Source organism: Oncorhynchus kisutch, linkage group LG18 (assembly GCF_002021735.2).
Source record: "Oncorhynchus kisutch isolate 150728-3 linkage group LG18, Okis_V2, whole genome shotgun sequence".
In the NCBI taxonomy this organism is placed as follows: Eukaryota; Metazoa; Chordata; class Actinopteri; order Salmoniformes; family Salmonidae; genus Oncorhynchus; species Oncorhynchus kisutch.
This window is the reverse complement of record NC_034191.2, coordinates 69,300,102-69,585,127: the sequence shown is the minus strand read 5'-3', so window position 1 is coordinate 69,585,127 and position 285,026 is coordinate 69,300,102. Positions and strand designations below refer to the sequence as shown.

The 285,026-nt window shown below is 45.0% G+C and overlaps 16 protein-coding genes across 32 annotated transcripts in view; 8 read left to right on the top strand and 8 right to left on the bottom strand.

Annotated features, from left to right (window-relative positions):
• Positions 1-59,035, top strand: part of flt1 (fms related receptor tyrosine kinase 1) — a 101,048-nt gene extending 42,013 nt beyond the window's left edge. Inside the window, 34 exon segments of the mRNA XM_031795304.1 lie at positions 4,941-4,984; positions 4,987-5,047; positions 5,222-5,239; positions 5,379-5,489; positions 6,888-6,994; positions 7,412-7,531; positions 10,682-10,784; positions 11,273-11,324; positions 30,170-30,415; positions 30,671-30,795; positions 40,236-40,262; positions 40,665-40,756; positions 48,748-48,896; positions 49,023-49,147; positions 49,424-49,550; positions 49,710-49,855; positions 49,957-50,087; positions 50,231-50,369; positions 50,573-50,750; positions 50,865-50,962; positions 51,055-51,163; positions 51,839-52,032; positions 52,419-52,531; positions 52,610-52,742; positions 52,866-52,970; positions 53,111-53,221; positions 53,653-53,806; positions 53,935-54,050; positions 54,391-54,557; positions 54,742-54,864; positions 55,372-55,483; positions 57,944-58,043; positions 58,165-58,270; positions 58,339-59,035. Of these exon segments, the coding sequence (XP_031651164.1) occupies positions 4,941-4,984; positions 4,987-5,047; positions 5,222-5,239; positions 5,379-5,489; positions 6,888-6,994; positions 7,412-7,531; positions 10,682-10,784; positions 11,273-11,324; positions 30,170-30,415; positions 30,671-30,795; positions 40,236-40,262; positions 40,665-40,756; positions 48,748-48,896; positions 49,023-49,147; positions 49,424-49,550; positions 49,710-49,855; positions 49,957-50,087; positions 50,231-50,369; positions 50,573-50,750; positions 50,865-50,962; positions 51,055-51,163; positions 51,839-52,032; positions 52,419-52,531; positions 52,610-52,742; positions 52,866-52,970; positions 53,111-53,221; positions 53,653-53,806; positions 53,935-54,050; positions 54,391-54,557; positions 54,742-54,864; positions 55,372-55,483; positions 57,944-58,043; positions 58,165-58,270; positions 58,339-58,557 (4,061 nt within the window). The 3' untranslated portion in view covers positions 58,558-59,035.
• Positions 19,507-38,447, bottom strand: pan3 (poly(A) specific ribonuclease subunit PAN3). 3 transcript variants are annotated; one of them, XM_031796659.1, is made up of 19 exons: positions 38,167-38,447; positions 37,686-38,023; positions 36,476-36,591; positions 35,943-36,024; positions 35,634-35,815; positions 34,363-34,507; positions 33,767-33,999; positions 33,537-33,641; positions 33,146-33,203; positions 32,235-32,396; positions 31,985-32,101; positions 31,767-31,868; positions 29,402-29,567; positions 28,904-28,991; positions 27,856-27,995; positions 27,392-27,521; positions 25,407-25,471; positions 25,135-25,273; positions 22,452-22,929 (listed from the first exon to the last, which is right to left on the bottom strand). In XM_031796659.1, the coding sequence occupies exons 2-19, from the start codon at positions 38,014-38,016 to the stop codon at positions 22,786-22,788; spliced, it is 2,505 nt and encodes an 834-aa protein (XP_031652519.1). In that variant the 5' UTR covers positions 38,017-38,023; positions 38,167-38,447; the 3' UTR covers positions 22,452-22,785. The 3 variants fall into 3 exon arrangements, with proteins under 3 accessions (XP_031652518.1, XP_031652519.1, XP_020364528.1); XM_020508939.2 differs by having other exon boundaries at positions 37,686-38,026; positions 38,167-38,288; XM_031796658.1 differs by having other exon boundaries at positions 19,507-22,929; positions 37,686-38,348.
• A 394-nt stretch (positions 59,036-59,429) lies between the features above and the next one.
• On the top strand, positions 59,430-60,684 carry urad (ureidoimidazoline (2-oxo-4-hydroxy-4-carboxy-5-) decarboxylase). Its single transcript, XM_020508719.2, has 2 exons — positions 59,430-59,665; positions 60,069-60,684. Exons 1-2 carry the CDS (start codon positions 59,491-59,493, stop codon positions 60,416-60,418), a joined length of 525 nt encoding a protein of 174 aa, XP_020364308.1. The 5' UTR covers positions 59,430-59,490; the 3' UTR covers positions 60,419-60,684.
• Positions 60,685-61,291: 607 nt separating this feature from the next.
• pdx1 (pancreatic and duodenal homeobox 1) lies at positions 61,292-66,245 on the bottom strand. The gene is made up of 2 exons (XM_020508662.2): positions 65,152-66,245; positions 61,292-61,737 (listed from the first exon to the last, which is right to left on the bottom strand). The coding sequence occupies exons 1-2, from the start codon at positions 65,540-65,542 to the stop codon at positions 61,292-61,294; spliced, it is 837 nt and encodes a 278-aa protein (XP_020364251.2). The 5' UTR covers positions 65,543-66,245.
• A 6,197-nt stretch (positions 66,246-72,442) lies between these two features.
• On the bottom strand, positions 72,443-74,701 carry si:ch211-140b10.6 (protein POLR1D). 2 transcript variants are annotated; one of them, XM_020508942.2, is made up of 3 exons: positions 74,543-74,701; positions 73,388-73,462; positions 72,443-73,201 (listed from the first exon to the last, which is right to left on the bottom strand). In XM_020508942.2, the coding sequence occupies exons 1-3, from the start codon at positions 74,566-74,568 to the stop codon at positions 72,781-72,783; spliced, it is 522 nt and encodes a 173-aa protein (XP_020364531.1). In that variant the 5' UTR covers positions 74,569-74,701; the 3' UTR covers positions 72,443-72,780. The 2 variants fall into 2 exon arrangements, with proteins under 2 accessions (XP_020364531.1, XP_020364532.1); XM_020508943.1 differs by having other exon boundaries at positions 74,660-74,678.
• A 282-nt stretch (positions 74,702-74,983) lies between these two features.
• Positions 74,984-93,327, top strand: lnx2a (ligand of numb-protein X 2a). Of its 2 annotated transcripts, none has more exons than XM_020508945.2 (12): positions 74,984-75,106; positions 78,187-78,380; positions 78,636-79,018; positions 85,376-85,620; positions 85,695-85,832; positions 85,954-86,153; positions 86,251-86,655; positions 86,739-86,939; positions 88,832-89,009; positions 89,284-89,533; positions 91,335-91,493; positions 92,158-93,327. In XM_020508945.2, the coding sequence occupies exons 2-12, from the start codon at positions 78,360-78,362 to the stop codon at positions 92,291-92,293; spliced, it is 2,316 nt and encodes a 771-aa protein (XP_020364534.1). In that variant the 5' UTR covers positions 74,984-75,106; positions 78,187-78,359; the 3' UTR covers positions 92,294-93,327. The 2 variants fall into 2 exon arrangements, with proteins under 2 accessions (XP_020364534.1, XP_031652516.1); XM_031796656.1 differs by having other exon boundaries at positions 74,991-75,116.
• Positions 93,328-101,576: 8,249 nt separating this feature from the next.
• rpl21 (ribosomal protein L21) lies at positions 101,577-105,842 on the bottom strand. Its single transcript, XM_020508948.2, has 6 exons — positions 105,016-105,842; positions 104,159-104,237; positions 103,969-104,030; positions 102,703-102,815; positions 102,084-102,234; positions 101,577-101,701 (listed from the first exon to the last, which is right to left on the bottom strand). Exons 2-6 carry the CDS (start codon positions 104,223-104,225, stop codon positions 101,612-101,614), a joined length of 483 nt encoding a protein of 160 aa, XP_020364537.1. The 5' UTR covers positions 104,226-104,237; positions 105,016-105,842; the 3' UTR covers positions 101,577-101,611.
• usp12a (ubiquitin specific peptidase 12a) lies at positions 105,841-110,220 on the top strand. The gene is made up of 9 exons (XM_031796655.1): positions 105,841-105,947; positions 107,070-107,150; positions 107,300-107,513; positions 107,659-107,894; positions 108,083-108,159; positions 108,280-108,363; positions 108,493-108,690; positions 108,771-108,849; positions 109,108-110,220. The coding sequence occupies exons 1-9, from the start codon at positions 105,900-105,902 to the stop codon at positions 109,207-109,209; spliced, it is 1,119 nt and encodes a 372-aa protein (XP_031652515.1). The 5' UTR covers positions 105,841-105,899; the 3' UTR covers positions 109,210-110,220.
• Positions 110,221-114,820: 4,600 nt separating this feature from the next.
• gpr12 (G protein-coupled receptor 12) lies at positions 114,821-122,192 on the top strand. Its single transcript, XM_031796654.1, has 3 exons — positions 114,821-115,036; positions 115,289-115,344; positions 115,892-122,192. Exon 3 carries the CDS (start codon positions 115,895-115,897, stop codon positions 116,912-116,914), a length of 1,020 nt encoding a protein of 339 aa, XP_031652514.1. The 5' UTR covers positions 114,821-115,036; positions 115,289-115,344; positions 115,892-115,894; the 3' UTR covers positions 116,915-122,192.
• Positions 122,193-122,784: 592 nt separating this feature from the next.
• Positions 122,785-146,189, bottom strand: wasf3b (WASP family member 3b). Of its 3 annotated transcripts, XM_031796651.1 has the most exons (11): positions 146,079-146,189; positions 144,410-144,634; positions 143,716-143,780; positions 134,856-135,002; positions 129,999-130,133; positions 127,937-128,090; positions 127,141-127,258; positions 126,881-127,062; positions 126,390-126,629; positions 125,540-125,838; positions 122,785-123,980 (listed from the first exon to the last, which is right to left on the bottom strand). In XM_031796651.1, exons 4-11 carry the CDS (start codon positions 134,986-134,988, stop codon positions 123,823-123,825), a joined length of 1,419 nt encoding a protein of 472 aa, XP_031652511.1. In that variant the 5' UTR covers positions 134,989-135,002; positions 143,716-143,780; positions 144,410-144,634; positions 146,079-146,189; the 3' UTR covers positions 122,785-123,822. The 3 variants fall into 3 exon arrangements, with proteins under 3 accessions (XP_031652511.1, XP_020364539.1, XP_031652513.1); XM_020508950.2 differs by lacking the exon at positions 143,716-143,780; XM_031796653.1 differs by lacking the exons at positions 143,716-143,780; positions 144,410-144,634 and having other exon boundaries at positions 146,079-146,183.
• A 662-nt stretch (positions 146,190-146,851) lies between these two features.
• Positions 146,852-163,411, bottom strand: cdk8 (cyclin dependent kinase 8). 2 transcript variants are annotated; one of them, XM_031796650.1, is made up of 13 exons: positions 163,153-163,411; positions 156,330-156,405; positions 156,149-156,259; positions 154,451-154,591; positions 153,054-153,111; positions 152,774-152,905; positions 152,217-152,360; positions 151,310-151,379; positions 151,075-151,147; positions 150,852-150,949; positions 148,473-148,560; positions 148,169-148,321; positions 146,852-147,946 (listed from the first exon to the last, which is right to left on the bottom strand). In XM_031796650.1, exons 1-13 carry the CDS (start codon positions 163,179-163,181, stop codon positions 147,821-147,823), a joined length of 1,299 nt encoding a protein of 432 aa, XP_031652510.1. In that variant the 5' UTR covers positions 163,182-163,411; the 3' UTR covers positions 146,852-147,820. The 2 variants fall into 2 exon arrangements, with proteins under 2 accessions (XP_031652510.1, XP_020364540.1); XM_020508951.2 differs by lacking the exon at positions 163,153-163,411 and adding an exon at positions 160,971-161,565.
• rnf6 (ring finger protein (C3H2C3 type) 6) lies at positions 162,115-168,236 on the top strand. 2 transcript variants are annotated; one of them, XM_031796648.1, is made up of 4 exons: positions 162,115-162,889; positions 163,172-163,327; positions 163,903-164,055; positions 164,292-168,236. In XM_031796648.1, the coding sequence occupies exons 1-4, from the start codon at positions 162,853-162,855 to the stop codon at positions 166,169-166,171; spliced, it is 2,226 nt and encodes a 741-aa protein (XP_031652508.1). In that variant the 5' UTR covers positions 162,115-162,852; the 3' UTR covers positions 166,172-168,236. The 2 variants fall into 2 exon arrangements, with proteins under 2 accessions (XP_031652508.1, XP_031652509.1); XM_031796649.1 differs by having other exon boundaries at positions 162,122-162,659.
• A 584-nt stretch (positions 168,237-168,820) lies between these two features.
• On the top strand, positions 168,821-226,370 carry atp8a2 (ATPase phospholipid transporting 8A2). Of its 7 annotated transcripts, none has more exons than XR_004204040.1 (38): positions 168,821-169,050; positions 174,384-174,497; positions 181,637-181,814; positions 188,339-188,438; positions 188,663-188,761; positions 188,980-189,025; positions 189,191-189,231; positions 190,551-190,624; positions 190,940-191,009; positions 191,089-191,216; positions 191,369-191,480; positions 191,672-191,840; positions 191,947-192,074; positions 192,160-192,237; positions 192,364-192,497; positions 192,638-192,713; positions 192,807-192,912; positions 193,077-193,159; positions 193,262-193,311; positions 193,384-193,453; positions 193,563-193,647; positions 197,785-197,924; positions 199,143-199,281; positions 199,735-199,799; positions 199,955-200,041; positions 210,032-210,204; positions 213,651-213,834; positions 214,076-214,186; positions 215,149-215,223; positions 215,639-215,761; positions 216,395-216,473; positions 216,572-216,633; positions 217,161-217,217; positions 217,781-217,888; positions 220,808-220,896; positions 221,361-221,465; positions 221,762-223,818; positions 223,872-225,437. XR_004204040.1 is itself a non-coding variant. In XM_031796643.1 (38 exons), exons 1-38 carry the CDS (start codon positions 169,008-169,010, stop codon positions 225,737-225,739), a joined length of 3,738 nt encoding a protein of 1,245 aa, XP_031652503.1. In that variant the 5' UTR covers positions 168,821-169,007; the 3' UTR covers positions 225,740-226,066. The 7 variants fall into 7 exon arrangements, 6 of the variants coding, with proteins under 6 accessions (XP_031652503.1, XP_031652502.1, XP_031652506.1 ...); XM_031796643.1 differs by lacking the exons at positions 221,762-223,818; positions 223,872-225,437 and adding exons at positions 225,444-225,538; positions 225,645-226,066 and having other exon boundaries at positions 181,670-181,814; XM_031796642.1 differs by lacking the exons at positions 221,762-223,818; positions 223,872-225,437 and adding exons at positions 225,444-225,538; positions 225,645-226,066.
• Positions 226,371-237,650: 11,280 nt separating this feature from the next.
• Positions 237,651-254,240, bottom strand: shisa2b (shisa family member 2b). The gene is made up of 2 exons (XM_020508583.2): positions 252,977-254,240; positions 237,651-242,353 (listed from the first exon to the last, which is right to left on the bottom strand). The coding sequence occupies exons 1-2, from the start codon at positions 253,290-253,292 to the stop codon at positions 241,773-241,775; spliced, it is 897 nt and encodes a 298-aa protein (XP_020364172.1). The 5' UTR covers positions 253,293-254,240; the 3' UTR covers positions 237,651-241,772.
• Positions 254,241-255,447: 1,207 nt separating this feature from the next.
• Positions 255,448-261,647, top strand: spice1 (spindle and centriole associated protein 1). 2 transcript variants are annotated; one of them, XM_020508952.2, is made up of 17 exons: positions 255,448-255,843; positions 255,953-256,000; positions 256,091-256,237; positions 256,466-256,568; positions 258,077-258,195; positions 258,265-258,359; positions 258,522-258,673; positions 258,809-258,934; positions 259,089-259,381; positions 259,467-259,598; positions 259,729-259,858; positions 259,945-260,085; positions 260,176-260,636; positions 260,803-260,977; positions 261,061-261,139; positions 261,295-261,355; positions 261,450-261,647. In XM_020508952.2, exons 1-17 carry the CDS (start codon positions 255,748-255,750, stop codon positions 261,501-261,503), a joined length of 2,412 nt encoding a protein of 803 aa, XP_020364541.1. In that variant the 5' UTR covers positions 255,448-255,747; the 3' UTR covers positions 261,504-261,647. The 2 variants fall into 2 exon arrangements, with proteins under 2 accessions (XP_020364541.1, XP_020364542.1); XM_020508953.2 differs by having other exon boundaries at positions 255,462-255,843; positions 261,064-261,139.
• Positions 261,648-263,562: 1,915 nt separating this feature from the next.
• Positions 263,563-268,042, bottom strand: LOC109909882 (uncharacterized). 2 transcript variants are annotated; one of them, XM_031796639.1, is made up of 8 exons: positions 267,956-268,042; positions 267,604-267,661; positions 267,156-267,473; positions 267,013-267,033; positions 266,634-266,885; positions 266,354-266,485; positions 265,992-266,228; positions 263,563-265,908 (listed from the first exon to the last, which is right to left on the bottom strand). In XM_031796639.1, exons 2-8 carry the CDS (start codon positions 267,635-267,637, stop codon positions 264,584-264,586), a joined length of 2,319 nt encoding a protein of 772 aa, XP_031652499.1. In that variant the 5' UTR covers positions 267,638-267,661; positions 267,956-268,042; the 3' UTR covers positions 263,563-264,583. The 2 variants fall into 2 exon arrangements, with proteins under 2 accessions (XP_031652499.1, XP_031652500.1); XM_031796640.1 differs by having other exon boundaries at positions 267,156-267,470.
• Between the last annotated feature and the right edge of the window lie 16,984 nt (positions 268,043-285,026).

Here is a 285,026-nt window from a genome sequence, read left to right as displayed (position 1 = left end):
GTAAAAATTCCCTGTCTTAGGTCAGTTAGGATCACCACTTTATTTTATGAATGTGAAATGTCAGAATAATAGCAGAGATAATTATTTATTTCATCACATTCCCAGTGGTCAGAAGTTTACATACACTCAATTAGTATTTGGTAGCATTGCCTTTAAATTGTTTAACTTGGGTCAAACATTTTGGGTTACCTTCCACAAGCTTCCCACAATAAGTTGGGTGAATTTTGGCCCATTCCTCTTGACAGAGCTGTAACTGAGTCAGGTTTGTAGGCCACCTTGCTCGCACATGCTTTTTCAGTTCTTGAGGTCAGGGCTTTGTGATGGCCACTCCAATACCTTGACTTTGTTGTCCTTAAGACATTTTTCAGCATCTTTGGAAATATGCTTGGGGTCATTGTTCATTTGGAAGACCCATTTGCAACCAAGCTTTAACTTCCTGACTGATGTCTTGAGATGTTGCTTCAATATATCCACATAATTTTCCTCCCTCATGATGTCATCTATTTTGTGAAGTGCACCAGTCCCTTCTGCAGCAATGCACCCCACAACATGATGCTGCCACCCCTGTGCTTCACGGTTGGGATGGTGTTCTTCGGCTTGCAAGCCTCACCCTTTTTCATCCAAACATAACAGTGGTTATTGCTAAACAGTTATATTTTTGTTTCATCAGACCAGAGGACATTTCTCCAAAAAGTACGATCTTTGTCCCATGTGCAGTTGCAAATTGTAGTCTGGCTTTTTTATGGCGGTTTTGGAGCAGTGGCTTCTTCCTTGCTGAGTGGCCTTTCAGGTTATGTCGATATAGGACTCATTTTACTGTGGATATAGATACTTTTGTACCTGTTTCCTCCAGCATCTTCACAAGGTCCTTTGCTGTTGTTCTGGGATTGATTTGCACTTTTCACACCAAAGTATGTTCATCTTTAGGAGACAGAACGCGTTTCCTTCCTGAGCGGTATGACGGCTGTGTGGTCCAAACTAAGAGAGTCGCGAGAGGGCACCACAACGCCTATTCCACCTCAGGAGACTGAAAAGACATGGTTCCCCAGATCCTCAAAAGGTTACACAGCTGCACCATCTTGAGTTTCCTGACCGGTTGCATCACAGCCTGGTATGGAAACTGCTTGGCATCCGGCCGTAAGGCGCTACAGAGGGTTGTGCGTAAATGTCAGTACATCACTGGGGCCAAGCTTCATGCCATTCAGGACCTCTATACCAGGCGGTGTCAGAGGAAGGCCCCAAAAATGGTCAAAGACTCCAGTCACCCAAGTCACAGACTGTTCTCTCTGCTACCGCATGGTACCAGAGCGCCAAGTCTAGGTCCAAAAGGCTCCTTAACAGCTTCTACCCCTAATCCATAAGACTGCTGAACAATTAATCAAATGGCCACCTGGACAATTTACATTGACCCCCTTCCCCCTTTGTTTTACACTGCTGCTACTCGCTGTTTATTATCTATGCAGAGTCACTTCACCCCTACTTACATGTAGAAATAACCTCAATTACTTTGACTAACATTGATTCGGAACCGGTACCCCTTGTATATAGCCTTGTTATTGTTATTTTATTGTGTTACTTTTTTACTTTAGTTTCTTTAGTAAAAACAACTGCATTGTTGGTTAAGGACTTGTAAGTAAGTATTTCACGGTAAGGTCTACTACACCTGTTGTATTCAGCACATGTGACAAATACAATTTGATTTGATTTGATGGATATCATATACCCAAAGATGCTACAACTCATTAATCTTTCTATCACACACATACACAAACTTAGTTAATTGAGTGTGTGTAGTGTGTTTAGCTGCACTGAGGTCTGGAGGTGGGCAGTAGTGCTGGCTCAGAGACATCTATTATCTCAATCGGCTGCTGGGAAATCTTACTGCTGCTATCGGTGGTAGCAGAGGTAGAGAGTGTGTGTGTGTGTGTGTGTGTGTGTGTGTGTGTGTGTGTGTGTGTGTGTGTGTGTGTGTGTGTGTGTGTGTGTGTGTGTGTGTGTGTGTGTGTGTGTGTGTGTGTGTGTGTGTGTGTGTGTGTGTGTGTGTGCATGGCCGTCTGTACGTGTGTGCGTGCTGGTGTTGTTGTGTGTGTGTGTGCGCGTGAGTGAATGTTGTCCGCTGTGTATTTGTATGTGTGTGTTTACCCCTGTGTGTGTTGTCCTCTGTGTATATGTGTGTGTTTACCCCTGTGTGTGTTGTCCGCTGTATATATGTGTGTGTTTGAGTGAAACAGGAACCTTGGGCTCTTATCGAGTCACTTCCCTGTGTGGGGTGCACTTCCCTGTGTGGAGTTCACTTCCCTGTGTGGGGTGCACTTCCCTGTGTGGGGTTCACTTCCCTGTGTGGGGTGCACTTCCCTGTGTGGGGTTCCCTGTGTGGGGTGCACTTCCCTGGGCCGCCAGGCCCCCTTTATTTGGAGAGAACTGGGGGTGTTGGAGACAGATGAACACTACCTGCCATCAGGAAAGTCTCGAGCCGTAATAAAAGGCCTTTTTACCTTATTCTTCAAAATACTTTTACCCACAATAGTTCTTCAACTTTGTCATCAAATGTTAAGAAAATGGTGGCTTGGTGGACTCAAGTTCGATTGAGGTCTAGTGAGATGGGCAGGAAGGTTTGTTGTGGTGTTACAAGGGTTTTCAGAGTTGTGTGATAGGGAGGTCTAGACCAAAGTGGCTTGAATAGGAACTGAATCTCTGCAGCCCTCCCTCCCTCCCTCTCTCCCTCCTCACCTCCCTGTCTCCCCCCTCCTTCTTTCTCTCCGACCTCCCTCTCTCAGATGTCCCAGGAGGCTTCGGTGTGAAACAGGAGGAGGAGCTAAGAGAGGGAGGAGACCTCACTTGCGTAGCCAATAAACAACTGTACACCAAGTTGTCATGGCAACTGGTGACTGACACAGCAGAGCCCTCTAACCTCTCACACGTGATTACTCTGATCATCATCATCATCAACATCAACATCAACATCACTATAACACATACACACATACACTGACAAACAGGGTCATAGACACACATACAATATCATTTCAACTCAGCAGAAAATACAACTGCTTGCCTATATGGCCCTTTCCATTGTATGGCGATAACACCAATCACCACCTGGTATGCACATAAACCCTCAAGTTCACACACAACGACACACACACACACACACACACACACACACACACACACACACACACACACACACACACACACACACACACACACACACACACACACACACACACACACACACACACACACACACAGTGTCAGATCAGTGCTTGGGAACTGGCTCCTGTAGTTTCCTGGGGCCCCTCCCTGCCTCAGTCTTTCTTTCACGTGGGAATGCTCCCTCGTCAGGAGGAAGAGGACACAATGGCACTTCCCACAATGCCACATTTACAGGCCGCTTCACAGGGCCAGAGGAACAATCAGCCAATCAGACACTGTCAGACCACGAACTCACAGACAATCATCAATTGTTGTCCAGGAGGAAGATATGGGAAACAACAGTCAGTCCCGCGTTACTTAAGTACCTTTTATTCATGTCTTTTACTGCTGCTGCTCACAATCAAATCCTGATGCGTACACTTCCTCTACAAGACCCCATGGGCTTTTTACTAGAGAGAGACAGAGAGAGAGAAGGAGAGAAAGAGAAAGAGATAATACAAAAGATAGGGGGGGAATAAGAAGGAGAGAGAGAGAGAATCAGAAGGAGAGAGAGAGAGAGAGAGAGAGAGAGAGAGAGAGAGAGAGAGAGAGAGAGAGAGAGAGAGAGAGAGAGAAAGAGAAAATAAGGAGCGAGAGAAAGAGTGAATAAGAAGGAGAGCGAGAGAGAGAGAAAAGGGAGAGAAAATGGAAAGAGGGGCGGGAATGTCCTTATTCTAGGTGGTGAGTAATGTTTAGTGGCCATTTATGACTAATGGTCAATGGTCTATTAACAGCTAATAACAGCCCTGATGATGAATGATACATTGTTTTGGTCAGTGGGAAAAGAGGTATTTTAAGGTTACTACTACAAACCCAAGAGGGACGCACGTCAGCTGATGTGAAGTTGAAGTTAAGGGCACACACACATACACTCACACAGAAATGTGTTACTAACACACACATTGTCATCAGAGCGTGGCAAGGGTCCAGAGACGAATGTCAAATATCCCTCCTTTCGATTGCAGGAAAAACGCCACTCATTCTATTCAGAGGACTACTGTATGATCTATTCAGAGGACTACTGTATGACCTATTCAGAGGACTACTGTATGATCTATTCAGAGGACTACTGTATGATCTATTCAGAGGACTACTGTATGATCTATTCAGAGGACTACTGTATGATCTATTCAGAGGACTACTGTATGATCTATTCAGAGGACTACTGTATGACCTATTCAGAGGACTACTGTATGATCTATTCAGAGGACTACTGTATGACCTATTCAGAGGACTACTGTATGATCTATTCAGAGGACTACTGTATGATCTATTCAGAGAACTACTGTATGATCTATTCAGAGGACTACTGTATGATCTATTCAGAGGACTACTGTATGATCTATTCAGAGGACTACTGTATGACCTATTCAGAGGACTACTGTATGATCTATTCAGAGGACTACTGTATGATCTATTCAGAGGACTACTGTATGATCTATTCAGAGGACTACTGTATGATCTATTCAGAGGCCTACTGTATGACTTATGAATGTGGTGCAGTGATGACCTCTTTTCTCATGGACCTTGGCCATTGGGTTATTAACAACACACACACGCACACACACCTCCACACCTCCACACTCACTCACTCACTCACTCAATCACTCACTCACTCACACACACACACACACACACACACACACCTCCACATAAACACACACACACACGCACACACACACACACACACACACACTCATTGTGTGTGTTCCCCCACAGTACTGAAGACTCCAGTGCTGTTACAGACTCTGCCAGTGGTTCAGTGACACTCAGCTGCCTCGCCCACGGCGTGTGCCACACCCCCTCATCACATGGTACAAGGATCAACACTCTCTTCTGCAGGACTCAGGTAAGATACACAGTGCTCAGGTAAGATACACAGTGCTCAGGTAAGATACACAGTGCTCAGGTAAGATACACAGTGCTCAGGTAAGATACACAGTGCTCAGGTAAGATACACAGTGCTCAGGTAAGATGCACAGTGCTCAGGTAAGATACACAGTGCTCAGGTAAGATACACCGTGCTTTTTACTATTCAGTGAAAGTTGGGTTCCTTCTGACTCCTCTTCATCTGTACTGCCTGAATGAAAAGGAGATGGAATCCTCTTCAGACTATAGAGATTGACCTCTGAAGTTAGTGTTGTAAAATGACTGTGACATGTTCTGTTTCTCATGAGCAGGAGGCGGGACCCTCCACATTGACCGAATCACAGTGAAGGAACAGGGTCTGTACACCAGCCAGGCCACCAATGAGAGAGTCTCTGCTGTGGGCTCCACCTACATCTGGGTTCACAGTAAGGATCCACTAACCAATAATAACTCTGGAATACATTAAACTCTCTCTCTTCTCTCTTTCTATAACCATCCAAGTTGTGTTTCTTCCATATAAGGGCATTTTTATGTCTGTGGACACATTGTTGTGATACCTACCATTAGATTATTAAATGTATACATATTGCAGTAATTTATTATAACAAGATACAGTATGAAGACAACGCTGCATACTGTTTACTTGGTCTTAGTCTTGATAGATTTTCCCAGAACACATTTTGAAGGTTTATATCACAGTTCTGTTCCTCATTTAGAGAGCCTTGGTCCCTCCCTTTCCAGTATAGGCTAGTCCTCTGTGTCATCACGCCCCGTTTGGAGGGCTCTTCCCTGGGCAGCAGCAGCGGATGCTCCCTAGCCTGACCATGGAGAGGAGTGGCTGAGTGTTGTTGTGTTCTGATAAGTCAGGAAGGAAGCTGTCTCCCTTTTTGATTTCCTTTCGGAAGCGCCCCACTCTGCTGCCCTGTCAACTGAGGCTATTTCTATATCTTCAGAAGCCCTACTCTGCTGCCCTGTCAACTGAGGCTATTTCTATATCTTCAGAAGCCATACTCTGCTGCCCTGTCAACTGAGGCTATTTCTATATCTTCAGAAGCCCGACTCTGCTGCCCTGTCAACTGAGGCTATTTCTATATCTTCAGAAGCCCTACTCTGCTGCCCCGTAAACTGAGGCTATTTCTATATCTTCAGAAGCCCTACTCTGCTGCCCTGTCAACTGAGACTATTTCTATATCTTCAGAAGCCCTACTCTGCTGCCCTGTCAACTGAGGCTATTTCTATATCTTCAGAAGCCCTACTCTGCTGCCCCGTCAACTGAGGCTATTTCTATATCTTCAGAAGCCTCACTCTGCTGCCCTGTCAACTGAGGCTATTTCTATATCTTCAGAAGCCTCACTCTGCTGCCCTGTCAACTGAGGCTATTTCTATATCTTCAGAAGCCTCACTCTGCTGCCCCGTCAACTGAGGCTATTTCTATATCTTCAGAAACACTTCTGGCTGCCCTGTAAACTTGGATAATTTCTATATCTTCAGAAGCCCCACTCTGATGCCCTGTAAATTTGGGCTATCCTCTCTCTCTCTCTCTCTCTCTCTCTCTCTCTCTCTCTCTCTCTCTCTCTCTCTCTCTCTCTCTCACACACACACTTTCTCTCTCTCTCTATCTCTCTCTCTTTCTCTCTCTCTTTCTCTCTCTCACTTTCTCTCTCTTTCTTTCACTATCTTTCTGTCTCTCTCTCTCTCTCTTTCTCTCTCTCTCTCTCTCTCTCTCTCTTTCTCTCTCATTTTCTCTCTCTTTCTCTCACTATCTTTCTGTCTCTCTCTCTCTTTCTCTCTCTCTCCCTCTCTCTCTTTCTGTCTGTGTGTAGACTCGTCAGAGGGCCTGTCTCTGGAGATCCTTACTCTCACCTGTACCTGTCTGGTGGCCACTCTCTTCTGGCTGCTGCTTACTCTCTTCATACGTAAACTAAAACAGGTGATCACTCTCTTCATACGTAAACTAAAACAGGTGATCACTCTCTTCATATGTAAACTAAAACAGGTGATCAATCTCTTCATACGTAAACTAAAACAGGTGATCACTCTCTTCATATGTAAACTAAAACAGGTGATCACTCTCTTCCTACATAAACTCAAACAGGTGATCAATCTCTTCATACGTAAACTAAAACAGGTGATCACTCTCTTCATATGTAAACTAAAACAGGTGATCACTCTCTTCCTACATAAACTCAAACAGGTGATCACTCTCTTCATATGTAAACTCAAACAGGTGATCACTCTCTTCATATGTAAACTCAAACAGATGAGACAAATGGAGCAGACTAGAGTGTATATAATTGCATAAATATCTTATTTTTGATAATACCATATAAATCCATTTCTCTCTCAGGCAAAGGCAGAGTACCTGTCAATCATCCTGGACCTGGACAAGGGGCCTCCGGAGGAGCAGTGTGATAGACTACAGTACGACCCCAGCCAATGGGAGTTCCCAGAGACTGCCTCGAACTGGGTATACCTTTACACCATTGGTTACTGACCCAGTACACTGTGTAGTGATTGGTTACAGACATTCTAGGAACTCCCTGTGTATAAACTTCGGAAAGAGGAGATGATTACAGTTTTTCTCAGTCACTTTGGTGCATTTCTTAGATCAAAAGTGCAATTCTTGATACTACTTGTACAAATTCCAAATCATCTAGTCACTTGTGCACATTATTAAAGCAATTTCTTATTCCTTTGAACAAATTGCAATTGATAATGTACAAGTGTCAGCTTTTTTCCACATTATCAATTGCTCATATCATGTTGATCAAAATATAGTAGTTGGTTCTCTGTTGAATAGTCTTACCCCTCAAAACATCTAGGCATTAGTTCCTTGCATAAGCCATTACATGCAAAATTGTTGAACTATTTGTCATAAACTGTCAAGCATAGTTTTACACATTTCTATTAGACCTTTTGTACAAAAACGTGAATTTGACCCTCACTCATGAAGGAACGTAAAGTGTTAGTTCAACCAACAATCAACCAGTTGTCTAAATTGCTCAAAGGTGCATCTCATGAAGAATCAATTGGCAAGCATATATAGACAGACCACAACACAGAGTTGCAATTTTCCAATAATGGATGGACCAGGAAACGAACAGGGTCAACAGCCAAGAGGAGGAAGAAGAGGAACAAGGATGCGTGGTGGAAGGCAAACAGAGGAAGAGGCAGAAGAGGACATAGGCGCATATCTGATGACATAAGGGCCACTATTGTAGACCATGTTGTCAATCATGGCCTTACAATGGCTGAGGCGGGTCGAAGGGTGCAGCTGAATATTGGGAGATCAACCGTGTCCTCAATAGTTAAAACGTTTTGAAGAGAGAACAGGTATGTCCACCAATGTACAGTGCACTGTTACTGTATATAAGCAGTTTACTGTATACTTCCTACAATGCTTCATATTATAGTAGTCCACTTGTATTTCACAGCATACAGAAATATACTCTATACAGATACATACTGCACCTTACATGCACCCACCTGTATGTTTTACAGTAAAATGTGTGTTCGCATAGTTTTTGTCTATGTGAAAGTGTGCGATGCATCACTGCATTTTTCCCCACATAGGACTGCAAGATTACCTCAAACCGGTGGCAGAGGACGCCTTTTCACACCTCAACAGGAGGAGGCTATTTGCACCATGGTCCGAGCAAACAATGCCATGAGACTCAGGGAAATACAAAGGACCATTATAGAAGACAACGATGTCTTTGAAAACATCCATACGGTTAGCATCTCAACCATCGACAGGGTGCTGCATAGAAACCAGATGAGTATGAAACAGCTGTACCGTGTACCATTCCAAAGGAATGAGGACAGAGTTAAGGAGCTACGGTACCAGTATGTACAGGTAAAACATATGTAACTACTTTACAGCAACATTTTATAGTGATACATAGTACAGTAAGCATAAACTGCACACATTTCCATTGCTGTGGAAGGAACATGCAATATATGTACATTTTATGTCACTCTTCCTTACCAAAACAAATTCAACTGTGTGTTCTGGGATATAGCGTATAATGGAGTTGGAATCAAGTGAACCCTCTCACAACTTTGTATACGTGGATGAGGCTGGCTTCAACCTGACCAAATGCAGAAGGCGGGGTCAGAATATCATCGGTCACAGAGCTACTGTGGATTTGCCAGGCCAACGGGGAGGAAATATCACCATGTGTGCTGCTATTTCGGAGCATGGTGTCCTAACCCATATCCCCCTTATAGGGCCATACAACACCCAGCATCTACTCAACTTTTTAGAGACTCTCTACAGGGCTCTCATCCCTGATGATGAGAGGGGTCTGTTTAGAGAGGATTTGCCAAACTAGGTGGTCATTTGTGATAATGTGAGTTTCCATCGATCAAACATCATAAGGCAATGGTTTGTGACCCACCCGAGGATGCGAATAGAATTCCTCCCACCTTATTCACCATTCCTTAACCCAATTGAGGAGTTCTTTTCAGCATGGAGGTGGAAGGTGTACAATCGTCAGCCACACACACAGATGACCCTGCTGGCTGCAATGGATGCAGCATGTGAGGACATCACAGTAGACGCCTGCAGAGGATGGATAAGGCATTCCAAAAGATTCTTTCCACGTTGCATTGGAAGGGAAAATATCCTGTGTGATGTGGAAGAGAATATGTGGGCCGACAGACAGGAACGTCTGGATGTGTAGAGACAGCACAACAGTGCTGCGGTCAAAGTTGTGTCTTAGGGGTGGTTTCCTGTGTTTCTTTCTAATTTAGTTGTTTTCCCTTTGTGCCCCTTGGGTTGTCCAGTCTCTTTCAATCAATAACCCACATACAGTAATATGTAAATAGTACTGTTGAAATTGATATATGCCATAGAAGTGCAGCCTTGTGATTTTCAATACAGTAACTGTCATCCAAACTGTAGCCTAAGTTTACATCAGGTAATACTGTCAAAGTACACAGTTACATTGACAACATGCCTAAACATTTTGACGACCTTGTTCGTGAACAATGACACACTGACTTATCATTCTGATGACACTGACATGATCATTGGCATGAATATTTACTTTTGAGAGACGTACTAAGGATTTTTAGTGACTGACTAGCTTTAGAAACATATCTATTGTATATTGCAGTTTGTACAAATTGTTCTGAGAAATGCATTTATTATTTTTCACATTATTTTTCACATAGGAATGATGTGAAAAATGCACCAAAGCGACTGAGAAAAACTGTAAGATTGAAGATAGATAAGATCACTTTCTCATCTGCCTCAGAGATGACTAGGAGTGTCCCATGTAATCAGCATTATCTGTGTTGTGCTAATCATGTCTGTCAAGGGTGGGAGCTGTGTTTACTGTAGCTAATCAGGTCTGGCTTGGGTGTGATCTGAGTTTGACTCATTGGGCTTGTTGGATATACAGATAATGTAGTTTTAATAAAGTCTTGTTGAATTTCAACTTAACTTTATAACATCTAGGTGGTTCCCACCTAAAGCCTTCTGAACTTTCTCATGACCGTAAAGATTTAACAAAACATTGACTCTGACAGACTGCCACCGCCCAGTGTTAAACCACAACACACCTTAGCTAAGGAGATTGTGTTCTGATTCTGTCTCTGTGTCCTTCCAGAGGAACCCCTGGACCATGAGGCCTTTGGGAAGGTCATGCAGGTGTCTGCCTTTGGCATCTACAACTCTACAGGCTGCAGAACTGTGCCTGTCAAGATGCTCAAAGGTACCTGCTTCCTTATGTTCATAAAGGTACCTGCTTCCTTATGTTCATAAAGGTACCTGCTTCTTATGTTCATAAAGGTACCTGCTTCCTTATGGTCATAAAGGTACCTGCTTCCTTATGTTCATAAAGGTACCTGCTTCTTATGTTCATAAAGGTACATGCTTCCTTATGTTCATAAAGGTACCTGCTACCTTATGTTCATAAAGGTACCTGCTACCTTATGTTCATAAAGGTACCTGCTTCCTTATGTTCATAAAGGTACCTGCTTCCTTATGTTCATAAAGGTACCTGCTTCTTATGTTCATAAAGGTACATGCTTCCTTATGTTCATTATACCTCAGTCATGATATCTAAGAACAAATGAGGACCGTTCAGAATAGAGTAGAGTAATACAAAAGGGAATAGAATATAACATGACTGTACTTTACTACCATAATGACAGGCATGTGCTGTATTTATAATGTGCTGTCCTGACTGCTGTCCACCAGAGGGGGCTACTCACAGTGAGCACAAGGCTCTGATGAATGTGGTCAAGCTGCTGTGAGCCTGCACCAAGGCCCAGCCACCCGAACCATGGATTGTTGCTATTGGCCCTTTTCCATCACTCAGACGCGGGCAGTATAGGAGCAACATGGCAAAAACTGTAAGACGGGCCAATAGCTTCTGCCCCCAGACCATCAGGCTTCTGAACTGCCACCACTAGTCAACTACCTGCCCCCCCCCCCCAACAGACATTTACCCTGCCCCCACCCCAATGGGCATTTATTGTTGCCACATATTGTTATTTCTATTTTTATCGTTATCTATTTGTATAATTTGTATTGTTTTATTTCACTTTCCCCTGCATGTTGGTGCTCAAAAGTGTCACTGTACCCTGTAATTACATCTGCAACCCTGTACATGTGACTATTAAACTCTCTAATTGAATCTAATAATCTAGAGGTCTGTAAGAAAAGGCTGTGAGTATCCGTCTGGCTGCCTGTCTGTCTGAACACACTGTTGAGCAGGAACACGTCTCTCTTGCTTTTCAGGTAGGTGGAGAGGTTTCCGTGCCTACAGTCCTCCACTATGACCATCAGAGGCCCTGCCTTGGGGGTCCCTGATGATCTTCCTGGCCTTCCTGCGACACCTGGTGTTGTAGGTGTCCTGGAGGGCGAGCAGTGTGCACCTAATGGTGTCTTGGAGGGCGAGCAGTGTGCACCTAATGGTGTCCTGGAGGGCAAGCAGTGTGCACCTAATGGTGTCCTGGAGGGCAAGCAGTGTGCACCTAATGGTGTCCTGGAGGGCAAGCAGTGTGCACCTAATGGTGTCCTGGAGGGCGAGCATTGTGCACCTAATGGTGTCCTGGAGGGCAAGCAGTGTGCACCTAATGGTGCGTTGGGCTGAGCGTACCACTGTCTATAGTGCCTTGCGGTCCGGGGTGCTGGAGTTGCTGTACCAGGATGTGATGCAGCCCGGCAGTATCCCCTCGGGGACAGGCCGAATTTCTTCAGCATTCTGAAGTTGAACAGTCACTGTCGAGCCATCTTCACGGCGGTGTCTGTGTGGTTTGACCATCTGAGCTCTTCAGAGATGTGTACTCCGATTATGTTTTTGACCGTCTCCACGGTGGCCCCATTGAGGTTCAGGGTGTGTCCAGCCTGGTTCCTCCTGAAGTCCACAATCAGCTCCTTTGTTTTTCTGACATTGAGGGAGAGGTTGTTTACCTGACACCACACCATCATAGTGCCTACCTCCTCCGTGTAGGCCGTCTTGTCGTTGTTGGTAATCAGGCCTAATACTGTCGTGTCGTTTAGCGAATTTGATGATGTAGTTGGAACTGTGTGAGGCTACGCTATCGTAGGTATACAGGGAGTATAGGCAGGAACTGCGGATGCACTCTTGTGGGGCCCCCGTGTTGAGAATCAATGTCGATGAGGAAATGTTATCAGTGTGGAGGAGGTAATGTTGCCTACCTTCATCACCATCAGGAAGTCCAGGACTCAGTTGCACAGGGCTTTGGGTAAATCAGTGTTTCCCCTAGGATTTTTTTCAGCAGTGGTGGAACGGGTAATGACATTGCTACTAGCGTTAGCGCAATGACATGCTAGCAGTGCCATAGACTTCCAGTCATTGAACCAAAGTAGGCAACAATTTTACATGAATATAGGGGAAACACTTGGAAACACAGGTCTCCATTGATAAGACATCCTGTCTACACTGAGTATACCAAAAATTAGGAACACCTTCCTACTATTGAGTTGCGCCTCCCCACCCCCACCCTTTTGCCCTCAGAACAGCCTCAAATGATCGGGGCATGGTCCGAACAGGGTGTCAAATACGCTCCACAGGGATGCTGGCCGTTGTTGCTTCCCAAAGTTGTGTCAAATTGGCTGAATGGCCTTTGGGTGGTGGACCTTTCTTGATACACATGGGAAACTGTTGAGTGTGAAAAACCATCAGCATTGCAGTGCTTGACACAAACCGGTACGCCTGGCACCTACTATCAAATCAAATCAAATGTTATTTGTCACATACACATGGTTAGCAGATGTTAATGCGAGTGTAGCGAAATGCTTGTGCTTCTAGTTCCGACAATGCAGTAATAACCAACGAGTAATTTAACCTAACAATTTCACAACAACTACCTTATACACACAAGTGTAAAGGGATGAAGATATATGAATGAGTGATGGTACAGAACGGCATAGGCAAGATGCAGTAGATGGTATCAAGTACAGTATACAGTGTATGTGTATATATATATATATATATATATATATATATATATATATATATATATATGAGATGAGTAATGTAGGGTATGTAAACATTATATTAAGTGGCATTGTTTAAAGTGGCTAGTGATAAATTTTTACATAAATTTTTCCAATATTAAAGTGGCTGGAGTTGAGTCAGTGTCAGTGTCAGTGTGTTGGCAGCAGCCACTCAATGTTAGTGGTGGCTGTTTAACAGTCTGATGGCCTTGAGATAGAAGCTGTTTTTCAGTCTCTCGGTCCCTGCTTTGATGCACCTGAACTGACCTCGCCTTCTGGATGATAGCGGGGTGAACAGGCAGTGGCTCAGGTGGTTGTTGTCCTTGATGATCTTTATGGCCTTCCTGTAACATCGGGTGGTGTAGGTGTCCTAGAGAGCAGGTAGTTTGCCCTCTGTGATTCATTGTGCAGACCTCACTACCCTCTGGAGAGCCTTACGGTTGTGGGCGGAGCAGTTGCCGTAGCAGGCGGTGATACAGCCCGACAGGATGCTCTCGATTGTGCATCTGTAAAAGTTTGAGTGCTTTTGGTGACAAGCCGAATTTCTTCAGCCTCCTGAGGTTGAAGAGGCACTGCTGCGCCTTCTTCTCCACACTGTCTGTGTGGGTGGAGCAATTCAGTTTGTCCGTGATGTGTACGCCGAGGAACATAAAACTTACTACCCTCTCCACTACTGTCCCGTCGATGTGGATAGGGGGGTGCTCCCTCTGCTGTTTCCTGAAGTCCACGATCATCTCCTTTGTTTTGTTGACGTGGAGTGTGAGGTTATTTTCCTGACACCACACTCCAAGGGCCCTCACCTCCTCCCTGTAGGCTCGTCATTGTTGGTAAGCTCTTTGTCTAATCCGAAGGTGAGTGATCGATGTCCTGATATCCAAAAGCTCTTTGTCTAATCCGAAGGTGAGTGATCGATGTCCTGATATCCAAAAACTCTTTGTCTAATCCGAAGGTGAGTTATCGATGTCCTGATATCCAGAAGCTCTTTGTCTAATCCGAAGGTGAGTGATCGATGTCCTGATATCCAGAAGCTCTTTGTCTAATCCGAAGGTGAGTTATCGATGTCCTGATATCCAAAAGCTCTTTGTCTAATCCGAAGGTGAGTGATCGATGTCCTGATATCCAGAAGCTCTTTGTCTAATCCGAAGGTGAGTTATCGATGTCCTGATATCCAAAAGCTCTTTGTCTAATCCGAAGGTGAGTTATCGATGTCCTGATATCCAAAAGCTCTTTGTCTAATCCGAAGATGAGTTATCGATGTCCTGATATCCAAAAACTCTTTGTCTAATCCGAAGGTGAGTTATCGATGTCCTGATATCCAGAAGCTCTTTGTCTAATCCGAAGGTGAGTTATCGATGTCCTGATATCCAAAAGCTCTTTGTCTAATCCGAAGGTGAGTTATCGATGTCCTGATATCCAAAAACTCTTTGTCTAATCCGAAGGTGAGTTATCGATGTCCTGATATCCAGAAGCTCTTTGTCTAATCCGAAGGTGAGTTATCGATGTCCTGATATCCAAAAACTCTTTGTCTAATCCGAAGGTGAGTTATCGATGTCCTGATATCCAAAAACTCTTTGTCTAATCCGAAGGTGAGTTATCGATGTCCTGATATCCAAAAGCTCTTTGTCTAATCCGAAGGTGAGTTATCGATGTCCTGATATCCAGAAGCTCTTTGTCTAATCCGAAGGTGAGTTATCGATATCCTGATATCCAAAAGCTCTTTGTCTAATCCGAAGGTGAGTTATCGATGTCCTGATATCCAGAAGCTCTTTGTCTAATCTGAAGGTGAGTTATCGATGTCCTGATATCCAGAAGCTCTTTGTCTAATCCGAAGGTGAGTTATCGATGTCCTGATATCCAGAAGCTCTTTGTCTAATCTGAAGGTGAGTTATCGATGTCCTGATATCCAGAAGCTCTTTGTCTAATCCGAAGGTGAGTTATCGATGTCCTGATATCCAGAAGCTTTTTTTGCCGTAAAATACGGTTGCTACTCATTATGTGCAAAATTGGTTACAAATAAATCCACTTCCGGCACCATTCTTTAACCTGTCTCCTCCCCTTCATGTACACTGATTGAAGTGGATTTAACAAGTGATATCAATAAGGGGTCATAGCTTTCAGCTGGATTCACCTGGTCAGTTTGTAATGGAAAGAGCAGGTTTTCCTAATGTTTTGTACACTCACCACACAGACAGTGTGGTGAAGAAGACGCAACAGTGCCTCTTCAACCTCAGGAGGCTGAAGAAATTTGTCTTGGCACCTAAAACGCTCACAAACTTTTACAGATGCACAATTTAGAGCATCCTATCGGTCTGTATCACAGCCTGGTAAGGCAACGGCACCGCCCACAACTGCAGGGCTCTCCAGAGGGTGGTGCGGTCTGCCCAACGCATCACCGGGGCAAACTACCTGCCCTCCAGGACACCTACACCACCCGATGTCACAGGAAGGCCTAAAAGATCATCAAGGACAACAACCACCCGAGCCACTGCCTGTTCACCCCGCTATCATCCATTAGGCAAGGTGCATCAAAGCTGGGACCGAGAGACTGAAAAACAGCTTCTATCTCAAGGCCATCAGACTGTTAAATAGCCACCACTAGGCAGCTTCTACCAAGTTATGTAGCCCTGCACCTTAGATGCTGCTGCACTATATACATAGACTTGAAATCACTGGCCACTTAATAATGGAACACTAGTCACTTCAATAATGTTTATGTATTTTTGCTTTGCTCATCTCATATGTATATACTGTATTCTATTCTACTGTATTTTAGTCAATGGCACTCTGACATTGCTCATCCTAATATTTATATATTCCCTTATTCCATTATTTGACTTTTAGGTTCTATGTATTGCAGGTATTGTTGTGAATTGTTAGATACTACTGCACTGTTGGAGCTGGAAACACAAGCATTTCGCTACACCCGCGATAACATCTGCTAAACATGTGTATGTGACAAATAAAATGTGGATTTTTATTCATGTGGTCCTTCTATGTCATGGAAAGAGCAGGTGTTCTTAATGTTTTGAATAATCAGTGACTATGTCTATGCTGTGCATCAAGAAGGTGTCAGTGAAACACTAACAGACCTATCTCACAGCCAACTCTTATTTCCTCTTATGGATCTACAAAATTAACCTCAAGCACGCAAACACATAGACTCACTTCTGCAATCAATTTATGTTCTGTGGTATTATCTATAATAAGAGCAAGAGTGACATTATCCTCAAATCTGTAGTTCTGGTTATCTAGTTCTCTATGATTCATGTAAACACTCACAGTGCATGTTTTTAGAATCAGCTCAGTTCCATATCTGTAGATATACCTCATAGAGAGACTTGGCTTGAGTATAACTGGTGTGTGTTTGTCTGTAGTTACAGCACCATGTTGGCATGCTGGGAGGCTAACCCCTCAGCCCATCCCACCTTCACTGGCTTACTGGAATCACTGGGAGATCTGCTGGAGGCACGGGCTCAACAGGTAACAAACACATGAATGCACACACCCAGCTGTTTGTGTGTGATAAGGATGGGAAGGACTACATTTCAGTGTACACACAGACTCACCAGTCTGGGCTAAGACAGTAGGTAGAGTCCAATGGGTTGTAATTGGTCATGTTTTCATAGTGTGGTTTGTCTGTTCTAGCTACATGAACACCAGGAGCACAGCAACACTCAGGACCTTTGAGGAGCTGCCATGAAAGAGCCTGCCTGGCCCTGACGTGAGGACAAACACACCTGCCTGACCACTCCCTCTAACTACTCTATCAGTCCTTTACCCTCTCTCTAACTACTCTATCAGTCCTTTACCCCTCTCTCTAACTACTCTATCAGTCCTTTACCCCTCTCTCTAACTACTCCATCAGTCCTTTAGCATCCCTCTAACTACTCTATCAGTCCTTCATCCCTCTCTCTAACTACTCTATCAGTCCCTTACCCCTCTCTCTAACTACTCTATCAGTCCTTCATCCCTCTCTCTAACTACTCCATCAGTCCTTTACCCCTCCCTCTAACTACTCCATCAGTCCTTTCCTCGTCCCTCTAACTACTCCATCAGTCCTTTCCTCGTCCCTCTAACTACTCCATCAGTCCTTTACCATCCCTCTAAATACTCTATCACTCCTTTACCCTGCCACTTATCTCACCATCATTCCATTTTCCCTGTCTATATCACTCCATCATTCCATTTTCCCTGTCTATATCACTCCATTCCCTTTTCCCTGTCTATATCACTCCATTCCCTTTTCCCTGTCTATATCACTCCATCATTCCCTTTTCCCTGTCTATATCACTCCATCATTCCCTGTCTATATCACTCCATCATTCCCTGATGATGACCATGATGTTCCTACACACTTGTATGCTGGAAGAATGTATTCATTGGAAACTATGGATTAGTGTTTTAGCTATTTATTTACAATATGTTAACCTCATGAGATTATGTCAAGGAAGGCTGCAGAAAAATATAGGCTCAATTGCGGTCAATGATCATTAAATCAATATATGTATAGTAGCAGTCAAACGTTTGGACACCCCATCTCATTCAAAGGTTTTCCTTTATTTTTACTATTTTCTACATTGTAGAATAATAGTGAAGAAATCAAACCGATGAAATAACACATATGGAATTATGTTGTAACCAAAAAGTGTTAAACAAATCAAAATATATTTTATATAAATAGCCACCCTTTGCACACTCTTGGCATTCTCTCAACCAGCTTCATGAGGTAGTCATCTGGAATGCATTTAAATTAACAGGTTTGCCTTGTTAAAAGTTTATTTGTGGAATACATTTTTGTTAATGCATTTCATCCAATCAGTTGTGTTGGGAAAAGGTAGGGGTGGTAAACAGAAGATATTATGGCAAGGACAGCTTTTTATGGCAAGGACACATCTCAACATCAACTGTTCAGAGACTGTGTGAATCAGGCCTTCGTGTTTGAATTGCTGCAAAGAAACCACTACTAAAGGACACCAATAAGAAGAAGAGACTAGCTTGGGCAAAGAAACACAAGCAATGGACATTAGACCGGTGGAAATCTGTTTGGTCTGAGTCCAAATTTGAGATTTTTGGTTCCAGCCGCCGTGTCTTTGTGAGACACAGACTAGATGAACAGATGATCTCTGCATGTGTGGTTCCCACCGTGAAGCACGGAGGAGGAGGTGTGATTGTGTGGGGGTGCTTTGCTGGCGACACCATCGCTGATTTATTTAGAAATCAAGACACACGACCAGCATGGCTACCACAGCATTCTGCAGTGATACGCCATCCCATCTGGTTTGGGCTTAGTGGGACTTTCATCTGTTTTTCAACAGGACAATGCCCGAAAACACACCAGGCTGTGTAAGGGCTATTTGACCAATAAAGAGAGTGATGGAGTGCTGCATCAGATGACCTGGCCTCCACAATCACACAAACTCAACCCCATTGAGATGGTTTGGGATGAGTTAGACTGCAGAGTGAAGGAAAAACAGCCAACAAGTTCTCAGCATATGTGGGAACTCCTTCAAGACTGTTGGAAAAGCATTCCAGGTGCAGCTGGTTGAGAGAATACCAAGCGTGCAAAGCTGTCATATCAAGGAAAAGGGGTGGCTACTTTGAATAATCTTAAATATTTTGATTTAACACTTTGAGTTACGACATGATTCAATGATGACATAGTTTGAAGTCTTCACTATTAATCTACAATGTAGAAAATAGTAAAAAGAAAATAAACTCTTGAATGAGTAGGTGTCCAGACTTTGACTGGTGCTGAATGTCCAACCATTCCAATCTATGCAGAGCCATGGTGTAGAAGTTCTATATAACATGCATGATAGTGCAAAGAACTCAGTGGCTAACTGACACGTGAATGTATTCGAAACATTTCTAATGTTTAAGCAAAGAAGAGAGTTACCACACTCAGCAAACTGACTGACAACACAATCCTATTGTCTCACCAGCATGAACCTAGAAGACAAACACACTATGTTTTGGTATTCTTTATTAAAATACTGCTGTACACACAAATATTACAACATTTTAGTCAAACACAAGAGGGGCATAAAACATACTAAGATGGTGATGGAGGTGTGTGTGGGGGGAGAGAGGTGTGTGTGTGTGTGTGTGTGTGGGAGAGAGGCAGCAATAGTTAGTGATGCACGGGTTGACTCATAACCCGCAGTCCCCATGGTTATATCCGCAGGGCAAGGGTTTTAGGGTCCTGAAATATTGTGTGGATGAAGGGTGGGTGGGTGGATGAAGGGTGGGTGGGTGGCAGGTGGAATAAAGTGAAGGGGGGGGGGGATTTAAAAAAAAATCTGTACATGTTTAATTGTGTAACTCATATCTATAGGCTACATTGAGGTTTTTCTTTAATTAGAAAAATGAGTGTGTAAACCTAAGCTTCAGGGCCTAACTGCAGGCTCCGCGTGCCAACTAACCTAGCACAGAGGGCGCTATTTTATTTCCCAACAGTGCTGCAAAAGAATGAGGAAAGTAGGCCGTTATAGTATCAACTGGACAGCGGCTACTTTGGGTTTCTAAACTTTATTTTGTGTAATAGTGTATTTTCTAAGCCATAGAAAATAGTCAAAAGAAATATATACACACACACACACACACACACACACACACACACACACACACACACACACACACACACACACACACACACACACACCCCCCACACACACACACACACCCCACACACACACACTTCATTAGATGTTTTATTTAATTCATATGCTGGTAGAGGCTAAAATATATCCATTTATTGTTTCACATTTTGTTTTGCAAAAGGTGTCAATTTAGGCTATTGTTTCAAATTTTTTTCAGCAAAACAACTGTTCAATAGGCCAAAATATTCAATAAATTGATTAAATGTTGAAGAAAAACATCATTGTTCAATAAATGTTCAAGAGAAAAGGGAACAGTGCATTTTCTATATTAGCGGGTTAGGGTTGGATGTAGCCCTCAGATTTCCACTATCACATATAGTCGGGTTGTTGGGGGTGCGGGTGAACAAACAGCTGACCTGCGCATCACTAGCGCTAGTATTACTGGAGTGTGTGTCATGATGGTGATATGATAAACGTTGACATGTGTGGATAGTGATGGCTGTGTGTTGGTATGGGTGTGTGGAAGAGATTGGTTTAAAGATAGGGGTCTAAGCACCACATTCACCAAATATGCTTTCGGTCTTGATCATGTCACTAAAAACAGGAAACAGTACATGATTCTAACATAGCCAACTCACAGCTCACCTCATGGAGTAGGTAGAAGATGCCCCTAACAACTGACATAGGGTCCGATATGTTGTCATCCCCCTAGTAGTTCAGGTAAGACTGGATGCTAGATCTGTGCTTAGGAGCAGCACCCCCCCCCCCCCCGCACTTAAGAGTCCCGCCCACACCGATCTGACTGGATAAAGGGCGACCAATGACGGCCAAACACATTCAGTCATTGGGCCCCTGCAGCTGTCCATTGTCCTGAGAGAATTCCAAACCATCCAGAGGGTCTATTCAATAGGGTTGAATGTTGCACATAGAACTGTGATGTATAGAATAGACCTTCTCATGTGACTAGAAGTCATGATCTATATAATACATTTCTAAAACACTTTGAATGTTTCACCCTTCTGAATAGATCCTTGCTTCTGAGTGCAACAGCCCCCCCCCCCCCCTCCCCCCCTTACCAATTCTCTATCCTTCTCCCTGATGTACACTCCTTCACTACCCATTATGAATTCAAAGGCATTGGATTGGTATAAGCATGGTTTGGAGTTTCCATCATCTCTCTTATGCCAATCCATTATTTTTAAAGCCATGAGAGGGTGTGAATGAGAGCACACTTCAGGGGGAAAAACCCAGGGGACCTCCGGAAGGGGTCAAAGGTGAAAGGTGACTCCTGGTCTTCGCTGCTCGGTGTCTCCAGCACGTTTTGTGTCACATGATCTTAAAAAGGTCAAATAAAAAAAGACATTTTCTTAAAATGATTCAAAACCCCTTCCTACAATCCACTTCGCCCCATTGCCCAGTTCCTTGCCCCCCACCCCCCAAATTGGTCCACAGAAAAACATTTGTGTTGAGGCAGAAAGACTGTCCCTTCCATGTCCCATCATGCATCACTGCACAACAGCAGAGTAAAGTGAGAAGAACCATCTGGAAAGAATCATCACAAAAAGCATAACGTATTCTCAAATGAAGAGGTCACCAGGGACCCTTCAGGAGAGGGAGAAAGACTGAGGGAGGGCCCTTCAGGGGAGGGAGAAAGAGGGACCCTTCAGGGGAGGGAGAAAGAGGGACCCTTCAGGGGAGGGAGAAAGAGGGACCCTTCAGGGGAGGGAGAAAGAGGGAGGGAGGCAGCAAAGAAAATAATTGAGGCAGAACTGGCTCCATTCTCTAGTTATGCCCAATCCATGGGTTCTACCCCAGAGCTGACAAAACAGTTCCATCCCGAGTTCATAATTTGTGTCACAACATTTTCCACAATAGTGTCCATCATTGAGCAATAAAGGAGGGGCTGCCTGGCCTGCCTGACTCTGCTCTAACAAACACAACACACCCCTCAATGGTCTGTTTCAGAGTCCCCATCCCAACCCACAGCCTACTCCAAAACTCAGTGGGTTGTCCTTTCTGAGTGGGAACCGACAACTAAGGCTGACTTGGACCGGCCCATTTCATGAATGGGTTCTTTGACCACCCCCTTAGAAAGCATCCAGTGGTCTGTCCCGTCTCTTAATGTGTTGGTATGAAGGGGTGTGGTCTCCAGCAGAGACACGCAGTAGAAAGCCTGATTTCTATTCAGTTCTCAGTCTGTGTCGGTGTGTGTCTGTGACTTCAGCTCTGTCTGGAGGTGCATCTCGTAGGCCACTCACACATTCATTAAAAGTCAAATAGTGAATCCTCCACAGAAAAAAAGCAGGAAAAAGTTCAATACCACGTGGTTGGTTTATTTTTTTAGTATCCGTTTTGTTCCCCAGTTCTAAAGTAAAATAATGCAGTGTTCATCATCCTTGTTGTCATCGTCACAGCTTCCGTTTCTGTCCACTATTTGTAGTGGCAGCTGCTGGGTTTTTAGGAAAACAACAAAAAAATGATCCTGGTTGCTAAGACAGTGTATGTGACTGATCCAGCAAGTCCCGCCCCCTCTGATGATGCCATCACTATGCGCCTGGTCCTCCGATGTAGTGCAATAATGTGCTTTCAGGTTCAGGGTTCAGGCAGTCCCACCCCGCTGCCTGTGTGTGGGGGGCGGCAGGGGCGCTACAGGGGGCCAGTGGCAGCCGCCTGCTGCAACTCCTGGAAGGTACTGTCGAAGCAGCGCTTCAGGTCTGAGTAGGTCACCACCAGAACACTCTTCTCATCACGAGATACCAGGTTTATCTTCTCAGGCACGCCCGCGTCCAGCTACACAGAGAGACGGGAGAGAGAGAGATAAGTACTGCTAGTCCAGCTACACAGAGAGACAAGAGAGAGAAATAAGTACTGCTAGACTGGTAGTCCAGCTGCACAGAGAGACAAGAGAGAGAAATAAGTTCTGCTAGACTGGTAGTCCAGCTACACAGAGAGACAAGAGAGAGAAATAAGTTCTGCTAGACTGGTAGTCCAGCTACACAGAGAGACAAGAGAGAGAAATAAGTTCTGCTAGACTGGTAGTCCAGCTACACAGAGAAATAAGTACTGCTAGACTGGTAGTCCAGCTACACAGAGAGACAAGAGAGAGAAATAAGTTCTGCTAGACTGGTAGTCCAGCTACACAGAGAGACAAGAGAGAGAAATAAGTTCTGCTAGACTGGTAGTCCAGCTACACAGAGAAATAAGTACTGCTAGACTGGTAGTCCAGCTACACAGAGAGACAAGAGAGAGAAATACATTCTGCTAGACTGGTAGTCCAGCTACACAGAGAGAGAAATAAGTTCTGCTAGACTGGTAGTCCAGCTACACAGATAAATAAGTACTGCTAGACTGGTAGTCCAGCTACACAGAGAAATAAGTACTGCTAGACTGGTAGTCCAGCTACACAGAGAGACAAGAGAGAGAAATAAGTTCTGCTAGACTGGTAGTCCAGCTACACAGAGAAATAAGTACTGCTAGACTGGTAGTCCAGCTACACAGAGAAATAAGTACTGCTAGACTGGTAGTCCAGCTACACAGAGAGACAAGAGACAAGAGAGAGAAATAAGTACTGCTAGACTGGTAGTCCAGCTACACAGAGAGACGGGAGAGAGAGAGAGATAAGTACTGCTACACTGGTAGTCCAGCTACACAGAGAGAGACCAGAGACAGAGAGAGAAAAGTACTGCTAGATTGGCAGTCCAGCTACACAGCGAAATAAGTACTGCTAGACTGGTAGTCCAGCTACACAGAAAGAAGGGAGAGAGAGAGACAGATAAGTACTCCTAGACTGGTAGTCCAGCTACACAGAGAGAAGAGAGAGACAGATAAGTACTCCTAGACTGATAGTCCAGCTACACAGAGAGACGGGAGACAGAAAGCGATAAGTACTGCTAGACTGGTGGTCCAGCTACACAGAGAGACGGGAGACAGAGAGCGATAAGTACTGCTAGACTGGTAGTCCAGCTACACAGAGAGATGGGAGAGGAGGTTGAGAGGTGGGTGAGGAGAAGAGGGAGGGTGGGTGGGGAGTGTGTGAGTGATTGAAGCAGAGGGAGGGAAATTGGAGGGAGAGGAGAAGAGGAGAACAAGTGGGTGAGTGGTGAGGAGGTGTGGGAGAGGAGGGTGACTAGAAGTGGGTGAGGAGAAGAGGGTGAGTGGAAAAGAGGGATGAGGATGGAGAGTGAGAAGAGGATGAGTGGAGAGGAGGATGGATGGAGAGTGATGAGAGGATGGTGGAAAGTGAGGAGAAGAGGGTGAATGGAGAGGAGAAGAGGGTGAATGGAGAGGAGAAGAAGAGGGTGAGTGGAGTGAGGAGAAGAAGAGGGTGAGTGGAGTGAGGAGAAGAAGAGGGTGAGTGGAGTGAGGAGAAGAAGAGGGTGAGTGGAGTGAGGAGAAGAAGAGGGTGAGTGGAGAGTGAGGAGAGGACGGAGGGTGAGTGGAGAGTGAGGAGAGGACGGAGGGTGAGTGGAGAGTGAGGAGAGGACGGAGGGTGAGGAGAAGAGTGTGAGAGGAGCGTGAGTGAAGAGGAGTGAGGAGGGAGGGTGAGTGGAGAAGAAGGTGAGAGGAGGGTGAGTGGACAGTGAGGAGAGGACAGAGGGTGAGTGGAGAGAAGAGTGTGAGTGAGGGAGGCTGAGTGCAGAGGAGGGAGGGTGAGTGGAGAGGACAGAGGGTGAGTGAGTGGAGAGTGAGGGAGGGTGAGAGGAGGAAGAGAGGGTGAGTGAGAGGAGCGTGAGTGAGTGCAGAAGAGGGAGGGTGAGTGTGTGAGTGGAGAGGAGGGAGGGAGGGTGAGTGGAGTGTGTGTGTGTGTGTGAGTGAGAAGGCACAAGGGAGAAGGGAATGAAAGGGAAATGAGAGAAGAGAATGAGAAAAGAGATGAGGGATGGGTGACGAGAAAGAGCACTGAGTAAAAGACAGAAAGAAGGGTGAGAACGACCCAGAGAAGAGAGAGGCAGAAAGAGAGAAACACAGGAAGAGAAGCAGGAGGAGGCGGCATACTTTGTTGAGGCAGGAGACGATGTGGCTGAGGTCTATCCAGGGGGTCCCAGACTCCGTCACCTGGTGGAACAGGTGGTCTCTGAACAGTTTCAGCAGGTACCGGTCCCCCGTTTCCGACCACGTACGGTCCTTCTGAAACCTGGCACACAGAGAGACACAGAGAGAGACAAAGTTAGACACCAACAAGTGAAGAGAGCTTGTAGAAGTGTAAAATGAAGGGAGAGTCAATTGGTCGATGTGAAACATTTACTTCAGAGTGATACAGTACTTACTCTGGCCTCTCGTTGATGGTGCCCAGTTTAGCCAACAGACGGAAGAGACGACCATTCTGAACCTCCTACAACAGATATAAAACAACTTGATTCGTCAAATATCATACTCCTAGAACCACAACACAACGGGTCAAATGAACCATTGATGTTAAGTCCAAAATGTATTATTTTCAACTGGAAGAGGTGTTTGTCTGTGTGAACTGTAGGTGGTATTATTATTTATACACCGAGTACAAAACATTCCTAATATCAAGATGCACCCTCCCTTTCTGCCCTCAAAACAACTTCAAGTTGTCAGGGCATAATCCACGGCCTAAAAGTCCTTCTTTAACCCATCTCCTCCCCTTCCTCTACACCGATTGAAGTGGATTTAACAAGTGACCTCAATAAAGGATCATAGCTTTCACCTGGATTCACCTGGTCAGTTTGTAATGGAAAGAGCAGGTGTTCCTAATGTTTTGTACACTCAGTGTATATTACTTTACTGGAGTTAAACAGGCCATCTGTAATACATTTTTGGACTTAAATGAAACGGTATATACCCATTGATTCTTGAAGAATATAAAGTATAAATATAGCCTCAATATTTTGATCAAATCTTTATGGCTCAGTTGGTAGAGCATGGCATTTGTAACACCAGGATAGTGGGTTCGATTCCTGGGACCACCCATATGTAAAATGGTTTTTATATTTTGAACTGCAGATTGTTCCTTTAAATAAGTCACCATCAAGGCAAACCCACAGAGAGCATGAACACACACACACACCATTTCCTGTTGGTAACACAATTCGACACAGTGGTGCTTATCTGTGTTGTATGTAAGGAAGGAGAAGTATGTGTAAAAGCATGAAGGTTAATGTGGATAAAAATACTACCAGAAACCCATCTGAACAGGAACCCCACACCAAGGGAGTAACATGACTCTCGCACATACACAACTCATAGACTGAAAGGTGGCATTTCCTGTTTGATGCTAAAGATGGCAGCAGAACCGCTCACACAGGACATACTCACTCCTCTCTTCCCTGATACAAGCACCAAAACAAAACTGAAGGGGGGTGGGGGGGGCAGAAGAGGAAAGCAGAAGCTGTAGAGTGGACAGAGGGACCACAGCCCACCCCCTGTATCTCCACCCCCTGTATCTTCACACCACTCTCCTTCCTCACCCTCGCCACCTTCCCTTCTACAGAGCAGAGGTCACAAAAACACACACAGCCTTTTGATGCGTATGTGAGTAAAGTACATGACGGGGGAAAAGAGTGTCACGACAGGCCTGATGGAAACATGTCAACAATACTAAATATGCTTGACAAGGTGGGATCTCTACGTCAGTCAAATTAATTATGCAAGAAATGGTGGGGGAATTGCCTGTATGAACAAATATTGATTTGATAACTAACCATCATATCGAAGTCAACTTGGAGTCACACGATGACATGGTGTGTGGCCCTCCCACTACAACTCAGAAAACCATTCCGTTTATTAGGCTTCTGATTAACTTCACAGGGTGGGGAAGGCTTGATGCTCCTTCCCAATAAATATCCAGGGTCCTACTCTGGTGGCATGATGATCGATGCTTGGCTGCCATTTCACAGAATAATACTATTTTGTCCATAACAATCTCATCATGTAGGTAGTCTACCTTCACTGTATCTGCCAGCTGTTGGCTAGAGCACACATACCAACACCAGAGTGGGCACATTTGCTATATAAATGCAACATTTATGACAAAACCCATCTGTAAAGTAGAAAATTAGATGGAAATCCATTTAACTTGCAAGAATTTAAGTGCAAAAGTTATTTGAAATGCATCCTCATGCACAGCCTTTTATCATCAACAAGTCAATTTGATGGAAGCATCTCTGGTGGGAAAATTAGCATATTGTGTGTGTATGCAGATTTGATAATATTCACATGAAAATCTGTCACCAATTGGATGAAAACTTAGCTACTGTTGAACTCCATGACCCAACAGTGTGTGTACCTTGGCAAGGTCCTCCTCGATGACATCATTCCTCATCTGTGATGCGTCCAGCTGTGTGTAGAAGCGAGCTCCGATCATAGGCATGATGTCATTGACGCTTCGCAGCCTTGACTGCTCTGTCAGCAGATACCTACAACACAGACAGCATTACTTCAGTCAGTCCAAACTAACAACGCAAGAGCGTCAAACTCAATTCCTGGAGGGTCACGTCTGAGGCTCTTGTTCTCGTCTTTCAATTAGTGTCCAATTAAGACCAAAAAAACAGGTGAGGGCACTTCCTTACTCAGTAGTGACCTTTAATTCATCAATCAAGTGGAAAGGAAGAGTGAAAACCTGCAGACACTCGGCCCTTGAGGACTGGAGTTGGACATGATGCCATATGTGAGTGTTTGTTGCAGATGCGTGAGCAGTTGATTAACACCAGCTTCATAGCCTTGTGCAGGTTCTGTCTGTGGGTGTCTTACAGGATGAGGTTCTTGAGGTCTGATGAGTAGTTGATTGACACTAGCTCCATGGCCTTCTGCAGGTTCTCTCTCTGAATGCCAGCCAGAGAGTTACAGGCCAGGGCCAACACCACCTTGCCCAGGGATATCAGGTCCGCTTGCTACACACACGAGAAACGGGTTAACAAAAACACACACTACAGGGAGGGGCCAACTCAACCATTTCAAAGAATATCAGGTCAACATCTCATAAAACAATATGTTACATACAGCAGTTTATTAAAGGGACAATGAGTGAGGTCTGCTTCATGTTTACATTTTTGCCATCGAAAGAATACTGGTATCGTCCCAGCCCAACATAACACCAGTCATCACTACACTAGCAGTCTACCATATTCACATAACACCAGTCATCACTACACTAGCAGTCTACCATATTCACATAACACCAGTCATCACTACACTAGCAGTCTACCATATTCACATAACACCAGTCATCACTACACTAGCAGTCTACCATATTCACTCAACACCAGTCATCACTACACTAGCAGTCTACCATATTCACTCAACACCAGTGATCACTACACTAGCAGTCTACCATATTCACTCAACACCAGTCATCACTACACTAGCAGTCTACCATATTCACATAACACCAGTGATCACTACACTAGCAGTCTACCATATTCACTCAACTGATGTCATCACTTACCTGCATGGCATCTATACATTGAATTGCTTACTATCATGTACAGGCTACACGCAACCTCTTGCCGCAGCTAGTGTAGACAATGTCCAATCTCACATTTTGATCTCCAAACTAGCTGTGTGGCAGTGGCAGATGCTAAAATAGAAACTGTGGCTAACAAAATGGCTGATACAATGTGGCCACTAAAGTACTTGACAAAATACAAATTTCCGGTTTGAATGGGAATACCAGGAAGGAAAATTGACACACACACACACACACACACACACGAACAGGGTACAGAACAGAACCATGTGTCCATCTGAATCAGAACTAGGCTATGTTCTGCCAGACTGACAGAGAGGGAGGTTACTGTACCTGGTACTGTGGCATGAGGGTCACATGGTTGGTCTGACTGTTGTCAAACGTTAAGACATCAAACACCCCTACACAGTTCACCCGTAACCTGCAGGGACAAACGGCATGGTGAGCTGTGTGTGTGCGTGTGTGGGGGGCGTGTGTGTGTGTGTGTGTGTGGGGGGGGGGGGTTGTTTCTCCACATTCTGCAGTCTGAAAAAAGGAAGCCAGGACTAATACAGAGCTTCTGCTTTCACTGTTCCTCTACAGGAAATAAGCCACCAGATAAGCATCAGGGGGCTGCAGACACAATGGTTTATACACAGTTCCCTAGCAGGGAACTTTACGTAGCTTGCCCACAATCAAGCAATGCAAAAATGGTGGGAATTCAGGACTAACACAGAGACAGCAGCTGCAACATTGAACTGGTTCGAGGTAGTTATCAGTTTCTGACCACACTGCGTCACATTAAAAATGTGTGCATGTGTGTGTGTGCCTGCAAGGTGTGTGTGTGTCTACCTGGTCTTGCCGGTGATAAGGATCTTGCTGGGGTCCATGACCCTGCAGGCCAGGCCAGCAGTGTGGATGGTTCTGAGAGCTGAGCTCAGCTGGACGATGTAGGCCCAGATCAGAGACTCAGGAAGCAGACCAGCATGCTGCCGGGGTGGTGGGGGCTCGTGCTGTCCTACAGGGGGGCACCAGACTCACACGGTTAGAAACAAAAAGGATAGACTTTCTAGGCCAGTGTTGTTTATTTAACCAGGCAAGTCAGAAGAACAAATTCTTATTTACAATGACAGCCTACACCGGACAAACGCGTACAATGCTGGATCAATTGTGCACCACCCTATGGGACTCCCAATCACGGCCGGCTGTGATACAGCCTGGATTCGAACCAGGGTGTCTGTAGTGACGCCTCAAGCACTAAGATGTAGTGCCTTAGACCGCTGCACCACTTGGGAACCAAATGTCAAGACACGTAGTCACAGACATACAACACACACACAATGAACACTTGAGAGAGGTGTTAGTGTGATATAGAGTAGTAATTACAATGGTGGTCAGAGAGGCTGAGAGGCTCTGCTTCCTCTGGGCTTGCCTAGTAGCTATAGCACCTGTCTCAGGATCAGTTTCAGCCACAGCTTCCCCCCCCCCCCACCCCAACTACAGCATGAGCACACCAGCAACCACACACACACACAACATCCCTACTATCACACAGACCAGCAACTGTCAGTGCTGGCACCACAAACATCCACCCCCTACACCCCTTTACCACACTCACAGAGACACCGTTAGCACCGGTCACCTCACAGAGAACCCCGTTAGCACCGGTCACCTCACAGAGAACCCCGTTAGCACCGGTCACCTCACAGAGAACCCCGTTAGCACCGGTCACCTCACAGAGAACCCCGTTAGCACCGGTCACCTCACAGAGAACCCCGTTAGCACCGGTCACCTCACAGAGAACCCCGTTAGCACCGGTCACCTCACAGAGAACCCCGTTAGCACCGGTCACCTCACAGAGACACCGTTAGCACCGGTCACCTCACAGAGACACCGTTAGCACCGGTCACCTCACAGAGACACCGTTAGCACCGGTCACCTCACAGAGACACCGTTAGCACCGGTCACCTCACAGAGACACCGTTAGCACCGGTCACCTCACAGAGACACCGTTAGCACCGGTCACCTCACAGAGACACCGTTAGCACCGGTCACCTCACAGAGACACCGTTAGCACCGGTCACCTCACAGAGAACCCCGTTAGCACCGGTCACCTCACAGAGACACCGTTAGCACCGGTCACCTCACAGAGAACCCCGTTAGCACCGGTCACCTCACAGAGAACCCCGTTAGCACCGGTCACCTCACAGAGACACCGTTAGCACCGGTCACCTCACAGAGAACCCGTTAGCACCGGTCACCTCACAGAGAACCCGTTAGCACCGGTCACCTCAGAGACACCGTTATCACCGGTCACCTCACAGAGACACCGCTAGCACCGGTCACCTCACAGAGAACCCGTTAGCACCGGTCACCTCACAGAGACACCATGGAGAGAGCACGTTGGGGTCAGTACGAGAGAGGTGGAGGGGGGACGTTGGGGTCAGTACAAGAGAGGTGGAGGGGGGACGTTGGGGTCAGTACAAGAGAGGTGGAGGGGGACGTTGGGGTCAGTATGAGAGAGGTGGAAGGGGGAATGCATTGGGGCCAGTATGAGAGTGGTAGAGGGGGGACGTTGGGGTCAGTATGAGAGAGGTGGAGGGCGTACGTTGGGGTCAGTATGAGAGGTGGAGGGCGTACGTTGGGGTCAGTATGAGAGGTGGAGGGCGTACGTTGGGGTCAGTATGAGAGGTGGAGGGCGTACGTTGGGGTCAGTATGAGAGAGGTGGAGGGCGTACGTTGGGGTCAGTATGAGAGAGGTGGAGGGCGTGCGTTGGGGTCAGTATGAGAGAGGTGGAGGGCGTACGTTGGGGTCAGTATGAGAGAGGTGGAGGGCGTACGTTGGGGTCAGTATGAGAGAGGTGGAGGGCGTACGTTGGGGTCAGTATGAGAGAGGTGGAGGGCGTACGTTGGGGTCAGTATGAGAGCGATGGAGGGCGTACGTTGGGGTCAGTATGAGAGCGGTGGAGGGCGTACGTTGGGGTCAGTATGAGAGTGGTGGAGGGCGTACGTTGGGGTCAGTATGAGAGTGGTGGAGGGCGTACGTTGGGGTCAGTATGAGAGAGGTGGAGGGCGTACGTTGGGGTCAGTATGAGAGAGGTGGAGGGGGTACGTTGGGGTCAGTATGAGAGAGGTGGAGGGGGTAAGTTGGGGTCAGTATGAGAGAGGTGGAGGGGGTACGTTGGGGTCAGTATGAAAGAGGTGGAAAAAGACTCACCCCACTTCCTCTTGGTGAAGTAGGAGTCGGCAGTTGGGTCGTTGAAGTGCCTGCTAAACATGGTTTCTGCCCCCGCATGGAAGTCATAGGAAAACACCAACGCTGAGAGAGAAACAGGAGGTTAGTGTGGGGTTATGAATCAAACATACACTGAAACAAAAACCAATGGAAACACACTTAGAGACCCCCCCACACACACACACACACACACAACTCACAGTGGTCTCCAAAGGCCTTGGTGGTGAAGACCTCCCTCAGGGTAACAGAGTTGGAGTGCTGGATCTTCTTCCACATGTCCACCAGCATCATACACTTGGTGTTCACCAGCCTGAAACCTAGACACACACACAGGAAGGACATTTAGAGAACATGACCACTCAGGAATCATTTTATTTTCAATCAAGGCTGATCATTTAAAACCCCAAGGACACGAAGGCAAAGTGTGTGTGTGTGTGTGTGTGGTCTCACCATGTACCCTCCTCAGGCAGTAAGGCAGGTCGTCCTTGCTGTTGACGGCCTTGTAGCAGGAAGTGATGTAGCTGAAGTTGCTGGTCTTCTGCAGGCGGTTGGGAGGGGGGACAGGCTCCAGGGGAAACAGGCTGTGGTAGCTATCCACCTCAGAGGGAACACCTGGGACAGGGATACACATCATGAGAACACACGTACACGGAGTGGACAAAACATTACAAACACCTGCTCTTTCCTTGACAGACTGATCAGCTGAAACCTATCATCCCTTATTGATGTCACTTGTCATCTACAAGTGTAGATGAAGGGGAGGAGACAGATTAAATAAGGAGTTTTAAGCCTTGAGACAATTGAGACATGGATTGTGTATGTGTGTCATTCAGAGGGTGAATGGACAAGACAAAAGATTTAAGTGCCATTGAACTGTGGGAAGCAATGAGTCAACATGGGCCAGCATCCCTGTGGAACGCTTGATACCTTGTAGAGTCCCTGCCCTGACAAATTAAGGCTGTTCTGAGGGCAAAGGGGGGTGTACACAGCGTATATACACCAACACACAATGTCTACATCAAATACATCAGTTGACACTCATCTTCATCTTAAGTTGATAGTTGAACAACTTGACAATGTTCTATAAACCAACCAGTGTGACTATGTGTGTGTGTGTGTAAACTGTCGTCAGGAATCCTACAGACAGAGACACGACTCAGCTGCGAGTCTCACTTTCAGCCAGCAAGGAAACTCCTCATCGACCGCAACAGAAGCTACACAACCATACCGTCAGAACAAATTTCAACTGTCCAACAATGACCACAACGTCAGAACCCATATCAACTGTCCACAATGACCACAACTCCAATAATAGCCCCTCCACTACCTCTATTCAGCCAATCAGGGAAGGAATGCTTTACCGGTGTTCTCTGACTGGTCGATCTGAGCCATGGTGATTAGATGTCTGTTTATCAGCTCCTACAGGGAACCATAGGAAATGACATCAGAGATCAACACTGACATCACAGTATGATTGGAGGATTAGAACAGAGCCAGACAAACAGAACCAGGTAGATGAGAGAGAAAGAGTCAAACATGGAGACAGGGCAAAAAAGAGGAGGGACCAAAAGGGAAACAGAAAGTTGGTTTCAGACAGGAAGAACCAGGGGGGTGAAGAGATCAACACTGACATCACAGTATGATTGGAGGATTAGAACAGAGCCAGACAAACAGAACCAGGTAGATGAGAGAGAAAGAGTCAAACATGGAGAGAGAGGGATACTGACATATTAGAGACGGGGGGGGGAGTACCTGTCGGAGTTCATCAGCCATGAAGAAGGACGGAGCGTTGGCTTTGGGCTGCATGTAGGCTACGTGGGGAGCAGTGGGGGGGTAGATGTGGTAGGTAGGAAACACCTGCACAAAAACACATTTAACGACTGTACTTCCTATTGATGGAGAAATCATAACCGACAGTCCACTGATGATAATGAGGAATTTATTTTCAATGCCGTCAGTAAAGGCAACTAAATGGAACGTACCATCCCGGCCATGGGAGCGGGGGTGTTGTCGGTGTAGAAGTAGGTGGTCCCCCCCACTGTCTCCTTCTGGATGATGTGGGCCCCCTGGTCAGACACACTGGTGGGCACCATGTAGTTAGCCGGATTGGGGTTGTTGGGGTTGGGGGTGTGGCTGCGCCGGCGAGGTGCAGGGGAGGTGTGGGGGGTGATTTTGGGGGAGTGGAGGGGGGAGGACCCTGCAGAAAGAGACATCCCTGTGGAGAGGGGGGGATACCAGAGAGGACATTGGTTAAGCAGAGGTACAGAGTTCATTGGGGTGGCTCCAATCATTGTTCTAATGGGTGACTGACTATGGTGGAATTCATCATGCTGGGGATTTACTTGAATAATACATTGTCTGTTGTTTTTTCTAGAGCATCTCCATTGTATGGAGTCCATTCACCTGTTTGCCAGGAGAACAATGGGAAGTAACATCATTAGAGAACCTCTGCAAACTCACTCAACCTGACATATCCACGATATGGTGCAAAAAGAGAGCAGGGCTGAAAGCAATACAACCCCTTGGTTGGTGGGTTCTAAGTCAGAGAATGAAGTGGTTTCTGTAGTGGATGGCTCACCGGGTGCTAGGGCAGCGGCGGTGGAGCTGCTGAGGCTGGGGTGGGGGAAGAGGGGCAAGGGGAAGGCTGGAACACTGGACTGGACCATAGTGGCCATGCGGGGAACCCCCTTAGGGATGAACTCATTGGCTGTAGGGTTGGGAGCCTGGGAGAGCGAGCGAGAGGGAGCGTGAGAGAGAAAGAGCGAGAGATGCATGATATTAGAATTAGATTAAGTTGTTCTGCTTCATCAGAGATTGTATTAGTATAATGTTTGTTTCCTTGTAAGCAGCTTTGGCTTCATCGTATACTGGAAAACATACATTTCTCTATGAATTTATTTGGACAGTGAAGCGCAATTTACCAGTCTAAAAATCAGCTGGTTTGCGCTGAGGTGGGAGAGGTGGGAGAAATATGCCAATTTCAGTGAATGCAACTAGGGATATTTAAGACCGATCAAAGCTGGTTTTAGCGGTAATGCAATTGGTTATGGCATCGATTTTGCCATGAATCGTGAACAATGATGAGCGAGAAAGCTGCAGATGCACAAAGATCATGCCCCCAAAACATACTAACCTCTCCCCATTACCAATAACAAGGGAGGTTAGCATTTTTGGCGGGCGTATGATATGCCTCTCTCACTCATCATTACTCACAATTCATTCATGATAATCTGTAATATTGGTAGCATCCACATTAATGTAGAAGTGTTCAGAAACGTTCTATTATTATTTACAATAAAAGTGACTTCAAAATGACAATACATTATTTCTATTGGGCACAACATAATCCGAAACATAACCAAAACAAACTGCAAATGCATCCAACAAGTTTGAAGAGTCACAAGCTTGATGTCGTCATTGCGTGCTAAGAATATGGGAACAAATACTAAACTTGACAAAATTGAATACACTATAAATGACATTTCTCCAAATACCTATGACACCTCCATTTCTAAATATAAACAAAACATGAAAACACACTCAAATAAAAAGGTGTTTTTTTGTAATCTTGCCTCATAACATTTGATCTCAAATCCAAAATGCTCGAGTACAGAGCCAAATTAAAAGTTTTAGCTTCACTGTCCAAATAAATACATAGGGGAGTGTATAAAACAACCAACAGACAGGATGACATTAGCTAGAGAAAACATACAACACAACCACCACGGATGGGTTTAGGTTGAACTATTTTCCACAGTAGGCCCTAAAAAAACACAATAAACGCCTCAAAATCCAACTATTACCCGTGGTTGATAACCGCACCAGGACCCAGGGTAGTGGTGCTCTTACCTTTCTCCTTTGTGATATGCTCAGAGCACCAAAGTCACTGAAGAGTGAGGACATGGGAGAACTAACTGGATCAGGAAGAGGACATAGAGGAAGAGGGAATGAAGACTGTGTTGTCCACGGAGAGTTTTCCATCGACCCACAACTCTGACCTGGTCCAACTGCCAGGGTTCCATGGAATAGATCTGTCAGTGATGCCATGGGTGTTCCAATCAAAGAGTTAGAAACTACTTAAATGATAATTCTACAGTTATTAGTGTCAATGATCTGATACATAAAGTGTTCTGTAGGTGCTGGGTTCTAACTTCTTACCGTGAGCGCTGTGGCTAAAGTTCTTTTCACCATCATCAAGGAGACTGGGAGAACTGCTGCTGCTGCTGCTGCTGGTCATTCTCTACAAAACAATCACAAACAAAACACAGATGCTTAAAAGTGTACTCTCTTAGTTAGCTAACATATCCTAGCAAAGCAAACAACCCTGATTATCTTAAAAGGTACTAGTCTGTAGCAAAATAATTCCCATTAGTATCTGCATCACTGGCTGATTGTCTTGGAATTGTGCTTAGGTGTATAAATCTGGTTCAAATTACAGATGAAATAGCCTACATACGTGTAACAATTGAAATAAACAAGTACCTAGGCCTACGCAATTAATTGTCTTTGCACCAGTACTGAACCAGACTTTCTGATTAACATACAAGAAGAACACCTTTTCCACATTAGCACTATCATTCAGTAATTGACCCATATTTCCTCATTTACCGTAGATCTAAAGCTGGTACCGGAACACTTGAGTGCATCTGTTCAGTCAGTACTATATAGTTTCATTTGGAGGCTGGTCATACCTGCATCATTGAGTATTTAGACTCTGCGGGGCTCCCGAAGCCGTTGACCCCAATAAAGCTGCTGCTGAAGTAGGAGTTGGTCAGATTAGCATCAGTCCCACCCTCCATACCAGGGACTGCAGAGGACAAGGATGAGGGGTTCAGAATCAGACATCCCTTCTACTACACAGGCACAAGATCTGGATGGTCCTGGTAAATGTCCTATTCAATGTTTGGAAAACATTATGGAGACTGAGACAAGCGATGCCAAACAGACTGTCAGCCTAATGTATTGTTTGGCCAGTTGCTGGTCGAAAACATCTCAATTAAAGAACAGCTCACTTTCTCCCTTAAAGAGTCAACAAGAATCTCATTCATTAAATGGCTGTGTGAAGCAAAATGCACGTAATGCACAAAAGTCGTTTAACTAATGTTGACTGTCTTCATTTGCAGGACTGGTCCGTTACAGATGAGTAGCCAATCAGCAAGCTTCTTGAGAAGATGTAAACACTTAAACTATATCCAGTCAGCTAGCTAGCCAACGTGTGTGCAAAATGATAATATCCACGTTGCAATCAAACGTGTCATTGTGCATAGTTCAATTATATCGCATACAGCTATTTGGTGGTTGCAATATGTTGCTAGTTAATTATGCTAACTAGCTACTAAATAAAGGGACTTCATAACACTGCAGCAGCTGTTTTGGGTTAGCATGTAAGCTAGCAAGCCATCCTCATGCATGAAGACAAGAATGATAAAATATCTCGCTTCCAAACTATTCCACATTAACTAGCGCGTTAACGTAGCTATTGCAAGTGTTGTGTAAACGTTAATTTGCCACAAATTGATTTTGCAAGAGTTGATTATGGCTAGGCTAAGTTGTTTAGCCATAGTTTGATAGTTAACAAGTTAGCCAATGATTGTCTGAATTTTCCCACTCATGTCTTGAAGCGGTCAAATACAAAATACTGAATTGTCTCAGTTAGCTAAATGCATTATTTGAAGGAGCTCAAGCGTCGACGCTGGATGAAAACTTTAGTGCTCCGACACTTTAATTAGGTATGCTTGATTGTGTAGCTTGAAAAACACGTTTTGGGGGCAGGGGCCTCAAAGAATCCCCGGGCTCAATTTTAACAAAGCCACTCACACGCCCCAAAACCAACAACCACCGATGAGGATGTGCTAGGCCCTGTCGTGTCGAACATGGGGCAACCAGACCAAGCATACTCACTGGTTAACAGCTGTCCATCCAGAGCCGTGCCTGCAGACCCAAGAGAGTCGCTCTTTTTGGTGACGGTCGGCACCCCTACCGGGCAGGCCGGGGGTGCACTAAGCGGATACCCCGCTGCCGTCACGGCTCCTCCTGACATGGATAAAGGGACAGGGCTTCCTCCACCATGAAGAGACATGTTTGCCATGGACGGTTCCTCGTGCAAAAACTGACACTCGTCCCCATAAAAGCAAGTCTTGTCCTTTGCGTAGTATCGGCAGAACTTCACCTTGACGCAGGGAATTCCGACACCCCCGAGCGGAGCAGCTGAAGCTGGGAGTCCACTGTTCATGGCACCGCTGCTGCCGCCGGAAAATATTCGAACATAGAGAGACGTCGATTGCTAGTTAGCTTGCTCTCGAGCTGGGTTAGATTAATGTAAATGCAAAGCGATATGCAACAGCAAATATGATTCGTCCAAACCTAAAATTACATCACTCACATATACGTCTAGATGATAAGGACATCGCGTTTGATAAATCCTGGTCGTTTTTGTCGCTACCCATGTAGCTGGCCTAGCTAGTAGCTAGCCTGTTGTTGAGCCTCGTTCACCCTTGTTGTTGTTGTTTTCTGCTCTCTGGCTACTCCGCTAAGAACCAGCTAGCATAGCATTGCATTGTGGGTAGCTTGCTACAAAGCAAAGTGTGTAATCATTAGTCCAAACAGTTGCAAAACGTTTCATTTTTGAAACGAAAACAACCGTTTCTATTAGACAAATTCAGCCCCATTTCGTTCCGTTTAAGAAATGGTTAGCAACAGGTTCGGCGTAATGAATACGCCCCAGTGACATGTGAAGCGGCTTTGACTGAGGGACAGCTTTTTTGTCTGTGTACAGAAACAACGATTTCCTATACAGAAATATGTTAGTTTGTCACCATACCCAATCGTTGTATAGAATATACAGTCATGAAAGTGCAAGTGACGTGTGATATTAAACCTCTGTGATGTAGTAAATCACTGATGTCACAGAAAAGGCTAAATGTCATGTCACATTGTAGCAAGCCAACATTTAGGGCTGTTTGTTACATTGTAGCAGGCACTACACAGTATTCCTTTTCCCTTTGACATTTCACCAGTCATTGGATTACTCGTAATCACTTGATAAAGACATTTCTGTAAAGTAAAATCCCCATGGTCCTACAATAATATTATTATCAATCCAATGAAAATGTGAGAATATTTCAGACTAAATAAATATGTGGGATATTTTATATACATTTGGTTTCATTTTATTAGGTTATTAGAAATATTGCTATATAATAAGTAAGCGGTTATTACATTAGGGCCTATAGGCTCTAGTTCATCACCAGGTAGTCTGGCAGTTAGAGGGGTTTTTGAATACATGTTTTATGTAACCTTTATTTAACTAGGCAAGTCAGTTAAAACCCTATTCTTATTTACAGTGATGGCCTACCCCAGCCAAACCCTAACCAGGACGACACTGGGCCAATTGTGCGCTGCCCTATGGGCCTCCCAATCACGGCCTGTGGTGATACAGCCTGGAATCGAACCATGGTCTGTAGCGATGCCTCTAGCACTGAGATGCAGTGCCTTAGACCGCTGTGCCACTCTGGAGCCCAGCATTGGGCCAGAAACCGAAAGGTTGCTGGTTTGAATACCTGAGCCGAAATGTGAAAAGTCTGTCAATATGCACTTAACCTAATTTGATCCAGTTTTGATCCACTTAATCTAATTTGATCCAGTTTTGATCCACTTAACACTAATTTGTTGCCGTACTACTACCCTGTAAAACTACACATTTCACTGCACCTATCTGGTGTGACAATATACACTAAATATACAAAAGTATGTGGACACCCCTTTCAAATGAGTGGATTTGGCTATTTCAGCCACACCAGTTGCTGACAGCACACAGCCATGCAATCTCAGAGACTTTCAACGTGGCACCGTCATAGAATGCAACCTTCAACAAATAAGTGTTGTTATTAGGAAGTGGAAATGTCTAGGAGCAGCAATGGCTCAGCCCTGAAGTGGTAGGTCACACACGCTCACAGAACAGGACTGCAGAGTGCTGAAGCACTTAGCGTGTAAAAATTGTCTGTCCTCGGTTGCAACACTCACTACCAAGTTGCAACAGTGAGCCAGGCCTAATCACCCAACATCAGTGTCCGACCTCACTAATGCTTTTATGGCTGAATGGAAGCAACTCCATGCATAAATGTTTGAACATCTAGTAGAAAGCCTTCCCAGAAGAGTGGAGGCTGTTATAGGGGACCAACTCCATGTTAATGCCCAGGATTTTGGATTGAGATGTGTCCACATACCTTTGGTCATGTAGGGTATATATTTGTTCAAAGTCAACCATCGCAATTTTCGTGGCCTGACATTCAAAGTTACTGTGATAACGTCATGGACCTTCAAGTACCAAATAAGTCTCTGAAAAAGAACCGCAGATCAAACGTCACACATAAAAGATACCTTCTTGGGGCATCACTCTCGAGAGCTTCTCATTGTGAAAAAAAAGAGACACACGTTGAACACCAATGCCAGTGAAGGGAAATAGCAGAGTTCTCATCGGTGAGTTATTAAAATAATCAATAATCAACGTTTTTAATTCCAAAAATAATCAATTGAATATTATTGTCTCTAATCGCGTTATTTACATTTTTTTGTCTTATGTCCAACGACTGTTTTATTCGATAACCCTAAAATAACAATCCCAGCCTATATATTCTCAAAATACGTTTTATATTCTATGTTGCACAACACTATATGCTGAATTTGATACTTTCCCATAGTCCCAATTTCCCCAATAGACCTATCACCCACCTGCTGCGCATAATTTGTATTTTTTTAATGCATCAAAAGCTGTATTTTTTGTCTTTATCTGAAAGAAAAACATTACAACAAGTTGATGATTCTTCGTGTTGATTAGCTGTTATAAACTCTTGCGTTTCGCTGATCTTGTTCTCTCTCCAGCTGCGCTCCTGTTGCTGTTCGCCCGTTGTGATGGAAACGCGTCGCAGCCTCAGGGAGACTCACCTCGAGCGCACTGTATCACCAGCCTGGAGGTAGGTGGCTAAACTGTGCATCCGTGGGATTATAATTGACCAAACTGACCGGTCACCCACTCTAAACCTATGGCACGTCAAGTTTTGGCCTCATCTAGGTTTTCAAACAGTTGTTCAAGAAAATTAGCCAGGAACGAGAAAGGAGAGTGGGCGAGTTGCAACCGGTGACTGTTGCGGGAATATACACTGAGTGTACAAACATTAGGAACACCTGCTCTTTCCATTACAAACTGACCAGGTGAATCCAGGTGAAAGCTACGACCCCTTATTGATGTCACTTGTTAAATCCACTTCAATCGGTGTAGATGAAGGGGAGGAGGTGGGTTAAATAAGGATTTTTAATCCTTGAGAAAATGATTAAGATATGGGTTGTGTATGAGTGCCATCCAGAGGGTGAATGGGCAAGGCAAAATATTTAAGTGCTTTTGAACGGGGTATGGTAGTAGGTGCCAGGCTCACGGGTTTGAGTGTCAAGTACTGCAAAGCTGCTGAGTTTTTCATGCTCAACAGTTTCCTGTGTGTATCAAGAATGGTCCACCACCCGAAGGACATCCAGCCAATTTGACAAAACTGTGAGACGCATTGGAGTCAACATGGGCCAGCATCCCTGTGGAACACTTTCGACACCTCGTAGAGTCCGTGGCCTGACGAAATGAGGCTGTTCTGAGGATACAACGGGGTGCAACTCAATATTCGGATGATGTTCCTAATGTTTTGTACACTCAGTGTATGTCACGGACAGTAAAGAAAGACCTGTGTCCTTCATTCGGTTCCTGTTTAATAAACATTTAATAATGGAAGCCCATTACAGCCATTCATTATTATTAGTAACCATGAATTCCAGTAATTACATCAAATACACATTTTAAAATATAAATACAAAATGCAAACAGAAAGAAAAACGTGGTCATAAAAAACATTCATGTTAATAAGGTCCTCAATCAGCCTTCTGAATTTCCCCAGAGGCAACAAAACATCACATTTAAGATTGTTCCACAAATTTGGTGCAGAATAACGGATTTACCTAACTCAGTAGTCTCTATATGCATTCAATACTAAATTCAGGTCAATATAGTTTTTTTGTGGTTCAATGAAGGCAGATAGCATACGCAACAGTATCATCAGCATACAAGTAGTGCAGGTGACAATTATTTTCAAACCAGTCAACATTGTTAATGTAAACAGTAAGAAGTACAGGACCTAGAATCAACCCCTGCAGAACACCTTTCGTAATATCCAGGAAACCCGATTTAATACCATCAGTAGGAACACGTTGAGTTCTATCTGTCAAGTCATTTTTAAACCAGTTATATGCAGTCTGGTCTAGGCTAATTGAGGAAAGCCTTTGATAGGTCAATGAAGGGGGCAGCACAATGTTGCCTTTTATCCATACAGTTAACCACATCATTTATAACTAGGGATGCAGCAGAGATAGTGCTATGACCTATTCTAAAACCATACTGATGTACATTTAGAATACATTTCAAAGATAAGAAAGATCTTAGCTGAGAATTTGTCAACGATTCTAATATTTTAGTTAGGCAAGAAAGTTTAGAAATAGGGCAATCATTATTTAGGTCACAAGGGTCACCACCTTTGTGAAGGGGCTGGGCATGGGCTGCCTTTCAAACCTTGGGGATAGTACCAGATTTAATCATTAGGTAAAAATATGAGTTAATGATTCAGCAATCAGGGGGGCAGAGAGCTGCAGCAAAACTGGATCAAGCATATCAGCCCCAGTGGATTTTTCTCCATCAATCTTAAGCAAGGCATCAAGCACATCACAGATAGTAAATTGTTAATATGAAAACAAAGATTCACTAGAAGTTGAGGGGTTAACCGTCGGGTCAGCTAGAGGCTGGCGGAGGGAAGAGCAGTCGATTGACTGACCAGGGTCAATTAAACCACCATCTCTCTCAAATAAAAAGCTTGCAGAGGTAAAATTATTTTTAAAAGCATCACTTATCCCATTCTTCTCAGTTATGATGCCAGAGTCAAACAGAACTTGCTTATGCAGGGAAGAAGAGCAATTTCTACGCTTCAGTGCATTTTCAGTTTTCCAAAATGTACAGTGCCTTGCGAAAGTATTCGGCCCCCTTGAACTTTGCGACCTTTTGACACATTTCAGGCTTCAAACATAAAGATATAAAACTGTATTTTTTTGTGAAGAATCAACAACAAGTGGGACACAATCATGAAGTGGAACGACATTTATTGGATATTTCAAACTTTTTTAACAAATCAAAAACGGAAAAATTGGGTGTGCAAAATTATTCAGCCCCCTTAAGTTAATACTTTGTAGCGCCACCTTTTGCTGCGATTACAGCTGTAAGTCGCTTGGGGTATGTCTCTATCAGTTTTGCACATCGAGAGACTGACATTTTTCCCATTCCTCCTTGAAAAACAGCTCGAGCTCAGTGAGGTTGGATGGAGAGCATTTGTGAACAGCAGTTTTCAGTTCTTTCCAAAGATTCTCGATTGGATTCAGGTCTGGACTTTGACTTGGCCATTCTAACACCTGGATATGTTTATTTTTGAACCATTCCATTGTAGATTTTGCTTTATGTTTTGGATCATTGTCTTGTTGGAAGACAAATCTCCGTCCCAGTCTCAGGTCTTTTGCAGACTCCATCAGGTTTTCTTCCAGAATGGTCCTGTATTTGGCTCCATCCATCTTCCCATCAATTGTAACCATCTTCCCTGTCCCTGCTGAAGAAAAGCAGGCCCAAACCATGATGCTGCCACCACCATGTTTGACAGTGGGGATGGTGTGTTCAGGGTGATGAGCTGTGTTGCTTTTACGTTTTGCATTGTTGCCAAAAAGTTCAATTTTGGTTTCATCTGACCAGAGCACCTTCTTCCACATGTTTGGTGTGTCTCCCAGGTGGCTTGTGGCAAACTTTAAACAACAGTTTTTATGGATATCTTTAAGAAATGGCTTTCTTCTTGCCACTCTTCCATAAAGGCCAGATTTGTGCAATATACGACTGATTGTTGTCCTATGGACAGAGTCTTCCACCTCAGCTGTAGATCTCTGCAGTTCATCCAGAGTGATCATGGGCCTCTTGGCTGCATCTCTGATCAGTCTTCTCCTTGTATGAGCTGAAAGTTTAGAGGGACGGCCAGGTCTTGGTAGATTTGCAGTGGTCTGATACTCCTTCCATTTCAATATTATCGCTTGCACAGTGCTCCTTGGGATGTTTAAAGCTTGGGAAATCTTTTTGTATCCAAATCTGGCTTTAAACTTCTTCACAACAGTATCTCAGACCTGCCTGGTGTGTTCATTGTTCTTCATGATGCTCTCTGCGCTTTTAACGGACCTCTGAGACTATCACAGTGCAGGTGCATTTATACGGAGACTTGATTACACACAGGTGGATTGTATTTATCATCATTAGTCATTTAGGTCAACATTGGATCATTCAGAGATCCTCAATGAACTTCTGGAGAGAGTTTGCTGCACTGAAAGTAAAGGGGCTGAATAATTTTGCACGTCCAATTTTTCAGTTTTTGATTTGTTAAAGAAGTTTGAAATATCCAATAAATGTTGTTCCACTTCATGATTGTGTCCCACTTGTTGTTGATTCTTCACCAAAAAATACAGTTTTACATCTTTATGTTTGAAGCCTGAAATGTGGCAAAAGGTCGCAAAGTTCAAGGGGGCCGAATACTTTCGCAAGGCACTGTATAAGGATCACCAGCCGAGTCAGAGATAGAGTTTTAAAATGAGCTTGATCTAGCTTTCTTAATTTTATTTATTTATTTGATTTATTTCACCTTTATTTAACCAGGTAGGCTAGTTGAAAACAAGTTCTCATTTACAACTGCGACCTGGCCAAGATAAAGCAAACAGTGTGACACAGACAACAACACAGAGTTACACATGGAGTAAACAATAAACAAGCCAATAACACAATAAACAAGTCAATGACACAGTAGGGAAAAAAAGAAAGTCTATATACAGTGTGTGCAAAAGGCATGATGAGGTAGGCAATAAATAGGCCAATAGGAGCGAATCATTACAATTTAGCAGATTAACACTGCAGTGATAAATGAGCAGATGATGATGTGCAAGTAGAGACACTGGTGTGCAAAAGAGCAGAAAAGTAAATAATAAAAATAATAAAAACAGTATGGGGATGAGGTAGGTAGATTGGGTGGGCTATTTACAGATGGACTATGTACAGCTGCAGCGATCGGTTAGCTGCTCAGATAGCTGATGTTTAAAGTTGGCGAGGGAAATAAATGGAGATAGTACATCTGTATCTCAGTTATCTCAATTGTCTGAAAGATTGCCAGTCCGCTACAGAGTCAGTTTTTCTTGCTTTGGCCCAGGCCTGATTTCTCATCTGAATGAGCTCAGATAGCCCCAAAGAAAACCAAGGGTTAGATCTATCTTTGACTCTAAATAGTTTAAAAGAGGCATCTTTATTTGCCAGAGGAATAAATAGGGCTTTCGCATTTAGCTGTGTGGGTTTTGAGATCAATTGAGTCAAAAAAGGTGTTAAACACTCAGATATAGCGCTAATAGCATCCGCCATGGCAACAGGGGGAGGTAAATCCCAGCAACAAATAAATGTGTATTCTGGTTTATGGACACATCTAGGGGAAATTGAAGAGGTAGGTGTGGAAGGCAGTATGGCATAGTTCAGTGTATCTGCATGCAGTTCCTGGTAGAGAAGTGGTGGAGAGTGGTGTGGGGGGCAGTGTTGCTGGCTGTTCTCCAGTCTCTGTGAGGCACCACCAGACGTAGTTCTAAAGGAGCGTCTGATTTGTCTCAGGGAGTTGATGACTGGTGTGTTGCTCCTGTCAGGTGAGGTAGACTGGCCACCCGGAGCAACATCCTTTAACGAATGTGGGGACTGTCTCTTTGTACAGGTCTACATTGTCGTAAAGACAGTCCAGGCTGAGGGTGGGATGGTGGGCCAGGTGTATGATGGGCCATAGCACACAGTCCTGAGAGAGGCTGGCATTTACCCTCTGGATGGTGGCAGGATGAAAATCTCTCCTCTGGAGCAGGTTAGATATTACAATCTTCGCAACAGGGAAGATGGTGGAGGCCTTCTCCATCACTCTCCTTAGTGATGTGGCCACCCTCTCTTGTTAGGCTCGCAGGTCATTGATCCCAAGGGGAATGATGATATGGCTAGGGGAGCCAAGCTGGACCACAGTCAAGAGCTCCATAGCTCCCTCTGTTGTGGGGCAGTATAACTTTTCCACTTTTTTATTTGGTATAAATTTGTTCTCTGATATAAACATTACATTGGTGTCTATCACTAGTATAATGTCTGGTTTCTCGTCAGGTCTATGGAGGATGGCAGGAGGGATGTAATTACAGGCTGTGAGATGGGGTTGGAGGGGGTCAGCTGGGTTGGTGCATTGGCTGGTTTGGTTGGTTGGTGGATTCAGCTGTTGGTTTGGTCCTGTGTTTTTTATGGGACTGTTTGTAGAGTGGATGGTAGTAGCTGAGAAATTCCTGCCTTAGCTCATGTAGCTCCTTCTTATTTGGTCGAAGTAATGGACACATTGATCCAGACTGGCCTCCGAACCTTGAACCTTCACAGTGCCAATATTATAAATATTAATGTTACATTTGGGGGTGGAATCAATGTACAGTTGCCTCATTTTTCTGTTTTATGACATTTGAAGTGAATTGTTGGAGCAGTGTGCCAAGGATAATCTGTGTAGAACAGGTCTCCTTTCTTTCCTAGTTCATTTTTAGGATTAAGTCTTCCCTCAGAGTCTCTGGGGATGGACTTTTTCACATTTCAGGATACGTGATGGCAAGGTCTCTGAAACAATGCCTAGAGAATGTGTCCAACTCCATCTCCATGGAGACCTCTTTAAACAACTTTTTGCTTTTAGGATGATGTGCATCTTGATGTACCTATAGATAAATGCTCTTTTTAACAAAACACTTTTATGAAAAATAAAGATATTAAATGTGGCCTATTTTAGGCTATAAAGACATAGCTTAGGCTGTAAATACATGACATTAGCGTTTCGTTTCCCCTGGCCCAGATGGGTTTAGAGGGCATAGGCTTCTCTAGGCTTCCTGCAGCTGTGGTTGTTATCAGTAGGCTACAGTTGACCAGATTGAAGCACAGATTAATTGTGCACGAGTTGACAAATCATGAGGCAAAATCAGTCTAAACAGCAGTACTTTGTCCCTCCTTTCAATGCTTTTGCATCAATATTTTGTATTAAACGATATCAAAAACGCTGGGGCAAATGCCAGATCGATCAGCACACGTTTTCCGGCGGCCCAGCTGTGCTGATCTCTGCAACGTGGACAGATGGAATTTGCCACACAATGCCATAAATGAAGAAACAACATATATGTATGATCTATATATTTTTTGGATGTTGATAGTATCTCAAAATGTTTCCTAACGTATCTCAAAATGTTAAGATAATATCAACATTTTTTGAAAGAAATGAGGGTGGCGGGAATGTGCTTCCGGAATTCCCACACTGTAAACTTTCCCCTTGAAATGTACAGCATTGTACTGGCAGTAAAGTTGCCAGCTTAATACTGGAATTTTGCAATACAGCAGGGATGCTGTAATATGATTTTACAGTATTATTACTGTATACAGATTTATTACTTTATTATTACTGTAATCATTACTGTAACACCGCTGTATTATAGTTACAGTATTTTGAGTCACTGTACATTTACAGTGTCCTTTTGAGATCAACCTCACAAACAGTAAACCTTTATTTATGTTCTGTATTTTTCTGATGGCAGGCCTATAGGCTGTGTAGCATAATGCCCTTTCACATTGCATTGCAGAAGGATGCAGAATTGCTCTGATCATTTTGTAGGTCTGTTGTATTGTGTTCTTGAAGAATCTTGTGAATTTGTTAGAGGATAATAAAAACGAAATTCTGCTGCCTTAATAACATAACTCTGAAAAGAAGACTCTGACCTCAACAAGGTCAAAATAATACAAATGTATAAGAGAGGTAGGTAGAAAATCATAGGTAGTACTGGTGATATAGCACCACACCTACTAGCCTACAGTTCCTTCAGAAAGTATTCATACCTCTTGACTTATTCCACATTTTGGAACATTCAGTGTCATCTTGGTAAGAAACTCCAGTGTATATTTGGCCTTGTGTTTTAGGTTATTGTCCTGCTGATAGGTGAAGGACATTTACAATGACGGACTACCCTGGCCAAACCCTCACGACGCTGGGCCAATTGTGCGCTGCCCTATGGGACTCCCAATCACAGCCTGATGTGATACATTCTGGAATTGAACCAGGGACTGTAGTGACGCATATTTCACTGAGATGCAGTGCCTTAGACCACTGCGTGACTCGGGAGGACTAAAGGAGTGACTACAATGTTGTTGATCCATCCTCAGTTTTCTTCTGTCACAGACATTAAACTCTGTAACTGTTTTAAAGTCACCATTCATGGTGAAATTAAGCAATGTTTTACTCCTGAACTTATTTAGGCTTGCCGTAATAAAGGGGTTGAATACTTATTGACTCCTGGGATTTCATTTGACCTTTTTAATCAATTTGTTTAAAAAAATTATAACCAAATTCCACTTTGACATTATGGGGTATTGTGTGTAGGCCAGTGAGCCAACATCTCAGTTGAATCCATGTCAAATTCAGGCTGTAACGCAACAAAATGTGGAAAAAGTCAAGGGGGGTGAATACTTTCTGAAGGCTCTGTTCCTGTAACACGTTTTCAGAACACATGCTTATAGATGCAATCCTTTAAATGTGACCAAGTCAAAGAGAAAAAGCAGAACTGCTATTTCAATAGAAATTCAACTAAATGTACAATTGACATTCTGGTAGGGCTTCTGGTACAAAGTTTGGTGATTATCTGACCTTTGTGACGGAATTACTTAATGAATATTTTGAATAGTGATTTCTATTTACCTTCAAAAGCCACATCATTTTAGAGCTGGTCTTCCTCTCTGAATCTCTCTCTCCCTGACATGGTGACATGTTGTTCTGTGTTCCAGGGACGGTTGTGTACTCTGTCTGAAACCCATCTGAATGGTTCTGGTCCTACCAGACTAGAGGTCCCTGCTGGACAGAGGCTCCTGATCACCATGCAGAGCCTCCCAGGAGACCCTGTCTGCAGCTGGAGCCGTGGAGCTGACCCAAAAAGGTGTGTGTGTTTGTTGTTTTACCTGGTGCCTCAAAGCCACTGTGTTATTGTATTGTTATTGCATCCATAGGAGTGTACTATTGCCTCCCTGCTGTCTTCATCTGTAGTTGTTTGCCCTGCCAACAGAAGGGGCTATTCCTTGACCATACTACAGACACATGTGAGTGATTCTGGAGAGTACACATTCAGCTGTGAGAGAGGCGGGATCAACTCCTCTCTGACCCTCTCTCTACTGGTCGTACCTCTGCTAAGTGAGTGACAGCCACATGACCCAATAATCTAGCTATTTTGGACCTCAAACCTCCTCAGACTACCCAAAACCATATTCACGGCATCCTCTCCATTGCTACGAAATTATTATAAAAAGTTATGTTCCTAACCACACAATCATTTGAAATCATATTCTGATCTACACCATATTCATGTCTTGTATCAGAGTTGAATCTATAGCACCATATTGATTCTGAACCACATTGAAATTATGTTTGATGCAAAATTCATAGCTACGGCTCAATCCACCTATCTAGGACTTCCCACAAAACCACAGCTGAAATTTATCCCTGGGAAAAGAGGCTTCTTACCAGACTATCAGTGTTCTTCAGAGGGAAACCCTAAGCCCAAGATCAAATGGTTCAACAACCTTGACAAGACTGGGTACGGTCTCACCAGATTTCAATGAAAATGTATAGAATCCAAAATAATTATTTTCAGGGTATTGCTTTAAAGTTTTATAAAGCAATGGCTATACATGATTTCAATCTCAGCCATCAATAGCAGCCGTACCATCGTTTAATTTCTCCTCCGTTCCAACAGAAAAGGTAATGATGGGACAGACATTCCCTCCACGATCAAAGAGAGGGCTAACAACAAAGAGAAAAGTAAAAATTACTTCAGGACAACAGTCATGTGCTGTGCTAGCAATTCTCAGGGAGAGGCGTGTTCTCAACAATATGATTACGGTACGTTAACCGTTGAACAAAAGTCATCAAATTACAATATTACATTTACAGTACACTATAGCGTGAGCTTGACCATATGTGTTTTTCTGTGTGTGCCTCAGATCTGGACCGTGCCAGTGATGAGGATGATGAGGCTCCAGAGATCACTGTGAGTCCTGGGCAGCCCCTGCTGCTCAGCTGTCGGCAGAAAGAGAACAGCACCGCACAGTGGCTGCCTGACAACCAGAGACAAGTAAGATTTATCAATCTGACAATCTTTTTTTCATGTTTTATCAGCCTTCTCTTCTCTCTGCTGAAACCCCTTCCATCTTCCCCATCACGACTTCCTCATTGTATTCATGCAGATGTAATGCAGCATACCATATTTTCCTCCAGGTCTCCATATACCAACTCACATATAAAGAAATATATATGACCTACCTGTTCATTGAGTCGGTGACAGTGAACCACAGTGGAATCTATACATGCCGAGGCAACAAGAACAAGGTCAAATCCACCCATGTCCAGGTCCTGGGTCAGTTTATAGGCTACAACACTGAATCCTCCTCGTTACCTTTGTTTTCAGTCAAACATTCCCTTTTAAATGTCTATCTGTACTTGGTCTTTACTAATCTCTCAGACACATTCTTGTTGTGATTCTCTCTTTATCACCACCTGCCTGCATGTTTTTGCCCAAAACGTGATCTACATGTGATTCCCTGTGTTGTGTGTCCTCAGAGAAGGGCTTCATTTCCATCGACCAGCTGAATGAGAGCAGTACCATCTCAGCCCAGGAGAAGCCAGGGTTCTGTCTGCGGGCCCTGGTCTCCTCACACCCTCTCCTACGCTGCCATTGGCTGGGTCCGGACAGCAGACAGACCCAGTGCCCTGAGCCCACACGGCTCTGGAAGAGCAGGTAGAGAACGTCAGATGTAGTTAGTTATGTTATTGGACCAGTAGTTTGATGAGGTTTGATGTGGATACTATATATGATTCCCTGTGGTTTCATCATATCTCCCTTTCTCCCCAGGACTCTGGAGTTGTGTAACACAGAACCAGGAGAGTATCAGTTACACCTGGAGGCTGGGGAGCTGAACCTCACACAGACCCTCTCTCTGTGTGTGGCAGGTGAGTGACAGCCGATTGCCCAGATAGATAAGATGTGTGATTGTGTGCATGACTCCTCAGTAAGACACCTGTCCTTGTCCTCTGTCTCTCAGGTACGTCCACCCCCAGTCTCTTACAGAATGGAGACAATATCACCTGTGAGACCAACACCCCCCTCCCCTTCAACCTTACCTGGAGCTCCTGCTCTTTGACCAATGACAGGTATTAGATCTAGGTCAGTTTCTAATGTTAGGATTCAGCTCTGTAGTGGTAGGCACCAATATCGATCATTTGATATGATAACGATATCAAATTATATGATAGGAGCAGGGCATATCATGATATTAGTTTATCCTTGCTGTTAAACAACACTGTTGTGTAAAAGAGCATACGTGACTGTTCCTGCAACCCTACTAAACTGCCTGCTGATGCCATCACATGTTTTTACCCTGATGCTCAATGCTCCCCACCTCTGCTTCGGAATAACAACGGCCTTGGGGCGGATGGGGGCGCTGTTTCCCCCTACTTGGCAATTCATCTTTAACCTGTGTCTGTTAACCTGTGTCTGTTAACCTGTGTGTGTTAACCTGTGTGTGTCAACCTGTGTGTGTTAACCTATGTCTGTTAACCTGTGTTTGTCAACCTGTGTCTGTTAACCTGTGTCTGTTAACCTGTGTGTGTTAACCTGTGTGTGTTAACCTGTGTGTGTCAACCTGTGTGTGTTAACCTTTGTCTGTTAACCTGTGTGTGTTAACCTGTGTCTGTTAACCTGTGTGTGTTAACCTGTGTCTGTTAACCTGTGTGTGTTAACCTGTGTCTGTTAACCTGTGTGTGTTAACCTGTGTCTGTTAACCTGTGTATGTTAACCTGTGTGTGTTAACCTGTGCTCTTTGCCAGCTGTCAGTCAGAGTCTGCAGCCTGGAAGGAGATCCCTGCCCCACCCCCGAAGCTCTCTGACTCAGACCAGTTCTGTCATAAGAGGATCCTCAGTACCCGGTACAGTACGGAGGTGGGGGACTTTGTCAAGTGCTGCATCACAAACTCTGTCCACTCACAGTCTCACTGCAGTGAGACACTGTTCAACATACAATGTAAGTGGTCGGTCAGGAAAAATGTGTCCTCAGAAAATAATTTACAACTTTAAATACGTTTATAATGGTTGTCCCAGTGTGCAACAGAATTGGTCACAGTATTGGCATCGCTATAGTCAGACATTAGTTATATCTAAACGAAAGGAGGACCATGGCACTCTTCATATAATTCATTAAAATGCATTTATTTGTATGATTTTTCAAACGTTGTTTCTATTGAACATGCCATACAAATAAAGGCATTTTAATTCATTATATGAAGAGTGCCTTGATCCACCTTTCTTTTTGATGACCAATTCACCCCTTTTACCAAAGAGCACCTTCTGTCTACCAAAATGTACTGTTGTGTATCTTAGTAGTGCTTCCCTTCCTCCCCTTTCTATTAGCTAAATCTGTTCCACCAGCCTCCTCTCAACTCCTCCTGAAAGTGTCCAGTCTGGTCCTGTTCCTGGCTTTGATGCTGGTCAGCCTGGCGCTGCTCTACTTCATCAGGAAGAAGGTACTCACACACACACACAGACACACACACACACATGCACCCTCTTTGTCACACACCTTCCTGATATTTCCTGTGTAGAAACCCCAGTACCAGAGTCAGCTGCAGATGATCCAGATGGTTGGGCCTAATGACAACGACTACATCTACATCAACTTCAAAGACTTCCAGTATGACCAGAAATGGGAGTTCCCCAGAGAGAACCTGGAGCTGGGTAAGACTGGGGAGATGTACCAGTAGAATGACCCATCTACTTGGGAATCTCTAGTCTCCAGTACAGCCAGCCTCACCAATAGTATTCCCACCAACCCTGTGTTGTTGTGGTCTTTCTCCCCAGGGAAGGAGCTGGGCTCTGGGGCCTTTGGCATGGTGCTTCAGGCTACAGCCTACGGCATCAGCAAGCCGGGAGTCTCCCTGCAGGTGGCTGTCAAGATGCTGAAAGGTACAGGGTTTTACCTGTGTGATGTTTTACCCTGCTGGCTAAGTGTTGGTGTTTGCTGAAGAGACTTTTGTCATACTATTGTACCCTGCACCAATGAAGTCTCTCAGGTCATTGTTGAGTGGTAACATTTGCCCATGCAGAGAAGCATGAGACCGTAGAGAAGGAGGCTCTGATGTCAGAGCTGAAGATGCTGACTCACATCGGACAGCATGCCAACATCGTCAACCTGCTGGGGGCATGCACTGGCTCAGGTACGACAGCCAATCACAGGCTCCGTGATTGGCTGTGTGACTGTGTGTGACCCTGTGACTGTGTGTGGATCTGTGACTGTGTGTGGATCTGTGACTGTGTGTGGATCTATGACTGTGTGTGGATCTGTGACTGTGTGTATGGATCTGTGACTGTGTGTGTGTGTAGATCTGTGACTGTGTGGCTCTGTGACTATGTGTGGCTCTGTGACTGTGTGTGCGACTGTGACTGTGTGTGGATCTGTGACTGTGTGTGGATCTGTGACTGTGTGTGTGGATCTGTGACTGTGTGTGTGTGTGGCCCTGTGACTGTGTGTGGCTCTGTGACTGTGTGTGACTCTGTGACTCTGTGTGACTGTGTGGCTCTGTGACTGTGTGTGACTGTGTGACTGTGTGTGACTGTGTGTGACTTTGACACTGTGTGACTCTGACAGGGCCCACGTACCTGATATTTCAGTACTGCCGTAACGGGGACCTGCTGAACTACCTGAAGAACAACAGAGAGCTCTACCACAAGTCTCTGACCGACGCCTTCACCAGGGACCGCTTCAGCAGACTTTACCATAACCTGCCCAAGAGGAGCTCCAGGTTGGGGTTAATATAGGGGTGTCACGGTTTAGTTTAATTCAGAAACAGGATTGTAGGCTACTCTCATGGTGAAGTAGGGGTATGATTGTCAGGGTTAATGTGCTAATGTTGGTCTGTGTTCTTCTTAGTGAGTTCCAGAGGCCAGTGGACAGCATATACATCCCCATGTCCCCCACCACCACTAGAGGGCAAGAGAGCATCGCCCTGATCAGCCTCAACTCTTCTCCCATGAACACATCTGATGGTCAGTGTGGGGTAGACACACACACACACACACACAAATTAAGAAATAGGCTTGCTTACTTACTTAAAATATCTGTAGGTTCTCCCCACTGCTGTCCAGTGGATTCTGTCGACCCCTGTTGATCTCAGCTGATGCCTGTTGATCCCAGCTGATCCCTGTTGATCCCAGCTAATCCCTGTTGATCACTGTTGATCCCAGCTGATCCCTGTTGATCCCAGCTAATCCCTGTTGATCCCAGCTAATCCCTGTTGATCACTGTTTGATCCCAGCTGATCCCTGTTGATCACTGTTGATCCCAGCTGATCCCTGTTGATCACTGTTGATCACTGTTGATCCTCAGGTCCAGGGATGTATGAGGAGTTAAATGAGCTGCAGGAGGAGGAGGAGGAGGAGGAGGAGGAGGAGGAGGAGGAGGAGGAGGAGGAGGAGGAGGCGCTGACCTACGACGACCTGCTCAGCTTCTCCTATCAGGTGGCCAAGGGCATGGACTTCCTGTCCTCCAAACACGTATGTGGAGCAACAATACTGCCCACTGCAAACTACACACTACACATGGCACCATATTCACTTCACCATGTCCCCCCTGAATTATACAAAGCTACGCTCACTGCAATAAATCTTAATACTCCCTGGCCTGTACCCGACATCGTCACACCCTCTCTGTGTCCTGGGTGTGTGTATCTGTCTCCAGTGTATCCATCGGGACCTTGCTGCCAGGAACGTGTTGGTGACTCAGGGTGGACTAGTAAAGATCGGGGACTTTGGACTGGCCCGGGACATCGACAATGACTCCAACTACGTAGTGAGAGGAAATGTAAGGACTATAGACAGGAGGGAGTGTTTCGGTCGTCACTAGTTAGCAGTGCTTGACTTGGGCAGGAGTTCACCGGAGCTGAATACCGTCACCTTCAATTTTCAACTGCTTGAGCTCCTGTTCCTCTTATAGAATATTAGCTCAAAAGTATTGTAGTATCAAAAGCTCCTGCACCTAAATATTAACAGTACCGGCACCCTCAATGAGTACCAGCACCTATTTCAGTCAAGCACTGCTAGTTACCACATAAACCCTTCCTATTTCTGCTATTTATCTTCTTAAAATGTGATTTTAAACCTGAATTTAACTGCATTGCTAACCTTGTGCCTAACTCTAACCTTCAAGTAAGACTAAAAAGCTAATGAAATAATCCAGCTTTTTTTACAATAGTCAATTTTGACTTTGTGGCTGTGCTATATAGTGGAAACTGAGTGTTTGTCTGTATTCGACAAATTCTCTGTTGTGTCAGTGTGTGACTGATGTGTGTGTGTGTGTGTTGTGTTGCAGGTGCGTCTGCCAGTGAAGTGGATGGCTCCAGAGAGTATCTTCCAGGGGATGTACACCATGCAGAGCGATGTCTGGGCCTATGGTATCCTGCTGTGGGAGGTCTTCTCTCTGGGTAGACACATAAACATACCTACTCTTACTTTTGGTTGTATTGTAGGGTGTCAGTGTATGTGTGGGATGGGGGTGGGGATGGGGATGAGGATGGGGGTGGGGATGGGGATGGGGATGGGGATGGGGATGGGGATGGGGATGGGGGTGGGGATGGGGGTGGGGGTGGGGATGGGGGTGGAAGGGTTCAAAAAGCATACTTTTGTTCACAAAAAAAAATATGAATATCCACTGGACATACTGGTTGAATCAATGTTGTTTCCACGTCATTTAAACTAAATGAAACAACGTGGAAACAATGTGGAATAGACGATAGATTGACATCTGTCCCAGTGGGTACAAACTATACACACACAATGTGTGAATTTGGTACTGGCACTGACCCTGTAGCTTACATTCTCCTGGTTTTTCTCTTTCTTTCTTGTTTCTCCAGGGGTTTTTCTCTTTCTTTCTTGTTTCTCCTGGGGTTTTTCTCTTTCTTTCTTGTTTCTCCTGGGGTTTTTCTCTTTCTTTCTTGTTTCTCCTGGGGTTTTTTCTCTTTCTTTCTTGTTTCTCCTGGGGTTTTTCTCTTTCTTTCTTGTTTCTCCTGGGGTTTTTCTCTTTCTTTCTTGTTTCTCCTTGTGTTTTTCTCTTTCTTTCTTGTTTCTCCTGGGTTTTTTGTTATACTATGTTGCTATGTATTTAATACTGCACTGTTGGGAAGGGCTTGCAAGTTAAACATGTACTTGCACATGTGACAAATAAAACTTGATGTTTTCCCTGATACAGTGCCTTCAGAAAGAATTCACTCCCTGTGACTTTTTAAAATGGATTACATTGAGATTTTTCAACAGTTGACAAAGAAGGGCATCTATTGGTAGATGGGTAAAAATATATTTTTTTATTTTTTAACATTTTTATTTCACCTTTATTTAACTAGGTAGGCTAGTTGAGAACAAGTTCTCATTTCCAACTGCGACCTGGCCAACTGCGACCTGGCCAACTGCGACCTGGCCAAGATAAAGCAGACATTGAATGTCTATTTGAGCATAGTAAATGTATTAATGACACTTTGGATGGTGTATAAATACACGCAGTCATTTCAAAGATACAGGCGTCCTTGTTAAGACAGTCCGGGGTTGATGATCATGTGAAGTGAAGCCTAGAAAACCGGTGACGTAGACCTGCGGAAATGGTGAACAGAATGAGCAGAATGAGGTACTGATCCGTAGAGAAAGAAAACCGGTCAAGGATTTCACCATGAGGCCAATGGTGACTTTAAAACAGTTACATAGTTGAATGGCTTTGATAGGAGAAAACTGAGGATGGATCAACAACGTTGTAGTTACTCCACAATACTAACCTAATGTCATTGATCCCCCCCCCCCCCGGAATTCATTATCATCAACCCCAGACTGTCTTGTCTGATCACACACACCTGGTTCCCATTTCCCCTGATTAGTATGTTATATATGTGCCCTCTGTTCCCTCTGTCTTTGTCGGTTATTGTTTCCATGTCCGTTGGTGGTGTGAGTACCTATGCGTTGGTGGTATGAGTACCTATGCGTTGGTGGTATGAGTACCTATGCGTTGGTGGTGTGAGTACCTGTGTTGGTGGTGTGAGTACCTGTGTTGGTGGTGTGAGTACCTATGCGTTGGTGGTATGAGTACCTATGCGTTGGTGGTGTGAGTACCTGTGTTGGTGGTGTGAGTACCTATGCGTTGGTGGTGTGAGTACCTATGCGTTGGTGGTGTGAGTACCTATGCGTTGGTGGTGTGAGTACCTATGCGTTGGTGGTGTGAGTACCTATGCGTTGGTGGTGTGAGTACCTATGCGTTGGTGGTGTGAGTACCTATGTGTTGGTGGTATGAGTACCTATGCGTTGGTGGTGTGAGTACCTATGCGGTGGTGCAGCTGTTATGCTGCGTGCTATATATATTGTGTGTTACGGGTATCGTGTCGTTTGTTTGGGTACAGCCCAGTGTTTTTGTATACGTGTTTGTTTTGGGTGTATTAAAAACCCCTATTGTATATTCCTGCGCCTGTCTCCAAAATCCTTTATACCAGCGTGACACCTAAATGACAGAGTGAAAAGAAGGAAGCCTGTACAGATTACAAATATTCTGAAACATTAATTCTGTTTTCAATAAGGCACTAAAGTAAAACTGCAAAAAATATGGCAAAGAAATTAACTTTATGTCCTGAACACAAAGTGTTATGTTTGGGGCAAATCCAACACATCACATCACTGAGTATGAATATTTCTGTAAATGAGATATTTCTGTATTTCATTTTCAATATGTTTGCAAAAATGTCTAAACATGTTTTCACCTTATCATTGGTATTGTGTGTAGATGGGTGAGAATTTTTAGTTGATTTAATAAATTTTGCATTCAGGCTGTAAAACAACATCATGTGGAATAAGTCAAAGGGTATGAATACTTTCTGAAGGCACTGTATTAAGTGATTTGCGCTCTCTCTCAGGTGTGACCCCCTACCCAGGGATAAAGGTGGACAACAACTTCTATGTGATGATAGAGAGAGGTTTTAAGATGGAGCAGCCGTACTACGCCAGTGAATCTGTGTACGTATCCAGAACCGCTCTGCACCTACATCTATAACATTACATCATGCACATTTAATTATTATCAAATATAGGAACTGTAAAGAGGTTTCACACCCCCCTCCCTTCCTCCCTCCTGCAGGTATTCGATCATGTGTAAGTGCTGGGCCTTGGAGCCTCAGGACCGCCCTCACTTCTCCAAGCTGGTGGCCTTCATGGACGACCAACTGGCTGACATGGAGGAGAAGGTGAGGCTCATACAATACAACAAACCTCAGTGCACGTCATTCCATTAAAATCGTGATTTCTCTTTTAGCTCTACCATAACATCCTGGACAAGCGCTGCAGTCATGTGTTATACCAGAATGCACCGGTGAAATCTGATCTCTCAGCCTTGGCCAAAGAAAAGGGTCATCAAGCACAGTCACAGAACCAATACTGCAAGACCCACTCCACTGGAGAGGCCCCAACAACACTGTCTGACAGGGTTGCCATGGAGACTGATGATGACAATCCTCTGAAACCATGTCAGTGAGAACAGTGGCCTGTCTTTCTAATTCTTCTGTGCCATAAGGATTTCTCCTATTATATCCTGATAGTGTATATTTGTATAATGCTGTGGATTTCAAATGCACTGATGACTTGCTTTCTCCAAATATGTTTAACAATGAATATGTCAATTAAAACTGTTTTTGTATCAAAGGCTAGTAGCTCCGTCACTGTAGGAATTGATAAAGTCATATTTAACATTGTAACATAGTAATGGATGTCAAAATTAAGACAACCTGTTTTTGTGAACATATTATACACTGTGTGCAACTAATTCAATATTAATCATGTTATTACTGCTTTTGGAGAAGAGATATTTCAATAATTTTGACAGCTGGATTATTCTGTCTTTTCTTTCCTATGTGAAGTTTATTTTATTAATAACAATGATTTCGTTTTCGGTATGTTTGTCCATCTGAGTTCTGGAAATTATTCAAATATTTGAAATAAAGTATTTGAAATTATCACTGTTTTTGTGGCTTTTATATTAAGTCTGAGTGACATTGGGAATGAACAGTGGTGTTTTATATTTATAGGGGGTGGGGAGCAATGGCACAAATTGCACGATTGGTGGCGCCAGAGCTACATTAATCGCAAGAGCTACGCCTGCCGTTCCGGTGTTCTGAGACGCAATAGTGTCATTCACCTGGCTCGCATCAAATTAAAAGCTGTGAAAGACCACTATCTCAATTCAAACCTTTTGAAATATAACAAACAGGCCAAGGTTCGGGTTGCATAATAAACTAGTAAGACTTCAAATCTGGGCAATAAGAAGGCATGAGGGGTCATCGCGCCTTGTTGTCCCGGAGTTCAATAACCCTACAGTGTTGGCATACTGGGCTTTTCTGTTGACCTGTCCGAAGGGCAGTTTTGGGGCCGCTACTAATGAGTCTGTGCAGACGAGACAGTAGAGTTTAATATGGACATCGGATCAGTGAATTATCTTCCTTATGAGGACTTTGTGGATGTTTTCGGTAACGTGGTGGAGAAATGTCCACTCATAACGGCCGCAGTATGGTCCCGCCGTCCCTTCTCGAGCCTTGCTGACCTGGAGGCCAGTATAAACGACTTCATCGATGCCCTCCCCGAATCAGGTATAGCCAAGGATGAATGGATAACCCATAGGCAGTTATTTGTTCTTTAAAATGTAATATATTTTTTACATTCAGCTGGTGAGAGATTGTTTTTTTACCTTTACCTACATTACCTTTATTTAACTAGGCAAGTCAGTTAAGAACTAATCTTATTTTCAATGACAGCCTAGGAACAGTGGGTTAACTGCCTGTTCAGGGGCAGAACGACAGATTTGTACCTGGTCAGCTCGGGGATTCGAACTTGCAACCTTTAAGTTTCTAGTCCAACGAGAGATTGTTAAACTATAAGGTTTTTAAACGTGGATGTGAAATATATTTTATTACACGCTATTCTATTAATCAATGAATATTGAATTTGCGATAGTCGTCCGATGCAGGAAAAACTAAACTCTACTATCCACAGGTAAAGAGGGAATCCTCAGAGTTCACCCCGACCTCACGGGTAGAGACCTCCAGAGTGGGTCTCTGACCCGGGAGTCGCGAGAGGAACAGGTCCAGGCCGGTTTGGACACGCTGACCACCGCGGAGGTCTCTCGCATGGCCCGGCTGAATACGGAATACAAGGACCACTTCGGTTTCCCCTTCGTGATCTGCGCGCGGATGAACAACAAGGCGACCATCCTGCGGCAGCTAGAGGAGCGGCTCCGGAACGAGCGCACCATTGAGAGGGCGTGCGCCATCGATGAAGTGAAGAAGATCTGTCACCTCCGTCTGCAGGGGCTCGTCGTCCCGGAGACGTCCAACAAGCTATAACTGACTGACGGGATGACATACAGTTTCGTGTGGTCTACCTGATGAGTTGTATGTGTTTGAATAGTGCATCATAATGGCTGCGTCATTGTTGTGCGTAAAGGAGTAACTGTGCCTAAATGTGCTTAATTGTACCAAGTGCCAAAATTGAGCAAAAGTAATTAAATAACTGCAGATGTTTCATTGATTTTATTCTGATTTCAAATATGAACTTTCATTTGATAAGTCTGAGATGATAGCTTAATTAATAAAGATTTCAAAATATAGTACATTCTTCACAGTGCCTATCATTTAGACATCAACGATATGATAACATATGTAAAGGCTATATAACACATATGTAAAGGCTATATAACTGGTGTGAGTGACTCATTTTTGTCATATAACAATTTATCAGAAAATGCATCAGTATTGTTAATATTGACAGCAGAACCATGTACTGTGCGTAAACTGCATACATTATACTGCCAAAATGTTCAGAGAAAAGTTTGAAATCTGAAGTGCATTGGTTTTAAAGCACTAAGCTTGCTTTAAAAGTAGCTCTCACCAGAGTTGTGTGGTCTGTATCACCACGGTCTCTCCAAGCTGCTGGTGCTACTGCCCAGGGATCAGAGCAATAGTATAAAGTGGGTCTATATGTATGTCCAATGCAAAGTGTCATCATCAGTGCATGCCCCTCAGGTCCTCAACAACAACATGAGGTCAGTTCAGTCGCAGAATGATGACATCACAGACAATGTCCCTGCAGTCCTCTCCCTTCACATCTCTTCAATCTTTCACGGCCGACAACGAACATGAATGATGCCAGCGGAGTCTGTTTGAAAAGTGCCTTCCTTTTCATCAGTGTCTGCCCAATTTTCACCCATATCAGCCCGGCTAAGCCGAGTCTCTCGGACCTGACAGGGAGTGGGAGTGGGAGTGTAAGGGTGAGGGGGGTGTGGTGGTAGTGGTGAGAGGTGCTGGTGTGGGAGCCCCAGCCAACGCGACCCCCACCCCCAACCCGACCCCCCCGACCCCCATCCCAGCCCCTCCGACCCCCAGCCCAGCCTCATCCTTCAGGTCCCCTGACGTAATGGATGAGTCCTGCTCGGGGTCGACCCCCCTCACTCTCTTCTTGTCCTCCTCCTTCTTCCACTTCATCCGTCGGTTCTGGAACCAGATCTTGATGTGTCTCTCTGTGAGGCTGAGGGTGAGGGCCAGCTCTACACGCCGCGGCCTGCTGATGTACTTGTTGAACAGGAACTCCTTCTCCAGCTCCAGTAGCTGGGCTCGCGTGTAGGCAGTCCTTGTCCGCTTGTTCTCCTCTGCCTCCATGTAGTGGCCTGGGGGGAGGGAGGGGAGGGAGGGGAGGGGAAGATAGAGAAAGAGTGAGAGGCAATGAAAGAGCAGGAGAGGAGAGATGGAAAGGGTTTTGAGTTTTGAACTTAACATTTCTGTCACAGTCAAAGTCCCAAATGCACAATCTAGATGAAATTGGCAATGACCCACCAGTGGGTTCTAACCCATTGGGTCTAGCTGAAACGCACACAGCATGCTGACTGAACTCAGCTCACCCACTGACCACCCAAGAATGCAGAACATCTACTGTATAGAAACAGTTGGGTAACTGATGATAACTAAAACACATACAGTAGGCTAGATCAGATGACAGGTAACCCTCACAGCTGTCAATGCAACTATAGCAACATATACTGTATACTGGAAATGGACTATGTGAGGTATCATGTATTCTGTGCAGAACAATTCTGCCTGGGTCACAGCACACTGAATTTCACATTACTGCATATTCTATAACAAAGACTCACAAATGGGTCAATCAATTAGAGGGGAAATGGTTAGGACTATAAAAAAAAAGAACAGTAACATTTCGATTTATCACGACTCCCACCGAAGGTGGCTCCCCTGCCTGTCCGGGCCTACTAGCTGCCACCGATCCCTTTTTCCTTTTCTGTTTGTTTTGTCTTATTGGTTGCACCTGTCTCTTATTCTGTTTTTGATTCAGGACTATTTACGCCTGTTAGGCTGCCTGTGACTGGAACGAATTGCAAAAATCGCTGAAGTTGGAGACTTTTATCTCCCTCACCAACTTCAAACATCTGTTTCTGAGCAGCTAACCGATCGCTGCAGCTGTACATAGTCTATCGGTAAATAGCCCACCCAATTTTACCTACCTCATCCCCATACTGTTTAGATTTATTTACTTTTCTGCTCTTTTGCACACCAATATCTCTACCTGAACATGACCATCTGATCATTTATCACTCCAGTGTTAATCTGCAAAATTGTAATTATTCGCCTACCTCCTCATGCCTTTTGCACACAATGTATATATACTCTCTTTTTTTTCTACTGTGTTATTGACTTGTTAATTGTTTACTCCATGTGTAACTCTGTGTTGTCTGTTCACACTGCTATGCTTTATCTTGGCCAGGTCGCAGTTGTAAATGAGAACTTGTTCTCAACTAGCCTACCTGGTTAAATAAAGGTGAAATAATAAATAAATAAATAGGCCCGCCTGTTTTTGTGCGGACTTGTTTTCTGTTAGTCGAGGTTGTGCGTGTATTGTTCCTGTACGTTTGTGCCATGTGTTGGGCTGGACATTTTTGTGATTATTTTGCCTGTTTTGGGCGTTCGCATTGGAAACCGAAATAAAGTCCGGTTTCCCCAGTATCCTCTGCTCTCTGCGTTTGACTCCGCACCCACCGCTCCAGGCTCTGTGACACGATTTCTGTGGGTTTTGTTAGTTGACAAAAGTGTACAATAGTTGAACATCTTGTGGCTTATAATCTAATCTCTTTTCACATGATAGGCTATTATTCTATAGTAATTTCACCTGAAAAGTTTCGCTAACTTGAACTCTTCACTAAAACACAAAGCCTGGATCAACAAGGCAATTTACAGACAGTCCGTTAATTTAATGTAAGGACTTTTATAAAACATAAAGGTAGGCCCACGTGATAAAAGAACAGCCATAGTTTCTCCTGTATCACCACTACAATTTGTGTTTTGAATGATGAAATTAGTGGCACAACTGTTAAACTTTTTTATTGGTCAAGGTGGTCTTTGACTTCAAAATAAATAAGCATTTCAAATCTATTCTATTCAATAGTTGAACTGCTTAATTATTCGTTTTAGAGTAAGTTTATTCTTGCCCTGGTTGCGTTTGTCTAATGAGGAAGATATTTTTACTGAAATAAGCTTTTATCGAAATGATTTGCCAAAAAGTGTATCGTGTGTAAAGTTACACAATTTCCTAAAGCCACCGGAATAAACAATAACAGCACATATAGCCTAATTAAGTCATATTTAACACATTTGTATCCTAATTTTCCTATTAATTAACAAACAATATTTGTGTTATTGTTTTTGAGGAAGGTTGAGTTGAGAGAATAATTGTCTATAGGCCTACGAAATAATTGAGAAGAACCGTGTGCTCTGCTCTAACCTTTCCACATCTTGTTACCATCAATTGATTTAAGTAACAACAGTGCCTCACCTGGACTGAAATAGGTGCCGGTGCTCATTTTGGGTTCTGGTACTGTTTATAGTAAGGTGCAGGTGCTCCACAATACATTTGAGCTAATATTATATACGAGGAACAAGAGATCGAGCAGTATAAAATTGAAGGTGCCGGTCCTCAGCTCCGGTGGACGCCTGCCCAAGTCAGGCGCTGAGTAACAAACACTACTTTATATTTCGTTTAATTGTGTAAGTGGCTTGAAAACGTATTGAGATATTTTAGGTTAGAGAAAAAAAGGCTCAATCGAGTTCCCATTTACCCGCTGAACCAAGTTCACTTAAAATGGCCGCAACAGAAAATACTTTTAGGAGGAAGAGTTGACTCGTTATTTTGCTACGATTCCTGAAGACTCCACCTTAATGATATACACTTTAATATATTTGATATATCTAAAAATATTGATATAATGAAGGTTATTGTAATATATACTACGCAGCATTTTTCATGAAGGCCTATATGGATAATAACTGCCATTTGGAAATCATTAACAAAGAAATTATCACAACTGAAATGTTCACATATTTGAAGTATATCTCAACTTGGTACTTGAGACAGGAGGCACACCTTCAGAGGCATACAAAACAGTTTGGCCTGTATGAGGGAACCTAGGTCCTTTACAGATTGATTGACAAGGTAAACTGACACCCACCCTCGAAATATATTCTAGACATCATGATGTAATTTAAGTTCTTATACATGAACAAAAGACTCAGTCTATTCAAACTTCATGAACATTTATCACGATGAACGTCTGATCGTTTTCTAGGCCTATGTTCACATCAGTGGCATTAGCCTTCACATAAAGCAGCGGCAACTCATGCTCTATACACGACAGTTGATTGTATGAGTTAAATAGCTTTTGAATTACACTCAATGTTCACTTTTATGTCTGCTGAATTCTCTATGGTCAAATAACATTCACTCCATGGCTATTGGCAAAAGAAAACTCCTGAATGTTCAATTAACTATTACATAAATACTTTTGTTGAAATATTGTATTTTAATCAAATAGATTATCCACTTGTAGGCTATTTATACAGTATAAAAGTGTGTTCAAACGAATATATTTAGATAGGCCTACTGCAAAAGAACGGTCTGCAAAATTCCTATAAATGTGTGGGTAGATTCCTTGAGAGGCCTAGATGAATAGCTTTCTTTGCAGCCCTACAGCAACGAGAATTATACGAAAATTGCCAAGGTGACTGCAGTGAGTTACCTGCCCACTGTCCCTTCCAGGTTTGCACGTGAGACTTGGTGCTTTTCATCCAGGGGAAAGGCAGGTGGTATCTGTTCCTATCGGCACACAGAGCCAGCTCCCCCGGGTCTCCGTAACCCCCCGGTTGGATAGTCTGCTGGGGCGCCTGGGGGTGGTGGAGCTGCGGCACACCTGGGTCCTCTCGCATGGGCATACTGTACGGAGCAATATCAGGGAGACTTGCCTGGTCTAGCCCTCCGATGGAAGGCGAGGAATAGACGGACTGAGCCTGCCGGCCCATGTAGAGGCAGGGCGGAGGGCTGTGGCTGAAGTCCTCGCTGTGGGGTCTCTGGTAGGGGCAGGGGTCTTTGAACAGCTGCGCGGGGGAATAGTAGTGCTCTTCTCGATTCATGACTGCCAAGGGCCAGGGCTATCCAACGGGTGTGTATGCACACATGTACATGCGCCCTATTGCCTTTGCTGCGTGGAACCTTGTGCTCTGCTCTACCTGTGCTGCTCGTGCATCTGTCGGTCGCCGCTATAGGCCCTGCGCAGGTGTGTCACCGCCACCACGTGACCCTGCTGCACCTAAGCCATTGGTTTCACTGATTACACAAAACTGAGAAGTCGTCACCTTAGTTTCTATTCGTGTCTGTATTCTCTGCCCCGCGGAGCGACAATAATTGAACAGAATTGACCGTGCACAAATCAATGCTCTCGGCAAACACTCCACTGTTTGACGGCGGATATCTGAGACCCACCTGCCGCAAGTTGGTCCTAATGCAGCGATATACAGGTGAGCAGCGGAATCTGCGGGTCCTATCGCTGCGAGCGGACAGGGGCTAATGCCATCGAACTAATCAGAGAGATTGCGGCCCGCAGAGAAAAAGCACGAAGAGAAACGCAAACAGAAAGTGCCTCCACAATGTCAGTATCATCACTGCTTTGGCTCTCTTGATGGAAAAGAAGAAGAAGAAACGATGGGAATGCAGTGCGCTCGTGAAGCCTGAATGCAGATTTCACTGCCGTAGAACAATGTCAGCCATTGAACATTTATATGAACCTAGTTCTCTTATCAATAGGCGACTGATAGAGGGGGAAATCGATAACCAGATGTATAGGCCTTAATAGCCTACTCGCATCGGCTGACCCTGGTGATAAGCAACTTGCAGCGGCGGTTGTCTTGGAAACTTGGCAATGAGATGTGAGGGGGATCAAAGACCAAGTCCTGGCCGAACCCTCTCCTGGTTGGATACCTTTTAGTGTTCTCTTAAAAGTGGCCGAACTTGCGACTTTTTAAATCCAGTCCATTATAGGCAATGGCTCATTTAACACCATTTAACGGATCTCCTCTGGTTCATAACAAACAGCAGCAGAGCTCGTGTCTCCCACCGCTACTCTTCCTCTGTGTTTGCTGGACATTAGGCAGACAGGTGCTCGCTCCATTAAACAACACTCTTCACGGTAAAGTAAAGAGGAGAGCCAGGGTGTAAACCAATTAGCATGGAGTGAGGAGCAGCACTCAATTAGCGCGCGTGGTGCGAGGAAATACACGTCTCTCCAGGCGGGCGAGCACATTTACGCAGCAACTGAGTGCCAGACAGCAGCTAAGGCCCACGACTTATTCAAATATCAAATGTATTACCATGTTATAATTGTAATCTTATAAAGCACTAGCATTTCTTTCAGCTGGCCTTGCAGGCCATCGATAATAACCATTCGCCTAAATGAGATAAGAAATGTAAAATATATATATAACGTTTACATTGTTTTTCTATTTTGGCCATTGTGCTTACATAGGCTTTATCTGCATTTTAGACATGACAGTTGACGTGATGTCTAAAATGACCAGTCAAACGCACAAAGAAACGAATCGGCCTATGGCAGCACTGAGTTCTTCAAGAGAGATTATGGCTCTTTCTCCAGTATCTTAATGGGGCACTCAGCACCTGCTATAAAGTTCAAGTAAACCAATTCCATACAAATCAGTCCATGTATTGTCGCTTAATGGTGTTTATATTTGCTCGTCGTTTGAACGAGGAAGGAAACTGTTAACCGCGTGTATTGCCCCGCTACACTGAAAACGCACAACGGAGTTTATGAAGCGTGACTGCGTAAAACGCTATTTAGACCCCTTATCCATGGCATTGAAATTTGCGTAATGGTTTTAAGTGAAAGTTAATGCGGCGTTGCTGAACCCAAATGCAATGATTCACAAACAGGTTTGCAAATAAAAAGCCTTTAAGGACTCTTAATATGAACCGCAATAAAACGTCTGTAGGCAATCGAGAGGGGCCACAGCCGTATAGAGTGCAGTACAGGTTATGGACCCAGATGGAACGGAGTGCTGTGGGGAGAGATACAATAATGCTTTAGTGAATGGCCATGCTGTTCATACTGATGTTGCCTCATATAGTCCCTGGGTTACCCCCCATGAGCGCCTAGCGAGCAACATGATTAATTAATTCAATCTTAAATTAAATTGCTCAAACAAGGTCTTTCTCAATTCATGGAAATTGTCAATCCCATAAAAAAATCTAAAGTAATAAGGATAATTAGTATTGCCTAATAACCCATCAACAATGGGTCTAAAATTATAATTGAGGACCGCTGACCACTGAATGCACGGTTTTAAAGCTGCTCTTTTAAGATCAGTTATGCACTTTGCACTGTTTTAACTTTCATTCATTGTTTTGCTTTGTGTGTTTTGTGTCTGTTGTTTAACTATATGTATGCCGCTCCCTTATCCAGGGCTCACTTGAAAAGGAGATGTAAATCTCAATGTGACTTCTCTGGTTAAATTAAATATGTTTATACTGTATATATATATATATTTATTTTTATTTAACCAGGTAGGCCAGTTGAGAACAAGTTCTCATTTACAACTGCGACCTGGCCAAGATAGAGCAAAGCATATATACAGTACCAGTCAAACGTTTGGACACACCTACTCATTCAAGGGTTTATCTATATTTGTACTATTTTATACATTGTAGAATAATAGTGAAGACATCAAAACTATGAAATAACACATGAATGCCAATAGTCTGCATAGCTGTCGTCAAGGCAAAGGGTACTTACTTTGAAGAATCTCAAATAGAAAATATATATTTAGACTTTTTTGTTTACTACATGATTCCATATGTGTTATTTCATAGTTATAATATATTCACTATTATTCTACAATGTAGAAAATAGTACAAATAAAGAAAAACCCTTGAATGAGTAGGTGTGTCCAAACTTTTGATTGGTACTACACACACACACACATTTATATATATTTCCAAATTTTAACAACAACCATGCTGAACTAATAGGCATAGATATTGTTGTTGTTGTATTATCCTATTTCTGTGTAATTAAAAATGAGAATTATTGAAGTAAAATTATGGTTAATGGGTTAAAGAAAAACCAAGTGGAATTCAAAGAACAGGTTTTACAGAACCCGAGGAGTGTCACGAAAACAGTTGATATTCTTTCTTTCACAAACAAAGCCGTTTCTGATAGAAGCGGGTATATACATGTCAAAAATGAGTAGACATGATAAAAAGTGCTTACCCATGGCGACAGCCATAGCTTATGGAAACATGGCCAACAGTGAGTAACGACCAAACGCAAACGACAATTAAAGTCAAATCTATTCTGAGTGAAGAAATTACTGCACCATAAATCAAACTATGAGAGACAATGTGAAATAACGACTGCAAATCAGCTTAATGCCAAATTGAAAGGATTAAGCAACAAATATACTATCTACATTATGGGTACATTGTGGGTCTAATAATATGTAGACTATATTTTAGGGAAAAATCATTAACACGAGAAGAGTATATTCACCAGGACCAGGCAAATCTCCCTGGGCTTTATAATTCTAACGTTGGATAAGGCCCCGTTTGTTCTCTTTGTTATGGGTTTTTTCCCATCAATAGCGCCAGGGACATGACTGCAAAAACATCTCTGCTGTATTACAACGCGAACGTCAAAGGCCCTGGGTCAATGCGGATATCACATGTCACCTGCTGGATTAAAAGGCACATTACATCTGTGGAAAACCCCAGCCAGTCAACCCTGGGTATACCACTGTAGAACATGTGGGAGTGACTTGGATACAACCCCAGCCAGTCAACCCTGGGCATACCACTGTAGAACATGTGGGCGTGACTTGGATACAACTCCAGCCAGTCAACCCTGGGCATACCACTGTAGAACATCAAATCAAAGTTTATTTGTCACATGTGCCGAATACAACAGGTAACCTCTCTTGAAAAAGCCAAACCTTGACCCAGAAAATATAAAAAACTATTGGCCTATATCGAATCTTCCATTCCTCTCAAACATTTTAGAAAAGGCTGTTGCGAAGCAACTCACTGCCTTCCTGAAGACAAACAATATATATGAAATTCTTCATTCTGGTTTTAGACCCCATCATTGCACGGAGACAGCACTTGTGAAGGTGGTAAATTACCTTTTAATGGCATCAGACCGAGGCTCTGCATCTGTCCTCGTGCTCCTAGACCTTAGTGCTGCTTTTGATACCATCGATCACCACATACTTTTGGAGAGATTGGAAACACAAATTGGTCGACACGGACAAGTTCTGGCCTGGTTTAGATCTTATCTGTCGGAAAGATATCAGTTTGTCTCTGTGAATGGTTTGTCCTCTGACAAATCAACTGTACATTTCGGTGTTCCTCAAGGTTCCGTTTTAGGACAAATATTGTTTTCACTATATATTTTATCTCTTGGGGATGTCATTCGAAAACATAATGTTAACTTTCACTGCCATGCGGATGACACACTGCTGTACATTTCAAGGAAACATGGTGAAGCCCCAAAATTGCCCTCGCTAGAAGCCTGTGTTTCAGACATAAGGAAGTGGATGGCTGCAAACTTTCTACTATTAAACTCGGACGAAACAGAGATGCTGGTTCTAGGTCCCAAGAAACAAAGAGATCTTCTGTTGAATCTGACAATTAATCTTAATGGTTGTACAGTCGTCTCAAATAAAACTGTGAAGGACCTCGGCGTTACTCTGGACCCTGATCTCTCTTTTGACGAACAAATCAAGACTGTTTCAAGGACAGCTTTTTTCCATCTACGTAACATTGCAAAAATCTGAAACTTTCTGTCCAAGAAATGATGCAGAAAAATTATGCCATGCTTTTGTAATTTCTAGGTTAGACTACTGCAATGCTCTACTTTCCAGCTACCCGGATAAAGCACTAAATAAACTTCAGTTTGTGCTAAATACGGCTGCGAGAATCCTAACTAGAACCAAATAATTTGATCATATTACTCCAGTGCTAGCCTCCCTACACTGGCTTCCTGTGAAGGCAAGGGCTGAGTTCAAGGTTTTACTGCTAACCTACAAAGCATTACATGCGCTTTCTCCTACCTATCTCTCTGATTTGGTCCTGCTGTACATACCTACACATACGCCACGGTCACAAGACGCAGGCCTCCTAATTGTCCCTAGAATTTCTAAGCAAACAGCTGGGGGCAGGGCTCCTATAGAGCTCCATTTTTATGGAATGGTCTGCCTACCCATGTCAGAGACGCAAACTCGGTCTCAACCTTTAAGTCTTTACTGAAGACTCATCTCTTCAGTGGGTCATATGATTGAGTGTAGTCTGGAGTGTGAAGGTGAACGGAAAGGCTCTGGAGCAACGAACCGCCCTTGCTGTCTCTGCCTGGCCGGTTCCCCTCTTTCCGCTGGGATTCTCTGCCTCTAACCCTATTACAGGGGCTGAGTCACTGGCTTACTGGTGCTCTTTCATGCCGTCCCTAGGAGGGATGCGTCACTTGAGTGGGTTGAGTCACTGATGTGATCTTCCTGTCTGGGTTGGCAACCCCCCTTGGGTTGTGCCATGGTGGAGATCTTTGTGGGCTATACTCGGGCTTGTCTCAGGATGGTAAGTTGGTGGTTGAAGGTATCCCTCTAGTGGTGTGGGGGCTGTGCTTTGGCAAAGTGGGTGGGGTTATATCCTTCCTGTTTGGCCCTGTCCGGGGGTATCATCGGATGGGGCCACAGTGTCTCCTGACCCCTCCTGTCTCAGCCTCCAGTATTTATGCTGCAGTAGTTTATGTGTCGGGGGGCTAGGGTCAGTTTGTTATATCTGGAGTACTTCTCCTGTCTTATCCAGTGTCGTGTGAATTTAAGTATGCTCTCTCTAAATCTCTCTTTGTTTCTCTCTCTCGGAGGACCTGAGCTTCAGGACTACCTGGCATGATGACTCCTTGCTGTCCCCAGTCCACCTGGCCGTGCTGCTGCTCCAGTTTCAACTGTTCTGCCTGCGGCTATGGAATCCTGACCTGTTCACCGGACATGCTACCTGTCCCAGACCTATTATTTGACCATGCTGGTCAAATTAACATTTGAACATCTTGGCCATGTTCTGTTATAATCTCCACCCGGCACAGCCAGAAGAGGACTGACCACCCCTCATAGCCTGGTTCCTCTCTAGGTTTCTTCCTAGGTTTTGGCCTTTCTAGGGAGTTTTTCCCAGCCAAAGTGCTTCAACACCTGCATTGTTTGCTGTTTGGGGTTTTAGGCTGGGTTTCTGTACATCACTTTGAGATATCAGCTGATGTACGAATGGCTATATAAATACATTTGATTTGATGTGTGTAAACCTTACAGTGAAATGCTTACCTACAGGCTCTAACCAATGGTGCCAAAAAAAGGTATGTGTGTGTAGGTAAGTAAAGAAATAAAACAGCAGTAGAAAGACATTTGAAAAAAAGAGTAGCAAGGCTCTATACAGACACCTGTTAGTCAGGCTTATTGGGGTAGTGTGTACATGTAGGTATCGTTAAAGTGACTGTGATGAACAGAGAGTTGCAGAAGCGTAAAAAGAGGGGTTGGCGGGTGGTGGGACACAATGCAGATAGCCCGGGTAACCATTGGTTACCTGTTCAGGAGTCTTATGACCTAAATGTCGGTGTTCCTCAAGGTTCTGTTTTAGGACCACTATTGTTTTCACTATATATTTTACCTCTTGCTGGAGGCTGAGACAGCTCCCCCCGTGCATTTTGTTATTTTTTACTGCTGCTCTTTAATTACTTGTTACTTTTATTTACTTTTATCAATATTTTTCGAAACTGCACTGTTAGTTAGGGGCTCGTAAGTAAGCATTTCACTGTAAGGTCTACACCAGTTGTATTCGGCACATGTGACTAATAAAATTTGATTTGATCATGTCAGTTTACAGATCGTACCAGCAAGATTCACAATGAAATAACAGAGCTGAGTGCAAGATGGGAATAAGTGTGTCAAAATTGAGAATAAGAATAGAAAAGACACGACCTCCAGTTAAAAGATCAGTAGAAACAAATGCAATTTAATCAGTTATGCTCGTCACAAACTGACAACAGCAACCCCAATCTTTCTCACTTTCTCAGACAATACATTCTTTCCAGTCATTCAATGGTTATGTATGTCTTTCCAGTCATTCAATGGTTATGTATGTCTTCGAGGGAGAAAACCTCCTCTGGTAATGCCGTTACAGCACTCCCTACAAGGTTATGATGTCACATGTGGGTCCTCCCACTGGGAGTGTCTTTGACAGGTGCTGGTTTGATTGAGAGGTGTGGCCTATGGAGTGAGAACTGGCCCTGAAATGGGCGTGGTCTGATGAGGAGGAGGAGCTACTATCGGCGGAGAGAGCGGTCTCTACAAGAGGAAGGGACTTCAGATGGGGAGTGTTCTTTAGAATGGGGACTGTGTGTTTTGTGACCAGGGACACTTTTATCCCGGTGTTTCTTGTCTCTATGTCTGTATCTGTCATCGTCTCCAACCCCTCTGTATTTGTAGCCGTCTCTGTGGCACGTGTTGCTGTCTTTGTCTCTTTTGTGTCCATCTTTGAGACTATGTTCTCTGCTGTCCCTATGACTGTCTTCGTCCCTGTGTCGTCTGTGACTGTCTCTGTGGTCTGTGGATGGGGTCCTGCTGCGCCTCCTACACTCTGATCTCTGTTCTCCTGAGTGGCCAGCAGGGTGGCGCTGTGGGATGGTGGTGCGCAGTGTGTTGAGCAGGAAACGCTTGTTGGTGCTACGCAGTGGACATTTCATCCTGGAAGACAGTTGAACCAAAATTAACATTTCAAATCCAGCAAGGCCTTCAATATGAGCCATTGTCTTTGATATGCATCCGTCTTGGTCTGTCACACCTTGCCATGTGTCAAGTACATTCTGCATTGAAAGCCAAACACCCATAACAGATGGTTTAGCAGATCCTTTACTAACGTATGCCACTCACCAGCCTGCTGGACCCATAGTTTCTGCTCGCACCCGAGCCCTACTGGTCTCCTTCAGCAGCTCCTCCACTGCACGTCTACATGGCACATGGAGAGAGTGACAGAGAGAGTTTAGGGTGCAAGAGAGGGAGATATTAATTAACATATAAATAGGAGGAAAAATGAAGAATAGAGAAAGAGACAAGGAATAAAAGTGAAGGAAAACAGCAGGATAAAAAGCAGAGAGAGAAGGCACTATGCCAGTCTAAGATAGTCAGTCACAGAGCTAGAGGCACATGTCATGTGTGTCCTGGGTTGATCTGCTGAGTCAGTGGGAACAACTGTTATAGCTGCCCTTTGACTACAGATCAACTGTTACAGCTGCACTTTGATTACAGATCAAGTGTTACAGCTGCCCTTTGATTACAGATCAACTGTTACAGCTGCCCTTTGATTACAGATCAACTGTTACAGCTGCCCTTTGATTACAGATCAACTGTTACAGCTGCCCTTTGATTACAGATCAACTGTTACAGCTGCCCTTTGATTACAGATCAACTGTTACAGCTGCCCTTTGATTACAGATCAAGTGTTACAGCTGCCCTTTGATTACAGATCAACTGTTACAGCTGCCCTTTGATTACAGATCAACTGTTACAGCTGCCCTTTGATTACAGATCAACTGTTACAGCTGCCCTTTGATTTCAGATCAACTGTTACAGCTGCCCTTTGATTACAGATCAACTGTTACAGCTGCCCTTTGACCACGGATCCCAGACAAGTGTGCACAGGAAATACAGAATCAGAATCACACACACACACACTTTCCAGCAGCTGTGACTCAAAAATATCCTCAACTTGTTAAGCTGGCACACAGTACCCTACTGAATCTCGACAACAATTCAGTCTCTATGTGAGTTATCTAGATAGTCATGCAACAAATAATTGAAACATAGCTAGCAAATCATTGACACGCATAGCAAGCTACCTAGTAGCTAAGCTGGTGAACAATTAAGTAGCTATTTTAATAGCATAATAAATCACATTGACCTAGCTACTTGACTAACGCTACTAGCTGACGTTCCTTGGCTAACGTTAGCTCCCCCTTCAAAACACCCCAGAAATTCACATCAAGCAAGAAATACCAGTCTGGTAATATGATAGATTATAACATATACTTCTCCAATTCGCCATCATCTGCCATAGTATAATGATCAATGTAAAATAATCAAAATATATTTCAAATCAATACTGCCAATGCTAGCTAATGTTTATTTCTGAATATGTATGTTTACTTCTCCACCATGGGGGCCTTCCGGCAGGGACCCCGCACGACTACTGTCCTTAGCAGTGCCTTACGTAAATATGGAATTTTATACGTAAAAAACAGAGAGCATTGCCTATCAACAAACAAATTATGTTCAATGTTGTAAAACAGTATGTATTTTGTCTAATATTGAAAATGTAGATGTCATCATGATACTTTTTAGTGGTTAGTTTCGAACAGGCATAAAGCGAAGCCTCTAATTTAATTTTGGGATTGACAGCACGAGACCCTGCCCCCTTCTCCTTGACTGACTGCTGGAGAAGAGCCGTGGGCGGGTTCTTCACCGCGAAAGTCACAGGGGCGTTTTATGTGCGGCTGCTACGGCTCTGCTTGTTGCGGTGAATGTGTGATTGAGGTCGGTTAATTGTCCCCTCTCGGGGCCGGAGTTCTCGGCACCAAGGAGAAGCCGGAATAGGTAATATAATGTATGTATTCTGATCGCAGATCTTCACTATCACGATGTCTAGAACATATATATATATATATAAAGCATGTTCTATATCTATGGTCTAGTAATAGTCTATATAGCTTTCAATTGAAGTCGCTATTGTCCATCCATTATGTATCCATCTCAGCGCTATTCGAAGGAAGGGAGGGGGGAATCTGACAATCAGACAGACACTCCGGCTGGTTCACTCACCAGCCTAAATGGAGAAGGGTATTGCTTTCGTCCAACCAATTATATGATCTATCTGAATCTGAGTGTCGTCTTTCAGGGCAGTGCATAAACTGGGTAGCCAAATAATGCAATTTGAATAGATAGCCTTTGTTTGGTATATGCCGTTTTTTCTCCCCTTCAATAAGCCATTATGTTATTCAGCCTTCAACAATATATATTCTAGGCTATATTGAAACGAAACATGAAATTAATCATTGCATATTCAGGTTTGTTTTTTGCGAAGGTTGATAAGATGATTATGCTATTGAAATTCATGTTAGGCGTAATGCATCTTTGGGATTGTGGTTTTATTAGTCTACTGACTACCTTTATTAACGTGATCAACTGTTCCTGAGGGCAAGGAGATATCGCATTTTCCTCTTGTCTGAGATGCAAGATTGTTGTAGACTATATGTTATAGTCCGGTTTACCCCTTTATTTGGGTTGGCAATAGGACAGACGTCATCTTCTTATTGCGTTAGTTATCGGGTGTTGTGCATTAGTCGCTGTTGGCCTTGTCTACTGCTGGTATCAATAGAAGGAGTAGAGAACAGCAAGCCTATGGATGAAATAACAATACAATAGCATAGTGGCCTTGAGGCGCCGGGTAACGCAACAAAGACAATAACACACAAACACACGCTGTTGCAATCCAGCTATTTTGAAAGTAAGATAAGATTTAAGTGCTCTTGTAACTGCTGTATTATCCTGGCAGAAGGTTAAAAACAGAGAGAGAGAGAGAGGGAGAGATCGAACTTATAGACTACATTAGTCTTGCATGTCAAACTTATACACAGCAGTGGTTAGAAGACACTGCACACACCCACAAACTCATACCCAAAAAGCATACACTGTGTGTGTACATGCGTGTGTGAGTTAAAATGATGTCAGAGCTTGGTTATGGAAACAGAGGAGCCTTCTGTCTACATGAATAATGCATCTCCAGCTGCACACACACACACACACACACACACACACACACACAGACAGAAGCAGGTACTTAAAAGAAGGAAAAGGGTACCAGCAGTCAAGGAGACAGAAGCAGGTTACATAGACAGGTTACATTGAGGCATGTAGTCATGGAAACAACAGTCATAAAGACAGGCAGAGACAGCAGTGGCACGGTCAGAAGGACAGGAACCATTGAGAATATAGCCAGCAGCAGACAGAAGTGTACAGAAATAGAAAGGACACATGGAGGAGAGAACACTCCATCTCTATCTACACAGCTCTGAATGTCAAGCTCTACTGAACATGCTCCGTAGCCATGGAGACAGGAGCAGACCCTCGCACAGACAGACAGAGGCTGCATCTTCACAGTCTAAAGTGGCTTCCTCTCCACGTCATCTGCTTTGGTCTGAAATCACAGGATTGGTGAAAGCAATATGGTGGACGACTATTTAGCATTTGCTATAATCTCTTCAGTTCTTTTAGATTCATGCAGATGGAGGCAAGGAGATGAGAATAGAGGATGGTAGTCAGGTGTCATTAGCTTGGCTCTGTTTCATGCTTAAATACGCTCCCTTGTGTCGGTTTGTGTCCATGAGCTCCCCAGGGACGGGGCTAGAGTACTGTAGTAGGGGAAGTGAGTCTAAATGGCTTTGAACGTGTAGCACAGGGGAAATGACTGGTACACAATGCATTAGTTTTGAGGATGGCTCAGCATTGGGGATTTGTATGAGTGGTCGGCTGTGTTTCAGAGCTGCAAGGAGTTTTCGTTAGCTCTGGCTCTCTCACGCTGCAGAACCGGCCAGAGTGCATCACACACACATACACACACACACACACACACACACACGTTTGTTTTACTATCCTTGTGGGGACCAAACAATTGACCTCCATTCAAAATCCTATTTTCCGTAACCACTAAGCCTAGCCCTTAACCTCATCCTTAACCTAACCATAACCCTTAACTTAACTGTAACCCTAAACCTGACCCCTAAGCCTAAAATAGCCTTATTCCTTGTGGGGCCCGGCGAAATGTCCCCACTTGGCCAAATATTTGTTTTACTGTCCTTGTGAGGACTTCTGGTCCCCACAAGGATAGTAAAACCAAAAACACACCACACACCACATGCACACCACATGCACACCACATACACACCACATGCACAGTGATCAGTTGACAGTTTTCCACTCTTTTTCTTGTCCCCATCTCACAGCTCTCTCTCTCTCTTCGACTCTCATTTTCATTCTTTCTCTACTCCTTTGTTTTTCCGTTTTACCCTTTCTCTCTGTCAACCTTTTTTCCTTCTCTCTTTCCATCTCTCTCTTCTCTCCTGTTTTCTTTCTCCCCTCCCTCCCCTCTCCCTTTCATATTCTCTCTCTCTCTCGTTATCTCTTTTTCTCACTCGTCTCTCTCTCTATCCCTCTTTCTCTTCATCATTCTAGCCCTCTCCCTCTTTATCTCTCTCTCCTTCCTCTCAACCATACCCATTTCCTCTCTGCCTCAATCCCAGATAATTCCTTCTGTCTCAATCCCAGATAATTCCTTCTGTCTCAATCCCAGATAAATCCCTCTCTGAGAGACTGTAATATTGCAGCAGGCGAGAGCGAAAGAGAGATTACACTGAGCAGGCGCAGTGCTACAGTACATCATCTCTGCACACACCTCGCACACACTACACACACATGTTCATATTAACATGCACACGTCACATATACACACATACAATGCACATATTTACAAAGTTATACAGTAGTACACATGTATGCTTGAGTACACACACACACACACACACACACACACACACACACACACACACACACACACACACACACACACACAAACACTGTTTAATTTCCCAGCTTTTTAACCTCTGCTCTCTGACCTACAGGGTGATGTCTGATTGGCCACTGGGGGGTGGCTGTCCTCTCTGTCACCAGCTCACCCTCTGAGGCTTATGGGATAGGACGCCCCCCTCCCAACCCCTTTGTAACCTCCCGACCTGTAACCCCAGTGACGATTGTGCCGAAGGCCGTGCCTGGCGATTGGAGCCCTGGTCCTGACATGGGCAGCCCCGGCTGTGAGGTGGGTTTTGATTTTGCAGTTTGTACCCTCCCAGCTGTGTGTATGAATTGTGTAATGCTGATCCTCTGATCTGCTATTAACCATTCCGATCCGCTAATTACCTTGTATACACAAATAAAAGACAAGTTGGTAATTACACCGTAATAACATATAGATTACTTGGTTGTTTCTTTGGGATTCATTCAAACAAGATTTTCTGTTCAACTATCATTGTCCTCCAACATCTCCCATATAAATCTCTTCTCCTTTATCCAGGTGAGTCCGGCAGGGCCTGTGGAGCCCGTGCTGGAGGCCTTGTGTCCAGAGTGTGGTCAGATCCACCGGGCCTGGGAGAACCACCTCTATAACTACCGCCTGGAGGTGGACGATGACCTGGTGTGTCACATCTGCCTGCAGCCCCTGGTCCAGCCCCTAGACACACCCTGCGGACACACCTTCTGTGCTCGCTGCCTCCGCAGCTTCCTCCAGGAGCGGGACTTCTGCCCGCTGGACCGGGAGCGGCTACATCTGCAGGTGTGTAGGCGGAGCAGCATCCTGGTACACAAGCTGCTTGACAAGCTGTCTGTGTCCTGTCCCCTGGCCCCGGCCTGCAGCCTCAGCATGCCCCGCTGTGACCTGGAGGCTCACCTCAAACACAGGTAGAGTGGAGTCACACACACACACACACACACACACAGCGGTAGAGTCACACACACACACACACACACACACACACACACACACACACACACACAGCGGTAGAGTGGAGTCACACACACAGCGGTAGAGTGGAGTCACACACACACACACACACACACACACAGCGGTAGAGTGGAGTCACACACACACACACACACACACACACACACACACACACACACACACACACACACACACACACACACACACACACACACAGCGGTAGAGTGGAGTCACACACACACACACACACACACACACACACACACACACACACACACACACACACACACACACACACAGCAGTAGAGTGGAGTCACACACACACACACACACACACAAAGCGGTGGAGTCACGCACGCGCACACAGCGGTAGAGTGGAGTCACACACACACACACACACAGCGGTAGAGTGGAGTCACACACACACACAAAGCGGTAGAGTGGAGTCACACACACACACACAGCGGTAGAGTGGAGTCACACACACACACACAGCGGTAGAGTGGAGTCACACACACACACACACACAGCGGTAGAGTGGAGTCACACACACACACAAAGCGGTAGAGTGGAGTCACGCACGTGCGTACACACACCTCACAATGTGAGTGGATATGTGACGGTTGGGAGCTCAGCAGGCTAGTGGTCGCTGTGAGGAAACTGTACATCAACTATATCTGAAGTGAGAGAGATCTGTAGTGTAAAGTACTAATTTCGGTTGTAGGATCTGGTCTCTAAGCTGGGATGTCGTGATGCTGACATTTGTAGTGTTAAAAACAGTAAATAGGACAGACATTGCAGTTACTATGTAGAGATGATTTGACAGTTGAAGTCAGAAGTTGACATACACTTAGGTCGGAGTCATTAAAACAAGTTTTTCAACCACTCACAAATTTCTTGTTAACAAACTACAGTTTTGGGAAGTCGGTTAGGACATCTACTTTGTGCATGACACAAGTCATTTTTCCAAAAATTATTTCCAGACAGATTATTTTACTTATAATTAACTGTATCACAATTCCAGTGGGTCAGAAGTTTACATGCACTATTATGCTGAGCAGACCGGACACGTCGCGTTCGCGAGCATCGCAAAATAAATGTAGAAATCCATGTTATTAAATTATTGCGCCAACAAGTGTCTGCGATGCCAAGAGCTAAAATAGAACTCCTTTATATTTCTGACGCAGATTGCGCTGCAAGTCCTGCATTTTTGGGAGAAATGTCCTCTGGTCTGATGAAACAAAAATAGATCTGTTTGGCCATAATGACCATCGTCTTGTTTGGAGGAAAAAGGGGGCGGCTTGCAAGCCGAAGAACGCTATCCCAACCGTGAAAGCACGGGGGTTGCAGCATCATGTTGTGGGGGTGCTTTGCTGCAGGAGGGACTGGTGCACTTCACAAAATAGATGGCATCATGAGGGAGGAAAATAATGTGGATATATTGAAGCAACATCTCAAGACATCAGTCAGGAAGTTAAAGCTTGGTTGCAAATGGGTCTTCCAAATGGACAATGACCCCAAGCATATTTCCAAAGTTGTGGCAAAATGTCTTAAGGACAACAAAGGTCAAGGTATTGAAGTGGCCATCACAAAGCCCTGACCTCAATCCTATAGAACATTTGTGGGCAGAACTGAAAAAGTGTGTGCAAGCAAGGAGGTCTACGAACCTGACTCAGTTGCACCAGCTCTGTGTAACGGCTGTTGGAAGAAGTGGACCAAAGCGCAGCGTGGTAAGGGTTCATGATTTATTGATAGAACTGAACACTGAATAACAACAAAGAGACCGAACGAAACAGTTCTTTCTGGTGCAGACACAAAAACAGAAAACAACTACCCACAAAACACAGGTGGGAAAAGGCTACCTAAGTATGGTTCTCAATCAGAGACAACGATAGACAGCTGCCTCTGATTGAGAACCACACCCGGCCAAACACACAGAAATAGAAAACATAGAACACAAAACATAGAATGCCCACCCGAACTCACGCCCTGACCAAACCAAAATAGAGACATAAAAAGGATCTCTAAGGTCAGGGTGACACTCTGCCAGGAGGAATGGGCCAAAATTCACCCGACATTTTGTGGGAAGCTTGTGGAAGGCTACCTGAAACATTTGAGCCAAGTTAAACAATTTAAAGGCAATGCTATCAAATACTAATTGAGTGTATGTAAACATCTGACCCACTGGGAATGTGATGAAAGAAATAAAAGCTGAAAGAAATATTTTTTTCTCCTATTATTCTGACATTTCACATTCTTAAAGTGGTGATCCAAACTGACCTAAGACAGGGAATTGTTACTAGGATTAAATGTCAGTTTAAATGTATTTGGCTAAGGTGTATGTAAACTTCAGACTTCAAATGTATCTGAAGCTTATTGCTTGGTTTCTATAGCTAGCTTGAGTGCTAGCCTTTCATCTTCAGCCAACTTGTTTGTTGTCCTGACTCCTGCTGAATTTGTATTTATAAAGGATCCTGCGGTCCTTTATAATTTAAAAAACATTACAATACATTCAGAACAAATATCACAACACACTGTGTGCCCTCGGGCCCCTACTCCACTACCACATATCTACAACACAAAATACATGAGTACGTGTGTGTATAGTGCGTATGTTATCATGTGTCTGCATGCATGTGTCTGTACCTATGTTTGTGTTGCTTCACAGTCCCTGCTGTTCCATAAGGTGTATTTTTATCTGTTTTTTAATTCTGATTCTACTGTTTGCATTAGTTACTTGATGTGGAATAGAGTTCCATGTAGTCATTGATCTCTGTAGTACTGTGGAATAGAGTTCCATGTAGTCATTGATCTCTGTAGTACTGTGCGCCTCCCATTGTCTGTTCTGGACTTGGGGACTGTAAAGAGACCTCTGGTGGAATGTCTTGTGGGGTATGCAGGTCTGTCTGAGCTGTGTGCTAGTCATTTAAACAGACAGGTGCTTTCAACATGTCAATACCTCTCACAAATACAAGTAGGGATGAAGTCAATCTCTCCTCCACTTTGAGCCAGGAGAGATTGACATGCATATTATGAATGTTATCTCTCTGTCCAAGGGCCAGCCATGCTGCCCTATTCTGAGTCAATTGCAATTCCTAAGTCCCTCTTTGTGGCACCTGACCACACGACTGAACAGTAGTCCCGGTGCGACAAAACTAGAACCTGTAGGACCTGTCTTGTTGATAGTGTCGTTCAGAAGGTAGAGCAGCGCTTTATTATGGACAGACATCTCCCCATCTTATCTTCTGTTACATCAACAATGTTTTGACCATGACAGTTTACATTTCAGGGTTACTCCAAGACGTTTAGTCACCTCAACGTGATCAATTTCCACATTATTCATTACAAGATGTAGTTGAGGTTTGGGGTTTAGGGTATGATTTGTCCAAAATACAATACTTTTTAAAAATATTTAGGACTAACGTATTCCTTGCCACCCATTCTGAAACTAACTGCAGCTCTTCGTTAAGTGTTACAGTCATTTCAGTCGCTGTAGTAGCTGACGTGTATAGTGTTGAGTCATCCTAATACATGGACACACTGGCTTTACTCAAAGGATTTGACATGACAACAACAGAAGATTTGGATAGAGCTGGAACATACTGCTTACTGAGCTACTCGTGAGCTTGTGTGAGGTTGTGGGCTGATTCTGGACCAGAAGAATGCCAACGAAGAACTGAGAACGTTTCTTTTGCTGAATTCCACAGTGTGTAGCTGTCCCTAGAGAAACTACTCTCCATTGCTGTGTTGATGCGTGGTCATTAAGGTTATAGCTGCTAAGCGGACGGTGGAAAAACGACCCAATTGTCCTACTTAAGTAGAAGTATAGATGCTGTACCTTATTAGAAAATTAAGTGAAAGTCACCCAGTAAAATAGTGCTTGAGTTAAAGTCTAAAACTATTTGGTTTTAAATATACTTAAGTATCAAAAGTAAATGTAATTGCTAAAATATACTTAAGTATCAAAAGTAAAAGTATAAATCGTTTAAAATTCCTTATATTAAGCAAACCAGACGGCACAATGTTTGCGTTTTTTACATTTGCGTATAGCCAGGGGCACACTCCAACACTCAGACTTAATTTAAAAACAAAACATTTGTGTTTAATGAGTTTGCCAGATCCGAGGCAGTACAGATGACCAGGGATGTTCTATTGATAATTGTGTGAATTATAGCATTGTCCTATCCTGCTAAAATTCTTAATGTAATGAGTACTTTTGGAGTAAAAAGTACATTATTTTCTTAAGGAATGTAGTGAAGTAAAAGTAAAAGTTGCCGAAAATATAAATGGTAAAGTACAGATACCCCCAAAAGCTACTTAAGTAGTACTTTAAAGTATTATTTACTTTATACCAGTATACACAGAACACCCACCCCTGCCCTGCCCTGCTCTGCTCTACACTGCTCTGCTCTACCCTGCACTGCTTTACCCTGCCCTGCCCTGCCCTGCCCTGCCCTGCCCTGCCCTGCTCTACACTGCTCTGCTCTACCCTGCACTGCTCTACCCTGCCCTGCTCTACTCTACCCTGCACTGCTCTACCCTGCACTGCTCTACCCTGCACTGCTCTACCCTGCACTGCTCTACCCTGCTCTACCCTGCACTGCTCTACCCTGCCCTGCCCTGCCCTGCCCTGCTCTGCTCTACCCTGCACTGCTCTACCCTGCACTGCTCTACCCTGCACTGCTCTACCCTGCTCTACCCTGCACTGCTCTACCCTGCTCTACCCTGCACTGCTCTACCCTGCTCTACCCTGCACTGCTCTACCCTGCTCTACCCTGCACTGCTCTACCCTACACTGCCCTACCCTACTCTGCGCTGTCCTACCTTGTTCTGCTCTCTGCCCTACCCTGCTCTGTCCAGCCTATGGCCCAGTGTCCACTAAAGCACAATTCTAATCATTTTAAAGTGCATCCTCTCTTACTTCCTTCCTCCCTCAAAATCATCACTGATCTGTCAAGGTTGGATTGGTGAAACCAATGAGAGGAAAACCTTTGCCAACAACGTCAACTTGGTCAACAAACTTGGTCAACATTTTAATCGGTGATTTCCTCAATGAAGGAATGGAGGAAGGAAGGATACCTTTTAAAGTTTTTAAACAAAGTGTAAGATGCTAGGTCGTAAAAATACAGGTTAAGACAACCTAATATTTCCACGTGGCAACGTTAGAAAATAAACCGGATCATTGGACCAGTGCCATTGCTAATTCTACAGGATGAGCATTAAACACGTGACCAGCCATCTGGAAATCAATGAATACAGTGGTTGAAGATCATTTGAAAAACGTTTAAATTAATGACAGTAAAACAGTTATGCTATCTTTCACTTCCAGACTGACAAGATGGTGTGAACAGACATGGTTGCCCTGTTCGTATCTCCTAGACAATGTTTCTTGTTGGGTATCACTGCACTGCTGGAGCTATGAACAACCCGGGATAACATCTGCAAAATACATATATGAGACCAATCCTATTTTATTTTATTTTTGCCCACGGCACTGAACATTTCTGCATGGAATTATTACATTGCCTTTGGTACCTTCAACACTAGATATCCACTATACCTTCTCCTCACTAGGTATCCACTACACCTTCTCCTCACTAGGTATCCACTACACCTTCTCCTCACTAGGTATCCACTACACCTTCTCCTCAGCATAAGGACAAGTATTGCTTCCCACTGGGCAACCAGTTGAAGAGGCATGTTTTATGTCTCACTCCAAGGGGTCCCTAGATCTTTCTGAGGTGTCTGTGCATGACTGGGCATTCTTTTCTCTGTTCTTAAAGCATCTATAGATTAAGGCCCAGGTCCATGTGGGTCATTCCCTATGCCCCAACCCCAAGACAGTAATGAAGCTAAGGATGGAATGAGATCATGAGAGACAGAGTTGGGTGACAGAGTCTGTCAGCTTGGACATTTAATATTGTGTCACTAAAGCCGCCTTAAAGTCAGAGATTAGAACAGAAGACTGCCAGGGCACTTGGAACGTCCTTGCTTGAACTGGGTGGAATGTCTGATGATCTGATCCTTGATCCTTTAGGACTAGCTGTGGTTCTTCCTGCACAGCTTAAATCATAGCAGCTATAGGATGGACTGGTCAATGCCAGTGGTGGAAAAAGTACCCAACTATCATACTTATGTAAAAGTAAAGATACCTTAATAGAAAATGACTCAATTAAAACTCACCCAGTAAAATTCTACTTGAGTATTCATCCTAATGTGTTTGTTTTTAAGCATTAAATGACCTGGTACGATAGTGCATTGATCAGTTTTTGCCCAAAGTCGACCACCACATCCCTCTCTCTATCTGTGTCCAGGTGTCCGGGGACACAGTGTCAGCAGACCAGTTTAGAGGGACCACCATGTGATCCCGGGGAGGAGGGAGCCATGGTGACCAGCCCCTCCAAGTCCTCACGCTCCCTCCAGACGGAGACAGGCCTGCAGGAGGAGAGCTCCTCCTCGCCTCCTGGTGTCACCTCCACCGCCGGAAGCAGCATCCCCATGTGGACCGACGAGCCTGGATTGGACAACCCCGCCTTCGAGGAGAGCAATGAGGAGGACAGTGAGTAACAACTGTGTGTGTGTGTGTGTGTGTGTGTGTGTGTGTGTGTGTATAACCTCTCTCTCTGTGTGTAGGTGTGGTAGGGTTGGAGTGTGTGGTGCCCAGGGTAAAGCGACCCCTCAGTAACCCGTGCATCCACCTCCTCCGCACCGCCAGCTCTGCCTCCTCTGGGTGGGACAGCCCAGAGTCACCGCCCCTCTCTGCAGAAGAGGGTATGACATCACTTCCTCCATCTGACTTCCTGTCTCTAACCTTCCAATGTAATCATGTCGAATCTAAACATTCATGAATATAAGAGATTGATGTGCTTCCTTGTCCCTGTGTATCTCCCAGGTAGTGTGAAGCTGCCGTCCCTTCCAGAGGGTGAGATCACCACCATCGAGGTCCACCGCTCCAACCCCTATGTTGAACTGGGCATCAGCATCGTCGGGGGCAACGAAACGCCTCTCATCAACGTGGTGATCCAGGAAGTGTACCGTGATGGGGTCATTGCTCGAGATGGCAGGCTTCTGGCCGGGGACCAGATTCTACAGGTGAGGACCATGGATCCATCCTCACCTTTTCTCCTCTAATATTCCTCCAAAGCCAAGCTCCCTCCTCCTATGTCTCTCTGTTTCTCCCCCTCTGCAGGTCAACAGTGTAGACATCAGCAATGTGGGACATACCTTTGCTCGCTCCACGTTGGCACGCCCCTGTGCCACACTGCAGCTCACTGTCCTAAGGGAGCGCCGCTGTGTCTCTCGCCCACCTCCCTCCACCACCCCCTCGGTGCCCCACGCCCCCTGTTCTACCCCAGAGGGTACTCCGTCCAGCCCTGCCAGCCTGAGGATCACCCTGCAGAAGCGGGACTCGTCGGAGCAGCTGGGCATCAAGCTGGTGCGGAGGACTGATGAGGAGGGGGTGTTTGTGTTAGACCTGCTGGACGGTGGCCTGGCTGCCAAGGACGGGAGGCTGTGTAGTAACGACCGTGTGCTGGCGGTCAACGAGCAGGACCTACGCCACGGCACGCCTGAACAGGCTGCTCAGATCATACAGGTAAGACTGCTAAGGGATTAACAGTGTTTCTGACCATCCTCTTGTGGATGGCTAACCCAACTCCCTTTTCCTGTCCACTACAGGCCAGCGGCGAAAGAGTCTATCTGCTGATTGGCCGTCCCAGCAAGCCTACCCTTCCCCCTCCATCAAGCTCCACCTCCAGCAGAGATCTGTACTGCCATGACCACTTCCTCCCCAACCACCACCACCATCACCACAGCTTCTCCCCCAACCCCAGCACCGTGCCCACCTGCGCACACCTGGCCCGCTCCAGCACCCACAGAGTGAGTACACACCTGAGGGAGTGTGTGTGTCTGACTGTGTTTGTTCATATGTAGCTGTTTATGCTGGAGGCCTCCCAATGTGTATTATACACTGTAGGACCTCTCTTAGTGTGTGTGTGTGTGTGTGTGTGTGTGTGTGTGTGTGTGTGTGTGTGTGTGTGTGTGTGTACAGTTGAAGTCGGAAGTTTACATACACCTTAGCCAAATACATTTAAATTCTGTTTTTCACAATTCCTGACATTTAATCCTAGTAACAATTCCCTGTCTAAGGTCAGTTAGGATCACCACTTTATTTTAAGAATGTGAAATGTCAGAATAATAGTAGAGAGAGTTATTTATTTCAGCTTTTATTTCTTTCATCATATTCCCAGTGGGTCAGAAGTTTACATACACTGAATTAGTATTTGGTAGCATTGCCTTTTAAATTGTTTAACTTGGGTCAAACTTTTCAGGTAGCCTTCCACAAGCTTCCCACAATAAATTGGGTGAATTTGGGCCCATTCCTCCTGACAGGGCTGGTGTAACTGAGTCAGGTGTGTAGGCCTCCTTGCTCGCACATACTTTTTCAGTTCTGCCCACAAATTTTATTTAGGATTGAGGTCAGGGCTTTGTGATGGCCACTCCAGTACCTTGACTTTGTTGTCCTTAAGCAATTTTGCCACAATACTTTGGAAGTATGCTTGGGGTCATTGTCCATTTGGAAGACCCATTTGCAACCAAGCTTTAACTTTCTAACTGATGTCTTGAGATGTTGCTTCAATATATACACATAATTATCCTACCTCATGATGCCATCTATTTTGTGAAGTGCACCAGTCCCTCCTGCAGCAAAGCAGCCCCACAACATAATGCTGCCACCCCCGTGCGTCACGGTTGGGATGGTGTTCTTTGGCTTTCAAGACTCCCCCCTTTTCCTCCAAACATAACAATGGTCATTATGGCCAAACAGTTCTAAAAAGTACGATCTTTGTCCCCATGTGCAGTTGCAAACTGTAGTCTGGCTTTTTTATGGCGGGTTTGGAGCAGTGGCTTCCTCCTTGCTGAGCGGCCTTTCAGGTGATGTCGATATAGGACTCGTTTTACTGTGGATATAGATACTTTTGTACCTGTTTCCTCCAGCATCTTCACAAGGTCCTTTGCTGATGTTCTGGGATTGATTTGCACTTTTCGCACCAAAGTATGTTCATCTCTAGGAGACAGAATGCGTCTCCTTCCTGAGCGGTATGACGGCTGCGTGGTCCCATGGTGTTTATACTTTTGTACTATTGTTTGTACAAATGAACGTGGTACCTTTTAGGCATTTGGAAATTGCTCCTAAGGATGAACCAGACTTGTGGAGGTCTACAATAATTTTTCTGGGGTCTTGGCTGATTTCTTTTGATTTTCCCATGATGTCAAGCAAAGAGGCACTGAGTTTGAAGGTAGGTCTTGAAATACATCCACAGGTACACCTCCAACTGACTCAAATGATGTCAATTAGCCTATCAGAAGCTTCTAAAGCATTGACATAATTTTCTGGAATTTTCCAAGCTGTTCAAAGGCACAGTCAATTTAGTGTATGTAAACTTCTGACCCACTGGAATTGTGATACAGTGAATTATAAGTTAAATAATCTGGTCTTTAAACAATTGTTGGAAAAATGACTTGTGTCATGCACAAAGTAGATGTCCTAACCAACTTGCCAAAACTATAGTTTGTTAACAAGAAATTTGTGGAGTGATTGAAAAACGAGTATTAATGACTCCAACCTAAGTGAATGTAAACTTCCGACTTCAACTGTATTTATATGTGTGTGTGTGTGTGTGTGTGTGTGTGTGTGTGTGTGTGTGTGTGTGTGTGTGTGTGTGTGTGTGTGTGTGTGTGTGTGTGTGTGTGTGTGTGTGTGTGTGTAGGACCTGGCCCAGTGTGTGACCTGTAAGGAGAAACACATCACTGTGAAGAAGGAGACTCATGAGTCTCTGGGTATGACCGTGGCCGGGGGGCGGGGCAGCAAGAGTGGCGAGCTGCCCATCTTTGTGACCAGTGTCCAACCACATGGCTGCCTGTCACGGGTTGGACGAATCAAACAAGGTGAGCTGTGGGCTACATCACAGCCTGTTAGATTGTCGAGGCCAAGTTCTTATTTGGTTTGGCTCATTATCTGCCACAGCTACATTCTCAGGGGTCAGCGTTCTCTCTCAGGACTCTTTGTCCTTAAGTAACAATGTATTTCTCTATGTCTCTCTCGCTCCTTCTATCTCTCGCTCTTTCTCTCTGTCTCTGTACTCTTTCGGTTCTTCACTCTGCATCACCAACTTCTGTTTTCCTCTCTCTCTCATTCTCTCTGTCCCCTCCTCTCCTGCAGGTGACATCCTCCTGAGTATCAACGACCAGGACCTGACCTACCTGAGCCACAGCGAGGCGGTTGGCACCTTGAAGGCCAGTGCGGCATCACCCTCCGTCCAGCTGAGGGCGCTGGAGGTCAGCATGGTGGAGGAGCCGGACCAGGACATGAGCCCCGAGGACCAGCTGCTGCCCACACACCACCACACACACGACTCAGACTTCGACTCCTCCTGGTCCCCCTCCTGGGTCCTGTGGCTCGGCCTGCCCAGGTAAACAGGAGATATAGAACACACCCCTCGTTGGGTTGGACTCACCTGGGTGGTTGGGATGTTGGGAGTTTGTGTGTGAAAATATTGCTTTGATTTATTTAGTGTTTTCATATTAGTGTAGGTGAAGCAGAGGAGACAAGGAAAGGAAGCAAGTTGACTAGTGAGATCCACCCCATGATTCACCTGAAGTAATCTGCGGAGGATGTGTAGTCTGAGCGTTTGTGTTGATCTTGATTCGAGTGTGTTCTGTGTTGGGATGTAAATGTCACACAGATCATGTATTATGTGTGTGTATTGACGTGTGTGTGTGTTGGTGTGTGTGTGTGTTGACGTGTGTGTGTGTGTTGACGTGTGTGTGTGTGTGTGTGTGTTGACATGTGTGTGTGTTGACGTGTGTATGTGTTGACGTGTGTGTGTGTTGACATGTGTGTGTGTTGACATGTGTGTGTGTTGACGTGTGTGTGTGTGTTGACATGTGTGTGTGTGTGTTGACATGTGTGTGTGTGTTGACGTGTGTGTGTGTTGACGTGTGTGTGTGTGTGTGTGTGTTGACGTGTGTGTGTGTGTTGACGTGTGTGTGTTGTCCTGAACGCCGCTGTAAAACTCAACAGCTGTTGATTATCAACTGAGGGGCATGTGGTGACATCCCCAGTGTCTCTCCCCCATTCATCCTTCTGAGACTGGTACAGAGAGGACAGCCTCAAACACACCCCTCCCTTTATCTATCGCTCTCTCCTTTTGTTCTGCTCTGTCTCTCTTTCTCTCCTCCCTCTCTGAATTTCCCTTCCTCCAACTCTCTTTTCCTCCCCACCTCGGTCTTTCTCCTTTCACCCTTTCTCTTGCCCTACTTCCCTCTCTCTCTAAACCTGGCCCCTCCCTCTCTCTCTAAACCTGGCCCCTCCCTCCCTCTCTTAACCTGGCCCCTCCCTCTCTCTCTTAACCTGGCCCCTCCCTCTCTCACAAAACCTGGCCCCTCCCTCCCTCTCTCTAAACCTGGCCCCTCCCTCTCTCACTAAACCTGGCCCCTCCCTCTCTCTCTAAACCTGGCCCCTCCCTCCCTCTCTCTCTAAACCTGGCCCCTCCCTCTCTCTCAACCTGGCCCCTCCCTCTCTCTAAACCTGGCCCCTCCCTCCCTCTAAACCTGGCCCCTCCCTCTCTCTCTAAACCTGGCCCCTCCCTCTCTCTCTAAACCTGGCCCCTCCCTCTCTCTCTAAACCTGGCCCCTCCCTCTCTCTCTAAACCTGGCCCCTCTCTCTCTAAACCTGGCCCCTCCCTCCCTCCCTCTCTCTCTAAACCTGGCCCTCTCTCTCTCTCTAAACCTGGCCCTCTCCCTCTCTCTAAACCTGGCCCCTCCCACTGCCTCTCAACCTGGCCCCTCCCTCTCAACCTGGCCCCTCCCTCTGCTTCTCAACCTGGCCCCTGCCTCTCAACCTGGCCCCTCCCTCTCAACCTGGCCCCTCCCTCTGCCTCTCAACCTGGCCCCTCCCTCTCAACCTGGCCCCTCCCTCTCCTTATAAACCTGGCCCCTCCCTCTCTCTCTAAACCTGGCCCCTCCCTCTCTCTCTAAACCTGGCCCCTCCCTCTCTCTCTCAACCTGGCCCCTCCCTCTCTCTCTCAACCTGGCCCCTCCCTCTGCCTCTCAACCTGGCCCCTCCCTCTCCTTATAAACCTGGCCCCTCCCGCTCCCTCTAAGCCTGGCCCCTCCCTCTCCCTCTAAACCTGGCTCCTCCGTCTCCATCTCCCCCTTCTTCTGTCTCCCTCACTAAAACACTGACTCATTCTTTCCATCCATTTATCTCAGCTTCCTTCACAGTAGCCATGAGATTGTTCTGCGTAGAAGTCACCCTGGGAGCTGGGGCTTCAGCATCGTTGGGGGATACGAGGAAAACCATAGCAACCAGGCATTCTTCATCAAGACCATTGTCCTTGGAACGCCTGCATACTATGATGGCCGCCTCAAGTAAGCCATCATTCATGTTGTTGGCTTGTGAACATAAAGACACATTTCCATTATTTGTAAGTTAACAGGCAATAAAGTATACACACACACACACACACACACACACACACACACACACACACACACAGTATATAAAACATGCTCTTTCCATGACAGACTTACCAGGTGAATGCTATGATCCCCTATTGTCACTTGTTAAATCCACTTCAATCAGTGTAGATGAAGGGGATGAGAAAGGTTAAATAAGGATTTTTAAGCCTTGAGACAATTGAAACATTGAATGGCACACATACACAATCCAAGGGTGAACGGGAAAGTGCCTTTGAATGGGGTATGGTAGTGGGTGCTAGGCACACCTGTTTGTATCAAGAGTTGCAAAGCTGCTGGGTTTTTCAGGCTCAACAGTTGCCCGTGTATATCAAGAATGGTCCACCATCCAAAGGACATCCCGCCAACTTGACACAACTGTGGGAAACATGGGCCAGCATCCCTGTGAAATGCTTGACACCTTGTAGTGTCCATTCCCCTGATGAATTGAGTCTGTTCTGAGGGTAAAGGGTGGGGTGCAACTCAATATTAGGAAGGCGTTCTTAATGTTGGGCATAGTCAGTGTATATGGTCCATCCATATTGATGTTCCCCTCTGTGTCCCCTCTGTACCCTAGGTGTGGGGACATGATAGTGGCGGTTAACGGGCTGTCTACGGCTGGTATGAGCCACTCAGCCCTGGTACCCATGCTGAAGGAGCAGCGTAGCAGAGTGGCTCTCACCGTGGTCTCCTGGCCTGGCAGCTTGGCATAGAACCGGGTCAAACTGCACTGGACTGCGTCATGCCATGCTGATATTACTCTAGTCTGTATCTAACCAGGACCAAATCATGCTAGACTGCATCGAACCCAAGCTATGGTGCCAAATCATGCCATACTGAAATTGCTCTGGATCTAACCTACTGTAACCTGGGACAAATCACATGGACTTCATCAAACCAGGCTAGAGTGAACCTGGCCCTCCTAGGCCAAATCCCTCGATACTAGGCTGGACTGTGCCAGCCCCACACCACACTGCACTCACACATACTGATGTGTTCATACAGATGTAGGATCTTAATTTGATCACCCTGTTGCAGAACTATCCTGCAATGCAGGACATTTCAAACTTGTAGTGTATGAGGTTTAAAAAGGTCCACTTTAAAATTCCAGACTTCATTTTTCCTAATGAAAAATATATCAAAACGCTACAAAAATGTCCATTCTTTATAATCAACATTTCCTGCTGTAGCAAACTGGCTGAAATGAAGAAGCTATATCTGTATGGTCATGTTACCGGTCTTCACTCCCACACAGAGAGAGTGGGACTGTATGTTAGAGGACAGGATATCATCTCTGTTTCTCTTCACTGGACTAGATAGTAAATACCAGGGGCATATTCACGTGGCCGCAACGTTACAGAACGTTTCAGATTGAAATTCCCTGCATAGAACAGGATTCTCTGCCATGTAGAATAATGAAATAGATCAGCTTTAGGCCATGTATTTCTGTCATTATAAAACGCTTCTAGGGTTATGTTCAGGAGGAGAAATCATTTTGAAACAAGTTCAGGTAACACCCCTTTCCAAAAAAATATAAAAAACATTCACCCAGTCGCTCCTACTGAATACAACCCAACTGAATAAACCCAGGCCTTACCAAATACCTGCCACGCCCTGGAGGCCCGACCCGCCCCCCTGGACACAGCCTTAGGCCTCATCACCGTGACGACCCAGCCGTCAGCTTGCTGGGGTTTTATACGTGTGTGAATGTGTGTTCTGCGGTTTAATAAAGACTTCCCACAGAGCGCATATGAGTCAGTTCTCTTACCTAGAAGTCCATCCACTGTGCTTGTGTGTGTCTGCCTCTGTCTGGCCCCACACCTTCATAGTGAAAGAGGAAAACATGTCTTTAGCACGCTAGTTTACTGGAGTCAGTTCAGCACCTGGATGCATTTATATTTTAGCAGACACAACTTACAGGAGCAATTTGGGTTAAGAGCCTTGCTCAGGGGCTCAAACCAATTTTTCAAGTAGTTGGCTCAGGGTTTCACACCAGCAAACTTTCGGTTACTGGCCCAACACTCTTAACCACTAGGCTCCCTGCCGTGTGTGTTCAGTCAGTTCAGTTGGTGTCTTGTGAGCACTGAGAAGAACATGTGAGAGTTGATATATTTGGAGCACACAGACCTCTTGGCTATTTTAAGTGCCATTTCTTCTTCAACAAGATCCCCCCTCCCCTGGATGAAAGGAACAGACTTTAGAACACGATATGAAAGTGCCGATATTGGAGGCACTTAGCAAATGCCCCTCAACCGAATGTTATTGCTAAACATGTTGCATTACACAACCATTAACGTCAGACACAAATCCAGACCTGCAGTAATGAGGATTTATTTAATACATAACTGAAAGAGTCGGCTTCTGAAAACAAATTGAACAAAAATACTTCACACAGCGCAAAGTATAGGTTCCTCTTCCACAGGTTTCAGAACACCCCCGTGGTTCTGATGGACCAGTCCATATCAGGGCATGGGTGTTACATGGTGTAGGAGCTAGTGTTACGGAGTTGGGCAGCCAGTCTGCTGGTCTCAGACCGTGTGGACACAGTCCCGGACTCCAACTGAGTCTGATGGGACGACTTAAGACTGTTGTGTCTTTATTTGCTCTGATCTTAACTTTTTTTTTACACATAATGTTTCTGACATCATTTCCCATGACTGAAAAGAGCTTCTGGACATCAGAACAGCTATCACTAACCGACTCATTGAAGTAGAAGTCCTCGTCCAAATAGAGGCGGTGATTTGCATCGATTCCAGGCCCTAATCCCCAACACTCATAGAAGGGGAATACTGCCCTATAGAGGCCGGTGTGAGAGCACCCTGGTAAGAAAGACTATGTCGGCGAATTAATTTTTAAAAATCACCTCTACCCTCTTACCTATTGCCTAATGTGCAATCGCTGGAAAATAAACTGGATGAGCTCCGTTTGAGACTATCCTATCAACGGGACATTAAGAATGAATATACTATGTTTCTCAGAGTCATGGCTGAACAAGGACATGAATAATAGAAATGTAGCAGGGTTTTTCTATGCATCAGCAGGACAGAACGGCAGAGTCCGGTGAGATCAAGGGTGGTGGTGTGTTTAACGGCTGCTGCGCAATCTCTAATATTAAGAAAGTCTCAAGATTCTGCCCACTTGAGTTAGAATACCTCAAACTGTCCATTTACCACCACAAACCAACGCTGGCACTAAGACGGCACTCAACGAGTTGCATAGGGCCACAAGCAAACAAGAAAATGCTCATCTAGGAAGCTCTCCTAGTTACCGGTGATTTTGATGCAGGGAAACTCAAATCTGTTTTACCTCATTTCTACCAGCAGTTCAGCTGTGTGATTAAAGGGATAAAAACTCTAGAGCACCTTGACTCCACACAGAGATGCATACAAAGTTCTCCGCTACCCTCCATTTGGAAAGTCGGACCATAATTCTATCCTCCCGATTCCTGCTTACAAGCAAAAACTTAAAAAGGTTGTACCAGTGCCTCGTTCAATAGGGAAGTGGTCCGAGGAAGCGGATGCTAAAGGTACAGGACTGATTTTCCCTTCCCTCCTCTCCTCTCCTCTCCTGAGCCCCGACTGGAATATGTTCCTGGTTTCATCCAACGGCATTGGGGAGTTTACCACATCAGTCATCAGATTCATCAATAAGGGAAACGACAACGTTGTCCAACAGTGACCATATAGGTACAGTGTCTTCAGAAAGTGTTCCTACCCCTTGACTTACAGCCTGAATTCCAAATGATGTAAATAGATCCCATGTCCATCTACACACAATGACAAAGTGAACACATATTTAGACAATTCAGCAAATATATTGAAAATTAAATACAGACATCTAATTTACTTAAGTATTCACACCTGAGTCAATACTTTGTAGAACCACCTTTGGCAGCAATTACAGCTGTGAGTCCTTCTGGGTAAATCTTTTTTAATTTGTTTTATTTTACCCCCTTTTTCTCCCCAATTTCGTGGTATCCAATTGTTAGTAGCTACTATCTTGTCTCATCGCTACAACTCCCATACGGGCTCGGGAGAGACGAAGGTTGAAAGTCATGTGTCCTCCGATACACAACCCAACCAAGCTGCACTGCTTCTTAACACAGCGCGCATCCAACCCGGAAGCCAGCCGCACCAATGTGTCAGAGGAAACACTGTGCACCTGGCAACCTTAGTTAGCCCGCCACAGGAGTCGCTGGTGCGTGATGAGACAAGGATATCCCTACCAGCCAAACCCTCCCTAACCCGGATGACGCTAGGCCAATTGTGCGTCCCCCCACGGACCTCCCGTTTCTGGGTAAATCTAAGAGCTTTCCACACCTTTTCCAATTGGTTGTTGATCATTGCTAGACAATCATTTTCAGGTCTAACTCTTGCCACTCTTCAAGTAAACACTAACTTGGCCACTCAGGAACAGTCACTGTGTTCTTGGGTAAGGAACGCCAGTAGATTCAGCTTTGGGTTTTTAGGTTATTGTCCTGCTGAAAGGTGAATACATATCCCTGTGTTTGGTTGAAAGCAGGCTGAACCAGGTTTTCCTCTAGGATTTTTCCTGTGCTGAGCTCCATTTTTTAAAATGATATCCTGAAAACTCTCCAGTCCTTAACCACTACACACATACCCAGAACATGATTCAGCCACCACTATGTTTAAAAATATGGAGAGTGGTACTCTGTAATTTGTTGTACTTGCCCCAAACATAACTTGGGACAAAAAGTAGCAAATTCTCTTACAGCCCCAAAAGTTACACCTATGAGAAAGGGTCAGAGCTCAGGCGGATGTGGTAGAATCTAAATACCCTCGTAGAGGCCCGTGTGTGTGTCATCTTCACTGAAACGGCAGCAGATGTGCGTGTTCAATCTTGTGCAGCAGGACCCATGTTTGTCATTTTCCGATATGGCCGTCACTTTTCCTTCACCCACTCAAAACCTGTAGAGTGGAAGTGTCACAGTGAGTTAGGTTACTACTCAAGTCCATTCAGTAACATTTCTGGTTCAAACACATTCAGAACTAAACCCTAGCCTCGGAGCCAACCCGCTGCTTTGCTTTAGCCAACTGGTTGTCTTGACAAATGGCTTGGAAAGGCAACAATGTAGTATTGTAGAAAGATCAGCCATCCAGCCTCAAACAAACCAGTCATTGACAGTGAAGTGAACCATTGCCCTTTAAGATAGTGAAGCTTCACACTCACATGTATGGCTTCTCTCCACTGTGGCTCAGCCCGTGTCTGGTGACCCGGTAGCGGATCCAGAAGCTCATCACAGTTTTCAAGTGAGAAGGGTTTCTATGGAAGAGAAACAGCAACATCGTGGATTCCTCTCTGTAACAAACACTATAATACCCATGTGTTTCTGACCCCCAGACACATTAACATTCATCTATCAGTAAAAAAACAACATAGGATGTCCAGTCTTTGATCTAACAGAAATGTGAATTTCAAGCCCAAGGAGCTAAGATCTGATCTCTTTGGGACCATCTGTTGAAAGAGGCTAAAGCTGGGCAGGACAGATATAAACACACCAAACCTGTGTGCTTACAAAGATGGGTATCTCATTTCCAAGATTTATTGAAGGTGGCTTGGCAGTTCACTAAATAAGGTTATTAATAAAGCTTTTTTTGGACTCGTATCCTTTCCCCCATTTTAATTGTATAGGTGGTAAAGATGACAGTGTTTTGGTAAAGAACCACCTCTAATAAAAACCGAGAGCAGGTCATTTACTACACTACATGGATTGACACATCTGAGGATGATATATTATATTGGGCGACACCACTATTGGATAATACAGGGGTGTTTCAATTCACGCAATGGAAAGTGAACTAAATGGAAAGCAAATTGTCTTGGTAGCCTAATAAGTATTTTCATTATTTTGGAGAAATATTGATGTTTAATAAATTAATATTGGACATCTGCTTTGTGATTTTATTCACTCATCACCCTACATTTGACATTGGTTCGTTCCTGTTTGGAGGAAGTTAGGAACAGTGAATGATGCAAACAGCCTGATAGAGAAAGGACTCATCATGGATATAACCTGTCTTAGCATGGACATTGCCATTGAGGGCTTGCATGTTTCCACCATTTTAAAGTAGTCAACTGGGTGGGAATTCCTATGGGTTATAGCCTCAATGGTGCTGCCCATGCTGTCACACACGCTATAACGCATATGTGTCAAACTCATTCCAAGGAGGACCAAGTGTCTGCAGGTTTTTGCTCCACCCTTGTACTTGATTGAAGTCACTAATGAGTAAGAAACTCCCCTCACCTGGTTGTTTAGGTCTTAATTATTATAGATTTATTTTTAAACTGCAGACACGCGACCCTCCTTTCAACGAGTTTGACACCCCTGCTTTAATGGCACAGTCCTCTATCTATCTCTATGAACAGCCTATACAGAGTTGTGACGAGGAGTGTCTGCAGGGGTTTCAAACTCATTCCATGGAAGGCCTAGTGTCTGAGAGTTTGGGGTTTTCCTTTCAATTAGTGTGTACACAGGCAGCCCAATTTTCACTAATTGGTATTTTGACCAATTGGATTAGCTCTGAAAAAGATCTGCTGTGATTGGTCAAAATACCAATTAGTGGAACAGTATCAGAATTGGGCTGCTTGACTGAACTCAGCCAAAATAGCCTCTCTTGCAAATGGATGTGTTTGGGTTTCTGGCTCTGATTTTCTAGATCTAAATGTTGTTATTGGTAAATTGAGTAGACTAGCCAGCAGTTGTTGTGATTCAGGTCCTTGAACTTACCTTTCTCTGACTGATTGCAGGCTTTAATATTGTTATCCAGGCTCCTGACACTCAGACAGACGCTATCTTCTGTCTGTGTGCGTTTGTAGTATGAGCTAAGTGACTGTCTGTCTCCAGTCATCAAACGCACATGGAAATTACAGCCCTAATCGTGGTCTTATCAACCAGCTCCATACTGGGATTTACAGTCAAAACCCAGTCTTCATTCTCCTACTGTCTCCCAATGTGATCCTCTTTAACCCACAAGACTGAGTCATGCAATTATGAAGACCGTTCAACCCACTCCCAATGATGACACTGCTCTTTACTTAGATTAACAATGTAATATGTTTCCACAAGGGTACTTAATTGTGAAAACAAAACATAACATCTTCAATACAATATGGTCTGTCCATTTCCTAAAGACTAGAGACCAACTACCATGCATGTTTCATTTTCCCATGATCTGGTGAGAAACCTTTGGCTGACATCTCTGAATGAGGCCTATTAAGAACTCCAGGGTGTTACCTCTGCTCCCTCCCACGCTTCAGGTCACCTGCCACCGTTATCAACCTCTCCCTGTCCGGTCACACTGGCCCAATCCCTCCACTGACAGGATCAATAACCCTAGTTCTGTATATGACCATGGTCTTCACTGATAACCACTACTGACAAGTAGAGGGGGAAGAAAGACCCTATCTGTCCACCTATCCCCCAGAGAGATACAGTGTGCTCTGTGTTTGGCCTGGGATTTCCTAGCTCCATTGTCCACCCCCACCCCCCAAACGAAAACACACACACATACCACACACTCCCCCCTCACATTACTGACACAAATACACCCTTCATTTACTCACTGGCAGTCCTTCAGCGGTTTTAATCCGACTCTAATCAGGCCAGAGACAAAGAAAAACAGAGCGAGAGAGAGGTGAAACAAGAAGGGTTGACAAGTGTGTGAGAACAACATGAACTCATGGAAACATTGTGGATAGAAAGAGAGAGACATAGTCTGATGTCTGTCGTTATTATCATCCCATACAGCTTCTGCTCTCCTCCCTCCACCAGTGGTGTGAGTGGTTAATGTGTGACACACAAGGTCGATATGGCTGCTCTGGGCTGCTGGCTGAGTTGACAGCCTCAATCTGTGTGTCGAACGTGTGTGATTAAGGAGCCCATAGTGATCCATGGCTTTTATCCACAAGTCCCGTTCCACACCACCCCTCCTTTCTCTCTCTCGCTCTTTTCCTCTCAGACTGTTTACTTTTTCCTCCTTCAATCACTAACTTACATGAGTCAGCGCTCCAGATGAAGGCCCATTCTGTCTGTGAGAGCAGATTCAAAGTTTCATTATGTTTCCTTCTTTCGTACTCTTTTATATCCTTGTTCTGTCTGACGGTACAGATATCACTATGTTTAAAGGAAGCTCCATAGGTGAAATGGTAGGTGCCCAACAATATAGGCAGTTATCTAAGCACCCAGGCCTCAACGCAGTCTATACTGATCAATAACCAGGGATTTGGATGTCCGCTACTGATTGATCACATTGATTTTGGGTGTAACCCCAGATTGTATTCATTCAGCTTGTTGGACACTTGTTCCAACAGTTATCTTCTGCCTTTATGGAGACAGACAGGGGTAACAGGGGCTGTAGGTTTGAGGTCTTTATGAGGGATAGTATCCCACCAGTGGGAACACTAATAGGCTGCATTTACACAGGCAGACAAATTCATATATTTTGCCCAATTATGGGCAACAGATCTGATGGGTCAAAAGACCATTAGTGGAAAAAATATATAATTGGTCTGCCTTTATAAATGCAGCCAATTGGCTGCATTTCAAAAGAATCGGGGGAGAAATAGAGGCATTTTCAAAAATGCAACGACACAGGACATACCACAGAACTAGAATGTTATTCAGATACACAACTCATCAAGCATGACATTTCAATAAAGTGATACATTTTCATATACATTCACGATATGGCTCATTACCTGATAGCGTCAGTTCATGCTCCCTCTCCCAGCTGCTGCTACTATCTCAGTAAACTGGTCCTAATTGGAGTAAATATTGGGTAAAGAACTGAGGTAGGATGCGATAACATATGTCAGATACCCAGTCAGCCATTCAGGCTCTGCTGATTAAACAGCACAAGTCAAGATAGGACAGGGGTAGTCCCTCCTCCCTACACACACAAAGTACACAGTCAAACAGTACCACATGACACACACACACATAACAGGCATGGCCACACCACCAGAAAAGAGATGTAACACTTGAATGAAGAATGATGTACTTTACACTAAAGACTGAACACCAGCCTGCTGTGATTGTACTTGAAGGGCATTTAAGGGCTCACTGCTCTCAAATGCATCTAAATCTGATAGGACACAATCAACATTTACAGGGTATAGCTTTTTCAGATGTATTCTCAGTAGCAGTCTATGACCATTGACATTTGTATAGGAGCCTGGGCATTCAATCTGTACTATGAAACAATGACAAATGTACTACATGGAATGCTATTCCACATCAAGTAACGCATAAGTAAAATCTGATAAATAAAAGCCAAATACACCTTCTGGAACAGCTGGGACGTGTAGATATGTAGTATTAGAATAATAGCCTGATGGCACCCAATGTGCTGTGAAATGTATTGTAATGTTTTTAAATTGTATAAAGCCTTAATTTTGCTGGATCCCAGGAAGTGTAGCGAATGGGGATCCATAGTAATAAATAATCCAAGGATCAGCTCCTAGAGGAAGGCACTTACCCTGGTGCACATTGCCACCTGCTGGCCTGATTGGTGTACTAGCAGTTATTTCCAGGAAGTACAGTTAAGGCAGAGAACTGTACATTTTGAAAAAGTCTACCTTGAACATTGACATATTTGCAACAACCAATCCATTTAAAAAAACATACACCCAGATGTTCTTTATTTTTTGACAATGGACAGCACTCACATTTTAAAGTGTCAAAACACTTAAAGCTGTGCGTATACTTTGAGACTACTGTGCTTGGAGTTCTGTTTGCCGGTGAAATAGAAATCGCATTTCACTTCCCTACGAGTGATCAATGAAAGACAATCATTGAACGACAGCTGCAAAGCAACCTAAGTCTCCCTGGACAGCACCTACATAACTCAAGGTATCACATAAGGGTCAGTTCTCCCCCCTGCCCTGAAACATCTCCTTTTCCATTATGTAGTTTTAGACACAGAAGTTACCAACATCCCTGCATGTTAGTGTACACAAGACTCAAGCTCACATAAATCTGTGCAGAAACAGTTTTATTTTGGTCAGCATAGTTATGCCATGAACTCATACGGGATGGGCTCCAGCAGCTGGGGCTCATTGCCCTTGGTGCTGACAAAGCGGGCATCACGGGGAGCAGTGGGCTGCAGGGGGAGATGAGGAAAGGACAAATGCACAGATGAGATGCCACTACAAATACAAAATCATTAAATAAAGGTTAAATAAAAATAGCAATTTAGCAGGCTTTTATCCTAAGCGACTTAGTCATGTGTGCATACATTTATATGTGGGTACACAATTCAAAGGACTATCAGAAATGATGACATGGCTGAATTACCATTACAGAATGCTTCAAAATATCAAAACATTCCACTAGATGTGTTGATGTCCTTTCTACAGCTTCAATCTATCTGGAATGTTCAGTTACATAGAAGTGACCAACAAGGCTGGTCCTAGAGAGCTATAGGATGTACAGCCTGTTAAAACACTACTGACAACAGCCCAGGTAAATGTGCTCTCTCATACCTGCCGTTTCAGCTCCACCCAGGTGCCCTTCTGCTTGGCCTCCACTTTCCTCTTCTCGTTCTCCTTGACGCGCTGCAGGAAGCTGTCCCTGCTCTTAGAGTGCTTCACGTGCTCAATACGTACGTTGATCCTCTTGGCAAGGATCTTACCTCTACAGAGAGAAGGGGAGACGTTTTCAGCTTGGAAGTAAATCAGGGATGTGGTCAGCACAACATACAAAAGGCTACTGGTCACAAAATGGATGTAAGCAGCGTAATTGAGACCCTGACTTATCAGAAAACATAACGCTTCCAAATGGTGAAAGACGTGTGGCCTGCAAATGTTTTTGTGTGTGTCTACTTCAACAACCCAAGTTCAAACATACGGTAGGTGCTTGGCCGGGATGCTGAAGTACAAATACTGTCCCCCACGTGAATGACCACTTAGGACATAGGACAGCCCGGGTGGCAAAGTGAAGGTGGGGTTTTGAGATAGGCAGCAATCATACTTCTGCAACATTAACCTTCCATTACAAAGATACCGGCAGGGCACATCAATTTCCTTTATGAAAGACCTAAAACATGACCAAGCTGGAAAGGAAACCGATGCTGACCAATCCACCATACATTGCCGTACTTACTTGACCTGCTTGTTGACAATGATGCCGACAGCATGTTGGGTTACGTTGTAGACTCTGCCCGTCTTGCCGTGGTAGCACTTGTGAGGCATTCCCTTCTGGATGGTACCTGTACCCTGGAGGAGAGACATTCACAATCTTAAGAGTTGGGTTTTTGGGGAAGTCCAAAATATAACTAATTTTGTTACGCTGCAGTCACTACCAATAGCCAGGTTTCCATCCAATTTGAAACAGATTTTCATGTGAATATTCAAAAACCTGCATCAGAGGTCTCTTTACAGTCCCCAAGTCCAGAACAGACTACGGGAGACGCATCTAGTACTACATGGAACTTTATTCCACGTCAAGTATCGCACGCAAGCAATACAGTCTGAAAAAATATAACACACCATATGGTACAGCAGGGACACACCTACAGACTTTGTGTTGTAGATATGTAGTAGTAGAGTAGTGGCCTGAGGGCACACAATGCATTGTGAAATGTATTGTAATGTTTTTGAAATTCTATACAGCCTTAATTTTGCTGGAACTTGTGCTACGCCATGACCTGCAATTGAGGGGAATGTTGTGTTGTTGTGCTGGTCTCCAACAACCCAAGTTCAAACATACGGTAGATGCTTGGTCGGGGTGATAAAGTACATATACTGTCCTCCACGTGAATGACCACTTAGGACTGCCCAGGTGGTAAAGTGAAAATGGGACTGTGTTTTTGGTGAAGATGTGTTTCCATCAAACTGACTTTGTTTTGATGACGTAGTGCACATAACTTGCCGTTAAAATCCCATGTACCAAATGAAAAATACAAGTCAAATGTGTTTCCATTGCATTCTCAATATCACAAAACCTATTGCATTATATAGCAAATGTGACCACTATCTTTAACCAACAGCTCACAGATAGTTTCAAGTAGGCTATCTACATTATGAGATTATTATAGATTAAAGCGATGTCATTTGTATGTATTTGTCAAACGGCAGCCAAGCATCAATCATGTCACCTGAATAAGACCCTGGATAATTATTGGACAGAAGCATCAAGTTCATCACCTTGCACATTCACCACCCTGTGAAGTTAATAAACGGCATGGTTTCCAATTCGTAATGGGAGGTCCACACCATATCATTGCATGACTACAAATGTACTTCGATATGAGTTATTGTTCTGGTGTCAGCCTGATGGTGACTTTCATGCTTCAGGCATTTCATCAACATGAAATAGATAGATGGAAACCTGGTTAGTGAAACCTGGAAAAGGTGGAACAAACCCTACCTTGATGTCAACGATATCGCCCTTCCTGTAGATACGCATGTACGTGGACAGGGGAATGGGACCTGAGGAACAAAGTACATTGATTCCTCACAACCAACCAAAACAACTTGAGTTCTTTACTTCAAATAACTCAGAAATTGTAGTGACCTAACGAGACATTTCATCTGCAGTCTTTCTGATATGAACTCACCATGCTTGCGGAAGGCCCTGCTGAACATGTACCTCGTCCCCCTCCTCTTGCCTCTTGTGTTCGTCATGATGCCTGATTACTTGGAAAACATGGACATTCAAATGTTAGATAAACCCAACGGCAAAGTAGGAATTCTTAATTACGGTGGCTGTAAAATGTATGATTTACAAGAGTGGTCTAGGACTTTGGATACTAGGGTTTAGTCGTCATTGGAGGTAATGCTGTCAGATACAAAAACTTAATTTCACCCCGCCCTGTGTATCTATGTTATGTAACTAAATTACCAATACAGTGGTCTGATTAACGTTTGCCTGACAACTGCAACCTGTTGTGACAAAGTGAATTTCACTGCAAAGAAAAACAATGTTGTCCGAATCATAGCTAGTGATTATTATAAGATGTACACCAGTTACTAATAATAAGGAGACACGCAAAACATGGAAACGTCAGTCAAAAATACAACGCCAAAAAACGAACGTTAGCTATTTAAGTCCAACGTTACCTAGCTCGCAAACTCAGTCCAATGCCGCCTCATTTTCCCAGATTGACAATTAAGTTAACTGCCACGTTGCACCAAAGTTTAGTTATTTTGCATGTCAAATTCTCTGGCTGTGTATGTTATTGTGCCTAAGAAATAACAAATCCTGCGAACGCAACAGTGGTTAGGCCCGCATGTGCAGCCACGCTGTTACCCCATTACCAAACCGTGTCACTATATGCCACACATACGGTCTTTAAAGGGTGAATTCTCGCCTCAAATATAGAGTATGTTTTAACATACGTATATCAATGTCTTCATATGCATTTAAAATGATATTTTATAAGTTTATAGTCTTTAAATGCAGAGCACATCTTACCCCCGGTAGCTCACAAGATGGCGGGTACGGCGGAAAGAGAGAATAAAGGACCCGAAACTCCTCCTTCTAAAACAGATTTAAGCATTGCCTTCCTATTGCCTGAACAAACATGCTGGGTAGAATCATTTGTTTCCCCTCTGTGCTGATCTAAGTCCAGTTTTGGTTATCTACCTCATTGACTAAGCTCCATTGGTACAATGTATTAAATGATTTCAGAACAGATAATAGAAAAACTTCCTTTCCTATTGGAATGTTGAGGCACTGTGAAGCGTCCTATGACCTGTACATGTCAGTGAACTGCTGAACGACTCGTCTGATTAACTTTTGTTAACAAAATGTATTAAAATAATGCAGATTTTGTTGTGCTTGTACATTATCGAAATAATTGATTGATGAACTGCTGACCGTGACAGCCAGTTATATTGACAAGTAAATTGGATTCTCGTCTCAAAAGCCTGATCAAAGTTTCAGTGAGTTTGACTCTGGTTTGACATTAATTACAGTCGTCATTCTCTACACAGCTGTGTGTCCAGAATTGCTCATGTGGGCACATTTGTGAATGTTATATTATCTACGCCACAGAACATGGACATCGGATGGAGGTTATCTTGCACGGACCTAAAACAGTCACGGCTAGAAGGGATCGACCTTTCGTCAAATTAACGTAAAAGTAGATTTTTTAAAGTTTTTGTAGCATTTTAGCTAACTACATATTTTCCAAACCTTTACCGTATTTTCCTTAATCTGACGTTAATTTAACAAAAGATGGATCGCTTCCAGGCATGACCCTCTAAGACCTAGCGGAGCTCCCATCGCCCGTCCAGTGTGCCCTGTCACAAGGGAGTCCTCCTCGCGGTGATTGGGTGGAAGATGGCGTTGGGCGAATGGAAATCCTAATGACAGTTTCCAAATTTGCCTCTTTTTGTACCATGGTGAGTAAATGGCATCTACTAAACACATTGCAAAGTGATGAGAGGGTGGCACGACAACCGTGGTTGTGTTGTTACTATCTTGCGTGACATGGAAGATGGTTAAAATCGTCTGCTTTTCTGTTGCTACCCAGTCAGTTTTCCTGGCTTCACTGACACATTGTTTTTGTCTTACGTTCTATTGCTAGCTATGATAACTAATTTCGTCGGCCTTTAATGTGTTATATTAGTGGGCTGTTTATGTATGATCTTTCATTAATTACTGATGTTTATCTCCTCCCCCACTGTGACCGCACTGCATAGTTCCGAGGCTAGCTAGCTTGCACGTTCATTTTGCAGTAAAGCAGTGTGGATGTCAAGACATTTCAACACTGGACACAATTTGAATACTAAATCAACATAACTCCGTAATTGTTAGCTGAGTTTACTCAACTCCGTGCTTCTACACCTGCATTGCTTGCTGTTTGGGGTTTTAGGCTGGGTTTCTGTACAGCACTTTGAGATATCAGCTGATGTACGAAGGGCTATATAAATAAATTTGATTTGATCAATGTCAAACCTAACAAAGTTATGTTCACAGTTGTGCTTTTCCTGTATGTGAATGTTAATTTAGCTAGACAGCATTTCCAGATAGTTACAGTAGTTAGTTAGTCAAATCTAACATTGTGACTGACGATACAGTGAGTTGTCTTCCTGTAAACCCCCTTTTCTGAATTCTACCGAAGCGCGAGCTATTTCTGGAACACAGCAGATGACGACATGATCAGCTGCTAGACAAGACTGACTGGCTGTCATATTGTTCCAAGTTTACAAAGATAACTACTTAGTTTGGCAAACCTGTCAGACAGACTTCATTCATTTGGATCATACATTTAGTTTATTTTATTTTTTATGATCAAACCCAACCTCTGTCCATGTAGGCCTACTCAGGAAATCCTGGTTGCTGTGTGCATTTTCACAGCCTCTGATGGTTAGGGTCATATTCCATTAACAAAGAATGACAGTCGTTCTGCCCCCCCTCCCACTGACAGCTATTGGCATTAGATATGAAATTCCATTTGGAACTATTGATCGGTACACACTCCCATCGACCTATGCCAAAAATATCAGCACTTTGTATTACAGGGCGCCAATGCTTCCGCTCTGGAGAAAGAGATTGGCTCAGAGCAGTTCCCTGTCAACGAGCACTACTTCGGATTGGTCAATGTAAGTGAGAGTGCCGTAGTTCACATGCACATGTCTGCATAATCTTTGTTACAGATCACATGTGCCTTATCCATGCAGACGGTTATTGTGTGTGTGTGTGTCCAGCTCTTTGCCTTACTCTTTGTATCTGTCCTTGTATTTGCCCCCAGTTTGGGAACACGTGCTACTGTAACTCGGTGCTGCAGGCGCTGTACTTCTGCCGTCCGTTCCGGGAGAAGATCTTGGCGTACCGCAGCCAGCCCCGACGCAAGGAGAACCTGCTGACCTGCCTGGCCGACCTGTTCCACAGTATCGCCAACCAGAAGAGAAAGGTGGGAGTCATACCACCCAAGAAGTTCATCACGCGCCTACGCAAGGAGAATGGTGAGCAGGAGACTGTATACTTGTAGTTCGGGATGGGGGGGACAGACCCTCTCTCTCCTGTTTCCCCTGAGGTTGACCCTCTCCCCTGTCTCCCTTGTACCCTACCTACCTCCTCTCCCCCTCTCCTCTCCATCTCCCTCTGCAGAGCTGTTTGACAACTACATGCAACAGGATGCCCATGAGTTCCTGAACTACCTGCTCAACACCATCGCTGACCTGCTGCAGGAGGAGAAGAAGCAGGACAAGACCAACGGCCGCCTGGCCAATGGCTCGCTCGACTCCCAGAACAACAACAGCAACGCCCCGCCTCCCTCCACCTGGGTCCATGAGATCTTCCAGGGAACCCTCACCAACGAGACCCGCTGCCTCACCTGTGAAACGGTACACACCGTCTGAGTCTGAAGCCCCTCACCCTCGTCAACTAGTTATGTCCCTGTTGTTGTTGTGGTCAGCAGGATGCAATGCATGTCGGTGATATGCTGTAGAGAGAAGGCTCAAATTCTGTTGGCACGAAGATGGACAAAATCAAGTTTCCATCTGACTCTAGTCATGCTGTTTTCTCCCTACAGATCAGCAGCAAAGATGAAGACTTCCTGGACCTGTCAGTGGACGTGGAACAGAACACCTCTATCACACACTGTCTCAGGTAAGAACACCTGACTACAATAACACATTACATATTGACTGGCCTGTGTATTGCTTCTTGCTCCGTGTGCCTCCAAGTACTCTGACCCCTCGCTCTCCTTCTCTCCGTTTCTCCCTCCAGGGGGTTTAGTAACACAGAGACTCTCTGCAGTGAGTATAAGTACTACTGTGAAGAATGTAGAAGTAAACAGGAGGCACACAAAAGGTCGGTGTTGGCAGTGTTGTGTTCATTGCAAAAGTAAACAAAAGTATTGTTCTGTGATGACCGTGTTTATCGCTATGTGAGGTTGTGTGTGTGAGGTTGTGTGTCCACTGTAATTGACTCCTCCCCCAGGATGCGTGTGAAGAAGCTGCCTATGATCCTGGCTCTACACCTGAAGAGGTTCAAGTACATGGAGCAGCTGCAGCGTTACACCAAGCTGTCCTATCGTGTTGTCTTCCCTCTGGAGCTCCGCCTCTTCAACACCTCAGGAGACGCAACCAATCCCGAGAGGCTCTATGACCTGGTTGCCGTCGTGGTGCATTGTGGGAGGTCAGTGTTGTTGTCTAAAAGTATTCTAACTGACCCTTAAGATTGTGAGTGTGTTGCTGACTTCGTCGTCTTGTTTTCAGTGGTCCAAACAGAGGACACTACATCGCCATTGTGAAGAGTCACGACTTCTGGCTGCTGTTTGATGATGACATTGTAGAGGTAAGATGTTGTATGTGTAGGTTGGTTCTTCTATCCTTGTGGGGACTTCAAATCCCCAAAGTTCCACAAGGATTGTAAAACAATAAAAATTCTCCCTTGTGGGTCATTTCCCATGTCCATGTGGACAAAGGCTATTTTAAGTTTAGGGGTTAGGAATTAGGATTAGGTCCACACGAGGATGTGTGTGAGCATGCATGGGAGCGCCCTTGTGTTTTGTGTGACCCCATTGACCCGTGTTGTCTCTCCTTCCCTCTGCAGAAGATAGACGCCCAGGCCATAGAGGAGTTCTACGGCCTCACCTCTGAGATCTCAAAGAACTCTGAGTCAGGCTACATCCTATTCTATCAGTCAAGAGACTGACTGTCCCTGAAGAGGACAGTACCTCTCAGTGGATTTGAGGATCATACTAGTGGACCATACTAGTGTAAATCGCTCTGTGGTGTCACACACCTACTGAAGCTCAGCCTCAGTCCCCCCTATCCTCCCTCCTACCTTCCTTCCTTCCTTCCTCCCTCCCCCATCCCACTCCTACCTCCCTCCCCCTTCCTTCCTCCCCCATCCCACTCCTACCTCCCTCCCTCCCCCTTCCTCCCTCCCTCCCTCCCTCCCCTATCCCACTCCTACCTCCCTCCCTCCCCCTTCCTCCTACCTTCCTTCCTTCCTCCCTCCCTCCCTCCCTCCCTCCCTCCCTCCCTCCCTCCCTCCCTCCCTCCCTCCCTCCCTCCCTCCCTCCCTCCCTCCCTCCCTCCCTCCCCCATCCCACTCCTACCTCCCTCCCCCTTCCTCCTACCTACCTCCCGCCTTCCCCCACCCTATCACTTAGGCTGGAGATGCTGCTACAGGGAGTTGTGTCAAAGGTTCAGTGGACGTATCAAAGTTTTGTGAGTTGGAAAGCTGTTTAATGACTGTTGTACAGAGGTTGTGTGACTGAGGCGATGGTTATAGCATGGGGGTTTGTGTGGGGTGAGTGGGTATTTAATGATTCATGTGTTGTAATAGCGGCCAGGTGTCTGCACACTCCCTCAGACTGCAACTCTGCTTTGGTGCCTGGCTGGGGCCTTGTCAGAGCAGACCAGTTGACTGCATGAAGGGAGAGTGGGGAGGTGAGTGTTCCAAGTGTGGGACACTTGGATCGTGTATTTCTACCATGTACAGAGTGGTATTTGTATCAATATGAGGAGAATAAGATGATATTATCATAGGAAAAAAATATAAGTCCTTGAGAAGATAATGTATTGTCACTATGGTGCACTTTTGATACCGTTTTGTAGGTGTTGGCAAGGTTTATGTGAGGGTTTGCTCGAGACGGCCTGTTGTGAAATGGTCATTTTCTGTTTTAAAGAAAAATTGAATAAAAGATGATAGATACAGGCTGTGAGTTTGTGTTCTACTTTCATAGACTGGTTCCTCTCCCCCAGGTGCACACTGATGACTCATCCTTGCTCAGCACTGCCCCTCAGTGGTTCTACCTGGTCACTACAGGTTCATACTGCAACAGCACAAAGGCAGTGTATTTTTTTAATGAATTCACACCTCCAGTCATGATGCTGCCTATGTAAGCAGCCCAGCCCACCCACGGTTGCCTTAACAAAAACAGGGCTAGATGATGCTAGGACACTGTACCTCAGGCAGGTGTGTAGAGGAGTCTACTGACTAGCCACCTACAGACACATCTGAAGACAGACTTAATCAATTAATGATTGAAAGTGAAGGCCTTCAAGCACAGAGGAACTGAGGGAAGAAGGGTAGATAGAAGATGGATGAGAGAGGGATGAGAATCGGGAGGTGGCTGACAGATGATGGTTCGAATAGACATGCCCAGAATAGCAAAACACAGGGGGCTAGGATGAGGGAAAGAAGCACTCCGCGTCAACATTGCATTGGAGAAATGTCGGAATCTAAAGGAAAATTGGTCAAACCATGAGATCTTGTTGCATGGTGATACCACAGCCTGACAATCATAACTTGTCCCTGCACTTAAATCAAATGTTATGTCACACATGCCGACTACAACAGGTGTAAGCATTTCACCTTACAGTGAAATGCTTACTTACAAGCCCTGAACCAACAATGCTGTTTTAAGAAAATACCAACAAAAAAAAGTAAGAGATAAGAATTACAAATGATTAAAGAGCAGCAGTAAATAACAATAGCAGGGCTATATACAGGGGGTACCAGTACAGAGTCAATGTTTATTTTTTTTATTTAACAGTCCAGGGGCATTATCCTCTATTTTGAAGTCATCTTTCTGTCTAAAGTAACTAACCAGTAAAATTCAAACTTTTAAAAGATAATATTCTGACTTATACCCAAATAAGGTTGTTGACTCGTCCTATGGCCTACTTGTATTTGTAGCCAAAGCATACATTTGAGAAAAAATACCTAAACCCCACCTCAAACTAGTATCTCAAACAGACCATTTCAAAAATACTTTCCATTTCCTCATAGAGGATGATGTCATCATTCTGTCTACGCCCACACCATTAATTATGTTGTTGGGGAACACCCACACCATTCCAACACAGAAAAGCTGCTTTTTAACATATTTAATTAAACATTTTGGAAGGAAAACTATTAAACTCTTACTGTCATTAATCATAGGTCGTATTTCAAAGAAATCTGGAAACAATGGACAGTAAAAAAAATGTTAAAGATAGGCCGACACACACACACACGGGGGATGCGCACAACACTATCTTTTATTTATTTATTTCTGTTTATCAAAAAAAATGTTTTTATGTATGGCAACAACAATACCAATATTACAATACAGGGACATTCCTGTGAATACAATGAACAAAATGAGATAATGGAACACCAGGCGACCAGGCAATGAGACATTAACAGACATTCAGAGACATAGCTTCTAATAATTTTTTCCAACTTTTTACATTTCACACATTTGAGGGATTTATAAAATTGCAATAGTTCAATGAAAAAAACTACAAAATAAGGATTTTTTTTTCAAAATAATATTTGGCAAAAATAATAATAATGTTAATAAAATAGTTATGATCGGAATTACAAGGATAAGTACAATGTCATTTTTGGAGATTTTATACACAACCATTCATGAATGTCAATCCATAGTTTACTAGAATGGTAGCAAATAAATGAAATGGGAAAAAATGAAATGAAAAAAATAAATGCTCTATAGATTCTGAATCAGAAGAACAAAAAACATGAGTTTTGTCAAAATTGAATCTTTTGTGCAAGAAATCATTAACAGGGTAGGTGGAAGAAAATATTTAAAAATTAGTTTCTTTAACTTTTGGGATAACTGGACAAGTAAGGTAAAAGGTAGTCACTTTTGATCACAGCATGGGTTGGTCACTTCCGTATTAATATATTTCATTATAATCACCAAAAATGACTTCATTAACTGCCAATCGTATCCACTTATTGTTGCATTTTTATCCAAAAGATTCAAGTCATGAATTTGTAAACTTGGAAAAGAGGGAACAACCTCATAATATAACCAAGTGTTTTTAATAAGTCAAAGTAAAGGAAGTGGAATTGCTTTGCAAACCTTAATATATCTTTACCAAAAATACAGATCCCTTATAAATTCTGAGACTCAAAATACTGCTCGTAAATCTGTGCCTAAAATAAATAAAAGAGGGGAGATTGGACAACCCTGTCTAATTCCTCTAGGAATAGAGAAACAAGGAGATGTGCCATTACTCATAGCCACAGAACTGCTAATATCGTTATATATAATATATTATCACTTTACAGAAATTCTCCCCAAACCCAAAAGTAGAGAGAGTTCTCAATAAAAAGTTGTGTTCTAAAGTGTCAAAAGCCTAAAAAATAAATAAAAAAACAATATAAAGCCATCAACTTCTTTGAACTCACTGTAATCTAATATCTAAAACCAATCATATATGGTTATGGATACTCCTTCCTTTAATGAAGGCTGATTGAGTTTCACTGATTATATACAGTTGAAGTCAAAAGTTTACATACACTTAGGTTGGAGTCATTAAAACTCGTTATTCAACCACTCCACAAATTTCTTGTTAACAAACTATAGTTTTGGCAAGTCGGTTAGGACATCAACTTTGTGCATGACACAAGTCATTTTTCCAACAATTGTTTACAGACAGATTATTTCACTTATAATTGACTGTATCAAAATTCCAGTGGGTCAGAAGTTTACATACACTAAATTGACTATGCCTTTAAACAGCTTGTAACATGCCTGAAAATGATGTCATGGTGTTAGAAGCTTCTGATAGGCTAATTGACATTATTTGAGTCGATTGGAGATGTACCTGTGGATGTATTTCAAGGCCTACCTTCAAAGTCAGTGCCTCTTACTTGGCATCATGGGAAAATCAAAAGAAATCACCCAAGTCTAATTCTAGACTTCCACAAGTCTGGTTCATCCTTGGGAGCAATTTCACAGATGAACGTGGTACACGTGGTACACGTTCATCTGTACAAACAATAGTATGCAAGTATAAACACCATGGGACCACGCAGCCGTCATACCGCTCAGGAAGGAGGCGCATTCTGTCTCCTAGAGATGAACGCACTTTGGTGTGAAAAGTGCAAATCAATCCCAGAACATCAGCAAAGGTCATTGTGAAGATGCTGGAGGAAACAGGTACAAAAGTATCTATATCCACAGTAAAACGAGTCCTATATCGACATAACCTGAAAGGCCGCTCAGCAAGGAAGAAGCCACTGCTCCAAAACCGCCATAAAAAAAGCCAGACTACGGTTTGCAACTACAAAAGATCGTACTTTTTGGGGACAAAGATCGTACTTTTTGGAGAAATGTCCTCTGGTCTGAAAAAGTGTGTGCGAGCAAGGAGGCCTACAAACCTGACTCGGTTACGCCAGCTCTGTTAGGAGGAATGGGTCAAAATTAATCAAATTTATTGTGGGAAACAATTTAAAGGCAATGCTACCAAATCCTAATTGAGTGTATGTAAACTTCTGACCCACTGGGAATGTGATGAAAGAAATAAAAGCTGAAATAAATAATTTTCTCTACTATTATTCTGACATTTCACATTCTTAAAATAAAGTGGTGATCCTAACTGACCTAAGACAGGGAATTTTTACTAGAATGAAATGTCAGGAATTGTGAGTTTAAATGTATTTGGCTAAGGTGTATGTAAACTTCCGACTTTAACTGTATATCATCAAGGCCTTTTTTCAGCCTATTGGCATAGACATGGGCTAGTAACTTTTATAGTCAGTTGCCAACAACGTGATTGGTCTCCAATTGTCCAGGTAAAGAGAGCCCTTCATTGGTTTGGGTATAATAACTATTAGTTCTGTCTCAAAGAAGATGGTAAGATAGCATTAGCAATACCCTCTTTGTAGACCGAAAGCAATAACTATCTAATATCAAGCCTAAAATGTTGATAGAATTCAGGAGTCAGGCCATCTGGTCCAGGAGATTTACATATGGGCATTTGTTTAATGGCTTGGTCCAACTCAGTAATATATATCAGAATCACTGAGTTTCTTATTAAACCTTACTTCTACAGGCCAACATAGTTATTAGCTGAATCAAAAAAAGGACTCTAAGTCGCTTTCTGAAAGATGAGATTGATTTAGTGAACTGTAGAAAGAGTGTATTTCCTTATTAATCACTTCAAGATCATCAGATATAGTGTAATTTACATACATTGATGTAATACTATTCCTAGTCTGCCTACTCTTCTCCAAATTAAAGAAATAAGATGGGGGGGGGGGGGGGGGGGGGGGGGGTTCTCACCTGTTTCCAATCGATTTAGCCTTTGAACGGATGAAGGTCCTGTGCCTTATACAACACTCCTATCAGTCTCTGTCCTTGAGCAATGGGCGCTGACAGATGAGTAGGTCCTCCTGGTATTGAGCTGTTGCTGTCTCGTCCTCTCGTGGGGGGTTTGAACAAACACTTCCCGTCTCGAAGTCTGGCCCGTTAGAGAGCAGCGCTCCCCCTTTTTCCACACCCCCGCTCGCTGCACAGCCGCAGTCCACAGCAATGCTCCTGTAAAGCCTCTGCTCCGCTTTCCCTGCTCTCCCTCTGTGCTTCAGTAAAGACCCATCCACCCCCCGGTGCAACAGTGCTGCATCTTCATCTGATCGGGGCTCCGCACCTGCCGCCATCGTTATCAATAGCCTATCATGGAAATACAGCAAGGACGCACTTTTATCTAGCCTTACGCCGCACCACGGAGTCAAGGTAGGCATGTTAATAGTGGTGGATACATGGATGAATGAATTCATTAATTAATTAATGGACGGGCGGTCTATTTGAGGAAAATTGTTAATACAATGCAACCAAGGCTATTGTTAATGCAACCTGGCGGGGTTTTGCGGAAAACCAAAGGTGATTAAATATTATTAGGCCCAATGTTGAGACACATGAGAAGGTAAGAGAGGAGCACCACAAAGGACTAGAATGCTGAAATGGTCTGTTTTGCGTTATTCCAAGCATCTACGGGTTGTGGCGAAGAAGAGGCTATCGGGACCATTTCCTCTTGTGGTGGGGTGAGATACATGTACAATCGAATGTGTGCATAGCGCGCGCTGCATGTCTTTTAGGGTTCCTATTCCTACATTGTGTGGTTTTCAGAATTGGGCCTATTATCATTTTATGATTGGTTATGATAGTAGGCCAATTTCGAAAGACTTTATATGGAGCCTGTTGATGAGTAGTTTACACAATCTGCCACAAAACTGCTCCATACCACAATGACTATAGCAAGTATAGGCAACTGTGTATTGTTCTTTCAATTCATACCAGATAGGGTACAATACACTTTAGATTATAATCAGGCTGAGTTATCTCTTGTTACTGTATTAAAAATAAGGCATGAAATGTGGACAGAGGGATAATGTCTAGGCTACTATAGTCCTCTATCAAAATATGATCTTATGTGTGAGCGCTCATCTCTGTGTGGCTTCTTAAGTTTGTGTCTGTGCCACTGCGAGTCTGTGTGTGAATTTTGACATGTGTGTGTGTGTTTGGTGCATGCATCAACGGGTGTATGTGTGTGTGACCTCTTATAACACTAGTATATGTGTGTGTTTCCAGACAATGAGTGACGCATACAAACCGTTGGTCACCTCCAGCTGGCTGACCCCTGACCCCACAGCCTGGTCCAGCAGCGGAGACGGATTCACGGACAACGCCACCTACTCCCCTCTGGACTCCTTTCCCCCGGTGCCCCCTCTCCTGATCAACCCCTGGGACATCTTGCTGTGCTCCTCAGGGACCCTCATTGCCTGTGAGAACGCCCTAGTGGTGCTGGTGATCTGGCAGAACCCGTCTCTCCGAGCCCCCATGTTCCTGCTGATCGGCAGCCTGGCCCTGGCTGACCTCCTGGCTGGTCTGGGCCTGGTGCTCCACTTCACCTTGGCCTACCTGCTGAGGTCTGACTCGGCCCAGCTGCTGACTGTTGGTCTGGTGGTGGCCTCCTTCTCAGCCTCCGTCTTCAGCCTGCTTGCCATCACCATAGACCGTTACCTGTCACTCTACTACGCCCTGACCTACAACTCAGAGCGTACCGCCGCCTTCACCTACACCATGCTGGTCCTCCTCTGGGGCCTGTCTCTCTGCCTGGGCCTACTTCCCGTCACGGGGGTGAACTGCCTGGCGGAGGAGTCGACATGCAGCGTGGTGCGCCCGCTGACTAAGAACAACGTGGTGGTGCTGTCCGTATCCTTCCTCCTGCTGTTCGGCCTCATGTTGCAGCTGTACGTGCAGATCTGTAAGATCGTCATGCACCACGCCCACCAGATCGCCTTGCAGCATCACTTCCTGTCCACCTCGCCCCACTACGTCACCACCAGGAAGGGCGTGTCCACACTGGCCATCATCCTGGGAACGTTCGCCGCCTGCTGGATGCCCTTCACCGTCTACTCCCTCGTCGCCGACTACACGTACCCACCTCTCTACACCTACGCCACCCTGGTGCCCGCCACCTACAACTCAGTCATCAACCCAGTGATCTACGCCTTCAGGAACCAGGAGATCCAGCAGGCTCTGTGGCTGGTCTGTTGTGGCTGTATACCGGCCAGGGTGACCCACAGGGCACGGACCCCCAGCCACGTCTGACACAGACCCAGGCCCTGGGAGGGAAGGAGAGAGGTGCCCTGGGCAGAGGAAGGCAGGCAGGGTCTACTGCATGGCTCTGTGTCTCCATGGCTGGGCTGTATCCAGTGAAGGATGGAGGCAGCAGCAGGAGAAGGGGAGTTGGAGGGATAAGTAGAGGCAGAGACATACAGTATATATCTTTGAGTATAGGGTGGAGGATTTGGTACAAAAGTGTACTGTATGCCTACTGTACCTCTGACCTTCTCTATCTCGGTCTTCCCAGTTTAAATATAAAACAACATCACATGATCTGACCGCTGCCACCATAGGTGTACCATCCCCCCTCCACACCACCGTTGGGTTTACGTGCCACGAGGTGTTCTGCAGATGACTGGGAAAGGATGGTCGCATGGCGCTGCAGCAAATGTAGATTACATAGTTTTAGCCGCTTTTAATGATGCGCGCTTTTTTTCCTCCATAAAAGGATTGAGAGATTATTCTAGACTGTTTAAACTTGTCCCACAAGTTAAAAAGCTCGCGTGTGTGCAAAAAGGCAATGTATGTGTCCCATGGACAGAGAGGGAGAGCGAGAGGAGTAGTGTAGGGAGTGATGAGCAAAAGGGGGCGATGATCAAGATGCAGACGTTTCACTACAACGAAGCCGGGCTGCGGCTAGAGCATCTCATCTCGCTGCTGCACTCTGAACGTGCTTTGAAAGCTAAACAACCGCGAGAGGCTAAAAATAGCCCCGGCGCTCTGTGATCCGCGCGCCCTGCGTCCTCCGCAGACACCGAGTAAAGAAACCAAGCCGAGGAGGAGGAGAGCGGGCGCTTATCTTCCCTTCCATCCATCTTTCAATCTCCATCTCCCCCCATTTCACGTGTGAGAATGTATTATGATGTTCTGTTTGCTCTACATCCCGAGGTGACAACAGCCTCCAGAAGATAAGTACCCTTATTGCCCTACCCCTTGCGCGTGCCAAATGCCCTTAGATTATGATTAGACCTCTGATCTTTTTATCTCCGTTTTATCCAGTCGCTTCTTCATACATAAACAGCCCAATTCTCATAACTAACTCATTCTGTATTTTACGCACGTTAAGTAGGCTGACTTCTCTTGATAGTAGAGGAGAGTGAAATGTTCCCTCTGCAGACCAAGCAGACAGTTAGACTGGCTGGGAGCTGTTGAAACTGAATGTATTGTGGGATCCTCGCTATATGAGCCAAGTTACAATTACCACCAAGCATGTTAACCATATTGGCACTATGTGTGGGGTGTTTGCGTTTTACGCCAGATACCCGGGTTTGCTTCCAGCTTCCTCTTTTTGCTACATTGTTGTCAGAAGTGGGATGGCGGCCGTGGGGCCATCGGACTACACAGCCCGAGGTGTATGAAGCATAGGACTTTAATGAATACCATTTCCCCTGATATTGCAACCAGGTCTCAGACCATTGTGTATTATTCTATATGTAAATCCAAGATACTCCATTTTGTATGATATGATATGTTTGGTATGGTTACAAAAGACAGCCTTAACTCAAAGACTGCAAGTTTGAATATCATCACTGACACCTTCAGCATTTTAGCTAATTAGCAACTTTTCAACTACTTACTACTTTTTAGCTAATTTCCAACTACTTAGCGTGTTAGCTAACCCATCACCTAATCCTAACCATAGCCCTTTTAGTTAACCCTAACCTTAACCCTTTAACCTAACTCCTAAACTTAACCTTAACCACTAGCCTAGCTAGAATTAGGAACATATCATACATTTAGCAAATTTGTGACATATTGTACATTTGCAACTTCGTAACATATTGTACGTTTTGCATCTTCGTAACATATAATACCAATTGTAATTTGTAACATATTATACGAAATGGGGATGGACATCCACAAAGTAATAGAGTGTTGATTATCAATCATCTATGTGACAGACCATGGTACAATAAGTGTATTTATTTTAAATGTTTTAATCTTTGGATAACAAGAAAGGAGGAGAGCAGTGACACGTCTTGTTCTTCCAGCTATGGATGTCTCCTGCCTCCTGGATCCACTTCCTTACCGTGGCTGACAGAAGCCAGTCAACACCACCCCCTGATTTAGAGCGGTTGGGTTAAATATAGAAGACACCTTTCGGTTGAAGGAATTCAGACTAGGTATCACCTTCCCTTGATCATAGCCAGCGGTGTGGACGTCATGCTTGCTGCTTGCCTAGCGAGTACCAACGACTTCCTTCTGATTCAGCTCATAATGAGGCTTGAACCCAGGACCTCTGCCTTGCTAGCACACGTGACCACCCTCCTTGACAACCGTTTCTTGACAATTTCAAGATAGCTGTGGAGTGAGCTGACGGGTACATCCTTAATACATTCACCCCTTCTAAACTCGCTTCATAGCTAACAACCCGGCCTTGGAGCTGAGCCCAACTGCAGATCACGGCACCACTGTTATGGACGTCGCGCTGCTTGCCTAGCAAGTACCACTTCCTCCTGATTCGGCTCACACCGAGGCGCAAACCCAAGACTTCTGCTTTGCTAGCACACATGACCGCCGCCGTCTTTGACAACATGCCAGCCATTTGAGCTATCAGAATATATCTAATTCGATAGCACCATCAGCGACATTTCAAGCTAGCTGTGGAGTGATCTTATGGTTGTTCTTAATGCTGTTCCAGCATCGCCCTTCACACATTGTTTGTTGATGAGGGTCATTCGGCCCTAGGTCCTCATTCTGCCGTCATATCAGCCAGCAGCAACAACTAAGTGTTAGTTACTTCATGGACCGATCGCAATACTCTGTCAGCAATAAGCAATGATGTGTATAAGCCCTGGATGACTAACAGGAGGCGTTGTATTGAAGTCACCTCGGTACTCCCCCTCCAGTGTAAAAAATATTTAGGAAGACATAGAAATGCATTTATTAATGTCTACATTAGTGTCTGATAAGTGTATTATATTACAGACACCTTCATGCATACTTTAAAATATGTGAGCTAAACATAAAATATTTAAAAATCCTTAAAGTATTTTTTTATTACTCATGTTACAGTCCCCTCTACAACAAAACAAATACTTAAATGCATGTAATTTTGTCCTTGAAACATGTAATTGAAAGAATTCTGTAGAATTCCATTCATTTCTATGGAGGACTGCTGCTACTGGGGAGGGCCAATATGGCCGACCGGTGGCTTCAAAGCCTCTCAATGGCCAATACATAGCATCCGCAATCCAGGGTTTATAAACATCATTGGCAATAACAGCCTCTTCCCAGCAGCATGACCACCTCCAGCATGATGATATACAAGGACAACGAACAACAGCCCTTATCTACGATGCCAAGCAGAGTCCTTATACGACCAGGCCGAAAAGGACTCTGAACTTCCCCAATACTTGTGCCGTGTGTGATTTCTCCAAATGGGAAATTAGATCTTGACTTGTGTGTTTTGTTTATGAAAATGTGAATGGGACAGGAGACTGACTGCCACCGTCCAGTATTCTGTCATCACTCATTACAATGTCACTGCCTCCTTTGATCTGAATCTACTGCTGTATTCTCTGGCTACGGTCGTCTTCAATATCTTACACTGAATGAAACCCGGACTCTGTGAGAAAATATCTCACCGGTTTTCAGTTGCATCTGCCTTTGTGAACATATTAAGCGTCTGTGATTAAGGAAAATCTTTCTGTGCATATGAGTTGCATGGCCTCTTGAGTGTGTGCATTTGAGTATGATGTGTGTATGTGTGTGTGTGTGTGTTTGTGTGATCAGAAGCACAGACCGACTGTATAGCTGTCTCCATGGGGACAGTAGATCCGAGGATTTACTTTCTGCGTGACCTTTTCACCTCAGGGGAAATGGCTGCCATTCTTCCCATCATTCTGAGAGAAGTGGCCTCATCACACACATTCCACCAGAGGAATGACGAAGAGAAGGATAGTTCCTGATGTGTTGAACTGAATAGTGGAGGTATGCAGCGGCTGACCCTGAGCAGTAGTGTGGGGCAAAGGCAATGACGTCACGTGACTGATGGAATAAGAGCTCCTGTCATAGTCCTTGTGGCTCTTCACAGACCAACAAAGCCAAGAAGACATGTCCTTTACCTTTGATGAATAATCTATTTTGTTATATTTAGTGAAAGTTTCTATATTTTTTTCTAGCGTTGACACGCCTGAATTCTGATTTATCTAAAGTATCTTGTATTTTAATGCGCTGTAGAGCCTCTTCTGAATGTATTGGTAAATATACATTGTTTATTTAATGTGGCAGCCTGTTGACCAATTAGATTCTGTAGATATAGCATGCATATCTTTTTATAGGGGTGTTATGACATCACGTATGGTGCTACCTACGCCAGGGTCCAAGGGGGGCTCAGGTGCACCAATTTTGAGTGACATCACATTTCACTCCCAATTACTGTTTTCTAAAGCCTGTTTACATTTCAATCCCTAGCCCCTTCCCCCAATCCCTCCCCCTTCTTTAGGCAGATCTGCAAAGTCTGGAGAGGTGAAAGCAGTATGGCTTACACTTTACTTAGCCTGTTGGAGGGCTAGGTGGAGCTGTCGCAGTACTTTCACCTATCAAAAATCTTGAGGATGTGCCGGACCAATGAGCTAAGGGCTAGGGACAGAAATGAAACCGTGCTTCCCTTATTTTTTTAATGTTCTCTCATGTACAGTAATGTCAATCGTTCAAGGCTCTAGGTGAGCTTTCGTAGATGGGATAGGTGCAAACAAGGGCTTCACATTCTTGAGTAGACAAAGGAACCACTGGTGTGTGGATATGGTACTTTACTGTTTGGATAGCATATTTACTTCATGTTCAAGTATTGTGCAGTGTAATCGCACAGAAAAGTGTAATTTTGATTGTACAGAGGAATGAACTTTCATGTGGTTGGAGGAGTTTCTAGTGTTACCGGTGGGGTTTCAAGAGCTGTAGGTGAATTATGTGGTTTGGTACCCCGATCCAGAGCTAAATTACACGTCTTTTAACTCCTCAATGGCTGAGAATGGGGAGGGATGCTACAGTAACAGCATCTTGTGTAGACTCATGCGTTGTTTTAAATGTGAAATGCACTTTATGTTGTTGGACAAAAAAATGGCACAACAAATTAAGTATCTGCAAAATGAAAACTATAAATGATAATCAACATGCACTAACTGAGATATTGTAAGACGTGTGAACGTGGTGTGTATTTTTTCAAGGTGTTAGATGTACATTTTTGTTGCTTTGGTTAGTTTACCGAATTGAGAGATGTTGTTAATTTTGTATTAAAAGAATGTGCTGTGCATTAAAAACACAAGCCTGTGTTGGTTTGTTTTGTTCACTCTGAATCCACTGGCTCTGCTCCCATGGTGGCTTCCTGTACTGTTACCATGGAAACTGCTGTGTCACCATCAGGACCATGTTGTCTCCTGACAACGGTACGCCAGTAAAAGAAACGCAGACAACATTGTGAATATCCTTTTTCATATTTGTTCTCAAGGTCAGAGTTCAAAGGTTACAGATTTTACAAAAAATAACCATGACAACCCTAAACCCAATCCAATCTATTTTTCAGCTTCCAAATCTTTGCTAGACATCACTAAGCGATCATAGTCTCAGATGTTATTCATTAAGCTTCCTTTCACTCATATCTCTCTGATCTCCAATCAGACGCTCTTACCACACACTCCAGCTACGTTTCAATATCCATTCTTGAGTACCACTTAGGATGATGCCCAGTCAATAGTCTACAGTCACATATATAGAGTTAGGCCATGTTTTACCACAGCCACCATGTTAGCGCCCATATAGAACTTTATTAATGAATAGTTGTGATGTACCAAAACGAGAGCGCCTCTGACAGTTCCCTATGAAATGACCCACTGTAATCAAGCAAAACAGAGCAGTGAATTTAACAGATTTTTTTATTGATTAACATTGGGGATAATGTGTATTCAAGTCAACAAATTGCACATCTGCTTTCACTGTGAAAACTATCAACAGTAAACAGCACAACGTGGAAGCTTTAATTATCACTTAGAAATGGCTATTGAGGAGAAAGTGGTGCTCCATGAATGTTCAGAGAGAACTCGCATTGGCCTAACTCTCAACATATATCTGGTCTACATTGTTAGTGCGGTTGATGGAATACAGCCTCACTCTCAGGTGTTGTTCAGAAGGAACAGTTGGGAAACGCTTTAAAACATTGTCACCTATTTGTTCCTCCTGAACGCTACCCTGACCACCGCAGTCCACTCTGACTTCTCTTCCTCCAGTTGCTATAATCTACACATTAAAAGCTTGTCGCTTCCCAGATTAACTATTAATAAGTGTTTGAGTAAAAACATTAGAAAAGACAAGTAGATTTTCTGTCCAAGGGGAGGTTGCTATTTCTCCAAGTGAAGCCCTTAAGATAGTTACCATACATGAGATAAGTCCCCATTCGTGGGGTGCCAACACATACAGGGCTTTACTAGTGTTATTATGGATAACATATTATACAGAGACACTGTGGTCTCCTGGGGTGTATTCAATATGCCCAGAGCGTTGCATGAGAATTCTTATATGTTAATGTAATAGTTTTGAATTGAACGTTGGTTTACAGTTAGTGTCTGTATAGCAGCTGAACATGACACTATGCATCTTGAATTCAACCCTAGCGTTCCAGTTGTGAATCCTTCAGCAGCTGATGCAGGAGCCTGATCTCCCAGCAGTGCTACATGTGACCAAGGATCACCCAGCTTATATACTGTACAAACATACCTACGACACGAGGGAGTGTATGAGTCTGTATATGTGAATGTTAGCTTATGTTCATGTGTTCGTACACATACCTTTTAGTGGTTCTTAGTTTGTGGATGTGAACGTGCACGTGTATGTGCTTTTCAGCTTTTGAGTGAGTGAGTGTGTGTGTGTGTGTGTGTGTGTGTGTGTGTGTGTGTGTGTTAGTCAGACCAGTCGTTCTCCTCCAACTCGGAGTCGTCCTCGGAGTCAGAGTACTCAACGGCGATGCGTCTGGACAGGATGGTGGCCACATCGTTCCCTACAGGCTCCCTCTTTTCCTGCTGCTCCTGCTGCTCCTGACCCTTTTTCAACTGGATACCTACAGCCAGGGAGAGAGACCGATAGATACACTTCAACTAGATACCTACAGCCAGGGAGAGAGACCGATAGATACACTTCAACTAGATACCTACAGCCAGGGAGAGAGACCAATAGATACACTTCAACTAGATACCTACAGCCAGGGAGAGAGACCAATAGATACACTTCAACTAGATACCTACAGCCAGGGAGAGAGACCGATAGATACACTTCAACTAGATACCTACAGCCAGGAAGAGAGACCGATAGATACACTTCAACTAGATACCTACAGCCAGGGAGAGAGTCCGATAGATACACTTCAACTAGATACCTACAGCCAGGGAGAGAGACCGATAGATACACTTCAACTAGATACCTACAGCCAGGGAGAGAGACCGATAGATACACTTCAACTAGATACCTACAGCCAGGGAGAGAGACCGATAGGTACACTTCAACTGGATACCTACAGCCAGGGAGAGACCGATAGATACACTTCAACTAGATACCTACAGCCAGGGAGAGAGACCGATAGATACACTTCCACTAGATACCTACAGCCAGGGTTAGAGACCGATAGATACACTTCAACTAGATACCTACAGCCAGGGAGAGAGACCGATAGATACACTTCAACTAGATACCTACAGCCAGGGAGAGAGACCGATAGATACACTTCAACTAGATACCTACAGCCAGGGAGAGAGACCGATAGATACACTTCAACTAGATACCTACAGCCAGGGAGAGAGACCGATAGATACACTTCAACTAGATACCTACAGCCAGGGAGAGAGACCGATAGATACACTTCAACTAGATACCTACAGCCAGGGAGAGAGACCGATAGATACACTTCAACTAGATACCTACAGCCAGGGAGAGACAGTTAGATACACTTCAACTAGAAACCTACAGCCAGGGAGAGAGACCGATAGATACACTTCAACTAGATACCTACAGCCAGGGAGAGAGACCGATAGATACACTTCAACTAGATACCTACAGAAAGGGAGAGAGACCGATAGATACACTTCAACTAGATACCTACAGCCAGGGAGAGACAGTTAGATACACTTCAACTAGAAACCTACAGCCAGGGAGAGAGACAGTTAGACACACTTCAACTAGATACCTACAGCCAGGGAGAGAGACCGATAGATACACTTCAACTAGATACCTACAGCCAGGGAGAGACAGTTAGATACACTTCAACTAGAAACCTACAGCCAGGGAGAGAGACCGATAGATACACTTCAACTAGAAACCTACAGCCAGGGAGAGAGACCGATAGATACACTTCAACTGGATACCGACAGCCAGGGAGAGAGACAGTTAGACACAGTCAGCAAGCCAGTCAGTAAGCCAGTCAGTCAGAAAAGGCATGGCCCGGGGCCCCGGGTGAGCGCAGTTCACTAATTTTTGGCCATTCCATTGGTCCCAAAGTGAAATATCCACCCACCCGGGGCACTAGGCGATGCAAAATCAGCACCCAGTCAAGTTAGTCAGACACAGACAGACTGAATACCCCTGCCACAGAGACACACAGGGTTAGATAGAGATGCACACACTTACCCATGCGTATGGCAGCCAGCAGATCACTACGAGCATCATTAACAGGTTGGGCAATGTGGGGCACGGAGGACATCTTGGGAGTGGTAGAGTAGGAGGAGCCTGGAGGAGGGGGCGGAGGTATAGGGGGAGGTGGAGCCACCAGAGACCCAGTGAGTGGTGGTGGGGTCGGGGCATAGCCACCGGCTGATCCCACTGGTCCTGGAGGAGGAAGTGGTCCTCCGGGGGGCGTGGCAAAGGCAGATTGTGCTGATGGCATGAGAGGAGTGGGAGGAGGACCGTTTCCATATCCCTCCATCATACTGAAAGAGAGCGGGAGAGAAGGTAGAGAGGAAGAGAGGAAGAGAGCGAGAGAAAGAAAGAGAAGAGAGGAGAGAAGGGACAAAGTGAGACCGTGGGCATGAAGCATTATACTGTATTAATCATCATAACCATTTCAGAAATTGAAAGTATCTTGTCTATCTGCCTCTCCACAAAAACATCTCAGTTATAGCGATGTCACACTAAACATCCTCTGACAACTGAAGAAGAATGAATAACAGGATGCCATTATTTTCACAGAGTTTATAGGGGAGTCGTGCCAAGACCAAGGCAGTTGAGTGTACCAGGGCTGTACTCGGTTTGTATTGGTGACAGTATAACCCTAAAGATTAGTCCCAGAGAGAATTAAGCCTGTTGTTCGCCATCAGATCAGATTTCCCCTGACACAAGACTCAACCAAACCCTAGAGTGACAACAAAAGAGTGCACATGCATTTGTCTGTGTGCACGTTTGAATGTTTATTTGAGTGTTTTTACACGTCTGTCTGTCTGCCAGGGTGTTTATGTATGTGTGTGTCTGTGCACTTGCTGACCTGTAGTCCACAGGGGGCAGAGAGCCGTTCATGTTCTCAGTGGGTGGAGGAGGGGGTGGAGCATCGTGGGGGCGACCCAGGGTGGCTCCCCTATAGTCCTTGTCCAGAGTGGCATGTCCCTGGGCAGCCAGCTGAGCAGCCAGGAGACTCGGGGGTGGCCCGGAGTATGTGTAGGCATGACCAGCATGGTTGGTTGAGTTAGGGTAGTGGTGGTGGTCCATGTGATCAGGCCCAAGACCCCTAGGAGAAAGAAAAGGTTACAGCATGGCCAGCAGGGGGAGTAAGAGGGCTAAATTCTCCCTGAACAGCAGAGGGAGACTAAACTAGCACAGCACTGGGGAAACACCTTAAGTGGGTTAATCATCTATACAGAAAAGTAATTACTCCATACTTCTTTACATTTCATACATTATGTTATAAATGCAAATGTGTTCATGTGTAAACCTTTCATTGACCTCATCTCATATGTATGTACGCGTGTGATGACTGACCTCATCTCAGGGGACAGTGATCCCTCGGAGGTGGGCCCCTGGTGGAGCGAGTGTGTGTGGCGGTGGTCAGGCCTCAGCTCCTTATCCAGGGCCAACATATTCCACTCCTGGCGACGGTTCCGAGCCTTACGCACCTTCTTCACCTCCCTCTGCAACGTCCCGTCCACACAACGCTTCTGCTCCTGGGAGGAGACACATATTAGTGGAGACGGAGGAGGAAGAGATACAATGAAAGAAAGATAGATAACTTTAGACTTTACTTTGTTCTTCCTCTTCTCCTTCCTCTTGTCCTCTGTGTCCTGCAGCATTGTTTCTCTCCACAGGTTGAAGAAGTAGGAGGGGTCAGTGTAGAACTTCAGCCCCTCCTTGTGGTCATCCCTACAGTGCAAACACGGCTCAGGGTTTATGGGAAATGAAGTCCACAACATTCCATTATGAGACTCTGGGTTTATGCCACAGGAGGTTGGTGGCACCTTCATTTGGGATAACGGGCTCATGGTAATAACTGGAACGGAATCAGTGGAATGGTGTCAAATACATCAAACACATGGTTTGAAGGTGTTGATGCCATTCCATTTGCTCTGTTCCTGACATTATTATGACACGTCCTCCCGCCAGCAGCTTCCTGTGGTACACACTGCCCTGGCTAGTAGAGAGGTTAGACAGATCTGGTGAGGTATTTGACTCTGCGTTTACACTGCCCTGGGTAGTAGAGAGGTTAGACAGATCTGGTGAGGTATTTGACTCTGCGTTTACACTGCCCTGGGTAGTAGAGAGGTTGAACAGATCTGGTGAGGTATTTGACTCTGCGTTTACACTGCCCTGGGTAGTAGAGAGGTTAGACAGATCTGGTGAGGTATTTGACTCTGCGTTTACACTGCCCTGGGTAGTAGAGAGGTTGAACAGATCTGGTGAGGTATTTGACTCTGCGTTTACACTGCCCTGGGTAGTAGAGAGGTTAGACAGATCTGGTGAGGTATTTGACTCTGCATTTACACTGCCCTGGGTAGTAGAGAGGTTAGACAGATCATAGAAAGGGAGGGGGAGATAAACCACCTATATTTGGAAAGGATGTTGAGTGGTGGAGGTTTATCACTCAGGTTGTACATCTCCTTGACAGGGATGGGCACGCTCCTCGTGGACACCACCTGCTGGTCCTGGGCGGTACTGCTCTTAAATGCCTTCTTCATGTTAATGTCCTGCAGAGAGACTGAGGACAGAGAGAGAGGACAAACAGGGAGAAAAAGAGTGAAAGAGAACAAACAAGAGAAAGAGGGTGAGGGAGAACAAACAGAGAGAAAACAAACAAGAGAGAGGAGGGAGGTAGGACAAACAGAGAGAGAAGGACCAAGAGAAAGAGGCGGGAGGGAGGACAAACAGAGAGAGAAGGACCAAGAGAAAGAGGGTGAGGGAGATATGGGAGAAAAGAGAGGGGGACAGACAGGGTGTGAGAAAAGTATTTATACGGTGTATTCGGAAAGTATTCAGACCCTTTCCCGTTTTCCACATTTGTTACATTACAGCCTTACTATAAAATAGTTTTTTTTTTAATTCTCATGAATCCACACAATGACAGTGAAAACAGGTTTTTATACATTTTTGTATGAAACTTTTAAAAACAGAAATACCTTATTTACATTAGTATTCAGACCCTTTGCTATGAGACTCGAAATTAAGCTCAGGTGAATCCTGTTTCCATTGATCATCCTACAACTTGATTGGAGTCCACCTGTGGTATATTCATTTGATTGGACATGATTTGGAAAGGCACACACCTGTCTATATAAGGTCCCACAGTTGACAGTGCTGGTCAGAGCAAAAACCAAGCCATGAGGTCGAACAAATTGTCTGTAGAGCTCTGAGACAGGATTACATCAAGGCACAGATCTGGGAAAGGGTACCAAAAAACTAATGCAGCATTGAAGGTCTCCAAGAACACAGTGGCCTCCAACATTCTTCAATGAAAGAAGTTTGGAACCACCAAGACTCTTCCTAGAGCTGGCTGCCCGGCCAAACTGAGCAATCAGGGAAGAAGGGCCTTGGACAGGGAGGTGACCAAGAACCCGATGGTCACTCTGACAGAGCTCCAGAGTTCCTCTGTGGAGATGGGGTTCCTTCTGGAAGGTTCTCCCATCTCTGCATCACTCCACCAATCAGGCCTTTATTGTAGAGTGTCAAGACGGAAGCCACTCCTCAGTAAAAGACACATGACAGCCCGCTTGGAGTTTGCCAAGTGTCACCTAAAGGACTCTCAGACCATGAGAAATAAGATTCTCTGGTCTGATGAAATTAAGATTGAACTTTTTGGCCTGAATGCAAAGGAGGAAACCTGGCACCAGCCCTACAGTGAAGCATGGTGGTGGCAGCATCACGCTGTGGGGATATTTTTCAGTGGCAGAGATTGGGAGACTAGTCAGGATCGATGAACAGAGCAAAGTACAGAAAGATCCTTGATGAAAACCTGCTCTAGAGTGGTCAAGACCTCAGACTGGGTCGAAGGTTCACCTTCCAACAGGACAACGACCCTAAGTACAGCCAAGACAAAGCAGGAGTGGCTTTGGGACAAGTCTCTGAATGTCCTTGAGTGGCCCAGCCAGAGACCGGACTTGAACCCGATTGATCATTTCTGGAGAGACCTGAAAATAGTTGTGTTGCGACGCTCCCCATTCAACCTGACCGAGCTTGAGAGGATCTGCAGAGAAGAATGGGAGAAAATCCCCAAATACAGGTGTGCCATGCATGTAGCGTCATCCCGAAGAAGACTTGAGGTTGTAATCGCTGCCAAAGGTGCTTCAACAAAGTATTGAGTAAAGGGTCTGAATACTTATGGAAATGTAATATTTATAAAAACCCGTTTTTGTTTTGTCATTATGGGGTATTGTGTGTAGATTCATGAGGGGGGAAAAATAATTTCATACATTTTCGAATACGGCTGCAATGTAACAAAATGTGGGAAAAGTCAAGGGGTCTGAACACTTTCCGAATGCACTGTACATCCTCAGTCTCAGCACTTTCTCCACACCTGACTTAACTCACTAATGCAAAGGACCTCACATCCCTGTGGCAACCAGTATTGACACCACTTCCTGTTTCTTGTGACCTCTAACCCCTGTCTCACCTTCCTCCACAGTGGAGTCCAGCTGGGTGACCTTGATAGCCAGACGGTCGATGCGGTCCTGCAGGGAGTTGGCTCTCAGGTAGAACGTGTTGGCCTCGTTGAACAGCTCCCCAAAGATGTCCTCCGCATGTTTACCTGCAGTACAAGAGTAGACAGATGGATCGTATGTGGTTAACATGACATTCTGGTGTACTAAATGATGCATACAGTATGCAGCACACTGAGGATACTATAGAGCAACTGTTCTGTTTATGACAACAGGACCAAGCAACAACCAGACAACAGGAGATACAGCCATTGTTAAAGACAGCAATGACATTAAAGCCTGACTGGTAGGAGAAATCCATTGAGATGGACTTGATGCATGGGACTATCAAAAGGCACAGGTCTACCATTCTTCTGTTAACAAACTGAACTCACAAATAGACCAGGGCATCACTGTCATGTGAGGTCCTAGAGGAAAAATACAAACAATCAATCTTTGCAAGAGCACATCTGTTGAGATCAGGTGTCAAAATGTTTAACATTAACTTGTGTGTCAGAGGCACGCACACACCCATGCACAGGATGACCACTGGACAAATATTTAGAGGAAGAAAAGGAGGTTCAGCATGTTGAGGTCCAATCCCTCTATGGTTCTGACATTGTCTGTCTGTGTCTCACACACACACACACACACACACACACACACACACACACACACACACACACACACACACACACACACACACACACACACACACACATCCTGTCCCTAGTTCAGGCTCTCCAGGCATTTGTGCCCAGTCATTTATACAAGAGATATGGATATAATGACAAGATGCTTAGGATCTTAATATGGGATCTTAGGATCTTAATATGGGATTTTAGGAGCTTAATATGGGATCTTAGGATCTTAATATGATCACCTTGTTGCAGGAGAACTTGTAGTGTATTTGAGGTGTAAAAAGGCCTCTGAAGTTCACCATTTCCACTTTGAAATTTCAGACTTGATTTTCCCTGATGAGAAATGTATTAACCCCTACAAAAATGTCCATTAATTATAATCCATATAATACTCTATTGAAGATCCTCCATCTGCATGTCTCCGCCCTAACAATGGGATTAGTTGTCCACAGAGCAGGAACAGCAGGTTGTCAATCTCCTGCCTAGTCCTTTTTGGATTGGTGGATAAATCTTGTTATATAGAAATTGAAGAAAAAGGAATAATCTATGAGGGGTGTTGATGTCAACTGCCTGTGTTCAATGGAGTGTGAGATGCTATGCTAGCCTCATGATTATGCATATACCGTCTCAAATTTCAACAGGGAGAACTCCGATATAAAGTGCTCTTTCTCAAAGTTGCCGGGATGTCACGTGTGTCACACTTATCAGTACATTGGTAATGCTTAGGTTGTTACCAATCTTCTATTAGATCAAATCAGCCTCACGTATCAAAATAGCAATTCATGGTTATCTTGACTAAAAATTCAACCCTCTCATTGCCCCTCTTCACTCTTCACTTGCTTAATAATGAATGATCTGCTTAACATGGACAGATTTGGGCAGGGATAGGGCTCTAGCTTAGACTCCCTCTTTGTTTATATTTAACCCACACAGCTGCTGCTGAAAGGCCCACTCCCACCAGAGGAACAATCACAATGGCAGAGATGTTTATTGGATGAGTCTTTGTCCTGGAGGCAGAACTGAGCGATTTCCGCTAGATGGGACAGCTGCAAAGTCAAAATTGGCTAAATTGTAAAAATTCATGAAAAAATGCCTTTTGGTCTTCATTTATTTTTTAAATTTAACTAGGCAAATCAGTTAAGAACAAATTCTTATTTACAATGAAGGCCTACCCCGGCCAAACCCGGACGACGCTTGGCCAATGGAAAAATCTCGTTATATACTGGGGCGGCAGGTAGCCTAGTGGTTAGAGCGTTGGACTAGTAACCGAAAGGTTGCAAGGTTGAATCCCCGAGCTGACAAGGTAAAAATCTGTCGTTCTGCCCCTGTCATTGAAAATAAGAATGTGTTCTTAACTGACTTGCCTAGTTAAATAAAGGTTAAACATAAAATTGTGCGCTGCCCTATGGGACTCCCAATGCCGGCCAGATATGATAGTCTGGATTCGAACCAGGGACTATAGTGACGCCTCTTGCACTGTCATGCTGCGCCACTAATTAGGGTAAGCAGTGGTTTTGTGGCTGTGCCAGCTAGTTATCACTCTGCTTAGCTGCCTCCAGTACACGAGTCATCCCAAAAAATGCTAAACTGCAATGACAGAGAAAGAGTAAGTGAGAGAGAAAGAGAGAGGATACCTGACCACTGTGACTGACCCAAACTTAAGGAAAGCTTCGACTATGTACAGACTCAGTAAGCATAGCATTGCTATTGAGAAAGGCCACTTTCCGAGTTTCACTTCCTAACCTTCTGCCAAATGTTAGAGATACATATTTCCATTAGATTACACAAACTCCCATATCTATTGGGTGAAATACCAGTGTGCCATCACAGCAGCAATATTTGTGATCTGTTGCCACAAGAAATGGGCAACCAGAGAAGAACAAACACCATTGTAAATACAACCCATATTTATGTTTATATATTTTCCCTTTTGTATTATTTGCACATAATATGCCATTTGAAATGTCTTTATTATTTTGGGACTTTTGTGAGTGTAATGTTCACTAACATTTTTTATTGTTTATTTCAGTTTGTTTATTATCTATTTCCCTTGCTTTGGCAATGAAAACATATGTTTCCCATGCCAACAAAGCCCTTAAATGAAATGGAATTAAAATGTAGAGAGAGGGGGAGGGAGGAAAACAGAGCATGAACAAGATGAATAAAGCAATGAAGGAGAGTTGAGAGAGAGAGAGCCAGAGGGGGGTTGGATACTGGGTATAAGAGAGGAGAGTTGAGAGAGAGAGAGCCAGAGGGGGGTTGGATACTGGGTATAAGAGAGGAGAGTTGAGAGAGAGAGAGCCAGAGGGGGGTTGGATACTGGGTATAAGAGAGGAAAGTACATCTCTAAATATTTCACAGGACATTATATGGGTCCTGTTATGGGGGTAGCAGGGTTATTCAGGCAATAACCCCTTAAGTCATAGTAACTCTGTTTAATCTGTTGTATTACAGCACACACCAGTGGTGTGTGTTAAAGGATGCCAAGTGAAGCCAGGCTCCCCCCCCCCAAAATTGACAAATAATAAGTAAATAATAAGAAAGTATATTTAATCTCTGTGTTTTCATAATTTTCAGAGAAAGCATCCAAACGAGCAAAACAGAGCCCCTCTGTCTCCGTATGTGTAGGCCATTATCTGATTCCGTCTGGTCATAAAGAGTATGACATTGTTGCTGCTCGTAGCGTTGAATGAAAAGGAAGCCAGCAAGCATTTGGCCTCCCTTGATAAAAAAATAAACAAGATAATAGCGAATCATCGTTGAGCTAAACAGTGAATGGTCCTTTCGGACCAAAAACAAAACAACAAAAGTGTCAAGGGATTTGGTTTCACTCCTATCACAGAGAAATACGTCTTTGACAGAAACAACCTGAATTGTTGTTTGTTGTCCTCATGACTAGCTAGCTAAAGTTGCCCCTTTCCTAAATTAACCATGGATGAAGGCAGGGATTTGGACTTGTGGTTTTGCTTAATTCTCTGTAGTGGCTAATGATTATGACGGGGATTCTGATCCCAAAAAAAATGCATTGTGCCCCTGGTCTGAGAGGATGGAAGTTCCAGATGTAGAAGGCTAATGTCAACTAGCTAACGTTGCCCATGAAAGGAAGCTAGGCTAGCGTCCAAGCATTTTAGCCAGGTAGCCTATGACAACAACAAATAGTGTACCGTCATAGACCGTTACATCAACATGAAAGAGAGGAGGATTAGATCTCTCTACAAGTAGGGTGTCAACATGTTTTTCTACTTGCACGAACACAAAACTCAGAACCATGGACAGCCACATATTTAGGTAACATTGATTGGACGAAATAATTTTTGGCATCTTTTAGCTGCATCACTGTATTAAACTACGCAGAGGTGATTTGATGATGTTGAAATTAAAATGGTGCAGGACTAGTGGAGGCAGCTCCTGTTTAACTTTGTGACTTGCAGTAACTCTCAGTGGTTCTAAATCAATAGTTGTTTAGTGGTCTGAAAATATTGGAAACATGAACTTTCTTGACCCTGCTGTAGGTCATGTAACTGTTTGTCACATGCAATATGCTTTGTGGACTTCACCAGACAGAGGCGTGGTTCAATTTATTCTGCCTCGGTCTTCTTATTGCCTCGGCCGTAGAGCTATATATCACAGGGGCAAGGCACATGAACTAACAGGTTATAGAGGAAACAACGCAATTATCACAACACATGGGTTGTAAAATGTTAGTTCTTCTTCCCCTGGCTTGGCTTCCCAAGTGATTTTACTCACGCACCAATACTGGTACACACACACGTCTGGATAAATAGATTTTTGTGAAATATTTCAACAGGATTACATACTGTACCCCCCCCCCTCCGGGTGTATGATGACAGTGTGAGTCCAGTCTTGACCCTGACACCTCTATCCCAGATCCTGTTTCACTGAACACTGACAAATCAATCGCTTCTTAGACATCACTATATCATCAGGTCTTCTCAAAATGTGTAACAGCACTGCAGCATGGTGACTATGAGATGAGGGGTTATTTAGGAGAGAATTTAATAGTATAATATGATGAGCATAAGCATGATATTCATAGGTGGCACACCTATATGTGGGGAATAGTACAATGACAGTGTGTTATTTCACTGTTGTCATCACGGTAGAAAGCGCATGTAGTTCTATGTAGCCTGTGGTTAGTGCTCTCTGCTCGGTGTGTTCTGTGTGTCTTACTCAGGCTGCTGAGCTGGCGGATGATGGAGGAGAGGGTGTTGTTCATCACACAGTCCAGCTCACTGCCGACGCCGTCTGGTAACGCCCCCCGGCACAGGTGGCGCGGGTCAATGTTCCTCTTCACCAGAGGCATGGTGACACCTCACACTGTTACACAGGAAGCACACAATACATATGATATGACACACCCTGTACTTTCATAATGGATGTATTTACAGACACGTTTTCCTACATTTTGTAAGTTATAACTACTGTAAGTATGATAAGCACACACTCACAATGCAGGGAGACACTGATACACACACACACAGATAGTCAATGGGCCAGACGTATTAGCACACACTAACAAACACACGGTAGTATTTTTCGAAACAGGGTAAGTGAGGCTGGGCATACAACGGTGACCTGTCCAGACGAGACCATGCGGCAGTGCAGTATAGTAGTAGACAGCAGAGTGATTCAAGTATTGGGAAAATGAGCTATAGTCAAATCAAATGTTATTTGTCACATGCGCAGAACACAACAGGTATTACAGTGAAATGCTTACTTACAAGCCCTTAACTTAACCAACAATGCAGTTAAGAAATACATTTTTTTTTTAAAGAGATAAGAATAACAAATAATTAAAGAGCAACAGTAAATAACAATAGCGGGGCTTTATACAGGGGGTACCTGTACAGAGTCAATGTGGAGGCTATATACAGGGGGTACCGGTACAGAGTCAATGTGGAGGCTATATACAGGGGGTACCGGTACAGAGTCAATGTGGAGGCTATATACAGGGGGTACCGGTACAGAGTCAATGTGGAGGCTATATACAGGGGGTACCGGTACAGAGTCAATGTGGAGGCTATATACAGGGGGTACCGGTACAGAGTCAATGTGGAGGCTATATACAGGGGGTACCGGTACAGAGTCAATGTGGAGGCTATATACAGGGGGTACCGGTACAGAGTCAATGTGGAGGCTATATACAGGGGGTACCGGTACAGAGTCAATGTGGAGGCTATATACAGGGGGTACCGGTACAGAATCAATGTGGAGGCTATATACAGGGGGTACCGGTACAGAGTCAATGTGGAGGCTATATACAGGGGGAACCGGTACAGAGTCAATGTGGAGGCTATATACAGGGGGTACCGGTACAGAGTCAATGTGGAGGCTATATACAGGGGGTACCGGGACAGAGTCAATGTGGAGGCTATATACAGGGGGTACCGGTACAGAGTCAATGTGGAGGCTTTATACAGGGGGTACCGGTACAGAGTCAATGTGGAGGCTATATACAAGGGGTACCGGTACAGAGTCAATGTGGAGGCTATATACAGGGGGTACCGGGACAGAGTCAATGTGGAGGCTATATACAGGGGGAACCGGTACAGAGTCAATGTGGAGGCTATATACAGGGGGTACCGGTACAGAGTCAATGTGTGGGGCACCGGTGTCGAGGTAATATGAACCCGAAGGTAGAGTTATTAAAGTGACTATGCATAGCAAATAACAGAGTAGCAGCATCGTAGAAGAGGGGGGATGCAACAACCTGAATTGTTGCATCTCGTTGTGTTGTTGTCCTCAGGTGACTAGCTAGCTAAAATTGGCCCTTTCCTAAATTAACCATGGATGAAGGCAGGGATTTGGACTTGTGGTTTTACTAAATTCTCCGTACTGGCCAATGATTATAACGGGGATTCTGATCCAAACAAAAAATGCATTGTGCCCCTGGTCTGAGAGGATGGAAGTTCCAGATGTAGAAGGCTAATGTCAACTAGCTAACGTTGCCCAATATTGGGGCTATATACAGGGGGTACCGGTACAGTGTCAATGTACGGTGGCACCGGTGTCAAGGTAATATGTACATGTAGGTAGAGATATTACAATTATTATGCATAGAAAATAGCAGAGAGTAGCAGCAGCGTAGAAGAGGGGGCAATGCAAATAGTCTGGGTAGGCATTTTGATTAGATGTTCAGGAGTCTTATGGCCTGGGGGTAGAAGCTGTTTAGAAGCCTCTTGGACCTAGACTTGGCACTCCGATACCGCTTGCCGTGCGATAGCAGAGAGAACAGTCTATGACTAGGGTGGCTGGAGTCTGACAATTTTTAGGGCCTTCCTCTGACATTGCCTGGTATAGAAGTCATGGATGGCAGGAAGCTTGGCCCCGGTGATGTACTGGGCCGAAAGCGCTACCCTCTGTAGTGCCTTGTGGTCAGAGGCCGAGCAGTTGCCATAACAGGCAGTGATGCAACCCGTCAGGATGCTCTCGATGGTGCAGCTGTTGAACCTTTTGAGGATCGGAGGACCCATGCCAAATCTTTTCAGTCTCCTGAGGGGGAATAGGTTTTGTCGTGCCCTCTTTACGACTGTCTTGGTGTGCTTGGACCATGTTAGTTTGTTGGTGATGTGGATGGGGCGTGCTCGGTCCTCCTTTTCTTGTAGTCCACGATCAGCTCCTTTGTCTTGCTCACGTTGAGAGAGAGGATGTTGTCCTTGTACCACATGGTCAGGCCTATGACCTCCTTATAGGCTGTCTCATCGTTGTCAGTGATCAGGCTGTTGTGTCATCAGCAAACATAATGATGGTGTTGGAGTTGTGCCTGGCCGTGCAGTCATAAGTGAACAGGGAGTACAGGAGGGGACTGAGCACGCACTCCTGAGGGTCCCCCGTGTTGAGGATCAGCATGGCAGATGTGTTGTTATCTACCCTTACAACCTGGGGGAGGCCCATCAGGAAGTCTAGGATCCAGTTGCAGAGGGCACTATGGTGTTGAATGCTGAGCTGTAGTCAATGAATAGCATTCTCACATAGGTGTTCCTTTTGTCCAGGTGGGAAAGGGCAGTGTGGAGTGCAATAGAGATTGCGTCATCTGTGGATCTGTTGGGGCAGTATGCAAACTGGAGTGAGTCTGGGGTTTCTGGAATAATGGTGATGTGAGCCATGACCAGCCTTTCAAAGCACTTCATGGCTACAGACGTGAGTGCTACGGGTCAGTAGTCATTTAGGCAGGTTACCTTAGTGTTCTTGGGCACATGGACTATGGTGGGCTGCTTGAAACATGTTGGTATTACAAACTCAGTCAGGGACAGGTTGAAAATGTCAGTGAAGACACTTCCCAGTTGGTCAGCGCATGCTCGGAGTACACGTCCTGGTAATCCGTCTGGCCCTGCGGCCTTATGAATGTGTGGAGTATAGGTGGTCTATTTATTTTATTTTTTATTTGACCTTTATTTAACTAGGCAAGTCAGTTAAGAACAAATTCTTATTTTCAATGACGGCCTAGGAACAGTGGGTTAACTGCCTGTTCAGGGGCAGAACGACAGATTTGTACCTTGTCAGCTCGGGATATTGCAACCTTTTGGTTACTAGTCCAACGCTCTAACCACTAGGCTACCCTGCCGCCCCAGAGTTTCATCCCCTCTGGTTGCACATTTAACACGCTGATTGAAATGAGGTAAAAACCAATTTAAGATTCCCTGCATTAAACTCCCCGGCCACAAGGAGCGGCGCCTCTGGATGAGCGTTTTCCTGTTTGCTTTTGGAGGTATACAGCTCATTGAGTGTGGTTTAAGCGCCAACGTCGATCTGTGGTGGTATGTAGACAGCTATGAAAAATACAGATGAAACCTCTCTAGGTAGATCGTGTGGTCTACAGCTTATCATGAGATACTACACCTCAGGCAAGCAAAACCTTGAGAATTCCTTAGATATCGTGCACCAGCTGTTGTTTACAAATATGCATAGGCCCCGCCCTGTGTCTTACCAGAGGCTGCTGTTCTATCCTGCCGATAGAGTGTATAACCCGCCAGCTGTATGTTATTAATGTTGTTGTTCAGCCACGACTCGGTAAAACATAAGATATTACAGTTTTTAATGTCCCGTTGGTAGGATATACGTGCTTTCAGTTTGTCCCATTTATTTTCCAGCGATTACAAATAAGCTAACAGTATGGATGGCAAAAGCAGATTAGCCACTTGTCGCCTGATCCTCGCAAGGCACCCCGATCTCTTTCCACGAAATCTCAGTTTCTTTCTTCAGCGAATGACGGGGATGAGGGCCTGTTCGGGTGTTCGGAGTAAATCCTTCCAGTCTGACTCATTAAAGAAAAATTGTTGGTCTAATTTTAGGTGAATAATCGCAGTTCTGATGTCCAGAAGCTCTTTTCCGTAATAAGAGACAGTAGCAGGAACATTATGTCCAAAATAAGTTACAAACAATGCGAAAAAACAAACAAAATGGGACGGTTGGTTAAGAGCCGATAAAATGGCGCCGCCCAGCCTCACCACCGCCCAGCCTCACCACTTCCCAGTCTCACCACCGCCCAGTCTCACCACCGCCCAGTCTCACCACCGCCCAGCCTTACCACTTCCCAGTCTCACCACCGCCCAGCCTTACCACTTCCCAGTCTCACCACCGTCCAGCCTTACCACCGTCCAGTCTCACCACCGCCCAGCCTTACCACCGCCCAGCCTCACCACCGCCCAGCCTTACCACTTCCCAGTCTCACCACCGCCCAGCCTCACCACCGCCCAGCTTTACTTCCCAGCCTCACCACCGCCCAGCTTTGCTTCCCAGCCTCACCACCCAGCCTCACCACCGCCCAGCTTTGCTTCCCAGCCTCACCAACGCCCAGCTTTGCTTCCCAGCCTCACCACCGCCCAGCTTTGCTTCCCAGCCTCACCACCGCCCAGCTTTGCTTCCCAGCCTCACCACTGCCCAGGTTTAGGGTCAACAGTTCAGACACAAATATACACAGAGGATGCCAAATGTTAGGAACAGCTTCATAATATTGAGTTTGCCCTCAGAACAGACTCAATTTGTCAGTGCATGGACTCTACAAGGTGTCAATAGCGTTCCACAGGGATGCGGTTCCATGTTGAGCACATACACAATCCATGTCTGAATTGACTCGAGGAATAAAAATCACTCTTAAATCTGTCTCCCCCTTCATCTACACTGAATGATTTTACAGGTGACGTCATTAGGAGAACATAGCTTTCACCTGGTCAGTCTGTCATGGAAACAGCAGGTGTTCCTAATGTTTTGTATACACACACTCACGCTCAGACACATTCACTTGACATTTCAGACCAACACCCACACACACACTGTCCAATGCAATTGGGGTCTAAGCTGATCCTGTTTCTAAGGCAGATTTTTACAGCAGCTTCCTGTTTTAGCGGTCTCCGCATCTCTACTTCCGGTTCCTCCCAGTGTCACATCTCTATTTCCTGTTCCCCCCAGAGTCACATCTTTACGTCCTGTTCCTCCCAGTGTCACATAACATTGAGGACTATACCACAACAGTCACGGGCTTCATCAATAAGAGCATAGGGACTCCTTGCTGTCCCCAGTCTACCTGGCCATGCTGCTGCTCCAGTTTCAACTTCCACCTGACTGTGCTGCTGCTCTAGTTTCAACTGTTCTGCCTTATTATTATTCGACCATGCTGGTCATTTATGAACATTGAACATCTTGACCATGTTCTGTTATAATCTCCACCCGGCACAGCCAGAAGAGGACTGGCCACCCCACATAGCCTGGTTCCTCTCTAGGTTTCTTCCTATGTATTGGCCTTTCTAGGGAGTTTTTCCTAGCCACCGTGCTTCTCCACCTGCATTGCTTGCTGTTTGGGGTTTTAGGCTGGGTTTCTGTACAGCACTTTGAGATATCAGCTGATGTACGAAGGGCTATATAAATAAATTTGATTTGATTTGATTTGATAGACGATGTCGTCCCCACAGTGATTATAAGAACGTATCTAGCTAAAAAAGCTCAAGCTACCGCTGACAATGAACGGACACGGATGCATACAAGAAATCCCACTATGACCTCCAAAGAAACATCAAACATGCAAAAGGACAATATAGGAGGAAGGTGGAATCCTATGACACCGGCTACGATGCTCGTTGTAAGTGGCAGGGCTTGCAGACGATACCAGATTACAAAGGGAAACCCAAACAAGTTAAATGCATTTTATGCTCGCTTCAAGGAATATAGCACTTTGCCTTGTGTGAAAGCCCGTTTTTCAGGATGACTGTTGTCTCGCTCTCCGTGGCCGATTTGAGCAAAGCGTTTAAACAAGCTAACAATCACAAAGCCGCAAGGCCAGACAGAACACCAGGACGCGCTCTCAAAGCATGCACAGACCAGCTGGCAGGTGTCTTCAGACATTTACAATCTCTCCTTGTCTAAGTCTGTAATCCCAAAATGTTTCAAGATGATCAGCATTGTCCCTGTTCCCAAGACCTCCAAAGTAACTTGCCTAAATGACTACCGTAGCACTCACAACTGTAATTATGAAGTGCTTTGAAAGGCAGGTCATAACACCATCATCTAGACATCCTAGACCCACTCCAATTCGCATACCGTCCCAACAGATCCACAGATGACGCAATCTCAGTTGCACTTCATACTGCCCTCTCCCACCTGGACAAAAGAGGAAAAAACTATGTGAGAATGGTGTTCATAACCTACAGCTCAGCGTCCAACACCATATACCCCTTCAAACTCATCACCAAACTAGAGACCCAGGGATTGAACCCCTCCCTCTGGTACTGGATCCTTGGACACCCTGACGGGCCGACCCCAGGTGGTGAGGGTAGGCAACAACACCTCCGCCACACTGAGCCTCAACACAGGGGCCCCTCTGGGATGTGTGCTTAGTCCTCTCCTGTACTCCCTGGTCACCCACAACTACATGGCCGCGCATGACTCCAACACTATCATCAAGTTTGCTTACGACACAACGATGGAAGGCCTGATCACCGCCGGCAATGGGTCAGCCTACAGGGAGGTCATAGACTTAGCACTGTGGTGCCAGGACAATAATTTCTCCCTCAATGTCAGTAAGACCAAAGACCTGACCGTGGACTATAGAGGAAAGAGGGGAGAGCATGTCCCCATCCACAGGGCAGTTATGGAGCGGGTTGAGAGATTCAAGTTCATTGACATCCACATCACTAACAACTTAACATGGTCCACATAACACCCGCACAGTCGTGAAGAGGACACGTCTCTTCCCCCTCAGGAGACTGAAAAGATTTGGCATGTACCCTCAGATCCTTAAAAATGTATAAAGCTGCACCATCGAGAGCATCTTGGATGGCTGCCTCACCGCTTGGTATTGGAACTACACCGCCCCTTGACTGCAAAGCGCTACAGACTGTGGTGCAAACAGCCCAGTACACCCCTGGGGCCGGGCTCCCTGCCATCCAGGACCACATTGTCACGCGGGGTCAGAGGAAGGCCCGAAAAATTGGCAAAGACTCCAGCCACCCAAGTCATAGAGTGTTCACTCTGCTACTGTCCAGCAAACGGTACCGGAGCGCCACTCTCGGACCAACAGGCTCCGAGACAGATTCTACGCCCAAGGCATAAGACTGGTGCCCAAACTATCTGCACGGACTCCTCTCACACTCACTAGACTGTATATACACACCCTGTACACAGTCACTAGACTATATACAGTTGAAGTCAGAAGTTTACATACACCTTACACAAATACATTTGAACTCCGTTTTTCACAATTCCTGATATTTAACCCTAGTAAAAATTCCCTGTCAGTTTGGATCACCACTTTATTTTAAGAATGTGAAATGTCAGAATAATAGTAGAGAGAACTATTTATTTCAGCTTTTATTTCTTTCATCACATTCCCCGTGGGTCAGAAGTTTACATACACTCAATTAGTATTTGGTAGCATTGCCTTTAAATTGCTTAACTTGGGTCAAACTTTTCAGGTAGCCTTCCACAAGCTTCCCACAATAAGTTGGGTGAATTTTGGCCCATTCCTCCTGACAGAGCTGGTGTAACGGAGTCAGGTTTGTAGCCCTCCTTGCTCACACACACTTTTTCAGTTCTGCCCACAAATGTTCTATAGGATTGAGGTCAGAGCTTAGTGATGGCCACTCCAATACCTTGACTTTGTTGTCCTTAAGCCATAACTTTGGAAGTATGCTTGGGGTCATTGTCCATTTGGAAGATCCAATTGCGACCAAGCTTTAGATTCTTGACTAATGTCTTGAGATGTTGCTTCAATATATCCACATAATTATCCTCCCTCATGAAGCCATCTATTTTGTGAAGTGCACCAGTCCCTCCTGCAGCAAAGCACCCCCACAACACAATGCTGCCACTCCCATGCTTCACGGTTGTGATGGTGTTCTTTGGCTTGCAAGCCCCCCCCTTTTCCTCCAAACATAACGATGGTCATTATGGCCAAACAGTTCTATTTTTGTTTCATCAGACCAAAGTAAAATCTTTGTCCTCATATGCAGTCTGGTACTGGTCCTCCCTGTATATAGCAGCACATTGATCTGGTACTGGTCCTCCCTGTATATAGCAGCACATTGATCTGGTACTGGTCCTCCCTGTATATAGCAGCACATTGATCTGGTACTGGTCCTCCCTGTATATAGCAGCACATTGATCTGGTACTGGTCCTCCCTGTATATAGCAGCACATTGATCTGGTACTGGTCCTCCCTGTATATAGCAGCACATTGATCTGGTACTGGTCCTCCCTGTATATAGCTCCATTCTTGTGTATTTTATTCCTCGTTTCAGTTACTATATTATTTTTAATTTTTAAACTCTGCATCGTTGGAAAGGTTCGTAAGCAAGAATTTAACTGTAAAGTCTACACTAGTTGTATTTGGCTTAATGTGATACATACAATTTGATTTGTGTGCACGAAACAAAATGCATAATGCCACACACCCAAAAGCAAAGATGACCCCTCAGCCATTCTCTTTAATTCAGATCTAGTAGGCTATGCCATGTATGTCATTGATGAATAGATAGCATCATAATAGCTTGGAGGTGTTGACAGAGAAAAGAGAAATGTCTGACAACCAAAAAACAACCTCCCAACAAGGCTATGGGTAGGGTCCTCAGCTGGCATCGGTCCAATATCCCCGCCAAGCCTTGCCTGCAGCCACATACCAATATGGGACAACAAAGAATAAATTACATCATCGTCTGCTGCCACAAAGCACACTGAAAACAGCCAATTAGCACCATGGTTTGTGTATTCAACCAGATGATGAACCAGGCCCACATTATCATATAAAGACACTAGTGTGTGAAATGTGTTGGTCTGCTCTGCTTTGTAACCCTCAAATGAGGAAGCTCTGCAGAGCCGTGAGTTTGTTTTGTCTGGTGTGAGAATGGTCCCAACAACAAGGCGACATCATTAGAGGTAGGGGAGTGGGCTAATGAAGGGAATGGGGAGAGAGAGGGGTGGAACGTGTGTGTGTGTGTGTGTGTGTGTGTGTGTGTGTGTGCGCGTCTAGAGTGAGTGAGGGTTGGGGGAGGGGCAAGCAGGGACCTCAGGGAAGCCACTCTGAAAGGTTCCAGGGACAATGGAGCTCCGTTCACACGGCAACAGCAAAGTGCTCCCATGCATGCCTCCCCTCCCCCTCCCCTCCTTTAACATCCCTTGAAAAGAGGACACTCCACTCAGAAAGGAAGAGCGGAGAGAAAGAGTGAGAGGGGGAAGAGAGAGACATGGAAAAACAGTAAATTGAGAAAGTGGGAGAGAGCGAGGGATGGGAATACCTAGTCAGTTGCACAACAATGCATTCAACTGAAATGTGTCTTCCGCATTTAACCCAACCCCTCTGAATCAGAGGCTGCCTTAATCAATGTCCACGGGCACCCCGAGAGCAGTTGTTGTTGAGGGTTGCTGGAGGGCAGAGGCAGATTTTTCCACCTTGCCGGATCTGGGATTCAAACCAGCGACCTTTTCGATTACTGGCCCAACACTCTTAACCGGTAGGCTACCTGCCGAAAGATAGGGAGGTGGGAGAGAAAGGTGGAAAAAGAAACTGCAGGAAGTCAATGAGTAGTCCTAATACAAACACCCAGGACTATCTCTGCCATGCACATACACACATAAAACCACAAGTAACCTCTTAGCTATACCATTAGCTTCTCAGATGTACCATTAGCCATCTCCAGAGCTCAGAGAGCTGAGGGCCTTTGAACTTCACTAGAGAGACATCCTGACTGCTGCCACCAGGATGATGTGCTTCCTGTCTCCCTAAAGACCCTCCACACAGACACATTTTACTATGGACACCGAAATTCTATTAAGGTCGGAGCAGGGAAACATTATAAATGTATGAGTCAGGTACAGCCTCTTGCTTAGAGGGAGGCTGGAGAGCTTGTGGTGAGGTCATAAATATTGCAAGATATGTTACACATTGCCCTAAAAAATGACTTAACTCCTACTCCGACATGGCTGGATCTTCATTTTTTCGACAATTTAGAATATGGCTATTCTCCCTAATAGCCTATATCTTTGTGAATAAAACCTGTCTGTTGTTAATTATAAACTTGGTGGTTTGAGCCCTGAATTCTGATTGGCTGAAAGCCATGGTATATCACCACATATAGCAGGGGTATGACAAAACGTTTAGTTTTACTGCTCCAATTAAATTGGTAACCGGTTTATATTAGCAAAAATAGTCCTCAGGGTTTTGTGATATATAGCCAATATACCATGGCTAAGGCTGTACTAAGGCACTCGGCGTTGCGTCTTAAGTAAGAACATCCCTTAGCCGTGGCATATTGTCCATATACCACATCCTCGGGCCTTATTGCTTAATTATCGCAAGTAACCCTTATAACTGACGTGTCACTGCCTAAATTCATAGAATAATGTTGTCTAATTCACACTGTGGGCTAGTTCATCTCTCTTGCTTTCAGTAAAGTGTGAGTGAGCAACAAAAGCAGCCGTCTGTGTGCTGGCTGCAGCCAATGCACACAACATGCACAGAGAACTGATGGCAAGCACGATCAATCAAAGTTCCGCACCGTCGCTTCCCGTTACCGAGTCTATTTTCCTTCCGCCACAGATTGTTACAGTATTTTATAGCCGGACACTTTCTAAATCAAATGCCGTTTGTACGTTTTAGTGAACAATAATCAAGCGGTTCGGAGCAAGGCGGTTGCCAAATGGAGTGTGCAGTAATGGTCAAGAGTTGAATTGAAAGAATCGGGCCTTGGACACAGAACCCTTGTGCTTAATCATTATCTTCTACTGGGGTCCACTAGTGGTGGCCGGCCGCTACGTCCAGTCAGTGGTCGACTTTGTAGTTTGGCCATTTGGATTAACGCAATTCAACATATAAAAAAAAACTCAATTAAGGCCAAATATAAACAGTTTGGTGAGTAATATTCCGATTCGTATCATGACATATAAAAGCATAGTAAAAACCCTCACCGGCAGTCAGAAATGTAATAGATTTAAGTCCGTCCGCATGTCCCGTTAGATACTCCTGCTGATCGCGTTGCCATCCTGTGTCCCTGGCGGTCTGGCCACTCCAAACAATCCACCGCGGGGGCGGGACCCGCCAGCAGCCTCGGCCTATCAGCATTCAGTAACCGGGTTTTAATGATTAATGGATGTTCCCAATGTCCAATAGTAGTCCTTGAAAACGTATGAGTGACATCGAGGTTCCCCGTTTGACATCTCGTTGGTCATAGAAAAGGCAGGGTCTCTGCTCAGGGTGGATAGGGGAGGCTACCCATGGTTTACCATTTTATGCAATCCAGTCCCCACACAGGGTTAACGTTGAAGGCTTGAAATAAACATATTTTGGGGATGAGGACTTGACCTAGCCTAGTTTGAAATGGCTTAATAAAAGGTTTAGGGTGTTTTTAAAGGTGTTTTGGGGAGCAAATTAAACTTGGCGGTGGCTGGTTTAATGATAGCGCTAGACTGGTTCCATTCTAGCAGCTTTAGTAACTGACAGATGACTGATGAGGGCAAAGGGTGCAGACTAGGGTGAGAGTGTGAATGTGAGAAAGTAAGACAGAGAGAGAGAGGGCAGTAAACGAGGGCAGTGAACGAGTAAAGACAGACCTCGGAGAGAAAAAGTAGGATGGACTGGGATTGTTCCATTATTGAAGACACGGTTCTATTCCTGGAAGAGAACATACGTTCTTTTTCCATTTTCCAGGTTAACACAGAGACAAAGAAGAGAAACCCCCAACTCCAATGTTAACATTTCCACTTTTTATTGTCAGGATACTTGCTTCATGTAAAATATTTAAATACAATACATGTTCCATATGCCGTCCTCCACACGATTGGTTGGTTTTGTAATTGTGAAGTTCTAAGGTTTTGCCCACAGCGATAAAAACAGCTGCTCTCTCAGGCCAACGGAAGCTTCTTCGCCACTTGCTTTTTTTATACAGTCAGTGAAAACCAAGGAAAACAGATTCAATTATAAACTACTAATATCAAGTATTTTTTCTTTTGTCATTTTTTTTCCTTTGTTTTTGTCTCAATTACGCCCCCAACAAGAGCTGTGGATGGGGCCCATAAACTCCCAACATGCTCCTGTCAGCAGCTCAGTTCGGTCCCCAGCAAAGACGCCCTCGGAAGGGAGGACAGACAGACAAGAAGAAAGACTGACAGGAGGACAGAGACAGGAGGACAGAGGGGCATGTACTCTGTCGATGCTGGCAGTCACATAGCAGCTTAAGTCTGATCGAAGCTTCAACAGGAAGAGGGGATCTGGCTGGAAAGGGGGAGAGCTTTGGTGGAGGTGGTGAGAAGGAAAGGAGGGAGTGGGGAACACCCTGGGTGGCCTTTACTGCAAATGAAGCCATCTTTTGTTTGCTTGTCATGTTGTGGCTTTTGTTAAGTACCAGTTCTGAAGGTTAACTTTATAATGTTCATAGACACAGCGACGAAGAGCATAAGGAACAAGGGAAGAACCAACTGACAGCATCCGTTCTTCTCCATCTAGTTTTGTGGTTTAGTCTCCATGTGTTGCTCATGGTTGAAGTTGTAATTTTCAGGATGGGCTCATTGTATTTCATACTGGGCTAACGGACTATTGCAGTGAGGGTGGACCGGTGGGTTAAATGTGGGGGGAGGGGCGGGTATTGCCATGGACACACCCACCTCCCTCAGTACATTCTCCCTAGTGGGCCAGGCGAGGGCTGGGTCAGGGGTCAGTAGCGGTGGGTCTGATGTGAGTACTGCGGGGGCTGCTGGGAGGTAGAGGAGTATCCAATGCTGTTTTGGGGCAGTGATGTGCTTGGTCCGGGGTTCTGGTAGGCAGCATGTGGATTGGAGCGCTGAGAGAGAGATAAGATACCAAATTGTAAATAGTCTGATTAGTTATGATTTGGTGGGATAGCATGATTTTGCTGAGTATATAGTATTGCTATGCTAAATAGTAGATGCTTTGTATGTATGTATGTATGTATGTATGTATGTATGTATGTATGTATGTATGTATGTATGTATGTATGTATGTATGTATGTATGTATGTATGTATGTATGAGACTACCCCTACCTGGTAGTCTGAGGTCATAATGAGGCCACTTGAGGTAGTGACGGGCGGGACCACTCGCACCTTCTTTAGGGGAGGGCCCTGTGCGTGGCTGTTGTCAGGGTTACCAGTATGTCCTGCCCCGTTGGTGTGGTTGTTCCCCTGCTGCTGGTTCTTCTGGAATATTAAAAAAGACACCCAAGGCTTCATCAACCACACTGGAAATACACTCAAAATGCTCCCTTTAAACCTTTACGCTGTCGATAAAAAATACACGTATAAATATAACATATATTTTGACCCAAATATAAAGCTAAGAGGCACACACATTTCTGACTTTCTCTGCCTTATCCTCTGGTTCCTCCTCTGTCAGGAACTCCCTCTTGGGGTATGGGATCTGGCAGCCTGCAAACACACTGACACAAACACACCACTTATCTTACAGGGTATAGGACCACATCACTCCAGACATGTAATACATTCGTTATAATGCAATGTATGTAGTAAGGGGTTTTGTTGTATTATACATGTAGTAATAATGTGTTAGTTGTTTTAATATATACACTGAACAAAAATATAAAACTCAACTATTTCAATGATTTTACTGAGTTACAGTTCAAAGTAAATCAGTTGATTGAAAAATTTATTAGGCCTTAATCTATGGATTTCACATGACTGGGCAGGGACGCTGCCATGGGTGGGCCTAGGTCCACCCACTTGAAGCCAGGCCCAGCCAATCAGAATGAGTTTCTCCACAAAAAGGCCATAATTACAGACAGAAATACTCCTCAGTTCCATCAGCTGTAAGGGCGGCTAGTTTCAGGCAACTACTGACCTGTAGCGCTCACGTCTGTAGCCATGAAGTGCTTTGAAAGGCTGGTCATAGCTCACATCAACAACATTATCCCAGAAATCCTAGACCCACTCCAATATGCATATACCACCCAAACAGATCCACAGATGCCGCAATCTCTATTGCACTCAACACTGCCCTTTCCCACCTGGACAAAAGAAACACCTACGTGAGAATGCTGTTCATTGACTACATCTCAGCATTCAACACTAAAGTGCCCTCAAAGCTCATCACTAAGCAAAGGATCCTGGGACTACACACCTCCCCCTGCAACTGGATCCTGGACTTCCTGACGGGCTGCCCTCAGATGGTGAGGGTAGGTAACAACACATCTGCCACGACAGCCTATAGGGAGGTGGTCAGGGATCTGGCCGGGTGATGCCAGAATAACCACCTATCCCTCAACGTAATCAAGACAAAAGGAGATGATTGTGGACTACAGGAAAAGGAGGACCGAGCACGCTCCCATTGTCATCGATGGGGCTGTAGTGGAGCAGGTTGAGAGCTTCAAGTTCCTCGGTGTCCACATCACCAACAAACTAGAATGGTCCAAACACACCAAGACAGTTGTAAAGAGGGCACGACAAAGGCTATTCCCCCTCAGGAGACTGAAAAGATTTGGCATGGGTCCTGAAATCCTCAAAAGGTTCTACAGCTGCAACATCGAGAGCATGGTTGCATCACTGCTACCGCACGGCAAGCGGAAACAGAGCACCAAGTCTAAAAGGTTTTTCAACAGCTTTTACCCCCAAGCTATAAGACTCCAGAACAGGAAATCAAATAGCTACCAGGACTATTTACATTGTGACCCCCCCCCCCCCCTCCTTTTACACTGTTGCTACTCATCTATGCATCGTCACTTTAACTATACCTACATGTACATATTACCTCAATTAGCCTGACTAACTGGTGCCTATATATAGCCTCGTTACTGTCATATTCACTGTTTTATTTATTTACTTTTCTATTGTTCACCTAATACGAATTTTTTACATAAAAATAGCACTGTTGGTTAGGGCTTGTAAGTAAGCATTCCACTGTAAAGTCTACACCTGTTGTATTCGGCGTACGTGACAAATAAACTTTGATTTGATACCAAGATTGAACTCTTTGGCCTGAATGCCAAGCGTCACGTCTGGAGGAAACCTGGCACCATTCCTATGGTGAAGCATGGTGGTGGCAGCATCAAGCTGTGGAGATGTTTTTCAGCGGCAGGGACTGGGAAACCAGATGAACAGAGCAAAGTACAGAGAGATCCTTAATGAAAACCTGCTCCAGAGCTCTCAGACCACAGACTGTTGTGAAAGTTCACTTTCCAACAGGACAACGATCGTAAGCACACAGCCAAGACAACGCAGGAGTGGGTTCGGGACAAATCTCTGAATGTCCTTGAGTGGCCCAGCCAGAGCCCGGGCTTAAACCCGATCAAACGTCTCTGGAGAGACCTGAAAATAGCTGTACAGCAACGCTCCCCATCCAACCCGACAAAGATTGAGGGGATCTGCAAAGAAGAATGGGAGAAACTCCCCAAATACAGGTGTACCAAGCTTGTAGTGTCATACCCACGAAGACTTGAGGCTGTAATTGCTGCCAAAGGTGCTTCAACAAGGTACTGAGTAAAGGGTATGAATACTTATGTAAATGTGAAAATGTGTAAAAACCTGTTTTTGCTTTGTCATTATAGGGTACTGCATGTAGATTGATGAGGCAAATTTAAAAATATGTATTTTAAAATAAGGCTGTAATGTAACAAATGTGGAAAAAGGGGTTTGATTACTTTCCCGAATGCACTGTACATGTGTTACAGATGTTGTAATTAATATGTTCTAAAGTTCTATTAGAGTCCTGACTCACTCTGAGGTGGGCAGTGGTTCCTCCAGGAAGTAAGGGTCCTGCATGGCCTGCTCAGATGTGATCCTGCGGATCGGGTCCATAGTCAGCAGCTTCTGGAGCTACACACACAAACGTTAGAGCATGAGTAAAACAGAGGGAACGTTTATACAACGTCAGACTGAAGAATGCTATGTAACAACAACGTTCAGGCAATGTTAGACTGAGAAAACTAATTTCAACTCACCAAGTGGAATGCTTTGCTGTCTGGTTTGACTTTGTGTTTCTCCATGTATTTTATAAGGCTGCAGTTTGTATACCTGTGTTATATACGAACATATTTCAGTTTGTATACCTGTGTTATATACGAACATATTTCAGTTTGTATACCAGACCACCTCACTTCAGTTTGAATGAGAAGACAAATCTATTATTACAATGATACAAATGATCTTGTTCAGAGCTGGCAGAAAGCCACTCACGTGTTCCTCCTGAAGTCTTTCATCAGAGTGGAGTGCTCCGGCATCTTCTTGATGTCTTCCCAGTCCTTCTCTGAGGATTACATCATCAGACTGTGTCAGTGAGTGCTTCTCTGCGGATTACATCCTCAGACTGTCAGTGAGTACTTGTACAGGACAGACAGATTGCTTTGGGCTCATACAAGCCAGGCCAGAATAGAATTGTGCCTAGTCATGGTTTAATTACACTCTTGTTCTTCAGTATTATTTATATATCCCTATTTGCCAGGCAGGTTCATAATACACATGTCAAAAATATGTCTGAAATCTGTCTTGCCGACCAGTTTCTAAAAACGACATGCTGTGTACTAATAGTACTACATACTATTGAGAACGTACTGTTTCATAAAAACATATGCAGGAAGCAACAAATATAAACATACTAGGTTGATCCATGCTGAGAAGGCATAATCTAATGCTCAATCGTGCTTGTTCCCCGCCATTCGTTCATTTTGGTAGAGCGCATTCCCTATTCTGATTATCAGATGAGTATGAAAGAGACAATTCTCTTCCTCAATAGTGTGCAGCGAATTCTACTTGATGAAAAGACAAAATGAATATAACATCCTGGCATTTAAAGTTGTACACATACTGACGTTATATTTTTGCATACACCAAATAGCCTACTATTTAAAACGCAAGTATGGGTATTCAGATGGAAGGTTAATAATTTAACACATACTGTACGAGCGACCATTTCAATGCACATAAGGCATGTCCTGATAAGTTATGAGAGTCCCCAGCACTCATGGATAAACCTCTTAATCCAGAGCCAGTTTTTAAGTATTCTCAGCCTCTACATGCTGATTTTGTGGCCTGTGTGTGGTGGATCTAAAGGAGGAGAGGCCCTGCCCCAGCCCAGCTCTCTCACCAGCGGGGAAGCCCATGACGTTGAAGATGCGGTCCAGCTGGTCGTGGTGGTAGGGGTTACTGGTCTTGATGTCCTCTTGGCGACAGTGGAAGATGGGCTCAGACGTCAACAGCTCGGCAAAGATGCAGCCAATCGCCCAAATGTCTGACAGATGCACAGGGAGGATTAGAGATATCAGGGCTCTACAGTGCTACCATTTTGGTTTCATATGACCCTAAATATTTTTATTTTGGCCACCAGTGCCTAGGGGAAAATAATTATATTTAGTAATTGCTGGCAAATCATCAATACATCGAATATTTCTCAATCTGCGCCTACATTTCTTTGTGCTCCTACATTTTTCAATTTAGGAGCACATGTGCTCCTTGTAAAATATGACCATGTGACAGAGCCCTGGATATCACAGTGTGTTCTAAACCACGCCCACACACCCACTTGAACATGCTCGCACAAATATGCACACACACAACAGTAATTATCCTAGGATGGTGGAAGAATAGCTCAGAAGTTCAGCTCTTGGTACACAGCACACCCACCCACCCCGTGGCCATTCTCACCGATGGCTTTGGTGTAGTGCCTGGCACCTAGCAGTAGCTCTGGTGCCCTGTACCAGAAGGTGACCACCACAGGGTCCAGATCTGCTAAAGGCTTCAGTGGTGAGTTAAAGAGGCGGGCAAAGCCCATGTCCGCTGTACAGCAACACAAGAAATAATCCACATAATAATATGATAATGTAGTATAACGCACAAATAGTGTGTAATGACCAGTGAATAAACTATAGCCAGTCTATGTAGACAAAGCATTATGCTGAAAAAAACAACACAACCTCCATCGTACCGATCTTTACTCGACCCCTCTCCGGCCCCTCCCCCATCACTAGGATGTTTGCAGGTTTCTGGGGAAAAACAGATTAACAGTTAATATCACCCAAATATTTACTTCCATTATCCTAATACCCACACTGATACACAAACGAGAGGAATTAAGATTAGTTTGGCCCACGTTAAGCTGAATAACATATGAATGGTTCAGGTAGTGTCAATGCTACCCTCTGGTGGCGTAACAATGAAACTCACATCTCAGAGAGAAGCAGGCCAGGCACCTTCATTTCCTCCACCAGGTCAACTATACAGTGCTCAGCCACTGTTCCATTTCCTGCATCCCTCCATTTCCCCCCCTTTGCTCCCCTATTCTCCCTTCCTCATCCCCCACTTTCATCAGGTCTCTGTAGGAAGCAGTTCGTGGATGCCCACTCTCCCCCCACTGCCCCTTCTTCCGCACTCCCCCTCTCTCTCACACAAAGGCCTTTCTCATTTGGGCAAAAGTCTGTCCTCCGTCCGCTCTCCTCTGTGACCCGGAAACTGATAAGTGGTCGAGGAGAGTGTCAATTAGTTAGGTGAATGGAGGAGTGTCCTCTCCTCTTCGATAGCCTCCTTTCATCAACGATAGTCATGTGTATCCCACCAGTCATTCACAGAAGAGTTTTTATATTTGACCCCCCCCCCCCCCCTTTGAAGCAGTTGTTGCTTACGAGGAGAAGAGCAGGCAAACATTTAAAATGTATATGCTACTTATGCTTTTATCTATAAAAATGTCTTGCAGAACAGGCTACATTTATTTTATCACTTTACAGGTGTGGAATCTCAAAATAAATGTAAAGGTAATTTGCCTGATGACGCACAAATGGAGAGGAGAATCTAATTTAATACAAGCACATTTTCGTTCACGTTCCCTCTGCTCGCCACCTGTCAATTACCTTTGACATTTTTCAAAAGGAGGCGAGAGACGGAGGAGAGAGGACGCAGGAGTTGAGCAAATCCAATTGAGTAAAGGCCCAGGTCTCTGTGTAGGACCCCGTTGGCATGCAGGAAAAGGATGCACTCGCCTTCCTTCCTTCCCTCGCCAGGTCTCTCCCCCCCTGTCCCTCGCCAGGTCTCTCCCCCCCTGTCCCTCGCCAGGTCGCTCCCCCCGTCCCTCGCCAGGTCGCTCCCAACCTGTCCCTCGCCAGGTCTCTCTCCCCCTGTCCCTCGCCAGGTCTCTCTCCCCCTGTCCCTCGCCAGGTCTCTCTCCCCCTGTCCCTCGCCAGGTCTCTCTCCCCCTGTCCCTCGCCAGGTCTCTCTCCCCCTGTCCCTCGCCAGGTCTCTCTCCCCCTGTCCCTCGCCAGGTCTCTCTCCCCCTGTCCCTCGCCAGGTCTCTCTCCCCTGTCCCTCGCCACCCTCTCCCCTGTCCCTCACCAGGTCTCTGTGTAGGACCCAGTTGGCGTGTAAGTAATGGATGCCGTCCAGGATCTGGTAGAGCAGGGACTTGACCATCCCCCTGGGCAGTTGCAGGGGCTTCTTATTAGCCTTGGACGCCCTGTGGAACTTTATGATGTGCTGTGGAGAGAGGGAGCATCCTTATTGTGTGTTATCAATGTCTGGATCAATGGATTTAAACAAGTGTGAAGGTAAAATATTCAAACGTTTAAAAAAAAAGTGTGTAAATGTAAAAACAAATGTGCACGTGTGTATGTGTGTGTGTGTGTGTATGTGTTTGTTTATAGTGTGGATGGATGTATCAGATACAAAATCTGAGAGTGTTCATGCAAATCATTCCGTTACTTTTAGATTACTTTCCCCTTAGAGGCATTAGAAGGAGACAAAAATGAATATTGCCAACTGAACGACATCTATTGCAGGAAAAAACAATGTTAGAGATTACATAGCTGGCCATAAATGGACGTTGCATTTTACTTTATAGGTTGGTTATGTAGGCTTCTTCTAAGCCATTGCTTTCTACTACAGATAATATGATTAGGCTTACTCTTTACATAAAAATAAAAAGTGTCCGATTTCCAGTCATTCCAAATAATGTAATAAACCTTGACATTCAACAATAAGACTTATAATTATAGATTATCCAAATTGTTTTACCTGAGCATAACCCAAAAACTAACAACTTATTAGCTTACTTTGTTGTTTATGATTTTGTTGTCATGGAGGACTGGTTGGGCTCATTGCTTCGAGCTGAAAAAAAATGCTGCTCTCATTGAAATGCTGATATCTATATAATTTGCAGAGGTTTAAGTCTATCAAAAGTGTGTGCGTTAGAATATGTGTCCGTTAGGCCTATGTTTGTTTGTTTTTTAATCAGCACAAATTAGATTGAGCAATAAAAGACCCACTCGTGGTCTTCTTAAAGTAAACTCATTTTTGACAGTATGGAGCACAACACCACAGAGTAGTTTAGAAGGGAGGAACTCCCTCTAACTTTTCCCCCATAAGCATTAAGCAGCTGTTGCATATTTTCACTGGCTGTTCACTGGTTGCAAAAACAGATTGATAGACAGCTTATTCTTCAATTCAACCATTATTGGGTAAAAATAATACACAAATACATTTGTGAACAGCCATCCACAACAACCACAATACATGAGGCAAATAGCTAAATGAGAGAGCAGCAGTGTGATTCACATCATTGCTCTATGTAGATATCAACACTAATGATATCTGTGTGGCCCTTACCGCCAAGCTTTTATTCAAGTTGGATAATCTTTGGATGTCGACAGCAGTCGTACCACTGGAAGACATAGCTTGGACTGTGGGCCTACAAAAGCCTATTCCTGCTCTTTTCCCACAATCCATCAAGTGCATTTGGTGTGTCATCAGCGGTCTCTGACTTGTGGTCAGACTCACTCAGGCAGGACCTTAAATTTGACAATTTTTTCAATGCTGATTTAAATGCCATTGAGAAAACAGAATGGTGTCAATGATTTTTTTAACGCAAATGTAATCCTAGAAGTAATCCTTAAAAGTAATCCTAGAATTAATAATTTCATTTTTCAAAAGTATTTAATCTGATTACTATAGTTTTGCAGGTAACGTTACTGATTACAATTGGTTTTTAATCAGTTCGTCCCCAAACCTGTGTGTGTGTGTGCGTGTGTTTATTACCCAGAGATCATGCTCAGCATAGTCGAAGAGCAGCCAGACTTTGCGGTCTGCGTGTGACAGGAACACCTTCTGCAGTGAGATCACATTAGGATGCTTCAGCTCCCGCAGTAACTAGAAGAAGAAACATTCATTCACACAGACATTATGGGATGTCTGCTCTTGAACTAAACAACACACTTACTGCAATCTCTCTGCAGGCCGACATAGAGATGCCAGTGCCTTCAATCTGCTTGAGGGCGTAGTCCTTATCATCCTTCCTGAAGACAGAAAAATATACAGCATCAACCAAAGTTCACTACAGTTCCCATAGGGCCTTGCTACACTGAGACACGGAGGCCAGCTGGCAGTTGGTGGTACATGAGTGGCTGAGAGGTCAAAATGCTTAAATTTCCTCCAGATTTATGTCATATAATCAAGCTCACCCCCATACAGTAGAGGGGAAACAGACTGTGGCAGCTGGCAAGGGACACACAAAGTTAGGTTAGCCCCTCACTAGTACAAACCCCACCCCTCCATCCGGCCCAAATCATCTCATAAACTGCTCTTTGTGCCTCCTCGGGCCACGTTTCAACTCCAGTAGAACAAATGAGGGCATGAGAGGCTCGTAAACAGCAATCTCCTACAATAAACACAAACATCTTTGCACACTTAGGGCTGGTTAAAACACGGTTGCAGCCACCAGTCATGTTTTAGATCCGCTGCTTGGTGGGTCTGATTTGTGTCCTGAGGGTCCAGTTACAGTAAAGGATCTGGGCTGGATTAAACAAAACATGGATGATCTGGACTCCACTTGATGAGTTAGGACTGGATTGGATGGGGTTGGACTAGGATGGGGCCAGGAGGACTGGACTAGACCACCAGGCTAGGATGGGGCCAAGAGGACTGGACCACCAGGCTAGGATGGGGCCAGGAGGACTGGACTAGACCACCAGGCTAGGATTGGGCCGGGAGGACTGGACTAGACCACCAGGCTAGGATGGGGCCGGGAGGACTGGACTAGACCACCAGGCTAGGATGGGGCCGGGAGGACTGGACTAGACCACCAGCCTAGGATGGGGCCGGGAGGACTGGACTAGACCACCAGCCTAGGATGGGGCCAGGAGGACTGGACTAGACCACCAGGCTAGGATGGGGCCAGGAGGACTGGACCAGACTAGGATGGGGCCAGGAGGACTGGACCAGACTAGGATGGGGCCAGGAGGACTGGACCAGACTAGGATGGGGCCAGGAGGACTGGACCAGACTAGGATGGGGCCAGGAGGACTGGACCAGACTAGGATGGGGCCAGGAGGACTGGACCAGACTAGGATGGGGCCAGGAGGACTGGACCAGGCTAGGATGGGGCCAGGAGGACTGGACCAGGCTAGGATGGGGCCAGGAGGACTGGACTAGACCACCAGTCTAGGTTATGGCTGGATTGGGACAGAAGGGGAAGGACAGGGTGTCTGCAGTCTGAAATGAGCTCTTCTCCTTCATGGCCTCTGTATAAAATACCTTTATTGTAATAGCATAAACCTAACCAGTCCTTTCACTGGTAATAATTAACGAAGGGAGCAAGAAGAGAACAATACACTTAAGACAATGGGAAAACTGGAATAAACAACATTGCCTGGCTGAAATGGCTATGATATGGTCTACATTCTTGGATACATCTGCAGTGATTTTTGTCTCAGCCAGACACGAACATGTTTAGGCTAAAAAGTTCAATGCATAAAAATATTTTTTGTGTCAAACTAGGTCTATGCAATAACGTTAAGAGCCCAAGGTAATTAAACCAGAATAGCAAAACAAACTAATTTGGGGATTGCTCAAAACCCATATATTCTAGTATTTTGAATAATTTATTGGACATTACTATTTAGCCTATGAATTTCCATTAAAATGGTTCTCAGCATTGGTCTACATAAATTAGTCTAGCCTATTTTTCTTTTCAAAACATCTTTGGTTGAAGAGAAAACGTAATCGAGACATGTATAGAATAACATCGTTTGCAAGTTTTACAGTGCTTTACAGTACTTGGTCATGAGATAATAGCATAGTATGGATGCACGATATCAGAATAGGAGGATATTAGCTAAAAACGCTGGCATCGACCTGTGGTCTAGCTTAACGCTGATGTGCAAAACCGATGTCAAAGCTGACGTGCATACCTATAACATAGGTAGATCACATAATTGTAATATTTGTGTTGTGGAGAAATGACTAGGCAGGAGACGGGAGTACAGTTAGTTTTCGTTTAGTCAAAACCCCTCGTGCTCTACAGTTCCCGGCATCCCAGTGCGCATGTGCATTTCCTATTAGGTGTAGTAACGTAACACTGCCGTAATGCATTACTGCTTAGTAACAGCACAATAACTAATATAAACAGATGTAGATCCCAGATACTACAGTAATAACGCCACGAAAAATACACAGCGCTACACAGAACAAAAGCAGAAAAATACTAAGTGTACACTTCCAACAACTAAACAAGTTCAAGTTGAGCCGTCATTTGAAAGACTAAGAAAATTTCAGCGAGACAACTCAAAAGGCGAAATCCATTAACGCCAAGATAATGGAATTCATTATGCTACTTGATATGGGCGTCACTGCTATTAGCTTCACGACTGACATTTGGACAAGCGATGGCAGCCCCATGAGCATGCGGAGTCTGACAGCACAGTGGGTCAACGAGGATTTCGTACTGAGGAAAGTACGAAATTGCATGCTCAAGAATGTGCTGGTTCTCATACCGCTGCAGCCATTTTAATGCCATTTGAGAACATATACACACTTAGCACCATTTGAACAACTGACTGGAGAAATAAGCTAACCCTCTGTCATGGCACTGAAACGCCTGCTCAACAAAACTGCAGACAGACCGTGGGGTTAACTTTACAAAAGTACTCGAGGCTGTGAACAAGTGATTCGGTGGTATTCTCTCTGAGCCTCTTTACCGTGTCGCCACCATGCTCGATGCTAGGAACAAGGACCGCTACTTCGATGCAGACAAGAAACAGGGTTTACGTGAAATGTTACAGAGACAGCTGGACAAGATGGAAACGGACACAGTGACAGTGCGCACAGAGGAAGAGAGGCCACGGACAGACAGAGCTGAAAATCCTGGTTGAGAATGAAACGACTGAACAAATTAACAACGAAACAGCACAGCAAGTAAGTGAAAGAAATAGGTTTGATTATGTTTTACAGGTAATGGGGACATACGTAAATGCCAACAAAATAACTTTTTGGTCAGTGTGGTATGGTGTGTGTGTAACCTTTATTTAACTAGGCAAGTAAGTTAAGAACAAATTCTTATTTACAATGACTGCCTACCTCGGCCAACGCTGGGCCAAGTGTGCTGCCCTATGGGACTCTCAATCACGGCCGGATGTGATACAGCCTGGATTCGAACCAGGGACTGTAGTGACACCGCTTGCACTGAGATGCAGTGCCTTAGACCGCTATGTCCGTGTGTGTTAACTATTTAACTGTACTAGAATGCTTAAAAAAAGGACACTCAAATGTAAAATATCAGAATCGGCCAAAAATGTCACATCTATGCATCCCTACAGCACACCTTACAGCATAGTTTTCTATTCCACACTACATACTAGGGAGAAAAGACATGATAGTAAAGAGAGTAACATGGCCAATAGAAGGATCACATTTATTATCATGTCCATCTCATCTATATGAAGGGGGCCTCTTCACTGTGTTAATCCATGCAGAATACCTGTATACATTTAATGTCCCTCCTTTTGAGATTTGAAACACTTTCCTTCTATTATTAGAGGGGGTGAGATTCCTCCATACAATGTAAAGTGCCATACAATGTAAAGTGCCATACAATGTAAAGCACCTGGTGATACAACTGCTTTCTGTAAACCCATTATTATGTATTGTGTAGCCAGGCCGATCCAGACACCTCAAACCCGCCAAACCAAACATTCCCTGCGCGCGACTGCACCTGCCCCTGACTTGCTTGGCTGCGTCTGTAATAGGCTATCACACAAAGGCTGGCCTACTTCACTCAGTTTGTCCATATTACTGCGAAAATATATCTCGAAATGCAAAAAAATGATACGGCATAATTTGATACAAAAATATCCTCGTTATTCTGTTTGGAGCTAGACTTGCTTGATGACTGCAATACCCCACATACAATGTTGTTACAACATCCCCCGCTCTGTTCCGTTTCATCTGCGAGCGCAGGCATATTTTAAAACTATACCGGATTTGAAATGCATTATACTAGCATACTAACTACAATACAGCAAGGTTAGCTGGTGGATTCAGCTAACACATTGCACAGCTGTTAGTTACTGAAAGTTGTGGCTGCGTCGCGTGATGCATTGTTCTCTACCTTCTTTGCCTTTTGTGCTGTTGTCTGTGCCCAATAATGTTTGTACCATGTTTTGTGCTGCTACCGTGTTGCTGTCATGTGTTGCTACCATGCCGTTGTTTTAGGTCTCTCTTATCGCGTTTTATTTTAATTGTATTGTTAATCCCAGCCCCCGTAGGAGGCCTTTTGGAGGGCCGTTATTGTAAATACGAACTTGTTCTTAACTAACTTGTCTGGTTAAATAAAATAAAGTGATGGGCCACTGAGGTCAGTGCTCAAATCAGCTTTGTCATGGAACTCGAGCCCTGTTCTCCAAGTGCTATGACGTACTGAGTTTATTCAGTTGGTTCTTTAAAATGTTCCCCGTACTACGAGTTACAAATAGGTGTAACGGAGAGGGTGGCCTTGAAAACAAGAGCAACCAAGACAAACCGAGTTTTTTTATTGGGAGACTAGTGGACCTGAGGGCCTTCTTACTGGCTCTCATTATCAACTCACCCATCTTTTCTCTTTGCTTTGTATACATGACCGTAGGTGCCTCTTCCCACTTTGCATCCCTCGTATTCAAACAGGTCCTCGACACGTTCTCTCTCTCCGGTCAGCATCACTTTGAAATCGTAGTCCATTCTCTCTGTTGTTTAGGTCAATTATCTTCTGCTTCCTTTTAAAGCGCCGCTTGGGAGGCAACTTACTTCACAACCCCAGTTAGAATTTGTTGTTGCCTTCCTTCGCGTCGCTCTCTCCTCAGCCCTATTTCCACATTTAACGGCTAGGTTTATGTTTACCAGAGAAGACGCAGGTTTCTTATCGGCGACGAAGGGCCAGGTATGGGCAGTAAAACTAGTTTCCCCGTTCTCTTGTATTATCTTGCTACTGCGTTTCTCCAGCCGGTATCACTCTGGAGAACTGAAAAACCACGCACTGCACTGTCGTAAAATGTCGTTATTGCACAGAAATGGACGGGGCTATATGTTTAGAACACCACGTGGATTTTAACTCTTTGTAACGTGAAGGGGATACAAATTGTACTATTCACACAAAAACATCACGTTTTATTATCAGAACTTTGGTGCTGGCATCTCTGAAGCCAGTTCAAGTGTTTCCTCTACACATTTCATGGCAATTATGCCACTCCTTAATCGTAATCTGATGTTGGATATCCAAAATTAGATCATTCTGGCGTCTAATAAAGGCATAAAGAGGAGTCAAGATATGCGCACGGACATTGAAAAACTTGGGGGGGGGGGGGGGGGGGGGGTGTCATTGCTATCTATTCATATATTTACCTTCAGACTGCTTGGAGAAAATGATCAACTTCGTGGTTATGTAAAATACATTTGTGAAAAAGAACCTGTTTCAAATTGAAAACAGTCCTCTTCACAATTAAACACAATTAAATAGATAGATTTTAACACAACAATTATCTGTTATAATCGGCACCTTTTAATAATGTAGTCGTGCGGTTTCGTAAGGTAGGAACTAATCTGACACTGCTGGTCTTTGATCGAACAGTGAGAAGTGTAGCACAGTTGGTCCCATCTTGGCTACATTGTAATCAGAGCAGAGAGGGAAGCAAACGCGTCGATATTACAGCTGCTGTGTCAGGTACAAAAATACCTCTACATTTTGTTGTCAACTCCATATTCTCGAGCTAAAAAAACTATGTTTAGGTTGAGTATTGTATGCACTCAGTTCGTGTGTTACTCGTTAAAATAATTGTCTTATTTGTTGGCGAAACCTTTCACCAGATAGCTAGCTGTCGACAACTAACAAATGCGTTGCGCATTCAAAATGACAGCTCGCGGCTTTGAAAGGCAATGTGAAACCGGCGTATAGGTGTGAAGATTTTTATTAGTTGGAGACGCTTATATATTTCTGTTGCAATGGTTAGGCTACGATTTTTTTTGTCCTCTACATAGTGAACTTACATGGAGCCCGACTATTCTTTGTCATGTCCCTCCTCCGACGTGGCTGTGTGATCGTTCCTGCGTCGGTGATTGGTAGCTAGTAGGATGACACTAGCGTCAGTTTTTTTTTGTTGGTCCTTTCTCCTGTGTTCTCCAACATGGCATGTTTTGTAGAGGCTGGAATATTTCTCTAAATGGCATGATTGTTGCCAACTGAATATTCATTGCGGTCTATCGGTGTGCCATCGATGCTGTTGTGGAGGTTTCTGAATCTAAGAAGGTTAGCCTGCTAGATGTCGGAACTCAGGTTTGATTTTTGTAGCCGATTTACTAAGTAGTTGATCAGCGACTAGCTCCGTCACATAAAATTAAGTTGATAAAAACGACTGATTTCCGCACCCAAAGAATAGTCCGCAATTACTTAGCAATGTCTCAGACGACCTCTTACTGGCCATGTCTCATCCCACAGCAGAATGGATAGTGTTGTTTTGACATGGTTTATGGCTAAAGGTGGGGACACACGTTTAATAAAGTGAAGGCGTCTGATGTGGTAATGTCACATAATTGCATTGATCGTTATAAAAAAAACTTGACCTGAGGTTTTTCCCCAGGGAATTGGATGGTCTGTAAAGTCTCGTTCTCATCCATGTTTGTCAGTTGTATAGAACCAAAATATCTGTGATCAACTTAATGATTGAATGATGGATGTATTACTAAAGCAGTACCCAGGTAAGTTCCAGCCAGGTGTTCCACATTTCTGACACCCCACCTACCGCCCTCTGTGTGCCACAGCGGATTCCATGGTGATGGACCCTCCTAGCGGGCAAGACGAGCGGCGGCGTCAGGCAGAGCGTCTTCGACGGGAGGAGGCGTACTATCACTTCATCAACGAGCTGAGTGAGGAAGAGTACCGCCTTATGAGAGACAGCAACCTGCTGGGCACACCTGGTGAGAGGAACCTAGTACACGTAACTTCACTAGAACCCCTAATGCAGGGTTGCATAGCTCCAGGGCAGCGGTGTCTACTGGTTTTCCTCATTGATTTTAAATAACTGGCTAATTTGTACCAGGACAACCACGGGATAGGCAACTCCAGTCCTACAGTGTCCTGATTGGTCTCAGACTTTTGCCCCTCCAGCACACCTGACTCTAATAATCAACTAATCATGATCTTCAATTTAAAATTAAATTAGTTTAATCAGCTGTGTTTTCTAGAGATGGAGGAAAGGTGTGACCACTCCGGCCCCTGAGGACTGGAGTTGCCCATCCCTGCCTTATCTAATTAGTGGCGCTAATTAATGCTGTGGAGAAACAATAACCATAGGACAGCAGCCCTGTCCCAACCCAATAGACTGAAACCTGCAAATGCACCCTAATATAGGCCTACACACGTTGTGTAATAAAACTATCACATTTTATAATGTAATGGCTTCATGTTGGCTACTAAGGGCTGAAAATGAATCTGGACAATCAAGCATATAAGTCCTCCATCTTGACCTAAAAGGGGACATGTTGTTCCCCAGGTGAGGTGACAGCGGAGGAGCTACGGCAGCGCCTGGACGGGGCAAAGGAGCGTGTGTCATCTCAGCCCCGTCCTGAACCACTCCCACAGAACACTGAGGCCGGAGAGGAGGAGGGGAGCAGCATTGAGGGGGAGGAGAGCGAGGGAGGGGCAGGTAGGAATAAAGAGCTATAGCGGTGGTCGTGGTTCTATGGGCTTATAGGGCTTACTGTGGGAAATTAATGCTAAAGGGTCTGTATAACCTAAACTGACAGATTGTTATGGGTCTCAAAAGGTTCATGGCCTAATTGCTGCTGTATACTCACTCAGTTCATTTGATTTATTATTGATCAAAGTATTACTAGATAATTACAACTGACTCAGTTCAGTAACGAGCTGCTGTCTGTATAGCTACTGCTGAGCCGGGAGCAGAGACGTCTAACGGCGACTCACTGCTGGAGTGGCTGAACACCTTCCGACGCACAGGGAACGCCACGCGCAGTGGCCAGAGCGGCAACCAGACGTGGCGCGCGGTCAGCCGCACCAACCCCAACAGTGGAGAGTTCCGCTTCAGCCTGGAGATCAACATCAACCATGAGCAGCCAGAGCCAGGGGAGCACAGTGATGCCCCCGACCCCTCAGAGCTGTCCCCTGTCCCCCCTCCATCCACAGCCTCCTCAGCCTCCATACGCACTGCCCCCTACACCCCTGCCCGGCCCTCCCCCTATCCCTTACCTCGAGCCACCCAGGGCAGGAGGGCTCAGATCCGCCGTACACGCAGTAGTACCACCATCCCTCTGACTCCCGCACCCCTCACCACACCCCTGCCCCCCCCTACTGCACTAAGCGGTACAGCAGCCCTCAACCTCCCACCACCCCCAGTCCCCATCACCCCCCCTATCCTTCAGGATCAAATAAGCCCTCCACAGCTCCAACCCCCAAGCAGAGCTTCCTCCCCAGGGGAGGGGCAGGATGAGGGGTTACCTACCCTGGACTTCCCCCGTGTACCGCCCCAGTCTGGCCCCCAGGTGGCGTCTGTGGGGCGTGAGCCTCGTAGCAGCAGGACTCGATCTCGCGGCCGGACCCGCAGGGCTGCAGCAGGAGGTGGGACTACCTCCCGGTCATCTAGGAGACGCAGCCGCTCCCCTCTTCAGAGAAACCCCGCCCCTAACTCGGCTACCTTGCCTCCTAGTGGTGGGAATGGAAATGGTGTCTCTAATAATGGCCACACTGCTGAGCCCGGAAACAGAACTGCTTCTGTCTCCATGGAGACCGGTGAGGCCGTGTCAGAGCCAGCTGTACTAGCAGAGCCTGGCCCAGAGGCAGGTGAGCAGGAGGGAGAGGCACACTCGGCCGGGTCGGGGGGTGCAGGGGGGGTGCGGCGCCACCCCACCATCATGCTGGATCTGCAGGTGCGGCGCATCCGACCGGGAGAGAACCGGGACCGGGACAGCATCGCCAGCCGAACCCGTTCCCGGGCCCGCGCCGCCGAGAACACTGTCACCTTCGAGAGCGACAGCGGGGGCTTCCGGCGCACAATCTCCCGCTCGGAGCGGGCCGGGATCCGGACCTACGTCAGCACCATCCGGATCCCTCTGAGGAGGATCAGTGAGACTGGATTGGGGGAGCCCAGCTCCACCGCCCTGCGCTCCATCCTCAGACAGATCATGACCGGCTTCGGGGAGCTCAGCTCCCTCATGGAGACGGAGGCTGACGCTGAGACCACCGAGGGTACTCCCGGTCACCAGGACCCTGCAGGACCCAATGCTAACACCAACACCACACAGACTTACCATAGCCACAGTAATGAGAGTGGAACTGTGGCTGGAGGCCAGGCAGGAGAGACAGAGATGGAGAGAGAGGGGGGGGGTGATGAGGAGGAAGGAGTGCATGGGAGGTTAGGTGGGAGTGACAACGGTGGAATCCCAACCCCCGATGATGGTCGGCCGATGAGCAGGGACACAAACAACCTGGTAGAGAACGGCACGCTGCCCATCCTGCGGCTGGCCCACTTCTTCCTGCTCAACGACGAGGAGGACGAGGAGCACCCGCGCGGCCTGACCAAAGAGCAGATTGACATACTAGCCACGCGCACCTATGGCCAGGCCAGCCTGGAGGGGGAAGCGGGGCGCGCCTGCAGTGTCTGTATCAACGACTATGCCCAAGGGAACAAACTGCGCCGCCTGCCCTGCGCCCACGAGTTCCACATCCACTGCATCGACCGCTGGCTCTCTGAGAACAACACCTGCCCCATCTGCAGGCAGCCCATCCTCCCTGCTCACCAGGACTGACCCTGCCCTGCCCTGACCCCTTGAATCCCCTGACCCCAGAACACCACCGGCTCCACCTCGCCCCCTGCTGGCTGAACTGAGCATGCCCGAGCAGAGAGGACGGTACATGTACATAGCGCTTTAATGTTTTAATTTACCATTGAAATATTCATTGTGTTCACTCTGAAATGGTAGAACCCAAAGGGGTGGGGGGTGGCGGCGGCTAATGCAGAGAATTAAAGTGTTATTTTTTTAGACTTATTTTCAGCACCTTTTGTTTTTTTGAAATGTTTTTTCTTGTCTTGTTTCTCTTCGGCCTCTGTCACGATGCTTCTGAGGTCCACATTTACAGATAGCACTTAGCTTAAAGAGCTACTATAGCTAGCCGCTGCTGATCAGTCTCAAACTCTTTCAACAGATACCCTGTGATGTCACAAATGGACTACAGCAATCAGTCAGTCGCTTCTGTAGATTTGATTTGGTTGACGATGTGTAAATATGTCACCACCGCCGCCTGTGTTTTGGGGTTGGGAAGAGTCATCCTCGTTGCATTTTAAGCAGAAAACATTAAGTTAGAGCTAATATTGGAATCCTTCAATTTAAAGCTCCAACAACCCTTTTTAAAGTGTCCTCTATCATGTGTATGTGTTTGGACAAAGGCTATTGTGGTTCTATTAGACCTTTTTAATTACATTTTACTTGGCCAGTGGTCCCTAGAATGTTGTTGCTGTCTGCCTACCTGTTCCAGCTCTTTAAACCTAGCCATCGAACCCCATAGATCCACGGTGGATGTCCAATAGTTCTTCAAATTAGTTTCAGCCTTTGACACTATTAGTATCACAAGTCAGAAAGAAACATCTAAAGCAAATAAGTGTGTGAGGTAATTTAGCAGGAAGCACTTGTAGTTGGACTCGTCTGTTAGGGAGACAGGCAAATAATGCAATAACATGAAGGAGGAACGGAAGGACCGTTTTGCGTTGTTAAATGTTTAAACTTTATAGTGCTGTTCTCTTGTTTACTCCTGGGCATTGATGAATAATTCATCTGTTGGGAGATGGAGAGTATCTGTTCTGTAGTACGCTCTCCCCCCTATCCCCAGACTCTTAAACTCCTCAATCATCATCCCCCACTCCTCTAATGCACACGTGTCAAACTCATTCCACGGAGGGCAGAATGTCTGTGGGTTTTCGCTCCATCATTGTACTTGATGGATGAATTACGGTCATTAATTGGTAAGGAACTCACCTCACCCTTGTTGTCTAGGTCTGTCTAATTGAAAGGAAAACCAAAAACCTGCAGACACTCGGCCCTCTGTGGAATGAGTTTACCACCCCTGCTCTAATGTCTGTGTTTAAAGCCCCTACTTTGGGAGAACCTGCCTGTCATGGCCTGATTTCTATCACCTAAGTAATAGTTTCATGTTCACAAACCTGAAAGGAATGACTAGGTGAAAGCAAAATGGTGGAGCCTCCACTCAATCCATTTTCAACATCTATCCAATCCTTTCAGATCAGTGTCTTCCTCCATTAGCCTGGCTTAGATCTCAATTGGCTTTCCCTGCAGGCCGTATCACCCTGTTACCACCAGAGGCAGTGTTCACAACTACAGTATGACATGGTGAGGACTGGAGACCAGTGGTATTGGTGTCCATTTAGGGCAGGGGGGTTTAATGTCATTTTCATACTAACTTTGTTCCAAGCAGACTCATTAGACAGGGATGTGATACAGGAAACAATGCTCTTTCTGTACTGAAGTGTGTGTGTGTGTGTGTGTGTGTGTGTGTGTGTGTTAGCGCTGAAGGAAGTGATAAAACAGAATGTCTAATATGGTTCTGGAGAAGCATCAGTCAGTCGCCTGAATGTCCATCTAAGAAAGAGAGGGTCTGTGGCCACCGAAATTCAGAAATGAATATTTATTCTGTTCCTATTTAATGAGAAACAAACTTTGAAATATTGAATGTGTTATGTGATGAGATTTTAAAAAAACAGTTAAGATATGTATTCTGTTACTATGTAATATAAATAAACACAAGGGGTTTCTTCTGCTCCTTAACAAGGGAATTAAATACAGCTTTGTTATGCCTGGAGTTAATTTGTGAGCTCTTTATTTGCTTCCCACTGGGGACTTTGTTCCTCCCACAGGACCACTGTCTTTTCCCACATCGCCAATGACATTGTCTCCCAGTGGTGTGAACAACTGTACCTCCTATCATATCATGACAAGTCTGGGTTTTTAAACTTTTAATTAGATTTAAATGGCTCTTTCGCTCAGTAGGCTAGAAGTTACTCAGGCCTATGCAATTAGATTAACTTTACACTAAGTAGGACAGTGAGGTTATGATCAGAGCTGCACATGTGAAATGGTCATAGTACCGAAGTGCTAATAGCCATATTCCCTAGTAGTTATCTATTTAGCCTACCTCTGAAGTGTTGGCCTTTCTGCGTCTATGGCCCGACTAGGCTTACTGACTGAGTTAGGCTATTCTTATGCTTGACGTGATATTAGACTTAACATAGGGCACACACTCAGCTACATGAATGTCCAATTGAAGCAAAGTGAATCAGGATGAAGGAACGAGATTCACGCGAGGATCCTACTTATGCAACGGATCAGGCTTTTTGTGATCTTGGCCGAGGACGCGCGCACGCACAAACACGTCTCACCCCTATGCGCGCTCTCGTCACTGCTGAGCCGACCCATCGCCGTCCCTCGTCCAACGATCGAACATGATTCATCTCCCAGCGAACGCAGCCTTGTCCCGTGCCCGCATTCCCCCGCTTTGTACGTGAGCCACCGGCATGCCAGCGCCCCGGCCGCCCTCTTCCAGGCCAATACAGACCCCCGGCTCAAGATCAGGATGTACTTCAACCGGCGATCGAAGAAGATCCACAGCGAGGGAGGTAAGCATGACAAGAGGGGCGGAGGCATGTAGCCTATAGTACAGTAGTTTATAGTACAGGCTAGTACAGCTCAATTGGTAGCTATAGGGATCGAACTGGCAGTGACATAAACCTTGCAGTGAGGACTTGGTTCTAATGGCACAATCGGTCCAATTCTATAGGCCTATGCATGTTATATTAGTGGGGCTTTAGGATTGGGATAGCCTTGTTGAGCCCAGGACTGCGGCACGGGTGGCGGTGCAGCTGCTTATTACGCCTGTCATATACAGTCAGTACAACAGGGCTATTCTTGTGTTGGCACAGACAGACTCGGGATGGGGGCGCTGCGCTTCAACTGAACCAATTTCCAATGCTTTGTATGATGTATTAATGATGCTGCAGATATGACAGTAAATGGAGGTTATTGCAGGTGAGCTGGACCGAGTTGTCATGGCCTCACTATAAACAGTGCTCGCACCCATTCTTTGCGCGTAATAGTCTATGTAGGCTAGCCTAGACATAAATGCCTATGTATTTTTCCAAGGAATGTCTTTCTTTTCTCTGGGAGAGTTGTAAATGGTACAGGGTGCATACTGTCACAATATAACTTTTTTTTCTGAGCACGTAAATTAGTTCGGCGGCACTGTGGGAGAGCTTAACACCTTCAATGACTTAAAGGGCACGTGACTATTTTAATTGATCTTATTCTAAGCCCATTGCCGGAAGGCCATCATCTGTTAAAGTCACGCGGAGCCCAGACAGGCGGACACCAGATATGTGCTTTCTAGGCCTATATAGTTGTGCAGCATAATGTTGTTGTTTTTTTGGGGGGGGGGGGGGCTATTCTATGCACCTTTGTCCCCGGAAAAAAAAGTGATGCGTCACAGATGCGCCTTTTGCATTTACAGGGACAGCCGAACACATCGTTGCACTGCACCCTCCACACAGCGCATAGTGATATGTCCACGGACTCTTATGCACACACAGACCGTCCTAGCATGATTATTTGCATTTTGGCTGCGTCAGGGAGTGAGTGCTGTGGGCCAAAATAGGTTTTTGGCCGAGCTGCAAGGATTAAAGGGGAGGAGGTCAGTGTTTTGGGAGATAGCTGGCATCGCAGCAGAGGCAGGTTTGACAGCGATGCCGCTGGAGATGAGAGGACAGTTTGTTTGCTCTTGCGTCTATAGGGGCTTTAGAGGGATTGTCCTGGAAACTTGTGTGGCTGAATGTCCATGAGTGCTGGCACAAGTACATTGTGGGGCTGCTGTGTGTTTGTGTGTGACTGTGCTTTGCCTCCAGCAGGTTCCAGAAATAGAAAGCAGCTAGGGCATATTGTCAGGATAGAGAGAGAGAGAAGCGCCAACTGGGTCAGGTCAAATTGTCTCCAGGCTAGGGATCCCCATCAAAGTGATAGAGAGAACAGCATCAATCTGTCTCCAGGCTAGGGATCCCCATCAGAGTGAGAGAGAGAACAGCATCAATCTGTCTCCAGGCTAGGGATCCCCATCAGAGTGAAAGAGAGAACAGCATCAATCTGTCTCCAGGCTAGGGATCCCCATCAGAGTGAGAGAGAGAACAGCATCAATCTGTCTCCAGGCTAGGGATCCCCATCAGAGTGAGAGAGAGAACAGCATCAATCTGTCTCCAGGCTAGGGATCCCCATCAGAGTGAGAGAGAGAGCAGCATCAATCTGTCTCCAGGCTAAAGATCCCCATCAGAGTGAAAGGGAGAACAGCATCAATATGCTTTCCATACCTGGACATCACTACTTCAACCCCAAATCATTAGTTAGTTCAGAAAATGGCTCTTACTCTGGGTTAATTAGTACCGTCAGGAGTCAAGACAGGAAGACACATCAAAGAACAAGCCTTTGTAGACCTACTCTCTCAACAGACTCCACCACACACACACCTTAGTCCCATATTAGACTCTCCTTCGCCCTCTTGAAGGTGTGTCCGTGTCCCACGTGGCCAGTCACTGTGTTCTTTTGCACCTTCTCAGCTCTTCTTGGTTAACTTAAATCTTTCCCACAATCCTTTTGACCTGGACTTTAGCCATAAACACCCAGACTGTTACAGCCTGGTGGCCTCACTGGCCTGATCTGTCAAACACACTGATGACTGACAGATGTGTTTTATTGAACACATGTGCACCACAGGAGGTTGGGGAGGAATGGCTCGTGGTCGTGGCAGGAGAAGAGTGATTGGAATGGTATCAAATACACTATATATATACAAAAGTATGTTGACACCCCTTCAAGTTATTTGAGCCACTCCCGTTGCTGACAAGTGTATACAATCGAGCACACAGCCATGCAATCTCCATAGACGAATATTGGCAGTAGAATGGCCTTACTGAAGAGCTCAGTGACTTTCAGCGTGGCGGCATCATAGGATGCCACCTTTCCAACAAGTGAGTTCGGCAAATTTCTGCCCTGCTAGAGCGGTCCCAGTCAACTGCATGTGCTCTTATTATGAAATAGAAACGTCTAGGAGCAACAACGGCTCAACCATGAAGTGGTAGGCCACATAAGCTCACAGAACGGGACGGCCGAGTAATGAAGCGCATAAAAATCGCTTGTCCTCAGTTGCAACGCTCACTACCGAGTTCCAAACTGCCTCTGGAAGCAACGTCAGCACAAGAACTGTTCATTTGGGAGCTTCATGAAATGGGTTTTCCATGGCCGAGCAGCCACACACAAGCCTAAGATCACCATGCGCAATGCCGAGCTTTGGCTGGAGTGGTGTAAAGCTCACCGCCAATGGACTCTGGAGCAGTGGAAACGTATTCTCTGAGGTGATGAATCACACTTAACCAATCTGACAGACGAATCTGGGTTTGGCACATGCCAGGAGAACGCTACCTGCCCCAATGTGTAGTGCCAACTGTAAAATTTGGTGAAGGAGGAATAATGGTCTGGGCTTGTTTTTCATGGTTCGGGCTAGGCCCCTTAGTTCCAGTGAAGGGAAATATTAACGCTACAGCATACAATGACATTCTAGACAATTCTGTGCTTCCAACTTTGTGGCAACAGTTTAGGGAAGGCCCTTTCCTGTTTCAGCATGACAATGCCCCATGCACAAGCGAGGGCATACAGAAATAGTTTGTTGAGGTCGGTGTGGAAGAACTTGACTGGCCTGCACAGAGCCCAGACCTCAACCCCATTGAAGACCTTTGGGATGAATTGGAACGCTGACTGAGAGCCAGGCTTAATCAGCGAACATCAGTGCCCGACCTCACTAATGCGCTTTTGGCTGAATGGAAGCTTCTCCTCTTCACGGGAGAGTGGAGGCTGTTATAGCAGCAAAGGGGAGACCAAGGCAATGTTAATGCCCATGATTTTGGAATGAGATGTTGGACAAGCACGTGTCCACATACTTTTGATCATGTAGTGCACATCAAACACACGGCTTCAATGTGTTTAATGCCATTCCATTTACTCCGTTCCAGCCATTATTATGAGCCATCCTCCCCACAGCAACCTCCACTGATGTACACACACACACACACACACAGGATGTGAGGGAAAGGGATGAAGAAAGAGAATGTCAAGTGTGTGCATGAAGTCCCAAAGTACAAAAGTCCCAAAGGACACATAGATAAGGTGTGTTCTGACAGGAGAGAGTGGCCTATCCTACATGTGACACATGGATAAGGTGTGTTCTGACAGGAGAGAGTGGCCTATCCTACATGTGACACATGGATAAGGTGTGTTCTGACAGGAGAGAGTGACCTATCCTACATGTGACACATGGATAAGGTGTGTTCTGACAGGAGAGAGTGGCCTATCCTACATGTGACACATGGATAAGGTGTGTTCTGACAGGAGAGAGTGGCCTATCCTACATGTGACACAAAGATAAGGTGTGTTCTGACAGGAGAGAGTGGCCTATCCTACATGTGACACAAAGATAAGGTGTGTTCTGACAGGAGAGAGTGACCTATCCTACATGTGACACATAGATAAGGTGTGTTCTGACAGGAGAGAGTGACCTATCCTACATGTGACACAAAGATAAGGTGTGTTCTGACAGGAGAGAGTGACCTATCCTACATGTGACACATAGATAAGGTGTGTTCTGACAGGAGAGAGTGACCTATCCTATATGTGACACATAGATAATTAGCCTTCTGACAGGAGAGAGTGACCTGTCCTATATGTGACACATAGATAATTAGCCTTCTGACAGGAGAGAGTGACCTGTCCTACACGTGCAGAGAGTCCACACTATTAGCTGCTCATGCATTCAAGTCCATCGAGAGTAAAGATTTGGCTATATGCTAATCCAAGTGTGAAATCCAGGCATGTATTCTGACGAAGTGTGTATTCTGCAGGTGAAGTCATGTCAGGTATTGTGAAGGAGTATAGCTGGATCACCCTCTCTGATCTCAGTACTACAGTGTTTAGAGATTCTCTATTCGGTTAACTGGATGCTTCAATTGCAAACCAAACAGTGACATGTAAGGGAGATGTTGACAGTTCTTCACTGAGCATTGGGCGACATTACTATTCTGTGTGTACAGTCCCCAAATAAGTGTGGTTTGTTTACCAGGTATAAGGATATAATGAGATAAATCAGGTTTATTGTCTGTGTGTCTGAGGCGGGTCTGTTGGAGACAAATAATTCCTGGTTGTCATGGCTGCTAGGTTGTAAAGGATAATCTAGAGGTGAAAGAAAAGCACACCTATTTAGGCGAGGTGCTGGCTAGCGGAGTGGAACACTTAAACACATAAAGGAGAACCGCACACTCTAGGAGCTCCGACGAAGACGAAGACGAAGACTCTGTCGAAACGTTGGACATAAATATTTTTCCCTCTGAGCTCCTAGAGTGTGCGGCGCTCCTTTATGTTTCTAGGTTGTTAAGGAGACCATTTGGGAATGAATGGTCTCTATGGACAGACGTGTGGCTGGTACGGTGAGTATTGTGAGCTGCAGAAAAACTTCAGAAGGCAATGAGACCAGTTGACCACAAAGGAGCAGTGTTGTACAACTGTCATAGGACTCAAGACAATGTCAACCATTTTCCAACAGCATTGACATACTTACACAAGCAGAGACACACACATACAGTTGACATACACAGGCACACACACACACACACACACAAACTCAATTTCAATTGCCTCTTCCAGACTCACACCTGAACTCACCACTCACCTACACACAGACACACATCATTGACTTACTCACGTGTTTGTGTGTTGTTGTGTGCGCCCGGCCCCGGACCACAGTGGTGTTACTGACTGACCCTCTGTCTTGTGTGTTGTTCTCTCCCGTCCCGCGGCTGGTGGCCTGCCCCCTGATCTCTGTCTCTCCCGTCCCGCGGCTGGTGGCCCGATCTCTCTCCCCCAGAGCAGTTAGTGTTGACTCTCATTAGGCAGGAGAAGTCTCCTGACCACCTGGACCCAGAGCTGGGCGTCGGCGTGGCCGCCATGCGCTCCCGACTCGCTAACAGGTTTGAAAAAAGTGAGTTGGAGTCTTGTCTTACACAGGCTGGCGCTCCCCACATCTTGGAGTTCACTAGTGCATGCACTGGAATAGTAGCCTATAATGACTAGAGCAGCGGTCGGGGACAATTCTATTTAATGAGTGAATTTCAATTGAGAATTGACCCCAACCATGGCCTAGAGCACAGTGGTAATCACTAACCCTGATACCAGAGGAACACTACTCTCTAGGACCAGGGCTGGTGACTGCTGGACTCGGCTGGTCTGCCTTTCTGCACAGTCACTGCATGTGCTTGTAGTAAATACACTTGATTAGCATTCACACCAGTGGAGGCTGCTGAGGGGAGAACAGCTCATAAATAATGTCCAGAGTGGAGCGAATGGAATGGCATCAAATACCTGGAAACCATGTGTTTGATACCATTCCACTGACTCCGCTCCAGTCATTACCACAAACCCATACTGTATTGATCACCATGTATTCACTTCACATGATCTAGTACACATTGACAAACACACGCATTTACTATACATACAGACACACAGAACCACATGGTATGCTTGCATACATGTAAATAAAGCACACGTACCCATGTCCCATGCATATGCATGCATGCCATCCTTTAAGCATGCACATAGATGCATGCATGTGTTTGGGTGTTGACTGTTGAGTTAGATTGGGGAAGAGTGAGTGAGAGGGTGAGAGCAAGGGAGTAGTTAACTGCATGTTGCATGTGTAAATACAAAATGCGTCACTGCTGTAATTGTGTGTGTGTGAGTGAACAGTACAGTGTAGTATATGGGATTAAGTATACATGTATATTGCGCGTGTACAGTCTCTGGTCTCACCTGTTGGATTATCAGTGTATGGATTAGCAGGTAGGGGAAGTTGCAGAGCAGACAGAGAGAGGATTACTATCCCAGCCTGTACTGCAGGAAAGAGGCGCTCCACCTTCTCACCATTCACTCTGTCGCTGTAGTAATTGGACACACTGGCTGTCCTAGCAACTAGCAGACCTGCAGGTCAACCTTAACCAGGAAGTAGACGACTTGACTAGAGGTCACCTTGGGGACAGGAACAGCCATGGCACCTCATAGGGGTCAGGCGGTCAGACGATGCTCCTCCGTCGGTAACGCTATCCTGACCTCACAATGGGAGGGGGTAGGGGAGGATGTGGGGTGAATTGGGGAACCTCCGATTCACCAAGAATCCTTCAGAGGGTGGGATTTTCAACTGAGCTGTCGAGTTTGTAGTTTGCATGGACTATGTTTTAAGTCATATGACTGACTTTGTATGCCTTTGACTGTACAGTTCACTCTGTACGGATTGTTTTTCCTCTTTTGGTTTGTGACTTTGACTGAGCGTCTCTATCAGACTGTCACATTAAATCGGTGGTCATTACAATAGCGATGGTTAATACGGTTTGAAACACAAAGCTGACGGTCGGGCTAAATGCAGGTGTATAATAAGCGTGGAGGGAGTTGCAGTGATAGTGTGACATCTGAGTGGTGGCGTGGCTGCACCACAGAGGCACGGTGTCTGCTGAAATAAGGCACCAGTCATACAGGAAAGAGAGAGGATGAATTATGCAGCCTCCCTCTATCCATTATTCAGAATAGCGCCTTGCTTTATAGCCATGAAAGGCTGGCACGGGACCAGGTAACACGGGCCAGGTAGTGACCTTAAGGGTTGAGGGGTCAACCCAGAGCCAAACTAAGGGACTGAGCTAGTACAGTTACGATGGGCCAAGCTGTGTCGGATTGAGCTGTTGATGCGTTTTGAGAGGGGGGTGATTAAACAGGACTCTACCAGGTATATGTATTTTTGATTGCATGTGTGGTTATATCAAGATGAGAGTAGTTTTATCGGCTTTTTACAAGGTCATTCATATTTTGCCGAATACGCACAAACGTGCACTACATTGCACCCGACACTCAAAATATTTGCACACAGGCTACCCACCGGTCTGTATTAACCAATGAAGAATCAGTCTGGTATGGCACTCGAGGGAGAAGCTTTAGGGTCTCCCGTTTTAACGTTTATAGAAGGGTGTGATTTTTGAGAACGTCTCCATATGCTGAAGTATGCTGTTAAATAAAGTCTTGCCGTCCTAAACAAGTTCTGTTTGAGTATTCTTGGAGTCCGTCAACTCTTCAGTAATGAATTATGGTGGTGACGGTGCTTCTGGTTCTGATCCATCAGGGAGGAGGAACACAGAGCATTGATCTGCTCATGGACATATCAGAGCTGTAGCAGGCTGCTGAGATGGTCAATATTGATCTGCTAGGAATAAAATGTAGAGTAAAGAGGAGAGTGAGAGTAGGGAGAGAGAGGTAGGTAGAGTGGGAAGAGATATGGATGAGTGGAGGTATACCGTAAGGACAGAGAGAGGTAGGTAGAGTGGGAAGAGATATGGATGAGTGGAAGTAAACCGTAAGGACAGAGAGAGGTAGGTAGAGTGGGAAGAGATATGGATGAGTGGAGGTATACCGTAAGGACAGAGAGAGGTAGGTAGAGTGGGAAGAGATATGGATGAGTGGAGGTTTACCGTAAGGACAGAGAGAGGTAGGTAGAGTGGGAAGAGATATGGATGAGTGGAGGTATACCGTAAGGACGGAGAGAGGTAGGTAGAGTGGGAAGAGATATGGATGAGTGGAGGTATACCGTAAGGACGGAGAGAGGTAGGTAGAGTTGGAAGAGATATGGATGAGTGGAGGTATACCGTAAGGACAGAGAGAGGTAGGTAGAGTTGGAAGAGATATGGATGAGTGGAGGTATACCGTAAGGACGGAGAGAGGTAGGTAGAGTTGGAAGAGATATGGATGAGTGGAGGTATACCGTAAGGACGGAGAGAGGTAGGTAGAGTTGGAAGAGATATGGATGAGTGGAGGTATACCGTAAGGACGGAGAGAGGTAGGTAGAGTTGGAAGAGATATGGATGAGTGGAGGTATACCGTAAGGACAGAGAGAGGTAGGTAGAGTTGGAAAAGATATGGATGAGTGGAGGTATACCGTAAGGACAGAGAGAGGTAGGTAGAGTTGGAAGAGATATGGATGAGTGGAGGTATACCGTAAGGACAGAGAGAGGTAGGTAGAGTTGGAAGAGATATGGATGAGTGGAGGTATACCGTAAGGACAGAGAGAGGTAGGTAGAGTGGGAAGAGATATGGATGAGTGGAGGTATACCGTAAGGACGGAGAGAGGTAGGTAGAGTTGGAAGAGATATGGATGAGTGGAGGTATACCGTAAGGACAGAGAGAGGTAGGTAGAGTTGGAAGAGATATGGATGAGTGGAGGTATACCGTAAGGACGGAGAGAGGTAGGTAGAGTGGGAAGAGATATGGATGAGTGGAGGTATACCGTAAGGACAGAGAGAGGTAGGTAGAGTGGGAAGAGATATGGATGAGTGGAGGTATACCGTAAGGACAGAGAGAGGTAGGTAGAGTGGGAAGAGATATGGATGAGTGGAGGTATACCGTAAGGACAGAGAGAGGTAGGTAGAGTGGGAAGAGATATGGATGAGTGGAGGTATACCGTAAGGACGGAGAGAGGTAGGTAGAGTTGGAAGAGATATGGATGAGTGGAGGTATACCGTAAGGACAGAGAGAGGTAGGTAGAGTGGGAAGAGATATGGATGAGTGGAGGTATACCGTAAGGACAGAGAGAGGTAGGTAGAGTTGGAAGAGATATGGATGAGTGGAGGTATACCGTAAGGACGGAGAGAGGTAGAGTGGGGAAATGGAGGAAACACAAAAGAACACAAAACAAACACAAAAAAATGCTGGGTTGTTAGGATGACCCAACTGCTGGCTGGCAGGCATTGGGTCACTTAGTTGGGTTGTTTTCTGTAGACCTTTCCTGCAGTCAAATGACCTAGTGGCCTCATGGGTGGAATGTTGTGAATATTTTTCTTAATTAATGGCAATTAACAGTTTTGTTATATTTCAGTCTTCTGTGATGTGTGTAAGTGTAAAATTGGGATGCAAACTCAAAATGTAATACATTTCAACTATATCTGACATGGTACAGGTGTCTTCTTTTTTTTAAGCCCATAACCTTGTGTGTGAGGTGTATACTTTTGTTTCAAAGTAGATATGTTTAAGACAACCAAGAAACACTGTGACCCTGATTTGCCCATTGCAGTAAAAGGTTAGAAATAACAAGGTTGGGTTGTTGATGCTGGGTTATAGGGATATGACCCAGCGGGTCAGATCAGAAGACTGGGTGTGCTGCTTATTAGGGGTGTGGCTTTCAGATAGTTATTTTTGGCCACCTGCAAGAGTAAATTGAAATCCTGTTCATCTGTTTTGCTGTATTGTTATCACATTGGAGTCAGGGGTGTGTGCAGGGTTTGGTTCCAGACCAGCTCTAAAACACCTTATTCAACTTATCCTAGGGGATGTGTGAACCTCACTCCTCCTCCTCTTCAGTGGCGCTGATTGGTAAATACTTTGAGAAGGCGATCACGTGTGCTAGCAAGGCAGAGGTCCTGGCTTTGAGCCTCGCTGTGAGCCGTATCAGGAGAAAGAGGTACTCCCTAAGCAAGCAGCGTGATGTCCATTACACCCGTACACACCGTGGCACCTGTATGTAGTTCTTATGTTCCTTCCTTCGTGCCAGATGCTTACCTGATATGCCTGGCAAGACCTTGCGGTGATCTCCCCTCCTAAACATGTGTCACTGTCTACATTCCAGTGGAAAACAGGAGGTGCCTGAATATTGATGCTATCAAGGGCTTTAATGACCTGGGCCTTTTGACTGGGTCATTTCATCCAAGTCACTTCACAGTAGAGCCCTGCACGGGCATGAATTTTAAGCTCCAGCACTACGCATGCTGAAACGTTCAGGCCCTACCCTACCCAGGGACGATTACTTCTGCCAAATTGAAGGCCCTGCCCGAAACCTGAAATCAGAAATAACTTCCTCCGATAGTAAAACCATTAGCTGCTCCTCTCTGTCCCTGCGCTCTGCTCATGGCAGCTCTGAGTCTGTGAGTATCCATAGCAACGGCTCCGTTTGGGCTGCTCTGCTCAATGAAGAGACATGAGAACTTAGCTAGCTATACTTTTTGTCACTCTAAACCCCAACAAAACTCAAGGAACATGATTATTTTCTGTGAAATAATCTCTCCTGTTTTATATTTGATGAGGTTGAAGCATTTCTGACACCACGTTATGATCTTAGTCAGATATAACTGTACTGCGCATCAGAGCACGAGCAAATGGCTCAGCTTCAAAAGGTCAGTGATCAATTTAGTGATACCTGAGCCCTGCTCGTACCCTAGTTACCCAGCCTTAACTCAATGTATAATATCTGGGCCCATCGGGCTGGGGTCGGGTATCAGACGTCTACTTCACAGGCTATACAGCAATAACTGAGTAATGTTAATAGGTTGAAATATAAGGTTATAGAACTGGGACCGGGGCTCTCTCTATGTTGGCTGTGACACATTGATAGGCCTCTCTGGGGAAATGATCTCATTATTCTAACATTCAATATAGTGGAAACAACCTCTTATTATTTGTCTGAATTATTGATGGATTAATGGCTGTTTTTATTTCCAGACCCACACAGCGATCCAGACAGGGCCCATTCTTGTAAGAATTGATTGCCAATTGTATTGCTGGTGAGGTTTGTTGTAGCACCTGAAGTTAGTTAGAAATTGAGCTGCAGTAGGGCCAATATTGCAGCTTGTTCCTATGACTTCATATAGCCTGCCCTGAATAGTGAATGTAGACTGAACCTCATAAGCCCCCAGAAAACGGTCTGGGAAACTGAGGATAGTGATCTCATGATGAATGACTCGTCCCCTTTCAAGTGTAATTTAAACTGGTAAACCGAGCCTGCAATGTCAGACTACAGACACAATACCAGTCTCGGGGGCTACTGTCCCTTTAAATACGAGCCCTCAACCCGCCCTCGGATGGGAACACCGTAGTCAAGGCTCCACGAGAGATTGGGGCCGTTGTCTGGTGTCGAAGCATCATCTAATCCACCTTGCAGAGAGACAATTTTTCAAAGCCTTCTCGAGACCGCCAGAGAAGGCCCGATGAAACGGAGGCGGCGAAGGTCTGTGTGCTTGCTTGGGCTATTCTCACAAGCAGTCGGGAGCTTCCCGGACAGCGAGGCCAAGGGAGAGGAGACGAGTGACGGGCGGGCTCCATCTGTCCTCACCGGGGCTTGTTGTGCCAGCTGGGTAAACTATTCCGTCACGTCCAAAACAGATTGTCTCTATCTCCCCCCTCCATTATTTAGCGCAGCCCGATGACAGAAAAGGTTCCTCCGATGCTCAGTGGGTGTGCAAGTCGTGCTGATCGCAGCTTGGCCTTGATTTTATACAAGAAAACTACAAAGGAGGGGGGGACTCCGTAGGCAGCGCAAACGCGGAGCGAATTATGCAGCGTCGGTTCGGGTTCTTTGCTTGGGTGATAATGCTGGTGCACTATGCGCACATAGGGCGATGGAACAAGTCCCGCTGTTTGATAAACAAATACACAATGTTTCCGCGCCGATGAAAGGAGTCTAACTCACGGTGTTTGTTTGACCATTGTGCATCCCTCATCACATTCTATACAAGGGGACCTGTGGGCGTCGAGCGGCTTGTGTGTGTATTGGTGATGGAGCTATGGCATGGCAATTCCATGGTAACAGAGTGATGCTGAGACTCACTTTAAAATGTATGTCAAACAAAAACCAATTAAGGCAAAGTTAAGCAAACCATACAACTATGCACAAGCACTAATTAACAATTTCCAGCGAAAATGTTGCAAAACACCGTTTACTTGAAGACGGCACAAACAGTAGAAATAGGCATTCTGTTATAAAACTACACTGTTCTTCAAGTAAATGTGTTTTTTGTTAAAAGTTCAGTGACTTGGTTAAAGTAACTTAGCAATAATTATTTTTAGTTTGACATACATTTTAAAGTTTAAAAAAATCTGAGTCTCAGCATCACTCTTTTGGAATTGCCCAGCACCGAGCGAGGCAGCGCACTGAAAGAAGAGGGGCTGTTTAGAATGGGGAGGTGGGGACGTCATTGACATCGACCGCCAGCTTACATCCGCATACAATAGCCCTACCTGTTTCTGCCCTCCACTTTTGAACTGTAAACCATGTCTCTTACGTCTCTCCCTGTCTCCCACACACACTTACCCTAGCCTCGCCTCTCTCCCATCAATCGAACGGTGCAGGAACCTCTTGTTCATCCGCCGGCTACCGCAAGGCAGATGATGAGATGTCCGGGACTACTTCGCAAGCAGATCCCATAGATGCTACGGCACGGACGATTCTGCTAAACCAACCTCAGAACACCAAGTTCTGTGACAACCATGTCAGGTAAGATTTCACCTGGCTACAGCATCATTATCATCAAGTTACTGAATACAGACTTGAATTGCCTTTCCAGACAAGTTGTGATATTATAATTGCCTACAATAGTTGATAGTTTTAACGATTTATTTTCACTTTTTTTTTTTTGTGAAATAGGTTTTGTGATAGGCTATATGAGTTAATGGTCTAGTTATAGACTAGTAAAGGAGGGTTGTAAATTATCATCAATTATGTGTTGGAGGGGCGGCATCAGCGGGTTGTTTTTAAGTTGCATCTGTGCATCTGAGGAAAGTGCCTAACATTACTATTTACTGTTCTTAATCAATAATACCTCATGCATTTTAAAACAGGCACTGAAGGTAAAGTAACTACAGTGAGTTTGTAGATGTTAATAGAAGCTCCTCCGGTACTAATGGTAGGCTACATTAACAATGTATGAATAGAATAGTTATCCTTGAAATTGTCTCTAAATCTAATAAGACATTCTGTAGTGGGGTCCAGGTCTGGTCACCGATCAGGTTACTATGTGCTGTCCTGATCAGATGAAACAAACAACCTTCTCACATTACATTTTAAAATGCCAAAGCCCATAGTTTTGACTTTAATACAATACATTTTTATTGGCCTACTCTTAATTTGGGAGATTGTGGTAAGCAGGGGATCCAGCCTTGCTTGTTTACAGTGCCAATCTCTAAAGCGATAGCTTTCACTACTAGTTAGTGAATGTTCTGGTGTGTACCCATCTCTTGTGGGCAGAGATGGGCAGCATGTATTTGAAATTAGTATTTTAATTACTTCTGAGTATTTTGTCATTTGAATTACACTTGGCTGAACTACACTCCAATGTATAAAAAAAAAAATGGTGTAATTTTTTTTTTCCAAATACAAATGACTTTTCTATACATCTTCTAAATATTTGGTCCCCCTTTCACCCTGCATTGGTATCAGAAGTCTGATAGCACTATGGTGTCATGAAAGCGTCTGCTAAATGAACTAAATGTACAGTTGAAGTCGGACGTTTACATACACTTAGGTTGGAGTCCTTAACTTGTTTTACAACCACTCCACAAATGTCTTGTGAACAAACTATAGTTTTGGCAAATCTACTTTGTGCATGACACAAGTCATTTTTCAAACAATTGTTTACAGACAGATTATTTCACTTATAACTCACTGTATCACAATTCCAGTGGGTCAGAAGTTTACATACACTAAGTTGACTGTGCCTTTAAACAATTGGGAAAATCCCAGAAAACAATGGCATGGCTTTAGAAGCTTCTGATAGGCTAATAGACATCATTCGAGTCAATTGGAGGTGTACCTGTGAATGTATTTCTAATCAAAAGAAATCAGCCAAGACCTCAGAAAAAAACATTCAAGTCTGGTTCATCCTTGGGAGAAATTTCCAAACGCCTGAAGGTACCACGTTCATCTGTACAAACAATAGTACGCAAGTACACTGCTCAAAAAAATAAAGGGAACACTAAAATAACACATCCTAGCTCTGAATGAATGACATATTCTTATTAAATACTTTTTTCTTTACATAGTTGAATGTGCTGGCAACAAAATCACACAAAAATGATCAATGGAAATCAAATTTATCAACCCATGGAGGTCTGGATTTGGCGTCACACTCAAAATTAAAGTGGAAAACCACACTACAGGCTGATCCAACTTTGATGTAATGTCCTTAAAACAAGTCAAAATGAGGCTCAGTAGTGTGTGTGGCCTCCACGTGCCGGTATGAACTCCCTACAACGCCTGGGCATGCTCCCGATGAGGTGGCGGATGGTCTCCTGAGGGATCTCCTCCCAGACCTGGACTAAAGCATCCGCCAACTCCTGGACAGTCTGTGGTGCAACAGACTGTCCAGGACTGTGGTGGATGGAGCGAGACATGATGTCCCAGATGTGCTCAATTGGATTCAGGTCTGGGGAACCTGCGGGCCAGACCATAGCATCAATGCCTTCCTCTTGCAGGAACTGCTGACACACTCCAGCCACATGAGGTCTAGCATTGTCTTGCATTAGGAGGAACCCAGGGCCAACCGCACCAGCATATGGTCTCACAAGGGGTCTGAGGATCTCATCTCGGTACCTAATGGCAGTCAGGCTACCTCTGGTGAGCACATGGAGGGCTGTGCGGCCCCCCAAAGAAATGCCACCCCACACCATGACTGACCCACCGCCAAACCGGTCATGCTGGCGGATGTTGCAGGCAGCAGAACGTTCTCCATGGCGTCTCCAGACTCCGTCACATGTGCTCAGTGAACGGTTGGCATTTGCCAGAGAACAAAAAGATTGGCGAATTCACCACTGGCGCATTCGCCAATCTTTTTGTTCTCTGGCAAATGCCAAACGTCCTGCACGGTGTTGGGCTGTAAGCACAACCCCCACCTGTGGACGTCAGGCCCTCATACCACCCTCATGGAGTCTGTTTCTGACCGTTTGAGCAGACACATGCACATTTGTGGCCTGCTGGAGGTCATTTTGCAGGGCTCTGGCAGTGCTCCTCCTGCTCCTCCTTGCATAAAGGCGGAGGTAGCGGTCCTGCTGCTGGGTTGTTGCCCTCCTACGGCCTCCTCCACGTCTTCTGATGTACTGGCCTGTCTCCTGGTAGCGCATCCATGCTCTGGACACTACGCTGACAGACACAGCAAACCTTCTTGCCACAGCTCGCATTGATGTTCCATCCTGGATGAGCTGCACTACCTGAGCCACTTGTGTGGGTTGTAGACTCTGTCTCATGCTACCACTAGAGTGAAAGCACCGCCAGCATTCAAAAGTGACCAAAACATCAGCCAGGAAGCATAGGAACTGAGAAGTGGTCTGTGGTCACCACATGCAGAACCACTCCTTTATTGGGGGTGTCTTGCTAATTGCCTATCATTTCCACCTGTTGTCTATTCCATTTGCACAACAGCATGTGAAATTTATTGTCAATCAGTGTTGCTTCCTAAGTGGACAGTTTGATTTCACAGAAGTGTGATTGACTTGGAGTTACATTGTGTTGTTTAAGTGTTCCCTTTATTTTTTTGAGCAGTGTATAAACACCATGGCCACGCAGCCGTCATACCGCCCAGGAAGGAGACGCGTTCTGTCTCCTAGAGATGAACGTACTTTGGTGCGAAAAGTTCGAATCAATCTCAGAACAACAGCAAAGGACCTTGTGAAGATGCTGGAGGAAACGGGTACAAAAGTATCTATGTCCTATATCAACATAACCTGAAAGGCCACTCAGCAAGGAAGAAGCCACTGCTCCAAAACAGCCATAAAAAAGCCAGACTACGTTTTGCAACTGCACACGGGGACAAAGATTGTACTTTTTTGAGAAATTTCCTCTGGTCTGATGAAACAAAAATAGAACTGCTTGGCCATAATGACCATCGTTATGTTTGGAGGAAAAGGGAGGAGGCTTGCAAGCCGAAGAACACCATCCCAACCGTGGAGCACGGGAGTGGCAGCATCATATTGTGGGGGTGCTTTGCTGCAGGAGGGACTGGTGCACTTCACAAAATAGATGGAATCATGAGATAGGAAAATTATGTGGATATATTGAAGCAACATCTCAAGACATCAGTCAGGAAGTTAAAGCTTGGTCACAAATGGGTCTTCCAAATGGACAATGACCCCAAGCATACCTCCAAAGTTGTGGCAAAATGGCTTAAGGACAACAAAGTAAAGGTATTGGAGTGGCCATCACAAAACCTTGACCTCAATCCTATAGAAAATGTGTGGGCAGGAACTGAAAAAGTGTGTGCGAGCAAGGAGGCCTACAAACCTGACTCAGTTACACCAGCTCTGTCAGGAGGAATGGGCCAGAATTCACCAAACTTATTGTGGGAAGCTTGTGGAAGCCTACCTGAAAACATTTGACCCAAGTTAAACAATTGACAGGCAATGCTACCAAATACTAATTGAGTGTATGTAAACATCTGACCCACTGGGAATGTGATGAAAGAAATAAAAGCTGAAATAAAAAATTCTCTCTCCTATTATTCTGACATTTCACATTCTTAAAGTGGTGATCCAAACTGACCCAAGACAGGAAATTTTTACTTGGATTAAATGTCAGGAATTGTGAAAAACTGAGTTTAAATGTATTTGGCTAAGGTGTATGTAAACTTCTGACTTCAACTGTATATGTAAAAATGAACAATTGCAAAGAATGCTGAGTATTATTCTAATGAGCTCTGCCCTGAAACAATACACGGTGTGCTTTGCAGTTCATTTTCACATATACATGTTGGTCATTAAGCAGGCATGCTCAACTAAGGTAGATCAACAACATATCAGTCATAGCAAGTAAAACGTTTTTGTAATCGTTACTGAGACTGTTGATGTTCGGGTTGGCTACTTGCAAATTGATTTTTGTAAACAAAATATGTATTTTGTAATGTATTTAATCAAAATACAAGTATGTAGTTTATTTTGATACATTGATATTCATGGTATTTTGTATCTGTATTTTATCATTGTATTATGTCATTTGTGCCCATACCTGCTTGTGGGCGGGATTGAGGGCAGTGCCCAAACGGAATCTGTATCTGTGGGGAATCTCTTATCATTAGTGTCCCAGATGACTGCTGTATATTCGGTGGTGACAATGACTATGGAGCTATACATGTTAAGTTGTGTAGCCTTGCAAACCAGACCAATAGCATTATGTTTTGGTTCAATTTGACACCGTCACGGTACCAATGAATTGTTTACATGTATTTTTACACCCCATGTGCACATTTATTTCTGTTCCCTTTTAAGAGGATAAGGGTTGAATACAGTAGGGTACGTTACAGGACATTCTGTATAAAAATGTAGAAATGCATGGTGAATAATAGATATGCTTCTCTCATGTATATTAAGGACCCATGTCAGCTCTATCGGCAACAGTTAGGATGTTACGCCCTCCTGAACATTACCCTGGCGCCTATACAATCCAGCAGGTTCTAGTTACGTGGGTAGAAGCCTGTCGTCAGGCGTTAAACGCACCTCATCGATCTGTCTTTACTGTCAGGAGATTCAATTCTGCTCTGAAGCAAGCCTATTTCAGGTCCGTTAATGAGATTAAGACGGGCCTTCGCCAACTCGTTTTATTGGATCACCAGGCTTTTCCTGGCCTGTGATTGGACAGTCTGGCTTTGGAGACATGCCCTTTGATGTCCCATTGTTCCCATATGTCTTTAGTTGAAAGCTTCACTGCTCCTATTGAATACTCTGAGATTAAATTCCTATAGCCCCTCTTCTCTTTTCATCCTCCTCTTTTCTACCTTCAAGTCATCTTTCATTCACAGCCCTGTGTCTCTGTGCAAATCTACTCCATCTGTCAATCAGTCACCACAGCCGCTATGAGCAAATACTTAGCTTAGATGTTGTCCGTAGTCACAGATCTAGGATCCGCTTACACTCGCCTATTTCCTAACCTTACGAGTGTGTGGCTTTGGGCTTGTCTCCAAGGAGATGCTGACGTGTTGGAGGATTTAGATACAGTAAGACACACACACACCAACACAATCACGTACACATAAACACACGTTTGAGTTAGCTATATTGGCCAGGATAAAGACAGACCCTGAACTGAAGGCTGATTTGAGTTATTTTAGTCTCTTATAGCTGCTGGCTATTATCAGGGCTAATCAATGCTGTTGTCTGATCAATACAGGTGATCGACTGACAAGGTTTGCCTGTTTGGGAGGTTTGGTCTAAATATAAAGCTTTGAACAGTGACGTTCGGTTCATTTGCGAGGATGTGAAGGTGTGCAGCCCATAATAGATCCTTTTATGTTTTTGTGCCCGAGCATGTTTAAATCTAATTGTGTAGTCTCTCTAATGGGGTTTCAAGTGCATCAATAATCTGCTATCGGTGGAGAAGGGATTTGAAGAAGAGATTTACACTCTAGTGACTACCTCTGTTTTACACTGGAGACCACCGAGGTGGTTTCTTCCAAAGGAAATCAAACTCAATTTTTGTCTTTTTCAATACGATATAGGGGGATTTCTCTTTTGGTGTGCTGATTTAGTGCCCAATTCAATCACATCCGCTTTAGCCGACATATCCATAGTGGTTGTTTTGGCGACGTCGGAGGTGGAACCGCATTAGAGCTGTCGAATCCACAAGCAGCTCCGTGCGGTAGGCTATTGCAGACACTGCCATTGGATGAACGGAGACGTGTTCGTAACAATCCCATGCAGCCTCTACACCTCCATTAGACTCGCATAAATCTTTATTATTTTGTTTAATTATGGAAAAAAAAATGTCATTTTCGATATGCTATACAGCCTACACTTTCTCATTCTGAACTTCTAACGCGAGTGGGAGGGGTGTGACTTCGTGACAACCACACGAACAGCTGCTTACCGATTTGACAGCTCTTATCGCAGTTACACCTCCGACACTGCCAAAACACCAGCTATGCGGGTATCTGCTATTGCCGGTTAACGCTTGATCGGATTGACTCCCAGCCTTATTGTGTTTCATTACTGTGGAGACTAACCCTGTGACATCCCTGTGTCCCTCCTCCTCCTCCTCAGTACCACTAAGTACGGGGTGTTTACCTTCCTGCCTCGTTTCCTGTACGAGCAGATCCGCCGCGCTGCCAACGCCTTCTTCCTCTTCATCGCCCTAATGCAGGTAGACCACGCCCACAATGCAGAGTACAATGGGTTTACTCGAGGGTGCAACATTATAGAGCATTCACATAGAAATGTGTTATCTAGATAAGATATGATTCTCTTTCATGTAAAACTATGAAACGAATCAGCTCTATTCATAATATTTCTATCTGTAACCTGCACTGACAACCTGACCACACCCTCAGCCTTTCCTCGATGTTGTGTCTGTGTTCTTCTTGTCAGCAAATCCCTGATGTGTCTCCTACGGGTCGTTACACCACCCTGGTACCACTCATCTTCATCCTCACTGTGGCCGGGATCAAAGAGATCATAGAGGACTATGTAAGTAGGACGGACACAGCGCGACAGCCATCAACAGACACGGCTCAAGAACCAGCTCACAGCTCAACAGACACAGTTCAGCTCCCTTGCTGTGGAACAACCACTCCTCTGTTCCAAAACAATGTCTTAGCCAGCGCAGTGCCGTTTTGGTGCGTTTTAATGTGAAAGAAAGAAAGTGAGACTCATAAGGAACTAACAAACCCTCTGTCTCTTTACAGCAAAGACACAAGGCAGACAACACAGTCAACAATAAAAAGACCACAGGTATTGGACGATTGTGTGTTTGCGTATGCATGAGTGTGCCTGTGTCAGTCAGTTTTATTTGGATGAGTGAATAACTAGTTTAAGGGAATAGACAATTGTGCTTAAGAAAGGATGAACAGTGTATGAAGTGTCTAGGCTAATAGCTCTGTTGTCATTGTGTCTCAGTTCTGAGGAATGGAGCCTGGCAGACCGTCATATGGAAACAGGTACCATTGTCCTCATCCTCTCCACAGCCTGTCTGACTAGTGGTTACAGATAAAGACCAGAGTTCTTTCCGTACCGCACGACCTGAATGGGGAAAACTCCGAACTCAAGTTGCAGCCTATAACTCGGGCCCAGAGTTTTTCCTGATCAGGTTATCTGGTGAAAGAGAACTCATGGCCCTAGTTAGGAAGACTTCATGGCACATTATTTACCTCTCCAGAATGTTCTCTGGCGTCTTTCTCCACATTGATTAATATCCCCTGTATCTAATGTCCTTGCTTTGACTGAGGGAAGCGTCAGATATGAACATCCACTGTAAAGCTACTTGCTGCTCACTGTCACTTTCTCTCTCCCTCCACCAACCCTATCTCCCTCCACCAACCCTCTCTGCCTCCACCAACCCTCTCTCCCTCCACCAACCCTCTCTGCCTCCACCAACCCTCTCTGCCTCCACCAACCCTCTCTGCCTCCACCAACCCTGTCTCCCTCCACCAACCCTCTCTCCCTCCACCAACCCTCTCTCCCTCCACCAACCCTATCTCCCTCCACCAACCCTCTCTGCCTCCACCAACCCTCTCTCCCTCCACCAACCCTCTCTGCCTCCACCAACCCTGTCTCCCTCCACCAACCCTCTCTCCCTCCACCAACCCTCTCTCCCTCCACCAACCCTCTCTCCCTCCACCAACCCTCTCTCCCTCCACCAACCCTCTCTCCCTCCACCACCCTCTCTCCCTCCACCAACCCTCTCTCCCTCCACCAACCCTCTCTGCCCCCACCAACCCTCTCTGCCCCCACCAACCCTCTCTGCCCCCACCAACCCTCTCTCCCTCCACCAACCCTCTCTCCCTCCACCAACCCTCTCTGCCTCACCAACCCTCTCTGCCTCCACCAACCCTCTCTGCCTCCACCAACCCTCTCTGCCTCCACCAACCCTCTCTGCCTCCACCAACCCTCTCTGCCTCCACCAACCCTCTCTCCTCCACCAACCCTGTCTCCCTCCACCAACCCTGTCTCCCTCCACCAACCCTGTCTCCCTCCACCAACCCTGTCTCCCTCCACCAACCCTCTCTCCCTCCACCAACCCTCTCTCCCTCCACCAACCCTCTCTCCCTCCACCAACCCTCTCTGCCCCCACCAACCCTCTCTCCCTCCACCAACCCTCTCTGCCTCCACCAACCCTCTCTGCCTCCACCAACCCTCCCTTCTTTCCCTCTGTCTTCTCCTGCTTCACATTCTCTTGCACTTCTCTTTGCCCCCACCCACCCTGTTCTCATTTTCATTCTCTCCTCCCGCTGTTGCATTGCTGCGTCCTGGTCACAAGGTGGCAGTAGGAGACATAGTGAAGGTGACCAATGGGCAGCATCTTCCAGCTGACATGGTCATAGTGTCCTCCAGGTTGGTTTGCGGTGACATTGTGTGATGTCACCATTATGTTTGATCAGGGCTGTTCAATTCTAGTCCTGGAGGGCCAAAACACTTCTGGTTTTTGTTTCCACCTGGTAGTTAAATTGCACTCACCTGGTATCCCAGGTCTGAATTAGTCCCTTATTAGACGGAGAGGTTGAAAAGCAGAAGGGTTTCGGCTCTCCAGGACCGACATCGAACAGCCCTGTGTTTTGATAAATGTTTCAATATTTTTAATTTGCCTGTTGCATAGATGAATGTGGAAGTGAATGATGTGGTAAAGTTGGACTCCATCCCTCTCCACAGTGAGCCTCAGGCCATGTGTTACACTGAGACCTCCAACCTGGACGGAGAAACCAACCTGAAGATCAGACAGGTGAGACGTGTGTTAGGAATGACCCTAAAGGTGTGTGTATTTTATCAGTGTACCTGCTCTAACTGAGTGTGTGTTTCAGGGTCTCACTCACACAGCTGGTCTCCAGTCTCTGGAGGAGCTGATGGGTCTCTCTGGCCGTCTGGAGTGTGAAGAGCCCAACAGACACCTGTACGACTTCACTGGGACCCTACGGCTGGACAACCAAAAGTACTGAACACACACTCTCATCTGAACACACTCTCATCTGAACACACTCTCATCTGAACACACTCTCATCTGAACACACTCATCTGAACACACACCTACCATAGAATTACATTTTCAACCTCCACCTGATTGTCACTGTTCTCTCTCTCCAGTGCGGTTCCTCTTGGTCCTGACCAGGTGCTACTGAGAGGTGCCCAGCTCAGAAACACACAATGGGTTGTAGGAATTATAGTCTACACTGGACATGACTCCAAACTGATGCAGGTTAGCCATTTCAAGCCTTTGTGATCCAAACCTAACTTGAACCATAGTCTTGAATCAAGCCAATCTTACCTCTACAAAGCAGTAGAGCTTGGTGTTCCTTCTCCACTGCTTTCTTTTGAGTTAGTGTGTCATTTTGGGTGTTTTGTAGTTTCACATGAAGGATGTAATAATGTGGTGAATGTTCCTTCCAGAACTCGACCAAGGCCCCCCTGAAGCGTTCTAACGTGGAGCGGGTGACAAACGTCCAGATCCTGGTGCTGTTCTGCATCCTCCTGGTGATGGCGCTAGTGAGCTCTATAGGAGCCTCCATCTGGAACAAACAACACACTGAGGAGGCCTGCTGGTACCTGTCACGCGCCGGTGAGAATACACACACTCACTCACTCTCTCATGGGTGGACACACACACGCGTTATTCATTCTCTACTCTTCCATATAAGCTCTTGACTGTGTGTGTGTGTCTACAGGGGATATCTCCACTAACTTTTGGTATAACCTGCTGACCTTCATCATCCTCTACAACAACCTCATCCCCATCAGCCTGCTGGTCACTCTGGAGGTGGTCAAGTTCACACAGGCCCTCTTCATCAACTGGGTACGGACACGTGTGTGTGTGTGTTTTTCGAGTGTTTAACTCTGTTTAGCGGTGTCATGAAACTCCCTCTGTGTTTGGTGGTCAGGATGAGGAGATGTACTACTCTGAGACAGACACACCCGCCATGGCTCGAACGTCCAATCTCAACGAAGAACTGGGCCAGGTGAGGATTTGGATCAAATCAAATGGTGGATTCCACCTATCTTGACCATGTTCACATCAGGGCTCAACCAATCAGAGTTGAATTCTGTTGTGTACTGCTATCTTTTCTTTATTTCCTCTCTCCCAGGTGAAGTATCTGTTTTCTGATAAGACAGGAACTCTCACCTGTAACGTCATGCACTTCAAGAAGTGTACCATCGCTGGGATCACATACGGCCACTTCCCTGACCTGGATGTTGATCGTTCCATGGAGGACTTCAGGTCAGTGATCGCCTCTTCTTCTGCACCTTTGGCTGTGCTATGACCCACTATCTATACTACAAACACCCCAATACCCTTTTCTTTGTTGTATACAATGAGTTGTGTAGGTAGTGTTTAATTCTGTCCGTCTCCTCTCTCAGTCCCCTGCCGTCCAGCAGTCTTAACTCCACAGAGTTTGATGACCCCGCTCTCATCCAGAACATTGAGAAGAACCATGTAGGTGTTCCCCTGAGCTCCTGAGATCTTCTCTAATGACGATTCTTATACTGAAAGAGAATGACACTGGGCCATGTATCTCTCCCCCCCCAGCCAACCTCTGCCCAAATCTGTGAGTTTCTGACGATGATGGCGGTGTGTCACACAGTGGTCCCAGAGAGAGAGGGGGACCAGCTTATCTACCAGGCCTCCTCGCCAGGTAGACAGCCTATCTCTTCACAGCTTATACACCATAGAGACAATCATAACTCAGCTACTAGACAATAGGACCAATCACATCCTAGCTACTACACATTAGAGCCTATCCCAAAACGTCCTAATATGTGCAATGCATGTGTGTTTTTGTTTTTTTTCTTTCCACAGATGAAGGAGCTCTGGTAAAAGGAGCCAAAGGTCTGGGCTTCGTTTTCACAGCAAGGACTCCTGGCTCCGTTATCATGGAAGCTGTAAGTGTGGGTTTGAGAGACTGGGATGGAGGGCCATTTGAAGAAAGGTAAATACTCATCCTGTTCACTGTTTAATTATTGGTATTTCTCTGTGTCTTTCAGAGGGGGAAGGAGAAGAGCTTTGAGTTGCTGAATGTGCTGGAGTTTTCAAGGTAAATAAAATTACATACTCACTCACTCATAACATTGACAGACACTTAAAAGTCTATTTTTTTTCTCTACAGTAACCGTAAGCGCATGTCTGTAGTGGTCCGAACCCCCGATGGGAAACTGCGTCTGTACTGCAAGGGAGCAGTGAGTATAACCCCAGTCATTGAATGCACCACAGTTTATTCCCATAGTGTCTTTGCTCATAATGATGATGAAACGGCGCATGTTGATGATGTCATGATGTTTGTTTCAGGATAATGTGATCTTTGAGCGTCTCACTGATGCGTCTCAGTACAAAGAGCTGACCATCGCACACCTGGAACAGTTCGCCACCGAGGGTACGGGCCTTTCTCTTATATGTCAAGACATATATTCATATCTACATTATTACTGCTTAATTCAGGGATGGGCAACTTTGTTGGGGGTGGGGGCTGCAGTGGCTGGTGGATCTGGTACCACATGCAGTCAGAGCCGGCCCTAGCCTTTTGGGGGCCCTCACCTTGAGAGCAAAACACTTTAGCAGCTCCCCTCTTCACAGCGGAGAAAAGACCAACGTTTTAGAGTAGGGCTGACTCCATTTAGTCGACTGTTTGGTCGATAAGCTGTTGGTTGACCAGGATTGTTTTAGTCGAGCAGTGGCAAACGTATAAAAAGATACTTGTCTGATTCACGCCTGTCTGAGTGGACTAATCCATTACCGAGGCCGAGGGGATGCACAACAGACACTTGTCTGATTCACGCCTGTCTGATTGGACTAATCCATTACCGAGGCCGAGGGGATGCACAACAGACACTTGTCTGATTCACGCCTGTCTGATTGGACTAATCCATTGCCGAGGCCGAGGTGATGCACAACAGTATCACCAGTAAGTAGGCCTACATTTACTGTTAATTACCATCGTTTCCCATCTACACTGTTTGTTTTTGTTAGGGTCATTTCTGTTTAATGCATTCAATACATTATTCTTACAGCCTTATCATTGTAGGCGTGCACAACCTAGGCTGCACTTGTGAGGAAAAAACCTTTGGTTCATTTCATTCCATTTAGGAGTTGTTTGGAGTGCTCCTGTCAATCTTGAGTAAGGACACGCACTTGATTATGCATAGAAGAAGGCCTAGGCTACCTGGCCTGAGTGCAAATGTACACCTATAAATGTTCCCACCTGGGGATCTGATACTATTTCTGATTCAGAAGCTCTACAGTGATGGTGAGTTAAGATAAAGTAATGTTTAATTCGCATCAAACAGCAAGTAAACTAAGTATGTTTTTACATCCAGTGAGAAAGGCTACGTTGAGGAACTATCAATCTAAAAAAAATCTTTCCTGCTCTCTCCCTTTCAATAACCACTCAGCATGAAAGGGGGAAAAAATGTCATGCTCTGATCCGGTGGAAATGTCATAAATTAGGCCGACCTGATTACTTCTTATCCCTTGGACAAATAGAGTACAGCTGTGTGTCTATCGAGCTCACTGGTGGCGCTGGAAACTCTGAGGGCCCAGAATATTTTATAGGTTGCAAGTTTGCAAGCACAAGTTTTGTGCCAGACCAAGTTAATAGCTGATACAATGTTTCAAGTTTCCTGCAGATAGCCAATGTGATTTATAGGATATTCGTTTTTATCAGGATATTTTCAGGCTGCAATGTTTTTATTTGTTGGCTGATATGTAGGCTATTTTTACATACTGGTAATAGAAGTTACAGTCGGGGGCCTCCCGAGTGATGAAGCTGTCTGAGACACTGCATTGGGGTGCTAGAGGCGTCACTACAGACCCGGGTTCGAACCCGGGCTGTATCACAACCAGACGTGATCTGGAGTCCAAGCATTGTCCAGGCCGGGGTGGCTTTACTCGGTTCATCGTGCTCTAGCGACTCCTTGTGGCAGACCGGCAACAGCAGGCTGACCTCGGTCGCCAGTTGAACAATTCAGTATGTTTACACATATGAATATGACAGTACGATAGCTTGACACCCAAATGGAAAAGGTTACCAACAGCTGGTGTAGCCTTGTACAGGCAACTTCAGGAGCATAATGCAGTCCCTCCCGGATTTCACAATTTTTTTTGTGTGATTTCTGCAGCCAAAAATGGTTGATTTTGATGCAGCTTTTCTGAAATTCTGCGATACATTTTGCGATGTTATTTTTCACGTAAATTTTATATAAAGCAATAAAAAGTAATGTGCTCAGTTTTAGGATGATTTTAAGAAGAATACATAATACAAAAACAATTAAACATCTAAAGTGCTCAATTTAGTTTATTTTCTGAACAAACAGCTCTGTCATAATCCACTCACACACACCTCTCCATCAGGCTTGGGGCTTGCTATCAACACGAGTATTACCATTTCAAAAAAATCCAGAAAGATTGTTTTCAAGATCCGTATTACGTTTTACAGAGTTTAAAACGGCAATGCTGACCAATTGCACTCAGTGCTTTGAGCAGTGCTCTCTATAGACAGACTGGGGAGAGCAGAGTGCCCACCACCCTACTAAAGCCAAGGTTAGACTGGGGAGAGCAGAGTGCTGACCACCCTACTAAAGCCAAGGTTAGACTGGGGAGAGCAGAGTGCCCACCACCCGACTAAAGCCAAGGTTAGACTGGGGAGAGCAGAGTGCCCACCACCCTACTAAAGCCAAGGTTAGACTGGGGAGAGCAGAGTGCTGACCACCCTACTAAAGCCAAGGTTAGACTGGGGAGAGCAGAGTGCTGACCACCCTACTAAAGCCAAGGTTAGACTGGGGAGAGCAGAGTGCTGACCACCCTACTAAAGCCAAGGTTAGACTGGGGAGAGCAGAGTGCCCACCACCCGACTAAAGCCAAGGTTAGACTGGGGAGAGCAGAGTGCTGACCACCCTACTAAAGCCAAGGTTAGACTGGGGAGAGCAGAGTGCCCACCACCCTACTAAAGCCAAGGTTAGACTGGGGAGAGCAGAGTGCTGACCACCCTACTAAAGCCAAGGTTAGACTGGGGAGAGCAGAGTGCCGACCACCCTACTAAAGCCAAGGTTAGACTGGGGAGAGCAGAGTGCTGACCACCCTACTAAAGCCAAGGTTAGACTGGGGAGAGCAGAGTGCCCACCACCCTACTAAAGCCAAGGTTAGACTGGGGAGAGCAGAGTGCCCACCACCCTACTAAAGCCAAGGTTAGACTGGGGAGAGCAGAGTGCTGACCACCCTACTAAAGCCAAGGTTAGACTGGGGAGAGCAGAGTGCCGACCACCCTACTAAAGCCAAGGTTAGACTGGGGAGAGCAGAGTGCTGACCACCCTACTAAAGCCAAGGTTAGACTGGGGAGAGCAGAGTGCTGACCACCCTACTAAAGCCAAGGTTAGCGGAGTGAAACGCACTCACCTTGATACTTTCAGTGCTTCCCACAGTCTTCCCTGCTACCACTTCAGTCATGGTGATCTGCCGCTGCTGTGGGAACTGTTCTGACATTCTCATATGCTTTGCTGATTTGATTGTTGACTTTCTCTTGTTTCCAAAAACATTTGGAAATTGTTTCACACAGTCTTGAGCTGCTATTTTTGTTCATTGTACTGCCTGACAGCCATCAACAATCAGCCATCATCTTCACACGTGAATACGCTGACAGGCCAGGGGGGAAAACTGTGTTAAAGTGTGGTTGGATTGTGCAATTTTCTACGGTAACAGTGCAAAATCACGAACCCGCTTTTGATTGAACCTTTTTATGTGGTAAAAGTGCATTTGATTGTTCAAAATTGCAATCTTTCGCATAATATGGGCTGATTTGGTTGATTTTGCTTCGAATTATGCGATCGCAGAATCCTGGAGGGCCTGATGGCAAAATATGTGAAGGCCAGAGGCAGCAGGAGGAGGGTCGATCGGGAAACTGATTTTTCTTTCTTCTGGCTATATTGAGCCTTGGCTTCCTCTAGGTGTTTTTTATTTTTTAATCACAGTGCTTAAACCATCAGACAAAGCTCAGTAGCGTACATATATAGTTGATTTAATTCAAACGTAGAGTGTGTCTATTATAGAAGAATACACGTTGGTCGAAAGAACAGATGACTCTCGGTCGACCAGCATTGTTTTTAGTCAGAGACGGCCCTATTTTAGAGTTAATTTCCTTCAATTTCACACATTTTGGCATAGGGTGGAAAGAAATGTTTGCCGTTTTTGATAGACATTCTCACTCGGATATCCTAACAACATCATTGGGCTACCCCGGATCTGTAATTCGATCATGATTACTACAAGTTTAGATGGTCTAGCCAGCTAACTTACAAAGCAGAACAAAAATTGCTGGGCTAATTGAGTGACTGTCAGCGATTGACATAAGAGAGAAACTGCTGATGCACAACCACATTTCAAAATTGCACCTTGTATATACTAACTCTCAACTCTAAATTGAGACCCTAGCTGAGTTCCAAAAATGTATCGTGAGCCTACAAAAATGGGGGCAGGATGCCCATCCCTGACTTGATTCATATATGACCCTGTCCCCCCCCAGGTCTGCGGACTCTGTGTTTTGCCTATGTTGATCTGGAGGAGGGGGTATACCAGGAGTGGCTGAAGGAGTACACCCGTATAAGCACTATCATTAAAGACCGGGCCCAGAAACTAGAGGACTGCTACGAACTACTGGAGAAGGTAAGGATTGGGGTCAATGGTTAGCATTGCATTGCATTGAGCTACAAGTGGTGCAGCGGTCTAAGGCACTGCATTTCGGGCTGTATCATCACCGGCCGTGATCGGGAGTCCCATAGGGCTGCGCACAATTGGCCCAGCGTCATCCGGGTTAGGGTTTGGCTGGGGTCGGCTGTTATTTTAAATAATAATGTGTTCTTAACTGACATGCCTAGTTAAATAATACATCTAGTTCGATACTGTAAAGCCATACCTCTGTACTCTAGCATGGCAAGATAGTGATGACCCCTTACACCATACCCTTCAGTCAGTGTGTTGCTGGGCTGGTGGGTTGTTTGTCCAGCAGAGGGCAGAGTGGTCCTACTGGATCCACTGTAGCGGGATATAAGGACCTCTCTGTGCTGAAGAAGCGGTGTGTGTTATCCTCTGCCAGTTACTAACCTGTCAACCGTACAGATGCCCTGTAACCCAGAGGACAGCTCCAGTATACATCTGGACATGATGAGGCCTGTGGTCATTAAGAGACTGGACATGGCAGCTGTTGGCAGGAAATGTATTCTGAGAGTGTATATTAAGGCTGGCCATTAGGCTGGAACATGGACACCATTGCTTTCTTTGTTTGGCTGTTTCTCAGGTAGTACTCCAATAAAGAGAGCGGTTTTGAAAGACGGCCCAGAGTAGAGGAGAAGGAAGGTGATGGGATTAAAGAGAGGTAGACTGGAAGACCACAGGGATAATTATCCTCACCAGTCTGCCAAGAGCCCCGTAAAACTGGAATCAACAAACACTGCACCGTTACCAGCTGGGGGGCGTGTGTGTGTGTGTGTGTGTGTGTGTGTGTGTGTGTGTGTGTGTGTGTGTGTGTGTGTGTGTGTGCACGCGCATCAATAATGAGTGTATTTGCATTTTTTAATTGAGTTCAAAATAAATGTTTGGGGAACATTAACAGACTTTCCCTATGCTGCTGTTTGACCCACTTACAGAGTTTTAACATGCTGCACGCCTCTTCTTACCCTGCCGTATGCTGCTGCTGCCAGCCAGGCTGTCTCTCCAACTTGGATGTAGTTTCTAAGATGTCCTCAAAACACAATGAACCACCAAACTCCTCCAAGTTGTATTTTGTCCAGAAAAGCATTTTCTGAATGTATTTGTCTCCCTCTTAGTCTATTCTCACTCATTCTGTCTCTTTCTCTCTCTCTTTCTTTGTGTGTGTCTCTGTAGGACCTGTTGTTGTTGGGGGCCACAGCTATAGAGGACCGTCTCCAGGCAGGGGTCCCTGAGACCATCGCTACTCTGATGAAGGCCGACATCAAGATCTGGGTCCTCACTGGAGACAAACAGGAGACCGCCATCAACATAGGTGAGAGAGGGATGGAGGGAGAGAGAGATGGAGGGAGAGAGAGATGGAGGGAGAGAGGGATGGAGGGAGAGAGGGATGGAGGGAGAGAGGGATGGAGGGAGAGAGAGATGGAGGGAGAGAAGGATGGAGGGAGAGAGAGATGGAGGGAGAGAGAGATGGAGGGAGAGAGAGATGGAGGGAGAGAGAGATGGAGGGAGAGAGAGATGGAGAGAGAGATGGAGGGAGAGAAGGATGGAGGGAGAGAGAGATGGAGGGAGAGAGAGATGGAGGGAGAGAGAGATGGAGGGAGAGAGAGATGGAGGGAGAGAGAGATGGAGGGAGAGAGAGATGGAGGGAGAGAGAGATGGAGGGAGAGAGAGATGGAGGGAGAGAGGGATGGAGGGAGAGAGAGATGGCGTTTACTTCTTGATGAGTGTTTCTATGCTGTAGCTGAGATTTTATTCTCTATCTTAGGTTACTCCTGTCGTCTAGTTTCCCATGGCATGTCCCTCATCATCGTCAACGAGGATTCACTGGATGTGAGTACATATTTTTTCTTCTTCTTGCCTTACCAATTCCTCCTTTACCCCCCCCCACCCATCATCCACCTCTTCCTTTCCTCTTCTCCTCATCCTCATTTTCCACTTACTACTCCTGCTCCTTCTCTTCCCTGTGTGTGTGTGTGTGTCTTTAGGGTGGGTTCTATAGTGTTACCGTGGGAACTAGGGTGTGGCTGAGCAAAGATTGGAGGGTGTGTTTCTTTGTCTGCTCACAGGTGGAGGTAATTAAGCTGTCTGGTGTCTTCCTGTAGAAAGATCTCTTTCTCTCCTCTCATCCCTCTGTGTGTGTGTGTGTCTCACTCACTCACTCACTCACTCACTCACTCACTCACTCACTCACTCACACACACACAAATTGAGTGAGAATTTCCTCTGGGTAAACACAGGGCTTCTTCACCACTGCAGATCCACTGGATTGGCATAGTCTTTCTTTATTACATATCTGTGAGCATTATTGAGTGTGTGTGCAGACCCCAGTATCAGAGACATTCTGTAGAATATAGTTTGCTGCAGTCAAATTCTACAGATTGCATTTCAACCTTAGGCTTGTTAAGTTGTGTGTCATTCTAAGTGGTTGGGTAACTGTCATGTGAGAATGGCTCAGTCTGCTAGTTTTAGTGGAGTTAATTTGTCTGTGAGACAGACAGTCTGCAGATAGCAGGCAGGGTTACGGCCTGTAAACGCCATTGTGTCTCAGAATGTGTGTATGAAGTGGAATGTGTACTGATGGACTGCTTTGGGATAGAGCGAGATATCAGAGTTACCATATGGAGAGAATGGACAGAGTGCCACAGAAGTGTGTTCACCGTGACTGTTTAGCTCGGGATGTGTTGTTCACCGTGACTGTTTAGCTCGGGATGTGTTGTTCACCGTGACTGTTTAGCTCGGGATGTGTTGTTCACCGTGACTGTTTAGCTCGGGATGTGTTGTTCACCGTGACTGTTTAGCTCGGGATGTGTTGTTCACCTTAACTGTTTAGCTCGGGATGTGTTGTTCACCGTGACTGTTTAGCTCGGGATGTGTTGTTCACCGTGACTGTTTAGCTCGGGATGTGTTGTTCACCTTAACTGTTTAGCTCGGGATGTGTTGTTCACCTTAACTGTTTAGCTCGGGATGTGTTGTTCACCGTGACTGTTTAGCTCGGGATGTGTTGTTCACTGTGACTGTTTAGCTCGGGATGTGTTGTTTGGTCACTGTGACTGTTTAGCTCGGGATGTGTTGTTCACTGTGACTGTTTAGCTCGGGATGTGTTGTTCACTGTGACTGTTTAGCTCAGGATGTGTTGTTCACCGTGACTGTTTAGCTCAGGATGTGTTGTTCACCGTGACTGTTTAGCTCAGGATGTGTTGTTCACTGTGACTGTTTAGCTCAGGATGTGTTGTTCACCGTGACTGTTTAGCTCAGGATGTGTTGTTCACCGTGACTGTTTAGCTCAGGATGTGTTGTTCACCGTGACTGTTTAGCTCAGGATGTGTTGTTCACCGTGACTGTTTAGCTCAGGATGTGTTGTTCACTGTGACTGTTTAGCTCAGGATGTGTTGTTCACCGTGACTGTACTATGCACACTTCATCCTGAGCTAAACAGTTTGATTTCCTTTATTATTTTTTCAGGGAGCCCAATTGAGACCAATGTCTCATTTGCAGTGGTGCCCTGAGTACAAAAATGCTACCAACACAACAAAATATATATATATTTTTTTAACTACATGGCAACTATAAATAGTGTATATTGCATCAGGTTATTACAACAAGTTTTATAATCGTCAATTGAAACAATTGCACACTTCAGTAAACAACACAGTGAACACATCTAAGCAGAGAGAGGCTTAGATGGAGGTTGTGTAGGTTGTGTGTGTGTGGGTAGAGTGTGTGTAAGTCAGTGGTATTTAAACTTTTTCAGCGGACTTTTTCCACCAAGAATTTCTCGAGAACCCACCCCAAATCTAATGACACAACCTTAAAATTGGTAAATTGAGATTGTTACATCAACAAATAACTTTCAATTCATTGGTTTTTAATCTCTTATCAAAATGAAAAGAAAAATTAATGTTCTATTTTTTTCTTAAGTTATCTTTCTCAGAGTTTGTATACTGGGCCATACAATAATATGTACTCTGCTAGTTAGCTAGCTAGCTACAGTAGCCTGCTAAATTCCCCTGCTAGTTAGCTAGCTAGCTACAGTAGCCTGCTAAATTCCCCTGCTAGTTAGCTAGCTAGCTACAGTAGCCTGCTAAATTCCCCTGCTAGTTAGCTAGCTAGCTACAGTAGCCTGCTAAATTCCCCTGCTAGCTAGCTAGCTAGCTAATATAGGCTTTTTTTGCTGCGCCCTCCATCGTTGTCTGCAACAACTCCATTCCATTAAACAACAGCTTGGCTGAAGCTTGGCTATGATTGACCGACAACAACAAGCATGCCAGGCTGTGAAACTTGTAGACTGCTGGTGTCTTTTTGTTATGCTGTGCATATTTTATTACAATGTTGAATCTAATGGTATATCCTTGGAGGCTATTATTTATTTTGTTTTACTTTATTTAACTAGGCAAGTCAGTTAAGAACAAATTCTTATTTACAATGACAGCCTATGAACATTGGGTTAACTGCCTTGTTCAGGGGCAGAACAACATATTTTTGTCATTTTTGAATCCCTTGTCATCTTAGGGATAAAATATGAGTTTTTTATGTATACTTTTATGTATACTCTCCCAAGTGCACACTTCCCTGAGAGAGGGAGGGGCTAGGGAGACGTGCACACTTTCCTGAGAGAGGGAGGAGCTAGGGAGACGTGCTCGCTTCCCTGAGAGAGGGAGGGGCTAGGGAGACGTGCACGCTTCCCTGAGAGAGGGAGGGGCTAGGGAGACGTGCACGCTTCCCTGAGAGAGGGAGGGGCTAGGGAGACGTGCACGCTTCCCTGAGAGAGGGGCTAGGATGACAGTTTGACCATTCAGTAGCACTGTAATTTGTCTATTAAATTAAAACCAGAACAACTATTAACTTAACATTCCTGTCACATGTTGGAGAAGTAGCCTGAATCCGTAACCAGTCTTGCTCTTTCTTGCTCTTTCTCATCTCTCCAACTGTAAATATTTGTTGAGTTAGTATACTAATCCAGATGTACATTATTGTAGTTTAGGAACGTGTGTGTGTGTCAGGCCCAGACAGCCGTGGAGAGGAGGTCACTACAGATGAAAGCAGACAGACTAGTGGGAGGACAGCTCCAGACAGCCGTGGAGAGAGGTCACTACAGATGAAAGCAGACAGACTAGTGAGATGACAGCTCCAAACAGCCGTGGAGAGAGGAGGTCACTACAGATGAAAGCAGACAGACTGGTGAGATGACAGCTCCAGACAGCCGTGGAGAGAGGAGGTCACTACAGATGAAAGCAGACAGACTAGTGGGAGGACAGCTCCAGACAGCAGTGGAGAGAGGAGGTCACTACAGATGAAAGCAGACAGACTAGTGGGAGGACAGCTCCAGACAGCAGTGGAGAGAGGAGGTCACTACAGATGAAAGCAGACAGACTAGTGGGAGGACAGCTCCAGACAGCCGTGGAGAGAGGAGGTCACTACAGATGAAAGCAGACAGACTAGTGGGAGGACAGCTCCAGACAGCAGTGGAGAGAGGAGGTCACTACAGATGAAAGCAGACAGACTAGTGGGAGGACAGCTCCAGACAGCAGTGGAGAGATAGGAGAGACCTATTGTCCCATTGCAATATATCTCTTGTCCTCCTTGTTTTTCACTCCTTTTTCTCCTTTCCCTGCTTCCTTTCCTCTGTCTGTTTCTTTAGTTTCTCTGTTGGTAGTCAGGCGGATGTCTCCCTCCCTCCCCTCCTTTCCATGTCTCCTTCACGCTGCTACCTATACATCTGTCAGCACCCTCTCTATGGACAGGTGTGTGTGTGTGTGTGTGAACAAGACAGGGAATCTGTTTTATTATGTTTTGTGTGAGATGCAAAAGTAGGAGAGGGGGAGAAAGTGGGAGGGAGGTGAAGAGAAAAAAGGAGAGAGGGAGAAGTAGAGAAATAGGGAGAGGCAAAGAGGGAAACATCTGATGTTGATGATTGAGGAGGGTAATGGGATCTCCTTTTGTCACTCCCTCTCGTCAAAACAAACCCTCTGAGCAATGCCTCCTGGGTAAACATGGCAGCTTGTGGCAGTGACGCTGTGACACACTCCATCTGTCACCTTCATATCAAACACACACACACACACACACTCAGACTCAGTCTTTGCAGTAGAGGTGGTGGCTTGTACAGACCAGGCTTAAGTCTTACATTAGTCATACATTTAATCTACACACACACACACACACACACACACACACACACACACACACACACACACACACACACACACCTCTCCTTAATTAAGACACTATGTAGACACTTTCAATTTACGGTCATATTTTATGCCAACCTTCTGTGTGTATGTCTAGGTGTGTTGGTGTTTGTGTGTATGTCTAGGTGTGTTGGTGTTTATGTGTAGCTTTGTCTGTCAGGCAGACTGTGGAGGATGTGGGTGTTTGTACAGATGCTTGGCTGATAAGGAAACTCTTTATTAAATCTCACTGGTGACAATCTGCATTTCAGATATGAGCGTGTCTGTCTCCTCCCCCACCCTCACCCTTCAGAGGTGTGTGTGTGTGTGTGTGTGTGGCGAGACGGTGACCTATGATATGTCACACCATCTGAACCTTACTGCCCAGCTCTAAATATAAACCTGATAAGATTCAACACAAGAGCCTGAGAACATGGTTTACTGTGTGTGTGTGTGTGTGAATCTGTGTTTCAGCTTGTTCCCAGCTTAGATGCCTTTTGAAAAATACAATTTTGTTTCGAACTGAAAATGCCTGCTACTGAGAGATCTGTCATCAAATCAAATGTTATTCGTCACATGCTTCATAAACAGGTATAGACTAACAGGGAAATGCTTACTCACAGGTCCTTGCCAACAATGCAGAGAGATAAATCATAGAAAAGTAATAATACAAGTTATAATTAATACACAATGAGTAATGATAACTTGTCTATATACAAGTTTTACCAGTACAGAGTCGATGTGCAGGGGTACAAGGTCATTGAGGTAGATATGTACATATAACTAGGAATAAAGTGACAGAAAGTAAACAGTAGCAGCAGAATCAAATCAATTTATATAGCCCTTCGTACATCAGCTGATATCTCAAAGTGCTGTATGTGTGGACCATGATACATCCTTAGTGATGTGGAAGCCAAGGAACTTGAAGCTCTCTACCTGCTCCACTACAGCCCACTCGACGCGAATAGTGGAGTGCTCGGCCCTCCTTTTCCTGTAGTCCACGATCAGCTCCTTTGTCTTGATGACGTTGAGAGAGAAAGGGTGTTGTCCTGGCACCACACTGCCAGGTCTCTGACCTCCTTATAGGCTGTCTCATCGGCGTCGGTGATCAGGCCTACTAAGGTCGTGTGGCCGGCAAACTTAATGATGGTGTTGAAGTTGTACACAGCTATGCAGTCGTAGGTGAACAGGGATTACAGGAGGGGACTATGCACGCACCCCTGAGGTGCCCCCTTGTTGAAGGTCAGTGTGGCGGATGTATTGTTGCCTATCCTCACAACCTGCGGGCGGCCCAAAAGGAAGTCCAGGAACCAGTTACAGGAGGGTGTTGAGTCCCAGGGTCCTTCGCTTAGTGAAGAGCTTTGAGGGTACTGTGGTGTAGTCAATGAACAGCATTCTCACATAGGTGTTCCTCTTGTCCAGGTGGGAAAGAGCAGTGTGGAGGGCAATAGACGTTGCCTCATCTGTGGATCTGTTGGGGTGGTATGCGAATTGGAGTGAGTCCAGTGTGTCTGGGATGATGTTGATGTGAGCCATGACCAGCCTTTCACAGCATTTCATAGCTACAAATGTGAGTGCTATGGTGAGAGTCATTTAGACAGGTTACCTTAGTGTTATTGGGCGCAGGGACTATGGTGTCATTCAGTGACATGGAAAAATGTACAGTCCTTGATTGCACCAGTCTTCTCCAAAAACAGGCAGCATTTGTGAGAAAGAGGACTAGATGCAGTGATTTTACAGCCTGCAGTGTCTCTTATCTGCAGATGTACAGGACAAATGTGAAATGGTTAGTTTTACATTAAGAAAATGTGGTGTAATAAGTTACATAACCAATGATGTGATGATTTTGCAAACTGTTTGATAATGATTTTATAATCAGTTAACAAGTGTTGATTTCAGTTCTGTTAGACCATCCTAGCACAGACTAGCTATCTGCTGTGACAAGTAGCAGTGGGTTATTAACACCGGTGTGTTAGGCCATTACACTGTTTGCTGCCAGTTGGACTCATTGAGGTGTTTGTGAGTGTGTGTGAGTGTGAGTGAGTGCGGCTGTGTGTGAGAGAGAAAGAGAATCACAGTGTTGGTTATTACTTCGGGAGTGTAATCGTGATGATGGAGGTAGTCTGTCATATCTCATGATATTGTGACATTCATCATAATATTGTGGCAGCCCCTCTACACCAAACTACCTTATTATAACAAAGTGACAGACAGCCACTCTACACCAAATTACTTCTTAAGGATCGGTTTCCCGTGAAAACTTCTGGTGAAACTGGAGATCGCGTAATTCAAATAAAATTCTAATAGTTATTATGGATTTTAAACATTTAGGTACATATAAGTGTCCTATATTGGCTGAAAGCTTAAATTCTTGTTAATCTAACTGAACTGTCAGATTTACAGTAGCTACTACAGTAAAAACATGCCATGCGATTGTTTGAGGACGGCGCCTCACATCAAAATATTTTTCCACCGGCACAGATTTCATACATTCACATATAATGATGAAATATTCACTTACTTTTTCAAAATCTTCCTCTGATTTGTCATCCAAAGCATCCCAGCTATAACATGTAGTGTTGTTTTGTTATTTAAAATCCTTTTTTATATCCCACAAAGTCTGTTTAGTTGGTGACATCGACTTGAATAATCCACTCGTTCAACTTGCAGAGAAAGGAATCTGAAAATCTACCCCTAAACTTTGTTTCAACAAGTCAAAATACGTTTCTATTTACTCCTCAGACACCCTAAAATGTAATCAAACTATAATATTTATTTCGGAAAGAAGTATGCTCAATAGGAAACTGATTTTAGCAGGTGCGCAACTTCGTCATGGTGCGCAGAAACACAGATTTCCAAGACTGTCCTCTTACAAAAACTGTTTTCATATTTCTTATTAGTTTTTGAAGTTACAAGCCTGAAACCTTGAACACAGACTGCTGACACCCTGTGGAAGCCATATGAATTTTACAATACAACCTTTCCCCTGCATTTCTAAGAGGATGGTCTCAAAAAAATAAAAAATAATTCTGGTTGTTTTGTCTTTGGATTTTCTCCTACCATATCTATTGTGTTATATTCTCCTACATTATTTTAACATTTCTACAAACTTCAAAGTATTTTCTTTCCAATGGTACCAATTATATGCACATCCTGTCTTCAGGGCCTGAGCAACAGGCAGTTTACTTTGGACACGCCATTCAGGCGGAAATTGAGACAAAAGGGGCCCTAAGAAGTTTTAATAACAAAATGACAGACAGCCCCTCTACACCAAACTACATCATAAGAACATTGTGCTTACCTAATAAAGTGTTTAGTTCATTTATTTTCTTAATTGCTTTGAGAAAATGAAATGTTTGTTTTTTCCTTCCCAGAATGAGGATATTACACTAGGGTAGATGGATGGGGATTGTGACTGTGCCCCTTGACACAAACACACATACACGCACACGCACGCCAGCTCAAACAGTCACACACACGCAAATACTTTGATTTGCAGAACTCTGACAACCTGTAATCTTCTTTAATCCTTTCATTCTGTTTGTGTTTTCTCTCCCCTGTTTGGGAGAAGGTAAATGCAAACAGGAATTCTGGGATAGAGGAAAAACACACAGCCCAAAGGCTGAGAAAACAAGAGGGGATTTTTCAAGAGAGAGGAGGGACAGCCCGCTGTTGTATCAGTTTCGGAGGGAATGCGGTTTGTGTGTGTACATTTTGTATGGACAGCGGGGGGGGGGGGGGGGGGGGGGGGGATAATGTGTGTATGAGGGAAATAAAGGGAGTGTGTGTGTGATTGCTGTGTAGTTTTCCCCACACACTAGTCAGTTGACAGAAGGGCTGTGTAGTTTCCCCCCACACACTAGTCAGTTGACAGGAGGGCTGTGTAGTTTCCCCCCACACACTAGTCAGTTGACAGGAGGGCTGTGTAGTTTCCCCCCCACACACTAGTCAGTTGACAGAAGGGCTGTGTAGTTTCCCCCACACACTAGTCAGTTGACAGAAGGGCTGTGTAGTTTCCCCCCACACACTAGTCAGTTGACAGGAGGGCTGTGTAGTTTCCCCCCACACACTAGTCAGTTGACAGGAGGGCTGTGTAGTTTCCCCCCACACACTAGTCAGTTGACAGGAGGGCTGTGTAGTTTCCCCCCACACACTAGTCAGTTGACAGAAGGGCTGTGTAGTTTCCCCCCACACACTAGTCAGTTGACAGGAGGGCTGTGTAGTTTCCCCCCACACACTAGTCAGTTGACAGGAGGGCTGTGTAGTTTCCCCCCACACACTAGTCAGTTGACAGGAGGGCTGTGTAGTTTCCCCCCACACACTAGTCAGTTGACAGAAGGGCTGTGTAGTTTCCCCCCACACACTAGTCAGTTGACAGGAGGGCTGTGTAGTTTCCCCCCACACACTAGTCAGTTGACAGGAGGGCTGTGTAGTTTCCCCCCACACACTAGTCAGTTGACAGGAGGGCTGTGTAGTTTCCCCCCACACACTAGTCAGTTGACAGGAGGGCTGTGTAGTTTCCCCCCACACACTAGTCAGTTGACAGGAGGGCTGTGTAGTTTCCCCCACACACACTAGTCAGTTGACAGGAGGGCTGTGTAGTTTCCTCCACACACTAGTCAGTTGACAGGAGGGCTGTGTAGTTTCCCCCCCACACACTAGTCAGTTGACAGGAGGGCTGTGTAGTTTCCCCCCCACACACTAGTCAGTTGACAGAAGGGCTGTGTAGTTTCCCCCCACACACTAGTCAGTTGACAGGAGGGCTGTGTAGTTTCCCCCACACACTAGTCAGTTGACAGAAGGGCGGTGTAGTTTCCCCCCACACACTAGTCAGTTGACAGGAGGGCTGTGTAGTTTCCCCCCCACACACTAGTCAGTTGACAGAAGGGCTCTGTGTAGTTTCCCCCCACACACTAGTCAGTTGACAGAAGGGCTGTGTAGTTTCCCCCAACACACTAGTCAGTTGACAGAGGAGGGTCATCTCAATCAGTCCAGGTCACAGGGATGAGCTGGGGTCATTGGACTGGAAATAACCTCGTCTTCTCTGTGGGTTCGTACCCATGAAGTGTATTCATGTTTATGCCTGGGACTGTAGTTTTGTTTTTCTACAATAAAGTGAGCTCCAAAAGTGTTGGGACAGTGAAACTCTTTTTTTAATGTTTTGGTTCTGTACTCCAGCACTTTGGATTTGAAATGATACAATTTGTCCCAATACTTTTGGTCCCCTAAAATGGGGGGGGGGGACTATGTGTGTAATTTCTAAATGTTTCACTGATATGGATGGAAATTACCCTCAAATTAAAGCTGACAGTCTGCACTTTAACCTCATAGTCATTGTATCATTTCAAATCCAAAGTACTGGAGTACAGAGACAAAACAACAAATGTGTCACTGTCCAAATACATTCGGAGCTCATTGTACATCTATCTGTATTTATATTGAACATTGTGAAAGTGTGTTTCTATTTATAGTTTAAATGTGGATGTAAGCATATCCTTTAAATGTGTGTTTGCGTGTGGATTAAGTCTTGTATTCCACGTGTGTGTGTATTCTCCTGTGTGGGCTGTGTGGTGGTGTGTTGCGTGCCTGCCTGTCCACATGGTTCTCATTAGAGTCTATGGGATGTTTGTTTTCTCTATCAGTCCCTGTTCCTCCATTATAAACCTGCCCCAAACTACTGCCCCATAAACGGCCTGTACACTCTGCTCCGACTGGTCCAACAAACACGAGTACCTCACGCATGCACTGTGTGTGTTTTATGTGAGTGTGTGTGTGTTTCCAGTGTATACCTTCACATCTCTTTCTGCTTCAAACGTGTGTGTGTATAGATTGATAGATATCTATCACAGTCTGTGTGTGTTGAGTTTCACCCCCTCTTTCTCTTGCCCTCACCAGGCTACACGTGCCACCCTGACAGCCCACTGTACATCTCTGGGTGACTCTCTGGGGAAGGAGAATGAGTTGGCTCTGATCATTGATGGACAGACCCTAAAATACGCCCTGTCCTTCGAGCTCCGCCAAGCCTTCCTAGACCTCGCCCTGTCCTGCAAGGCCGTCATCTGCTGCCGGTAAGAAATGCACGCACACTCGCAAACACACATCCTGTTCTGCAACTGCTTCAGGTCAGACACACACACAGGGAAGATGCAGAGTATAGGACTGTGTGTTAGGGTGTGCTTGGTACTTGGTGTATGTGCTGCCTATAAAGGTTCTGGTTGTGAGTTAAAGGTTGCAGGTTGCCCAGGGTTACAGTAGTAAATAACTGTAGGTGTTGCAGGTTGCCCAGGGTTACAGTAGTAAATAACTGTAGATGTTGCAGGTTGCCCAGGGTTACTGTAGTAAATAACTGTAGATGTTGCAGGTTACCCAGGGTTACAGTAGTAAATAACTGTAGATGTTAAAAGCTTGGCATGCAGCTCAGAGGGTTAGGGTTAAAGGTTGTAGGTTGCCCAGGGTTACAGTAGTAAATAACTGTAGATGTTAAAAGCTTGGCATGCAGCTCAGAGGGTTAGGGTTAAAGGTTGCAGGTTGCCCAGGGTTACAGTCGTAAATAACTGTAGATGTTAAAAGCTTGGCATGCAGCTCAGAGGGTTAGGGTTAAAGGTTGCAGGTTGCCCAGGGTTACAGTCGTAAATAACTGTAGATGTTAAAAGCTTGGCATGCAGCTCAGAGGTTAATGTAATACACCGCATGGAAATGTCCAAGTCATGGCTCACTTACCACTATTAAAACACACACACACACACACACACACACACACACACACACACGTAATTGACTCTCTGTAGCATAAAAGCCATATCCGGACTTGGGTCTTGGATCTTGGGTCTTGGGTCTTGGAGACTTGGGTCTCCAAGTTGCCCAGGGTTACAGTAGTAAATAACTGTAGATGTTGCAGGTTGCCCAGGGTTACAGTAGTAAATAACTGTAGATGTTGCAGGTTACCCAGGGTTACAGTAGTAAATAACTGTAGATGTTAAAAGCTTGGCATGCAGCTCAGAGGGTTAGGGTTAAAGGTTGTAGGTTGCCCAGGGTTACAGTAGTAAATAACTGTAGATGTTAAAAGCTTGGCATGCAGCTCAGAGGGTTAGGGTTAAAGGTTGCAGGTTGCCCAGGGTTACAGTCGTAAATAACTGTAGATGTTAAAAGCTTGGCATGCAGCTCAGAGGTTAATGTAATACACCGCATGGAAATGTCCAAGTCATGGCTCACTTACCACTATTAAAACACACACACACACACACACACACACACACACACACACACACACACACACACACACACACGTAATTGACTCTCTGTAGCATAAAAGCCATATCCGGACTTGGGTCTCCAAGGCCTTACAAATGCCTCCAGCCCCCCCTCCCCCCTAACTCCCCTGTCCTAGATCCCTCTCTTTCTTCCTCCTGATCCCCCCCGGCCCACTCATAGCAGAGGTGACTGTGATCCTCTCCTCCTGGTGTGGGTGTGTGTTGTTTGTAAGGGGTGGTGGGTTCAGGCAGGGCTCTATGCTTGGGTTCCTGACTTCACACTCTGTTTGTTTAAACAACCACTTTAAACTCCTCATTTACTCTTCAACTCCACCATGAAGACCATTTAGCCTCTTTCATCTACCCTGAGGTACCCCGAGCCACCATTCTCAAACGCTTTTTTGTGTGTGTGGGGGGGGGGCTTTGAGGGATTTTTTTTTGTTGAGTCACTATTTCTACTTGTGTCCTATCTGTCTCTCACGCAGACAGACACGCAGACAGACACGCAGACAGACACGCAGACAGACACGCACCTCAGAGAGCAGAGGCTCATCTCGTCTTTCAACATCAGCTTCTCCAGCCAATTCTCTCGCTGAGTGTGTGTGTGTGTGTGTGTGTGTGTGTGTGAGAGAGAGAATACTAAGCGGACCACCCAGCTCTGTGGTTTCAGCTTGACCGGGCCACGGTTCTGCTCAGAACACAAAGACCATCTTTATGACCCGTGGGCATCCCGCTGGCCTGCAGCAGGTGTGTGTGTCAGAGCGATACATTGAAAGGCTATATGCTGGTGTAGAGCTTTGCTCCGTACCCAGCCTGGCCTGCTTCCTCTTGCCCAAGAAAGAGTGGTCCCTGTTGGGTCTTGAAATTACTGTGTGTCCTGGTCTGACTACAGGCCTACAAAACTGACATGCAGAGAGTAACAGGAGCCATGTTTTCAAAAGGCATACTATCTCTTACACACACACACACACACACACACACACACACACACACACACACACACACACACACAATGTCTGTGAATTCACCATAGACCCTGGGCTCCTCATCTCATTGTCTGTGTAGACAGAGCCGGTTTAGGAGACAGACAGACAGAGAGGCTGAGGGTTACAGGTTAAGAGGGTGGAGTCCCTCAGGGGTCTGGTCCCTCAACCAGCTACCACAATGACTGAATGGCTACACAAGTACATTAGTGGGAAGCAGTGCCCTAAACCACTGACACAGGAACAGATATATTTCCATCTATTTAATGGTTCAGGTTAGGATCTGGGGCAGTAAAATCTTATCCTAGGTCTGTGGTTAAGGCCAACTTTTACCTTGGGATTTGGCACTAAATAGAAGCCATTGTGGTTATATTTGCTGCTCCCTGATGTAAACCACTGAACAGAAACCTCATGTTTATGTGTGAAGTCTGTCTGTTTAACTGCCAGCTGTCTTTAAATCTCCTTTTGTTCTCTCTTCAACTCTTTTCCTCTTCCATTTCCAATCATTCTAATCTTTATGCGATTTGTAATTTATGTTGTTGGTAATCTGATCTCATGTGCTCTCTCTCTCTCTGTCTGTGTGTCTCTGTCTGTGTGTGTGTGTCTCTGTCTGTCTGTGTGTCTCTGTCTGTCTGTTCCCCACCTGGTTGAATAGTTGTTTCCAGTCTCCCAGACGTCTTTTAGGTTGTTGTGTAACTGGTTTCTAACTGATCTGTCCCTCGTCTCAATTCAAGGGTCTTTATTGGCATGGGAAGCACATGTTAACGTTGCCAAAGCAAGTGAAGTAGATAATATACAAAAGTGAAATAAACAATAAAAATTTACATAACACTCACAGAAGTTCCAAAAGAATAAAGACATTACAAATGTAATTTGTACAAATGTAATTTGTGTGTGTATGTGTGTGTGTATATTATATTATATTTTATATAAATATAAAACACACACATATATATATATACAACCCATATTTATGTTAGTTTATTTTCCCTTTTGTACTTTAACCATTTGCACATCGTTACAACACTGTGTGTATATATATATATATATATATACACACAGTGTTGTAACGATGTGCAAATGGTTAAAGTACAAAAGGGAAAATAAACTAACATAAATATGGGTTGTATTTACAATGGCATTCATTCTTCACTGGTTGCCCTTTTCTTGTGGCAACAGGTCACACATCTTGCTGCTGTGATGTCACACTGTGGTATTTCACCCAGTAGATATGGGTAATCTGAGGTAAATATGTCTCTCTAATATGGTCTCCCTCTCCAGGGTGTCTCCCCTCCAGAAGTCGGAGATCGTGGACATGGTGAAGAAGCATGTAAAGGCCATCACTCTGGCCATAGGAGACGGGGCCAACGACGTGGGCATGATCCAGACTGCCCATGTGGGGGTTGGCATCAGTGGCAACGAGGGCATGCAGGCCACCAACTCCTCTGACTACTCCATAGCACAGGTAACACACAAAGCAGATTCCAGCCCACAGCTTGTTTGTGAGCTGCTAGCACTCCTATGTTAATGGTTAGCATGTGTCCCTGTGGGGAGAATGGAGGAGGAGCCAGTTGAAGTATTATGTGAGAGCCAGAGGAATCTAGGAATCTGTCTGTTTATCTGTCTTTACCCCTCGGGTACTGCTTATCTCTTTGTCTCACCCTGTATCCATCTCTCTCTCCCCCTCCCCCTCTGACTGGTCCTAGTTTTCCTACCTAGAGAAGCTGTTGCTGGTCCATGGGGCGTGGAGTTATAACCGTGTCACTAAGTGTATCCTCTACTGTTTCTATAAGAATGTGGTGCTCTACATTATAGAGGTAAGACACACCCCTCCCTCATCCTCACCACGCCCACCCTCCCTTATATAGGTCAGGTCCTATGCATGCCACCCAGAGAGCCAATCAGGTGATGAAGACACATAAAATATGATTTACATTAGTAGGAAGCTGGACTCATTTAGTGAGTGACGAATCCCCTTTTCTATTTTGATGTCATTCTCTCTCTCGCTCGCTCACTCACAGACACATACATTAACAGAGACATTTTGCAGCTGTTTGTCGAAATGTTTGACAGTGATGGATGAGGTGCCCCTCTGGTGTCTGCTTTCTGTCACACACACACACATACACACACACTTTACTGGATGTACACACACACATACACACACTCACACACTTTACTGGATGTACACACACACACACACACACACACACACACTTTACTGGATGTACACACACACACACCCCTACACTGTGTAGAATGGGTGAGAGACATTTTGGAAGCCCTGAGGGGTATCTGTCAGCTGTGCCCCCTTCTTGCCTCCCTTTCTGTCTAACATTAAGGATGCCAGCAGGTGCAAACCATCATAAAACCCTCTACCTCGTGGTCCCTCTCACACTGGTGTGTGTTTGTTTATCACACATTATTGGCTGCCTGCAGATTTCTATACGTGAAGGGTCATAGACGGTCTCTGTCCACAAAGCAGAGTTTGTGTGCTCCAGGAATATCATCATACACTCTGATCAGTCAGTCTCTCTGTATGGGTGGACACTCCTCCTCAACACCTGACCCAGAGTCAGATTCCAGTGTTTTACTCTTTGTAGATAACTTTTAGCATTGGGTAGTGGAGACTGATCCTAGATCTGTCATCTATGCATAAGGGCCACTTCACCATGAAACAAATCAATGTCTGACATGGTTCTCCTCTATCTAGCCCTATAAAGCCTTTCATTCCATCCACCCTTGTTCACTCATCCTATGTCATCCCTCTCTTGTCCAGCTGTGGTTTGCCTTTGTGAACGGCTTCTCTGGACAGATCCTGTTTGAACGCTGGTGTATCGGCCTCTACAACGTGGTGAGTGTCCACTTTATTCATACTGTCCATTTCCCTGGATCTCTGTCCTTTTACTCTCCCTCGTACTCCATATGTTTCTCTCTCCTACACCCTTTCCCCTTCTCTCTCTCCCTCCCTCCCTTCATCCCTCCCTCTCCTTCCATGCCTCCACTCGGTGTGAGCTGTGTTCTGTTATCTGTGGTCCATCTGCATGCCACAGCAGTGTCTGTTCTCCTCTCTCTCTGCCGCTACGTCTCAGTGATAATGTGTGCAGCCCTCAGGCTCACCACGTTTGGTGGAATTCCTGTTGATTGTGTTGTGTGTTTTCTCAGTCACACAATCTACACAAGTCACTGTCTGAATCTCTGAAAGGCAGTCGTGTTTGTTTGGGTGTTTTGACTGTGTGTGTGTGTGTGTGTGTGTGTGTGTGTGTCAGATCTTCACAGCGCTGCCTCCCTTCACTCTGGGGATCTTTGACCGGCCATGCAGTCAGCAGAACATGCTACGCTTCCCCCAGCTATACAGGATCACCCAGAACGCTGAGGGCTTCAACACCAAGGTACACACACACACACACACACACACACACACACACACACACACACACACACACACACACACAATTCCATTGAAATACTGTACAATTATTCATGGACAAGCATATGGAACCATTTTGAACACTGTGAATGAAAAAATACATACACGATTAGCGTATTATTAGACATAACTTGTAGACCTATATGCACATGTGTGGCGTCATCTGAAATGAAGCTATGATTGTCATGCTCTGTATTTGATGGGTCATGTCTGGATGGATTTGAGATGCCTGGTGTTTGTTTGGAACCCCAGCGGGTAAACAAGGTGGCAGGGAGTCCGGGCCGTCTCCATGGCAATGCTAATGAGATTCAGAGGGCCAGAATAAGGAAGTCATTCAGTTAGTGGGTGGAAGGTGTGTGTAATGTGTGTGCGCAGGAGCAGGGCAGTTGGTTGGTAGCGATGGTGAATACACAGTGGTAGTTGTATTACTGTGAGGGAAACACTGTTTTTGGATGTGGCCTCTGTGTGTTTTGGCATTGGTTTATACTTACTACTACTGCCCTCTCTCGCTCTCTCCATCCTCTCGCTCTGTCTCTCTGTGTGTCTCTGTGTGTGTCTCTGTCTCTCTGTGTGTGTCTCTGTCTCTCTCTCTCAGGTGTTTTGGGGTCACTGTATAAATGCTCTGATCCATTCCATTATTCTCTTCTGGTTTCCACTCAAAGTACTAGAACATGGTAAGTAGTGGTGCCTACACCCCCCTGCTAGACACACACTCTTCATTAACTGAATATCTTGTGGTAAATATTTCTGTGTGTGTGTGTGTTCTCCCCAGACAGTCCTTTCAACAACGGTCATGGTACTGACTACCTGTTTGTGGGGAACATGGTTTACACGGTAAGCAGATGCCCTACACTGTGTCTCGTCTGAACATTAACATGGACTCATCCCACTAATGTAATGCCCAGTCTGATAAAATGTGTGTGTTGTGTGTGTCAATTACACTTTTTGGATCCTGCTACAGAGATGCTCGACTCTGGCCATTTTAAATCCGTAATGAAGTGCTCATGGGACTGCAGTTAGTCTACCTCAGCAATCGCTCTACTCATCTACCTTATTCCCTCTCTCTCCATCACTCTGTTCCTTACATTTAGCACGGTGTGTGTGTGTCTGTTGCTTATTTGTTTGTGTTTAGATGGCTGAGAGCAGCAGGTACTCTGAGGGTTTTAACAGGAATTGTTAAGTTTACAGTATATCATTATGGATGTTTATTATCTCTGGTGTCATTTGTGAACAAACTCTCCTTCGTTCTCTCTTCTCGTGCTCTCTCTCTTCTCGTGCTCTCTCTCTCATTCTCCTCTCTCTCATTCTCTCCTCATTTTCTCTCTCTCTCTCTCTCTCTCTCTCTCTCTCTCTCTCTGCAGTATGTGGTAGTAACAGTGTGTTTAAAAGCTGGTATGGAAACCACTGCATGGACCAGGGTAAGAGTCTGTTTCCCCTCTACACACTCCCACTTCACTAGCCCTATAGACTGCTTCTATGTACCCTGTTGACATATAGTACCACATGACTGGTAGCCTACTGGTTGACAGCTGACACTGTTGTGTACAGGTATAGGGGTAGGTGACAGTGTAGGGTATACTAGTGTATAGAGGTCAGCCCCCTACACACACACACACACACACACACACACACACACTCCCCTTGCCATGTGTTACAGCCATCTCAGGGCATTCCCACTCCAGGGACGGGGGTGAGGGGGGCGTTGACACCCCCCGTCCGTTCAGCTGTCCACACAACACCCCCCCGGTAATGAAGCAGGGTCCCATAGGTATTCACACAGTGTCCCCTTACAGAGAGGGAGAGGGGGAAGGAGGGAAAGAGAATGAGACAGAGGGAAAGAGGAGGCGGGGAATCTCAGGGACAAGGTTGTCTATATTCAGTGTTTGTACATTAACTATGTGACCTCGCTCTATATTTCTCACTCTGTTTCCTTCCTCTACCAACTCCCTCCCTCCTCTCCCACCCCTCTCCTTCCCTGTAGTTCTCCCACTTGGCAGTGTGGGGCAGTATGATTCTCTGGATGCTGTTCTTCACTGTCTACTCAGCTTTCTGGCCGTCCATCCCCATCGCTCCTGACATGCAGGGCCAGGCAAGTCTCCTCCTCCTCTGATTCTTCTCATGGCTCAAGCTGTCTCTTCAGTTACTACTTACGACTGTAGTGAAGGAAGCCGTGTCTACAGGGTCCTGTTGGTTATGAAAGCTGAGGCGCGCTGCAGAGGTGTGCGGGCAGCCCCAAAAAACCCAGCCTCAGACCAGGCTGTAAATATGTCCTAATAGGCCAGAAACCATGGCTGTTCTGTGGATGTGTTCAATATGGACTTAATGCTTTCCACCCACCACCACTCCCCATACATGTGTCAGTCATTCTGATGGTGGGGGGGTAATAACCCTCCATTACCCCCCCCCCCCCCACACACACACACACACACACACACACACACACACACACGGCGCCTGGGCGGCTGGCCTTCTGGGTGTTCCATGTCAGCACTGCTGGAGCTCCTGGGAGATTTATGCCCTTCCAGCCCACTCTGCAGGCCCTCTGCACCTGCTGCGTGGTCACCCGAGCCCCAGGCTTTTACGGCCTGCTCTGGAGGTGTTGACTATAGCGTGTGTGCCGAGCTGGGCAGGGCTGGAGGAGGACGGGTGTGTGTATATGGGGGACCCCCTGATTGAGGGTCCCATGTTGGGTTTTTTAGGGGGCTAGGTTCAGGGTGCAGTGCTACCCCAATGTGAAGGGAGACTAGGGGAGGGAGTCTCCGACTCTTTCAGACCATTAATTCAATTTGTGTCAGAAATGAGGAATGTGAATAAACCCTGCAGCTGCTCCGTCCAACTGGGGAACTGGGGGAGACACTCACCCCTCCTCGCTCCCCGTCTCCAATCCCTCCATCAGCCCGCTCAGACAACCCCATCACCTCTTTTCTCCTCCTCACTTCCCCCTGCTCTCTCACCCTTTCTCGTTCCCTGTATCTCTACATTCATCTGCCCATAGGGGATGAATACTGGGCTATTCATTGAGTGCTTTGTGTTTACGCTTCAAATAATTGTGTTTTGAGTTATGTTTGTGTGTGTTTGTTTGAGACCGTATTTGTGCGTGTGGGGTTTTTGACAAAGAATGTGTGTTTTTGGTGTGTTTGTGGAGGTGTTTGTCTGAGATGACAGTCTGTCCAGTTGTCTGTGGGTGTTTGTCAAACTGTGTGTGTGTAGTCTGAGCTTCTCTGGGTGTATTTCCAGCTGTCATTGGGAATGGCTCATAATGGTTTTCCGATTCAGTCCAGAGAATCCCCTTGGGAATGTCAGCTGTGTCCGGTCCAAAGTATCTACCTCTGACCATCTCTGAACTACAGTCTCATAACAGGGACTAAGGGAACACTCTAATCTTACTATGAATGTAGCTAGCCAGTACAGGATAGACTACAGCACAGTCAATGTCCACTTGTATGAATGTAGCTAGTATAGTAGAGAGATGGGCTTTGTTACCAGAAATATGTCAGGGCATATTCAGCAAACTGCTACAGGCATTTGGCATATGGTGGCAGAACTGGCTACCACGTAGAAAGACAAAGAGAGAGTTTGAAAAGGGGGGGACAGCAGGCAGGGAGAGAGACTTCAGAGCGCTCTAAAAGAGACCGACGCATCAAGAGAGAAAGAAAAAGACATGCAGATGGAATCTGAATGGAGAGGTAGACAAGGAGGTGCAGCTAATTGAGAGGGGGGCGGAGAGACCGTAGTGTAGAGGGGGACGGAGAGACCGTAGTGTAGAGGGGGACGGAGAGACCGTAGTGTAGAGGGGGACGGAGAGACCGTAGTGTAGAGGGGGACGGAGAGACCGTAGTGTAGAGGGGGACGGAGAGACCGTAGTGTAGAGGGGGACGGAGAGACCGTAGTGTAGAGGGGGGCGGAGAGGCCGTAGTGTAGAGGGGGGCGGAGAGGCCGTAGTGTAGAGGGGGGCGGAGAGGCCGTAGTGTAGAGGGGGGCGGAGAGGCCGTAGTGTAGAGGGGGGCGGAGAGGCCGTAGTGTAGAGGGGGGCGGAGAGGCCGTAGTGTAGAGGGGGGCGGAGAGGCCGTAGTGTAGAGGGGGGCGGAGAGGCCGTAGTGTAGAGGGGGGCGGAGAGGCCGTAGTGTAGAGGGGGGCGGAGAGGCCGTAGTGTAGAGGGGGGCGGAGAGGCCGTAGTGTAGAGGGGGGCGGAGAGGCCGTAGTGTAGAGGGGGGCGGAGAGGCCGTAGTGTAGAGGGGGACGGAGAGACCATAGAGGGGAACGGAGAGACCGTAGTGTAGAGGGGAACGGAGAGACCGTAGTGTAGAGGGGGGCGGAGGCCGTAGTGTAGAGGGGGACGGAGAGACCGTAGAGGGGGACGGAGAGACCGTAGAGGGGGACGGAGAGACCGTAGTGTAGAGGGGGACGGAGAGACCGTAGTGTAGAGGGGGACGGAGAGACCGTAGTGTAGAGGGGGACGGAGAGACCGTAGTGTAGAGGGGGACGGAGAGACCGTAGTGTAGAGGGGGACGGAGAGACCGTAGTGTAGAGGGGGACGGAGAGACCGTAGAGGAGAACGGAGAGACGGAGAGACCGTAGTGTAGAGGGGGACGGAGAGACCGTAGTGTAGAGGGGGACGGAGAGACCGTAGTGTAGAGGGGGACGGAGAGACCGTAGTGTAGAGGGGGACGGAGAGACCGTAGTGTAGAGGGGGACGGAGAGACCGTAGTGTAGAGGGGGGCGGAGAGACCGTAGTGTAGAGGGGGACGGAGAGACCGTAGTGTAGAGGGGGGCGGAGAGACCGTAGTGTAGAGGGGGGCGGAGAGACCGTAGTGTAGAGGATGATTAACCCCTGGAGACAGACTCCTGGTTAGAGGTTAACGAAGCTGTCTGTAGCTGGACAAAAGAGGGTGGAGACCCTGTGGAGCGTGTCTGTCTAACGTCTCTCTTGACGTGGCTGGAATGTGTTATGTCTCTCTCCTGGGTTCCTGGAGTGTTGTGTTGACGTTGTGTTGACGTTGTGTTGTAGGCTAGCAGAGTGATGCAGTGCTGGCACTTCTGGCTGGGGCTGGTCCTGGTGCCAGCAGCCTGTCTACTCAAAGACTTTGCCTGGAACGCGTGAGTAACACACTCACACTGCATAAATACCTCTTAAATCAATGCATACATCATATGAACAGCAGTGTTTTTCACATTTCAATATGAACACATACACTGTACTACTGTACTACTATCCTATTGTACCAAGATTTCTGCGATTGCAAAATCAACCATTCCCGCATATTATGCTAGGGCTTGCAAATTTGACCAATCATCACACTATTACCGCATAAAACGGTCAAATTACTGCATAAAACTGTCTGAACACCACACTATAAAAAGTGGGCTCGCAATTTTAACCAATCACCACACTTTTACCACATACAATGGTTCAGTCAAGCCACACATCAGCAAATATTTCCCTGCCAGAAAAAGTTAGCAATTTGCGATGCCAAAGAAATCAAGCATTTTTGCCCGCAGATATCACCCCAAAAAACCTGTGAAATCCTGACGAGCAACATAATCCTGTGAATGTGTTGTAGGGGTCGTCGCACTGTGAAGAAGTCTCTTCTGGAAGAGGTTCAGGAGCTGGAGGCCAGGGCTGTAGACCCGGGGGCTGCCGTGCTCCGAGACGCCAGCGGGCGCAGGTCAGACTCACACACACACACACACTGCATCAAGGGATCACAGTTTGGGGGGGGGCTTTACTGAACTTACTGCGACATCGTTAATGTCATTTTCATAGCATATCCATGTGAGGTAATGATAATTCCTTGGACTGAGGGGTCCCCCCATTTTTAAAGGTTTTGTTACAAAGTCTGTAAGATTGATGTGTTTATTTAGATTGATGTGCCAGTGTTTTAATGTCTAGCGTGTACCATATATGAGAGTGATGTAACCATGGCCAGCTAACCTGTTGGTAACATGGTTGACCCATCCACAGGGCCAAAGCCAACCCTGAGGTCCCCTAGCCCCAGAGCTCAGGGCACAGACAGACACAGGTAGCACCTTGGCTTGGTTTGACCTGGCTCACTGTGTGAACTCTGACCGGTGTGTCTGCTCCTGCTCCGCTCTGCAAGACTCCTCCCCCGTCTCTCTCACTGCATCCTACTCTCACTCACTCACCCACCTCAGCACTCATGTTTCATACTGTCTCTTTCTTTTCCTTCCCCATCTTCTTTTTCCTATCTCTCCATCTGATTGTGTCGAGTCAGGAAGTGGACAGGTTTGCGCTGCTGTAAGGACTGAGTGTGCTGTAGCCTCTGAGGTTGTGTGTTAGAGTTAGCCGTTTGTGTGTGTGTGTTTGTTTTGTATCGTGGGTTGTAGTCAGTGTATCTATCATAAGATAAGGAGTAGAACCATTCAGGGTTGATCATGTTAGAAGGGGCTTTAAAACATCGGAGGTATTTGGCCATATTAGGTTGAGGAATGGAGTGGGAGATGGAAGACTGAGGTTTGGCCATTTGAGGGGCGGTTGTGTGGGATATTGGCTGTGGATGGGGCTCTTTGGTGGGCTTTGGGCAGGAACAATAGTCCTCAATCATCCAGTGAGACAGCTAGGCCAACAGTCCAGAACAGAGAACTGTCTCGGACAGAGGTGCTTGGGGACAGGGAGGGGAGGCAGGGTGTTGTTTTTGGATGGATGGGTGCACACAGCCTTCCCTAGCCTGGAGGTGAGGCCCTTGGCCTGGGCTGAACCTTCTCCCAGACATGGGTAGGAACCCCCAGCGACGACCATGGAAAGCATTGAGGAGTGTGAGAGGCACTGAGGAGAAACGCACACATCTGTATTTGTATTTCATAACAGGAGAGGATTGGGATGAGGATGGGAAAGGTAGAGGACCAAAGTTTCTCTGGGGAAGTAATTAGATGTGGAGCGTTCTTGGACTGTTTGGAGTCTCACTCCCCTTTCAGACAGCGACACTACAGGGGTGACGTGCGACGGATTCAGGCATGACTTTACAGATGTCCTATTTATATATTTATTTTTTAGTCTATCAATTCATTCACCTTGTCATCCATTTAGCAGACCTAATTTTCTTTGGCGAATGATACGGTTGCAAAACTTCAGAACGTTTTTTCAGGCTTTGCCAAACACACCAGGTCTAAGTTCCCTGTGGTACCATAAAGAATAGGTCCCTGCTGCTTGCTCAGAAGTGTAACCTTGGGGAGGCTGGCCCGGGTCCACACACTCTGTGGATCGGATCAGGGCCCCTGCCCCAGTGCCAGGGAAACCCCTCATGTGATTTAATGCCTCATTGGCTGCCTGATCTAGAGAAGTAACCTACCGTGTTCCACAGCGGAATCAGACAATCTGGGAAACATTCTGTTCTGTTTGGATACTGTTAACAGAATGTTTAGCGTTGCCATTAGTGAGGAGGAGGATTGAGAGAGAGGAAGGCTGGGGGATGTATGCGTGTCTGTCTGTGTGAATTTGTACGTGTTTGCATGTGAGCGTGAATGTTTAGAGGAGGGATGATGGTGTTTGTCCTGGAAAACAGAGGGTGTAGTCTTCCTCTGGAGAGAGAGCAGGAGGAATGGGGGCGGGGGGCTTAACATGGCTGTCTGTTTGCCCTGCAGTCATATAATGAGATGGGATTGGATTAACTGAATGTCAATCTGCTCTTCAGTACCAGCCAAGACATATGCCCAGCCCCCTAGCCCCTACCCTACCAGGTCTGGCTCTGGTAGTCACATCAAGAAGTTGTCTTGTCTTGGGGTAAGGTCTAGGCAGTGCTTGACTTCTATAATGCTAAAAGGACTCGGCTATTTACATGGACATTTTAGTCATTTAGCAGACACTCTTATCCAGAGAGACTTACAACTAGTGCAATATATCTGTAGACAACAAACACATCACAGTTGTACATTTTCCCTCCTTTCCTTTATCAGCAAAGTCCATGTTAGTGGGAAAGACAGGTGCCTATGCCATGTCCTAATAGTACAAAATGATATCTTCTCACTTCCTTGTTCCTTTCCTTCAAGACCGCAGATCTGCAGGTCTTCAAGGTGTAAGCAATAGGGTGGACTATCCATTGACCTCAGATCTGCAGGTCTTCAAGGTGTAAGCAATAGGGTGGACTATCCATTGACCTCAGATCTGCAGGTCTTCAAGGTGTAAGCAATAGGGTGGACTATCCATTGACCTCAGATCTGCAGGTCTTCAAGGTGTAAGCAATAGGGTGGACTATCCATTGTTTTCACCTATATGTGTTCATAAAGGGAAGGAAATCATAGCCTGGTCCCAGATCTGTTTGTGCTCTTGCCAATGCAAAAGGTTGTTATTGTCAAGTCATTGGCCTGAGAATGAGTGACAAGGAGTTGGCATGATAGCACAGACATGATGATATGGGCGTTGTAACTTCTGGACTGCATGAGCAGAGCGCGAGTCACTTTATCAAGTGTTCTCGGGGGTTGAGCTGTTGAGCTGTGTGTCGTAATTTGACCAGAACCTAGAGTGTAATTTTACTCTGAGCGACGCGAGCCTCTAACCCAGCGGCGCTGCTTCCTCCCAGGATCAATTTCAAATGAATCGTCTCACGCTCTGAAAACGTTTCATCTGTAGTATAGCAGGCCAGTGACACTCAAGCTAAGCTTCAGTGTTCGGTCACAATCAAAGACTATACTACGAAGCAAGCTAGATCTACTCAGGATTTTCTAAAGCCAGCCAGCTTCAGTTAGCTTCACATACCAGCTCAGGCTTCAACCATACTATGACGGTGGATATTGATCGACCGCCTGCCGCTAACTCTAGTGCTTCAAACACACCGACAACGTCCTTGCGCAAAATAGTTTGCAGTATCATCTGGATATGTATGCAACAAAAGTTCAACATTCACCTTCTGCTACCATTTCTGTCAAGCCTTTAACGCATACAGTTTGACACGTATGTTCCATAAATCCAATGTATGCTATGCACCACACCGAACGCACTGCAACTGCAAGGCAAACGCAGCATTTTCATTGGAAATGAATGTAATTCTGGAGTACCAAAATGCAATGATGCTGTCAGTGTAATCAAAGCGTACGCGCAGTTGCAAGCCTGCTACATGTCGCACATGGCTAGTCAAACGCCAAACTCTTCATTGAGACAGTACTGAAACATCAATCCATGGGCGAGTCGGTGCCACATGTTCATTTGTGCTGAAAAGTTATCTTTCAAACTCTGCAGGCTATGGTGTGAAATAGGCTTTATTTTATTACTTTGGTAATAAAAATATTAAAATATAAAAAATTTAAAAATTAAACACAACAATACCTTTTTTGATTAATAAAATATTGAATCAGTCTTCTTCCTGAAATGATGGGGATAATGTTGCAATCTTTGTAAGAGGGAGGGAATCTGATTTACTTTGGTCCTCAACTCAAGGCTCAGACACTTCATTCAGGATAAATGGAGTTAGCCCCGAGTTAGCCTGCTACAGAGCAGGTTAGTTCTGAAGGATTCATTGCCATAGAAATTGCCCTGACTAAAAGGTGATCCACAGTTGTACGACTGGTTATCCCTCGGAGTAGTACTTCCACCTGTTGTGTTAACCTGTCATAGAGATATAGAGATTTTCCCTGTAACCTGTCAATCGGTGGCTGTGATTGGTTGACTTACCTGTCCGTCTCTTCTCCTCCAGTCTGAACGAGCGTGCCCACCTGTTGACCCGGGTCTTTAGGAAAACACCCTCCAACGTGGGCCGCAAAAACTCTGTGCAGCAGAGCAACGTGTCTCGTGAGTATCCCTATCCTTGTCCCAGCCTCGGATTTACTTCTATGTAGGTAGGTAAACATACAGTGGTGTACTCACTGTACCTGTCCCTCTTCTTCTCTCTCTATAGATGGCTATGCCTTCTCCCAGGAGGAACATGGGGTGGTGTCTCAGTCACAGGTGTGTCGATCCTACGATACCACCCGCCAACGGCCCAGCATCTAGCCCCTCCCACTGCCCCGGCCCTCAGCCCACCTGGCTACGGGGCGCTTGGCAACAGTTACCAAGGTGGCCACAACAGTTGCCAAGGCGACAGCGGAGACAGACTATGCTGAGTGACCGACCCTGCTGTGGCCTTACTGGAACTTATACTGACTTTGACCTCTGACCTTGACCCCTGGAGATCATTGCTAAGCATGGAGTCCCGTCTATACTGTCCAACCTGGTCTCCGCTCTACACACACACACATACACACACACACACACACACACACACACACACACACATATATATCCAGTGGGGAGAACAAGTATTTGATACACTGCCGATTTTGCAGGTTTTCCTACTTACAAAGCATGTAGAGGTCTGTCATTTTTATCATAGGTACACTTCAACTGTGAGAGACGGAATCTAAAACAAAAATCCAGAAAATCACATTGTATGATTTTTAAGTAATTAATTTGCATTTTATTGCATGACATAAGTATTTGATCACCTACCAACCAGTAAGAATTCTGGCTCGCACAGACCTGTTAGTTTTTCTTTAAGAAGCCCTCCTGTTCTCCACTCATTACCTGTATTAACTGCACCTGTTTGAACTCGTTACCTGTATAAAAGACACCTGTCAAATCAAAATCAAATCAAATTTATTTATAGCCCTTCGTACATCAGCTGATATCTCAAAGTGCTGTACAGAAACCCAGCCTAAAACCCCAAACAGCAAGCAATGCAGGTGTAGAAGCACGGTGGCTAGGAAAAACTCCCTAGAAAGGCCAAAACCTAGGAAGAAACCTAGAGAGGAACCAGGCTATGTGGGGTGGCCAGTCCTCTTCTGGCTGTGCCGGGTGGAGATTATAACAGAACATGGCCAAGATGTTCAAATGTTCATAAATGACCAGCATGGTCGAATAATAATAAGGCAGAACAGTTGAAACTGGAGCAGCAGCACAGTCAGGTGGAAGTTGAAACTGGAGCAGCAGCATGGTCAGGTGGACTGGGGACAGCAAGGAGTCATCATGTCAGGTAGTCCAGGGGCATGGTCCTAGGGCTCAGGTCAGTTGAAACTGGAACAGCAGCATGGCCAGGTGGACTGGGGACAGCAAGGAGTCATCATGTCAGGTAGTCCTGGGGCATGGTCCTAGGGCTCAGGTCCTCCGAGAGAGAGAAAGAAAGAGAGAAGGAGAGAATTAGAGAACGCACACTTAGATTCACACAGGACACCCGAATAGGACAGGAGAAGTACTCCAGATATAACAAACTGACCCCACCCCCCCGACACATAAACTACTGCAGCATAAATACTGGAGGCTGAGACAGGAGGGGTCAGGAGACACTGTGGCCCCATCTGAGGACACCCCTGGGCAGGGCCAAACAGGAAGGATATAACCCCACCCACTTTGCCAAAGCACAGCCCCCACACCACTAGGGGGATATCTTCAACCACCAACTTACCATCCTGAGACAAGGCTGAGTATAGCCCACAAAGATCTCCGCCACGGCACAACCCAAGGGGGGGGCGCCAACCCAGACAGGATGACCACAACAGTGAATCAACCCACTCAGGTGACGCACCCCCTCCAGGGACGGCATGAGAGAGCCCCAGCAAGCCAGTGACTCAGCCCCTGTAATAGGGTTAGAGGCAGAGAATCCCAGTGGAAAGAGGGGAACCGGCCAGGCAGAGACAGCAAGGGCGGTTCGTTGCTCCAGAGCCTTTCCGTTCACCTTCCCACTCCTGGGCCAGACTACACTCAATCATATGACCCACTGAAGAGATGAGTCTTCAGTAAAGACTTAAAGGTTGAGACCGAGTTTGCGTCTCTGACATGGGTAGGCAGACCGTTCCATAAAAATGGAGCTCTATAGGAGAAAGCCCTGCCTCCAGCTGTTTGCTTAGAAATTCTAGGGACAATTAGGAGGCCTGCGTCTTGTGACCGTAGCGTACGTGTAGGTATGTATGGCAGGACCAAATCAGAGAGATAGGTAGGAGCAAGCCCATGTAATGCTTTGTAGGTTAGCAGTAAAACCTTGAAATCAGCCCTTGCTTTGACAGGAAGCCAGTGTAGAGAGGCTAGCACTGGAGTAATATGATCAAATTTTTTGGTTCTAGTCAGGATTCTAGCAGCCGTATTTAGCACTAACTGAAGTTTATTTAGTGCTTTATCCGGGTAGCCGGAAAATAGAGCATTGCAGTAGTCTAACCTAGAAGTGACAAAAGCATGGATTAATTCTTCTGCATCATGTTTGGACAGAAAGTTTCTGATTTTTGCAATGTTACGTAGATGGAAAAAAGCTGTCCTCAAAATGGTCTTGATATGTTCTTCAAAAGAGAGATCAGGGTCCAGAGTAACGCCGAGGTCCTTCACAGTTTTATTTGAGACGACTGTACAACCATTAAGATTAATTGTCAGATTCAACAGAAGTTCTCTTTGTTTCTTGGGACCTAGAACAAGCATCTCTGTTTTGTCCGAGTTTAATAGTAGAAAGTTTGCAGCCATCCACTTCCTTATGTCTGAAACACATGCTTCTAGCGAGGGCAATTTTGGGGCTTCACCATGTTTCATTGAAATGTACAGCTGTGTGTCATCCGCATAGCAGTGAAAGTTTACATTATGTTTTCGAATAACATCCCCAAGAGGTAAAATATATAGTGAAAACAATAGTGGTCCTAAAACGGAACCTTGAGGAACACTGAAATTTACAGTTGATTTGTCAGAGGACAAACCATTCACAGAGACAAACTGATATCTTTCCGACAGATAAGATCTAAACCAGGCCAGAACATGTCCGTGTAGACCAATTTGGGTTTCCAATCTCTCCAAAAGAATGTGGTGATCGATGGTATCAAAAGCAGCACTAAGGTCTAGGAGCACGAGGACAGATGCAGAGCCTCGGTCCGATGCCATTAAAATGTCATTTACCACCTTCACAAGTGCCGTCTCAGTGCTATGATGGGGTCTAAAACCAGACTGAAGCATTTCGTATACATTGTTTGTCTTCAGGAAGGCAGTGAGTTGCTGCGCAACAGCCTTCTCTAAAATTTTTGAGAGGAATGGAAGATTCGATATAGGCCGATAGTTTTTTATATTTTCTGGGTCAAGGTTTGGCTTTTTCAAGAGAGGCTTTATTACTGCCACTTTTAGTGAGTTTGGTACACATCCAGTGGATAGAGAGCCATTTATTATGTTCAACATAGGAGGGCCAAGCACAGGAAGCAGCTCTTTCAGTAGTTTAGTTGGAATAGGGTCCAGTATGCAGCTTGAAGGTTTAGAGGCCATGATTATTTTCATCATTGTGTCAAGAGATATAGTACTAAAACACTTGAGCGTCTCTCTTGATCCTAGGTCCTGGCAGAGTTGTGCAGACTCAGGACAACTGAGGTTTGGAGGAATACGCAGGTTTAAAGAGGAGTCCATAATTTGCTTTCTAATAATCATAATCTTTTCCTCAAAGAAGTTCATGAATTTATCACTGCTAAAGTGAAAGTCATCCTCTCTTGGGGAATGCTGCTTTTTAGTTAGCTTTGCGACAGTATCAAAAAGGAATTTCGGATTGTTCTTATTTTCCTCAATTAAGTTAGAAAAATAGGATGATCGAGCAGCAGTAAGGGCTCTACGGTACTGCACGGTACCGTCCTTCCAAGCTAGTCGGAAGACTTCCAGTTTGGTGTGGCGCCATTTCCGTTCCAATTTTCTGGAAGCTTGCTTCAGAACTCGGGTATTTTCTGTGTACCAGGGAGCTAGTTTCTTATGAGATTTTTGTTTTTGTTTTTAGGGGTGCAACTGCATCTAGGGTATTGCGCAAGGTTAAATTGAGATCCTCAGTTAGGTGGTTAACTGATTTATGTCCTCTGGCGTCCTTGGGTAGGCAGAGGGAGTCTGGAAGGGCATCAAGGAATCTTTGTGTTGTCTGTGAATTTATAGCACGACTTTTGATGTCCACACACTCAATCAGACTCCAACCTCTCCACAATGGCCAAGACCAGAAGGCTGTGTAAGGACATCAGGGATAAAATTGCAAAAAATTGAAAACCTGCAAAATCGGCAGTGTATCATACTTGTTCTCCCCACTGTGTATGTGTGTGTGTGTGTGTGTGTATGTATATATATATCACACACACACACGCAGACACACACACGCAGACACACAGGCATGAGTAATCACAACCACACAAACAGAATAAATCAACCACAGAGACTGTGTATCTAATCATAGCATGGACTGGGTTTAGTTTATGCACCTGTGCGTCTTTGTCCGTGTGCATGGCTGTGCTTCTGTATGTATCTGCCCTCCTGTGTGTGTGTGTGTGTGTGCGTGCGCGTGCGTGTGTGCTCGCGCGTGTGTGTGTGTCCGTGTCCACACTCCCTCACATCTCCTTCTCCTGAGCAGGGGTTTAACTCATCCGTCATCACCGTGGCCATGGGAGAAAGGGAGGAAGAGGAGGGGGGGCACTTTAACATAAACACCAAACACACACTGGCCTAGGAGGGATTCTTCTCAGAGAGCTGAAGAGGGGGATTGGAGAGGAGGGGGCACCCTGTAGGCCACCTCCATCAGCTTCTTTAACTCTTATTCTCCCTTTCACTACTTTTCTATCTCTCTCTGCTTTTCTCTCTCACTCTTGCTCTCTCTGGATCAGTGACCTCCTCGTCTCTCTCCCCCTCATCTGCAGCACGTCTCCTCTTCCTGCTCGGTTGAATCTATTTCCCCTTGTATTCCACCGCTGCTGTGATTCCTGAGGTCCTGCCTGTCGCCCCAGGAGGCCGAGTTAGCAGCAGCCTGGCTTGTAGTGCTTCCTCTGTTTGTTGGGTTCTCAATTAATCTATGGACTTATTCTTTGTTGAATAAAATGGACTTGTGTCTCTGTCTTTTAATGCCTGTGTTTGTTCTCCTTTTCTCTGGGCTATACACTATACTACCCACTGTAATTTACCTGGAGTTATAATTGAGGATGTTAACTAATAACAGGTGCTACATATATACACTACCGTTCAAAAGTTTGGGGTCACTTAGAAATGTCCTTGTTTTTGAAAGAGAGGCAACATTTTTGACCATTAAAATAACATCAAATTGATCAGAAATACAGTGTAGAAATTGTTAATGTTGTAAATGACTATTGTAGCTGGAAATTGCTTTTTAAAATGTATTTATGTAATATCTACATAGGTGTACTGAGGCCCATTATCAGCAACCATCACTCCTGTGTTCCAATGGCACCTTGTGTTAGCCTTTTAACATTATAAACTTGGATTAGCTAATTGATCATTGATCATTAGAAAACCCTTTTGCAATTAACAAGAAACAAATAACTTTCTTCTGAAACTCGTCAGTCTATTCTTGTTCTGAGAAATGAAGGCTATTCCATGTGAGAAATTGCCAAGAAACTGAAGATCTCATACAACGCTGTGTATTAATCTCTTCACAGAACAGTGCAAACTGGCTCTAACCAGAATAGAAAGAGTGGGAGCCCCCGGTGCACAACCAAGCAAGAGGACGAGTACATAAGTGTCTAGTTTGAGAAACAGATGCCTCACGAGTCCTCAACTGGCAGCTTCATTAAGTAGTACCCGCAAAACACCAGTCTCAATGTCAACAGTGAAGAGGCGACTCCGGGATGCTGGCCTTCTAGGCATAGTTGCAAAGAAAAAGCCATACCTGAGACTGGCCAATAGAAATAAAAGATTAAGATGGGCAAAATAACACAGACACTGGACAGAGGAAGATTGTAAAAAGGTGTTATGGACAGACTAACCTAAGTTTGAGGCGTTCGGATCTCAAAGAAGAACATTTGTGAGACCGAAAAAATGAAAAGATCCTGGAGGAGTGCTTGACGCCATCAGTCAAGCATGGTGGAGGCAATGTGATGGTCCGGGGGTGCTTTGGTGATGGTTAAGTGGGAGATTTGTACAGGGTGAAAGGGATCTTGAAGAAGGAAGGCTATCACTCCATTTTGCAATGCCATACCCTGTGGATGGTGCTTAATTGGAGCCAATTTCCTCCTACAACAGGACAATGACCCAAAGCACAGCTCCAAACTATGCAAGAACTATTTAGGGAAGAAGCAGTCAGCTGGTATTTTGTCTATAATGGAGTGGCCAGCACAGTCACCGGATCTCAACCTTATTGAGCTGTTGTGGGAGCAGCTTGACCGTAAGAAGTGCCCATCAAGCCAATCCAACATGTGGGAGGTGCTTCAGGAAGCATGGGGTGAAATCTCTTCAGATTACCTCAACAAATTGACAACTAGAATGCCAAAGGTCTGCAAGGCTGTAATTGCTGCAAATTGAGGATTATTTAACGAAAGCAAAGTTTGAAGGACACAATTATTATTTAAATTAAAAATCTATATTTATAACCTTGTCAACGTCTTGACTATATTTCCTAATCATTTTGCAACTCATTTCATGTATATTTTCAAGGAAAACAAGGACATTTCAAAGTGACCCCAAACTTTTGAACGGTCGTGTACTTCAATGGAATTCCAGTTCAACTCCATCAATAAGCAGTATTTTGGAAAGTCTGCATAGATAACATTTCAGTAAATATTCTGTAGAATGTGTGTATTGTTGTTTCCAACCCTATATGGTGAGTTGTGGTCTGTGTGAAAGCAGTGTCTGCCAAATCTGTGTTAAGGACACGTAAGGGCAGGAAGGCAAAGGTCAGGGAAATGTACTCCAATGTGTTAAGAAAAGGCACAATTGAATGGTCTAATGCAAGATAGATTAGCAGTTCAGGTTTAGGTTACTTAATCAATGAGAACATTGAGAAAGAGAGTAGAGTCAGTAAATAGACACTCAAAGTGAATGAAGGCTGAGAGCATGTTGGAGGAGAACACGAGACGGACAGTCAAAATAGTAAACATACGGCCAGTTTCACAGAAATAGATGGAATACATTTACTCCAAGTTAATGTGATGAATCTACATTCTAGATGTAAACTGTGAATAGACTACAAGCCAGCCATGACCCGTTAGCATCCCCATTAAACCTCCGTTCCTGAGCAGCATGGGGTTCCTACACCCACCTTCTTGGACGTCTCCAAGCCTCCAGCCCAGCTCCAACCTGCAGCCGCTCGTCTCCAATGTGGGGAATCAATTTCTTCTCCCTAGTAGGAGCCTTAGATCCATTTAATCTCTCTCTCTCTCTCTATCTACACGTCCCCACCCCACATCCTAGTCCCCCCTAGTTTCCATAGAGATGTGCCAAGAACACACCTCCTTCACTGTTCAATGTTGTGATTTAAAATTATTGGCAAAATGTATTACTCAGAATAAAAAAGGTCCTACCGGACATTATTAATCAGGATTCCTAAGATATATTATTGATATATATATATATAAGATATATTATATTGATATATCTTAAGATATATTATATTGATATATATCTTAAGATATATTGGAGACATCATTAGACAACTACTGTAAATAATGGAAAACTATGAGAATGCAAGGAAAACAGGTTTAATATTTAGTGCAGATTTTGAGAAATTATTTGATACGGTACGTCTAGAATCCCCGGAGAATCTCTAACAAAATATGTAAAAGGAATGTACAACAAATCATTCACGTAAGATAATAAATAAGGGAATTGTCAAGAGCCGTAAAACAAGTTTTTTTTTATTCAACCAGGAAAACCCCATTGAGACCCAGAGTCTCTTTTTCAAGGGAGACCTGGCCAAGAAGGCAGCAACAATCAATACATTACAGAATTAAAACATACAACAATACAATACAATACAACAACATGATCCGTCCGGAAAAAAACATTTATACTCCTCTGTAACAGAGTCTCCCATCAACATTTTTAATGAATTCAGTGGCACTAATATGTCTAGAAAGATGAAGCATGGATTGTAGACTATTCCATGCGTCTGATGCACAAGAAGAGAAGGCAGTCTTGCCTAATACTGTAAATGTCCTGGGGACTTGAATTAGCAACCACCTAGCAGACTGGGTAATGTAACTGCTGGTGGTGAAGGAGACCAGACTACAGAGATAAAAAGGAAGTTTACCCAAAAGGGCTTTGTAGATGAACACATACAGGTTAACCTCTCAGGTTGCCCTCTGTCACCATATCTACAGTACATTCAGAAAGTATTCAGACCCCTTTACTTTTTCCACATCTTGTTACGTTACAGCCTTAGTCTAAAATTCATTAATGACAACAAAAAATATCATCAATCTACACACAATACCCCATAATGACATCACAATACCCCATAATGATAAAGCGAAAACAGGTTCTTAGAAATACCTTATTTACATACACCTTAGCCAAATACTAAATATTTAAACTCCGTTTTTCATCATTCCTGACATTTAATCCTAGTAAAAAATTCCCTGTCTTAGGTCAGTTAGAATCGACACTTTATTTTAAGATTGTAAAATGTCAGAGAGACATCACATTATTTCAGCGTTTATGTCGTTCATCACATTCCCAGTGGGTCAGAAATGTACATACACTGTACATACACTCAACTATTATTTGGTAGCATTGCCTTTCAATTGTTTAACCTGGGTCAAACATTTTGGGTAACCTTCCATAAGCTTCCCACAATACGTTGGGTGAATTTAGGCCCATTCCTCCTGACAGAGCTGGTGTAACTGAGTCAGGTTTGTTGGCCTCCTTGCTCGCACACGCTTTTTCAGTTCTGCCCACAAATGTTTGATGGGATTGAGGTCAGGGCTATGTGATGGCCACTTCAATACCTTGACTTTGTTGTCCTTGAACCATTTTGCCATAACTTTGGAAGTATGCTTTGGGTCATTGTCCATTTGGAAGATCCATTTGCGACCAAGCTTTAACTTCTTGACTGATGTCTCGAGATGTTGCTTCAATATACCCACATCATTTTCCTCCCTCATGATGCCATCTATTTTGTGAAGTGCACCAATCCCTCCTGCAGCAAACCACCCCCACAACATGATGCTGTCACCCCCATGTTTCACGGTTGGGATGGTGTTCTTCGGCTTGCAAGCATCCCCCTTTTACCTCCAAACATAACAATGGTCATTATGGCCAAACAGTTCTATTTTTGTTTCATCAGACCAGAGGACATTTCTCCAAAAAGTACGATCTTTGTCCCCATGTGCAGTTGCAAACCGTAGTCTGGCTTTTTTATGGCGGTTTTGTAGCAGTGGCTTCTTCCTTGCTGAGTGGCCTTTCAGGTTATGTCGATATCGGACTCGTTTTACTGTGGATATAGATACTTTTGTACCTGTTTCCCCAAGAATCTTCCCAAGGTCCTTTGCTGTTGTTCTGGGATTGATTTGCACTTTTCGTACCAAAGTACGTTCATCTCTAGAAGACAGAATGCGTCTCCTTCCTGAGCGGTATGCCGGCTGTGTGGTCCCATGGTGTTTATACTTGCATACTATTGTTTGTACAGATGAACGTGGTACCTTCAGGCGTTTGGAAATTGCTCCCAAGGATGAACCAGACTTGTGGAGGTCTACAAAACAAATTCTGAGGACTTGGCTGATTTATTTTGATTTTCCCATGTCAAGCAAAGAGGCACTGAGTTTGAACGTAGGCCTTGAAATACATCCACAGGTACACCTACAATTGGCTGAAATTATGTCAATTAGCCTATCAGAAGCTTCTAAAACCATAACATCATTTTTCTGGAAGTCAACTTAGTGTATGTAAACTTCTGACCCACTGGAATTGTGATAAAGTGAATTATAAGTGAAATAATCTGTCTGTAAACAATTGTTGGAAAACTTGTGTCATGCACAAAGTAGATGTCCTAACCAAAACTATAGTTTGTTAACAAGAAATTTGTGGAGTGGTTGAGAAACGAGTTTTAATGACTCCAACCTAAGTGTATGTAAACTTCCGACTTCAACTGTAATTATTCAGACCCTTTGCTATGAGACTCGAAATTGAGCTCAGGTGCATCCTGTTTCCATTGATCATCCTTGAGATGTTTCTACAACTTGATTGGAGTCCACCTGTGGTAAATTCAATTGATTGGACATGATTTGGAAAGGCACACACCTGTCTATATAAGGGCCCACAGTTGACAGTGCATATCAGAGCTAAAACCGAGCCATGAGGTCGCAGGAATTGTACTTAGAGCTCAGAGACAGGTTTGTGTCGAGGCAAAGATCTGGGGACCATCTGGGTACCAAAATATGTATGCAGCATTGAAGGTCCCCAAGAACACAGTGGCCTCCATCATTCTTAAATGGAAGAAGGTTGGAACCACCAAGACTCTTCCTAGAGCTGGCCGCCCAGCCAAACTGAGCAATCGGGGGAGAAGGGTGTTGGTCAGGGAGGTGACCAAGAACAAAATGGTCACTCTGACAGAGCTCCAATCTTGGTTTCAAGATTGAACTCTTTGGCCTGAATGCCAAGCGTCACGTCTGGAGGAAACCTGGCGCCATCCCTATGGTGAAGCATGGTGGTGGCAGCATTGTGCTGTGGGGATGTTTTTCAGCGGCAGGGACTGGGAAACTAGTCAGGATCGAGGGAAAGATGAACGGAGCAAAGTACAGAGAGATCATTGATGAAAATCTGCTCCAGAGCGCTCAGGAACTCAGATTGGGGTGAAGGTTCACCGTCCAACAAGACAATGACCCTAAGCATACAGCCAAGACAACGCAGGAATGGCTTCGGGACAAGTCTCTGAATGTAACATAACAAAATGTAGAAAAAGTTAAGGGGTCTGAATAGTTTCCAAATGCACTGTATATAGCAAGCATGATTTTGGAGGGTTAAAACGATTAAATATTAAGGCATTAAACTTCTCTTAAAGCCCACATTGTATCTAGATCCAAACTGGTTTTCTAGTAAGCTACTAAGAGAGGCCCATCCTATGTTGAAGAGTGGGCTCTTTATAGATTAAAACCTTACATTTCTGTTGGATTGACAATGGATCCCTGTTTAAAGTATCCTCCTTTTAAATGAAGCCATACAGAGTTGTTGACAGCGTTCCACAGGGATGCTGGCCCTTGTTGACCCCAATGCTTCCCACAGTTGTGTCAAGTTGGCATAGAGTGACCAGGTTAAAGCTATGATCCCTTATTGATGTCACCTGCTAAATCCACTTCAATCAGTGTAGATGAAGGGAGGAGACCGGTTAAAGGAGTATTTCTAAGCCTTGAGAGAATTGAGACATGGATTGTTTATGTGTGCCATTCAGAGGGTGAATGGGCAAGACAAAGATTTAAGTGCCTTTGAATGGGGTGTGGTAGTAGGTGCCAGGTGCACCAGTTTGAGTGTGTCAAGAACTGCAACCCAACTGTTTTTTTTAATAGTCAACAGTTTCCTGTATTTATCAAGAATGGTCCACCACCCAAAGGACATCCAGCCAACATGACACAACTGTGGGAAAACATTGGAGTCAACATGGGCCAGCATCCCTGTGGAACGCTTTTGACACCTTGTAGAGTCCATACCTTGACAAATTAAAGGCTGTTTTGAGGGCAAAAGGGGGGTGCAACTCAATATTAGGAACGTGTTCCTAATGTTTTGTCCACTCAGTGTATGTAGTGTGTATGTTGGCTGCTCACTCCCCAAGACTGTTTTGTGGTTTGGCCCCCGCTTGGGTGTCAGTTTTTACACTTGGAGTGTTGTTTCTGTTCTTCTGGGTCTCGTCTCTAAGTGTGTGTAAATCTCACAACTCCTGCTGGGACCGAGTCAACCGTAAGACTAGCATTATGGCAACAGACCTCTCTAACTTAACCATGGAACATTTGTGTTGTGTGAATTTATGGGGTGGGTGGGGGGGATGGGGGGGGGGGGGCGCTGTACATGGTTTAAGAATAGATATGGCCCAAACAACTGTGATGTTAGTAATATATCCTTTCTTAAGCCAGCCGCCAAAACCTCAGCAAAATGCTTTATCCTTATTCTAGAAAAGTATTGGATGGTAACTGTAGAAACGCTGACAGAATGGACAGATGACTCCATGACAGTTTGGACACTGTTTAATATTGATTTATTATAATTCATATGAAAAAGGACACTGTGTTTCACAGGGAGCAGGTTCACGTTCAACCTCAGGATATACACACACACACACACACACACACACACACACACACACACACACAGTTGATCATACAGACATTGTGCTTGAAATACACAAAACACACAGTCAGGTTAGTTCACTTTGGGACACCTATGCATTTCTGCAGTTTCATCAACTGGAACTTGGGGTGAGTTGTGTTCAGTCCTAATACAGAGACAGTTCTATAACAGGGCACAAAGTAGAAGTGAGTCCAAAATCCAAAAGCCACCTTTAAGACCAGCTACCCAACATAGTGAAAAGTGTTCCCACTGGACACAAACTGATGGAATCAACGTTGTTTCAACACAATTTGTCAATGTATTATGACGTGGAAAATATATAGGATTTTTTTGTTGTCATCAACTTGTTTCGAGGGTAAAATTTCAACCACAGAATTATGTCATCATGTTAACATAGACAAACCTTGTTTGTTGAATTTGTACCGTTAAACACCATCAAATCTTCAACGTTATATCTACTCAGAATAAAAAAAACAATCGGCTGGGCAGCACCTCTTACTGGAGAACTAATCTATCTACAGCTACCCTTTAGTCTCCCATCCAGGGTTTAACCAAGCCCAGCTTAGCTATGATGTCACTGACTCTTACCTATGTACTATTATGAGAATGATTGTTGAGGGAAACTAGATCAATTCAATGCTGCTATCGAAGTCATTCCAAAGTGTAGGTTTAACGGAGCAAATGAAATGTGACCATACTCATTTATCCTCAATGATGCTATTTAGGCAAAGTCATCAACAGCCATTGTTTCAATTCAAACCAGAATTCAGCAAAAAAAAGACAGCAGAAAAGGAATAGGTTTAGAACAAAGGCCTAATGGGTCTGAGACCAGACCCAGGACCCGAGCGAGTCTGGGTCCAAAATTCTAACTTTTCCCTCTGGTCCGGGTCAGGTCCTGTTTGATTGTCATCGGGTCTATATAACTACAGCTGAAAGACCTGAGTGGACCTGAATGGACCCAACCTCGGCTCTGCATAGCTATTTATTTTACGCTAATAAGGCCTATCCAACATATAATGATCTATTTGTTAACCAAATGAGCAACTTGGCTAGCAAACATACATTTTTTGTAACTCGGCTCCAATCGAGTCTGGTCTAGACCCGGACCGGTTGTTGTCGTGTCCATTCGTGTTCGGGTCTGATTGTTTTCGGGTCCGTTCGGGATCCAGGTCCAACTTTTTGGAGCTGATAAAGACCTCTAGTTTCAAGCTCTAGTTGATAAAAATGAAATTATATTTAGTGATATTGAATTGTGTTTAGTTGTCAACGCAACCATAAGTTGGATTCCCGTCTCCATTTCAACCAAAAATCTAAGTTAAAGAATAGGACTAAATCAAATCAAACTTTATTTAAAGTGCATTTAAAGTTTGATTTGATTTAGTACTATTCTTTAACTTAGATTTTTGGTTGAGATGGAGACAAACTTAATTTGTAGACAAACTGTAATTAAAGCCAGACTTAAATTAGTAACATAGATGGAACTATCCAAGCAGAAGACAAATCTCCTTCAAATGTTGATATTTGGTTGGCTGACTTACCCAGTCTCTTTGCTCCGGCCAAACGCCACGCCACAAATGTTTATATCTTTTCCGCAATTAAGTATGTAGCGATTGATAGAGCAGTGGAATAATTCAATGTGAGTCATCAGACAAGATATTTGGTTGTGTTGTCATCCAAATACAATTCAATATCACTTTTGAAATAACATAAATAACATATTTATTTGTCGACAAGTTAACAAATTATATGTTGTATTCATGTCGCCAACTCAACCAAAAATAAAAGTTAAAGAATGGAACTATCCAAACAGTAGATACATTTCCTTTAAAATGTTGATATTTGGGTGCATTGTCAACCAAACAATTCAATATTACTTTTGTAATAGCCTTAATTAACTTAAGGATATTTACTCTATCTTACAAACAAATGTAAAGTTCAACCTTAAAATGAGTAACACATCCACAGCCACATGTTTAGGTTACTGTAACTATACATGATGTAATTAGATAAAGTATGCATGTTTAAGATAGCATGCATCGGTCATCATAGGTCTGTGGAGATCTTCACAATCGCTTTAATAATCTGTGCAGAATCTCGAGAGGCATTGATCACTTGCTCCACGTACTTTGAATGTCATCTCAACTGCCATCCAGGTCATTTGGTTCGGCTAATAGATTAAACACAGTGATGTCACAATAATCTGTTGTATAAATAAACAAAATATCTGACATTGTGTTCCCATTTGAACTTTGCTGTGCTTTTAAATGGTTGGCACAGTGATAGACATTTGGGGGACAACTAAACCTAAAATCAGACATTGTCTTTCATTAGAACTTGGTTGTAGATGGTTGAAAGCATAGTGATAACACGTTGGTATAACACCTTGGCTGTCTTTTTGAGTGAATAGCGGCCTAACGGGTCATCTCGATCAAATAATCCACATAGAATTATTAATTTTTTTACCTTTTATTTAACTAGGCAAGTCAGTTAAGAACAAATTCTTATTTTCAATGACAGCCTAGGAACAGTGGGTTAACTGGGGCAGAACAACAGATTTGTACCTTGTCAGCTCTGGGATTTGAACTTGCAACCTTTCGGTTCCTAGTCCAACACTCTAACCACTAGGCTACCCTGCCGCCCTGAAATGACGTGCCCAGTGGGTCTTGTCCATTTTTTTGCTGTTCTTTTTCTACCCCCCTGAAGTGAAAAGAACTGTTGGAAATGCCCTGAAACCTTCCAGCACAACTCCAGTCTACCTTCAGTAAACGCACACACCAGCACACACACCTCTTTCACAGGAGGGATACTCAGTGAGGTGGAACAGTTGGCAGACAGCTTTTACTGCGTTATTATTTCTGCAATCTTCAGAAGGTTGCCGATCACAGCTACACACACACATACATACGCACACACCTCCTTTCAGGCACATTTATTTCCAAGTCCTTGCGTGAGTGTTTGTGTATTTTAATTTTGTGGGTTCTCTTGTGTATATGCAAGTGTGTGTGCGTTTCCGCTCAAGGCAGTGGGTAGGTGTGTGTGTGTGGGGGGGGGGGGGGGGGGGGGTGTAAGGCTGGAGCGTCACAGTCTGTGTCCTGTGTTCACTTCATTAGACATCAACAGGCCTACAGGGAGAGAGGGACTGTTTTTCACATCACACCGCCTGCATTTCCCATTACATACTAAACACTCATATACACACGTCCTCACACACATACACACATACTATACACTCATATACACACATACTATACACTCATATACACACATACTACACACTCATATACACACATACTACACACATACTATACACTCATATACACACGTCCTCACACACATACACACATACTATACACTCATATACACACATACTATACACTCATATACACACATAGTACATCCGTTAACATACACCCACTCACCACCACATACGCTGACAGTAATACACACACAGCACATTCTGTACATATAGTCACATACACACATAGCCACACTGGACACAGCACCCTCACTCGTACTGTACATACACACATTCACTCATTTACAAACACATACAACAAACGCTACACTGACAAACTTCAAGACGTTAAACCCACACACTCTGCTGCGAGTCATTGGCCCTGGTGGGCAGCATCACCCCTCTGTGTGTTGCTGAATGAGGACAACCAGACAGACAGACCCCTGCCTCAATCTTGGGGTGAGGTCAGCTCACTCACAATCATTACCCTGAGGCAAATCTGCCAAACCTTTACATATCACACACATGTAGGACAGACACATGCAACACACTGTGGCTGATCAGGCACAGATCCCAGCTTCGGTTTTACGAGTCCTCTGTGTGAGCCTGAGTCCATATCATTCTCTCTCCAAGCTGGCGAGCTCCCAATGTCCCCATAAGGTTTCTAATGCAGTCCCCATAAGGTTTCTCACACAGTCCCCATAAGGTATCTCAAACAGTCCCCATAAGGCCCTCACAAGGTCTGTTACACACAGTCCCCAAAATGGCTTAAACTGTTACTGGAGGGTACTTCTGCTCGCTGGTGACACTGGCCACACTGGTGGGTGGGGGGTAGGGGGACTGCAGCTGTCTGTAGCCCCCCTGGGTGGGGTCCAGGTAGACCCCCTGGGGTGGAGACATGTGGTGGGTGGCATAGCCGATGTACTGGGGGTGCATGAACTGTCCCTGGTGGGGCATGATCTGGGTGGCCTGCTGGCAGTTGAGCACGGAGAAGTTGGTCGGCATGTTGACGAAGACACTGGCGTCTGGAGGGAGACAGCAGGAGGCCTGGGCACGCATCATGGGCTGGGGGGCCGGGCGAGGCACCTGGGCAGGAGGGGCAGAGGAACTGGACGAGGTGGCCGTGCTTGATTGGCGGGAAGAGGAACCGCGAGACGTTCCCACGCTAGCCATCATGGGAATAGTCTCCAGGAGACGGCCGCCACCAGACCCGCCTCCTCCCCCGCCCCCTGATGACAGTTCCTGTTTGGGGCGGAGACAGTTGCAACAGCAAACGGCAACCACGGAACCCACCAGGACGAAAGCCACGAACACAGAGCCCACGATCAGGAAGGGAACGTAGATGGGTACTGTGGAGAGAGGAAGGAAGAAGGGTGAGGGAGTGGGAGGGAGGTTTTCAATGGTTTGAGGATAACCATTTTTTAACAAACAAGGGAAAAAATATGTTTTTTCTTCCATTATCAAATATACACTATATATACAAAAGTATGTGGACAAATTAGAGGATTTGGCTATTTCAACCACACCTGTGGTTGACAGGTGTATAAAATCGAGCACACAGCCATGCAATCTCCATAGACAAACATTGGCAGTAGAATGGCCTTACTGAAGAGCCCAGTGACTTTCAATGTGGCACTGTCATAGGATGCCACCTTTCCAACAAGTCAGTTCGTCAAATTTCTGCCCTGCTAGAGCTGCCCCGGACTACATAGGGAAGAACAGCCGAGAGCTGCCCAGTGACACAAGCCTACCAGACGTGCTAAATTACTTCTATGCTCACTTCGAGGCAAGTAACACTGAAACATGCATGAGAGCATCAGCTGTTCCGGGCGACTGTGTCACATTAACAAGGCCGCAGGGCCAGACGGATTACCAGGACGTGTACTCTGAGCATGCGCTGACCAACTAGCAAGTCTCTTCACTGACATTTTCAACCTCTCCCTGTCTGAGTCTCTAATACCAACATGTTTCAACCATAGTCCTGGTGCTCAAGCACACTAAGGTAACATGCCTAAATGACTACCGACCCGTAGCACTCACATCTGTAGCCATGAAGTGCTTTGAATGGCTCACATCAACACCATTAACCCAGAAACCCTAGACCCACTCCAATTTGCATACCACCCAAACAGATCCACAGAAGATGCAATCTCTATTGCACTCCACACTGCCCTCTTTTCACACCTGGACAAAAGGAACACCTGACTAGAACCAAACAATTTGATCATATTAATCCAGTGCTAGCCTCCCTACACTGGCTTCCTGTTAAGGCAAGGGATGATTTCAAGGTTTTACTGCTAACCTACAAAGCATTACATGGGCTTGCTCCTACCTATCTTTCCGATTTGGTCCTGCCGTACATACCTACACATACGCTACGGTCACAAGACACAGGCCTCCTAATTGTTCCTAGAATGTCTAAGCAAACAGCTGGAGGCAGGGCTTTCTCCTATAGAGCTCAATTTTTATGGAAAGATCTTCCTACCCATGTGAGAGGCGCAGACTCTGTGTCAACCTTTAAGTCTTTACTGAAGACTCATCTCTTCAGTAGGTCATATGATTGAGTGTAGTCTGGCCAGGAGTGTAAAGGTGAACGGAAAGGCTCTGGAGCAACGGACCGCCCATGCTGTCTCTGCCTGGCCGGTTCCCTTCTCTCCACTGGGATTCTCTGCCTCTAACCCTATTACAGGGGATGAGTCACTGGCTTACTGGTGCTTTTCCATGCCGTCCCTAGGAGTGGTGCGTCACTTGAGTGGGTTGAGTCACTGGCGTGATCTTCCTGTCTAGGTTGGTGCCCCCCCTTGGGTTGCGCCGTGGCGGAGATCTTTGTGGGCTATACTTGGCCTTGTCTCAGGATGGTAAGTTGGTGGTTGAAGATATCCCTCTAGTGGTGTGGGGGCTGTTCTTTGGCAAAGTGGGTGGAGTTATATCCTTCCTGTTTGGCCCTGTCCGGGGGTATCATCGCATGGGGCTTCAGTGTCTCCTGATCCCTCCTGTCTCAGCCTCCAGTATTTATGCTGCAGTAGTTTATGTGTCGGGGGGCTAGGGTCAGTTTGTTATATCTGGAGTACTTCTCCTGTCTTATCCGGTGTCCTGTGTGAATTTAAGTATGCTCTCTCTAATTCTCTCTTTCTCTCTTTCTTTCTCTCTCCCGGAGGACCTGAGCCCTAGCACCATGCCTCAGGACTGCCTGGCATGATAACTCCTTGCTGTCCCCAGTCCACCTGGCCGTACTGCTGTTCCAGTTTCAACTGTTCTGCCTGTGGCTATGGAACCCTGGCCTGTGCTGTGTTATACTGTCTAGAGACAGCAGGAGCGGTAGAGATACTCTTAATGATCGGCTATGAAAAGCCAACTGACATTTACTCCTGAGGTGCTGACTTGCTACACCCTCGACAACTACTGTGATTATTATTATTTGACCATGCTGGTCATTTATGAACATTTGAACATCTCCACCCGGCACAGCCAGAAGAGGACTGGCCACCCCTCATAGCCTGGTTCCTCTCTAGGTTTCTTCCAAGGTTTTGGCCTTTCTAGGGAGTTTTTCCTAGCCATCGTGCTTCTACACCTGCATTGCTTGCTGTTTGGAGTTTTAGCCTGGGTTTCTGTACAGCACTTTGAGATATCAGCTGATGTAAGAAGGGCTATATAAATAAATTTGATTTTGATTTGACCTACTGTATGTGAGAATGCTATTAATTGACTACAGCTCAGCGCTCCACACCATGGTGCTCTCAAAGCTCATCACTAAGCTAAGAACCCTGGGACTAAAAACCTCCCCATGCAACTGGATCCTGGACTTTCTGACGGGCCGCCCCCAGGTGGTAAGGGTAAGTAACAACACATCTGCCACGCTGATCCTCAACACGGGGGCGCCTCATGGATGCGTGCTCAGTCTCCTCCTGTACTCCCTGTTCACTTATGACTGCACTGCCAGGCACGACTCCAACACCATCATTAAGTTTGCTGATGACACAACAGTGGCAGGTATGATCACCGACAATGACAAGATAGCCTATAGGGAGGAGGTCAGAGACCTGACCGTGTGGTGCAAGGACACAGTCGTGAAGAGGGCCTGACAAAACCTATTCCCCCTCAGGAGACTGAAAAGATTTGGCATGGGTCCCGAGATCCTCAAAAGGTTTTACAGCTGCAACATCGAGAGCATCCTGACAGGTTACATCACTGCCTGGTATTGCAACTGCTCGGACTCAGACCACAAGGCACTACAGAGGCCAAGCTTCCTGCCATCCAGGACCTCTCTGCCAGGCGGTGTCAGAGGAAGGCCCTAAAAATTGTCAAAGATTCCAACCACCCTAGTCATAGACTGTTCTCGCTGCTACCGCACGGCAAGCGGTACCAGAGCGCCAAGTCTAGGTCCAAGAGGCTTCTAAACAGCTTCTACCCCCAAGCCATAAGATTCCTGAAAATCTAATCAAACCCAGACTATTTGCATTGCCCCCCCCCACCCCCCCTTTTACGCTGCTGCTACTCTCTGTTATTATCTATGCATACTCACTTTAATAACTCTACTTACATGTATATATTACCTAAATTACCTTGACACACCGGTGCCCCTGCACATTGATTCTGTACCAGTACCCCCTGTATATAGCCTCCACATTGATTCTGTACCAGTACCCCCTGTATATAGCCTCCACATTGATTCTGTACCAGTACCCCCTGTATATAGCCTCCACATTGATTCTGTACCAGTACCCCCTGAATATAGCCTCCACATTGATTCTGTACCAGTACCCCCTGTATATAGCCTCCACATTGATTCTGTACCAGTACCCCCTGTATATAGCCTCCACATTGATTCTGTACCAGTACCCCCTGTATATAGCCTCCACATTGATTCTGTACCAGTACCCCCTGTATATAGCCTCCACATTGATTCTGTACCAGTACCCCCTGTATATAGCCTCCACATTGATTCTGTACCAGTACCCCCTGTATATAGCCTCCACATTGATTCTGTACCAGTACCCCCTGTATATAGCCTCCACATTGATTCTGTACCAGTACCCCCTGTATATAGCCTCCACATTGATTCTGTACCAGTACCCCCTGTATATAGCCTCCACATTGATTCTGTACCAGTACCCCCTGTATATAGCCTCCACATTGATTCTGTACCAGTACCCCCTGTATATAGCCTCCACATTGATTCTGTACCAGTACCCCCTGTATATAGCCTCCACATTGATTCTGTACCAGTACCCCCTGTATATAGCCTTCACATTGATTCTGTACCAGTACCCCCTGTATATAGCCTCCACATTGATTCTGTACCAGTACCCCCTGTATATAGCCTCCACATTGATTCTGTACCAGTACCCCCTGTATATAGCCTCCACATTGATTCTGTACCAGTACCCCCTGTATATAGCCTCCACATTGATTCTGTACCAGTACCCCCTGTATATAGCCTCCACATTGATTCTGTACCAGTACCCCCTGTATATAGCCTCCACATTGATTCTGTACCAGTACCCCCTGTATATAGCCTCCACATTGATTCTGTACCAGTACCCCCTGTATATAGCCTCCACATTGATTCTGTACCAGTACCCCCTGTATATAGCCTCCACATTGATTCTGTACCAGTACCCCCTGTATATAGCCTCCACATTGATTCTGTACCAGTACCCCCTGTATATAGCCTCCACATTGATTCTGTACCAGTACCCCCTGTATATAGCCTCCACATTGATTCTGTACCAGTACCCCCTGTATATAGCCTCCACATTGATTCTGTACCAGTACCCCCTGTATATAGCCTCCACATTGATTCTGTACCAGTACCCCCTGTATATAGCCTCCACATTGACTCTGTACCAGTACCCCCTGTATATAGCCTCCACATTGATTCTGTACCAGTACCCCCTGAATATAGCCTCCACATTGATTCTGTACCAGTACCCCCTGTATATAGCCTCCACATTGATTCTGTACCAGTACCCCCTGTATATAGCCTCCACATTGATTCTGTACCAGTACCCCCTGTATATAGCCTCGTTATTTTTATTTGTTACTTTTATTTATTGTTTTTTTTTAGGTATTTTTCTTAAAACTGCATTGTTGGTTAAGGGCTTGTAAGTAAGCATTTTGCTGTAAGGTCTCGTCTCCTGACAAATCTGGATTTCCCAGGAGAACGCTATCTGCCCCAATGCATAGTGCCAACTGTAAAGTTTGGTGGAGGAGTAATAATGCTCTGGGGCTGTTTTTCATGGTTCGGGCTAGGCCCCTTAGTTCCAGTGAAGGGAAATCTTAACTCTACAGCCTACGTGACATTCTAGACGATTCTGTGCGGCCAACTTTGTTCCAACAGTTTAGGGAAGGCACTTTCCTGTTTCAGCATGACAATGCCCCTGTGCGCAAAGTTAGGTCCATACAGAAATGGTTTGTCAAGATTGGTGTGGAAGAACTTAACTTACCTGCACAGAGCCCTGACCTCAACTCCATCGAACACCTTTGGAATTAATTGGAACGCCGACTGCGAGCCAGGCCCAGTCTCCCAACATCAGTGCCTGACCTCATTCATGCTCTTGTGGCTTAATGGAAGCAAGTCCCAGCATCAATGTTCCAACATCTAGTGGAAGGCTTCGCAGAAAAGTAGAGGCTGTTATAGCAGCAAAGGGGGGACCAACTCCATGTTAATGCCCATGATTTTGGAATGAGATGTTCGACGAGCAGGTGTCCACATACTTTCGGTCATGTAGTGTACATTAACACAGGGCTGTTCTTTCTATAACAAGCAGAGCAGAGCGAGGATAGAACTTCCTCAGACCATAACCACTTACGCCCTCAGAGAAAACAAACTGAACAAACTACAACAGCAACATGATGAAGTGGTTTATTCTACCATCAAGACTTTTGACATGATTTTGGAAAAAGACCCTCTTTCCTTGAATTAGTAAAGTTGAGAGACCAAGAGTGAACTGCAGTGAGAAAAACAGTTTGTCAAAAAGTTCAAGCAAGAGCTGTTACACTCACGTGTTTTTACCTCACCCATAAACCCAAATGAGAGCGAAAGAGAAATGGAGTGAGACGGTGAGACAAAAGAGAAAAGAGAGAGAGACGAAATTAGAGGAAGAAAGGCCGAGACAGAGGTGGACTAGTGGCGTGTCTCCAGGGGGCCCCAGTCCCTCATTAGAAGTTATTAACTTTGTTTTGATCTGTTCTTATCCTGTGCGCCCAGCTGTGGCCCCCCCAACCCCCAACCCCCCTCCACCGACCCTGAACCTATCTGTCTGAGTGAGTTTATGCGTGCGTTTGATCTGTGTTTGTCTGTGAGAGGGGGGATTCTGTCTCATACCAAAGTTATGTAGCCAGAACTTATGTGGGTCTTCCTGACCTCTTCTCCTATATAAATCCACATCGCGCTATGGCATTTAAGCCAGAATAGTCCCTTATACTGTATAGAGGCAGCGTTAAGACATATTGAGAGTGGCATTAATGATGGCTGGTTTGGAGTAATGCAACAGATCACATTGAAGGCCTAATTCCATACATCTTTTCAACATGATATAGGCCAACCTTGCAGTGGCGCTCTAATGCATACTACATCTCTCTTACTGTAACCTTTGAACCATAGTAACAGCTGTGACTCTGGAGATAAAACAGGCTACTGTGTGTTCAATCCGATCATCTGCATGATTCTCGCATGATTAGCATGTAATTCACCCCTTTAAGTACACAGCTGTTTTTCTGCCATCTGTCTAGTGTAAACCAGTTCCAGGAAGTACAGTACCCAGCTAGCACATAACGTTCTGAGAACCATGTGTTTCTGAGAGATTGGTGAGAGTGTAGTTGTCCTAAGGTTATTTAGCATACAACCTTCCCACAACGTTCTGGTAATGGTGCAGGATAGTTGCTTGGCTTTGGAACATTCTCAGCACATTTAAGGAACTTGTTATATATTATATTTTCTTGCTATTTCATTACTTTAACAGACCGTTTCCTAAAAGTTCAAACATGGTTACGTTTCATTTCAATCTTGGTAATGTTCTAGGAACGTTCTCCAACTGGTTTGATATTTTTCAATAGTTCAGAGAGTGGTAAGAAAAATATTTATTCTGTGGGAATTACGTTTCCTACAGGTTTTGCTCACGGTTCTATTTCAAGTTATGTTCTCAAATTGTTCCGAGAATATTAAGAAAACTATCCATAAATAACACAACAAAACGTTCATTTTTTGTTATTTAAAAACATACATTCCATTATCAGCATCAACAAAACTCTCTCTATCCTCTATCTTGTTAAGTGTTTCAAATCTGATCTTAATGAGTGCCTGTTTCCTTTGAAATGGGGACTGTTTGAATAGACTAAAATTAACAGCTTTGTATGTGTAAAAAAAACATGGAATGCTAGATCCATCCTTGTGGCACAATTGACTAATTCCATGGATGTAGAACAGAAGATTATAGGTTTGAATCTCACTGATGCCGTCTCACAATAAAAAATACATGTATTTGCATGATTAATGCCTAAGAGAGGGGTGTCAAACTCATTCCACGGAGGGCTTAGTGTCTGCTGGTTTTAGTTTTTTCCTTTCAATTAAGACCTAGACAACCAGGTGAGGAATGTTCCTTACTAATTAGTGACATTAATTCATCAATCAAATAGAAGGGAGGAGAGAAAACTCGAAGACAATTGGCCCTCCGTGGAATGAGTTTGACACGTGAAAGTTTTAAGGAAGTTATTCAAAAACTTCAAAATAACTTATAGGCCTCAGAACCTTAATAAAACCTCCCAGGAATACTTCCAAGGAACCGGAGGAAAACATTCTCAGAACCTCCCTCCAACCTAAAAAAAAAGTTCACTTCTGTTCTCAGAACGTTTAAAAAATGTATTACGTATGCCTTTGTTCCCACAACCAATGTGAAACCAAAAGCCTACGTTCCCACAACTTCCAAGGAACAAAATGTTTTATGCTGGATGAATCATGTTAAGATGACTTGGTAATGAAGCAGCAGGCTAACTCTCTTACAGAGTGAAGGTAGAGGATGGCAGTGTAGCCTACTACAGCATACAGAAAGTGGTTCATAGTAAACGTAAGTGTTCTTTGGGTGTTTCGTTAACTTTTGACCCAACAGTGAGCGCTCATGGGGAATGTTGGCAGCAATGGTTCGAGTGGCAGGACCAGGGCAGAGTTGAGGTGCTTCCTTGCACACACGTACACAGGCACACAGGCACACAGGCACACACGCACACAGGCACACACCCGTTTGGAGCACAATGGGGAACTTGTTACATGACAACTGATTTCATGAGATTTATTGTTCCTCTGGTTAAGTTACTCATTTTCCAGTTTGAATACTCCAAAGTGTTATGGAGTGTAACTGTAACCCTGAGAGAGGCAGTGACTCGTTCTGTCATTTTCCTTTTTCATTCTCTTTCTCTCCTTAACACACACTCGTTCTCTCCCTCTGAGCAACAGCAAAAGTCACCAGCTTTTCAAAGGACCATTTCAAGATGTCTAAAGTTTGAAGCTATAGGCACTCATTAGATAAAACTAATTCTGGGACAACAGTCAACCTGACTAGACTCAGTCTAGATACAGTACAAAAGAGGTAGAAGCTGAGGCACTATGACATCAATTTTATGAGCCCGTGACCTATTTCCTCTTATAAACTGGGTGGTTCGAGCCCTGAATGCTGATTGGCTGAAAACCATTGTATATCAGACCGTATACCATAGGTATGACAAAACATGTATTTTTACTCCTCTAATTATGTTGGTAACAAGTTTATAATAGCAATAAGGCACCCTGCGGTTTTGTGGTATATGGCCAATACTGTATACCACGGTTAAGGGCTGTATCCAGGCACTCCGCGTTCCGTCATGCATAAAAACAGCCTTTAGCCGTGGTATATTGGCCATATACCACACCCCCTCTGGCCTTGTTGCTTAATGGAACAGCTGTTAGCTTCAATACCTCACAGCCAAACCATACCATGATCAGGTTTAGAGGAGCTTTTCTTTAAGACAGTTATGTAGCTACTATGGATATGAGTTAGTGCGTAAGGCTCCAGAAAGTCATCTAATGTCCTCCTAACAGCGTCACATGATATGTGAATACAGCCTATAGTCTGACAGAGACACAAGTGAAATGGCTGAGGGGAGAAGTGTAGTAATGACAGTGCTGTGACATTATCTGTTGGAGAGTGTCTATAGTTTCCATTCAGCCCACTAGTCTATTCCACACCTGTTGCTGGACTGGGGCTGGGACAGCCCTACTCTGTCTGCAGTAATATCAGCCCCCATCTCTCTGTTCTTGTTTGGGCATATTATGTGTAACTGACTGCTCGTCCTCTCCCCATTCAAATCCCCGGGGTCCTCTCCTTTCCTGAATCCCACACATGTTCCTTCATGTTGAATGTTAGGCTCTGTTTATTGTTCTTAATGCATATACAGTATCCTTGGGGTTATTCATTGACATGGCTGTGTGTATCTTTGCTTTGTGATTCATTGGTTGCCCTGTACATAAAAAAATGAATTCAATGTACAAGCGGTGCCTTGCATGACAAAATACTTCATTTTTTTTGCCAGTTTAAGTTATTTTGGCTGTTGTTCACTATATGAAAATGTATTTGGCTCTTTCTGGAGTGATAAGTGATGACTCTTTCAACAAATGCCAAGAGAGAAACATACTGTATTCTACTCTACAAGAAAGGCATGCTCTGTTGATGTGTATGTTTAATATCTGTACTACGTGTAGCCAACTATTTTTTTTTCTTTGAAAAATGACCACTGCAAGATTTTTGACTCATAGTAAATGTGCCTCTCATTTTGTAATGTGCAAGCACTTAATATGTGTGCACTGTAGTGTCTCTTTTCTTCCTATATGATGCAGCTTTCTGTGCTACAACTGTAGTGAGAATGTGATGGAAATATGTTGGAAACATGTCAAAGACATCAATAACTAATACCTGTTTGGACCTTGAAGATTTTCAGTAAATCTGCTTTCAATAAAAATAATGAAGAATTATGACATCTGTTCTTCCAATCACACCCAATTGTTAGGCTAGTACTAACTCACTGCTAAGACTTAGATGAGGTTACAATGTGACATTATTAGGCGCTTCCGTTCCATGCGCAATTGGTCATGGACACCCTATCCACGCAACGTAAAAAATAGAAGGCCTGGATAAAGTAAAAATGTGCGTTGAAATCATGTGAATGTAACTAGACGGTAAACGTCAGGAAGGAACATACAGGGGATTCATTCCTAATGTGTTTGGGATGGGAATTAACCGTTCACATAGGCCTATACCTCAGCGGAATCGACACGCAAGCGCGGGGAAATGATTCATAACGCGATTTGTTTTTATGAACAGAGCTGTCAGCGCCGTCGCGAGCCAATGGCCTAAAGATCCGGTCAAGTCCAAACTTGATCCTCGTGGGGACAGTGCGCTGCTCGATCTCTGCAGTCCCCGCGGCGCGCGTGTGTTGCAGCTAGAACAAACACAGCTATTTATAACGCCACGCAGCACAATTTTCCATTTGTGAGTGCGTGGGTTTATGGTGTCAACTGGCTTCTCTGCAGCTGTTGCTGCCAACTGAACCGGTACGCTATCTCTAAGCGATTTTTAAGCTCCCAGATAGATAGTGGTTGAAAAGACTAGAACATACCTACATGTTTGAAAGAAACTCATAACTCCAACTTTCAATTAAGTATCATTTGTTCTAGGCCTGGGCCATTGTGGCCTAAACCTTTATTAAAATTTGTCAATTAGGCCCTCTCTTTCCGTCTCACTCATCTCCTTGAAAATGCAATATTGCTGGCGTAGCCTATAATTAAGTTAAACAATTTAAACTGAGCCAGTTTAAAATCTAATTTAGAAATGACATTATAATTTTTAGCAGACAAGGAGAGCTTTGCAGCCTTGAGGCAGAGCGTTTGGCACAGCTGCTGTGGCCCCTAAAGCTGGCCGTGCTGGGCCAGACAGAGTTCTCACCTGCGCCCGTCTCCTTGTTCTCTTTGCTGTCGGTGCCCGGTTGCTGGGCTTGCTTGTCGTTGTCACAAGTCCCCTGGTCCAGCCGTGCTTCATTCCTGGAGCAGCAGTACCGCAGCTCGCATTTCCCGCAGCAGATGATGGCATCCTCACCATCGAACTTCTCCGGGCACTGGAAGCCCTCTCTCCATGTGCCCTGGGTGTCATGCCAACCGTGACAGTACTCCCCACTCGCCTTCACGTCAATAATAGCCAGGAGCAGAGTCACAACCACGGTGACAGACATTGGGAGACCTCCGCCACCCCACATCCCGACCATGGTGCCCGTGTGCACACTGGGCGCGCTATGAGACAGAGGCTTTCTTTCTCTTACTCTCAGGCTTTAACCCGGTTAACAAAGTGATACGGTGAATGAATGAAACGAAAGAGCGAGGCGACAAAATGGAAACAAAACAAACGACTTTGAAACTATCATTTGAGAGTGGAATTCCGTGGGTAATCCTACAGCCTAATTCAATAGATCCACAAATTTGTCACCAAAGCGCTCCTTTTAAAAGTGTCCACTGTTTGAAGTTGATCACAAGATTCCAAGTAGCGTTAGTAACGCTTGTTGAGAAAATAAAACATGATCAAATATCCAGAACATAAATAGCCTACATTTGGCACCAATTTTACAAATAGCCTATTATTTCATAGCGCGTCTTTCACTCTAAATTTCACGGCTGTGAGCTCTCGGAGCCCCGGGTAAATCCAACATCAATCCAGGCTGAGCGGAATCCCTCTGGCATGGAAGCGAGGCTGTCCATGGTCTCCTGAAAATACGCTTCTCGGATGACTTTCCCCCAGAGATGCAGCGAAACCAACACTGGCCTTACACGTAATCCATACGTGCCATGCGAGTATTCTCACGGATTCTCCCCCTGTCCCTCTGTCCAGTCCACCAGACCAGCAATTTGTTTTTATCCTCTTCTAATGTGTCATCAGGTTAACTTCTCAAAACTGTTCTACAGTAGACTCAAATTTTGGAAACTAGACCATGAGACTAAAATCGAATAGAGCATGGCAGTCACAGTCTCTGGTGCTCATTAAGGATAGGCTACGCCATAAAGAGACGTGCAAGAGATGTAAACTTTTCACGCATTCATACAGTATTGCCTCCCAGGCTCTCACTCCTAGTCCATCTATGGCGAGAGTGCCTCGAATGAGAGGTGGGCTACTAGTTCAGCCATGCGCTTGCGCATTGGTTACTGACATTTTTCTAGACTTTTCAGCGCTCAGCTCAGCCAGTTGTCAGTGTGAAGAAATGTCACTGCATACGGTTCCGAGGAGCCCCACCGCTTTCCGAGGGTAGCCCCGGTGCGGCATTGGGTGTGGGTGCCCCCTTGGGACCCCTGCGCGCACAATGTAAGAGCGCACGCACTGTCTGCTGGCCGGCCGGCACTCATACATTATCACATTAAATTGACTTATGTGCATACAAACTTTGGCCAGGACGCACGCACGCGCGCGCGCGCGCATTCTCTCACACGGATGTGAATTGACCCTCTCGAGTGAATATCCTATAGCTAGGAATTAGAATACTAATATGAATTTAATAGGATCTCTAAGGTGAATACTAACTGATATATTAGGTTTACTACCTACTTTTTTATGTGAGGCTACATTACATCTTTGTCCTGATTATGTTGTTCGATGTTCAAGGTGAGTACTGTCTGTTCTGTCATATGGGAGCTGAAAATAATTTGTAAGATGACATTGCCACCTGGTGGTCATACGTATTAGCACAAATCCATAGAACCACTTGTGTTTTTCCCATCACTGATTATGCAAATAAATATATTGTTGTAAATTTATATTTTGAACGTGATGAAGAGTGGACCTATGTTTCAGGTCATTTTTTATAGTGTTTAGCTCTATCTCAAGCTCTCTTGCTACATCTACATCTCTTTAAAACAACTCTGTGTGCCTTGCTTGTAGCTGTTAAAGACTACATTTCCCATTATGCCAAAGAGCTCCTCAAAGATGTTTTATAACTTAACCAAGATAGACAACAGCCAGTCGTTTACAATGGGGAACAAATTAGTCATAGTGGCAAAACAAGCAAGGAAGTGGGCAGAGCCAAGCACGAACTAGCGAGACCCTATTGGGTTGTTCTAGTATATCTGCATTTTTCCGTTAGGGAACGCCTACTTTGTTAAGAACCCGTGTGCAATAACTCAATTCGCCTTTGAGCACCTTCTAAACAACGCGATGTTGTAAAAAGAAATTCTACTAAACTTAGTCCACTATGTTCATACCAGATTGTAGTTTTGGGAACAGAAAACTGTATTGAGATCAAATATTTCATCGATGAGAACATTTGCAGAATGTCGGCAAAAATCCATAGTGGTCTTCCTTTCACTACCATATTTGGTAGTGAGTGGAAATGGAAAGCGGATGCTTCACATTTATACAATCACTGAAATATCTGTGTCATTGTTCTATCTGTGGTGTCGTTTGATTGGTAACTAGGAGGTTACACATTTCACCCAGAAGCGCGCAACAACTGTTGAACACAGCGCCACTCCACAACAGAAAGAAAACAATGAATACAGCAAACTAACTAAACACTTTGCTACAGTTAATAACCTAGCCAGCAAGCTACAACTACCTAGTTTAAGAGTAGCTTGCGTATGACTTTCATTGAAAAAACTCCTGGCAAACAACATAGCTAGGTAGGCTAACGTTAGCCAGCTAATCAGACATTTTCGAGCTAGTTATCGTTTTCTTCCCAGATGTCGTTTACGAGGGTGGGCCGCTTACAGCATGGTCAAGGAAAACGACCTGCTGTGCGTCCCAAGAAGGCCAATGCCCCGAAGAGAGAGTGGGTGGTGAGTGTGCTAGTAGTTGCTGTCCCTGTCATGGAATCAACTTTGCCACCAGGGGAGAATGAAGAGATACATTTATGAAATTATGACTACCATCTTCTGCTAATTTCAGAGCACCGTCCATGACCTCTCTGTACACAAGGCTTCACCGGAGGAGCTGGTAAGAGAGACATGTTGTTGTTTTCTCTCATTTTGTTATGTTGTTAGTTATCCTAGGTCAGTATGCCTACTCATCTCTCTTCCTCCTCAGAATCGTCGTCATGAGATGCACCGGTCCCAGAACCGAGTGGTGGCCCAGTGGGAGCTGAGAGAGAGAGCTCTGAGACACAGGAGGAAGAAGGACCTCCCTGGTAGCCCAGCTCCGCTAGACCGCGCCAGCCTCAACATCATCAGAGAGGTGAGGAGTACAGACAGACCTCATGCGCAGATCATAGGGGTATCTCACGTAAATCTAATTTGACATGAAACTACTTTGAAATTGCAAACTCAAGTCAGCTCGCAACTCAGTGATCACTTACATCCCCTTGATTCCCCACAGATGTTTCTTGAATGTTGTTTATATTACATAACTGCAGATTAAACCTTCGTCTTCACACTGAAGACTTGTTATCTCATTGTGCTGTAGGTGTTCTCAGATCAGTTTCAACTGCAGGACGTTCTGGCCCGGTCAGACAGAGCTATGGCTGTGGTCAAAGACTTGTTTGGTGACGCGCCTCGCAGGCAGACCGGTATGATACTGCTCTTATCCTGCTATGGATTAATGAATGGCTTTTCAATGTGTTTTGATCATGTGTTGGTTATTGTATGTCTGTGTTTGAATGTTCTCTATGCATCTTACAGGGTTTCTGTTGTGGCACCGGACATTTGAGAAATTTACCAGACCCATAACTTGATTAGGGCGTCCACCCGCGTTGCTCCGAATGACTGAAAGCACATTTAGATTATGGTAATTCATATTAACATGCAACTCGAGGATGGAACTACATGCATCCTTACCAAATTCCAATGCGCACTTTGAACATTTTAGAATAAGTGTCCACAATTACTTTTCCTCAGCCAACAAGATGAGTAATGAACAGCAAAATCACAAGCCTTTGTCAATCTACTATCCCCCATAGTAGAAAAGTTGACCTATTCTATTGGTCAGCTTGTCAAGAAAGAGAGCCTGTTCCAAACACTCTGGGACAGTTGTGGGATGATGGATCCCAAATTCAACCAGTAGGCATAGACTACATAACAAAACTTTAAAAAGCAATGAGTCTGATGCAACAGATCAGAACGTTTCGCTTAAAATGTTGACAAACTATTATTTCTTCACATTATAAGCAATGCGCAGGAGGCTTTTCACAAATGTTCATTCCATAATGCAATTAGCGGGAAAACGCCGTTGTCAAAAGCACACCACACATGCAAGCCGTTTCATGTGACAGAGATGGAAATATCCATTAGAAATGTAGAAAGAGGGGAGATCTAAAGATGCAACAACTAACATGGGTTGATAATATGACTAGGATTGTGCCTTTGGCTACTGGACAATGTAAAAAAAAATAAACTTGATTTGAAAACCAATAGAACATGAGAGAAATAGTCTACTAGTTTCAATGGAATATGGAAGTCTTAATAAAATAAATACCTCTACGGACGTGGTCTGATTTTGGCTGCTTTGAAGCAAGGTTAGACATAGCTCATATGTAGCAAAACGTTCAGGATTCAAATAATTAGGTCTGTTTTCAAAATGCACACGACCTCCATTTCATTGCAAAGTGGTGTGTGATGCACTGATGAAGCCAAAGCGCGCTTCAATTACCAGTTGATGAATACAAATACTAGTTATTTTTAATTGTGGCCATCAACTTTTTAACACACGATTGCATTTAGAATTGTTGCCCACTGATTGTGCCTATAAAGGCAGGTTTCAGTCTAGCAGCAACGAAACAGCTGTTTGAGATGCTGTAGCAGAAGCTCTCCTGCTGTCTGACATGTTTTCTGCACTCTGTAATAAATAACATGCCTAACGAGTATACACGTGCACCTTTATACCGGTCAAACGTATTTACATCGACTGGTATTTCCATCAGTTAGCCTAATAGGCATTATTTCACAATGGGATTTTTATTTTTCTCCCGGTCAATCAGCTTTTCAATGTTTTTATTGTCTTAAAGCTGGTTATTACTGACCAGTTAATGGAAGCTCTAAAGTGTTGTTGTGAGTGATTTGTATTCTTTATTTTTCTCAGGGTTCCCCAGTGTTACCATGGCTCCAGACTGTGGCTCTGACTCAGACCTGCCTGTCCTGCAGAAACCAGAGGCCCCAACACAGCTCTCCCTCCTCAGCCAGTCCATGATGGACCCACAGGTACTGCTCTCTTTCTCTTTGTGTTTGTGTCTTTTTCCATTTCTTAACATATTTATTTTTTTATTTCAGGCTCTGAATGAGCTGGAGGACTCTGTTGAAGACCATAGTGATGAAGAAACTGGCCATTCTGCCTCTGTCAATTTCAACTCCAACATGGATACCAGGTAACAACGCTGACATTCTGCCAAACACTTACCAATGCCCACACACACCCATTACAAATTATTATTTGCCAGACAGCAGCCCCCCACACCTCTCTGATTCAGAGGGGTTGAGTTAAATGCGGAAGACCCTTTTCATCAACTCACATCCTTTTCTGTTGTCAGTTACAAGGTGTATACCCGGAAAGTGAAAGCCAAGCCTTGTACTAGAGGAGGGAAGCAGCAAAGACCCCAGTGTAACTCCAACCTCCAGGGGGCAGGAGGAGACAGCCCCCCTCAGACTCCCAGTGCCTCAGGGGGAACCCAAGTACAAACAGGTAAGAGGACAGTTCGTTTAACTGGGAAAAAGGATGGACAATGTGATGTACTATACATCAACACTTACTCCCTATTTTCTCTCTCTCTCTTGCTCTCTCACCCTCATTCTCTTTCCTTTCCTCCTCTCTCTCCAGCTCTGAATGCCACAGTAAAAGTCCAGCGGTTGTGGTCCAGACAGCCCCAACCCCAGCCTGAACCTGGGGAGCATTTTACCCTGGTCACTCAGGTCCTGAACCCAGACCCTCCTCTCACCCGCTCAGGTACGACTCATAGTGCATCACAACAACAGTCAATTCATCAGGTACTATTCTTTAAAGTTGACTGAATTAGTGCACATTAATGCATAGTAGTGCAGTAATTGGTTCATAGAAGCATATGTTAACATGTTTCTCCTATGTGTCTGTTTCTATGTAGGCAGGAAGAGCCGGTCCTCGAAAGCCAGTAGGGGGCGCAGTACTGAGTCAGGTCTGGATGGCTCTACCCTCAGCTCTCTGAGTGGGAACCAGTCTAGCCTGGGGCTGCTGCAGGGCCTGCTGGGTCAGGTGGAGACAGAGCTGGATGGCCTAGGGCTAGAGGAGCCTCCCAGAGCCCCAGGAGCAGGGGAAGGAGAGGGGACGACGGGGCCAAAGCACAGCACACACGGCCTCACAGGCTTCTCTGTGGCTCTGGTGTCTACACTGGGCCGCCTGGCTAGACTACTCAGACAGGTATGCCTAACGACTATTCAACTGGTTCTCTGTGTCTATGTTCTGTTCTGCCAGTATGAATGATAATTCTATCCCTGTGGGTCAGAGAGAGGACGAGGCTCAGAGGGAGGGAAAGGAGAGGAGGAGGTTGGAGGTGGAGGTGAAGGAGCAGAGAGGGATGATAGACGCCCTCACCGCAGAGACCCTGACCCTGAGAGAGGAGAGCGCCGCCCTGCAGGTCAGAATAGACATCACACACACAATCTCTCTACATCACTTCTACCTTAAGAATGGCTTCCAAGGCTAATTCATGTTTCTTCATATCATTATGTGCGATGAAGAGGTCTCTAATAGTGATTTCCCTCCAGGCACGTTTGCAGCAGCGAGCGTGTGATCTGGAACAGAGGCTGGACACAGTGGTGCTGGTTCTGGGGGGATTGGGGGTACTAGGAGGAGACGGGGACTATGAGCCCCAAGAGGCTGGCAGCATAGCTACAGGTCAGTACACACACACACACACATGGTTCACTATACTTTTCCTCAACGTGTTATGAGTATTGGTAAAGACTTGTGTCCCTATGCAGGCAGTGAGTGGGAACCGTCCTATGATGCAGACGCTCCTGTACCCTCCTATGAACAGAATCAGACAGGTCTCACTCTCAACCCTGCTGTGCTGCTCTCTCCACCACATCAGAGAGACAATCGGCCACACGGTCACACTTCAGGTAACAGGTCTCTCTCTCTACCTCTTTCTGAGGCTCTACTCTGCTCTCTTTCTTCATGTTTTCATTCTGTCATGTTGCTCTCCTCCCCAGGTGTTCATTCCCTGGCTTTTCACCACGTTCCCTCTCTCCCTGTAACCCGGGGCTCCTGTGACGACCTCCAGACCTTCAGCTCCGCCCCCTCTCTCTTCAGCCTGCCCCGCCCTGCCCCTACACCCCCTCCAGCCGCTACCCCAGACCCCCTCCCTCTCCTCTGCGATCCGTCCCAGGGTGCCATGCTGTCTCAGATTGCCGAGCTGACCCGTCAGAACGCCCTCATACGGGATCAGCTGGGGCAGTTCCACCCCGCTACTCCTCCCTCCGGGTCAGAGATTTGTGAAGGTCAGAGTTCAGGCAGGGGGTCTGTCTCCAGCAGCACCGGGAGACTGACTCCCCAACAGGGCATGGAGAAGAGAGGCTTCGTTCCCAGCAGTACAGGCAGAACAACACCCCAGCGTGAGGCAGGGAGAGAGAGGGGGATATGGTCCTGTGGTGGAGAGCAGCGAACACAGCAGGTGAGGTCACATCTAACAGAACACTCACTGTTCAGATTTCAGGTCTCTTGAGTACTGTACAGTACGGCATGATCAACATTCCATGAGGTAAACATACTGGTGTCTTCAATCAAGTTTTGCATGAATGACAGGTGAAGTACCTGCTGTTTCTCTGTGTCTCCTACAGTCTGTGGTTCGTGAGGGCCCAGGCTGTGAGAGCAGTGTGGAACAGCGTCTCCTAGAGCTCAACAGGCAGAGTGCAGCAGCCAGGAGCAGACTGCTGGAGCTTATAGAACAACAGAGACAGAGCTCCTCCTCAGCCAGAGTTTCCCCCTCTGTCTCCCCCATACCTCCACTGTCAGGTCAGGCAGCTGTGTGTGTGAGACAAGAGGTGTGTGTTGTAACCATCTCCACACAGTATTCATTACTACTTTCTCCCTCTCAGCAGCAGGCCTGAGCCCAGAGTCATCCATCCTGCTGCCTGAACAGGACCCCTCCCCCCTGGGCAGCGGAGGTAGTAGACGGTGAGTCTGAAATAAGAACTGTAAATGGGACAATACAACACTGACTTTAGATCTGTGACTAGGACATTTCATTCTAACCGACTCGGCAGGTGATGTGGATGAAGGGATCAGGGGAATGATGGTCATCTTGACTGAGGAGGTCCTGTGTGTTTCAGGTCTGCTGGTGGGGTCTCTCCACAAAGCCTTGGAGGACAGCCCAGAGGCAGCAGGACTCCGGTACACACACACACACTGCTTCATCCTATTTGTGGAATGTTTAGTATTTTTTTTTTAAGGACGATCATACAATTTTCCCTTTTGTCCAGTACAGGTGGACAAGCTGAAAGGAGAAGGCTGGTTTGCGTTGTCCACACATGTAAGATGAACAAGTTAAGAACTGAATACAGAAACTCCCTGCGACTTTTGTAACTTTTAGTAGAGGTCACTTTAGACATAATGTTGTTTCTTTACCCTGTTTTTACCTATGCAATTTTATTATGGTTGTGAATTAAAACCTTTGATAACTGTGGTTGTGTTGCTGGTGCAGACATTATTTTCTACCTCATTGTATACACACAATAACACAGCACAACTTCGCCTGAGGCCAGTTTCAATATAGTTTAATAGCACTGTATAAAAAGGCTTTTTAAATAACTGGTGTATTCATATTCATACATTTTATGTTTTTGTAATTTAACAGACGCTCTTATCCAGAGAGAATAACAATCAGTGTATTAATCTTAAGGTACAGTCGAAAGTTTACATTCACTTAGGTTGGAGTCATTAAAACTCATTTTTCAACCACTCCACAAATGTCTTGTGAACAAACTATAGTTTTGGCAAGTTAGTTAGGACATCTACTTTGTGCATGACACAAGTAATTTTTCCAATAATTGTTTACAGACAGATTATTTCACTTATAATTCACTGTATCACAATTCCAGTGGGTCAGAAGTTTACATACACTAAGTTGACTGTGCCTTTAAACAGCTTGGAAAATTCCAGAAAATGATGTCATGGCTTTAGAAGCTTCTGATAGGCTAATTGACAACATTTGGATGTGTACCTGTGGATGTATTCCAAGGCCTACCTTCAAACTCAGTGCCTCTTTGCTTTACATCATGGGAAAATCAAAAAATCAGCCAAGATCTCAGGTAAAAAAAATTGTAGACAGACCACAAGTCTGGTTCATCCTTGGGAGCAATTTCCAAACGCCTGAAGGTACCATGTTCATCTGTACAAACAATAGTACGCAAGTATAAACACCATGGGACCACGGAGCCGTCATACCGCTCAAGAAGGAGACACGTTCTGTCTGCTAGAGATGAGCGTACTTTGGTGCGAAAAGTGCAAATCAATCCCAGAACAACAGCAAAGGACATTGTGAAGATGCTGGAGGAAACAGGTACAAAAGTATATCCACAGTAAAACAAGTCCTATATCCATATAACCTGAAAGGCCTCAGCAAGGAAGAAGCCACTGCTCCAAAACCGCCATAAAAAAGCCAGACTACAGTTTGCAACTGCACATGGGGACAAAGATCGTACATTTTGGAAAAATGTCCTCTGGTCTGATGAAACACAAATAGAACTGTTTGGCCATAATGACCATCGTTATGTTTGGAGGAAAAAGGGGATGCTTGCAAATCGAAGAACACCATCCCAACCGTGAAGCATGGGGGTGGCAGCATTATGTTGTGGGGTTGTTTTGCAGCAGGAGGGACTGGTGCACTTCACAAAATCGATGGCATCATGACAGAGGAAAATGATGTTGATATATTAAAGCAACATCTCAAGACATCAGTCTTAAAGCTTGGTCACAAATGGGTCTTTCAAATGGACAATGACCCCAAGCATACTTCCAAAGTTGTGGCAAAATGGTTTAAGGACAACAAAGTCAAGGTATTGGACTGGCCATCACAAAGCCCGGACCTCAATCCTATAGAAAATTTGTGAGCAGAACTGAAAAAGTGTGTGCAAGCAACAAGGCCTACAAACCTGATTCAGTTACACCAGCCCTGTCAGGAGGAATGGGCCAAAATTCACCCAACTTATTGTGGGAAGCTTGTTGAAGGCTACCCAAAATATTTGACCCAAGTTAAACAATTTTAAAGGCAATGCTACCAAATATTAATTGAGTGTATGTAAACTTCTGACCCACTGGGAATGTGATGAAAGAAATAAATGCTGAAATAAATCATTCTCTCTACTATTATTCTGACATTTCACATTCTTAAAATAATGGTGGTGATCCTAACGGACCTAAAACAGGGATTGTTTTACTAGGATTAAATGTCAGGAATTGTGAAAAACTGAGTTTAAATGTATTTGGCTAAGGTGTATGTAAACTTCCGACTTCAACTGTAGCTAGGCGGGACAACCACATATCACAGTCTTAAGTACATTTTCCTCAGTTATCAGCGAAGTCGGTGCTCGTAGGAAAAGTCGGGTGCAAGGTTTCTATTTAATTTTTAAATTACATTATGATTGAACTATATCAGCTAAGGTACTGTGCATTGTTGGACAAAAATAGAAAACATAATGCTGCTGTGTAGGTTGATAGATAAATAACTGAACAAGGATTGTGAGTGAGAGAATGAACACGGTCTATGTCTCGCTCTATAGCTGGGATTTAATAGCATTGGAGTCCGCCACACCTCATCATGCTGTACATGTGAAGACAGCTTTCTGGTTCTGGTCCTTTTTCAATCATGTGGGTGCCATAATCTATGCATGAATACCAGTTTGTTGCTTCTGGTATTAAATCCCACCAAGTGAGACTTCAGCCCATTTCGGATGGGATTAGTTTTACCGGGGGAACTCAGGTAATGTAATTATGTGCACAAGCGCAAATCACCACATCTGTCATTTTAGTCCTGTCCGAATCTGCCATGTCAGTTATTTTTACTTGGCAGGAAGGTTGTTATCCCAGCCCCTAAAAACCTACTCTGATAATACTAATCCCGTGTGAATCGTCATCCGTGTGTTTTGAGTTAAACAGGTACTGCGCCAAGTGTGGGTAAGAATTTGGGAACAAATTGATGCGTAAAACAAAATAATATGCACGTAGACTACAGATGAATGAACAGTTTTTTTCCTTCACAAATCAACTTTCCCAGAGTCATACTTCTCTTTTAAATGAAGTGGATGATATTGTGCCAATGAAAATATAAATTGCCAGATCCGTCAGGTAATTAAGTGTCTGTGTAGGTTACAGTTCATGGTTCTTCTTACTGAAATGCATTATTATTATGACTTTCTCTGAATTGAAGACCATCATGCCCATAGTAGAGCCTCCAGGCTTCCGTCATAACGGCACATTTTGAATGAGAAAGAAATTACATTTACAGGGGCAGTTTGGTAAAACTCATCCCGTCAAATCGTCCATGGGGTAAAACGGACATGCTGGGGCAATAATTACATAACCTACGTTCCATAATAATACTAGTCCCGTGCGAATAGGGTTTTAGAAAACTTCACAGTCCCTCTCGGCCACAGCAGAGATCCTCCTTGTCTTGTAGATGAACTTGACCTGGCAACGTGTCCCTGGGGTCGTGACCCTGAAGCAGCAGCCCCCATCCTGTAGTGTGGCAGAGTGTCTCTGAGACACCTGCTCCAGCTCTGTCCCGCACGCCCTCCCCTGCCTCTCCTCTCTCATCCACACTGTCTCGCCCTCTACTGCCAGAACCAACACTGTCCCCCCTAAACCCTGCACCTCGCCCACCCCCTGCTCCTGCAGTCCAGACACACGCACACACTGCGGCTCGTGTACCTCAAAGTACTGGCCCCTGTCATAGCCGCGGCAGCTAACACTGATAAGAAAGGAGGCTGGCTCGGAGGTGACAAATTGGAGGACTTCCTCTATCCCATTGTCGATGGCGACTGGGCCCCTGACCCTTTCTCCCCAGCGTATCTCTGGCCCTCCGAAGATCCGTACTTTCTCTGGGACAAGCTGGAAGCTGTGATGCTCCCCTGGCTTCAGGTAGCTCTCCAGACCCAACAGAGTGTCTTTATGCAGCTCCTGTAAGTTAAGCAGGCCCCACCTGACCGGATCATACTTTACCACAGACAGAACCCTGTGTCTCACCCCAGCATCAAAGCTCTGGGGGTCGAACGCCGGCCGGGCCAGGGTTGAGCAGATGTGCTGGGTGATGGTAGCAATAGGAGCCTGGGAGAGATCTATGGAGGTAGTGCTGTCTTGTGGGTGCACCCTGTCCAGCAGACGTGTGATGCAGAGGCAGAGATCTCTGTACTGGATGGGGAGACCAGCTGGGACTGGGTGTTTGGAGGGAGCTCCGTGTCCCAGTGCTTTGCGGATGACCCGTGCAGACAGGCCCTGGAAACGGGTGACTCTATGGAGTCTGCGAGAGCGGCAGGGGTACACAGCCCCCTCTTCAGGAGGGGAGAGGCGCAGACTGTCCTGAAGAGGGTGGAGATCACGTAGCAACTGAGCTAGTACTGTAACACTCTGTAACAGGCTCTCAGTTCCCCCGTCTGCCCAACATTCCTCCAACTCCTGGAGAAGCTCTGTCTCCACTCTCTCACTGTCTCGTAACAGACGGACAGCATCCCTAGGTTCCCACAATGATTCCACTGCAGCCCCAGGATCCTCCAGAGCCTCTGCCATGCTGTCCCACAGGACCAAGCTAAAGATGTTCCACACTTTGTCTATGTGGTCCCCAGTGTGGAGATGGTTCCCAGCTCGCAGGTGGTGGTCCCCAGTGCGGAGAAAGGCCTCAGCCACAGACAGCAGCTTCAGTAACATACATCCCCTCTCAGAGAGCAGCACCCCTAAAAGCAACAAAACAGTTACTGATAGGTAGATAGAGAAGTACCTGATACAAATAGACAAATAAGTAAGTAGTGAGACCTACGCTGTGCTGTGCACTCTGCCACCCTGTTTAGCAGCCTAGAGGCATCCTGGGTCTTACTGAGGAAGAGGGTGACCAGGGCCCTGAGCTGAACGATGTCCCCCACCTCAACCTCCTCCAACAGGCACTCTCTGACGGTCCTCCTGGGCAGACCCACTGCCACCCCCAGCTCACACACATTCAGCCTGGCCCCCTCACCTGGAGCCACAGCCAGCAGGGACAGCACCTGCTGGAGCACATCTGAGAAGGAGGAGGAGGTGACACAGGTTGTCACTGTCAATTGTTTATTTTATTTTCAATCTAAATCTATCTTCTGCTACTGATCTGCTTGTGTTATAATGGTAGTTAACTGGTGTGACCTTTACCCGAGAGTATGTGGGTGTCTGGGAGAGACAGACCTTCCCCATCAGTCTGTCTGGTCTCAACTGCTGTGTGAGTACTACATAACCCATCATCCTTCACTTCCACAGGAGTACTACACACCCCAGGATCCTCCACTGCCACAGAGGTGATATAAACTTCATGACCACTGACCAGAGATATCAGGCAGAGCCTCTACCAGCCCACTGACTGAAATACAGACACAAAACACGAGACAGAATTAAAAAGTAATAAACTTGTTATAACAAGTTAATAACATGTCACCACTGATGTCTGAGGCCAGCTGTGGGTCTTCGCTGCCCAGTGCCTGGTAGAAGCTACAGCAGGCCCTCTCTCCCTTGGACAGACAGACGGACAGGAGCTGGTGGGTCTGCTGGTAAGATGTGGGCGCTGCCTGGACCTGGTCCAGTTCAAACTGAGTTAGGGTGCCATTAGAGAACAGCTCCAGGGAGACTGGCAGGACAGAGAACCCCAACCGGCCACACAGGACACTGAGCTGGGCCTGCAGTTGACGCTCTGGGGAAGCCAAACAATACAACACAACACTGAATCAGATAGGAGATGACCAATGCCAGATGATTAAAACACCTATGCATACCAACAGTCTGACCCTTTCAGAAAGAGGTCCTCTGCATTACCATACCTGTGGGTCCACGCTGAATATCTGTGGGGGAAACAAAATACATCAAATATTGTCTTAAGACTCAAGTTTGCATGTGGAAGATGAAATTAGGTAACTATATTCATACACATTCATCATGTGGTCACACACTTGGCCTTCCATACCTGCATCAGTTCTGAGCCAGGCTCGGAGGCGTGGGTAGTGCTGCTTGCATCTCCCGAGGCACTCCATGAAGCCTCTGGCCCCAGCCTCGTCCATCTCAGCCTGGACAACCTCCAGCAGCCTGCGTGCCCGGCCCTGAGGGGTCCTCTCTGCCCCCACCTCAAAGTAGTTCTCCTGGGAGAGCAGGCCGGATGCCAGGGTCCTGTCCAGCAGGGGAGCCAGGTTATACAGGGAGGCCACCAGGAGCTCTCTGGAGGCCAGCAGGTGGGACTTCACAGGCTGCTTCTGCCCCCCTGGAGGCCCCACTGGGCCTGGGTCTTCTGTCAGGAAGGATTGGAACAATCATTACTTCATCTTAGAAGTTATTCAAGCAGATTGGTAGTTAAATTGCGGAACAGTGTGTGTTTCAAACTACACCGGTGTGCACGGACAAGGGAACACACCCTCTACCTAGGTCTGGCGTTGTGGGGAATTCCATCACCATGTATACTGATCCATTGCAGGCAGCCTGGCAAAGAAAACAGTTCATTTAGATAGTTTTTTTATTTAGCAAACTTTTTAATTGTGAATTCTACATTTAAATCACAGGTATATCTGGAACTTGTAACGCTAGCTTTCTTTCAGTCAACTTCCTGGTTTAGCCTATGAGCATATTTCTGTCAAAGTTGACAGCAGAATGTCTGCCTTTTGCCCTTTACCCACCAAAAAACTACATCCTCAAACATGACAACACTGACTATAATAATTTGTCTCTAAACTAATATACACTAGTACACTTAATGAAACGAGAAAAGTATCCTACCTAAATGTGTGGAGTATCGAAGAAGTTGCAGCGCGCAGCAGGGTTAGAGGACTACGGTACCCAACATGCTTTGCAACTATGCCTCGATGATATATATATATATATATATATATATATATATATATCATCTATGGCATCGCCTCGTTGCCGGGCAACCCTGGGAGAGGGACTGTACCCGACATGCTTATTATATATATATATATATATATATATATATATATATATATAATTAAAAAAGATGATATATCATATTTTTTTATTATTTTTAAAATTATGCCAAAGAAGATGGACTCGTGGCTGTCGTGAGAAGATTTGATTCTCACGGAATGCTGACATTAATAGCTACAACCAATGACATAATTTGCAAGTACATGTCAACTCTGACTCCAACTTTTGCAAGGTAGTTTGCACGGGCCGAAATTTTTTTATGTATGTGTGGCAATTTCTCAACGCTCTCGCTGGGAAGAGTGAATGTCCTTGTCTTGAACAGATGAGATGACTCCACAGAAAAGCAGGAAGCATCTCAGGAAACAGATCTCACAAGCTCCTGGAGAACTTCCCCAAAACTAGGTCAGGGTGCAGGAAGCACAGACACAGGCAGAGGGCCTTCAGGGAAAGCTAAAGGTAGGAATATTACTGTACATTAGCCCCCTTGACTTCTGTCGCAGCTCCTTTAAGTCACCAGAAAACAGGTTTAGGGGACCATCCACATTCAAGTAGTCCACCTCAATAATTCACAACATGCATTACATGTTTATTCCACTAGATGGTAGTGTTTTACCTAGAACATAATTACATTGCCTCTAGATGTTGCAATTCTACGAAGTTGCCAACAGGTTGGGGTGTCACAACCAAAACAAAATCTATATGAAGGTCAATGGGGAAATATTTGGAGATAGTTGGGGGGCTTTAGTTGACATTGTGGACTCATTGGAACCAATGGCACAAAATAGGGAAATAAAAGCAACAGTTGATTTGCTGCAATGGATATTGTGTAATCTAATTGCATATTAGCTAACTTCGAGGAAGCAAGAAAGTCTACAATGTCCCCAAAATCACATTTTTCCCCAAATATTAGAATAATGATATGATAGTACCATGATCAGTTTCTAAAGCCTTCCCGCTCTCTTTAATGTTCAGTCCCAGAAAAACATAGACAGCTACTGTAACAAAGGATTCCTATTTTTGTATTCCAACATGTTGAGTGATTATGTAGCTGTTTAAACTGCTTTTTGATCTTTTAGCCACAAATCAATGTATCAACTAGTAATTCAACAGACTATATTTATTTTATAATCTCAGGTGTGCACTATGCTATAATTATGCTGTGGTGTGGAGGTTGCAGGGCTAGTGTTGAGAGTAGAATAGAGTGGGGAGGAAGGAGTGGAGCTTTTTCCAGAGAGCAGTGACTATGCCATTATATCCAGGGGGAATAGAGCTAAAATATGTAAATGAGTTACCTCTGGTTTGTTCAGCCATTCCCATGGGGGGAAATGAATGGGGAAAGAATGGCGTTTTTTGATCAACGCTGAAAATAAGGTCTGAGGTTAACACAGGCTTAGGGAATCTTATACGTTTTGTTCTATGAGATAATATCAGCCAGTTAACATGGCATTCATGAATTATGAAGCCTTCATGTGCTTTATGTGCTTGTTTTGATTACATAAGTGCTTAAAAATCCACAAAAAGTGACGTCTGCTGATGAAGATTATCTCAGTTCAAAATGTACACTGTGTACAAAACATTAAGAACACCTGCTTTTTCCATGTCATAGACTGACCAGGTGAAGGCTATAATTCCTTATTGATGTCACTTGTTAAATCCACTTCAATCAGTGTAGATGAAGGGGGAGGAGACAGGTTAAAGAATGAATTTTAAGCCTTGAGACAATTGCGACGGATTGTGTATGTGTGCCATTCAGAGGGTGAATGGGCAAGATGAAAGATTTAAGTGCCTTTGAATGGGGTATGGTTGCGGGTGCCAGGTGCACCGGTTTGAGTCAAGAACTGCAACGCTGCTGGGTTTTTCATGCTCAACAGTTTCCCATGTGTATCGACAGTGGTCCACCACCAAAAAGACATCCTTCCAACTTGGCAGAACTGTGGGAAGCATTGGAGTCAACATGGGCCAGCATCCCTGTGGAAAGCTTTTGACACCTTGTATGGTCCATGTCCAGGTGAATTGAGGCTGTTCTGAGGGCAAAGGGTGAGTTGCAACTCAATATTAGGAAGGTGTTCTTAATGTTTGGCATATTCAGTGTTTTGAGATCTCCTAAGCCTGTGTTTACCACAGACCTTATTTTCGGGGTTTATCCAACCCCCCCCCCCCCCCCCCCAATGAAACATACATTTTCCCATAGGCTTTTGCCGACGAGCCATGGCAGAGTTAGTGCCTACAAAAAATACGCCATTACTATTTCTCTCCATATCTTAAGGAGTAGATCCGTCAGATAATAACTGCTGCAGTATAAAGAGGCCTGGAGCAGCGGCAGTAAACACAGGGTTAAGGGTCGTCACGGGGATGCCAGGGGAGCAGGAGGGGCTTATTGTGTTCTGTGCAACTGAGTGGAGGAGGGGATGAATGGGGATTAACCTTGCCCCAGTGGCTTGCTATACCCCCCTCACCCCCCCTCCACCCCACCCAGAGACCTGGGGAACATTGTGGGAATCCTCTCCTTCATCTGCCTCTAAGCAGTCAAGGGAGACTCCCTTCGCCACTTCTACTCCAGCCGACCTCTCCACATAACTGTACACACGTTTGTCCTAATGCATAGGAAGTAGGGTGAAATTGTATATAGCAACTCACATAGGGTATACTATATAAACATTTGCATACACATGTACAGACAGAGTGGCATTTTCAAGGAGACAATGATGCTCACAAATGTTTACATGTGTACAAGTAGGCCTGAATCTTGTAGTTGCTTGATACACTCAGATACACAGTCAACCATTACAACACACCGTTACGAGTCAGACACACACACACACACACACACACAGACACACACACACACACACACACACACACACACACACACACACACACACACACACACACACACAGACACACACACACACACACACACACACAGACACACACACACACACACACACACACACACACACACACACACACACACACACACACACACACACACACACACACACACACACACACAATGCCAATGTGAGGGGGGAGACTGCACAGGCACACGCTTTAGTTTTCTTAACACATTTCAATCTGCTCCAACTTCACCTTAATGAAGGGGGGTTGGAGTCTCCCCCTCTCCACAGCCCAGAAAACACACACTCTCTTTCTCACACACACTCCAGCTCAAACACACACTCCAGCTCAAACACACACTCAGTCACTGCTTGACACGATTGACTTCCACATTGTCTAGGGAGGTGTGGGGGACACTTGACCGGCTAGAGTAATGGTTAATGCTGGAGATTGGTGGTCAGAATGAAAAAGATTTCACGATGAAGCACTCTGTCTTTGTGATATAAATACCTGATTTTGCTATATTTCTGTCCCCTTGTTGACTTCTAGACTATTGGCTCGTTTGGATGCATCACATGTGGCCTTAGGGATCAGACTGTAGATAGATGGTTCTTACATCTGGAGTGTCTGATAAGGTACATTAAAACCACTTGGGTTGTAATTTAGCTTTAAATGTTCACCAAGGTTTTTGTAGACAGGCCTCCAGACTTGCACCTGCCCATAGAAGGATGGCTACTCAGAATATGGAATATGTATAGCTAAGTAACAAAGAACCATCCTGATCTTGCGAACTTACATTCTGTTTCGCCACACAGACGAAAGGAGAGCTCAGCGGTGAGGAACGTGGATCAGGCTACCAACAGAGAGATGAAGAAAAGGGATTCAGTACGCCAACTGTACTGTCAATGTTATTTGACAGGGTGTGGTTTTGGAATGGAATGGCTTTTTCCTTGTTGACTTCTATAGAAGCGTTGGAGCCCAGTGCCCTTAAGTCTCAGGAAGCGTGCCTTCAGTTCTCTCTAAACTTTGTCGCTTCACTTTTCCTCCACCAGAGGGCGACATCCATATACCACTCTGTCCACACACACACATACACACACACACACACACACACACACACACACACACACAGTATGAGGTTTTGTTGGAATGTACCCTCTTTCTCTCAACATATAAAGCCACTAACTATGACTGTCTTCTTCTTTGTGATGTAGTTTCCACTGTGAGGTTGATTATTCACTTTGTTTTACCAGAGTGGTTTAGTTTGTTGTTATGAAGCTAAATAGTGTTTGTTTGACTATACTCTGTAAATGAATTCAGCTTTGGTGGGCTTGTTTTTCGATGCATCAAGTTTGTAACTCTTAACCTTGGTATGTGGTGTTATGTATAGAGGCCGTTCTAGGAAGATGTTGTGTATCTGAAAGGCTGCAGTTGGTCTGAATGAACCTCAAACTGTCTTCAGAAACTACTAGACTTGTAACACATTGACTGTTATGGTATGTCTCTATACGCATGTGTGTGAAGAAGGGAGTGTGTGTTTTTGAAGAGTCTGCATGTGTGTGTGTGTGTGTGTATGTGTGTGTGTGTGTGTGTGTGTGTGTGTGTGTGTGTGTGTGTGTGTGTGTGTGTGTGTGTGTGTGTGAACGTGTGTAGAGGACTGTACCATGCAGCTGTGTTAGGTTCTGATCTGAAGCAAGCTGTTGCTTGCTGTGAAAATATTATTGCAAGTGTTTATTATTGCTTCAGTGTGAAACAGTGGGAGTGTTGTGTGTGCCGCACGGGCTGGCGGGGGATGTGTGTGAGTGTGTATGAACAGAGAGAGTGTATATGTGTGTGTGTGAGTGTTGGGGGGAGGGGGGGGTCATCCCTCCCTCCCTCCCTCCCTCCCTCCCTCCCTCCCTCCCTCCCTCCCTCCCTCCCTCCCTCCCTCCCTCCCTCCCTCCCTCCCTCCCTCCCTCCCTCCCTCCCTCCCCTCACTCCCTCACTCCCTCCCCCTTCTGTTCCCACAGGACTGTCCCCCAGCCCCACTGCCTGGGACCCAGTGCAGGCTGGGTAATGGTGAGGCCTATAGGAGTTGATTAGTTCCGGCTGGATCCCAGATAGTTCTGACAGGCAGGAGAAACGAGCTCCCCCCCTCCCCCGCCTGTCCCCCGTCCTCCGTCCCCATCTGCGGCACAATGGGGCCGTCAGGGGAAGGACTTTTTAAACAACTGCAGACCCCCCCCCCCCCTAACCTCTCAACTAATACTGGGCCCTTATCAAAGCACACACCCACACCATGCTATTAACACACATATCACTACATAAAACACACAGAAACTATAATGACACGAGAGCAGATAGCACACAAGGATCACGCTATGACTTCAACACAACACCGTAGAGCTAACATGTTACTGAAACAGAATACTGTACAAAATAGAAACCTGAAGAAAGGGGCAGGGAGGGGCGTTTGAAAACAACTGTTTCTTTATTCCTCTCAGTAACCCAGAGTCATGACATTAATTAGCACATTAACATAACACTGCTATGATATTACATTAACACAACACAACTATGATATCACATTAACACAACACCACTATGATATCACATTAACACAACACCACTATGATATCACATTAACACAACACCACTATGATATTACATTAACACAACACAACTATGATATTACATTAACACAACACCACTATGATATCACATTAACACAACACAACTATGATATCACATTAACACAACATCACTATGATATCACATTAACACAACACTGCTATGATATTACATTAACACAACACAGCTATGATATCACATTAACACAACACCACTATGATATCACATTAACACAACACCACTATGATATCACATTAACACAACACAACTATGATATCACATTAACACAACACAACTATGATATTACATTAACACAACACCACTATGATATCACATTAACACAACACCACTATGATATCACATTAACACAACACCACTATGATATCACATTAACACAACACCACTATGATATCACATTAACACAACACCACTATGATATCACATTAACACAACACCACTATGATATCACATTAACACAACACCACTATGATATCACATTAACACAATACCACTCTGATATTACATTAACACAACACCACTATGATATCACATTAACACAACACCACTATGATATTACATTAACACAACAACACTATGATATCACATTAACACAATACCACTATGATATCACATTAACACAACAACACTATGATATCACATTAACACAACAACACTATGATATCACATTAACACAATACCACTATGATATCACATTAACACAACACCACTATGATATCACATTAACACAACTATGATATCACATTAACACAACACAACTACGATATCACATTAACACAACACTGCTATGATATTACATTAACACAACACAGCTATGATATCACATTAACACAACACCACTATGATATCACATTAACACAACACCACTATGATATCACATTAACACAACACCACTATGATATCACATTAACACAACACAACTATGATATCACATTAACACAACACAACTATGATATTACATTAACACAACACAACTATGATATCACATTAACACAACACCACTATGATATCACATTAACACAACACCACTATGATATTACATTAACACAACACAACTATGATATTACATTAACACAACACCACTATGATATCACATTAACACAACACAACTATGATATCACATTAACACAACACAACTATGATATCACATTAACACAACATCACTATGATATCACATTAACACAACACTGCTATGATATTACATTAACACAACACAGCTATGATATCACATTAACACAACACCACTATGATATCACATTAACACAACACCACTATGATATCACATTAACACAACACCACTATGATATCACATTAACACAACACAACTATGATATCACATTAACACAACTATGATATTACATTAACACAACACAACTATGATATCACATTATCACAACACCACTATGATATCACATTAACACAACTATGATATCACATTAACACAACATCACTATGATATCACATTAACACAACACCGCTATGATATTACATTAACACAACACAGCTATGATATCACATTAACACAACACCACTATGATATCACATTAACACAACACCACTATGATATCACATTAACACAACACCACTATGATATCACATTAACACAACACCACTATGATATCACATTAACACAATACCACTATGATATTACATTAACACAACACCACTATGATATCACATTAACACAATACCACTATGATATTACATTAACACAACACCACTATGATATTACATTAACACAACACCACTATGATATCACATTAACACAACACCACTATGATATCACATTAACACAACACCACTATGATATCACATTAACACAACACCACTATGATATCACATTAACACAATACCGCTATGATATCACATTAACACAACAACACTATGATATCACATTAACACAACAACACTATGATATCACATTAACACAACACCACTATGATATCACATTAACACAATACCACTATGATATTACATTAACACAACACCACTATGATATCACATTAACACAACACCACTATGATATCACATTAACACAATACCACTATGATATTATATTAACACAACAACACTATGATATCACATTAACACAATACCGCTATGATATCACATTAACACAACAACACTATGATATCACATTAACACAACAACACTATGATATCACATTAACACAACACCACTATGATATCACATTAACACAACAACACTATGATATCACATTAACACAATACCACTATGATATCCCATTAACACAACACCACTATGATATTACATTAACACAACAACACTATGATATTACATTAACACAATAACACTATGATATTACATTAACACAATACCACTATGATATCACATTAACACAATAACACTATGATATCACATTAACACAACACCACTATGATATCACATTAACACAACACCACTATGATATCACATTAACACAACACCACTATGATATCACATTAACACAACACCACTATGATATCACATTAACACAACACCACTATGATATCACATTATCACAATACCGCTATGATATCACATTAACACAACAACACTATGATATCACATTAACACAACAACACTATGATATCACATTAACACAACACCACTATGATATCACATTAACACAATACCACTATGATATTACATTAACACAACACCACTATGATATCACATTAACACAACACCACTATGATATCACATTAACACAATACCACTATGATATTATATTAACACAACAACACTATGATATCACATTAACACAATACCGCTATGATATCACATTAACACAACAACACTATGATATCACATTAACACAACAACACTATGATATCACATTAACACAACACCACTATGATATCACATTAACACAACAACACTATGATATCACATTAACACAATACCACTATGATATCCCATTAACACAACACCACTATGATATTACATTAACACAACAACACTATGATATTACATTAACACAATACCACTCTGATATTACATTAACACAATACCACTATGATATCACATTAACACAATACCACTATGATATCACATTAACGCAACACCACTATGATATTACATCATACAGTTGAAGTCAGAAGTTTACATACACTTTAGCCAAATACATTTGAACTCCGTTTTTCACAATTCCCGACATTTAATCCGAGTAAAGATTCCCTGTTTTAGGTCAGTTAGGATCACCACTTTATTTTAAGAATGTGAAATGTCAGAATAATAGTAGAGAGAATGATTTATTTCAGCTTTTATGTCTTTCATCATATTCTCAGTGGTTCATAGGTTTACAAACACTCAATTAGTATTTGGTAACATTGCCTTTAAATTGTTTAACTTGGGTCAAACTTTTCGGGTAACCTTCGGGTAACCTTCCACAAGGTAACCTCCTTTCCCACAATAAGTTGGGTGAATTTTGGCCCATTCCTCATTACAGAGCTGGTGTAATTGAGTCAGGTTTGTAGGCCTCCTTGCTCGCACACACTTTTTCAGTTCTGCCCACAAATTTTCTATAGGATTGAGGTCAGGGCTTTGTGATGGCCACCTTGACTTTGTTGTCCTTAAACCATTTTGCCACAACTTTAGAAGTATGCTTGGGGTCATTGTCCATTTAAAAGACCCATTTGTGACCAAGCTTTAACTTCCTGACTGATGTCTTGAGGTGTTGCTTTAATATATCCACATAATTTTCCTCTGTCATGATGCCATCGATTTTTCACATTTTGTGAAGTGCACCAGTCCCTCCTGCAGCAAAGCACCCCCACAATATGATGCTGCCACCCCCGTGCTTCACGGTTGGGATGGTGTTCTTCGGTTTGCAAGCATTCCCCTTTTTCCTCCAAACAGCAGTTCTATAGCAGTCCAAGCAGTTCTATTTTTGTTTCATCAGAGCAGAGGGCATTTCTCGATCTTTGTCCACATGTGCAGTTGCAAACTGTAGTCTGGCTTTTTTATGGTGGTTTTGGAGCAGTGGCTTCTTCCTTGCTGAGTGGCCTTTCAGGTTATGTTGATATAGGACTTGTTTTACTGTGGATATACTTTTGTACCTGTTTCCTCCAGAATCTTCACAAGGTCCTTTGCTGTTGGTCTGGGATTGATTTGCACTTTTCGCACCAAAGTACGCTCATCTCTAGCAGACAGAACGTGTCTCCTTCCTGAGCGGTATGACGGCTGCATGGTCCCATGGTGTTTATACTTGCGTACTATTGTTTGTACAGATGAACGTGGTACCTTCAGACGTTTGGAAATTACTCCCAAGGATGAACCAGACTTGTGGAGGTGTACATTTTTTTCTGAGGTCTTGGCTGATTTAATTAGATTTTCCCATGATATAAAGCAAAGAGGCACTGAGTTTGAAGGTAGGCCTTGAACTACATCCACAGGTACACCTACAATTGACTCAAATAGCCTATCAGAAGATTCTAAAGCCATGACATCATTTTCTGGAATTTTCCAAGCCGTAAAAGGCACAGTCAACTTAGTGTATAAACTTCTGACCCACTGGAATTGTGATACAGTGAACTATTGACACGCCCTGACCTTAGTATTCTTTGTTTTCTTTATTGTTTTGGTTAGGTCAGGGTGGGACAATTATAAGTGAAATAATCTGTCTGTAAACAATTGTTGGAAAAAATACTTGTGTCATGCACAAAGTAGATGGCCTAACCTATTTGCCAAAATTATAGTTTGTTAACAAGAAATTTGTGGAGTGGTTGAAAAATGAGTTTGAATGACTCCAACTTAAGTGTATGTAAACTTCCGACTTCAACTAGATCGACCATATCACCTAACCACACAACAACACACCTCTCTTTCCCTCCTTTTCCCCTTCCTCTCTGCCCTCTGGTTCTCCTCTCAGTCCCTCTATCCTCTCTCTTTCCCACTCTCACCCCCCTTGGATCCTCCCTTTCTTCTCCTCTCTCCATTCTCTCTCCTTCTTTCTCCACACGTAATTGATTAAGAGCCGTTTTCATAAATCAATTTGGAACGCACATCAGTCAGAGCTGAATGGACGAGCCCCCCTCTGAGCCAGCGTATTAATCTACCTCAGCATGCCCTGCCACTCACACACACACACACACAGACACATTGATTTGAATAGTTTATTTGGATCCACTGTGAAACATGATTACAAAGGAGCTAAATATTTCAGTGGTCACATGGATGCCAGACGTACATTTTTCTCACAATATTCATACATAAACGACTCTACAATGACAAATACCATACTCACAATCATGAATAGGGAGAGAGAAAGAGGGGGATGAAGGAGTGGAGCAGTGTAGAGGTTTTTTAAGTACCTAGACAGTATAATACGTTGTTTTTATAAACAAACACACCAGCTTGGCTCCAAGCAGGCTGGCTGTTCCAGTGCCAGATATAATGACATTACTTTATCATCATTAATCAGTGACCTCATATGCCTCCTGTGCAATTAAAACTTGTTTGGAATGTTTTGATATGAGAAGTAACCATGACGCTGCCCGCTCTTATTAGGACAGAGATGCCAAGTCGCAATGCATTCTGTGATGCGGGAGCCTTTTGACAGCTGGATGTGATATGAGCTCCCCCCCCCCCTCTCTCTCTCTATCTCTCCCTCTATCTCTCTCCCTCCCCCTCTATTCCTCTCCCTCTCTCCCCCCCCCCCCCCCTCTCTCTCTCTCTTCCTTCCCCTCTATTCCTCTCCCTCTCTCTTCCCCCCTCTCTCTCTCTCTTCCTTCCCCTCTATTCCTCTCTCTCTCTCCCCCCTCTCTCTCTCTCTCTTCCTTCCCCTCTATTCCTTCCCCTCTATCATAGTGGTGTTGTGTTAATGTAATATCAGAGTGGTATTGTGTTAATGTGATATCATAGTGGTGTTGTGTTAATGTGATATCATAGTGGTGTTGTGTTAATGTGATATCATAGTGGTGTTGTGTTAATGTGATATCACAGTGGTGTTGTGTTAATGTGATATCATAGTGGTGTTGTGTTAATGTGATATCATAGTGGTGTTGTGTTAATGTGATATCATAGTGGTGTTGTGTTAATGTGATATCATAGTTGTGTTGTGTTAATGTAATATCATAGTTGTGTTGTGTTAATGTGATATCATAGTTGTGTTGTGTTAATGTTAATAGTTAATAGTCTTTCTGACTATCTTTTTTCTCTTGGCCTTTTCCTCTACCTTGATCTTTTGTTCTCTCTTTGTTCCCATCCTTGTCTCCCTCTCTCTCTTCTTCTTTCCCCACCTTGTCTCCCTCTCTCTCTTCTTCTTTCCCCACCTTGTCTGCCTCTCTCTTCTTCTTTCCACACCTTCTCTCCCTCTCTCTTCTTCTTTCACCACCTTGTCTGCCTCTCTCTTCTTCTTTCCCCACCTTCTCTCCCTCTCTCTTCTTCTTTCCCCACCTTGTCTGCCTCTCTCTTCTTCTTTCCCCACCTTCTCCCCCTCTCTCTCTTCTTTCCCCACCTTCTCTCCCTCTCTCTCTTCTTCTTTCCCCACCTTGTCTGCCTCTCTCTTCTTCTTTCCCCACCTTGTCTGCCTCTCTCTTCTTCTTTCCCCCACCTTCTCTCCCCCCCCTCTCTTCTTCTTTCCCCACCTGGTCTCCCTCTCTCTTCTTCTTTCCCCACCTTGTCTTCCTCTCTCTTCTTCTTTCCCACCTTCTCTCCCTCGCTCTCTCTTCCTCTTTCCCCACCTTGTCTCCCTCTCTCTCTTCTTCTTTCCCCACCTTGTCTCCCTCTCTCTCTTCTTCTTTCCCACCTTCTCTCCCTCTCTCTTCTTCTTTCCCCACCTTGTCTCCCCCTCTCTCTTCTTCTTTCTCCACCATGTCTCCCTCTCTCTCTTCTTCTTTCCCACCTTCTCTCCCTCTCTCTTCTTCTTTTCCCACCTGGTCTGCCTCTCTCTTCTTCTTTCCCCACCTTGTCTCCCTCTCTCTCTTCTTCTTTCCCCACCATGTCTCCCTCTCTCTCTTCTTTTTTCCCACCTTCTCTCCCTCTCTCTTCTTCTTTTCCCACCTTGTCTGCCTCTCTCTTCTTCTTTCCCCACCTTGTCTCCCTCTCTCTCTTCTTCTTTCCCTACCTTGTCTCCCTCTCTCTCTTCTTCTTTCCCACCTTCTCTCCCTCTCTCTCTTCTTCTTTCCCCACCTTGTCTCCCTCTCTCTCTTCTTCTTTCCCCACCTTCTCTCCCCTCTCTCTTCTTCTTTCCCACCTTCTCTCCCCCTCTCTCTTCTTCTTTCCCCACCTTCTCTCCCCCTCTCTCTTCTTCTTTCCCACCTTGTCCCCATCTCTCTTCTTCTTTCCCCACCTTCTCTCCCTCTCTCTCTTATTCTTTCCCCACCTTGTCTCCCTCTCTCTCTTCTTTCTTTCCCCACCTTGTCTCCCTCTCCTCTCTTCTTCTTTCCCCACCTTGTCCTCCCTCTCTCTCTTCTTCTTTCCCCACCTTGTCTCCCTCTCTCTCTTCTTCTTTCCCACCTTCTCTCCCTCTCTCTCTTCTTCTTTCCCCACCTTGTCTCCCCCTCTCTCTTCTTCTTTCTCCACCATGTCTCCCTCTCTCTCTCTTCTTCTTTCCATCCTTGTCTCCCTCTCTCTCCTTTCTTCTTTCCCACCTTCTCTCCCTCTCTCTCTTCTCTTTCCCACCTTGTCTCCCTCTCTCTCTTCTTCTTTCCCCACCTTGTCTGCCTTCTCTTCTTCTCTTTTCCACACCTTCTCTCCCTCTCTCTTCTTCTTTCACCACCTTGTCAGCCTCTCTCTTCTTCTTTTCCCCACCTTCCTCTCCCTCTCTTCTTCTTTTCCTTCCCCACCTTGTCTGCCTCTCTCTTCTTCTTTCCCCACCTTCTCCCCCTCTCTCTTCTTCTTTCCCCACCTTCTCTCCCTCTCTCTCTTCTTCTTTCCCCACCTTGTCTGCCTCTCGCTCTCTCTTCTCTTTCCCCACCTTGTCTGCCTCTCTCTTCTTCTTTCCCCACCTTCTCTCCCCCCCTCTCTTCTTCTTTCCCCACCTGGTCTCCCTCTCTCTTCTTCTTTCCCCACCTTGTCTCCCTCTCTCTTCTTCTTTCCCACCTTCTCTCCCTCGCTCTCTTCCTCTTTCCCCACCTTGTCTCCCTCTCTCTCTCTTCTTTCCCCACCTTGTCTCCCTCTCTCTCTTCTTCTTTCCCACCTTCTCTCCCTCTCTCTCTTCTTCTTTCCCCACCTTGTCTCCCCCTCTCTCTTCTTCTTTCTCCACCATGTCTCCCCTCTCTCTCTTCTTTCTTTTCCCACCTTCTCTCCCTCTCTCTTCTTCTTTTCCCACCTTGTCTGCCTCTCTCTTCTTCTTTCCCCACCTTGTCTCCCTCTCTCTCTTCTTCTTTCCCACCATGTCTCCCTCTCTCTCTTCTTTTTCCCACCTTCTCTCCCTCTCTCTTCTCTTTTTCCCACCTTGTCTGGCTCTCTCTTCTTCTTCCCCACCTTGGTCTCCCTCTCTCTCTTCTTCTTTCCCTACCTTGTCTCCCTCTCTCTCTTCGTCTTTCCACCTTCTCTCCCTCTCATCTCTTCTTCTTTCCCCACCTTGTCTCCCTCTCTCTCTTCTTCTTTCCCCACCTTCTCTCCCCCTCTCTCTCTTCTTTCCCACCTTGTCCCCATCTCTCTTCTTCTTTCCCCACCTTCTCTCCCTCTCCTCTCTTCTTCTTTCCCCACCTTGTCTCCCTCTCTCTCTTCTTCTTTCCCCACCTTGTCTCCCTCTCTCTCTTCTTCTTTCCCCACCTTGTCTCCCTCTCTCTTCTTCTTTCCACCTTGTCTCCCTCTCTCTCTTCTTCTTTCCCACCTTGTCTCCCTCTCTCTTCTTCTTTCCCACCTTGTCTCCCTCTCTCTTCTTCTTTCCCACCTTGTCTGCCTCTCTCTTATTCTTTCCCACCTTGTCTCCCTCTCTCTTCTTCTTTCCCACCTTGTCTGCCTCTCTCTTATTCTTTCCCACCTTGTCTCCCTCTCTCTCTTCTTCTTTCCCACCTTGTCTGCCTCTCTCTTATTCTTTCCCACCTTGTCTCCCTCTCTCTTCTTCTTTCCCACCTTGTCTCCCTCTCTCTCTTCTTCTTTCCCACCTTGTCTCCCTCTCTCTTCTTCTTTCCCACCTTGTCTCCCTCTCTCTTCTTCTTTCCCCACCTTGTCTCCCTCTCTCTCTTCTTCTTTCCCACCTACTCTCCCTCTCTCTCTTCCTCTTTCCCCACCTTGTCTCCCTCTCTCTCTTCTTCTTCCCCCACCTTGTCTCCCTCTCTCTTCTTCTTTCCCACCTTGTCTCCCTCTCTCTCTTCTTCTTTCCCACCTTGTCTCCTCTCTCTTCTTCTTCCCACCGTGTCTCCCTCTCTCTTCTTCTTTCCCCACCTTGTCTCCCTCTCTCTCTTCTTCTTTCCCCACCTTGTCTCCCTCTCTCTTCTTCTTTCCCACCTTGTCTCCCTTTCTCTCTTCTTCTTTCCCACCTTGTCTCCCTCTCTCTCTTCTTTCCCACCTTGTCTCCCTCTCTCTCTTCTTCTTTCCCACCTTGTCTCCCTCTCTCTTCTTCTTTCCCACCTTGTCTCCCTCTCTCTTCTTCTTTCCCACCTTGTCTGCCTCTCTCTTATTCTTCCCACCTTGTCTCCCTCTCTCTTCTTCTTTCCCACCTTGTCTGCCTCTCTCTTATTCTTTCCCACCTTGTCTCCCTCTCTCTCTTCTTCTTTCCCACCTTGTCTGCCTCTCTCTTATTCTTTCCCACCTTGTCTCCCTCTCTCTCTTCTTCTTTCCCCACCTTGTCTCCCGCTCTCTCTTCTTCTTTCCCACCTTCTCTCCCTCTCTCTTCTTCTTTCCCCACCTTGTCTCCCTCTCTCTCTTCTTCTTTCCCACCTTCTCTCCCCCTCTCTCTTCTTCTTTCCCCACCTTCTCACCCCTCTCTCTTCTTCTTTCCCCCACCTTCTCTCCCCCTCTCTCTTCTTCTTTCCCACCTTGTCTCCCTCTCTCTTCTTCTTTCCCACCTTGTCTCCCTCTCTCTTCTTCTTTCCCCACCTTGTCTCCCTCTCTCTCTTCTTCTTTCCCCACCTTGTCTCCCTCTCTCTTCTTCTTTCCCCACCTTGTGTCCCTCTCTCTCTTCTTCTTCCCCACCTTCTCTCCCTCTCTTCTTCTTCTTTCCCACCTTGTCTCCCTCTCTCTTCTTCTTCCCCACCTTGTCTCCCTCTCTCTCTCTTCTTCTTTCCCCACCTTGTCTCCCTCTCTCTCTTCTTCTTTCCCCCACCTTGTCTCCCTCTCTCTCTTCTTCTTTCCCCACCTTGTCTCCCTCTCTCTTCTTCTTTCCCACCTTCTCTCCCTCTCTCTCTTCTTCTTTCCCCACCTTGTCTCCCTCTCTCTCTTCTTCTTCCCCACTTCTCTCCCCTCTCTCTTCTTCTTTCCCCACCTTCTCACCCCTCTCTCTTCTTCTTTCCCCACCTTCTCTCCCCCTCTCTCTTCTTCTTTCCCCACCTTCGTCTCCCTCTCTCTTCTCTTCCCACCTTGTCTCCCTCTCTTCTTCTTCCCCACCTTGTCTCCCTCTCTCTCTTCTTCTTTCCCCACCTTGTCTCCCTCTCTCTCTTCTTCTTTCCCCACCTTGTCTCCCTCTCTCTCTTCTTTCTTTCCCACCTTGTCTCCCTCTCTCTCTTCTTCTTTCCCCACCTTGTCTCCCCTCTCTCTCTTCTTCTTTCCCACCTTCTCTCCCTCTCTCTTCTTCTTCTTTCCCCACCTTGTCTCCCTCTCTCTCTTCTTTCTTTCCCACCTTCTCTCCCCCTCTCTCTTCTTCTTTCCCCACCTTCTCACCCCCTCTCTCTTCTTCTTTCCCACCTTCTCTCCCCCTCTCTCTTCTTCTTTCCCACCTTGTCTCCCTCTCTCTTCTTCTTTCCACCTTGTCTCCCTCTCTCTTCTTCTTTCCCCACCTTGTCTGCCTCTCTCTCTTCTTCTTTCCCCACCTTGTCTCCCTCTCTCTCTTCTTCTTTCCCACCTGTCTCCCTCTGCTCTCTTCTTCTTTCCCACCATGTCTCCCTCTCTCTCATTCTTTCCCACCTTGTCTCCCTCTCTCTCTTCTTTCCCCACCTTGTCTCCCTCTCTCTTCTTCTTCCCCACCTTGGTCTCCCTCTCTCTTCTTCTTTCCCACCTTGTCTCCCTTTCTCTCTTCTCTTTCCCACCTTGTCTCCCTCTCTCTTCTTCTTTCCCACCTTGTCTCCCTCTCTCTCTTCTTTCTTTCCCACCTTGTCTCCCTCTCTCTTCTTCTTTCCCACCTTGTCTGCCCTCTCTCTTATTCTTCCACTTGTCTCCCTCTCTCTTCTTCTTTCCCACCTTGTCTGCCTCTCTCTTATTCTTTCCCACCTTGTCTCCCTCTCTCTCTTCTTCTTTCCACTTGTCTGCCTCTCTCTTATTCTTTCCCACCTTGTCTCCCTCTCTCTCTCTTCTTTCCCCACCTTGTCTCCCGCTCTCTCTTCTTCTT

Excerpts from the sequence above, each read along its gene's own strand:
- pan3 (XM_031796659.1), bottom strand. The coding sequence starts at position 38,016 with ATGAACAGTGGACTCCCAGCTTCAGCTGCTCCGCTCGGGGGTGTCGGA. Across the intron at positions 36,025-36,475 it reads CTAAATACTCAATGATGCAG|AGAATGACCAGCAGCAGCAG; the intron begins GTATGACCAGCC and ends ATTGTTTTGTAG. Across the intron at positions 35,816-35,942 it reads CTTTAGCCACAGCGCTCACG|ATCTATTCCATGGAACCCTG; the intron begins GTAAGAAGTTAG and ends CATCACTGACAG.
- urad (XM_020508719.2), top strand. The coding sequence starts at position 59,491 with ATGGACATCGGATCAGTGAATTATCTTCCTTATGAGGACTTTGTGGAT. Across the intron at positions 59,666-60,068 it reads CGATGCCCTCCCCGAATCAG|GTAAAGAGGGAATCCTCAGA; the intron begins GTATAGCCAAGG and ends TACTATCCACAG.
- pdx1 (XM_020508662.2), bottom strand. The coding sequence starts at position 65,542 with ATGAATCGAGAAGAGCACTACTATTCCCCCGCGCAGCTGTTCAAAGAC. Across the intron at positions 61,738-65,151 it reads CTGGAAGGGACAGTGGGCAG|GCCACTACATGGAGGCAGAG; the intron begins GTAACTCACTGC and ends CCCTCCCCCCAG.
- si:ch211-140b10.6 (XM_020508942.2), bottom strand. The coding sequence starts at position 74,568 with ATGGCAGATGATGGCGAATTGGAGAA. Across the intron at positions 73,463-74,542 it reads GATGATGGCGAATTGGAGAA|ACGTGCAGTGGAGGAGCTGC; the intron begins GTATATGTTATA and ends TGTGCCATGTAG. Across the intron at positions 73,202-73,387 it reads ACTATGGGTCCAGCAGGCTG|GATGAAATGTCCACTGCGTA; the intron begins GTGAGTGGCATA and ends ACTGTCTTCCAG.
- lnx2a (XM_020508945.2), top strand. The coding sequence starts at position 78,360 with ATGGGCAGCCCCGGCTGTGAG. Across the intron at positions 78,381-78,635 it reads TGGGCAGCCCCGGCTGTGAG|GTGAGTCCGGCAGGGCCTGT; the intron begins GTGGGTTTTGAT and ends TCCTTTATCCAG. Across the intron at positions 91,494-92,157 it reads TACTATGATGGCCGCCTCAA|GTGTGGGGACATGATAGTGG; the intron begins GTAAGCCATCAT and ends TCTGTACCCTAG.
- rpl21 (XM_020508948.2), bottom strand. The coding sequence starts at position 104,225 with ATGACGAACACAAGAGGCAAGAGGAGGGGGACGAGGTACATGTTCAGC. Across the intron at positions 102,816-103,968 it reads GCGATATCGTTGACATCAAG|GGTACAGGTACCATCCAGAA; the intron begins GTAGGGTTTGTT and ends TCTCTCCTCCAG. Across the intron at positions 102,235-102,702 it reads ATTGTCAACAAGCAGGTCAA|AGGTAAGATCCTTGCCAAGA; the intron begins GTAAGTACGGCA and ends TTCTCTCTGTAG.
- usp12a (XM_031796655.1), top strand. The coding sequence starts at position 105,900 with ATGGAAATCCTAATGACAGTTTCCAAATTTGCCTCTTTTTGTACCATG. Across the intron at positions 105,948-107,069 it reads TTGCCTCTTTTTGTACCATG|GGCGCCAATGCTTCCGCTCT; the intron begins GTGAGTAAATGG and ends TTTGTATTACAG. Across the intron at positions 108,691-108,770 it reads GTCGTGGTGCATTGTGGGAG|TGGTCCAAACAGAGGACACT; the intron begins GTCAGTGTTGTT and ends TCTTGTTTTCAG.
- gpr12 (XM_031796654.1), top strand. The coding sequence starts at position 115,895 with ATGAGTGACGCATACAAACCGTTGGTCACCTCCAGCTGGCTGACCCCT.
- wasf3b (XM_031796651.1), bottom strand. The coding sequence starts at position 134,988 with ATGCCTCTGGTGAAGAGGAACATTGACCCGCGCCACCTGTGCCGGGGG. Across the intron at positions 127,259-127,936 it reads AACATCCTTTCCAAATATAG|GGATGACCACAAGGAGGGGC; the intron begins GTGGTTTATCTC and ends TTTGCACTGTAG. Across the intron at positions 127,063-127,140 it reads AGGAGAAGAGGAAGAACAAA|GAGCAGAAGCGTTGTGTGGA; the intron begins GTAAAGTCTAAA and ends GTCTCCTCCCAG.
- cdk8 (XM_020508951.2), bottom strand. The coding sequence starts at position 161,098 with ATGGACTACGATTTCAAAGTGATGCTGACCGGAGAGAGAGAACGTGTC. Across the intron at positions 152,361-152,773 it reads GCACTACACCAAAGCCATCG|ACATTTGGGCGATTGGCTGC; the intron begins GTGAGAATGGCC and ends TGCATCTGTCAG. Across the intron at positions 148,322-148,472 it reads AGGCAGAGAAAGTCAGAAAT|AAGAACCAGCAGCAGGGGAA; the intron begins GTGTGTGCCTCT and ends TTAATATTCCAG.
- rnf6 (XM_031796648.1), top strand. The coding sequence starts at position 162,853 with ATGGATAGTGTTGTTTTGACATGGTTTATGGCTAAAG. Across the intron at positions 163,328-163,902 it reads CAACCTGCTGGGCACACCTG|GTGAGGTGACAGCGGAGGAG; the intron begins GTGAGAGGAACC and ends GTTGTTCCCCAG. Across the intron at positions 164,056-164,291 it reads GGAGAGCGAGGGAGGGGCAG|CTACTGCTGAGCCGGGAGCA; the intron begins GTAGGAATAAAG and ends CTGTCTGTATAG.
- atp8a2 (XM_031796642.1), top strand. The coding sequence starts at position 169,008 with ATGTACTTCAACCGGCGATCGAAGAAGATCCACAGCGAGGGAG. Across the intron at positions 200,042-210,031 it reads TTGTCTGCTCACAGGTGGAG|GCTACACGTGCCACCCTGAC; the intron begins GTAATTAAGCTG and ends TGCCCTCACCAG. Across the intron at positions 214,187-215,148 it reads TGGTGCTCTACATTATAGAG|CTGTGGTTTGCCTTTGTGAA; the intron begins GTAAGACACACC and ends TCTCTTGTCCAG.
- shisa2b (XM_020508583.2), bottom strand. The coding sequence starts at position 253,292 with ATGGTCGGGATGTGGGGTGGCGGAGGTCTCCCAATGTCTGTCACCGTG. Across the intron at positions 242,354-252,976 it reads GAACAAGGAGACGGGCGCAG|TACCCATCTACGTTCCCTTC; the intron begins GTGAGAACTCTG and ends CTCTCTCCACAG.
- spice1 (XM_020508952.2), top strand. The coding sequence starts at position 255,748 with ATGTCGTTTACGAGGGTGGGCCGCTTACAGCATGGTCAAGGAAAACGA. Across the intron at positions 258,360-258,521 it reads AACTCCAACATGGATACCAG|TTACAAGGTGTATACCCGGA; the intron begins GTAACAACGCTG and ends TTCTGTTGTCAG. Across the intron at positions 261,356-261,449 it reads CCAGAGGCAGCAGGACTCCG|GTGGACAAGCTGAAAGGAGA; the intron begins GTACACACACAC and ends TGTCCAGTACAG.
- LOC109909882 (XM_031796639.1), bottom strand. The coding sequence starts at position 267,637 with ATGGTGATGGAATTCCCCACAACGCCAGACCTAG. Across the intron at positions 266,229-266,353 it reads AGACACCCACATACTCTCGG|ATGTGCTCCAGCAGGTGCTG; the intron begins GTAAAGGTCACA and ends CCTCCTTCTCAG. Across the intron at positions 265,909-265,991 it reads GGCAGAGTGCACAGCACAGC|GGGTGCTGCTCTCTGAGAGG; the intron begins GTAGGTCTCACT and ends TGTTGCTTTTAG.